Here is a 282,160-nt window from a genome sequence, read left to right as displayed (position 1 = left end):
ATCCTAGAGGAAAAATGGTCCGGTCAAACGAATGCCTTCCTCGGTATCTGACGGTGTCTTTTAGGTACTGTGCTGGCAATGAAAATTTTTATTTCTATACAGTTATTACATGAGCCTCTTTAAGCGAAGAGTGTTTCCTCTTTATGCATATTAGTGCGAAAGCACTGTTCCGATGGGTAAACCCCGAGCAAGATCTTGCAACATTTGCGCACATCTTGTGATGTTTGTAGGTTTGTGCAAAGTGAAACAAATAAATAAAAATAAATCAAACAAATATCGCCGCGACTGGGATTCCAATCCACGGCGGCGCGAAAAGGTCAGCTTTGAAGTCCACTGCGCGAGAGCACTATAGGCTATAGCCGCAGCCGAACACATCTAGTAGCAACACACTCTCGCGCACTGTGAATTGCACATCGTTTTCTTCATCGACTAATAATAATATCTGACTAATATTCGCGCTTTGAGCTGTGCGACGGCAGCAACAGAGAGATGTTCGCTTAATTTTTTGGCGCGCCAAAAACGAACTATCACATGGACATGTCCCCAAAAAATAAGCTGCTGTTCAACTATTGCTGAACCTGGTTAGAGAGCGAAAGCTGTGGCTTATCGGGCAACTATACGCGGCTTGGAGTCTGTAACGGTGAGTGCGTTCCGGACACTGGACAGGCAGCGCACTCACCCTGCCACCCTGGCAGGTGGCAGTTAATGGTTGATCGCGAGAGTTTGCTCACTCAAAGAACGTTGCGGCCTATTGCAGCAGTGCCGCGTACCTGCCGCAACGTTGTCAGCCCTAACGCATGCTTCCCACATCTCTCACATCTCTCTCTCATCACCCCACGTAACTAGTATAAGCGCTATTCAGGCGTCCACTGACCCAGGGAGCCAGTTATGCGCGCATCCTTTTCTCAAAACCATCGGAGTCTAGAACGTTGTCAGCGCCAACGCCAATGAACACAATGAACGCCGACGGCCTATGGCTTCAGTGCCGCATTTCTGGCACAACGTTGTCAATGCCAACGCATGCAGCGCACACCTGTCACTACCGCCACGTAGCTTATAAAGCCCGACTGAAGTGTCCACTGTTCCAAGAGGGCAGTTATGCGCCTCTCCTTTGCTTTCGAAGGTCCCGCTGTTCATCAATTTCGTAGCTTAAAGCGCGACTAAGGTGCCCACTGTCCCTGGGTGCCAGTTATGTGCCTTTCCTTTGCTTTCGAAGCTCAAGGTCATTTGAGGGTGAAAACTGGTCGTACGGCGAAGGCTGCTCTAGGTTACGTTGTGAAGCTTTCGCTTCAAAACCTCACCATCTAAAGCCGCGTAATGTGGCCCTGGAGCTGCGGGAGCTGAAACTGTCCAGCGCACGCCTCGACGACCAGGCACCACTCCTTCTCATCGCCAGAAGGTCGGCAGAGACCTCCGGAGCCCTGGACTGAGGGCCCACCCACATGCGCTCCAGCCATCATCCTCTTCAATAAACGATTTCTCACTCACTCCCTCACTCACTCACTCACTCACTCACTCACTCACTCACTCACTCAGATGCGTTGGCGAAAATAACTTAGTTCCACAACCGCGGCCCTGAAGCACAGGCCACCGGCGTAGATTGGGTAAATTATCAGTGACGATGAAAAAGTTGAAGACGCGCATAACTGGTTCCTAGGTCAGTGAACACCTAACTCGCGCTTTCAGGTACGTGGTGGTGGTGTCCACCTGCAAAAAACTATGCTTTAGCACAATATTTCGTGCTTAGCTATACTAAACCGCCAGACATTATTTTCATTCTATAAACATCTGTGGTTTTTCCTGATGTACTTCATTGTGTTTCTTATGCTTCGACTACAGTTTCGTTCATTATTTATTCATTTATGTAAGCGTTTCAGGTGGCTGGCTTGGATATAGGATATAGGTTCGATCCTTTCTTGTGCGTGTGTGTGCTCTCCTGCTGTCTTCGGTACTTTATGCTGCGCCATTCTTCCCTTTAGAATGTCGGACCTACTTGCCCATTCCTATGCACTTCTTAATCACCTTTCTTCTCTTCTTTTTAACTTGTACATGAGCGTCTTCCCTTGCACTGCCACAAAATGCCGAGCCTTCCAATACGCTGATGACACCGTTTTTCTGACGAAACACGTGTGCTACTAGAACGCAGTACATTTATTGCAGGCAAACGCATGCTCCGTAATGAAATGGTTACACGATAACTTCTTGACGGAAACGCAAATAAGACTAAAATGATATGCTTTAGAAATGCCCTAACTGATACGCCGTTATTCCTGCACAAGTGTTTGCTCCATTTGTCAGTGCAGTCCCACTGAATATGTGCATAAAATAAAATGTCTCAGTGAATTCTGACAGTGGTATGATCTCGCAATATTATTTAGCCTATCTTTGCGGCCGACTAAAGAGTTTTAACGGGATTATATTTAACGCGAAATCCATAGCTCTAATTCAGCTTTTAAAAAAAAATGTCACGCATGCTGAGGCTTACAGTTTGGTGCGGTTTGGAATTACCCTCTTTGCACACTTTCCTGCTTGTTCGAAGGACCAAACAAATAGTATAATAAAAGTATTTTATAGAGCATTGCTTGTAATTCTTCTAAAGCCATTAGAGAAAATTTATTAAAGTCCTTAGGTTTGCCGTCTTTGCAATCACTTTTTAAGTAAGCAGTTGCTTTAAGACATATCCGAATTCAGAATTTAAATAGAGACACGCGGCTTCCAAAGTGCTACGCAACACACAACATTATCTCGCAGTTCTACCAGGTAGGGTCAAGCGAGGTGGTGTGCCTACGCGCCGAAAATTTTCAGTAACCTTCCAAATGAGATCTTCGTAGCAGACTTTATATATAAGCTGAAAAAGTTGCAACAGTCGTTTTGATAGGGTTTTTGTTCTTTTTTTGCTTCTCTGTATTGTGCTGTCTTTGTGTCGCGATATTAGCCATTGTATACTTTCCGCGCAATTATCCATATTGTCCTCTTTTTCGAGCGTGCATTGCGTGTGCATATTTATTATCTAATGTCCATTTTGTATACAAGGGAATGGAAAGAGGCGCTCGTTATGACATAAATGACGGAAGCCAGCAGTGACCGAAACCGAGGAGCATAGAGGATATCATTTTTTTTAAGGTGGACGCCTTTAATGCCTCATCGTTGTAAGCAGGAGTTGTCGACAGAAATGTCACGCTTTTCAATTGGTCGAAACGGTCGTGACGTCACAGAGCGCGAATTTCGAAAGGGGCCAATTGTACTTTGGCTAGTAACCATGCAACCAATTAAAGGGATCGTATAGTGATGCTCCAAGTAAATGGGAATGAGTTTAGTTAATTGCTTAATTGCCCAATTAGCCTAATTAACCTTTCTAGTCAGGCCAGATAAATAAATAAAACCGAGTAGGAAATTGGTCGAGTTCGTGAATCGAACCCCGGTCTCCGGAGTGCGAGACTAGCGCGCTAGCCACTCCGCCATGCCAGCTCGATGGTTTGGAATGAACAAAGGCGCGTCTAATGAATACGGTTTCTTTGTTCACTCCCATCTTCCTCCCTTGCCGTTACGGCGAGGTTCAAGTGTCCCCCGAGGTATGCGAGACAGATACATTTTTTTTCCTCAAAAACCAATTTACCGACAAGGAAGGCGTACAGCCGAACGGGCGATGGCGTTCAGTGGACTCCCTAGCAGCGTTGCAAGACGCTGTCGCGTTCCACTCTTAGAGGCGAAACTTAACATCTTAGCCGCACATCAGTGACACAAGCAACAACACCTCGCTTAAGGCTTTCGTTTCACCGCACTTTAGGTCAACAAAGCGCCCCCCTTAATTTTATTTTGTACACATGCCGCTGGATCCCACCGGCGGCATGTGGTAGTTTTTTCTTCTGCTTTTGTTAATATTCCATTGATAAAAACTGTAAAGTAAAAAAAGACATCCCCTGTGCTCCTTGGTTTCGGGGGCTGTTGGCTTCCGTCATGTAGGTATATCATAACGTGCACCTCTTTTCATTCCTTTGTATGCTGAATAGTTAGGGCCTAGAATCTGGCAGTCTTGATGCCGTAGGTAGCATAAGGGGGTTCTCGCACAGCTTCCGCCCTCACTGTTCGACCACGTTCCTACGTGGGACTCGTGGTAATACAGGACGTACGGGACGTACTACGTCCGTCGCTATGGACGAGGGTGGCGCTGGTGAACACTCTCAAGGTTCGCTCATACTGCGCATAATTACCCCCGAAAGGAGAAGACTGGACAGCCGGCGCCGTAGCCGTAGTTGGTAGAGCACCGGACGCGAAATTCGGAGGTCGTGGGTCCAGATCCCACCGTCAGCATGTGGTTGTTTTTTCTTCTGCTTTTATTAATCTCTTAATCTCCCATTGATCAAAACTGGAAAATAAAAAAAGACATCTCCTATGCTCCTTGGTTTCGGGGGCTGTTGGCTTCCGCCATTAATGCCCATTTTGTGTGTTTCTTGTGTCTGTCGTAACCTTGTGCTTAGAACGCTTCCTGTACATTCAAGGACTCTGGCCATCTTCATCTTCATCTGGCCAATTCTTCATCTTCATCTGGCCAATGCATTCAACGACCACTTCGCGACCATTCAACGACCACACTCTGTCGAGTATACAGTTCATAATACATGCATACTTAAAGGTTCACTAAAGAAAAATCTTAACTAGTCTGTTTACCGCGGGAACTCCATCTAAACGCTCCGAGGATTCTTAGAAACTTCGGATTATTGCCCTGTGCGCTCGATTTCCCTAATTTAAATCGGATTAAACATCCAGGCTCCCGCCTTTTTTTTTTTTTTTTTGAACTCGCCGCTGACAGTAGGAGAAGTCAGACAACCTTTCAGCCAGACCCGTGGCGGCTTGCCGCTCTGCCATCGGCGGAGTGATACGTAGCAATCGGCGAAAGCAAAGAGTCTACGCGTATTTTTTTTTATTTCTGTGGTCCTAATTTGTGACTATCTAGTCTCTGACAGGATCTATGTATTCACAGAAACCTAAAAACCAAAATAAAAGCTAAAGCGAAGCCGGCACGCGACAGCCTGAAAGGCACTCCATGCGTTATTCAGCGTCAGCGGTGAGTTCAAAAAAAGGCGGTAGCCGGGACGTTTCATCCGATTTATAATAGGGAAATCGGCCACATAGGCAGTAACCTGAAGTTTCTAAGAATTTTCGGAATATGTAGATTGAGTTCCCGCGGTAAAAAGACGATTTCAGATTCCTCTTTAGTGCACCTTTAACAACTCGGTCACAGCCTCAACATTCCTTCCAAAACTAACTGAAACAGAATTCAGCAGCAGCATCTTTGGATTCAGGCCGAACAAACCTCCCCGGCATCGAAGGTATTTCGACGGTCCTACTATGACATGTTTCCTCGATCAGCCTTCGATCTCATCACCACGTCCCATATATTTGGCATCTTTCAGCGAAGACGTCCGAGGTAAGCTAATGAAGCAAGGCAAGGCGTCTGAAGTTTTCGTCGACTGCAAGCAGAGCCTCGTAACACCACTTAAACTACACCAATGGTGCCACTCACTCTGTAAACAACAGTGCCCACACTGTGGGGAAATAGCTAAGGCTTTTCACATGGTGTGGGCATTTCAATTCAATCCCACTATTTAGAGACTTCCTAATCCCAATTTGGAGCAATAGGAGGCCATTCTGCACAGCGAGAGCCCCGACCAACAGCGAGTACTGGTTAGCAGGGCCCACGCTGCGGCGCAGGCCAATTGGCAGCCAGAATAGGCGGACCACCCAAGACTCTGACAACTGTCATTCCTTCAATAAAGTTTTCAACCAATCAAACAAGTTTTTCAGTCTTTCTCCGGAGCATAGCTCCATGCGCACTATCCCTGAAATGCAACACGTGATTACAACGAAGAGCTAGAAGTCTCGGTGCACCATTCCAACGTTCAAAAAAAGTGCTGGCCTTGAAATCGCAACCATCGTCGTTCCTACTGGCTTTCAGCAGCATCGAACACGCACGTCTCGTTTTCCTCTCCATTGTATTTTTGCCGCCTTTTTTTTCGCTCGCGTTTCATTTTCACAACGACGCCTGCTACGCGCGCCAGTTAGCGCTCGCAAATGAAGTGAAAGAAGCATGCAGATCTTCGCATGCGCACGCGCTGCTCCTCAGTCGGGCCTTCCCCGGTGTCGGACACCATGAGGCGGTCCTCCAGTTCGAGGTCGCTCCGTCGGGCGTCTTCCCCGCTGCCTCTGCTCTCCGCCCCGCCTCCGCCGCCACGGGGGCGGCTCCGAAGAACGACCAGCACGCCGTCACTGTGCTTCCAGTCCTGGTCTTTGTCCGAGGTTCCAAAGTCGCCTGCCCCACCACCACCATCGCCATTCGACCAGCATGACACCGCGGCCCTCCTCTCCGGCACGGATATCGGGTATGGCATTATATTCTGGACATGAGGTAGCTGATGCGCGCGTCTTCAAGTCAGCAAACCGCACAAAAGAGAGGGGACAGTGAAAAAGCGAAGGACAGCGTCGTATGCTGCTCCTTGTTCCGACGTTTGCACTGCTTTCGAGCGTAAAAACAAGACGCGCCCTTACTGTGATACCCGTTTCGTGCCATCGTGCAGGCATATTTGGAAAGGTAGCTTTCCTAAGCACCATCCCTCATTCACCAGGCGCACCGACTACCCTAGACATGACGTGCATGCTTCCTTTTTAAGGCGAAAGCCTTTAATGCATCGTTGTAAGCAGCAGTTGTCGGCAGAGAATGTCACGCTTTTCAGTTGGTCGAAACGGTCGTGACGTCACAGTGCGCCAATTTCAAACGGGGCCAATTGTACTTTGGCTAGTAACCATGCAACCAATTGAAGGGACCATATAGTGATGCTCCAAGTAAGTGGGACTGAGCTTAGTTAATTGCTTAATTACCCAATTAGCCTAATTAACTTCTCTAGTCAGGCCATATAAATAAATAAAACCTAGTAAGAAATTGGTCGAGCTCGGGAATCGAACCCCGGTCTTCGGAGTGCGAGACGAGCATGCTATCCACTCCGCCATGCCAGCTCGATGGTTTGGAATGAACAAAGGCACGTCTAGTGAATACGGTGTCTTCGCTCACTGCCATCCTCCTCCCTTCCCTTCCGGCGAGGTTTAGGTGTCCACCGAGATATGAGAGAGAACTACATTTCCTTTCCTCAAAAACCAATTTACCGACGAGCGAGGCGTAGAACCGAATGGGCGATGGCGTTCTATGGACTCCCTGGCAGCGTTGCAAGACGCTCTCGCGTTCCACTCTTAGAGGCGAAGCTTAACATCTTAACCACACATCAGTGACCACACTTTAGGTAAAAAAAGTGCACCCCCCCCCCCCCCCCTGAATTTTGACGGGTGTCCACCGAGATATGTGAGACAGTTACTGCGTAATTTTCTTTCCTCAAATACAATTTTCATTTTCTTCATTACGGGCCATCTTCGTCTTTCTTCTTTCACTCCCACTTCCTCCGTTCCTCTACGGTGCGGTTCAGGTGTCCACCGAGATGACAGAGATTTACTGCGCCATTTCCTTTCCTCAAAAACCGTTGCGTTGAAACGGCAAGGCATCGCGCCGAACGGGTGGTGGCGTTCCGTGGACTCCCTGGCAGCGCTACAACACGCTGTCGCGTTCCACTCCTAAAGGCGAAGCTTAAGCTTAAGCTTAATTAGCAGTTAATTAGTATTCAGGCATTAATCAGCAATGAACCATTAATTAGTGATTTGTCATCACTTAGTAATTAGTACTCAATTACATGTGACGCCACCAGTGCCACAGAAGCACTGAAAGTGGTGCGGAAAACGCTTTCGCCTCTACGCACTTTAGACAGTCAAAGTGCCCCCTGAATTTTTAGTGTCATCGAGTGGTATCAGTATTATTACGCTGTTTTACAAGAAGGTTGGTGAATATTTTCCAATATTAAGCAAAATGGTTGTGGAAAGTGATAAAATTACGACAGGAAGAATTCGCGTTTCCATAGGCTTACAACGGCCACACGGCCCTGAGGCGATAATATTAGCCTGCCATAGCTTACAGCTAAGTCTTCTTTTTTAAACCGATACGCATCCGTCATAGCAAAGCCGCACACCATATGGACGATGTGAAAGGACCATTCAGTCAGTTCTGGAAGCAGTATGCCGATATGGCACAGCGACACGTACAAGGCCCGAAGAAGCCAGACCGAACCTTAAGTGCATATGTGAAACTTTAGTTCCTTCGTGTATTTTGTGTATTTAGTCTTGTAACCAGTTTAGCACGATTCCCTGCACAATGAACAATCAACTAGCTCCCATTCTTGCTGTATATGCTCAAAATCTGATAGCACCTATTGCTTGAAACATTCTTTTGCAGTTTTTAATGGCAGAACGTCTTCGCTGCCACCAGAGAGAGTTTTATCAAAGCAAAAGCTGCACACCACGAAAACTTCGCCACAAGAACTGCAGCTGTACTCACGAAAGCTGGAAGCTTGAACTCCGTACTCTCTTAGCCGTCGAACAATTGGACACGGCACAAACTCTTAATCGTCTAAACTGAGTGTTACGCACACTGCTAACGACAGAGCGGCACATATCAGTAAGGCTGAGTCGGCCTTACAACACATGGGTACGATTTCCCTGTAACGGTGCAAACACGCCACCGTTTCCTGCAACAGCCATCCTACGGCATGCGACCACAGTCGAAGGCTACTCCGTAGCTGCGTTCCTGCACATCTCGGGCGTTGCTTCTCATGGGTTCCTGGCACTCTTAGTGCTGTATTCCCGTCTAGCCACAAGCAAGCAGACTCCAGGAATCGTAACAGAGCTCGTCCTTCAGAGTGTCACCTTTTGCAGTAAAACAGAGGTTCCTGTTTAGGCTTCAGAGGCCTTTGAGTTAACCGCCCGAGATTTTAACTGATATTTTTTTAACCCAGTGCGCAGTGAACTACACAATTTTTTTTAAAGCGCTAGCGCTATAAGTCGGCGTCGTTGTCGTCGTCAGCGTCATTGGTCGTGAGCGAAAAATGCACGAAAAATTGCGAGAGAACCAACCTAAGTGGGAGGAGGGCCACCTAGGTCTCGTGACGTTGGGATGTGATCACAATCTGCTCACCGGATTGTGAGCAAACTGCCCAACGCGGCAGTGGTGGTAAACAATAATTTACCACGAAGCAGGTGGTTAAAAATGGTACCCTTAAGGCAGAGCTTATGTGTCCCCCCCCCCAGTTTTTTCTTCAGTGTGCTTAGATTACTTCACCAAAATCTGGTCAAGTTTTAATGACTTCTCTATTTTGTTTTAGTAAGGTTGGTTGTTCAGCGAATTCAAACTTGTTCAGTTATTTATTCCAGCGTTATCTGCCACGTCTGACGCAGAGAGGCTGTCGAAGCGAACCGACTGCTATCCCGGGAGAACGGCTTCGACGATTGGGACGCGGACCTGCTGTCGCGCAGTACTCAGACCGAGCTGCATGCTGAGGGCAGCACCCAGACGGAACGCCTCAGCTGCCCCAAAGACGATGAACTGCTCCACATGTACGTTGTGCATGCTTTCTCTACTTCGCCAGTATACCTTGTAATGCGGCGATGTGGTACTTTTCTTGTTAAGGACCCTGGGCAAAATAAATCAAAACGAATACAATTGAAGGTCACTCAGAATAACGTGATTGTCCCTTTTAATATTCGTTCACCACTAATATAGAAAGCCGCCCCGGTGGCTCAGTGGTTATGGCGCTCGGCCGGTCGTGGCGGTAATATTTCGATGGAGGCGAAATTCCAGCGGCCCATGTACTGTGCGTTCTCAGTGCACGTTAAAGAACCCCAGGTTGTCGAAATTTGCGCAGCCCTTCATTACGGCGTCCCTCATAGCCTGAGTCGCTTTGGGACGTTAAACTCCCAGAAACCAAATCAAACTAATATGGCTCAGCAGACACCAGAAGCTGAATTATGGGCAACGGCGTACGCCGTACTACTGGCGAGTGCGTTCGAGGCTATTGAGTGTGGATGTTAGTCTTGCCCCGAAAAATTAATTATTGTGGATGAAACAGCAAGTCTCGAATACTGAAAAGCAGGGATAAAGCGATGAAGCATTTATTTTGCTGTCTAATCGTTAAGGTTTGTACTGGATGCGCTTTGGTCATGCTTTGGCCCTAATTGTGCCCTTGGGGCAGTGGTGGTACCACTAATAAATGGGAGGGCAATAAAATTGCAGTATAGTAATATTAAAATACGTTGCATAAAATTTCACGAAGTGTCCCTTATGTTCCGCACATAGAGCAAGGAATGTTGTCCTTATTTGCTGAAATTGAAGCTACACGTACGTTCCTGGTGCAAAAAAAGAAACATGTGGCGGTGTTTGCACTGCAGACTCCTAGAAACGAGAACGTACATTGTAAGCCAGTCAGTCTAACTTGAAGAATCCATAAAACAGAGCTGCCTATTCACAGTTCAACTTTGGTGAACGAAGACAAACCATTTTGCCAAGTCCACGCATATTCACCTATAACATACAGTATGTGCAGTTGTCGCAGTAGCCGCTTTGGCGCCTTGCATGGGTTCATGTCTACATGTCTGCCGCTTCAAGCAGTAATGTATCTTGCGTGGCTCTTGATACCTGCACCTTCAACGGAACTTCTCTCTGTTTTCGTGCCATGGGTCCCACGCAGCGAGGAGTCTGGGTTCGCAGTAAGGCGGTTCCTGGGTGTCCAGTGGAACAGATCTTTCCTGGTGTCGCTGGCCGTCCTTGCGGCCGTCGCCTTTACTGTATCCGTCATCGCAACCCTTTCCGGGACGTGTAAGACCATATACAGTGGCAAGCTCAGAAATAGCCGCTAACCGTTGTTGATTTCAGCCCAGTAAATGTGAGCGGCTTGTTCTGGTCAGGTAGCCCACTTTTGGCGTTGGCTATCTGAGCATTACCTAAGTCTGAAAAGGATTACTGTATCTTTTCTCAGGTGGGCTCGCCGCTGCAACACTGATCTACGCAGGAAGCAATATTTATGCTGCCGCGTCACAGCTTGCCTTTTCGTCTCTTTTCTTAGTGCCATCCTTTAAAGCTTCGACTTCTCGCAGCAATGCGCCAGTTTGCCGTGCACTCTAAACAGAAATTAGTAAAAAAAATGAGAGAGAATTTTTACAACAGTAATATACAGTGCGACAGAACGGCGTATCCATATATGCAGAAACGGTCCTTCTTTACTCAACATTAACAGGTCCCTGGGAGCCCTCATACCACTCCTGGCGCAGTGGCGCAGCGGTTAAGCGGTGCGCCACTGCCCTGCGATGGCAGGTGCTGCCACCGGTGGAATTTGTGCGATCCAGGTTGCTCTCGAACATACAGACGTACAAAGTTAGACGATTTCGCTCGGGTCAAAACAGCTTGCGCACTAAGAGGGAGTAAGCTGTCCTCTAGCGCACTCTCTTTTATAAAAGGAAGTGCGCTAGAGGACAGCTTACTCCCTTTTCACTCACATATAGGCGTATTTCGGTTTACAGTGTACCTAAAGTGTGACTACTTGGAATCGTCAGCATAACTACGACATGAAGGTTGCCATATGAAAACACGAGTGCTAAAATTGACATTAATGAGAAAATCCGAGTCCAAAGGTGATACTTTTCAGAGCGATGACGGAAACCTTTATTTCACTTCCACAAGCTAGGGGTAGACTCTTTCTCTAATTTAAAACTCAGCTGTAAATCAAAAAGAACTTTTCCAGCGCCATTTCTAGATCTGTTTCCCATATAGATAACAAATACTCTTGACAAGTTTATCAATTATGTGAAAAGGCAATGGCTCACAGTACGCCTCATGCAACGATATATGGCTAGTACATTGTCCCCGCTTTAACGGATGTAAATCTGTTTCTGCACACATTATTTCCCTTGCACCATTTAGTCACTAGCCTGAAAACTGAGAGTACTCCATTCATTTAGCGGCTCTATTGTATTAGCGGTTTAACATACACTCTTCCCGAGATTATGTCGCTTCAGCTACTCGAGAGCTGACAACGCCAGACATCCTTTCTCGTCCGCAGCGAACTCCAAGAAGATCGACGGCCTAGACCTGTCGCAGGACGGGTTTGAGGGTGAACAGGCATCGGCTCACAAGGACGCCGTGGTCACAGCGGCCAGCACAGGTACGCCCTGAGCGTGCCGTCCTGTTGCGCGTAGAGGTGGAACAGGCTGAGTGTCCCACCGCGCGTACACGACACGTTTCGCACAGTGAGAAATGCCATGCCCGCTATTTGCGGGTTCAGTGGCAACCTTTGAGTTATTACAAGGAAGCCCGTCGGTGCAAAAGAATTTCGTGAAAATTCACGTATTTCGGCTTAGCATACTTTGTGCAACATATCAAAGGCATTCATTAGTTCCCATGGGTTCAACAACGGCTTCAAGAACGCTCACGGAAACCAGGTGCAAAAGACAGGAAATGTAAATCTCAAATATGTCATCACAGTTACCTATACAGCATGTTTCACCTAAGACTTTACACATTTTTTTAAAAATAGGCTTCCTGAGTTTGAAGGGCGTTATTTTAGCATAACATTGTCTGCGGTGTACTACGTAAGAAAAGAGCTCAGATGTCCTTCTAGCAGACTGATTAACTAAAATTGAATAGTTAACTTTTAATTACTACAGTTAGGCTCCTTAATTATTGAGAGGTGTGTAGCCCACCGTAAGTAATATCCACCTCAGCTTTTTGAATTTCAAAAATGCCGTTACCCTCGGCGCTGTGGACCAACAAATTTTGGCTATTTCAACGACTCACGCGCACTGGAGAGCTTGCTTTGCCTGCCAGTTTCTCGAAAGAGCATGTATTTTGGCGCGATGTAGCCTAAATTTGTTGGGCCACATCGCCGAGGGTAGTCACGTTTTTTAAATTCTAGAAACCGATATTGATATTACACACGGTGGGCTACAGGCCTCTTAATAATTAAGGAGCCTAACAGTAATAGTTAAAAAAGTTAACTATTCAATATTAGTTAATCATCTTGCTAGTTAGCACGCCTTAGCTGCATTCTGGCGTACTACACCACTGACAATCTTATGGCGAAAAAAAGCGTTCTAAGTCAAAAAGCCTATGTTTTAAAATTGTGTAAAGTCTCAGGTGAAACACCCTCTATCTCTCGCTTCCGCACTTTCCCAGTAATACAAACAAGGAGGATAACTTAACGTGCTATTGAACGGAGCCACACGGATTACATACGAGAACCAACAGCTTTCTCTTATCTCCGTAACCGTAAGAAAATTAGCTTTTCCTCGAGAAGCAGCGCCTCACCGGTGCCACTCCTCAACCAGCTGAACTAATCAGGAAAGCTAACGTTTAGCGTGGCGAGAAATAATTACAAACACTTTATTCTTTGTAGTTCTGAGCAAACTGTAGCCTCAGTTGCCCAGAAGAGTTTTCAAGGACACAAATATGAAGAATAGAAAGCCTTAATGATAGTGTCGAAGCATGTTAAGGGCTACACTCCAGATGCTTACTCCTTGTTATTTTAAAGCAACTGCGCGCACCTATTACCAAATTCTACACTTCGCTGCACAACACTCAGTTCGACATGGGAGCTCAGTCTTGGCGGTCAGTCTTAATGATCTCTACGTTTATCAATATGATAATCAGAAGCTGCTTCAGTGCATAAAAAATTCCCAGTTATTTATTTGGTCTAAGAAGCTCGTGTTTCTTACATAAACTTTCTTCTTTAAAAACTTCAACTTCAAGAGCTTGGTTGGCCTTCATTTTCTAATTTAATGAGTTATCAAAATGCACGAAACAAGCAACACGAGATGACCAACGAGGGTTCTTCGCCAAAAACCCGCGTCTATAACTATATAACTGTTTCTTTCACGTTCGTCAATGTCGAGATATGCTTCCCGCCGAGGCTTAAATATGTAACGGTAATCAGCGAGATTACGTTTTCCAAATTACGCAGTGATTCCTAAAAAAAAACTTCAATCTGGTTCCGTAAGATCACAGAACGCGTTGTAGTATGTGCTTTCAACTGTCGGTTTACTGCAGGAGTGCAAGAGCATTTTCAGCGCACTTCTTCCTTCTCTGAATTCTTCTCATAACCGACCCGCGGCGGTGCCTCAGTGGTTATGGCGCTCGGCTGCTGACCCGAAAGACGCAGGTTCGATCCCGGCCGCGGCGGTCGAATTCCGATGGAGGCGAAATTCAAGAGGCCCGTGTACTGTGCGATGTCAGTGCACGTCGAAGAACCCCAGGTGGTCGAAATTTCCGGAGCCCTTCACTACGGCGTCCCTCATAATCTGAGTCGGTTTGGGACGTTAAACCCACGTAAACCGTATTTGGGAATACTTCAGTTTTGGCCACGAAACACTAGACAACAAAAACAAGTATAGTCGGCAAAGCATATCTTGCTGTTAATTATTCGAGATGACACCACTTTAGGCTGCGAAGCACAGCCTGTGTTGCGCACTTGCGTCTGTCAACCTTAGTCTGTGACGAATTCGCTAAGCTAAACTTTTACTGCTCCTTGAAAACCATGTTACTTCTCATGCTCGTCATGAAGGCGAGGGAAACGTGAAATGACTGTTTTAGCAGATAAGCATTTAACTAAAGGCTAAACCGCAATTGTAGTTGAAGTATTGCCTGAAAATGTTATCCGCTTTGAACAACGCGTAGCCGTTCTTAATGCCTTTAATGGCAGTGCGGCAGTCCCTGCAGGAACTTTCAATATCCGAAGTCAATGCAAACTAAATGTCAGCAGCAAGACCGAAAATATCTACATTATAAATTGATGGTTTATAGTTTATGGACGTTTATCGTGCCAAAGCGACTATGAGGGACACTGTAGTGAAGGGCTCCGGAAATTTCGACCACCTCGGGTTCTTTAACACCCACTGACATCGCATAGTAGACGGCCTCTAGAATTTCTTCCATCGAAATTCTACCGCCGCGGCTGGGATCGAACCCGCGTCTTTTGGGTCATCAGCCGAGCGCCAAAACCACTGAGCCACCGCGGCGGCATTTATTATAAACTGAAGTTGAAGGGAGGCCTTCAGGGGGTGGAGCCCTTTAATAGAGCCCCATTTTCCACAGTGAAAAGTGACCTTTAGCATATCGTATTGCAGGCTTTTAAAGACAAAAAAAAAAACTATCTTCTATGCTTCCTTCACGAACAAGCCAATTCCTTGGCGTGGCCACGAAAAACGTCGCTGCGTAGAGTTGCGTCAGCGTAATCAGACTTGCAACATTGCCACGACCCGAACGCGCGCGATGGTAACGCTTGACAAAGCCACACTGAGGCGGACATAAAGGCACTGATGCAATAGGACTTCAGAAATAATAAGCGCCGGCTTGTTATAGAAAGTTCGCTGCGTCGCCCAGACACAATTACGTGTAGGAGTGACGCGGATGGAGCCATGCCTTCCATACTCGTAATCAACGTCAGTCACAGCGGTGTACCGAGCCACCACTCAAAACGAAACAAAAAATGTTCTCAAAACCTACTGCGTGAATGAACTATGAGAATATCAGAAATCTAGTTGATATTCAAGCGGGGAAATATGCATCTTACTGAAATACTTTCGCTATTGCACTCTATTCCCATTTACGATGGAAAATCCTCGACACAGTCCGATTCCGCCTCCTTAGCCATAATACCAAACCATTTTCTTTGCACGTCTGTTTCACAGAAAACAAAAAATAATGCCACATGATTCGCCATAAAACACAACACAAAAAAAAAGTCCGTAAATTTGCTCGGGCACGACACAAACTGAGAAGGCACAACTCTTAAATCCCATTCACGCGCTAGTTCGCGTCTGAGATCCTCGAATTATTGACCCGGTGTCCTCGTACCGGGAAGTCACGACAGCCGCCGATACGATAGCCAAGGCGCTGTCAGTCGCAAGCCTGTCTTGCTTTATACGAAAAGCTTCGTGAACCTGGAATCAGTCTTCCACGCGTTCTTTGTGCAAATGCGTTATGTCATGGTTCTCAGCGCGGAGACTGGAAGAGTTCGTAACGCTCGCACAGGCTCGATGGCGCTCTGTGTCCAGGGTTGCGAGTGCTGCGTTCCGCGAGTAATGCAACATAAAAGAAAACAATTACGTCCTCGTCACGCGCATTGCGCAGCTCGCAGGACGATGACTGTGCGCAGAGTAAGGGCCGCCAGAAAAGGTCCCGGCTCCAAGAAAGCAGCGGTTACCAAGGGGCGCAAGAAAGCCAGGATCTCGCACCGCAACCTCAGGATCATGGCGAAGGAGCACCGTACGCGCATTACCACCACCCGTCCTTCGACCAGAAAGCAGGCAGAAAGTCGACGCCGGCCGCGAACAGTGCCTACCAACCGCCGCCGAAGTACGTAGCAGCGTCCTTCATGAGGACACGGCACCCACAACCATAGTATTAACACTCCGAAAAGATTACAATCCACAAAGTTGGCGAACAAAAGTACAAAATCTACTAATTCGTGGACAATACGAAAAAGAGTCCACATACCATAGCGTTCCCATATTCTCACAATGCGTATACTATGTTTACTAACGATTACGTATTCGATTGTGGCAGCCACTGAATACTTCAGGCAGGCCGACGCGAGCTCGCTCCCTGAGTGAGGTGCATGCACGTCTTTATTCCTGTCATCGTTGGCAATGTGACTGCCGTGTGTACAGTAATGGACAAAAATTTGCGGGATGCCGATTCGCGGGGAAAAAGAAAATTTCTGCGTTGGCTCGCTAGCTAGCCGGGTAGTATTCATCTAGCAGATGGAGCACGCATGCTTCCTCACGCTTCTATGCATTTCATTGACCTGCAGTGCCTAAACGCGCCGCAATAAATTTTTTCCCGCGCAAATTCGCAGCCTTCAAACTGTTGTCCATAACTGTATACACCCAAGGTTCGGTTAGAGCACCCGGCCGCTCACTCAGCGAAACACTGAACGGTGTGTCTATATGCTCTCGCGGCCATCCTAGTACAAGCCGCACGCTTTAACGGCGTGCTCTGCATAATGCGCATAAAACATAAGATAACATAGCATGAATATAACGTACCTAAAACACCACGGACAATCACGAATATGGTAGAAGCTGTTCCACGCGGTCACAATCGTTCCTGAGCAATCTGTTCGCGTCTGTCGTGGCAAGCGACTCCTGTGGAAGGCCTGCAGGCTGTTCACTTTGCCTAAAACAATGTGTGCTATTGATTATCCTGGGCATTGTAGTCACTCGGTGTATGGTATGGCATAGTGCGCTGTTCAACCTTCCCCAGGTGGGAAGAAGAAGGTTTCGAGCAGCCGCCAATCACCCAAGGGCCGTCTGCGCTTGGCGACAGGAAGGAACCGCACCACGACTACTACCGCCAGGTAAGGAATAAACTTCGTTGCCTGTCTTCATGCTTTCGAGATTTTAGCGCGAAATGCAAAAAAAAAATGAAAGCTAGCATATGGCCAGTGCCATGTACTGATCTAAAATCTGAACCTTACAACACGCCTTAGAGCGGCAGAATTAGCTTGTATTGGCTGCTTCGTTACGGACGGTGCTGTAACATTTTGGCTCAAGATTTGCTTTCTTGTATACACTTCGTGAATTATATGTATTTGTATTACTGCACAGCGTTTCCTGCCGCATTCTTTCAGGAAATTCTTCGAATGGTGTCGGCAAAAAGTGCTAACAGAATGGGTTATCGTCATCAGTCCGGTTATGTACAGGGGAGTTGAAACGAAAGGCGGACAAAGCGGACACGCTTTTACTTGTAGCAAAATACGCTAGTCATCCATGATACATTCTAGGACGACTCTAACCTCTTTTTCTTACCACTCAGGCAAAGGCGCTATGAAGTAAATTCTAAGTGGAGCGCGTAGGCGCCGCGTTGTTCGCATTTTTTTTCATCGCGATTGCATTGCATGGAAAAAATATCCCCTCCAAAAGACCTCTAATAGCTTTGTTCTGCCCCAACCGCGACGGCCCTAACCTTTAAAATCTCCCTCCCCCCACCCCTCCCCCCAACTCTAACTACGTAATCTCCTCTTACCACCTGACTTTTGTCACCCCTGGCTACGTTAGATCTACACTGTCCTTATATTTAGGCTATTATTTGAAAGCTTATGTAAACTGCGAATAGAAATGGTGGCACATCTACAAAGGTGTGCAATTTTCTTGTACGAAGTGCGATGTACAGAGGGATTGACCCCACATTCATTATTTCTATGATGCACGACGACTACTGGAAGACAATATCCCACTCTAGTTGTACTACAAACGCAGCTCATCCTACAACTAAAATTGCATTACGCATGGCCCATTCCGGGTATACAGTATACGTAACACAAAATAGTCACACAGAGATGCAATGGTAGACGAATTCATGCGGTATAGGTATAGCATGCCGGCGCCGCGTCTGGGTTGTCTAGTCCAGTGGCTTCAAAACATAATGCTCGATTTTCCCATTTCACCAGCGCTAAGAAGTTTTCATGAAAGGCGCGATAACTGGAGACCTGTAAGGAAATGTTTGTCATCATGAGTAGCCATAAAATGCACAGTATGGAAGGAACATGAAAAAATTTGCTCAAAGATGCGGTAAATTAGCTCCATAAACCCTCTTCCTTGATAAATTCTGGCACTGCCGATTTGAGCAGAACCAAATATCTAACGGCAGCACAAACCGCTGCAAGCATGTCCCACTCTCAAATGACTAATTACCAGCCTACGTCACATGGTACACCTTGCAAAGCTGCGTTTCCTATTCGTTCGCAGCTCAGTAGGTAAAAACTGCAGTATATTTCTACTCTCGACCGACAATTTATGCAGGAGGAGGAGGAAGAGAAGGAAAGGCAGGGAGGTTAGCCGGAAGAAGAGACCAGTTTGCTACTCTGAACTGGGGGAAAGGGATGAGGGGGTATAAAGGGGAAGCAGAAAAGGGGAAAATGAAGTCAGTATGTGAAGTCAAAAAGCGTGCGGTGAAGTCACAGCCGACGCTCTCAAGAAGCGGAGCAGAATTTATGCAGGAAGTGACACACCAAGAAGCGTCTACAGAACCTGCTCACTGATTCCAAATTGTCCGTCCTCTCTATGCATTGTGTGATACCATGATTATATTTCTCTGTCCTTTTCCTGCTTTCAGTACCACCACAAGCAGACAGCGCTGTCTGGTCACTCCGTTCCAGCTCAGTCACTATCAAGCCTATATCATGCTCGGCTGATACCGTTAAACTTATTGCTTTTTAGGTAATCTGCGCCTTTTTTTTGGGTCTCTCTCCCGTCAGCAGCGACGATGAGGCATCGACTGACAACGACCTGGTTCAGGAAAGCGAGGAGCCTCAAGAGCAGCCCTCGGCACCGTGATTGGCGGCGTAACGAAGACCATCTGGATCTGATGCGGTGCTGCACCCCTTTGGATTCAAGAGGAAAGAGCTGTGGGCAGGAGCGCTGCCGGGAAAGCAGAATAAAAGAAAAAAAGAAAGCTCATCAGTGTCTTTTGAATGCGTTCGCTGCCTCTTTAAATAAGCGGCTCCTGAAACAGCGCATGTGCAAACAAATGGATGATGTCATTCAGCTAAGATAATCTTGAGGGCGTGATTGCCTGCTTTTTTAAACACTACTTTCTTCTCCAAACGTTAAGATTATCGGGTTCTTATATTTAACGCGATAGCGTTGGAGCGGACGTTCGGAGGAAAAGCCGTGTGCGTTTCCACACTAATTCAGGATTTGTCGGTAGTCTTCGTGACGTCTCACCACAGTCAACCAACGAGGGGGACGCCGCTCACCAGATGTCAAGGCAGATGCGAATGAGGGGCTAGAGCGGGGCCAGCTGCGCAGCATTCTGAGCGTGTGAAAAGATCCCACTTCTCTATGGTTGACACGTCGAGTCATGTGACAGGGTGTGTGACGTAGCTCTGGGTATAGAGAAGCGGCGAAGTAGCGTTTTACAATCGTGTCAGCTGTCGTTGAAGATGAACACGTGCATACGACGAATGCCAGAATTTCGATGAGTGGAGAGCCGGTTGCTTCGCGGCGTCATGGTACAGACTGCCCATCGATGAGCCTGGAAAGACGGCGGCGGAGCGTATGCGTGCGTCGCGCGCTAACCAATGTGCCTCTGGACTAGCACTTGAGGCTGCAGCACATGTGGAGTAGTAAACGCCAAGGCGATGCAGATCTACGAAAGAGAAAGGCTGAAGCGGAGCGTCTTAGGCGTCGGGCGTCAGCAGAAGAGCGAGCTCGTGAGCGTGCAGCGAATGCGGAGAGTCAAATGAAGATGCTTGCTGCGGCGACTTCTAACACTATCGCCTTCGGCTTCCTAGGGGTTGGTGAGGAGTTTGCAAATTACCGATTTTGTTTTCTGTCTTCCCAACAGAACTAGGAAGAAGACGTCTATTTATGCTTGAGTAGTGGGAGAGTGCCAGTGAGCACGTTTACGTTGTCCCAGTGGAAATTTAAACAGCATTTGTAAACGACAACAGAAGCTACCACTTAAGTTATTACTGGCGTCCGCGCGGAAACTGGTAACCAGCAAGCCAATATCTAGAGTTGCTGTCTGTCCTCACTGTACAAGGAGCATTTGATGAATTTGGTCAATCCTTGTGAAATTGCGCCACAACTGAACTGTTGGCAACAAACGAAGCTGCACGGGAGGGAGGGGGGAGGGGGGGGTGGGGTCATGCTTTGAAGCACGGGAAGCACAGATCGCAATAGCTTTTAAGCAGAGGTTCAGAAAAATGGATGAATTAAATGGATGAATTCAGAAAGGTGAGCAGTCGCAGTCTTCATGCACTTCCACAGTGCAAAGTGGGCACGAGGTGATGGAAAAGGAAGGACCAGAAAGGTTACGACAGGCTACGCAGGCAACAAGAGAGACATCTGTTTATGCTTTAATAGTGTGGGTGTGTAACTGAGCACGTTTACGTTGTTCCAGTGGAAATTTAAATAAGCAGTTGTAAACGACAACAGAAGCTACCACTTAAGTGTGGAAGCTCCACACGCGGAGTGCAGGGATAGGTTGTCCAGAGAGCAGTACCAGGTGCCCAGTCCGCTTCCTGCCGCTCTTCCTGTCTTCGATCTTGTTGCCTCCTCCGGACTCCCCCTTCACTCTTCTACGGTGAGACCATTCCACATATTGGGAGTATGACCAGGTGTTGTTTTTTTTATTATTTAAGCGGAACTTAGGTTTAATGTCCCCTTAGGCTTCGAGCTATGTATTTACCTTCCCCGGATGGGAGTCCGGCACCCTGGTTCGCCACTTTGCCACTTTGCCGACCCAGAGTTTGCCCCTGGATTCATTCGGATGGAATAGCGTCACTGAGGTTCCAGTGGCGCTTGTACCTCATGGAGACGGAGCACTAAAACTCAAAAACTCAGTGATCCAGGAGCGGCCGTTGCCAGCCGCCTCTTGCGAATTTCGGAGGTGCGTCTTTTCGGCAGGAGGGGCATTCTGTGCCGATGCCCGGATGGGCAGTGCGTGTCGGACTTTCTGAAATGCATATCCTTCGCGTATTTTCCACTTAAACCTTTCATACATGAGCAACTGGCTTCTGCCAGAGGCATCATCCGCGGTGTGAACCCATCCTCCTACCCTCAGGAAATGCTCAGAATTTTCAGGACGCCGATGTTGGCATGATATCAGTATTCCGCTGTGCAAGAGACGCTGATGGCTCTTGTCTGCCGACAGAGTCCGTGATCGCAACTTTTTCAGAGTCTTCAAGGCCGTCTGAGCTTAAGGTTTGGCGCATAGTGTACCACGTCCACCCGCTACAACTTCGACCTTTGCAATGCAGAAATTTCTGGCGCTTTGGTCATAGCAGCAAAGCTTTTAAATCAGCGACGCGTTGCCGAATTTGAGGACAACCATTCCTCAGACCTCTGCACATCTGACGTTCCCAGTTGCAGTCTCTGTGGCGGTGTTCATCCGGCTGATGATACTGTCTGTCCTAAACGTTCTCATGAGCAGAGTGTTCTGGACATCATCCAGCACAGAAGGTGCTCTAGAACTGATGGTTATGCTCTATTATGCTCTGTTAGACAGGAAAAGGCATTATTATGTAGGCCTTGCTAGGAAATCTGGGTGTGATGTAGAGGTGGTGCTGACTAAGTCTATCGTCTAAGCTGTTGAGAAGGCGCTCGCAGGCGTTGTGGATCGCATGTTGACTACCTTTAGTGAAGCTCTCTCCCAGGTTACTTCTAGTCAGTTTGCTCCTTCAACTGTTGGTCTTCCCTCTCCACCAACTAGTCCATCCCATAACGTCTCTGATGACTCTCCCCAGACTCCTATTACTGCTGCATCCTCTTTTGTGCCGATACATGGTGGTGGGGTACCCGCCTTTCTAATCTTTGCTCTTCGGACGTCGAGATGGCGAGTCCTTCCCAGAAGCGTCGAGCTCCTTCCTCTCCGTCGAAGCATGCCCACCCAAACAACAAAAGCAAGAAAGGTTCCCCCAGTAATACGCATAAGACCGTTGTGCTAAAGGAGGCTTTCACAGCCTCTCTGCTTTCACAGTAACCATGGCGTGGTTAAAAGTACTACAGTGGAATTGCCGTTCAATAGCATTTTCTTTTCACGATTTATAAAACCTTGTCTCACGATGGTGTCCACAGGACAGATTATTCAAATGATATTTTGCGTTCTAACAACAGAGTGGTGATAGCTGGTGATTTCAATTCTCATCACGTAATTTGGGGTTTTCGTACAGATGCATATGGGCACCTTCTTTGTTCATGGATGTCGGCAAGGAACGTGCGCTGCTGCAACAGTTCAGGGGTAACTTTCATGCGTGCCGATTCTCGGTCTGTCATTGACTTAACGTTGGCAGCGAATGGGGTTCAGGTCTTCAGGTTGTGGTACTTCCAGTGATCACTTTCCGATAACTTTCAGCACAGTATGTTGCCCCCTTAGGGCGACTACTTCTCCACGGAAATTCGTCAACCCGTACTTTTCAAAAACTTCTACATTCCTCTTTCTCCTCTATTGCATCATCTAATAACTTGGATCGCGCTCAACAAGTTATCTATTCCGTGTTAGGTGCCACTGAGAGTTCCGTGTTCAGGTCAAAAACAAGCAGCCCTCCCTGTTGTGGAATGATGAGTGTGAGAAAGCCTACCGACTTAGAAAAGCTACCTGGAAGAGCCTCTCTTATGACCTGCCCACGGAATTGGATAAATTAGAAATTTTCGCGGCATCATTTAAAAGGACCATTGGTAAGGCGAACAAGGAGTAAAATGCGAATTTGAACAGTTATCTATCCAGCCCAAATAATCGCAAAGCTCTGCACCGGTTCATGGAACGCAACCATAATTCGCCGTCCTCTATGAATGTTACCACCCCAGGAAGCAAAAAACCAACTTGATCAGATAGCGCAAGGTCTCGTTATGCGCTTTCAAGCGCGGTTGGCGGTTCCGTTCGTACTACCCACACCACCCTCTTCTGAATTCTTTTCCATAGTTTCTGGCCTCATACCTACAGCTCCTGGATGCGACGGGGTCACTATCGGTATGTTGAATACACTTGTGCAAGACTTCACCTCTGATGTTTTGCATATTAAGGCGATAGCCTTTAATGGCTCATACTGTCGTGACCAAGACATGTTAGCAAATTTGTCCGCGTTTCAGATTGCTCAAAATGGTCATGACGTCACTGCGCGCGAATTTTGACGGGTGTCCACCGAAATAAGTGAGACAGTTACTGCGCAATTTCCTTTCCTCAAATACAATCTTCATTTTCTTCATTACGGCCCCTCTTTCTCTTTCACTCCCACTTCCTCCTTTCCTGTATGGTGCGGTTTAGCTGGTATCCACCGAGATGACAGAGAATTACTGCGCCATTTCCTTTCCTCAAAATGCGTTGCGTTCAAAGGGCAACGCATCGCGCCGAACGGGTGGTGGCGTTCCGTGGACTCCCTGGCAGCGCTACAACACGCTGTCGCGTTCCACTCCTAAAGTCAAACATTAAGCGTCATTAATTGGCAGTTAATTAATGCACCAATAGAATGTGAAGTGAACAATCGCGTAGCAGAATGCAGCACTCAGGCTTTCGCCTTTCGCCACTTTAGCCGCTAAAGTTCCTCCTATTTTTTTTTTAACATGTCTCTTGAGACAGCCTGGATCCGCCCCGAATTGAAAATCGCGAAAATATTTTTCTTCTCAAAGATCCTAGGAAGGGTTTTGCAATCGATAATATCCGGACAATTTCCCTCTTGTCTAATTTAGTAAAACTTAATGAACGCACTGTCCACAGCCGCCTTATGGATCACGTTAAGGCATTACAAGCCTTCAGTGTTTCATAGGTAGGGTTTCGTCGAGGGTGCTCGATCTCGACTGCTCATTTAGATTTGGAAAGCAGAATTAAGGTTGCAGTGGAGAAGAGGTCGCGGCTGTAGTCACTTTTGATATCGCCAAAACATACGATAGTGTAGAGCATTCAATACTCCTGAACAAGCTTGACGAAATTCGGTCGCATTTTTACATTCTTGCATGGATACAGGAATTCCTAAGACAGACATTTCTTCTCTTCCGACGGTTTCTATACTTCCGAAACCTTTCCTCACACTAGAGGTGTGCCTCAGGGATCGGTCCTGTTACCTTTACTTTTTAACATACTTATGCGGGACATACCTATTCAGGGTGATATCAAAGTCTATGTGTATGCGGATGACATAGCGTTTTTTTCATCTGCTAGAGATATTCATTCACAATACCCGCTATTTCAAGCCTACCTGAGTGCCCTGGAAGTTTGGGTGTGTAAGGTATATTTAACTCTCAACGTGAACAAATCTTCCGTTCTCATTTTCCCACCAGCGTCTCCTCTTTATATCTCTCTGCTGTATCTGGGCGCCCAAATTGCATAAGTTGAGTCCTTAAAATACCTAGGTGTAATACACTATCCTCATTTAGACCGGTGACCTCATATCAAAAGTATTGTCCAGTATGGTGAGCGGACTCTCGGTCGCCCGACGCGAATCATCAATAAGAACTTTGGTATGCGCAGAGACGCTTTCTTATTTCTCTATAAGACGTACGTACGACCAATTTTGGAGTTCGGTTGCGTGCTGTTCTCCGGTTGTTCAAGATACAAAATCCAATCTCTGGTGCTCTTGGGGAGGCGCGCTCTACGGCTTTGAATGGGTTTGCCGAAATCAGTGGCGAACGTTGTACTCTTTCCGGAAGCCCGCGTACGGGACTCCAACTCTCGCTTCCAGCTTCTCACAGTGCGCACCTTCTTACGGGGACTTGAGCCATTGCCTGGAGTGGCTCCACCACTTTTTTTTTTTTTTACACACCGAGCTTCGTTTCTAGATAAACATTGGCCGCAATACTAGCTGCCTCAATTTGTGTTTACAGAGTACCTGTTGTCTATAATTGCAGTTTCGCTTAGGTCCGTGCAATGCGTTAGAAATGCGCAGGCTGCTCCATCAGTTTGCTTCGACCATACGCTGCCGCAAGATGCAAAGAACTTGACTGCCAATGCGCTAAATGGTCTCCTGGAAGAATATCTGGTCCAGTATCCGAGCCACGCATTCATTTTCACAGACGCCTCTCAACACTAGCAGAGACAGCAACTAGACCATGCCAGCATGATCCCAGATTATACGCCAATTTTTTCTTCTGTATTTCTCGCTATTTGTTTGGCCCATCAAAAAGTTCCCTGCTATATTTCTCATGTACTAATTCTCTCGGATTGCCTCTCAGTCTTGGAAGCGTTTGAAAGCTCGAGGAATAGTCTCTTGTACCGATTCCTAATGTTCTTTGTGCCCCTTCATATGCACGAAGTGCGTTTTCAGTGGATTCCAGGGCACTGTGGCATTACTTCAAATTCGATGGCCGATTTCTTAGCGCAATCAGCCATCAATGGGCCTGTTTCCCACGTCGTTCCAAACCTTGCCCTGCTGACTGTGTCCCGTTATGAACGTTTTCAACTACACCATAACCTGAGCCATGACCCATCCTTGCTAGAGTGGACTATGAACACTCAGAATTCCCATGGAACGTTCTTTCATGTGCTTCAAGGCAATTTGAGGTTTCCATGACACTACTGCGCTGCAGAATTCCTCGTCTGTCTTTATTTGTGCCGTTCTGTATTCACGTCGTCGAATCTATGTGTGTCATGTGGGGACGTTGAATCCTTAGATCATTTCATTCTCTCCTGCCGGCGGTTTGCACGGCAGAGAATTAAGTATTTGCGAATTCCCCTCGCTCGATTAGGGCTGCCGTTTACTCTTCCCGTCCTCCTCTCCTACGGTGCAACCGCCAAAGGGCATGCCCACAAGCTGGCCTGGGAGCTTCTCCACAGGTGTGTTATCGAGACCAGGAGATTATTGTGTTAACTCTTCTTTCCCTTATGCTTTTCTCCCAAAATTTATTCATTTATTATTATTATTATTATTACTTTTTAATTTATTCATTCTAACCCCAACCTCTTTGTTTCCTCGATTATTCCAATCTCATCAAAATCTCTCAAAATTCGTTATTCGTTTTCCCAGATTCCTCAATTTTTATTTATGAGCCGCTTGAGATAAGTACGGATGTATTTTTCTCCTGTTTGGAATTGCACCAAACCCTGGCCAATCCCCCATCGTGGGTGTCATCGCTTCAGACTCAACAACAACAACAGAGAAAAGGGAGCTAACACGAACATCAAAAAGAAAGTCCACGAAATCGAGCTGCTGCTAACTGGAGGAGAAAAAAAAAACAGAAGGGACACCTATGCGCCGCCTTAAAGGGCGATTCCGGCGATTTTCTGCTTGTACTGAGTTAATGGTTTATTTATATTCATGAAGGCTTTTTCATCACAATATGCGACTTCCATTTTGCACAGCACGCAAACAATAATTTTAAATAAGCAAAAATCTTGAATCGAGATGGAAACTCCCGCGCGGGACCCGGAGATCTGCTTTGCGTGACGTCAGTGATGCCGACACAAGTTGGCAAGAGAGCCGCATGCGCCTGCTGCCGCCCTGCCGCGCTGCGCGAAAAGCGAACCCCTGCGAGAGCACCATATGCCGGAGGGAGCATCGATAATCAGCGATTCTTCCTCAATGCCACCAGGCAGTGACAGCGACGATTCAATAATAAGCTTTAGCGCAAGCGATTCCCCATTTGCCGACGACCCGCCGCGACGACAGAGGCCCGACCGTGGCGATGCTGAGTGAACGCAGCGCGTCGAGCTTAGACACGACTGCCAAGGCAGCCCTCGCTTCAATTTCGGATTATAAAACGGTCAACGTATACATTAATAAATCCTACGCTGCCCTTACAAGTGCACATGCGGCGAATGCCAGCCGTTGCTAAGAGACGAAAGGCTGTACTGTCGGCAGGTCTCCACTGTGCGCAATCTGCTGTCCAGGATCGCTTGCATCTGCCACCACCAGCTGTTCCCAATGTTGTACCATGACCGCGAGATGGTGGATATAAACCGACGCCAGTGGCAGTTTTACAACCCCAGTTACGTGGACTACTCACATGAGCACAGGTATGCGCCCCGCCATGAGAGCTAAAATACTGTTGCAGGAAGCCGTTTATACGCTCCGACACCTTGACGCAAGCCGCATATCTCGTCAAACAACGCTGCTGCGATTATGACGGAGACCGAACGTTACTGCTAGTCCACATTCCCTCGCTTGCGTCGATATCTATTCAACCACCTTAATTATTTTGTTTGCGGTTCGCACCCTGCAGTATTTTGGGAAGTCGGGTTTAATTACCCAAAAGGAGACGCATGCTAATCTACTTACCTCTGCTCTAGCAAAACGTTCAGTTGGGCGAGTTGGTAGATATTCATGATTTGAACAGCGCGAACTACAAGGGACAAGAAAAGAAGGGACACAGGACGAGCGCTCGTCCTGTGTCCCTTCTTTTCTTGTCCCTTGTAGTTCGCGCTGTTCAAATCATGATTACCTCTGCTCGCTTCCTCTTCATTGCTGCCCCTCGGCATATCGGCGGTATAGCAGGCGTCACGTACAGGAAGAACTTAGGCACAGCATCCAATTTCAACCATCGCCTGCCACTCGCGAGGCCGAATTCCTCCATCAGAAGTATCGTGTCTTGGTAGCAGTTCCGCGTGAAAGTTCCGAGCACACACGCGTTCGTGAATTCGTGGACCAGTTGAGGCGCCGGAAAGCATGAATTCATTTGTCGCGCACCTCTTCGTCGTTGAGAATGTTGCGGTAAATCACTGTCTTGCTTTTTGCTGAGTGATTCGTGCATCCCACAACACAGCACTAGCTACCACCCATTGCTCCAGGGACGTCAATGCACTAAGTGCGAGCTAAAACTACAAGGTGAAACCATGATGCTGCTCACAAGCAGGCCGCCGCCCGTCTGCGCTTTGACCGCGGTTGTACGGGTAGCGCCGCCGTTCCCCAGCCCCGTGTTAGGCTGTGCCAATTACAAGCACAAAGCGTAAATCTACAGGCGAACGCACATCTATTTCTCGGAACTGTGCCGACTTCAGTCTTCTCGGTAGCAAGCCATGCCGAGTAGGGCCGCTGTATTGTCGCTGTCCTCTGCTCTGCGCTACTTAGCAACCTGTGACGTCATCGAGCAAAGGGTTGGCCGTAAAAAAACTCTTGTTGGGCAGCGCGAGTCGCGAGTACGAGAAGCTATCGTTAAAATTACTTTGAGAAAAAAAACTAAAGCGTTCTCAACTATGTTGTTTGGCGCGCACAATCTTGACACTGAGAACTTGTGACACAAATTTCACTGATATACATGTATGTGAGCATCGAAAAATCGCCGGAGTTGCCCTTTAAGGGTATGACGTGATAGCGTTAATGGGTTAATGTCCATATATGCGGAATTTATAATTCTAGACTTTGCATTCATAGATCACTGTAGGAGTGCATACCACTTCAGGTGCAGTGGTTAAGTGATGTGTCACTGTCCTGCAATGGCAGGTGCTGCCACCGGTGGGGCTTGTGAGGCCCAGGTCGCTCTTGACAAGCGACCTCTCACAACCAGTCATTAATTTAACTGCCACCTGCCACGGTGGTGAGTTCGCTCACAATCAGTTGAGCGGGTTGTTGTGACGCCACAAGGTCGTGGAGCTGCCGGAGCGGCCAGTTGCTCAGGCAGCCAGGCTTCAAAACGGTCGCTGGCGCCGGACGATTTTTTTCCGACATGCGGGTACTAACGCTTTCGCGTTAAAATGGACACAAAAGAATCATTGTGCAAATAGAGATCCAGGAAGAGCGAAATCCAGAAGGAAACGCCGTATGATGATTCAAGAAGCAGTGCATCTTGAGAAAAACAGCGCTTGCAGACAAAGGACCAGAACGAGAAGGACACACAACTGCGCTGACTAGCAACTTTTATTTAAGAAGGGAGCCGATCCGCACCTTTTACACAGAACCGGAGGGAATGATGCGCACGCGCAAAGATCAGCAAAGTGGGAGCACGGAAAGAGCCAACTATTCTTATCGTCACTGATAACCAATAACGCAGCCAAAACAAGCGAAAAAAAAGGAGGGGGGGGGGGGGGGAATGAAAAAAAGTGGGGAAACAAAGGCAGAGAGCGTAAAGAAACAATTCCAAAAAATTCTAAAAAGATCCCGCCTTCCCCCCGCCCCCCTCCTTTTTTTTTCTCGCTTCTTTTGGCTGCGTTATTGGTTATCAGTGACGATAAGAATAGTTGGTCTATGTGTTGGCTCTTTCCGTGCTCCCACCTTGCCGATCTTTGCGCGTGCGCATCATTCCCTCCGGTTCTATGTAAAAGGTGCGGATCGGCTCCCTTCCGAAATAAAAGTTGTTAGTCAGCGCAGTTGTGTGTCCTTCTCGTTCTGGTCCTTTGTCTGCAAGCGCTGTTTTTCTCAAGATGTACCCCAACCTACTCGCCCAGCAACACACCTTGGTCAAGAAGCAGCGCCTTCCTTTTTTAGACTATATCAGGTTGCCTTAAAACGAGGCAATATGGTTGACAGGGGTTTAACGTCCCAATGCTGCTCAGGCTATAAGGGACGCCGTAATGAAGGCCTCCGGAAATTTCGACCACCTGGTGGGGTTCTTTAACGTGCACTGACATCGCACAGTACACGGGCCTCTAGAATTTTGCCTCCATCGAAATTCGACTGCCCCGGCCGGGATCGAACCCGCGTCTTTCGGGTCAGCAGCCGAGCGCCATAACGCCACCGCGGCGGATAGAACGAGGCAATATAAAGGTAAGATAAGCATGCGGAAGCAGTGTAAAACAAACTTGGTCTGGTATACTACAAAGCTATACTTCTAGACATCAAAGAGGACATGGTGAGCTTTCCAGAATATCTAAGCTCGGCTGCAGTGCCCGATATCACGCGTTTAATCCCTGTCGCGGCGGCTGTGTTTCGATGGAGGCGAAACGCAAACGACGTCTGTGTGTTGTGCGATGTCATTACACGTTAAAGAACCCCAGGTGGACGGAATTATTCAGGAGGCCTCCACAACGGCGCCTCTTTCTTCCTCCTCTCAGTCCCACCTTCATATCTAACCTCAATGCGCGGTTTAGGTGTCCAACGGGGAGTGAGACAGTTACTGCGCCTTTCGTTTAAAAAATTTAGAGATAGAGAAAGCAGAATTAACAAATCTGCTGCAGAGATGGTCAAGAGAAGATTGCACTACCCGTCACAGAAATCGGAATAATATAGCTCAAGGCATCGAAAAAATTTGCTCCGAATGGAAAAAAAAAACAGAATAGGATTAAAAGTTAGAAAAAAGCATGACATAAATAAAACAGTCATTTTAATTTAATAGGCAAGGTGGCGCTCTCCACCCCCGATTCAAAGAGGATGCCAATACGATATATTTGTATATTGACGCCAAGACTAGCAAACGACAATTTTTAGTCTAGCTCAGTTCACATTACCAGTGAAAAGCGCAGCATTGTTCACGCCCGACATACGCTTGAATCGAGTGTGTCAACGCTTGCCACGAAAGTAAAGAGTTCCGTGCAGTAGCCTTTCACTCAGTCATGTGGACAGCCGCGTAGACCAAAGCTCAGGTGGTTAATGGTCATGAGGATTGTACACCGACGCTGAAGGTAGTTCAATTTTGAATCAAGAAATTTAAGCGTAAGTGGACACCCGCGAAAGATTAAGCCAGCTCTAGGCGTACAAGTTAAGTTGCCTCTCCAAATGTCTTGGAAAATCTCCATGGCATCTTCTTGGAGGGCGTGGAAAACTCCCATGGGAAGAACTGCACGTGAAAAAATGTTTTCTGCGTGAAGACTGCCGCGGTTCCTGACTGTGAACCAAAAGCGCGCGTGGAACAAGCAGCGGCCCATCTGTTTTTTCATTGTGATCAAGACACCCTTAGCGGTGCCGAGCCGCCAATATTTTAACGCTTTTCTTTATTTCACATTGGCGAGTGCTAGTTTCTTGACATGCATTTCCATGCAGTGTTTGGCGAAGCTTAACCGCAGTTTACAGAACTTTCTGCATCGATCCGTGAGCGCTGACGAAGCATGTATTGATCATTACATACCCGGGTCGAAGCAGCAGTCAAAGTAGCGGACAACCTCTAGTGAAAGCGCCCCAAAGAAAGTAAAGAGTGTTTTGTCAGTTGGGAAGGGGATGGTCACTGTCTAAAGGGACAACCAAGTGATCAACCTTATCGATTACTTCCATAAGAGAATAACAGTAACAGGAGCGTGTTATATAAGAAATATAACAGCGCTAACAGCCGCAGAACGAGACAAGGTGTGTCTCGTAAATCGTGTCTCGTTCTGTGGCTGCATGTGTTAGCGCTGTTATAATTCCTAGATTCATAATGAATAAACTCGCCCAGAAAAAAAAAGTTTTAACTAAAGGTTCGAGCGTGTTATGAGGTCTTTGTTGTTTGGTAACAATTTAGAGCAACTTCAGTGGATCAGGTGAGGTTGGGGAGGGGGATGAGCAGGACGGCGACCGGCCCTCGGGCCGCGATGACCGGGCACGACCTTCAAGGATCCAGCCCACGATGCGAAGCTGTATAGCTCCGGTTGTGAGTTGCGCAGATCAGCCTCCTATCGCTCCCTGAAATGGAGGTTTCCATTTGTTAGAGCAAGTTTGGTAAGTGCGCTTAAAATCCGCTCTGGTGCTTGGGCATAATTGACAGGATGGGGATTTGTCCCCTCTATGTATGAGGGAGAGTAGGAAAGGGGCTGGCATGGTGGCAGTTTGTAGTCGACGCCATCCATACCACCTGCTCGGTTTTGGTCAGGGAAAGATGAGAGCGGGTAGATTCGGCAGCAGTTTCTATAATTCAGAGTAATGTCGTGATAGGTGAGGAGGTGGTCCCTCGCAATGCAGAACGAGGCCAGGCCGTCCACTGACCGGTTTACGAGAGCTCGAGCTTGCCCGTGGGCGCCCGTGTTGCCCGGGTGTCCACAGTGCGCCTGAACCCAGAGGAGGGTGATGTGTCGATTGGCAGAGGGAGCAGGTTGTAGGATGCTAGCGGCACGGGCGTGGATTTTTTTGTTTTGCAGAATTGCAGATTGCAGTCTTTGAATCACAGAAAATATATTCTGCGTAGGAGTGGGTAACCGCAAGGGCTATTACTGTGCTGTATGGAAGAGCTGAAACAAAAAAAAAACTATTACCACAAAAAAAAACTCATCAAGAGTGTCTCCGAATACAGTGCGAAAAAACTACACAACAAGCCTTTGCACAGATCGTCGAAATGGTTGAACTGCGCGAGTTAGGCTTCGAATTTGTTCCGCGCGATTCCTATTCTCCAGAAGTCCGATCTCCTTTTGTTCGCTGACTGACTGTTCATTTCCCCCTCCTGATTTTCTATAGTTCGCCAACTTGACAATGTAGCTTGGTATGAAAAATCTGTCGGCCAATGGAGACTCCATTGCCATCGCCAGTGCGTACTGCGCTGCCTTCACGGTTCCCACTTTTCTGACGACAAGAAAAAAAAACGGAAACTCGGTCAACCAAGTGTGTACCCCTCACTGAAGACTATGTTGAAAAATAACACCCGCTGCAGTGGATCAAAGACTATAGCGTTCGGCTGCTAATCATAAGGTAACAGAACTGAATCGCGGCCAGCGCGACCGCATTTCGATGGAGACGAAATGTAAAATCCCCCGTTTTTCTGTGCGATCTTAGGGCACGTTAATAAATTCAAATTGGTCTTCATTGATACAAAGCCCTCCACTACGGCATTTCGTATAGCCCACATGCACCTTCGAGACGTCAGACCGTACACACGTACCGCATGTTGAGAAATAACATGGATACATGCGCTTTCAAGAAGCTGGCAGGCAAAGCAGCCTCTCCAGTGCACGTAACACGTCGAAATAGCCTAAATTTGTTGGGTCACAGCGCCGAGGGTAACCGCGTTTTCGAATTTCTAAAAACTGATATTGATATTACTTGCGGTCGGCTACACACCTCTCAATAATTAAGGAGCCTAAGAGTAATATTTAAAAAGTTAACTATTCAAAATTAGTTAAGCACCCTGCTAGTTAGCATACGTTAGCTGTATTCTGATGTACTACACCTCTGACAATGCTATGCCGAAAAAAGCGGTCTTGTAACTCAGAAATCCTATTTTTGAAATTTGTGTAAAGTCTTAGGTGAAATACCTTGTATGTGCGCCGTTCTTTGTGGCGGCGAAATGCGAAAGCGTGCGTGTGCCGAGATTTCTATGCACGTTTAAGAGCCCTACCCTGCTTCAGTTGCACGTAAAAATTAATAGTATGGCACCAACAGCGAAATGACTCTCATTCGGCTAGACAGGTGTTAATTTACGTCGTGCTCATCCTTCGTTACTACTGAAAGTTGGTATAGTTGAACCAATTTATAAAGGCCGTAGTTATAACAAACGCTCGCTCATTACGAACGAAGGCGGTGCTAGAGTCAAATTATGTATTAGTACAATGATGCTGCGTCTCCGATACAAAGAACAAGTGTGGCCGCACCACTTGGTTAGAGCGAACGTGGAGGCGCCGTAAACTCGGCCCTGCAGTCGAAAACCTTGCGCGTCCTGCAGGAGCGCAGAACGAGGAACGTCTCCCCCAACCCCCACAGTCCCCCCATGAAGAAAAGTGGAGACCCAAAAAGCAATAAAAAATGGCTGCGGTTTAGCTCAGCTATCCCTGGTTGTGCAACCGAAAGTTACGCTTGCATAACCAGCGTGAAGTCACGCTGCGGCCTTAGAATGCAGTGCCGCGTGTTTGCCACAACGTTGTCAGGGTTAACGCATGGAGTCCACATCTCTCTCTCTCTCTCTCTCACCACCACCACGTACCTCGAAGCGCGACTGAGGCGTCCACTGACCCAGGGAGCCAGTTATGCGCACTTCCTTTCCTCAAAATCATCGGAGTCTAGAACGTTGTCAACGCCATGAACACAATGAACGCCGACGGCCTATACCTTCAGTGCCGCGTTTCTGCCACAACGTTGTCAATGCTAACGCATGCAGCGCACATTTGTCGCTACCACCACGTATCCTAAAGCGCGACTGGGGTGTCCACTGTCCCAGGGGGCCAGCTATGCGCCTTACCTTTGCTTTCGAAGTTCCCGCTGATGTGCTTGGTGGTCGGGACCATGGTCTTCACCGCATGAGGATGAGGTGGGCAGACTACGGAGGGAAGTTTTCAGGAGTCGCAGTAAACTTGGAGGTTTATTTACATTATTTACAGTATAAACAGAGAGCCCAAAGGTCAGGGAAGAAGCTCTGTGACACAGCACAGATTGCTGCTTAAATACAGTTCACATTCCCCAGGCCCCTAGCTAGGGAATCCGAACTCTGGTCGAGTGTCCAATGGGCCTTGAGCCTCTACATAGGCTCCGCCCTCCCCACGTGACCGCAACACCGCACAGACACACACACTGGCAAGGAGGAACTTGGCGCCCTGCCGTCGCGAACTGTTTGGTCTGCCGTGGGCCGACCAGGCCCAAAAGGTCGTTAGCTGCTGTGTGATGATCCTGATCGTGGGAGACGCGAGTGCTGACGGCTCACACCGGTGACCTCTTCAGGTGGGTGGAAGGGACAAATCAGCCGTGACCACCCCCGCTTTGTCGGCCGCTCAGGGCGCACGCGGGCAATGGGTTGGCGCCGCGTCGCCTCCGCCGTCGCCGCCACTGGTTCTCTTCCGTCGGTCCACGGGCAGTCCGGGAGAAACACCGCACTCAGCACTCAGCATCCTCGGCGAAGGGGGTTAGACGCCTTTGTTCACGGCGACGCCGTCGCCAGTAGCCGCCCCCACGCCGGCGTTTCTTGTGCTTCCTCCAAACAGCAGCGCTTTCGGTCACGGCAGCTTGATATGGCGCCTGCCTGGCTCGCCTGTTTCCGCTGGCTGGGACCCCGATCACAACACCGCTTTTCATCGGTTTCAGTCGCCCGTTTAGCGCGTGTACGCTCTTTATCAATTGCTAAATCCCTCGCACGGTTGACAATGTCGACCGGATGATCAGACTCGGCTCGACATCTGCGAGTACCCACTCTCGAGAACGTCGGCTCTGGCTGACTTGCTTCGTCCATAGCCAGGCACTGGATAGGCAGCGCGCAACAGCGGCGGCGACAGCGGAGCGCGCGGCTGCAGCTGCTCTGAGTCACGTCGTACGTCACTTGGTTATTTACGCAGCTCCGCTTCTCCTGTTCAAGGTCATTCGTGCAGACACTGCGAAATCGGTGCCGTTAGGCTAGTAAAGTTTTCGCTTTAAACTTGGCTGGGGTTCAACCCGGTCGAACCTAGTTTACAGAGCGGAAGCTCGATTAAGCATTGTCAGACACGGTTTGCTGTGGTTTAACGTTTCCTTGCTCTATCCTTCGCCAACGCGCCCTGTCGACGTTCCTGATGATAAGAATAATCAGATTCAATACCGTCTACAAAAAACAGCCGAAGCACTGGTTCCAGCGCCTGACTCCTCCGTGGCTTCCTGCGAACGTCAAGCAACGCTTCCGGCTTTTTATTATCGCATCAGATGAACGGCGAGTCAAATGGTTCAGCGCGACTTCGAGGTGAGCGTTGAATCGCGTTCGACACAGTTCCGAAGGCGAGCAAACGCCACCGGCTCAGCTCACCGCAGCTGCGCTGAAGCGCGGCGCGTCACATGGTATGACGTCACAGCCCCCCCCCCTTCCGCTCCGCCGCTTGAAGGTCACTCTTCGGAGCGGCATGGCCTTGAGGTTTTGCACGGGAGGAGTATAAACCTTATGCAAAACTGCTGCCATCTACCGGAAGAAAACCGAAACGAGCAAGCGACGCCATGTTGGGGGCTTGTGGTCACGGAGCCAACGTAGTTGCTTGGTGCGGACCGTGTGCGGTCGGTTTATTATAAGTTTTTTTATTTTATTTTAAGTTTTTTGTGGCTTTCGTGTTTTCTTTGGTTTGGAGAATGCAAACACTGATGGTACAGCCGTGTCAGTTAGCATCCCGCGCCACTAGCTATGTTCTTCAGGAAGTCATTTTCTGTGAAATGCTGTGAGCAGATGCGGGCAGTCGCGATGTTGAACTGGGGATCTCGCTTTATCGCGATTAGTCATGCTTTGCGCATGTTCAGCTCATCTGGAATGCAGTGGAAAGACAGCTGCAAAAGAAAAACGCACACTGAATTATGCTGCATACCTGTAAATAATTTTTTCTGCATTTGGCTCAATGCATGCTTTGCTCACACCTTGTTTACATTGGAACTAAGAAGAGATTTTGTAGTTATGTACTTCTGAAAACTGCTGCTTAATGCACAATTGCAAGATAACTTCGTGTACCATGCTGCAGCGAAGTTAGTTATCTGAAATAACTCAGAACAACAATCAGTCGAGCATCAGGGACGTTATGAGCTGTTTTCAAATTTACATAAATCCTAAAATGCCTGGTGACAGCATAGCCACCTAATCAACACGTTGCTGTGGCTCAGTGGCTAAGGCGTTGTGCTGCTGAGCCGAAGGACGTGAGTTCGATTCTGGCTGCAGCGGCCGTTTTTCTGATGGAGGCGAAAAACGAAAACGCCACTGTACCGAGGTTTCAGCGCACGTTACAGATCCCCAGGTTGAGTTGAGTTTATTAACATTTTAGTTCTCAGTACAGTAAACTAAGGGCCTTGAACAAAAGGTAGTCAACATCAATCAGGTGCCCTCCACTACTGCGCGCCTCATAGCCCAGGTGTAGCTACGGCGCGTTAAAATTAAAAAAAAATCGACATGAACATCTGTGTTGCTCGCCTTTCTGCGCCCCACGATTCGTATTCGGCAGAGTGATGGCCCGACCATGACTGCCGACGCTGCACTGTGGGTCACACTATCGCTTGGAAAATACGATCTTCACATAACACGCGACGATCGAACAGCCGACCACGAACGGTAAATGATCGATTTACGCTGCCTACTGCGTACGCAAATCACTAACACAGGCTGCGCGAAGGTTCGTTGCGGATCCGTTCGCCTGTGACACTTCGCAAATTTAAGATTGCACAAGACTTGCATAAAAGCAAACCGAAGGTGAAGCATAAAAAAAAACGGGCACATGAAGCCGAGCGGCAGACGCAAAACTAATTCGGTGTGAGAAACTACTAGCTGACCGACGCAGTGCGCTGTAACTGCTAGTAGGCAGGAGCGCTCCTCGGCAAATACAAGATAAGCAAACAGCAGCCCACTTATTAGCCTTTTTAATTCTGCAAATGTTATTTGTGTTGTGACTTCGTCTACAATCTAATTATTAACTCTCGAAAAGCACTCGGCACCCGCAAGAGGTTTAGCGCTGCCTCGCATCGTGCTCCAGGCGAGAAATAAAATAAAGTGCACGAAGCTAGCGCTCTTCCCTTGTTTCCTTGGTTATTCATGGGTCCTCTTTGTGTACAGCAAGGTACAGAGCAACATTTGGGCATCTTGGACGACGATAAATGCCAACGTGCGCGTCGCTATTCCCGCACTGCCATATACTGCGGTATCCGCAAGCCCCCAACATGGCGGAAACGCGCGCCGTCAACGCAAGGGGGCGCCAGTTTTTGCATAAGGTCTATAGCTTCTGCTCTAAAATGGCTGAACGTAGACAGCGCGTACGAAATTGTTGGATCAGATGCGGCCCTCAAAATGCATGCCCTAAAGGCGACGCTTGTGCTGATGGAAAACACACCATCCTTCTCTGCGACCAGTGGCCGCTGTTTGTCGTCGACAAGTCTCGCAAGATAGAGAGAGTGACCGAATAACTTTACTGTCACGTCCAAGTCACTTTCTAATCTTCGCCAGTGGAAGGGGAGGAGATATAGTCCTTGTCGACCACTTGCAGGTTTGATGATCCGGGTTGCTGCATTAGATGCTTGATATGGGCAGTCAGAAGACGCCACCACTTCTGTTTCAGCTCTCGAGGCGGAGCGGCGCAGCTCTGACGTTTTAGGCGCATGGAAGGAAGAAGATGTGAGAGGAGGGTGATTGCGCTTAGTTAGGCTGCAATGCGCTGCCGGTACGCGCGTTCATTTCAAGGGTATTCGCCGCTGGCAGTGCATTTTGGTTGTCCTGTTTTGCCCTGCTCCGAGGGAAGGATGAGAATTTCAGCTTGTCTGATTAGGGTAGCTAATTCTCTCGAGTGAACATGAGATAGGAAGGGAAAGGCTGCAGCGCATTTCTCCGAGCATCGTTAAGTTTTCGACGCGTTTCTTGTGTCTTGCCGCTCTGTCTTCGCATGAGTTGTTGGTCTCTGGCCAGGCTAGCGGGGTGACCGGTGGGAAGCTTTCACGGGCAAGCTTACGAGCTCTCTCATTCCCCGGTGTGCCCTGGTTTTCATGTACCCATTCCAGGTTAACTTTCAGCTGGGGGTGCCTGGTCATACGAGGTCTGTTAGAAAAGTATCCGACTTTATTTTTTTTTACGAACACCTGATGGATTTCAAACAAGCACGCTTGCACCAGCCTACCTTGAACCTTCGTGCGCATGCACAAATTTTTTCTCGCCTGCCGATAGCGTCAGTCACTGGCACGCAATGTTTGAGGGAGGCAGTGCGCAGTGCTCTCGTCGGTTTTTTATTGCAAGGAAAATGGCGGAGCGACAGGAGCAGCGCTACTGCATCAAATTTTGCCAGAAACTAGGCGACAGCCAAGTGAAAACCATTCGGAATATTCAGACGGCTTTAGGTGAAAATGCTATGAGCAGCACGCAGGTTAAGCAGTGGTACAATTGGTTTAAAGATGGCCGCACATCGGTGCACAGAGAGCCACGCTCCAGTCGACCATCAACATGCCGAAATGACCAGGTCATTGCCGAAGTGAACGCTGTGGTGACGCGGGACCATCGTGTGACTGTCCGAGAAATTGTGGAAGAGGTTGACATCCCCAATTTTTCTCAACATTCCATTATCACCGAAAATTTGGCCATGGAGAAAGATGCGGCGAAATTCGCGCCGAAGCTGCTCACGGTGGAGCAAAAGCGGCTTCGTGTTGAAGTCTCACAGGATATGCTGGATTCCACAAATAGTGACCCCGACTTCATCAACACCATAATCGCTGGTGACGAGTCTTGGGTGTACAGGTACGACCCGGAAACCAAATCCTAGTCGTCACAATGGCAGCATTCCACGTCACCAAGACCAAAGAAGGCCCGCCAAGTGCGCAGCAATGTCAGAGTGATGCTGACTGCTTTCTTTGACTCCCTCTGTGTTGCACACCACGCGTACGCACCACGCAAAGTAAACATTGAGCAAAAGAATACTACAGGGATGTCCTCTGTCACCTGCGTGGTGCTGTGCGGCGCAAGAGGCCGAAGTTAAGGTCAACAGAAAATTGGCGCATCCATCATGACAATGCTCCTGCACATTCCTCGCACTAAATTCACACTTTTTTCGCGAAAAACCAGACTGCTGTAGTTCCACAGACTCCTTACTCTCCTGATATGACCTCCTGTGACTTCTGGCTGTTTCCCAAAATCAAGAGGCCATTGAAAGGAGCGCGATTTCAGACAAGAGAGGACATTATGGCTGCAACGACAGCTGAGCTAAACTCCATTCCGAAAGGGGCCTTTTCGGAATACTTCCAACAATGGCAGCACCACCGGGAAAAGTATGTGGAGTCCCAAGGAGACTACTTTGAAGGTGATCAGGTTTCCAACGCTCCAGTTATGCCAGTTTTTTTTCTTCGGCAAAAGGTCGGATACTTTTCTAACAGACCTCGTATAATCGTAGAGTTGTGATAACGCGGTTTGCTAGCGTGTTTGCAAATTCTTAGCTTCGGATTCCCCCTGGCTATCCGAGCGCACGGTGATCTCCGTCGTTGTGTGTTCGCGAAGCGTTATTGCTTCTTGGATAGCTTCAGCCTCTGCTACAGGGATCGATGGCACCACCAAGTGTGCCATTCTTGTGGAATGTGGGCCCACGGCCACGGTTGTGCTGGTGTCCTCCGAGTAGCGGGCTTCGGTCTGTTGTGTGCCAGGCCTGGATTTCAGAGGTAGAGAGCTCTCGTAAGCCTTCCTTAGGTCCCTTTGTCCAGTCCATATTCCATAGTCCTTCCATTTGTCCATAGTCCATACTCTCCCCCTCTCTTCCACACTAGCCACTCATCGAATGGTTCCCGTGGCAGCCACTCTCCGGCTGCGCCCTCTTACGCTCTCGCAATACCCTCCTCCTCCAACGGTAACACCTTCTGGGTGGTAGCAACCATCCTCCGGTTAGGCATTCCTATACTCTCGCCATACACTCCTTCCGCGGTAACCATGCTCCAGTTGGGGATTCCTCCGCTTTCGCCTCACCTTCTTTCCACGGTAGCCACCTTCCGGACGGTTCCTGTGGTAAAAAAACCTCCGCTTGCACCTTCCAAGGCTCTTGGCATACCCTCCTCCTTCAAGGGTAACTACCCCAAGGATGGTTTCCGTGCATTCCTACGCTCTCGCTATATCGCCCTTCCTGCACTGTAACCATACTTCGGTTGGGGATACCTCTGCACTCGCGATACCCTCCTTCTTCCATAGTAACCACTCACCGGTTACGAATTCCTCCGTTCTCCTCATGCCCTCCTCCTTACATGGCCATCACCTCCATGGCAACGCACCCAATGGTTACAACGACTTTTTGGAACACCGGCGCAAACCGTAGGAACTGGCGCTTAACAGCTGTCGCTGTAAAAGGTTGTGTATTCTAACATGCACCTTCTCGGCTGGATTTCGTTGAGATTGTGAAGCATGGCTTCGTGTTCAGTATTACTGAAGACTGTGGTGCGGAGTTGTGCACAGCTTTTCGGCTCGTAGACATCATTCTGAATGTTTCGCTGACGACTGACGCGCTGGTGAAAGTCTATACAGTAGTGCACGCGAAGTGCCCATGATGTTTTATATGCTATTCGAGGTATTTCCACGAGTCCCTATAGGCAAAATGTCGATATTGGTCGTAGGTTTGTGACGGAGTTTGGAGGTTTCCCTGGTTTTGGTCTCGTGATTACGTATGCTTTCTACCAGAATGGGAGCAAGGTGCCTTTTGTCCAAGCTTTGTTGTGCTCTTGGAGGTCTCCGTTTTTTCCGACGAAGGTTTCGTAACATGCCGTAGGTGATGTGGCCGTGCCCTGGTGCCATGTTTTGTTTTTAGTTTTTAATGTCCTACTTGGAGTATTCTGTGTTTATGGCCTTGTCTGAATCTTCTCCGAGTGCTTTTCTGTCCTGCTTCTCTCAAGTTGTGGTTGTTCCACGCTATGGGGTAGAACGCATCTATGCATCTTGGATATTTTTTTTTAATTTCTTCAGTGGTGATTTTCGCAGCCATTTGAAGCTTCTTTAAGTAATACTTCCTATGTCGCTGTTCTAGCAAAGATCTCATAATTTGCCACTCTCTTGACGTATGAACCTGGCCAGGGACTCCGGAACATGGGGGGGCGCCCCCCCCCCTCCCAACTTTTTTCCAGGGGGGGGGGGGGGGGGGCAGCGCCCCCCATGGATCTTTCCCGATAGCTGATGCGGTTCGCCCGATCGGCGGTGCTCGCCGCTTCGGTCTAAGCACATAGACATATGCCAAACGTAGACTTATGCCGGTTGTTACATGGGGCTCGCCTACGACATCCCACCGCTGTCGCACGCTAGCCCCAAGGGTAGCGTTGACTTGGCGGTCCGGTGTCCCGCGGAGAGCATCGGCAGGTTCCGGCAAAGGACGATGGTATCGTCTAGCAAGAACAAGATTTATTACTGCATCACGTACAAACGGCAAGAGAAGCTGGCCCCAGAGAGAAATCTGACACGCCCCCACAGCAGGTGTCTCGACGGCGACCTAGCGGCGGGAGCATCCTTCAGAGGGAAAGGAGGAAGGTTCCGAAGACGGGCAGTTGTCGAACCAGGGGTCATGTTCAAGGAAAGCGTCGCTGACTCAGACCCGGCGGCGCAGTGATCCGGATCCATCCGGCCCGGGGCGAACACCCTCTCCCCGAGCGCCGTGCTCTCACAAGCGTTTGCACACACACACACACGCACGCACACGACGACACGTGGCAAGTGAATCTGTCTGGACACGATTCCCGAGACGGCTCTGGGCGGCAGTCGGCCAAGCGAATTGTCCATTGCTCGGAATGATACTCCTGCGTCCACTACAGCCGCCTTGATCTCGCACGGCGGTGGCGAAACGTAACGCAGTCTACTTGCACGTCTCTCATCCCTTGAGTGTATTTTTTAATAACTGCAGATTTGCAATGTCGCTGCCTCGGAAGATATCTGGGTCTCAAAAGAAGATCAACAACTTCTTCGTGCCTGGGGCGAAACGTTTAGGCCGTGGAAACGAGGTTGCACAAGGTATTTTGCATCACATTTTTTGTCACCTCTGTGATTATTGATGTGTTTCTAATGCCCCTTCGTATTTGTATTTTGGTTGGCAGCGGGAAGCACCTCTCATGAAAGTCAACCAGATGAGCGTGCGCGATAGGAGCAGCAAGTCATTGATGGTACGTTTTTGCGATGTTTTATTTCCACCGTGCTCTTCATGAGCCTTTCATGAACTTTTTTGCGTGTCATGCATGTTTTGCATATCTTGCTATATTTCTTTTTTTGAAAGAATACCGTATATACTCGTGTAAGGGCAGCCCCCGTGTAAGGGCCGCACCCCCAACTTGGCCGCCGGCAATTCGAAAAAAAAAAAGTGAGCCAAAAACTGTTTCATGCGTGCATAATTTTGGCCGCGTAAAAATCGCTACGACCACGAACGCGTCGTCCCGCGCGCCGTGCTCCGCCTGGAACCCCGCACACGCGGTCCGTCATCGACGCTAGCTCGCCCGGCGTTCGCACCAGAAAGGATTGACAAAACGTTATGCTGTGCAAAAGCTAGGATGGGGTGCAGGCGTGTTGGGTGTGCCTCACCATGCAAGAAAACTCGAGTGGCGCGTTTTTGGGCGGTGACGCGCCGCTCCAAGTCGTCACAAGCGCCGCATCTTAGGTGGGTCTTGACTTAGGATCACGTGAAATTTGCCCGTAAAGTAATTCAGTGATCAAGCAACCGCTAGCAACCTGTCTTACTGCGGGTGGTAATCGCGCAGATCGCGCGGGCACAATCTACACTTTTAATGCATTGTGCATTCGAAGGATTCGTCGCGCCTGCGCTAATTGGTCATAAAAATGGGTATCGCCGCGCAAAAAACGGACGGGTAATCGGGGCTGCGCTGTAGCAGAAATTTCTAGCGGAAAAACGCCGGTTTCATGTAAGGCCGCACCCCGCCTTTTATCTCACTTATTACAAAGATCCCAGCAACCGTAGCACAAGGTGGAGAGCCCGTCTTGGCAACAGACTGTGCTCCGATGGAAATCGCAAGCCATGATGACACGCCCCCCGGATGTTCGATCACTGCCGCCAAAGAGCTCCAAATTTCCAACGAACCAGACGAGAAGGTCCTGTAAATATGCATGGTTTGAGAAATTCACGTGGCTGTCGTACGACTACGAACGCGACGTCGTGTTTTGTAATTTGTGTCAAATAGCTTTCAAGGAAAGAGGAGAAAACGTTACAGTAGTGGAACTGTGTTTCATTCACAACGGGTTCAGTAATTGGAAAAAGGCTGTTGAAAAATTTCATTGTCATGAGAAGAGCCAATTTCACTGCGTTTCCGCAAGCCGCCAACTGTCGAAAAAATAAGGATTGTAGGTAGTGCGGCTATTATCGCAACACAGCAGCAGACAGCAGGAGGAAGCCAGGCAGGCACTGCGTGCAATAGTCAGTTCGGTGCGTTACCTATTCTGCACAGGTAAACCTTTACAAGGGCAAACCAAGGACGAAGGCAACCTTCTTGATCTGCTAGATGAACGATCGCAAGACGTGCCTGCTTTGAAGAAATGGCTGGAGAAGCGAGATAGGTGACTGAGCAGCGACATACAGAACGAGCTCATAGAAATTATGGTGCACAGCGTTCAGCGAGGCATCATCAAAGACATCAGATGCAGTCCGTTTTATGGAATCGTTGCTGACGGGACCACCGACGTAACAGGCAATGAGCAGTTCACATTTTGTGTGCGTCGGGTAGACGGGACAACACTGGAAGTTCGTGAGGAATTTCTTGGCATGTACAATGCACCAGACAGCAGAGCCGAGACGTTGTATAAAGCCTTGAGGGGCATGATTTTGCGTCTGGGCCTGGACTTTCAGAACCTAAGGGGGCACTGTTTTGACGGGGCCGCGAACATGGCAGGCAGATTTACTGGCGTGCAGAAAAGGAATACGGACTCCGAACCACGGTCAATATTTGTGCACTGCTGTAACCACTGCCTAGACTTGGCTCTCCAGGAGGTGGCAAGGAACTTCGATGTCATCGCCGATGCTCTCAACATTGTAAAGGATGTTTCCAATGCAATACTCGAATCGAAGAACAGGAAGACTGTTTAATCGAGCGCTGTACTTCCCCCGGGTAATGATGCCGGTGAGCAAGATTGTTTTAGACAGAACACCCTACTGCTACCACAGTGTCCAACGAGGTGGACAGTAAGAGTGAAATCAGAACTATGGAAGGTAAATAAAAGGGGATACTGCGCACAAAAAGACAAGAAGGTATACCACAACAAGCGCAGACTCGCGACTCGCGACAGTCGCAAGTCTGCGCGTGTTGTGTTACCTTCTTGTTCGTGTCTTTTTGTGCGCAGTAGCCCCTTTTATTTACCATGATTGACGGACTAGCCCAACAACGTACGCTCTTAAACTATGCAAGGGTGCAGTCAACTTTGCAGGAACTGGTGCAAGCTCAAAGCTCTCTCAGTGGCACCGGTAAGACAGCCTTAAAAGGATATGAGAAAGTATTAAAGAAGTTCGAAACTTTATTGGGCATCAACCTTTCTATAGCCCTGTTTGGCCCGTGCGAGGAATTAGCGAGGATGCTTCAACGCCCAGTTTACCGGGCTGCGGGAGCAAAAGAAGCAGCAGAGGCTCTTTGTGACCGCTTGTTAGGGCTGCGGTCTGACGCCTCATTTGACGTCCTGTGGCAGCGGACAAATTCAAGAGCAACAGAGTTAGGTCTAAAGGAACCTCGAGCGCCCAGAGTTTCGCAGCCGCCCAGAAGGCTTCAATTCACAGACAAGCCTGAGGAGCTTGCAGCGCTTGACAGCAAGTCATTACAGAGAAAAGAGTTTTTTGCCGCTATCGATCGTATTACCACTGAGATCCGACGGCGATTTGAACAGCCTGGCATGGAGCAGCTGATTAGCCTCGAGCGCATTTTGACTGACGCTACTGAAGGTCGAAACTTCGCGTCAAACGACCTAAATGAGCTTTTAGGAGCACACGCTGCAGATTCTGACATCAGCAGGCTTTCAGCGCAACTCGTGCTTCTCCCAACTCTCCTGCGTGACGAGGGTCCGGTCGCAAATGAACGCATTTTACAAATTCTGCAGGGGAAGTCGGCAGACAAGCGTAATATGATGGACCAGCTTGTCCGGTATCTGCAACTCGCGTTTTCTGTGCCTGCGTCAGCTGCTTCACGAGAGTGATCTTTCAGTGCTCTGAGGAGAGCAAAAACATTTCTGCGCAATCGAATGACGCAGAGGAGGCTGGCACACCTTCTCCTCCTCCACGTGCAGAAGAAGAAAGTTGCGGACCTGCATTTGGGTGCCGTTATGAAAGAGTTCGTATCTAGAACGGCAGAATGAACAGCAACCTTCGGCCTCCTTTGAAAACCTCTCCTGCCCAACGTTCTCTTGTCATGCTAGCCTTAAGCTCGTCAGTCTGCGGTACTATGGCTTTGTACCTAGTGCCCACTTTCATGTCTACTTGCATGAATATATCAGTTCACATTTGCTTCAGTGCGAGCGCGAATTCAGAAATATTAAAAATGTTTTTTTTTTTCGCAGCTTTCGAATCCGTTTACTCACTTGCGCGGTCTGCGCAGGTTTCAGTAATTATGAAATGTCCAACCATTTTTAAAGTGTATATACAAATGTAGAATAAGCGAGGATGCAATTATGTAAAATTGAAACAGCTACAATGAATTAAAACATTAATAATTAATAAGAAGTTTGCAGGAGTCAAGTGGATGCAGCTAGCACAGGACCGGGTTAATTGGAGGAATGTGGGAGCGGCCTTTGCCCTGCAGTGGGTTTAGTCCGGATGATAATGATGATGAAGCAAAGACAATACTTGCCCCCCCCCCCCTCCCAAAAACCTTCCAGAGTCCCTGAAGCTGGCCATTCATGTCTGCGCATTCTTGGAGCCAGTTCTTGCATGGTAGCCAGCTCATTTGCGCACTGTTGTGCCTCTGTGGTAAAACTGTCAAGCAGCGTGCGCCTTTCATTATTTCGGTTGCGCTTCCAGGCACGCACCGCTTTCCTTCTACTTCTGCAATGGTCAATAGGTGCCTTTCTATATAGGCGTGTTTATCTGTGCGAGTGCTTTCTTTAGATTAATCTTTGATTGCTGTTTGAATTACTTTCCTCTAGTTTTCGATGTCAAGACATTGGTGTCAATTTATTCCAGAGATTTTCTGTCTTTTGTCCATTCGCGAGATGAGTGGTGTGGTTCGTTTCGCTGCGCGCTTGCCTTCTGCGTTCTGCTGACACTAGCTCAAGCTGGATAATTCTGTGATCCCTTCCTGAGCTTTCTAGAGTGCTTTCCCAGCAGACTTTGTGGTCTCCTCTTACCGAAGTCACGTTGGGGTTAGTGTCAGTTTCGTTTCGTGAACCTTTCCTAGTGGGTTGTGAGGTGCCACTAGCAGAGTCGCGGTTGATCTAGCACTTCTTTCGAGCTTGTGACCCTCCGTGCTGGTGTTGTACCCCAGCTGGTATTCGGCCTAGTAACGCCTCCGAGTTGTACAATGGTGTTTCGATGGTTATGTTTTATAACCTCCTGCAGGGGTGGTACATTTTGTCTATAGGCACTGGGAGTACAAAAAATTCAGGGGGCACTTTGACTGTCCAAAGTGCGTAGAGGCGAAAGTGTTTTCCGCACCACTTTGCCTGTGTGACACTGGTGGCGTCACCACTGGATGACGTCGCACATAATTGATGACGAAGTAATGACAAATCACTAATTAATGACTAATTACTGATTAATGACTAAGTACTAATTGACCGGTAATTAATGACGCTTAAGCTTCGCCTTTAGGAGTGGAACGCGACAGCGTGTTGTAGCGCTGCCAGGGGGTCCACGGAACGCCACCACCCGTTCGGCGCGATGCCTTGCCCTTTGAACGCAACGCTTTTTGAGGAAAGGAAATGGCGCAGTAATTCTCTGTCCTCTCGGTGGACACCTTAACCGCACCGTACAGGAAGGGAGGAAGTGGGAGTGAAAGAAGAAAGAGAAAGAGGGGCCGTAATGAAGACACTGAAAATTGTATTTGAGGAAAGGAGTAACTGCCTCACATATTTCGGTGGACACCCGTCAAAACGCGGACACATCTGCCGACACGGCTGCTAACGACAGTATGAGGCATTAAAGGCTTTCGTCTTAATATGTGTTTAATATTCTCAATATCAGAAACAGCACAAGGACGGGATGAAACGTCTTACATCCAGGAACATAAGTTTTTATTTGGACAAACTATCATCTTCAACAATAATGGCCGTATGTGGCCACTATTGTTGTTTTCGATGGTTGGTTTTGATAATTTTTCTTTTTGTGGGTTAGGCTCGATTTTTCGTAGCCGGGAAGTTTAATATCCACGATTCTCGCAGGGCTGATATTTGGCTTCGAGTTTGTGATTTGCAAGAACTACAGGAGCACGTACTCTTTTTTTCGCTTTCTCTGCAGTTGCACTGCCATAATGCGATGTTGATTTGCGTGCTAAATTCTTACTTCTTCGGGTTTTATCCATGCTGCTCCTTGAGGCCTTCTGCGCGGGTGGAGGTGCCCACCTGAGAGATGTAGGGCGTTCGTTGGCAGTGGGGAACTCGCAGCTCGTTTGCGTGGGTTTTGGAGAGCTGCGGCAGCAATTTCTATTTTTCGGATTGTCAATCGTCTTCGTTGATTCTGGCATTAATTTCCTCATTCTGTTCAAATAGTGTTTGCGTGAGTTTGCCTATGCGTTGCATAACACTCTACAACGCTTGCATGCAGGTTTGAATGGTAGAATGGTGTTCATATGTTGGTCTGCATTGGCTGGCAGGGCTTCAATTTCTTAGGAAATGCCCGTTCTGCATGCCTACCTGCATTGTCTGAGAGGAGTTGGATGTGGAGGGTTTGTCCTGATCGTTTTGCAAAACATGCCTGAAATGGTGCAGGCAAACACATTTAGAACGTTGGGTAATTTGTGGTGGGATATGCTGGTCACCTGTGCGTTGGGTGCGGCGGGTTGCCTGGCAGGCTCTGCTTTTATGCGAAGCATACTACCACTTCAGCCCTTCACCGTGGTTATGCGCCTCCAAATCACGTGATACATGACGTCACACCACGTGACACGATGACGTCACGACAGTAGAGAAACGGGGGCCCACCGCGCGCCGTCGCTGTGGTTGTGCGCCTCCAAATCACGTGACACGATGACGTCACGACAGTGGAGAAAATGACGTCACACCACGTGACACAATGACGTCACTACAGTGGAGAAACGGGGGCCCACCTCGCGCCGTCGCTGTGGTTGTGCGCCTCCAAATCACGTGACACGATGATGCCACACCACGTGACACGATGACGTCACGGCAGTGGAGAAACGGGGGCCCACCTCGCGCCGTCGCTGTGGTTGTGCGCCTCCAAATCACATGATACATGACGTCACACCACGTGACACGATGACGTCACGACAATGGAGAAACGGGGGCCCACCTCGCGCCGTCGCTGTGGTTGTGCGCCTCCAAATCACGTGATACATGACGTCACACCACGTGACACGATGACGTCACGACAGTGGAGAAACGGGGGCCCACCTCGCGCCGTCGCTGTGGTTGTGCGCCTCCAAATTACGCGACACGATGATGCTTCGCATTCTCCAGGCTTAACCAAGTTAAGCCTCAGCCATTTTTTATGACGTCATCTGGATTCATGGTCCTGTGTTTTGGGTGGGCTCTCAGATGGGATTTTGTAGGCCTTTGTGACTGGTTCCCGTGTTCTGCATGGTCTCTCGAATTCTGCTGTGGATTCGTTTGGGGCTGCGCAGTGCTGCCAACCCTAGGGATTTTCCCCAGATCTAGAGAATTCAAAGTTCGTTTAGGGGAAAAGGGATTTTTTGTATAATCTAGAGAAATTTCATTTGCTCGGAGAATTATATTTTTTATCCCTGAAATTGTGAAGACAGTTCAAGCTTTTCATTGTTTTTTTCTCTACAACTGACGGAGGCCCGCACAACACCGCCGCGCGCTCGAGTAAAGCCTGTTTCACATGGAGGTGAAAACGCTTTGTTGCTGCAGCGCAAAAGCTGTTTAGAGCCATCGCGGCGGCTCCAGCAGTCAGAGCGGCGATGTTCCAACAAGTAACAAATTTTTCGCAGCGCTGCGCGGCTGAATTTTCAGGCGGTTGCATGCATGTGAACCAGCCTTTACACGGACGTAGTCAGGCGTGTTTGGTCCCTGACGTGGCCAGTGGCACCCGCTGATATGATCTGGCGCTGGTACACAGTCTTCCCTCAACACGCGCGCCCCTTGTATTTGGAGCTCGCTGCACAACGTGAAATTCGTATTCAGTAAGCATATCTGCATGTTTGTTTTGATAGCTAGGAAAGAACAAGGGTGCCATTTTTTTTTATAAAGGAGCGCCGTGTTGGAAAGCTGATCTAGTCTAAGGGAACAATTCCTAGTTCACCCGCCGCGGTGGCTCAGCTTTTATGGCGCTCGGCTGCTGGCCCGAAAGACAAGGCTTCGATCGCGGCCTCGGCGGTCGAATTTCGATGGAGGCGAAATTCTAGATGCCCGCGTACTGTGCAATATGAGTGCATGTTGAAGAACCCCCAGGTGGTCGAAATTTCCGCAGCCCTTCACTATTTCATCCCTCATAGCCTGGGTCGCTTTAGGACGTTAGGCCCTCCAAAATCATAAACAATAATTTTCAGTTCCACCACGACGAACAAATTGAGTTGAGGTTACAAGAGGCATACAAAAGCCAATCACTGCTTCATTGTTTTAATTGTATCAAACTGTTACGTCAGCCACCCTCTAGAGCAATCGCAGCAAATGAACAAGCAGCTTTTATATCGCAGTTTCCGTACACTCCTCAAGCGACCTCTAGGCATTTTGTACATGGTATCGTGCGGCTGAAGTCTAAATCGACACAACATGAGGGGAAAAAAATTCAGTAAATTCCGCATGCCGATGCATGTTTACCAATATCTTCCGTACAGTTAAAAAGAAAAGCTATATACGACATAGAGCCTTTAATTTGTAATTTCCAAACAGCGCTACGGTTTATCTTGTAGCTTATTAGAAGTTCATTTTACATCCTTCATTTCAAATTTATAGCTAATTTGCTTACCAACGTCTGGTAATAGGGTAGCTGCCTGATAAAACTTGCTAGTGAACTACGCATAAATATACAATTTTACGATCTACAACTGAACACTATTTTTCGCATCTATAGTCGGATACAACTTAAGTCTGCAGTGAAGCTCCGCCCACATTCAGCCTCCGCGCACAGAATTCTTCCACGACAAAAAAGTAGTCCGCTTTTTAAACGTTTCTCGTTACCTAACAAGAAACTTGTCACAAGAAAAGAAGTTATGAGCTCTTGAATTTTGGTACGTGGATTGCTTGATATAGTCAAACATTAAAAAGCTGATTTCGTTTACTGCTGCGATTGGCCAGCGGAGTAATACAGGACACTGCGGGCCGCGGCCCAGTGTTAGCAACTGCTGTTTTTTTTAAGTTGTATCCTACTATAGGGAAATCTAGAGATTTTTTGGTTGCAAATTGGGGGAGAAGCGGCTCTGGAGGTTGGCAGCACTGGGGCTGCGTAGCGAGTCGAAGCGACTGTTCATGGGAACACTCGGCCAAGCTTCTTCGCCAGCTTGTGTTGTACTGTGCTCGCTGTTTCCTGACGTTGGCGTGTCTTTGCTGCTTTTTCAGCTTCCTGGCGTGCGGGGCAGGTTGGCAAAGTGGGAACATGCTTACCGTGACAGTTCTGACAGGCTTACATTCGCGGGGCAGTCGGGTCCTCATCGCCGGTAAATTTCTTAAACTGCATATTGAGCCATACCGTGTAGTTGTCTTGTTTGGGCAAACGCCAGCGCGATGTAGTTAGGCATCACGTGTGCTTCGTGGCCTGGAGGTGCACACGGGGATTGCTAGGTGGTTGTAGAAGGCGTAGCGCAGCAGCGCACATTCCATGCGCCTTGCGCTCAGGAATTTGTGGAGTCCTAGATCTCCAAATTTCGTCGTATTTTTTCCTCCGACACTGGAATTCCACAGGCAACTTCTGTGGCGTTGATGACCTCGTAGGACGTGGTGGGGTAGTCCTTTTTGGGAAGATGGTCACTGACTGGATGCGCAGAAATTTTGTCGCAGCTGAGGCTCGGTGCGTGTCACTGGCAAGTACATTTCGGGTTTGGCGTATCTTCAGGGAAATGTCCTTTTTTTGCTCGTTGTCTTGCTGGCTCCGAGCAAGACTTCCATTGATGTTAGCGGGGTTGGCATTGTTGGCCAATTTCATGATGATGGTGCAGCTTCAGCTCTGTCGTGGTGAGCCGACCGCTCTCCATTCTTCTACGGGTGCGTTATCCATGTTTGCTGGCATGGCGGCGATGTAGCGAGCCAGAGGCCCTCCGCAGCGGCCCGACGAGCGCAGTGGGCTTTAGAGCGCGCGGCGCCTCAGGAGGCCCAGACGGGGGCGGCGAGGCGAAGGTCTCGGCTTTCAAGCGTTGCGCGGAGCTATCGGAGGCACCTCTGGCCCGGTCGGGCGCAAGCAGGGTTCTCGTCTCGAAAGCCGCGCTGCTTTGGGAGCTACGCTCTCGTGCGCAGTGAACACAACACTAAATACCCAGATTGATAGGAGACTCTCTTCAATCGACGGGTTTGCCACTAGGCTGAAGTTTAGAAAGGGGACGAAGACGACGCACGGCTTGTTCGCCAAATTGCTTTCCGAGTTCGACCAGGTCATGGCGTAAAAGGAAAAGGAAGCTCATGCTCGACTTAATTGTGTGCGGCGCACTACGTGCTGCCTTCCTGGACTACGGTGATCATGCTCCTCTGCCACAGTATGCAAGAGCAGCCATTGGACATTTACGTAATTCACGCGCTCAAGGTGTCCTATTGGTAAGTGCGTCACCCAAGCAAGCTGTTTGTAATGGACACACCAGGTGCAATCATCCCGGTAAGGATGTCTTAGCTCGCCGCCATGGAAATGATTCTACACAGAGTTTATGGACCCAGAAAGGATAATGGACGCTGCCGACTGCCCACGCGGCCAGACTCGAGTAGATTTGTGACCTGTTCGTTACTGCACAGCTGGCCGGATCTGTGCCGCCTGGGACGACTTCGTTTGTACTGATGTTGATGACATCGCAAAGATACACACTAAGCCATACTGTGCGAAGTATGAGCACACCTCAACTGCCACGACTGATGAAAGCGACTACACCAAGTCCGATCAACCACCAGATGCTGTAAACACTTCAAGCGTGATTTGTTATATCATGTAAATAAAGCAGGCCGCTGGCAACAAGGGTTTTGGCGGGTAGCACATGAAAGCGGAAAACGTCGTGATAGTTGTCGCTTTCGAGAAGCACACGAGCATACTGGATTTTTCAGCAATATAAAAGCCATCTTTGTCTGACTTTAGATTCCCACAGTAATAGAGAAAGTCCACTTACTCCGAACCTGGGATACAACGAACGCAATGCGCGTGACCGTCAGGTTCGTTACAAGTGATCTCGACTGTACGTAACAAAAATATAAAACACTGAGCAATGCGGGACAAAGTAGAACTGCGCTGTGCATGTGAAACTTGTATGTCTTGTGCCTTGGTTCATTGCGCAGTAATTGTTTCATTGCTACTGACCTTCGGCACTGAGCCACTGCTGCTGCTCTTCTGGCTTCCTATTCGCACAGCAGCGCAAAGCCTGCCAACGTTAGAGATAACCTGGACCTCACCCCGGGGCTAGTCACATGGCTGAACTAGGGAGAACGGCAAGACACCATGGCATAAGCAGTTGCACAGGTACTTTGATCCTTTGCAATTGATCCTTGCTCTGCAAACTGCATTGCGTTTCATCTGTCGCGATTATCAATATTCCCACCTGACCCAAGGGGCAGTTTCACCAGTCCGCTGAGTGCCGCAATACTGAGAGGCTTGGCGCTCGTTTTGCTGTTTTATATTGTGCTGCAGTTCACCGAATCTTTTTTTTTTGTCCCATCTAGTTGCTTCGACAAATGCAACTCGGCTATATAAGTAGACAGATTTTGTGAACAAGTGAAAGACGGCATCCACCGCAAACAACGTTCGACTCAAGCAAATATCTACAGTGTGTGTGTGTGCAGCATGTAGACATCCTCAACGACGATTAAAAGAGCACAATGTTTATTTACAGCAGCTTTTGGCACAGACTCATCTGTATGATACGCACTAAACACACACACGCTCACATACAAAAACGCGCGGAGGGGAACAAACGGGACAGACAGAAAAAAATATCCATGTATTCGTACAGATATATCACAACGTCGGGACGTAAGTACACTGGGAGATGAGGGAAAAAAAGGTCGGGATGGCGGGAAAACGTTGTGTAACACTGCACAGGCCTGGCAGCAACAAGCAACAACTGAATAAAGCGCGAAAGAACACAACGAACTGGACGCCGCGGCAGCGCGTCGCATTTCGTTTGCGTATACCAGATGTGTTTGCACCAGCGTCGCTCTTGAAGTAAAACGCATCGGTGTGACAAGAAAAAGAAAAAAAAGGAAAAGAAATGAAAGGGTTGGATGATCCTCCACACAGTGGCCAAATGCAACGACAGACACAAACTCCTCCCTCAACGACTTCAACCTGGCGCTCAATCCCTTCACGCAATGCATTCTGATGTTACACATCCCTAGGTGACCGAAGGCAGCGCAACCAAGAACTGGCCGAAAGCGATACTGCCACAAACCGTTGAAGAAACGAGATGCTGCGACGTGACACCCCTGCTAGGCCGCCCCAGGCGTTCTCGAGCCCTAACCGCCACAATGAATCTTTTACCGCCGCGTTACCAGAAATGAGAGCTGACTACCACGGCCAGTTCTCTGTTGCGCCGAAACCGGCACGATCCATCCCCCACAGCCTCGCACCTGTCCCTTCAGAACCTAACACCCCAAGGCTACACGCATGCACATGACCCAGGCAAACCATTCTTCGCTGCCCTCGTAGAAACATCGGCTGGAGCAGTGTGGCGGCGACTGCGCTGCTCCCGGTCGAAAAACACACAGCAAATATAACATGTTTAGACTATCAATAACCGCACGCGTATTGCTGCGCGCATAATCGGACGAGTTGGTTCGAACACGCGAATTTCACTCTACGGCCCGGAGAGAGGCCCCGAGCACGTACAGAGCCGCCAGCTTGCCTCTCGCCACCTTGCGGTCCTCCCTCCTCTGCCACACTGCAGAGCGGAAATCGGGCGTACAGTGCGCTCTTGTCACATGTGGTGCCAATCAACGCGTGCTCCTTCATTGTCTGCAGAGACATTACACCGCACTTCCAGCACACTGCGCATGCGCGAACGTGTTTCGGCGCACCTCCTGACAGGTCGAAATGTGGGTAATGCACTGAAATTACATGACGGGCTTCAGCACATGCGACCCGCACACGGTGCTGACTGCGCGGCTACCGAACATGCTGGGCGGTGAAGGAAATTTCTCGCGCCACGTGACCATCGCCACCCGATTTCTCGCTAAACTCTGTCTCGCTAGCTTTGTGCAGCACAGCAGGCCAAGAACGCGAAGAATGAGCGGGGTCCGTCAGATTGCAGCATTGTTACGCTAGTGGTATGTTTGAGAGAAAAAAAAAACTCGCATGCGAACAGGGTTTCGTCCCGCCGCATGTGCCTCATTACCGCGATTACCTTCCCCCATCCCGTACTTTTTTTGTATGCTTCGCACGAAATCAAATGCGTCTCGGAAGCATGGCTAGTTCTGCGGCACCGACTGGCTGCCAACAGGCCCACATGCCGCTGCCGCGGAGCGAAGCACCGTTGGCGCACTACGTTTCGATACCCTGATGGACCGGTCCCAAAAGCCAACGCTGCTGCAGCAGAGCGAGCAAGCTAGTGAGACGGAGTCATACTCTGTGTTGCAGGCGAGAGGTACGAATTTAGACAAAACTTGGCAGCGACGTGCAATATCACCCCCCCCCCCCCCCCCCCGGCCATCCCCACCGAATCACCACCCAACTACGACACAGATGACAGTTTTACTTCGGCTGCTTCAGCGCGCAGCGTCAATTCGTGTACCGCCCTGTGAGCGCTGGCCCATCTGCAGTGTGCACCTTGCACGATGTCAGCCTGCGTTTCCGATTATGTCACGGACGAAACCGATGCAACAAGATCTGGTCTGCTGCATAAGCGGGCCTTTGTGACTCGGATTGCCCGAAACCTACCTCATCCAACAGTCTACTGCGGGGAAAAAAAAAAAAGGAAAGACCTACTCTGACTCTCGCTTACGCGGCCACGGAGGGACCATCTCAGACAGCACGACGCGTTTGCTGCATCCGCACACACAAATGAACCTTCACTCCTAGAGACAGGCCCTTCGCGAGTGTTCTTGAAAGCCCCTGCTTAACTTCTTGCACACAAAAACGGCCGACCGGCCGGTCGGTCGTCGCGACATAAACCAAGTGCCACTTCGGCCCCTTTTCGTGAAACCGGTCAACACTCGTATCAAAGAAGAAGAAGAAAAAAAAAAGAAAACGCAGTAGAAAAAAAAAAGATGTTCGCGAAGCGCATCCATCAACAAGAGTTCCACAGCCATGCTGTGCGTAAGGCCGGTAGCCAATTTCCAAACGTAGCTGGCATCCGGCACTTTCAACACTCCTTGAAGCAGACGGCGACGACACAGCACAGAAGTTCCGAGGCCGCACTTCGCCGAAAAAAGAAAACAGCGAACCAATCACGTCGCAGTGAAGTAACGTCCATAGGAACGTCATCGTTGCGTCATCACTCGGTGCGCTGGGAAGTGGGCCAGCTGGCATTCCTCGACAACCTCGAGTTTGTGCGCGGCCAGACATGGTTCCAACAGTAATGCACGCTCTCTCTCTCTCTCACACACACACACACAGACAGACACATGCGCACGCACGAGTGACATCTATGGCTGGCGTACGTCGCTTGAAGTCGCCCGTTCCGCCGTCGACCGTGACACAGCGGGCGACCCACGTCTCCGCCGAAGGTGAGAAGATTCGACTCTTGCAATGTTACACTGTACACTGCCACGTGTATGGCACCACCACGAGCTCCAAGCACGGTTGGCACAAATCTCCCACCACATACACCGGCTCACACAGACAGCCTATAGATACGCTGGACAACCTGGCGTCAAGCTTTGTCTGCTTCTACCCGAGCATGCAAATTCTGCGACGTCTGCATGCCAGACATCTGTGGTCACAGACGTACTCGTTGCTACCCGTTGAATGAGCCTGGGACCAAAATGGGAGGAGCTCAGTTTGCCCTTAATGGCCACTAACACCTGCAAACAGAGCAACACTTACAGGAGATATTTTTTGCTCTTCTTCACAAGACTTGGTTACTCTGCAGCCGGCAGAGCCCACAAAGGGACTCAGCTAAAAGCACTTCAGACATGTCGCCGTTCTTTCGTCTGCGTTATGTAGTCTCCACACTATATCGGCAGTGGGCGTTTTTGATTTGTCTCTCGCGCGACCGTTTCGCTCCGCCATTGCACAAGTCCACGCTGTGCACTGTCCAGATAATTTGAGTCGCTCGTCAGCGTTGTCTGTACAATAATGTCACCTGCCTTTCTTTTGTGCTACAGACCGCAAGGCCTGCAACCTGCTTTTCAACCAGCGGTGCTGTGCGCAACACGCGATCTGCAAGGCTTCGCAGCAGAAAGGGGACAAGTTCGCAGGGCTATGGCTGCGTCCTCCAAGCATGTTCGATCCTAGCTCGCTGATCACAGCCCCCATACTCGGATACAAGCAGACAAATGCTTCCCAAGGCCACCAACAGTGTAGTGCCAACGGTCCCCCTCCACGTGTCTCGTGCCGAATGAACCAGGATCGATGAATGAAAGGGCGAGGGATATGGGAGAGGGGGGGAGAATGGCGAGATGCACAAACGAAAGCAGGCACTTTTTTTTTTGTTTTAGTTTCTCTCTCTCTCCCTCACACACAGACACAGGTTGACAATATGGACTACGCGACCTGCGATGCACTAGGTTCGCCCGACGTTGGGCATCCTCCGTCTGTGCGATTGTGACGATTAGGAGGCCTATAAGCTCCACATAAATAAAATAAGACGGAGTCTGACACCAGCAAGAATATTGTTTCTTCAGGTAAGGCTGCTGTCATACATACAGCCTCTGACCATATGAGGTAAAAACCAAAGCAGACAACGGCACAGGGCTCAGGAGCTGGCGCACCACGTTCGTCGCATTGCAGGCTGCGTGGCGTTCACAACACACACACACCCCAAAGGACAAAACAGACATGCCCATTGCAGCAGCCCACCAATTCCTGCTCCGGCAAGATGACAACAGCCATAGATGAAGGAACATGTGTGCGCAATTCAACTGTACACCACGTCCAAGACGTGAACTGCGGCTCAATACACGTACACTAACATCCGTACTTCACATAAAAAAAAGCGCACAATCCAGTGTGCGCACTAAACAGGCAGGTCACGGGTTATCGTTTGTACACGTAACAGGCACACTAATACAAGAGCACAGGGTTACACTTTCATTCGCAACTCAACCAAGGTACATAAATTAGCTAACTGCACAGGTTTTGTTGTAGCAAAAAATAAAGAAGCACAGAATGTGGAAATATCCAGCTAGTGTGCAATGGGAGGTGCACAATGAGACTGCAGAAGGCGAATGTGCGACATTCCCCCCGTCGTCAGCAGTGCAGATTCTTGCCATGATTGCTCTAAACTGTCGCAAACAGGTGCAACTACGGTGGCCACACCAGGAAACTGAGAGAACGACATTTCTGCAATTGCTGAGAAGTCATCCATGGAAATTTGAAACTGCTCAATTCGGAACTACAAAAACAAAACGCAATCATATCAGAGGTAGACAGCACACGCCCTCGTCAGTTTCCCTGTTCCCTCTGCCTGCAAAGCACCTCAACTCCCCTTCCCGAACCTCAATTCTTCTAAGGCGTGAAAAAGGCGCACATGTAGCTTAAGCAGCATTGGTGCCCCCCCCCCCACCTCAGCCAGAGAAAGACCCAATCAGATGAAGCGTGCAAATGGCGAGACCTCGCACTGCTGCTATTGGCAACACAACATACCTTGGCTCTGGCACACGCCACATTTTCACTGTTATCATCATATACACAAACCAAGCAGCTGCCTCGCTATGTCATCTGAAATTCTGGCCTATTTTGAGTGTCTGATGTGTGAACAAAAAGCAAAAAACTGCCACCGAGTTTGGGACCCATTCTGTGGTCCCTTCCAAGAAGCCGTAAATAAGCGACTACAAGGAAATGCAAATGATGCTCGCTTCTTTTAGCTTAAATTTATAATTTTCATCAGTCTATGACATACATCTGTTGACCACGATTTCTAATGGCTAGTGCCTGATCGAACGCCTTGTCAAGGTACTATGTATGCAATAGGCACAGTGCAGCAACCGGCCAATTTTAACCGACACCTTTCAAAAAACCTTTCTACCCTTTTTAGTTTCGCACAGAGACCACACCTTGATGTCTACTTCATTTCGTAGCGGTACTTGCCTGGATCATGTGGTAGGAAGGGAAAACCTCCATCGCCTGCAAGACCAGCCTTGCCTTTGAAAAAATGCATTCAGGCATAAATCAGCTTCCCCTTTGGACAGGGGCAGCAGCGGTCGTCACCATACGAGTAACTTGGGAGTGAACCAACACAGCCATCCACTGGGAAAACAGAATAAGTAAACCTGCCACTGGTCTGACAGCGCATTCAGCTAGCCAGTGCCACCAGAACATTCGACTAGCTGAACTCACTCTCCACAAATGCACGTTTTTTTTGTTTTTTTTACTACGTGAAGCAGACCACATATTGCACTATCAGTGCGTGATTTGAGCGCCAACAGGTTATTCTCAGTTCAGTTCTAATTCTAAGTTCAGTTTCACCAGTGCCAGGTGTGGCTATCAATGCGAGTGGCACTTATAAAAGAGTAAGCAAAATTAAGCAATAATAAGCAAAAAGTACATAAAAACGACTTTAATAGGCAAGGTGGCACTCTCCACTACCCCGATTCAAAGGGATGCCAATAGTAGCTATCTAGCATTCGGGCATCATGCAACAACTTTTTAATGCAGCACATTTCAAGTCTGAAGCCAGCACAACGCTATGTGTATAGAACATCACTGGATATATTGATCCAGTACGAAAGGATGACGGGGTCAACGTAAAACACAGACACTTAATTTCTGAGATCTAAGCAGGGGGGGGGGTTACAGCTTCTAAGACGAGGGGATTGTTTCACTGCTTTGCAGAAGTAAAAAAAGAAATGAAGGCACTATTGCGGACTTAAGTAGAGCTTCTAGGAATTTCTTCAGTGTCAGATATCTTGGCTAATACATACCACCACTGATACAACCAGCAAGTGGTCAGCAGCTCTGCAAGGAGCTGCAAAGCAAACGCAGGGTGCGAAAGAGCTGAACCTACAACTGCATGCTAAGAGGCCTTCCACAATGCCGGTGAATGTTACTTTAAGATTTTATGGCGGTTCTGTGTACTTCAACTCTTCAACTTCACTTCAACTAATTTGCTAAAAGGCAAAAGGGGAGTCTCAATTTCAGTCGCAATGTTAAAAAATCACCAGGAGGTTAATTCTGGATGCAGTCCACAAACTTATGCTCGATTTTTTTTTTTTTTCGCTAATGTGCACACTTTTTTCTTAATTCACCATCATGTGCCTGTGCACAACTCCGAAATTAAGTGTACTTAAACACTGAAGACAATTTTTTTACAAAGCAGAATTAATTTGATTAAAAACATTCACAAGTAATTGCAACATTTGCTGAAACAGAGAGCTAATGACCCTAATACAATGACCCTAATACAGATCCATACATTTCAATTTGGTACATTCTCTATTTAGGCCAGTGCCTTTGAAGATTGAACAGTTCACACATATGCTGTCAGCCTGAACATATGCTTGGCTCTGAATGTGCCGAATGAATGGTTCACTTTTACTTCCAGGCACTGGTATCAGTACAAGGCACTTCGGCATTCAAATACATAAGTGTGCAAACCAACCATGGCAACACTTCCAGAAATGCAAGGACCACACATTGTGAAAGTGGGCCAAAAGGCAAAGGGTTGCACAGTTCCTTAGCATCTGATGCCATTTGGCCACGGAAGATAGAGTTAAGCAACAGCAAGCCACAAGAACCACAACTGACTACAGTATTTGCAAGTCTATTGCCAGTCTATTAGCCACACTCATTTTCCAAATTTTAAGAAAAAGTGTGCACATAAGCACCGCATTTGTTTTAACAGGTGGTGCAGTGAAACAGCATGTACTCAAGAGTTCACGGATATGAAGTCTGTCTGAAAACATCCAAGGTTCAGCGGCACCTCTGTAACCCATGGCTTGATTTCTGACTCATTAGGCCACATGTCCTTTTTGTTGCTAAAGTGGCAGCAAGACACCACAGGATGAGGTGGTGCAGTCACCAGCAACGCTACAGAATGGCAGCATGACTTGTATCAGCCCGTTTCATCTACTTCCAGCCTGATCACTCGGTTTAGAACGGATCAAATAATTCTAAAGCCTTGGGCACAATGCCATGGTGGAAACATATACAAAGCTCCGGGTACCATCAGTTATTCATTTTGAATTTGATGTCTAAGTTGAAAGCCATCTGGTTCAAGGACATCTCACAGCCAATTGTGCACACAAAACCAATAGCAAGGCTAATGCAAACACAGTACAGTCCCCTCTAGCATTGCCAAATGAAGTAAACACTGAGCCACATGTTACATGTTTCCCAATAGTGAATACGGCCAGACACTTTCCAGACGAACTTGACCACCACTGGGTAAGCCACTTTTCACCTATCTAAACATTCTACTCAACTGTGGTCAGCAATAAAAATGATAGGCTGCACCCACCAGCATCAAAGTTTGAGTGGGTCAGGAGAAAAAAAACTCACAAGTTCATCTTTGCCCTACACAACGTCCATTATTCCAATAACTTAAATTATATTCAAAAACTTATAGCCACAGGCTGGGTTCCATTGTTACTTTTAAACAATATTACTGAAATATTACTGAAAGCCACAGAGCCAGAATCACTGCCAAGCATTACAGATGCTTATATGACAGCTTCCTTGAACTCTGAAACTGCTGCTTCCACACAACACTGCAGTTTTTGTACAAAAAAAAACATATTAAAATTAAATTCAGTCTATCAACATGAATTTCAAAATTTTAAAACTTCTACGCAGAAGACTGTTCTAACAGGGCACCCTACAATGTTTCTTTCTACAGGTAAGCTGGAGGGCATTCCCTGTATGACTGCTACCCTCCCACCACCTCCGCCCTTGTTCTACCAAAGACTTGTCAACAAACTCCAACTCTGCACCACTTACTAGCAAGTATACATGAAGAATGAATGAGCAATTCTTTGGGCAAATAACCCAAGTTCACTGCACAGCACTTCAAGCACCCATTCTGCCCACGGCGCATCCTTTGCTAAGCCCCAGACGCAAGTTGTCGAGCTGAAGCTGCTGCCATTTATGGTGACATGTGCTAGTCCCAACCTAATAAAGCAGTGTCACATGTTGAAGGTAGGGGGTGTGCTGCTACACTTTAATGACTCGTAGCTTGCCCCTAACAGTAACCAGCACTAAAAAGGAGAAAAAATAACACCTACATGCCTTCCTAAAGGTTGATGCATCTACAACCCAGGCAACAAATGCATACACTGCCCCACACTAACACTGGACCTTTGAGAGACTGAAGGGCATATCCAATTTCGATGTCCACAGAAAACCACTCAGCAACACTGGGTACAGAAGTAAAAATTAGCAAGTGGGCTTCACTCACATTTGCCAGCTGCGTTTGTGCATACAAAAAAAAAAAAGAGGAATGGGGCAATCAAAAAACACTGAAAACAAGTGCTGCATGAGAGCACATGCTTTATCTACTCTCTTTGAGCTCAAGATTTTGCAGTGGAAGGGCACTAAACTTTCTCTCTCAACAGTGCACTTTATCAGTAGAGTGACTCAGTACCTGGACCAGCTACATAAACCACGCAAGAGTACAGGCCCAGACTGAAATAAGTTTCCTTCAGGTATGTAAAGCCAAAGCACTCGTAACTAAAACAATTTCATAAAAAAAAAGGAGCCCCTCCCCCAACTCCTTACAAGCAACACTGAGATCCATGACTGCAGTGCTTTTTGCTTTTCATGGAACCTTTGCAAAACACTAGAAGTCAGCTTCCCTGCATAGTAAAAGCCCCTTTCACCACGGTGGTGCAGCCTGTCCTAGGAATAGAACGTGGGTGCAGTGCTGGAGACTATCATCGAAAGCCTTTTGGTCTGTATGCACCTGCCAAGCAGTGGCTCTCCAGAGCTTCATTTCATCACCCCATTGTCGTTGCTACTCACGGCGCAAGCATGCATGGAGGGTGTTTGGCACAATTCTGGTTCCAGATGTCTCCAGCGCTGCATCTAATTTCTGTCCCATAACAGGCTGCACCGCTACTGCGTAAGGGTTGTCACTGTGCAGGGAAGCTGGCTTCCAGAGTTTTGCAAAGGGTCTTCAATGTGCTCAATGTCAGAACACCACCCGAGAATGGTTTTATTACTGAATGTATGCCTTTCAGAGCAGCCTGTAGCTCACATAGTGTCAGCAAGTGGGGGAAGGCAGAAAAATTAATGATTTCCCACTTGCAGGCAGCAGTACATGAGCATCAGCTTACGAAGTTACAATGTGTAATGCAGTAGGTAATCATGGAAACACAAAAGCATAAAGCAGGCAACGTGAATGTGACAGACCTTGGAAACGGCAACGCCAATGAAAACTGCCTCTGCGCAACTAGCCAAACAAGCAACCAGTCAGCCAGAATATTTAAAAAGGTCATCATTCCTTAAGAGATAAAAGTACTGGCACTGCAACATTAGCCCAATAAGGATAAAAACAGTAAGACATAAAAAGCAAAAAAAAAATAATAACCAGAAGAAAAGTTAAAAGCATCACATAAAAACATCAACACAGCACCATAAAGAAAGGGAAAAGAAATGTACTCAAGACAGTGCAAAGTGAGAGAAGAGGGTGACCCGTAAAGAAACCCAACCAGTACAACATGTAACAAACAGCATGCAGGTGTATGGAGGACAACTTAAAGACAGTAAGAAGTGCAGCGATCTGTGGATAACACTACCACGAACAGCACAGTAAATTCAATGTGAAAAGAATGGCTAAGACAAAGGTTAACTGCACATTCCGTCAACAGCTCCACAGCAAAGAAGTCATGACCAGAACAGGCAGCAGTCAAGGTGACAATGAAGCAGTTGCTTGTCACAGCAAGCCAGAAGATAAGCAGAAGCTCAAGCATCATTTGTCAGCAGTGCTGCTGCAAACAAATCTTTGTCTGCTCCTGCTTTCGGAGCCCTGGCCTTAAGCATGAAAACAAAGTCAGCATGAATTGCAAGAAAAGCAAGATATGTAGAAACTTTTTTTTTCACTATCAATTTTGACAACTTTTGAGAAGCTAAAGAGCTCTAAAACTATGCACTCTTTCCCCTGTAGTCCAAAATGACCATTTACAGGCAATGCTCTTATTGATTACAAAGAAATTAAATTATTGGAGCTCAAACAGATCTGCACTGCATAGCCGGTGGCTCATAAACTAACATGGTTTCTCAAAGCTGAGCTCAGGGATCAAAATGGCCTTAGGGTAACGGTATCAACACACTGCAGAACACAAAATAGATTTATAACGGTAGCTTCAATGGATTTGGTTCTTTGCCAACATGGATCATGCTTAAGAAGCACACAGTGTGCAACATGCTGTCGTGAAACGATTAACTGAACATTCTGACACTTGAGGTAGAACATCTCCAAGGCTTCAGAGTAGAAACTGACCCCACATAAATCTGCAGGTTTCAGAAACACAAGGCTGCTTGACACTTTCATCGCCACACAATTGCACAAGACCCCCTAGGATTTATGCACAACTTTCATTCAAGAAGACATGTGGCTCATTCCCAGTTCACTCACTTTTGTTTGATTCTAAAAGATGACAAGCTACAAAATAAGAAAGCGTGCTCAAAACAACACAGAAGAGCAGCAGAACCACAGTTTATATACAGTAAAGCAGGAAAACATTACGCAGTCGCATCTTCACAGCCAGTGCAACATCACTGGTCTTCACTAAGAGATCATTAAGCCTCACAACTTGCCTTGTCTCACTAGCATCACATCCCCCTAGCCTGCACTTGCACCTTTCCCTGCCAGGATACTGAAATCGGGGAACACAAGTTTAGCACTCGCTACACATTTCAATACTCAGTGAATTACTGGAGAAAAATTTACATCTGAACAAGTACCTCTCTGCATTATCCAATCACATTTTTCGTTGCTTGCTATGCGCCAAATTGGTCTGTTGCAGCTTTGTACTAGGTTCCTGCAAGTCCACTGCTACATTCACATTTATATTCATGTAGCCACCTCTACATATTCACACATTAATGACATATTTGTAAATAACAAAAGCTGAGAAATGGACATGCACGTTCCTTTTAGTCACATTGGTGAACAAATGTGGCCTTTGAAAACAAGTGCTCAGGATCACTGGCAACATCTTCAGTTATCAGGTACCACTCACTAGCTAGTGCAATTCAGAGGCAATCAAACTCTCTATGAACAAGGAACTGCCAGCAATGTGTTTTCTTGTGTGCGTTTATTCAAAAATGCACATCCAGTCCAAAACTGAATGCACATAAGCTTTGTCTTCTTTCGAAAGAATAAACTAAAAATGTGACTGGTTTCTCTTTGCTAACACACGTAGTCCTTCTAAAACTGGCAACATTATTTTTCTTTATTGGCCACAATACACTTTTTCTTTCGTTTCGTATAGTACACAATAACTGCTTCCAGAAATGTAAAGTAGTGCAAATCCAAATGGTACCTCAGCCAGTGCTGCAGATCACGTATTGTAATGTGACCAATACAGTCAAAACCCCACTACAACGAACGCCGCGACAGCGAAATTTCCGCCACAACAAAGTATTTCCGATTTCTCGTCAGCATACCATACAAGGCAAAGCAATTACTTCACTCCACAACAAACAATTTTCGGAGCGAGGTGCTGCTTCAACGAAATTTTTCCAAGTAAGCAGCCATTTTTTTTTTTTTTTGAGCGTCCAAACATACCCGTATCTCGTTAGGCTTCACCAAAAACGGCTGCCGAAGACAGTTTGCGCCTTCAATAGAGCAGCTGACATTCCCTGAAGAATCGGAATTAATGTGCAGTCATGTGCGCATAAAGATGCAATGTGGCACACGACTACCTATGACAGTTTTGCCAATGGCCTGGACTCTGCGCTTGCGAACCGTGGGCATTGGTGCAAGGCAGCTTTCATATTTTTCGCTCGCTTAGCTGACAAAAGCATAAAGGAAATGAGTTCTACAGAGTTCATTTCAGTGTGAAGTAATCGTGCGAACGGAAATCAGTAAAGATGGTAAACGTTATCTGACAACCATGGCTAGTTCCAGAGCATTTTTTCCGAGGTTTCTTTCTTTGAGGAGCACGTTAGGCAACAGACCTCGCAACACCGAGCAAGTGGCGCGCAACGATCCGCTGTCACCTGGCGTAATGGTGGGCGGCACGTCGTTGCAAGAAGCCTGACACCGGCTAGGGTGCACTCTAGTCTCGCTTTTGCGCTGCAGGCGAGCATCGTGATAACATTTTCGTTTTGTTTTCTTTCTTTACCCCGTCTGGTGCACTCCGGCACTGACCGAATAGAGCCACTGCGAGTGTTGGTGGTCCTTGGCGGATGTCTCAGTAGAACAACACACCGCCGGTATGTTTGTACCACACGTCGCAAAACATAAAATGTCTCTGAAGAATTGGAGCAACCGCATTTCTGTTACGTCGTTTAAAGGTTCAATTTCAAGGTGCATGTGAGCGCTACTCAATGCGCAGTGGCGCGGGTGCACGCATGCATAGCCCACGCCGAAATGCCTCCAGGTGGCACGGTCTAAGTACGAGTTCTCGCACGACGAAAGCAAGGGTACTTTAAAACGCGTGTGGAAAAAAATAGTTTTGACAGTAAATGTAGATTGTGCGCTTATTAAGCAACTCCGAGATTTTCGGAGTGCCAAGAAAATCACCACGCCGCCGATTTCAATACGGCGAGAGACCAAAACTGACAAGTTTTTGTGAAATAAACGTTGTTCATGAACTATCCGGTCTAATATGTCAATGTTCCGGCCTGATTTCATGACAAAGAAGCTCCCGCATCAACAAAATTTTTTGTGGCTCCCGCGAATTTCATTGAAGCGGGATTCCACTGTACTCCAATGAGATCTGGTCTCTCTTTCCTGACACTGTTGAGCAAATTCTGAAGCCTGGAGAAAACCTTCCTGGTTACCTGCAAGCTCAATGAAGCTTTTGTATACATCTACTAGTACTTTCTCACTAAGCATTCAAAAGCCTGAGAGAATGAAACCTGGCAGCAAGATCTCAATAGGACAGACACCAATTGTAAAGTATTAACAAAATGTCACCTCCATATATGCACCCCTAACCCAAAATTAATATAGTCAATCATTCAAGCCTCATTAGAAAATGCGAATATAACACTTGGCTCAGGCATGCAATTTTTAGCCCAAAATGCAGCTTGTCTTCATTGTACACACAAAAAAAGACATTAGGCTCACTGTTAGAAGACTTTAGATTTTTGCAAGCACACAAAGTCTCCATAAAGATCTACTAAATAGCCAGTGTGTATATATATACATATACATATATAAACATATCCAGGTACTCATACACATGCCACAGCAACTCTCAATACCAAGCCTCCCTTCACCAAGACGACTCACTGGGCATGAAACAACAAAGAAGAGAGCTGGGCTCTGTGACCCAATATACACAGGATAAGCAGGCTTTTCACAAACGACGGACTTGCAAGCAGAGGCAAAATGCCAGGAAACCTGGCCACTCATGTATGCTTTCACTAACAGGTGCTTGAAAAAAGTGAGTGGCGTGATGCAATGGTTGCAGAGAGGGAGCCAAAAAAAAATACAAGTGAGGCCCAAATGATTAAAGCACACTAGGAAAAGACGAAAATTGGTTTATGAAAATAAAGATCTAGCTTAAGATAAGCCCCAAAATGAACGGTATATACCATAAATCTTGCTCTTTTCTTGGCCCAGTATTCATCACGAGCCTTGCCAAACATTAAACTGAAGCAGCGTCACATCAATAACTTCACAGGTAACCTCAACAATGAGGGGTCACTAACATGTTAAGAAAAAAAACTTTTTTTTTCTGTCTGGTCACTGCCCAAATTACAAACACTGCATTACACTCCAGAAGTCAAGAAGACGGAATGGGTGATGTCATTTGAACACAGTGACTCGAAAACATAGCGCAAAAAGGACACAGATGACACAGAACTGGACGGTCCCGTCTAGTTCTGTGTCGTCCGTGTCCTTTTTGCGCTATGTTTTCGAATCACTGTTACCAACTAGCCCAAACCAAGCTACTGCTAGAACACAGTGAAACTGCATTACAACACACTCTTTATGCACCAAATACAATGCTTCCAATGTCATGAAGATCACAAAGAATCAACACTAGGCGATGTCAGGAGCATTCCAGGTACTTAACAAATATGAACCAAATGCCCACCTGCACAAATAACAGCTTGTCTCCCCATCTTAAACTCGTGTTCAGGCTTTCAAGCAAAAAAGTTAAAAAGCAAAAGCAAATTTTCTAAGAACTACCAAAATGACTAACACGCACACAAACAATGCACATCTAAGGACACAATTATATTGCCACAGGAGTTTCAGCTGCCTAAAACTCCTTCCCCAAAATGGTAAACTTCTTGCTACACGCTAACCAAAATGTCGCCAAATGGGCCTCTTGTAAACAGAGCCCATTCCAATCATTAGAAACTTCGAAAAATCACGACGATATTTTGCAATACACTTCCTACCAACAAATCCTTTCTCAAAAACCGAGTGTACCACAATGATTCCGACAACAACATGCAGCAACAAAATGTAAGTAACCCCAATTCACCACAGGAATCAAGTGTGAGCAAGGCCTCACTGGTGCAAAAAGCGCACAGCAAGGTTCCTCCTAGTCAAATTGCCTACACAATTGGCCATGAAAAAATATACCTCACAAGAGCAAAAATGGTGTCCAATCGCTGTTTGAATAAATACAAAACCATTCCACAACAAAGCACACCACCAACTCCACATACAAATACACACATATACGAACACTAGGCAACAGTTACACATGTATGTGGATGAGAGAGAGAGAAATGCCAATGGTGTGGCAGAAGGTGTGAGGATGAGGGGGGTGCTTGTGCGCGTGGTGGCATGCTCTGGGCAGCGAGGATGAGTTGTGGAGGGTAATGGGTATGTGTGCGTCTGTCTGTCTGTGTGTGTGTGTGCGTGAGGGGTGGGGAAGAAGCAGCGCTCCCTATATGTGGGTGGCTTCCTGCGTGTCCGAGTCGTCGTCGTCTGTCGTGTCACACTCAGTGTCTGGGGCTTCAATATCACTGTTGTGGTCATCACCCCCAGCACCCGGGGGGACAAGCTGATTCCGGGGCACAAATTTAAGCGACACCTGCAGGAAGCAAGGAAGGAACACCGTAAGTATTGAGGAACAACTGGGCAGTGCCTGGACAACTTGCGGCAAATGTGAACACAACTGCAGCAAGTTTACAAGACGAACCCCACTATATATGAAAATACTACTACCAGATTCCTTCAATACCTTTCTGGTCATGAAACTTTCACACCACATTATAGCAGAGCTTTGTGCACTGCCAGGAGGAGTGGGCACACCGCGACACTAGTGGCCACATGGGGGGCCAGTGGGGAGGGCAAGCGCTCGCCACTGGCAGCGATGTGACACGATGGAATCGAGATGAACTGACACAGAATTTCTTCTGTTCATTCTTTGTAGTGCGCATGGAATGCTGCATGGGATCGCAATGGCAAATGCCGAAGATGCCCTGTGCACCGCACTGCCGGTTCAGCCGCAACAGAATGCACAAAAACGCCTCGTTGTCTGCCTCGCCGTGTGACTGAACAACGCAGAGCGCTTTAATGGGCCACGCCACAGCAGGAACTGTTTCTTTCGACTTTCTGAATGTTGACATCTACAGAAACCATTTTGACGTGAGTGGTATCATTCATGATGTCCAAGTGCCGTCTGTTGCAGCACAAGAGCAGAAGAAACTTGCTGTTCCCGCTAAGTCTTAAGACAGGACAAACAGATGCTGTCTTCACTGCTCCAGCTCACAATCGGAGGCCTCCTGGTGTGCTCATCAAAGTTAGGAATGATATCTTGACCACTGACGTGCTAGCAACGCAAAGAATGCCGTTTAGATCTGTCGCCTGATAAGGAAACAGAGGAAAGTGGAGCCTGTCTCATGCTCGAACGTCTCCAGCACAACTAATATAAACAATGGCTTGTACGTAGTAGGGAGGGGAGTAGCGGTTGCGCGCCTCATTTCCTGCTCGCTTAATTTCATTATTAGGCTCGCGCTGTGGACACAGGAGCACTGGAGCTTTGCTTTTTATAGTTGCTAAAGCGTACAGGTGAGTACAAACAGAGATGTGGGCACGGTGTGCCTTGGAATTGCACAAATGGAAAATGCAGCTGTACTGCGTAAACACCAATTTCACCTCTGCAAGGTGTATTGTTAATCTACAAGTGTGAAAATTTTTTAATAACTTATGCACACACGGTGGGGCAACAATAAATGATTCATTGGTATTTTTGACACATGCCTGCTTGTTTTTTTTTTTTTTTTATAGCTTGTCAGTATATTTCGAATACCTGTGTGCTTCAGATATAATTATTTGTAATTGTATATTAACTTGACAGCTTCATACCTGCTGTCAACATTCGCCTGCAGTGCTGCATTAAGTTTGCTCATGTGATAGATGACTTCAAAGCTATGTGCTAAGAGTTTACATTCCTTGTGACGGTTCAGCTAAGTTCTGCCGAACTTATTCTTCAAAATACTGCTCAAAGATGAAAAGCATGCCAAGTAGTGACCATGGCACTTCGAAGGTGCAGTGAGATATGCGAAGCGTCTATGCATTGCTTCAGTGTGCACCTGCCTCCTGTATTTCTTTTCCGCACTAAGTGCACTGAAATATTTCTTCTGCAAATGTTGCTTACCTAAATGGATACAAATGCCTTTCATAGCTCTATAGCAGTAGCATGTGCCACAGCACTTCAGTGCCAATGCAGTTTCATTGCCTCCCGACTTGCTGCTGCGCACCTAGCAGCAGCTTCTGCCCCTATATCAAACTTCCTCAGAGGCTTCATGACCAGTAAAGAGGTATTGAAGGACTCTGTTACTAGACAAAGCATAGCACATACACTAAAGCCACCACTTAAAGAACCTATAAAATGCTGCACCCCTATGCTCTCCAAGCAACACACTCAAAAGATATGGGAATGAAAAACCTTTCCGACTGAAGAAAGAAGCTTCACTTTATATATTTTGACTTCTTGATACTCGAATCAGGTTGGTTTACAATTAATACCGTATTTACTCGCATAATAGGCGCACTTTTTTTTCAGAAAATTCGGCTCAAAGTTTGGGGTCAGCCTATTACGTGAGGAAAAATTTCCGAAAATTTTTCCAACTAGCAAAATTCAACATACCGCATAAATGCACCCGTGTTCGGGCCGCACCCAAACTTTCCACGACCCACACGGGAATAGCCTTCGAAATGCACATGCCATGGCCTCCGCGATCAGCTCCGGCTGCGAGCAACAGGCGCTTGATCGCGGAAGCCACACACGCATACAGGAGCATCCAGGTGCCGCCCACGGATGGCGCCAGAGGCCAAGCTATCATCATCTTTTTCCTCCGCCGTGAGCTTTTGCTATCCATATTGGCATCAGCATCACCAGCTCCATGGCTTGTCAAAAGGCCCAGGACCTGTGGTAGCGTGTTAGCTCATCGTAGTTGTGGCTTTCACGTGTTGCCGCCGAGCGTTGCTATTTTAGCACGATGGGCAAGCACCTTAATAGCTACATGGCTGGGAGTTTGCTCTCTAACACGGCAAGCGTGCAGCAGGCTGGAAATTCGACGTGACCGACTGCGGCGTGCCTAAATTTTCGTATGTGACTCCTAGCGGCGAGGTTTTCATGGGCCTAAGTAGTGAAGGTTTCTGGCTGCAGATGAAGCTTTCCAAACAGACATTTAAAGTGAGCATCCCTAAAAACTGTGAGTGGCTGTTCCATGCGATGTCATTGTACGAGCTGTGGGTCCGAAGCAGCTGCGATGGCAGTAGCACTAGTGAGGACTAGTAGTCAGTTCAGCAAAAACTTTGTTAAAATAAAGATTGGGGGGGGGGGGGGGGGCATTGGCTTGCAATTGTGTAAATACAGTGTTGATCACAGTGCCAAGTTCGGGGTGTGCCTATTATGCGTGGAAATAAAAAAAATCTGATTTTCCGCGACCAAACTAGGGGTGTGCCTATTATGCGAGTAAAAACGATATATAGTAGTCAAACTCCACCACAATTAAGTTCAAGGGGCACAGGAAATATTTCACAGAAGCAGAAATTTCACAGCAGTGAAATCAGCTAGTAACAGCGAAACTGAAGTAGACAATGCATAAAGACAGCTTAATTTCAGAAATCAGTCAGTGTTTACCACTTTTGCTGCTTTCCATTGTGTTAACCACTTCTGCAATCCATTCACAGCTGCACCGTGAAAATGCCGTCGTGTATTCCAATAAAGTTTTTAGCACCTTAGGCCTGCCAAATATTTCTGTACAATTTTACAGGCATGACAGGGTTTATTCACACCCAGAAGAACAGTCCGGAAAGCCAGAAAGAAAAAAAATCTCTACGAAAGCTCTTGCACCCCTCTCCAATACCCCCTCTTCCCCATTCATGGATCAGAGGGCCACATTTTTCAATAAATGTTAGATCACTCATTCACTTCAGCTAGAAGAAGCCATCAAAATATTTTGGCATGCTATAATGCATCCATGTGATTACATCATGCTGAATCTCGGTGAATGTCATTCCATCACCCACACGGTAGCACGGTGACCCCTTTCATGCACCCATCACCATGTGCCGTCATTGACAGGTTGCTGGTGAGTGCATGTAAAGGGGCCAAGTCCAGATGTGAAATCAAGCCCATTGCAGTAGAATGTATGCAGCTGCTTCCCATATGCTGGCCCAAAACGTTAAGGCACAGATGACAAAAAAAGAAGGAAAAAAAGCTCAACAAGCGACACGTCTGCGGCAAGTGCTCCACAAGCATTCACTGTAAAAGCTCGTTAATTCCACCCCTGTTAATTTGGAAATCCAGATAATTCATAAGCGAACGGCATGTTTGCTGTTCATGCAGTGAAGCCACCTCACATGCGACAGTGCCGCTTGTAATGGGTGTGATACGGTAGAGGCAGAGCTCCACCATGTCAGTATGTGAAAGATACGGGAGGCCTTTTACGATTCTGGAACAGTTCTGCTTCGATGCTCCTGATAGTATGCACGCAATAAAGCACTGATGGAAACTTCAAAAAGCAGTCATTGCCACGCAGTGTCGTCATTTTAAAATCAGGCAACCATTGCCCAGTCTTTCACCGAACAAATTTACTGTGCCGCCCAGCATGCATGTGTGCAGCCACACATGCATGCTGGGGCCACTCTGGAGGGAACCTGCACTGTTTCAACACTGATCGCACCATTCCACCACATAGCCTACTGAGTGGAGAAAGATGTTCAGATCAGGATGCGCAGAACTTCCGCGATACCACCTGCCTGTGCATTTCTTGAGGCACAAGCATTTGTACTCTGCCGAATTCACAAGTAGAATGCATCTGTGCAACTAGAGCATGTCGGTCACACCAAAACGAGAAACTTTATGAGTCAGGCAAGCATGTGTCACAGTCCCAAATGTGGCCATGCTACAGTTGCGACCAAAGTGGATTTCAGTGGTAATATCTGGTCAACAGTAGAACAACTGCAGGATAGGTTCCCTCTGGCAGAGAGTTGGCAAACATTCTTAGTGGAACCAAATGATGGTGAGTGAAGGTTGATGACCTTGCGTCTCTTACATAGTAAAATATATTCTGAAAGTTTTTCTTCCCAATGACTTCACTGAGGTAGATCTCATAAAATAAAATAAATGTTCATAGTAGTGAGGGGAACTTTGTTGCATTATATTTGCTGCTGGTGGGTAATGGAGATGCTTTGCTGCTGTGGAGTGGAGTTTGTTGTAGTGGGGCTTGGCTATTTCCCAAAGCAACCTCAAATTAAAAATTACAACACAGGGCATTGCCACAAAAAAAGCGCTCGTTTAAACTGTCTGTCTGCACAGCCAAAGAAACCATAGTGCAGTCTTGGGCTACAAAGCCCCATATAGATCACTGTAGCAAAGAGGAGCAAAATGCCCACCTTGAAGTCTTTGCTAAATTTGCTGTGCGTTTTGTCCTTGTATGCCTTGTCAAGGTCGTCCTTGCACAAGACCAGTGTCCTCACCTCCTCTTCACCCCCATTGTGAACCCTGCAGAAGAGAATAAGTTCTATGCAGACAAGAAAACAATCAAACAGCACAATGGGCATACAAGACAAACTAACACTAAGAAGTTGCAGACAATGAAAAAAGGTAAACAGAGGTATTATTAAGGAGTGCTTAATGGTTTGGACACGAGCAGGAGGTGTCCTGCATTATTAGAGTCGCCACAATGATGGAAGAGGTAGCCACGTGCCAAGTGCTCTGCAGGCACCAATGCTATCATTTTTTGAAGTCAAGTTTTTACATATGTAATTCGAAAAACTGCTGACCTAGGCACTGTGCACAGAATAAAACAAAACTCCGCACTATTCCAGACACACCATCTGAAGAGAGCACATAAACTTGCTCAAACACTACATCCTGTTGTCATGAGCACCTCAGCCAAATAAAACACACTTCTACAAGTGGCAGATAACCCACAATCGTGCACGAAAGTTGGCGAGCCCTTTCCAGCGACTTTTCCATGGTCATGCCCTCCTCCGTCTCACGCTCCTGTGTATTTTGGTTCAGAGATGGCTACTGGTTTTAGATTCTTTCAGACATCACACAGCCACCATGGCTGCAGCCAGTCAGCCATGTCACTCCTCTGGTGGGTCAGGAAACTCCGACCCCCAGGGAATTCCCGCGCGCGTCAACAGCTGGCAGTGGGGCTGAGTGGGTGGGGCCAGCAGAGGACCTTTGAGCATGCAAAATGTGACGAGAGGATGGGAAAGGTGCAAAGATACTGAAATTCAAATATTCACTACAGATCACTAGGATTCTAACACCAAATGCATTAAAAAAATTATTGCTCAAGGGTATTCGTGAAGCGGTGCTAACATCCCAGGAATACCGCCCCTTTATTGAGAGCTCCTTTCAGATCCTCTTTAAGAAGCAACGCACTATTTCAACAATTCAATAGTTAATCGACAAAATTTGCCTTGAAGAATCTCATGCTGGGTAGAACTCTCATCAAACCCAGAAAATAGTAATGACCTTATTATAAATAAACTAACATTTTCTTTCGACTTAAGTGCATTGCAATGCTGCTACATTAGAGAAATTCTCCTGCCGAATAAGCGGCACCCACCTAGCACTAACATAAACCCTTGAAGAAGGCTCTGAAAGCAATTATTCTCATCTGTGTTGTGAATGGACATCCCACCGCTGCCACCAATGTTGTGCCATAGAGGTGGTCCCGTAGCGCTCGCCACCCGTTTCGTGACTGAGCGCTGCCAGCTCTCTTGGCGGTAGCAAAGACTCCGAGTCAGGCATCGGTGAGACTAAGAACAACGCTTTATACACTATATACAGGACATAGTATAGTACAACATCGGCACAGGGGCCGAGAGCTAACACAACATGACTGTTCTCGCACAGCAACGACCGGCGAGACACCAGCGCGTCACATCATCCGACTCCACTCGTGAGCAGCACTCGACTGACAGTGGGTCGGTTTCTCCTCCAAGCGGCAGCGGTGGGGCTTATAAAGCCTGAGGAACGGTGGTCACTCAAAACTGTCGCCTGGACGGCAGTCCAAGCGGTCCAACCAGCGACTGCGCCGGCCACCCACTTCAAATTTTGCTGCGCGCGGTGACATCCGGGGGAAAGGGAAACCGGCGCCTCACTGCCTGGCAGCTTGCGGCATGTCCGGGCATGTTGCTAGCCGATGCTTCCCCTTAGGATCCCGCTGCCTTACGGCGCAGCACCGTGGCTTGTCAAGGGAGCGTTAGGGCGCCGTTGCCTTGCAGCGCAGCACCAGGGCTTGTCAAAGGGACGATCACAGGAGAAAGTTTGCGGCCTGCAGAATTGGAATCCGGACGGGTTTCCCGGCATAACATCTGGCACCACGTTGTGTTCCCGACGTTCCATTATAAATTTACGAGCGGAAAAATAACGAAAGATAACAAACACATTAAACACCCCACTTGCCATCTACTTTCACCTTTTGTTGCAATGGCCCATTTCGATTTGTTGATGCAGTAACTAGGCTAGTCATACTAAACAAACCTAGGCTATACTACCGGCAAAACTTATTTTGCCAGTGCCCACAAATGACATAGGCTGTAATGAGGAAGAACTATTACAATGAAATGAGCAGTGGCTAAATACACAGTTTAACAGCAGGGCAAGGGACATGATGCCTGACTGGTGCATTTGTCCCTGTAACATAGCCGCGGCCGATAGGCCACGGCAGGAACGGAACGAGCGTACACGCCTGGGAACGAGACAAGTGAAAACCAACGTTTATTGCAACAGAGGGTGATTATATAGTATTCCAGGGGAGAGGGGAAATGGAAAGGGGGGACATGGCGAGGTACAAAGAAAACTTCACGCTTGCGCAGTGTGTAGCCCGCACAATGACACAGCGGCCGATACAACACTTCTTCCTCCTAAAATCGGTCAACTGGTTTCCTCGTCCTCGTCGAGCGTCGTACGGCTTGAGCAGGTTCGCTTGGCACTACTGCTCCGGATGACGGAAGTGCCGGGAATGCGCCGTCAGCATGATGATCCCCAACTGCAGGCGGCAACGTAAATCCTTCCAGTCTCATATCGAGCTGTGATGCTGATTCCTCTGGCCTGAATGTATCGCCGTCTGGGCGCGCGTCTTCCGCAGTGTCGGGTGACTGTGTTTCTGTAGCGCCGTCGGGGCGTGCCTCTTCCGCAGTGCCGGGTGACTGCGTTTCTGCATGTCGAAGACGTACCTGGTCCACGTGCCGCCGGACAATTGCTCCAGGTGTTTCTACTGTAACCATTCTGGTCCCAGAAGTAGATGTCACATGCCCTGGTATCCATTTGTCTCCTGTCCCATAGTTGCGAACGTGCACACGGCTCTTCAGTTGGGGCAGCCACTCCTGGTTGTCCAACGGTGCGTCTCCACTACCCTTCGGGAAACACGTATCCAGGCGCGATCTAATCTGGTATCCTAGAAGCATCTCTGATGGTGACTTGCCGCTCTTCTGGGGCATCCTTCTGTAATTGAGCAGTAGATGCATAAGTTTGTGCTCCAATTTGCCAGGCCTCAACTTCCGGAGACCATCTTTCACCGTTCGGACTGCTCTTTCGGCAGCCCCGTTAGATTGCGGGTGGAAGGGGGCGGTCCTAACGTGGGATATGTTGTTGTTCTCAACAAATGTTGCAAATTCACGACTAGTGAATTGTGTTCCGTTATCGGAAACGATCGTTCTTGGCACGCCAAATCGGCTGAATATGTCCCGTAAACAGTGGATTGTAGCTGTCGTGGTAGCGTGCTTCAGAGGGATTGCTTCTATCCACTTGGTGTGCGAATCGATTAGCACAAGCACCATCTTGCCTTCTATCGGTCCGGCAAAATCCACATGGATGCGCGACCACTTCTCAAATGTTTGTGGCCAGCTTGCTGGTGGAGCGGCTGGCGGCATGGGCAAATTGTCGATACAATTCTTGCACTGAGCCGACATTTCCTCAATCTCTCGGTCAAGGCCTGGCCACCAAAACAACGATCGCGCAATGGATTTCATCGGCGAAGACCCTTGGTGGGTTTCATGCAGCAGCTGCAGCAATCGTTTTCGTGCACCGGCAGGTATAACCACTCGATGTCCCCAATAAATTAACCCATGTGCCAAGGACAACTCAAGTCGACGGTCAAAAAATACCGCCAGGCATGGCTCAAGGCCTTTAAAGCTGTTCGGCCAACCGTGTAGCACGTAATATTTGATGCGATCTAGTGTCGAGTCGACAGCTGTGAGTTCCTTCAGTTCTCGTGTCGTAACGGTGCCTTCGTCCAGGCTTTCCAAAGAAAAAACATACTCTTGCGGCTCTTGGGGCTCCATACTAGGACCGGGTGACTGCAGAGGAAGCCTGCTGAGGGCGTCCGAGTTCAGCAGTTGTCTTCCGGGAGTGTACTGAAGTTTGTACCAGATAGAGTGCGGGCATTTTTATCTGTTGCGTAGGTGTAGATAGTTATAATAGCGCCACTGCTTTTGTTATCACTTCACTATCTTTGGTTTGAAAAATATTTTTCCCAGCTTTGGTTCTAGTAGGTAGGTCTTGGTATTCAATGCAAGAGTCACAGCAAAGTGCACCATTTATTAGTCTGCACTGCGTCTATGCTCCCTCCTCCTCCTTCTGGAGCTTCACAACAATGGAATTCCACTCTTTAAATCCACTCCTAACCATGCTTGCTGCCCAACTATGCCGACTTTCAGCTTCATTCACTTATGTCTTAACATTTACACGTGTGACAATGATTGTCATTTAGTGCATGCGCCAAGGAAATGTTCCACACCATAGCTGCTGTCTTGTTGCAGCATGCCTACCATACACCTCAGGTTTCTTTTCTGTTACACCGATGACAGGCACATCTTGAATTGCATTAATCCAAAATATGTAAACTATATATAGATACACATACATATTACATATATGCAGTTACACTTTGAATGCGCTTTTACAACACAGGCAGCACGTTCACTCTTCATCAGCATTAAAAATGCATCTGAGTTTAGGAGCGTAAAGTAGAATCCCATTTATTCGAAGCGAATTGAACTGTGTAAATTAAGTGAGAGTTCGAAATACCAAAAATGAAGCAAAATGAGAAAAGTAAACGTGAACCATTTTTACACATGTAGCTCTTTAAAGGGACCGAACACTGAATTTTAAGGACCCAATTTTTTCCAGCACAATGGAAAGCTTGCTGTCCAAGGTGCTGGATTCCACAACGGTTTTGTTGGAAACACAGAGGAAGATTTTTACCAAGAGTTTGTAAATCAGTGCATGTACCAGTTTTTATGCATCCTGATGCTGAAACTGTGATTAGCGAGCGCAATGGCGACTGCATGTCGGCAAAAGTGCTGTACCAAAACCTAATATAAATCTTACACACCAGACAGTAGTACGATATGTTTAGTATAGAGTAGCGTCCCTGTTAGTTTTTACACCTAATGATTAACGGCACAGTGATGCACGCCTCATCGTCGAAAGTTTTAGTAGGCCATGGCTAACGCTCCATCCAAGAAATTCAAAACACTATGGCGTCATCTAATTACAACATCTAAAAGCGCATGGTAGACAATGCGAATGGAGCATTGCTTTTCACCAAAGGGTGCACTGGAGAGAGAGTAAATTATAAAAAACATGACAAAAACTCCTGAAAGAAAAAACACTGGGCACTTCAAACATATAAGCGATATTTTACCAAGGTGTGGACATGTGGTGGGCTACAGTGATGATGGCAGGCTTCACTGCAAGATGGGTTTGCTTTATAGAGGTTTAATAATAGCCCTGTTCGCACTACCCCCACCTGAATTGTGTGTGCAGAAAATGAAGCACTTGCAGAGGTTAACCTTCCAACTTTCTATCTGTTTATTTTTCTTTGCATTTTTATGTTCCCTCCATAAAATATTCAACCCAGCAGTGAGCACAAAAGCTGCAAGAACTTTTGATGGCTCTTACAAGTCAGATTCTATACTGAATGAGTCACGTTTACAAAGAAAAAGGAATATTATGTCCTGCGCGATGCTGTGATTTTGGCAAGCACTTGGATTACTTTCAAAAATGTAGTCTGTCAGGCACAGCAGCCATTAGTGCGTCTTCCCTATATCCACTGCAGGCTTTCCGCTGCAGTCAGTCCCGTGAGGGTGGGGAATGATTTAATGCTGAGCCATCATCCTGCCTTTCAAGTGTGCATAAGCTTGCATGCCTATTGGAAAATGAAGAGTACCGAGGAACCTGTCATTTCTGCATTGTGAAATTTAATGCCTGCAAAACAATCTTAAACTTTGGACCAATTTGCAAAATACTGAGCTCATGAAAAATAAGTCATTTACAGTACAGTAACTAACACTGCACAGCAAGGCTTCACTCTTTTTCACTGAGCAATATTATGGCTTAATTTAGAGAAGCAGAAATTTCGTTGTGTGTCACATTGCCACTGTATCCATGTGTCCTCTCAAAGAAAACTACAAAGCTATACAAGAGCATAATAGTAAAAACTGCACAACAGCAATACGAAAGCCAGTCCTTAAGCACTCAGGTCTGCTGTGCTCGTTGATGTCAAAATTCCAGCAACCTCACTTTCTACTGAACGGCTCCTCTGTTTGAGCTAACATTCCTTTGACATATGCACTAAAACAAAGACAGAAAAAGTGTACCCAACGCGTACCTCAACCAGGTACAGAGCCAAAAGCGCACCGATACCTTCTGCACACCTTCTAGAAGTTCTATTAATGACCGCACGTAACATCATTGCGAACATCAGTAGGCAATGAAATCAGCTGTGTGCAAATATTCCAGTATTTCAACAGTTTATGAATAGCACATGGTATTCAATTCAATGTGCACTGCACTTTTACCATGTGAAGCACTTCAGTCTGAGTATTTGGAGCTTTAAACAGTTTTAGAACCCTCCCATCGATCTTAATTTTAGATGCTGACACATCGCACCGTTTCTCAATGGCATTCATCATTTCACACTTAAGAGATGAATGAAGCTGCTCTTTCGTCGTTGGGTTGACTAACAGCATGTGAAAGAAGCATGTTTGGTAGCAACAGATGCTGTACCTGTGTGGAGCTGCCCAATCGAATCCACCAAAACAAATGAGTTGACATCCACCATGAGCTACAGCTCATTTCCGTGCAGCCACTCCATGCTTTTCAATTGGGACTTAAGTACAGCATGGCACCTGACATACCCCATGGTACATATATCTGGGCATGGATAAATATGCCTTAAAGAACATGCCAGCAAAGAAAACTTTGGCGGCAGGTACTCTGCATAAACAAATAAATAATTGCCAAGGACAGGAAACCACTCCTGAGGTGTTTCCATGACCCCTTTCATCCATTACAATCAAGAAGCTAGTTTTGTGTTGCAATAATAATAATAATAAAAATATTACAGGAACAAAACGCACTAGCAGCCACAAAGTCAGCACACACAACTTCACATTACACAGTAGAATCTTCGATCTAATTCTGCCTGTACAACCAATCATCATAGTGAGCCACATACAGCAGCCGAAAAACGGGCATGTGGAACCTTCAGTAACTGCTAAATTTGTTGGGACTCTCCTGTGGCAATGTCCCCTCAGGTTCAGCTCCCCTACAATGTCACGTCCTTCTTTTTCAGTTGCCTTAACTGCCATAACACTAAAGGGAGGGCATCTCACGAGGGCATCTCACGAAGCACCACGAATGGTGTGACTGTTGTGGGCACATGGGGAACAGGTTTTTTTGCCTCTTCATCAGAAACTCATCGCATGCAGATAGACCAGCCCGGCTCAACTTTCTGTAAGCAAGCCCATCACATCCAGCCTCAGAGTATCTCCCCTGCCCTGGCGCGGGCGAACACTTGCTCGTAAGCATGCTGGTGAGTCAGATATCCCCGATTCCTCACCTTATTCCTTCCAAGGAGCTTCTCATCACTTTCAAGCAGATGTTATTGTTTTAGCAGCAATGAATGCCACTTCAGTCAGCACAATTCGCATTCCTCGATTCCGGAGAGAACGGTCCACCAGAGATGCCATGCGTTCTGTTGTGCTCATTATCATTGGGTAGGGAAAATGGTTGGACTGTCAGCCATGCATAAGCAAGGCAAACGCAGGGAAAGTGTTCACAGTTAAAACTTAACGTTGATTATGAAGCTATAATTTGATGTATTACACTGTACTCCAAAAACCTTTTGCTCAGAGTGAAAAATTTATATCAAAGACACTCTGAAAACACTTCTTTTAAGTGGTATCAGAAAATATTTTTTACCTCAAAAATTTTGTATTACATTTTTAATCTTTTAGTGGCTAGTTTGTAAACAAATCTGAAACATTTTGTACCTTCTAAAATTTTAAGAACTTTTTCTCCCAAAGATATTCCCTAGACAATACAAATTTTTTCTGAATTTCCAATTTTTCTTTTTGTGTTTGACGATTTTTACTTTTTTTTGCAATACGAACACGAAGTATTAGTGTAGAAGTAACTGTCTCAAAAAAGCACATCCTATTACCATCACTTTCATGCACTTTGCATTTTTTTAACCTCGTATTTTGCACGAAAAAATTCTGTCTTGAGACCTGTTAGAAACAAGTCATTTTTCCCACGGTAAGAAAAGAGTTAAGAGTTCCGGCAGACACACACACGCTCTTTGCTTTGGCTCAGCTCTACTGGCTTGGCTCAGCTAGCTCGGTGGTGTGGCCATGCTCAAACAAATGTCCGTCTGTCCACCCGCCCTGTCGCCTGCTTGTTTGTTCGTCCGCCTGTCAGTTATCAACAAAAGCGCACAGTCAACAAGTTGCACCCCTGTGTTCATGTTGCCGCTGTTCAGCACCATTTGCTCCAAAAGGAGTTTGCTCTACCACGGCGCAATCCAATGATTTTGTGATAATCGATGGTGCCGGCCAATCATCGCGAGATAAAGCAATCATGCTGAACACCGAGACCCCTGAAGGAAAGGTGCACATCTTGAACACAAGGTTAAAAAAACTAGCACGATGGTTACGAGTGCGTAAGTTCCAGCGCTAGCTGTGGTGTGAGAGCGGTTAGGCATTTTCGCTCCCTATCTAGAGCTCTCCAAATTGGTGGGGGCCTGAAGCTCCTGCTTCCTCCATAGCATTTCAATGTATAGGATGCTTTATAGCGCTCTCATTTAAACTGCTGCCCTACTTTTCGACACTTCCCCACCTTTCTACACATACACTAGGCATACACTGGTGCACAGCAGCACACTGAGCAAGCCACCTCTGCTGGGGCTCCTGTCAAGGGTGCACACTGTCTTGGCTCTCTGCCAAGTTCACAGAGTGCGCCACCCCCGAAGGAGTTCCTGTCAAAGGATAAACAAGGGTGATGTTATGGTGCGCAGCACCTTGGCACCTTGGCACATTGCCAAGGTCTGCACTGTGCTAAGAAAAGCTTACCCTTAAAAATAACAAAAAGACCAAATTCTCAACAACAAAAGTGGGAGGGGAAGGGTTATTATGCGAGTGGGCTCATTACGCAAGTAAATATGGCTATCAAACTGTCACAATAAACCTTTACAGTGCTACTGTTAAAGCGAGGGTTAATAGCAGTAGTAGCAGTCATAACCAACCACGATGACATAATAACAATAACATGACCACCCCGTGCATATATAGGGTGCCTAGTGCCAGCTAAGTCATTAAGTGAAAGCTATTTAATTCAAACCTCGATAATTCGAATTTTCTGATAATTCGAACTACAATACTTGGTCCGGCTAAGCTCCATAGAGATCTGTGTATAAAAAAAGCCTGTTAATTCGAAGACGAGTCGGTTCCCAGCAAACCAGAAACCTCTCAGAGACGTCTAGCTAGACGTCTCTGAGAGGTTTTTGGTTTGCTGGGTTCCGCTACGGATAATTCGAACTACGCGCCGCCGCGTCTGGGCGGCTTGGCACACAGCACGTGGCGAAAAAAAAAAAAGCGCCTCCGCATAGTTAGAGGCTGCGCACGTCCTAAACGACGACTGAAGATGGAACCAGATAAAACCGTGGAAGAGTGGGTAAAGCCTAAATGGCGCCATCACCGGCGCGGCAGCCGGCGGCGCGGGAGGGCAAGGGTTGGCGGCCGCGGTGGCGGCTGCCTGCCCTCTTTTCCGCACAACCGCCGAAGCTCGCAACTAAATACTCGTTAAATCGAGCCCTGTTAATTCGAAAATACGGATAAGTACTCTTGGCGCGGTCCCAGCCAACGCCCACCTTGGACGGGCGCTACAAATTACGTGCGAAAAACTTTGAGAGTGTCGTCCATCCTTCCACCCGTCAGTCGCCAACGGAAGCACGCGGTCAGCAGCGATCATGACGGCGGCTTTTAGAATCGTTCGCTGCAAAAGGTGTTTGCTGCTATCGCACGTTCCAATGATTGAGTGGCAGTAGACGGTGACCACCCCAATCGCCCATGGCACGATAAGGCAAACGTACCGAAAACGAGACTTGCACAACCGCACCAGCGCTGGCACTCTGCCAAGTTCGCTTCCCCTCTTGCGCTAGAGCTGAGTAAACACACCGTGATGTTATCGCTGCGCAGCATCTTGGCGCGCCACCAAGAAATGCGTTGCGGACCGTGACGGTGCGAAGTGGAGAATAACGTTAACGACTGACGCTTTTTTTTTTTTTTTTTTTCAAATTCTTAGGCAAAAATCGGGGGTGGGTGGGTTCATTATGCGAGTGAGTTCGTTAAGCGAGTAAATACGGTACAAATACGGTTATGCAGATGGTTCTTGTCAGTTTTTTCGCGGCCACTCGATAATTCGAACATCGGATAATTCGAACTTTTTTACTGGTCCTGTGAAGTTCGAATTAACGAGCTTTTACTATTAGGTTGGGCGCGTGTTCAAGATTGGGCCAAACGACTTGAAATACCGCCCAAGATAACATCCTAAAACAACTGCATGGCGCAGCATCCTGCATGCTTGCACAGTAGCAGACGTAGCAGTGATAACAAAGCCACCAGCGGTGACATGGCACACCAGTTGCATTGCGGCAGAACCATTAATGTGCCCAAGGAGGAGCATTGAGCTCTGAACGTTGCACGTATGTGGGAGGTCAGAGCCACAAACGTGCAGCAGGTCAAACAGAGGACAGCCGCTCTCGTAACTACTCGCAAATGCACTGCATAATAAGATGCTCAAGCCCATACCAACACATTCCTCACACCAAAAAGCACTCGCAACCCTCCCAAAAACCAGAAACAGATCATAACGCACTCACGCGTTATGAAGAGCAAATGCAACAATTACAAAAGCACAATGTATCATTTGCATTGCCAGGGATGTAATCTCCATTTAATTTTTATTTTTCTGGACCAAGGGCAAGAAATAAAAGCACACAAGTATCTGCTGTGCACTAAAGCTGGTTCTTTTCCCCGGTTTTCTGCTATAAATATGGATCTCATTTTGCAATTTACGATAACAGCATATGTGTTTGAAGAAATCAAATGCAATTCGTACCCAACTGTTATTTCCATCAGCTTAGCAACTAACAGGACACAACTTAAGGCTGCAATGAAACTCCACCCACATTCAGGACTGCCGCGCAGAATTCCTCCATGACAAAAAAAAAGTACTATATTGTTAAAACTCTTCTTGTTACTTAAACAAGAAGCTTATCACAAGACAAAAACGATCACCTTTAGAATTTTGACATCTGGCTTGTTTAATAAAGTCAAGCATTTAAAAGCTGATTTCGTTTACTGTTGTGATAGGCTAGCGGAGTAATACAGGAAGCCGCAGACCGTGGCCCAGTGCTGACTGCTGTTTTTTTCAAGCTGTATCCTACTATAGATAAAACCTCATTTTTATGTTGTGCACAGTCAAGCACCACAATAATGAAAGCTTGTAAACAAAAGTCTTGCTGCAATGAAATTGTTATCACTGGCAAGTGTCCATAAGCTTCAGTGCATTTCATATATCTTGGCAACAAAACTTCTTAAGCCCGCTGCCATCTTGTGCCTGCATAAGTTTTCCGTATCCGAGTTTTGCCACCAAACCAACGCGACTACAGCTATCAGCAGTTATCAGCCACACATTCACCAGCCGTCCGAAACCAACTGCCCAGTGCTTTTGGATGCCAACTGGCGCGTCGCCGGTAATTTCGTTTTAATTTTAGAAGCAGACTTGCAGTTGCAACACCTATGTGCCTTCCCTTCGCTGACACCCTTGCTGTCAGCGAAGGGAACCATGCTGTTCCTCCAGCATGCCAACACTGTGTTCTGATCAGAGGCTTTTTTGCTGTTTGTAGAAATGAGTTTTGACTCACCACATTTTAGCAATCTCTGCAGGTTTTTTTTTTTTTTTCCAGGGGATGGGGGGCTTTTACAGCAAGACCTACGTATAATTCAAGCATTTCTTCCAGTCCCTTAAGTCCGAAGTAATGAGGTTTTACTACCCATCATGTTATTTTTAGTTGCCAGTCATGTGTCAATTCATGGATGTCATGTTGTTACTCATTTTGCATGACCACATTACAGGTTGCATACTGTTATGCTGCCTGGTCAAACATTATACCTCTTTGGGCATGTCATGCTTTTTTTCTATAATGCTGAATCAGTCTAGTTTTGTTTATTTCGAATGCAAAGACCATACACTATTGTGAAAGAAATAAGGGCAACTACAAATGCGCATTTATATTTTTTACAATCTTTTTCCAAGCTGAACAGATATTCAATATTCGAAGGCAATTTTTCAGCGTTCACACACCCCTACTTATCACCCTTGCAGCGCTCTCAATACTCAGGTGTCAAATGAAAGTGCACGTGACGTAACCAGGCAACAGAGACTTGGAGTGGCATCCATAGCCTCAGCCTCCCGTGTTAATGAAGCAGCACTGATGACGATAACGTGCTGCACCACTGTTCTGGCTCTCTCCTGCATGGGCGTTCCACACTTATATATCAACAGCAACGCTAAACTGCACTAGAACAGGGCTAGCTCAATTTTTCCACCCACCGTGCACTTCAGGGCCACCATTTTTCAACGAAGTTCACCATTCAGATTGCCTTTGCGTGTACCTGTCATTCTGAACTGTTTCTGTCTGCATGCCGCATTTTGAGATGGCACAGCTCTTGCGAAACTTTTTGCCTTCTCTGATGCTTTCATTTTGGGGTTCAAGTGTACTTTCGTCAGTTACATTTGCAGCTCAGAACTTCTTCACTCAGGAGAGACCAAAGTACAACATACTGACAGCAACAAAGTTTGGAAAAATAACAAGTACTTGCACAGAAGATTCCACTTGACTCAACTGCCCTATTCAATCACTGAACAGGATTCTGCTAGCTTTACGAACTACCTTCCACATTTTGGTTCTCCGGAGCATGAACAAATCCATGCTATGCCAGGCAAGCCTAGTAATAATGGTTTGCAGATCAGGGGGTGCCATTTCCACCCTTACTCCCTTCCCTCAAACTTACTCAAACAAAAAAATATAATGTGCTTAGTACCGAGCCAGAGCAAGCACCACATCTGGTCATGCGATGTCAAACGTTAAAAGCTGCAGGTTGCATTGAACGTTAAGAAATGGTGCACTGCAACTAGGTGATGTATGCACTGAACCCACCAATGAGGGCATACAAAACTGTACAACATGGCTAAGCAATTATGCATGCTCAATATATCATGCAAGGCCTGGCAGTCACACAGGGCAAAACAATGCCTCCTCTCATATTCCCTCCACCAAAACCTGCTGCCACACATATCATTATAGTTGTGTCTCACCTGCGACATTTTCGTATATTTGATGTTGCCTGCATGTACTGCTTGTAAAGTGATCTTGCATTAGCCCGAGTTTTTGCCCTTCTAAAAGTAAGGAGAGAGAATGAATGCACTTTTGCTTGCAAGCTATGTCAGAAAAGAGATTTCATTTTCTTGCATACAAAGCCAAAACCATGTAAATGCACTACAGTAACATATTCAGAAAATAAACAATAAAAAGCTAAACATTGCAAATAAAAACTAACTCTTTCAGGGCTCAGCTAGCATTTTTCTTTAAATTAATGATAATGGTATGAGGCAGACATCTGACACTCATTTCCAACTGTGTGTAAAACAAAAATTATAAAAACGAAAGAAAAAAGTTTCTCTATGCTTCTTTCAAACTGCATGTAAAACAAAAATTTTAAAATAAAGCAAAAGACAGAACAGAAGCCCGTACGAGCGGGATTTAAACCCGCTCCCTTGTGAACAGGTTCTTCTACAATTGAAGAGGGATGGATAGCTGGGCGAGTTTGTAATAATTCATCGTGGGGGGACGAAGGACAAAGCAGGAAGGTACGGCAACGAACGTCAGCGAGCCAGGACGTACACGACAGCGCTCGTCTATGTAGTCTTCTTGCTTTGTCCTTCGTCTTGTTCGCGCTGTACCCCCCCCACGATGATTTCTTCTACAATGCCACAGGACCGCTGTTCCACACTGTTGTAAACTGACTTGATGATACTAACAGTTATGCACTGAGCACTGTTCGAGGAGTTCTTTTTTTTTTTACAGCCATTTAATGCCCAATCTGGAGCATATTTTGTTTGCATACTGCACAAGCCTTGCATCTCTTGCTCACTTTCTGTGTGACATTGCATTAGAAGCAGTGGAAACTGAGCAGATACCGTATTTACTTGCATGTTTTGTGCACCCTTAATTCATAACGCAGGTTTATAAAAAAGAAATTTCACTCGCACATTTTACACTCTCTGCTGCGCCAGACCATATGCACGTACACAGGTGTGCACAAGGCAGGCTCGGGAAGATCGGCCAGGCTGTGTCGTCGTGTGCGGCTGCAAAAGGTGTGAGTGACGAGGGGACGCCGCCACACCGGCCACGCTGCCAAAGCAAAAAGGTCAAGCCAAAGCGAAGTAATGCGCACGAAGGGTGAGCACGACTGGTTTTTTAGTACGAGAGAGTGAGACTAGGGCGAACCAGTTTGCAACGATCGCCTTGGTAACAACCCCCACCCTCCCAAAACACACCAACACACTAGTAAAAACAAGTCAGCACCAGCTATTTTTAAACAGCCATGAAGGAGACAACAAAAATATAATGGAAGGAAATAATGGCAGCAATGACCGCACCACAGCGTATCCTTCGCCAAGAAATTAAAAGGTCATAACGCACAACATACAATATATTGCTTCATATAAGTCTTATCTTTTTTTTAAAAAAAAAAACAGCCATTCGAAATTGGGAGTGGACATATATGCGGTGCCAACCTATATGCGGAGTCTTAACAGTTTCACCTGAGCCATGGGCAGTACGCATCGTCTGTAAATTGGTTCCGGTAAGAAAAAAAAAAATTGGGAACGGCGGCTTGCTCGCTTCTTTACCGGAAAAACAGTTCTTAATCTAAACTTCCTGTAACCTCCAGCGCACGCTAGAATCAGATATTACCAAACTGTTTGATGTTTGGTTTGCTGCTAGTCAGCCAGGCCACACAAAAGAGTGCCATTTTAGCACCCTTTATCTCTATCTGCCTTTGACCGCTAGTTTTGCAACTGTATCGTAGCGTGTTTGTTGCTTTGAGCTGGGTACGCACCGTTATGCCATCCCATGGGGGACTATACAACTTAGGGCAGGGCAGGAGTTGGGGAGGTTGATGTATGGGCACAATATAGGGTATATACAGTTACAGCTGGATGTAACGAACCTCCGTACAGTGAATTCCTCTATATTACAAAGTTTCTATATTCCCCAACGTCCCCCCATTGAAGCGCGTGTATTTGAGACGTCCATGTGGCGAAGGTGCTGCGGCGGTTCACCTTGATACAACGAACTCGCTACACCGGCGATCAGTTAGCTTGTACTGAATTATGAAATCTGGCAGAAAATTTTTACGATGATAAAGCACGAACTGACATGAGAGGAATGCATACAATCGCAACGAGAAACCGCAGTTGACATAACACGTCGTGCTCTGGCGCCGTCGGTGCTTCTCCACTGCTTTCACTTTTGAAACGTCACACCATGTGGTACTAAACAATTCATGCTAAAAAGCAGCGAAAACTAATAGGACATAGCAAAAACGACATAGCATGAGCAACGTGTATCCATCACCGCCACACAGTTGCTTGCGTGATTCCAGTGCTGAGAGCTTTTGTGTGTCGGAAGCGGGGACGGCAGAGCACGCTGGCAATGCAAGAAGAGTGACCATGAAAGAAAACGAAGCACGCACCTTCATGACCGGTCTACCAGTGGCGGGGTGAACACGCATGCTTTCCTCTAGCCCAGCCGTGGTGCCCCTGTCTCCCCCACTTTCCCCACCTTACTCGTAGAGGTGTTGCAAGAACCGCGGCGGCAGTGACAGCAGCTGCTGCTGCAGTCACACTATCAGCGTGATCGCAAAATACTTCTCCGAGTTAATGATGCGAGTAATGGGGCTTTCTGTAAACATTTTAAAGGTGATTTCACCTGCATTTATTTTTTATTTTGGTTAAAATTTTGCATTGTCCTTTCGAGTCTTATCACAAAAACTGCATATAACGAAAACCTGGACGTAACGATAAATCCCGGACTTTAATTTCGTTACATCCATGTTGAACTGCATTACTATTCATTTCGAATTTGTTCTGAACCAAACAACCAAACAACCATTATTCCCCTTTCCTCGTCTGCTTAATTGCTTAACGAGGGCCTCGGTTCTGGCAGCCTTGATGCCTTAGGAAGCATAAGAGGGTTCTCACACAGCTTCCACCCTCGCCGTTCGATGACGTTCTACGTCACATCAGCGGTAACTCAGGACATGCTACGTCTGCCACTTAAGAACGTGGGGGGCGCTGGTGAACACTCCCAAGGTTAGGTTATTTGTAAACATAAATACCCCCGAAAGCAGACGGTTTGACAGCCGTCGCCGTAGCTCAGCGGTAGAGCACCGGACGCGTTATTCGGAGGTCGTGGGTTCGGATCCCACCAGCGGCATGTGGTTGTTTTTTCTTCTGCTTTTCTAATCAATTAGCTTTAATTGATAACATATTCAGTAATATTATAAATTGATCAACACCACAAAATAAATAAATTAATTAAAAAATCCCCTGTGCCTCTTGGTTTCTGTGGCTGTTGGCTTCTCTCATGCCTAGGTATAGTAGAGCCTGACATTTAACAGATGAGGCTTTATGTTATTGCATAGTTGCTGCAGCATTAAAAAAAAAAAAAGAGTGCAAGCTAGCAATCACTCACTGTCAGTAGACTGCGCGACAAAAGAAAGGGGTGCATCCGTAACACAAGGGAAAACAATTTTTCACTTCTTGACAGCCGAAGTAGGGGCTGTGTTCATTTTGTGAGCGCATTTATAATGCGAATAAATGCAGAAAGTGCCGCGTGCAGCTGCCCATTCATGGAGCTCCTTGTGTCAAAAAAAGAAATCGTCAATTCATATATAAAACCGGTTACACTAAAAAAAAAGTTTGCACTGCATGCTATTTAGCAGCTCATTTGCGCTGGCAGTCACTTGCCAGGATGTGCGATAAAAGAGCTGGAGAGTAAATTTCCAGTTTTTCTGCAAACCTATGGAGCACGTCTCAAGCCGGAATCATAAGCTACAGGGCCGTTAGCAGTTTGGTTTGCCGTGTAGTGAGCCGGGCCACAAGCGAATGGAACGCATGGAAGTTGCATAGCTTTATTGCTTTTGATCGTCACTTTCCTCCGACTGCTGGTCTTTATTCCAACTGTGCCACTGCGCAGCTGCAGTGCCTTTCCACAGGACTGAACCACCTACCCGTAGGAGTGAACCAAAACCACATGAAGCAAGCGTTCCAAAAATGTTATTCACTTCAAGCGACTAATACTTAAAGATTTCGAATACCAAACATTCGAAATGAATATCAAATATTCATTTCAAATACCAAACGTTCGAAATGAATATCAAATATTGAACACTTTACGATTAAACCAAACATTCAAAATTACAGAATATCAGCACAAGCCTAACCCAAAACCTTCCATTTCTAAGGGTTCTTCAAGGTTTATCCACATACCACACAGGAACAAGATTTAGGTCAACTGGATGACATGGTCACACGCATGTAACCGCAATGACCTAACACTGAGTGCTGTCAGAGGGAAGGAATGGGTTTTGCGCAGTTGCTTGTTTGAGCGAAAGGTGCAGCGCACTCACAAACGCACATGCACAGGCAAGTGCCGTTCGGCTGAAGTACTACCCGCTCGCCTCCTCATCCCCCAGAACAACACCACTGCTGTCAGGGTTGGAGTAGGAGGCAGAGAATGTGTGGCTAGTCTCCTCGCTTTGCAGTCTTCCCAGCTCTGCACTACTGTTGGCACTACACTGGCACCGCCTTCACAGCACGCATGCTCACAGATGCACACACACCAGTGAGCACAACGGAGCCTCCGTGAATACCCTTGCTTCCCTCAACATAAACATTGCATCAAGTTTTACACTCACCACTCCTCAGCGTGTGTTGCCCCTGTTACTCCACCCTCCCTTCTCCTCTTCACTTCACCTCCTATCTATAGATAATCTACAATGACCACGACCTGGGAGACCAGGCCCTAACAGCTGTCGCTGTAATATCCACAAAGTGAAAAGCATTTGCACTGACGTGCGAGCTTTGGAGACAGCAGTATGATGCTCTCACCTGAGTTCCGCAGGTGCTGCTCCTCCTCCCCCGGCGACACCATTGGGGTGCGGATGTGCATCACCTCGTCCTACACCGCTACCACCACTACTACAGCCACTGCTACTTCGAGGGACAAAGAAGGTGTTGAACCAGAACTGGAACATCTTCTCCTACAGGGAGTGAAAGAAGGAAAAGAAACAAATTAGCTATGCTCACATGTGTAAAACAACATACACTTGGTCCTGGCTACAGTCAAATCTCATTATAGCGAACAAGTAAAAAAAGATCATAAAATAGCTCGATATAGCCGAAATTCATAATACAGTAGAGCCCCTCTATAGTAAAGTTGCTCGAACCAGCAAGAATCTTTACTATATCAGTTGTTGGTGATGGCATGGTTCTGAGGATGCTCGCCGATAATTAATTGGCTACTTACCAGTGCTGGTTTATAAAAGAAATACTCGCAAATATCTTACACACTGTTCTTATTGTCCCTTTACATGATAATTATTAATTTTCAGTTATCACATCACGCATCATCACGTTTTCGGTTTTCTTTACGTCTTGTGGCAGTATTTTATTTGCATACATACAATGCAGCTACAAATATAATGCGAGTTTGATTTCAAGTGAAAATCAAAGTTTTGCGTGACCACGGCGACATTTTCCGCAGCCTCAGCATTGTTTAAGAGGCAATAGTTAAGAAATGTAAGAAATGCATGCGACAAAGTTGAGGCGTGGCAGTACAGTTCACGCAGTGCCTACGTTTCTTGCCACCACTTCCATGTGCTTCGCACTGCAATGCTGTGAACATTCGCCGTTTTCTTCCCTTCCCTACACTTCACTGCACTTTTACTGTCTTTCATTTCTCAGCAACCCACGCCGCCTTCTTTCTGCGTTCATTGCTAGCTTTACTTTTTTTTTGTGCGTGCCATGCGCTTTACCTAACGACCCCAAAGACTTCCGCAAGTTGGCTTCTCCTCATAACTTTGAGCACGGTGGTGAAGCTATCTCAGAGCACTGTTTTATCGTTTTTGCCTCTGAACATACGCTTCGCGAGTGCTACGTTGTCATCATTCCGCGGGAAGTACGTCGCCACGGTCAGACATTCTTTACTATAGCCATTTCTTTAAAAAACACATTTACTATAAACAAAAAAAATGTAAAGCCATTTCTATAGAAGGCAAAATGGGACTGCAGTTTCACTTTAGAATATCAGAGTTTACTACAGCGCGGTTCTACTGTACAAAATTTCATCAATAACTCGTGCAGGAGAAGCGCAATTTAGTCAGTGAAAGGATGGCGGCTGGGAGGGACCTTTTCAGAAGCCTTAGCACCGTTTCCAAGCCAGTCGTAGAAATTCCAGAGGCCACAAAGAGCCAAGCGCCAAACATAAGTTAGACTGCCTTCCTCACACATCCCTGGCAGCATGCGACGACGGCAGGTCAAACGTCAGCTAGGATGGCTTCCCCACATTACAGCAATGTCTCATGAAAATCGGGAAGCCAGAAGGAAAGCCATCGCCATTTTCACTGCCTCCGCAACAGTCGGCGTGAGCACGGGATAGCCATTAGAAGGCTACAACAGACCATGCTGCTGGTTCCGGGGCACTATCAACGGGTGGCACAAGCGGGTGCCAACCCGCCATATCTTCCGTGGCGCTGCTGGCACAAGTGAGATAAAGTACAAACCTTGATGCGAACACTTGCCACATCACCACCAATCACTCGTATACTGAGGCAAAGTCCGCCACCTGCCATCCAAGAGGCACAGCTTGGCGCTCGACAGTTTGATATATCCGTTTTATGATCAAACGCATTCGATATATAAAGTTAGAATAGCATGTTTTTGTTAAAGATATTTCAGAACAGATCAATATGGCCAATTATTCGTAATATTGAGGTCTGACTGTAGTTAGTGACTTCAACCTTCCCGCTTTTTTTTTTTTTTGTTTACCCAATGCGAAAATAAGAGGTGACAGACATCGCGTGTTTTTGTTGCATTGGCATGCTGGTTTTAATTTAACTTTCCCCCACCCTGGTGCACCTGTGTAAAGAAAAATGTCCCAAAAAGAATCACAAAGTTATTAGAATCCGAAGCCAACAAATTTTTATCAGCTAGTGCTCATGGTTGCCCTACCAAAAAAAAACAGAGAAGCACAGCATCACTTTATATACAAAACATTTTTTGTTACTGTGGCACAGTATACCACCCCCCCTTCATGTTTCTGGCCCAATAAACACAAGTAAAGCAATTCGTACGCACACAAATGTTGCTGGAGGTAGCCAGCACTTGAGACACCCTTTGAAAATTACACTAGAACCTTGTCAACACATACTTGGTAAGAACATGCAAGCATATACTAAGGAGCAGTACAGGTACATATGCCGAAAAAAAAAAAAAACAGTAATTACTGATTAGAAATCATTACTTCATTTGTCACTACTGCAGCCATGCAGTGACAACGGCAGCATCCAACAAAGGCCGGATTTGCACCCAGCTTGTCCATGATCTTACAAACATCACATTTGCTATTGTCACAGTGATTAAGAGCAACCACAACAAACATGGCTTCAAAGTTGCATGATGGCTTGCCAACCACATGTCAGGATCTGCAACTCAACCAAATCCGGTCGCGGTAAATATTAAAGCACCTCACATGGCGCAACAGAAATACTGCAGATTGTTAAATTTGTTTATGGAAAGATAGCCTTCATTCACCACAGGTGTTTTTCCCACATTATAGAAAGTATATTTCGTACCAAGTCAGTGAGTGTATTGCTAATCATGTTCGACCTGACATGCAAGTCATTCAGGGGCACAGTGCTATCAAGAAGACAAACTGATAAACCTTATCCAGACCCAACATGATCTTCCACTTGCAAAGTGTGACTGTCCATGTCAGCACCAAACAATGGCAATGCAAATACACCTTTAAAAGAGTGGCACGACTCATGGTTAAAGCTTCAGCCTGCACCACAACAGCCGACATCCAAACACAAAAAATTGAACAGAAAAACACTTTATGAATCCACGCAGTCATTATCTTGGCCACATGCTGTGCACGGTTAATGAGGTGAAAACTGCTACTAGAATTAGGTGGCTTCTTCAATATGAGCCTATGACAAGCCTTGGCTTCAGCGCACCTATGGTGTTTTCTTTTTTAGACCTATACAGATTTTTGATTACAAAGCCATAAATGATAGTGCCACGAATATGTACTGTTTGTTCATTCTGGCTCAAAGCTGCCGGCACGCGGTGTTAATGTTTTGTTTGTGACGGGGAGATGAGGCTGGACTTCTCTCAAATGATCATGGCCACACGTAACTGCTTCCACATATTTCCAGATTGTTGTAGCTATTTATGGTTCCTTATCTCAAAGGTTCATTGTCAGCTTTAAATTGAGCCCGGCTGACAGTGGCAGGCACTCTGCTCTCAACCACCAAGCACGCCTGTTGCTACGCCGCTGCCGAGTCATTCAGATCTTTGTGGGTGCAGGTCTACCCAATAAACTACTTTTTAGAAGCCCTCTTCACTGTCTTCCTCACTGCCTAGACTGCCCTCATCACAACATGACAATAAGACAATGCAAGAATGTACAGGTGGATTGTATAGTATAGTGGACATTAGCTCCACGGTACACTAAAAGCTCGCTAATTCAACCTCCGTTATTTCTGAAACCCTGATAATTTGCTGGCTCAGTCCCGGCCAACAGCCATGTAAGTCTGTGGTGTAGGACACTTGCTAATTTGGACACTACGAGTCTCGCGCCAGTTAATTCGAACAGGCTCTCAAAAGGAGTCTGCACGCAGGTATGACCAGCAGAGGGCAAGAGATCATTGAAGTAGCTCTATTCAAAACCAGAGTTCCATGTTGCACAGTCGCTCATGCATTTCTGATGTGCATGCGATGGCAGGCCTCAAGAAAAACAGTCGGCCCTGTTTCCAAGAACAGTCCGGCCGCCTAGTTTCGATTTTCTGAGCTTAGCACCAGGCCGCAGCGACAGCAGCTTGACCAGCTAGCATCAGCCAGCCAGTCAGCCTAACCCAGCTGAACACTGTTACGGACGGTGTGCCTGAACTTTTTCTTTTCTACACAGAATATTATATCCTCGCTTGCATAATGCACTCATTACTGTCATGTCAAATTAGTGACAGTGATAAAATGTTCAGAAATGTAGGAATGTCACTGCATAAAGAATTCATCAAAAACACAATGCAACAAACTGCATGAAAATTTGTGAAGCCATTGTCATGCTATATACTTTGTGCAAGCAAAGCAGTCAGGTAAAAACACATTTTTAAGAAAAGTGGAACTTTAACGAGATTTCAGCCAGTTTTTTGCTACCTGTGGTCACAAAAACAATTTTTAGAGTCACCTCTGGGCTGTTTTCAGTGAAAATTTTGGGGATGTAACACTTTATATAGATACCAAATCTGATGTTTTGTAAAATACGACTTTTTTCCAAGATCTTTGCAAATTGATCCCAGTGTCTCCCCTCAAACGCATTCTACCAGCAGGAAGTCCGGCTGTACTATGTCCACCGCATCTCGTGGGTTAGTTTCAGCATCCGCTCATTTTGCATGCATAATTTCACATTCGATATCTCAAACTGCAGTGACTATTTAGAAATCTAAAAAGTTGGATCCACCTTCCATGAATGCTTGAGATTCCACCAAATAATTATGTCAAAAATTAAAAAGTTAATTCTTTAAAAATAGTTAACCCACTGTCTTTTACCTACCTACTTCCACAAACAATGTCCGCCATGCCATACGAGCCACCTGCACAGACCACATTCTTGTACTTTGAACAGCTTTTTAAACAAATATGTGCCCTGATTAAAAAACCACTGCACCAACACGTGCATCACAAAAAAAAGTGAAAAGATCACCAGTTGATGCACTGATTGTGCTTTTTTGAAGATGGACAGAAAAACCTTCTAATGGCACAGCACGGCGCCAGTGCCGCTGCTAATCAAGTAGATGCCTTTACCTTGTACACAACGAGCGAAAACAGTACGCAATGGCCAGCACGCATCAGTAGGCCCCTGCTGATTAAGCTAGTGCATCAGTCTCAATGGTGGCAGAGTTTTTGATTAGTCACGATTATGCTTCAAGCCATAACCACGTTTTAAGTGGGTGCATGTTCACAAGGTTACTCTGCATATTGCTGCTTTTCTAGTAAACTGCAGAAATAAAATGTGATGAACAAATGTAACTGTGCAAGTGTATGTCCAAACAGGCTGTTCTTAAGGGGAGACGCGGGTCGAAAAACGGCGATTTTCAGTAAAAAAAAAAAATCACTTTTGTGTTTTGTCTGAGCTACATTGATCCTTCCTCTTTCACATATAAAAAAATCAGAGCCGAAAACAATCGCAAAACTATTTAAAAACTCTGTTAAAGCCCTCGAGGTGGCTAGAAAAGAGGCAAATATGACCCATTTTCAAGCGCGTGATGCGTCAAATCGCGGCGCACATGGTGGTAGGCCTATGCTTTTTCTCCCTAAAGTCGGCTTTGCCGCTTCAGAAACCCCCCAGAAGTAATAATAATAAAAAAACATTTCACCGCCAAAATCATGCGTTCTCACTGGGCTTAAAAAATCGCGTGATGCGATTTCGTCCACGCCATTGGCTGTCGGCGCGCGAAGCGGCCATAGCTCGTCTGCTGTTCACGCGACGCGCAGCTCTCACGTTTTTCCGTAAGCATTTTCTCGGCGTGTTTTGAAGCTTTCAAGCATATTCGTTCTTCTCTTGAACGCCGAAGAAAAATGTGATTTTCGACGCCGAAAGTATCGCTCAAAGCACTTGTTCAAGGGACGCCGCCGCAAAGTCAAACGGCGTGCAGCCGAGGCGCCCGCGTCAGCTAGGCCTAACGTCGGCGGAGGCGACGGTTCGGAGCCGGCTGTATACACTCGTTTCCTTGACAGCGTAGACGATTTCGTCAGCGCATCGGAAAAGAAGATAAGGATCTTCGAGAATGGAGACGGCAGCGTTGACGAGTCGGCGATTACCTTTATCAGCGAGATCGGCGCCGCGAACGCACGGGTGAGCGGAGCAGCATGTCCGGAGTGCGGGCGGTGCGCACTTCCCTTCCACGAGTTGGTCGCGAAGCGGAAAGGGCTCGCGGCGTTTCTGGAGCTGCGTTGCAGCAATTTAGTGCGTTCTAAGTCCGTTGTATCGTCGACGTACTCGTCGCGGCGTGCAACATCATGATGGCCTTTGTTCTTGCCGTTCACACAGATGCAACCACTATGGCCAGTGAAGGGCCCACTAGCATACCAGGTACCCTGGGTACCACCAGCACCACAGTGCTTTAAGACAGAAAGGAGAGGTACATACCTTCTTTATCATTTTGGGCTTGTTGTAGACCTCAACTTTGATGTCGCCCTTGAGGGCCACTGTGCGTCCTAGCTGGAAGCAGAGCGACGTGGCATTTCCTTTGCGTCCCTCCAGAACAGGAGACATGTACAGCTGCTCCAAGCTGGTGTCATTGCTCTCCCACAGCACAAAGTATGGAGCTGGAATGACCACAGTAGTCTTCACACAACCAATCAAAAGCCTAACATGCCTTAGCCCCCTCCTCCTCCACCATTTAGTATCTTTTCCTAAAGAAAACTTTCTGGCTGTGCCACTGAACATGACACGACAAACAGACTGACTGTGCTTAAGTGCTTCAATTTTCTGGGGCAAAATCCACACACAGTGGCTGAATTCTTTTTTGCAGACAATAGACTGCACCTGCATCCTTCAACATGCTTCAAAAACTGCCCATCTATCCATGCACAGCAGCACCACGAGCAGTCTTCCACAAACTAACCCAAAAGCTAAAAGGGTCTTAAAATGCGCAAAAAAAATCTCGATAAAGTCTGCTTTCTAGGAATCACATTTTGAGCATGTCTGTGCATTTACCCTTCTCTGTTAAACATATCAAAGCCCTACGCCATCTATAAATACAAAAAAAAAGGTTTTAAGTGCCTGCGTAACAAAATATGATCGATAATGGCGAAACGAAGCTAAAGTTCTTGCCGTTCGCTCCGCTCATGCGTATCCAATCACAGTCATTTTAGTGGCGCTCAAAAATTAAGTCCTCCACTATGGTCCTCCTCCAAAAAGACACAGGTCAAGCAGTGCGCGCATGTCGCCGCTGCGCGGCTGCTCACATCATTCCAGTGCCAATAGCTGTCGCGCGTTGGGAGAGGGGATTGCAGAGAGCGCCAGCAACGCAACATGAAGAGTCTTGTTTCCTGGGCCAACGGTGGTGGACAGACCAACAACGGGAACATGTGGTAAGTAGGTGCCTCCGTGCCCGATCTACCGGCAGCAGCGCTACCGTGCGTGCTCTCCTCTAGTCTGGCTGTGTTACCTCGGACTTCCCCAGTCTCCCCACCCCATTCCTAGCAGTGTTGTGTGAGGTGGTGGCAGTCTCGCTATCAGGCAGCGCAATCATGAAACGTTCTCCACGTTTACGACTTCGAGTAATGAGAATTTACTGTAAACATTTCCAAGGTGATTATCTTAATTTATTCCTTCTTTTGTTTCTGTTGTGCACTGCCATTTCGAGTCTTCACACGAAAGCTGCATGTAACAAAAACCTGAATGTAATGAAAATTCGCAGTTTGCTTTCAATTCTGTTATATCCAGGTCAAACTGTACTAATAAATTATTGCCATCACCTTGGCTAGATTTGAAGGTCACAAATTTCGCTGAATTCCTAATAATATGCACTATAATGGCCTCCGGTAGTTTGCGGTATCTACAGTTTTAGTTGACATATTCAGAATGCAAATCGGAAAATTTTGAACGTTACTGGGAAATATCACAGTGAGGCTACCGACCATTCATCTTGTAACATATGGGCCAACTTCAAATGCCGTTTTCTCTGTTTCAGATTTTTGGTCGGTTACCTCAACCTTACACAGCTTTTTCATAACTTCTTTTTGTTTCACAAAAACAACTTCTGTACCATTTTCTTCAGAAAGAAGCGAGGCACTCGATGACATTCTTACTTTTCTGTAAAGGCCACATATAAATAATTACTTGCAATTAGTTTACCGAGTTACATAGTCAAATAATGCAATCTTTTATGAATTCACATAATATTTCAGGATGGCATTTCTTTATAGAGAAAAACTAAGAATGTTATTGGGTATGGGAACTCTCTGCCAATAAATTCCTTAATTAAAAAGCAGCAAAATGCAATGCAAAAATCATTAAAGCTAATTAAGAAATTACCCAATTACGCTCTAGACTTTGTAAGATAACTTCTGATTTAAGACCAGCAGCTCAATTGTGATTGCATATTTGAAATCTACAGAGAAACACAATTAAGAGCAGTTTCATCAGACTCCAGCCATAAATAAAAAAAAAATTGTTTTAAGACCTTCATCCCCCCCCCCCCCCCCCCTTAATAAGGCAAGTGTTGTACTGTGTTGTGTTTTATGGCATACTGGCAACTAAGGCCATCATCAACGATAAAGCGAAGTTTATCAACGATAAAGAAATCGAAGCCATTCTAAGTAACGGCCGCAAGCTAAAGGAAACAAATTTTAGCATCGGACGTGATTATTCGCTTGCTGTCCGTAACAAACGCCGCCAGCTGCTGCAGTTCTCAAAAACGATTAAAAAATATGGTGACCGTGTGCGCTTGGCTTTCGATAAATTGCATATCAATAAGGATACGTATCTGTGGGATGTCGCCAGTGGCCGAGCGGTGCCAGTTAGTCTTTCCACGACCGATTGACCGGTTCCAACAGCCACCTCATTTTTTCCAGTGTCTTCATGCTCGTCGAACACTAGTCTTAATTCAGTGAATAGCAGTAGTTTCCTTTTCACTAATATCTGAAGTGTACTTTCAAAATCTGTTGCCCTTTCTTCCCTCCTAGATTCAACGGGCGCTTCACTTCTGATATTAACTGAAACTTGGTTGGACGATACTATTCCGGATGCTAACATTCTTCTCAGTGAATCCGAATTTTGCTTTTTTCGTTGTGATAGGAAAAATAGAAAAGGGGGTGGCGTCCTTATTGCTACAAAGAAACAAATATCTGCTGTCCCGATCACTGTCACTACTTTTCTTGAATGTGTTTGGATACGATGCAAAATTGGTATTGCTGATGTTGTTATTGCTGCCTTCTACCGACCGCCAGATATGACTGCCACATTTTCAGGTGAATTTCATAGAATATTGAGTGACTTATACGTGCGTTTTCCTAACTCCATTTTCCTTGTATTTGGTGATTTTAACCTCCCAAACATTGATTGGCCTAATCTTACGGTTAACCCCAGTGACCAGGAAGCCCACATGTTCCTTCATACCTGCTTAGATTTTTCGCTTGTTCAACTTATCACTGATCCTACCTGCCGCTCCGCAACAACGGCAAATATTCTTGATCTCGTCCTAACAAATAACCCTGAGGTTTGTTCCGATATCTTGCATTTACAAGGCCTATCCGATCATGACATCATCACCGGGTACATCACTCGTCCATTCGGTAGAAAGAAAACATCCACTAAGCGAATTCATTGCTACAACCGCGCTAATTTCGATGGGATTAACTCTGCACTGCAATCATTTTCGGAGGACTTCCTAGCTCACTCTTCATCTCGCTCAGTCGAAACAAATTGGAAATCACTTAAAGACACATTGACTAATCTTGTCGACAAGTTTGTGCCAGTCATCACCATCAGATATCATAAAAATGCACGATGGTTCACAAATCGCCTTCGTTGTCTTAATAATAAGAAAAAAACGCTTGTACCGCCAAGCAGTCAAAACAGGTCTTCCATCATCATGGACAAAGTACAGACATTGCGATCACGAATATCAGTCACTGCTTAAAACAACTCGTCATCATTTCTTCAGTCACGACCTGTCCACCATGTTAACCAATAACTCTCATAGATTCTGGCGCGTCATCAATCCGAGTTCCCACCCCGAAATCGTACTAACTAATCCTGATGGTGATCCAGTAACTGAAACTGAGTGTGCACAGCTTCTTAACGACGCATTCGTCTCAGTGTTCACCCATGAAGACACCACTTCCTCGCCCATGTTACAGTCATCTTCCGTCACTTCCATGCCAGAAATTATCATTAATGAATCAGGCATTCTTGCCCTTTTGAATAACCTCAAAGTTACTACTAGCTCTGATCACCTTGGATTTAATAACAAAATACTAAAGAATGCCTCTCTAAACCTCTATCAAGTATTGACATCACTTTTTTCACAATCATTATCATCTGGTACAATTCCTGACGACTGGCGTACAGCGAAAGTAATACCCATTTTCAAATCCGGAGACCACACCATTCCACTTAACTATCGCCCTATCTCATTAACCAGCAACATCTGTAAACTCCTGGAACACATAATTCATACTCAAGTGATTAATTATCTAGAGGAGCACGATATCATCTTCAAATACCAGCACGGTTTTCGCAGGGTTATTCATGCGACACACAACTCGCTGGATTTACTAACGACATATTTTCCGCGGTAGACGCTGGCTTACAGGTTGACGCAGTATTTTTAGACTATTCTAAAGCTTTTGATCGCGTTCCCCATCACAGGCTCCTAACCAAATTGACAAACTTAAATCTCCATCCCAACGTTATTTCATGGATAAAACAATTCCTCGATAACAGAAAACAATTCACCTCTGTCAACGGCTTTAACTCGTCTTCTGTCCCCGTAACATCTGGAGTCCCCCAGGGAAGTGTACTTGGCCCTCTGCTTTTTTTAATTTTTATTAACGATCTACCCAAGTGTGTATCGTCTCAAATTAGGTTATTCGCGGATGATTGTGTAATATATCGTAATATTACTAATGAAACCGACCGCCATTCACTTCAAACTGATCTTGACGCTGTAACGGCTTGGTGTTCTTCCTGGCTAATGTCTCTAAATGCATCTAAAACAAAGTTAATGTCGTTTACTAACCGTTCCACTCGAATTGCTACAACCTACTTCCTCAATAACGATACAGTTGAACTTACAACAACTTACAAGTACCTAGGAGTTCACTTTCAGTCTGACCTAACTTGGCATTACCATATTAACACAATCTTAGCATCAGCAAATCGCGCACTCGGCCTTCTTAGGCATAATCTCAAACACGCGCCTTCACATTTAAAAAAACTTGCTTACATCACGCTAATCCGCCCGAAAGTTGAGTATGCTTCTGCCATATGGGACCCTCATCAAGCTTACATCATAAACAACCTTGAATCCCTGCAAAACCGTGCTGTTCGCTTCATCTTTTCAGATTATTCACGCTTCACCAGTGTCACAGCATTAAAACAACGTGCCGAGTTGGAACCGCTATCATGTCGGCGCCATTTCGCTCGCCTAACCTTGCTTCACAAACTGTATCACCATCCCACCCTCCACGACGACTTCTTTTTGCCACACCTTGCAGTCTTTCCTCGCCGTGACCACGTTAACAAAATAAAACGCATCACATGCCGTTCAATGCTCTACGCGAAATCATTCATTCCTCGCACTATAATAGATTGGAATAACTTGCCATCACACATAGCTATTGAGGTTAACCCACAATCGTTTTAGCATTCGTTAAAGCAAACCATGGACTAACAGATTTGGTATTTTTGTTGTATTATGTGCATTTACTGAGTATTTTATTCTGCGTTGTTTGTTATTATTTGTGTACATTACTAGTTTTAATTCATTATTACGTGTATTTTGTTCAAATTCCTGTGCCATATTTTTATGATTGTATCGCCCCCCCTATGTAATACCCTCGCACGAGGGCCCTTAGGGGTATTGTAAATAAATAAATAAATAAATTCGCCAAATGCAAGGCTTAAAATTTCTGCTTGGTAAGAGGGAGTTACCAGGTATTTTAAAATACTACAACTGGTTTAGAAGCTTTGTTTATTTTAAGAATGATACAATGTAGAAAATTCTGACTAATGAATTTTGTCCTGAGAGTAAGCTAGAATGTAATGGGATGTTTTCCTAAAAAAATTGTGAGAAATGTTTTTTCTTAGTTTCTCGTGATGTTTACATGAACATAAAATGTGGGTTATGGTGTTCACTTCTCGACACAGCTTGCATGTTGATCTTTCCTGTTTTGTAACAACAAAACTCTAAGGTGTGAGAGTCCAATACAAAAGCAACATAAAATGACTTCAATGAAATGTTCTTGATGTGAGCATGACTTCCATTCTCCTAATAATTCACTAAGTGTAGTTTGTTAATTACTTTGTTATGTGTAGATGGCCACTTTTCCCTTAGTTTACAATGCACTAACTTCGTTCAATTTTTCAAGCAACATGAGAAGTGGAGAGAGCCCGATTTTTGAGGGAAAATAGCTAACTCAGCACTGGAATGCTCGTTTAGCCTTGCTTGTGCTCCCGCCAGCCAAACAACCTCGATATGCCAAGGGTACAACACCCTTTAATGCTTTTTTACAGACATGATACACAAGAATGGGGGACAAGCCTCTCTACTTCATTTGTATGGTACATCAAAATGTCGGGAAATCTTTCATTTTTACCATTCCCTCAATTTGTCAGCACCATCATCAGCCAGGGCGAAGGCCTCTTCTATGTCTCTCAAATTAACCCTATAACCTTCAAATTCCCCAACAATTCTCAGCTCTTTGCGTTGGCAAAGAACCTGAAATAATAAACGATGTTCAACACCAAATTTACAGTAAAAATAATGAGATCTAGAAGAGTGCGGTGAGGGGCTAGTTGGTATGACATTATGAGAACAAAAGTAACTGTGCAAAAGGACGGGATAAGAGAAAGAGAACCACACGGGACAAACGCAGACTAACAACTGATTTATTTCACCAACTCCTCTTTCCTTCAGCAGCAAAGCGCATGCGCACCAACCCCCAAAAACAAACACAAAAGCCACGCTCATCCCGTGGAATCAAGGAACTCGAACTCCTTGCGGTACAGGTGTACTGAAGCATCGCTAACACACTTGCCAGGCCCTAATCTCGCGATTTCCAAGGCCTCGATAATTTCCCGTTCTTTCTTATCCCTCGAGCATCCGATAATCTTAGCGATTCAAGGGGGCAGCATCTGCCTAAGCATTGTCACACTTGCAAGCATGATGACAAAAATTGTAATCCGCTTAAGGGATAAGAAAGAACAGGAAATTATCGAGGCCTTGGAAATCGCGAGATTAGGGCCTGGCAAGTGTGTTAGCGATGCTTCAGTACACCTGTACCGCAAGGAGTTCGAGTTCCTTGATTCCACGAGATGAGCGTGGCTTTTGTGTTTGTTTTGGGGGGTTGGTGCGCATGCGCTTTGCTGCTGAAGGAAAGAGGAGTTGGTGAAATAAATCAGTTGTCAGTCTGCGTTTGTCCCGTGTGGTTCTCTTTCTCTTGTCCCGTCCTTTTGCGCAGTTACTTTTTGTTCTCATAAAAATAATGAGACTCAGCATGTGGCTCCCAACCAGAGCGATTGAATTTCTGTATTCGTACATGCTTGCTCAGCGGCAGCCACTGACAAACAGCAGGGTAACTTACAGCAGGTCCCTCCGTTGAATGTAGGCACGGGCTCAAGAGACAGCGAATGCAGCACCAGTGTCTCTTCGTTGTACTCCTCGTGCATGCTGACTAGCTTGGCATAGTACTCCACATACCGCCGCTGGCTTGGGATTGTCACCCCCTGCAGAGTGAACACACAGGTGAGGACTTCCAGATACCACCACTCCAGGCATGCAGCAACAAGACCAAGATGGTTGGTTCATTGGGGTTTAACATCCCAAAGCAACTCGGGCTATGAGGGACGCCATAGTGAAGGGCTCCGGAAATTTCGACCACCTGGGGTTCTTTAACGTGCACTGACATCGCACAGCACACGGGCCTCTAGAATTTCACCTCCATCGAAATTCGGCCGCCGCGGCCGGGGTCGAACCCGCGTCTTTCGGGCCAGCAGCCGAGCGCCGTAACCACTGAGCCACCGCGGCAGGGCAACAAGACCAACATAACAGTTTGAAAAAGTGAACAATCAAAAGAACACTTACTTTATGTTTCAAATAAGCACTGTTCCATATTCACAAGTAATGAAGTATTTACTTATTACTTAAAGGGACTATGAAATAAATTAACTGAGATTATGTAAAGCAGACGAGAGATAGGCATTCCATCACTCGTCCCCCCAGCGCAAGAATTTTTGAGCTAGCATAAATCACAACTAAATTATAGACGATTAAAAGCTACGCTCCTCCTCTCACACCTCAACTCGTACACCTGGGGGCACCAGAAAAAAATGAAAACAGCCCTGGGACTGGGCCCTGCCCATGAATACATCATTCTCTGACGTTCGTTTTGCGACTTCTTCTTGTCGCATCCAACACCCCAGCAACGTCGGCAGCGTCTCTCCGGTCTCTCTTTGCCTTCGCCTTCCTGCCGCCTCCTGACAGAAAGAGGCGGCAGAGGTAAATTGAAACCATATGCGCGAAGGCAGTGCCCTAGCTTGTGCTTGCCTGAGGAGGTTGCGCAGCGGCACAAGCAGACGATTTTCACGGCTACCGGAAGTATGCCCGTGATGTCATGGCTGCTGTGGCTCCAGCGAATGACAGCGTGTGGTGGCCTGCTGACGTCACGGGACTAGTGACGTCTATTTTCACGATTTTACTTTCAAAATCGGTCACTACGAGGACACCAATCAGCCCACGAATTTTAAAAAACACTTTTAAAAATTCCTAATAAATAGCCGGCTCAGTTCCGAAGACTCATACTTGGTGTGAATGCTTCTTAGCAACATTTCTCAGCATTGAAAACATTTACAAGCGACTTTTAATTCATTGCAAAGTCCCTTTAAAGAAGCACTATAGAGTATTCTGAGCTCGTCTTTTTACCATGGGAACTCGACCTGCACGCTCCGAGTATTTTAAGAAACCTCGAATTATTGTCTTGTGCGGCCTATTTCCCTACTGAATCGAATTAAACATCCCGGCTCCCGCTCTTCTTTCTTAACTCACCTTCGAAAAGACGAAGAGTCATCTTGGGAAAACAGCGCTTGCAGACAAAGGACCAGAACAAGGACACACAACTGTCAGCCAACGCGTTGAGTGCCTTTCAGCCAGCGTCGTGGCAGCTTGCCACTCTGCGATCGGCGAAAGTTAGGAGTCCACGCGCATTTTTATTTCCGCGGGCCTAATTTGCGGCTATGTAGTCTGCGACTAAAACTATTTATTCACGGAAACCTAAAAAAACAAAATAAAAGCGCAGGCGACATGCGACTGGCTGAAAGGAACTCTAGCGTTGGCTGACTTCCTTTCGAAGGTGAGTTAAAAAAAAGGTGGGAGCCGGGACGATTAATTAGATTTGATAAGGAACTCAGTCGCATAGGACAATAATTCAAACTTTCTAAGATTCCTCAGAGACTGTAGATGGAGTTCCAACGGTAAAAAAGAGATCTCAGATTCCTCTTTAGTGCACCTTTAAGAGCAAATAAAAGTTAACTGCAGCCACAGATAGGTAGTGCTGTGTGACAGTAGGATATAGAAGATGCACTAGGGACCACATTCCAAGTTATTAACTACTATCACAAAAAAATCACTCCAATAATACTTCCACTGGAAGCAGGCATAACAGTGACAATGTTTGAAAACTGGGAAACCCCCTTCAGTCTTAACACTACCTTGGTATCATGCAGTATTAAAAAATTATAGACAAATCCTGCTACTATGAACGCTGCAACAGCAAAATTTCCGCCACAATGAAGTATTTCCGATTATTCATCAGCGAGCCATACAAGGCAGTGCAATTATTACCCCCCAAAACGAACGATTTCTGGAGCAAGGTACCATGTCAACGAAATTTTTGCAAGTAAGTGACCATTTTTTTTTTCTTGACGCATCCACTACGCTCGAATATCTCATTAGGTCTCATCAAAAATGGCTGCCAAAGAGAGTTTGTCCTTTCAATAGGGCAGCTGACATTCCCTGCGGAATCAGAATTAATGTTCAGACATGTGCACATAAAGATGCGATGCGGAGCAAAGACTGCCTGCGACGGTCTTGCCGGCAGCTCAGACTCTGCACCTGTGAACCGTGTTCATTGGTGCAAGGCAGCTTTCAGCTTTTTCGCTCACTTCGCCGACGTAAGCATAACAGAACCGGTCATTTCAGTATGAAGCTATTGTGTCGAGAGAAACCAGTAAAAAGGTTACATTTTATGTAAAAAGCAGCGGCTGGTTCTAAAGCACTTTTTCCAAAGCTTCATTGCAGAGCACGTTAGGCCTAGCGACACTGAGCAAGCGGCACGACACTATCCGCTCACATTTGACATGCCAGCAGGTGATATATGATTGCAAGAAGCTTGCCGCCGGCTAGGGTGCACTCCAGTCTCACTTTTGGATCGCAGGTGAGCACTGTGATAATGTTTTACTTATATTTTGTTTCCCTGTCTAGTGCACCCAGACACTGACCTAGTGCAGGCACTGCTTGTGACTGTGGTTATAGGCACAGACTCAGCAGAACGACACTTCGCTGGTTTATTCGTACTGCACATAGCAAAATGTGTTCGAGCAACCGCATTTCTGGCACGTCTTCTAAAGCATTGACTGACTTCGAGGTGCATGCGACCGCCACTCAACATGCAACACGGGCGAGCACGCGCCCAGTCCACGTCGAAATGCCTCCAGGCAGCGCGGTCTCAGTATGGGTTCTCGCAGGACAATACAGGAATGCTTTTAAAACCAGTGAGGAAAAAACCATTAGCTTTGACAGAAAACGTAGCGGGTGTGTTTATTACGTGAACATGTCAACTGTCCGATATTTCCGGAGTACCAAGAAAATCGCGCCACAGTGCCAGTTTCATAACGGTGAGAGACCGAAGCTGGCAGATTTTTGGAAAATAAACGTTGTTCATGAACTATGCGGTCCAATCTGTCGATGTTCTGGCACAATTTCATGACAGCAAAGCTTCCGCTATAACGAAATGTTTCGCTGGTCCCGTGAATTTCGTTAAACCAGAATTCCGGTAACTGTGAACGGAGGGCACAGTTAGGGTGGCAGGGGTATGCTGAGGCCTTTAGCGACTGAAGGAGAGTGCTCTCTCTCTCCAGGCATGCCAGCAAGTGTGCTTGTGGCGTGCCGAGTCGTATTGGTATCAAAGTGATGCTGTGACCTACAAGGTGTAGGGTCCGCTCGCGGGCCCACTCAAGTCCTGCGCCGCTCACCGCGGCTAGCCTCGACAACCCTTCCTCCCAAGTGGTGGGGCAGGGGGAACAAGGCTACGCGGGGGAGCCTACTTAAGGAAGGCGCGACCGCCGAGGCTCTCTCTCTCTTGACACCTGCCCGAGGACCACCTGAACCTGCTGCCCCAACGATGCCCGACCCCCTTGCCGCGACAGAATGTTACTTTGTTACTAGAGCCGCCTCAAGTCACTGTCTGTGCGTCCTCGCGTAGAGGAATCGCCCACAACTAATGGCACCCAACGTGCGGCTTTAATTAGCACCTATGTGGACGATTTCTCTGCAGATTTTGGGACATGCAGCTAGATTCGTGGCAGGCGCTCTATGTTTCGGAGCCATGCTGGACCGCTAGGGTTAAGGAGGTCAGGCGGAATGTTCGCGGGGTAGCGACGTGTGCAGTGTTTTAAATTTGTTATGGGTTTTGTGTTGTTTATGTAGTTTTCGGGCGCTTTCTGTTGTATATTTCATGTGTTTGTAGATAGATTGTGTATATGAATGCCTTTGTCCGCTTTGTTGCCGTTGGCCAGTGCAACCGGACAGCTGACGCGGGCTTTCTTGGAAAAAGCACGCAGAGTAGATCCTCGCCTTTTCCCCATCAATTTCCGCGAACTATGCCTCCCAAGAGGGATATTTCAGCCGGGAGTGAGGCGAGGAACGCGGCAAAGGCCGCGCAAATTCCCAACGCGGCGGCCGTAATAGGGCAGGTGACTGAAATATTTGCCGCATTAGCCCGTCAGCTCGGTTTGGTGGCTGGCGCCAACCAGGCCGCAGCATCGGTAGCATCGGCGACAGCATCGCGCCCGCAGATAAATATGGAAGTCCCCTCCTTTTCCGGGTACACGGACGCGAAATCAGTCCACGAGTTTTTACAACAACTCGAGGACTACCGAGGGCTTTGGGTGCCTCAGATGACGTGATGCTAGGGCAGGTCCTGGCATCACATCATCTGGGGCGCCCAGAGCCCTCGGTAGTCCTCGAGAGCGTGGCGCGATGGAGGTGCTGCCAGCCGACCTTCCAGTCGATGGCGGACTTCAAAGAATGTTTCCGCGCCGAGTTCTTGCCGCCTGACTATGAGCGCCGGATGCTGAAGGAGCTCGCGTTACGCACCCAACACCCAGAAGAAAGCCTCCTCGAGTTTGTACGCGCAATGCAGGAGCTATACAAGAGGGCAAATCCGACGGCAACCGACCGAGATCAGGTCGCGCGTGTGATCAGGCAGTGCCATCCACGCTTCAAGCCGTATCTGCGGGGCCGCGGTTTTACAAACCTCGAGGCCTTAGCACAGGAGGCCAAGACCGTGCAGGCGGATTTACTGGCCGAACTGCACTACCAGCCATCCCCCAGGCCAGCCGAATCGCTAGAACCGGGATGCGCATGGGATGGAGGCCGAGAATCCGCGATAAGGGGTCGGCACACCGAGGTAATGGCAGTGGAAAGGCAGGCGGAACCCCCTGTTGTCCTTCACGCACTTGACCTGTACGCGTTCGAGCAGCGGCATCGCGTGGGCCTCAGGCCGCGCGCCAAGCGAGCCCCAGGAATGCGCGGAGAATGGGGAGAGTCGTCCCCAAACGCCTTGTGGTACGAGGGGTCCCCCGTCCACACGGCGGGTAAACAACTGGCTTTGCTGGAATTGCAACCAGCCCGGCCACATGGCACGCGAGTGCCAAGCTAGGCGTATGCAGGGAAACGCCAGACGCTGGCGGTGATGACTGGTGGCACCGGCCTTTCACCGTCAGCGGCAGAATTTCGTGGTGGTCAAGGCGCTAGTAACTCCCGCTCCATGTCGCCTGCTCGCCGCGCTGGCGACGGGAAGGCCTTTGTGCCGCTCGCCTGTTGAGCTGAGGGAGTTGTTCAGCGCTCAAGCCCATTTATGCTAGTGCAGTTAGCGGGCCGATGCTACTCCGCACTCACTGGTCGGTGACGAGGTGTACGAGGCCTGCTGGATAGGTAACATCCGTGTTAACATCCGAAACCCGTTAAGCTTAGCAGCTGGGGCAGCAGGCTGAGCTAGCTGCATGAGTTCAGAGAGTGCAGCACTGTCGTATACGTTTTGCCAGTGCAGCGCGCGCCCTCTGCACTTTCCTCTTCGTTTTGTGCAAGTGCAGGCGTAGTTCTCGACGAGTTCTCGACTGCGCTGCACTCACTTCGGAGCCAGTGCTAGCCAGTTCACGATGCCGGGCGGCCTGCACATTTTGTGAACTTGCCTATTCGTTTTGACAGCGACAGTGCGGCGCTAGTGTTGTGAACTGCCAGAACTGGCCTTGCGCGCTCGTTGCACGGTGGCGGAACTTTACCAAAACTAGTGCAGCCAAATCGAAGAGACCTAAAAGCAAAGGGAGCAGTGCGTTTCACGATGCGCTTTGACGGCAGAAAGCGGAGACATCTATTCGTCTATTTGCCTGGCTTGTCGATACCAGTAATTCTGGAAAGAGATTTCCTCTCGAGCGAAGGCATTGTGCTCGACGTGGGGGAGATTGGCTATCATTACAGCCCGCTCAGCCCCCTCATTCCCTTCGAAAGCGCACCCTTGCCTGGCTGTCCTGCACAAAAGGCGGCCACGCCTGTGCAGCAAAAAGGCAGGGGAGCTCCCTCGCGATGCTGAAAGACACTGGCCCATTAGAAGCAATTATTGCGTCTTTTTCAGGACCCAGTAGTCAGCGCCAAAGGCTCGCAAAAACTTTACTCTCGTTTTTGGATTGCTTCACGGAAAAACCGGGCAGAACCGACCTGCTTCAGCACGAGATTCAAACGGGTGATGCGCGCCCTTTCAGGTGTAACCCGAGGCCGTTAAGTGCGCATAGGAGGCAGCTTCTCGACTGTGCCCTTGACGAGATGATTGCTACCGGTGCGGTGAGACCCTCGCAAAGTCCCTGGGCGTCACCAGTGGTTCTAGCACCGAAGAAAGATTGATCGGTCAGGCTGTGTGTTGATTATCGAAAGCTCAACTCACAGAAGCCTATGGTTGCATACCCTTTTCAGTCGATCGAGGCTGTGATGTACGCGTTAGTGAACGCGAGGTTCTTCACAGTCCTAGATGCAAGCAGAGGGTACCTACAGATTGAGGTGGCCGGAGGTGACATTGAGAAAACCACATTCACCTGCCACCGCGGGCTCTTCGAATTTACTCGACTCCCGTTTGGTTTGTCTAACGCCCCGAGCACGTTCATGAGACTGATGGACATCGTGCTAGGTGACACACGGTTCAACTACGCCATGGCGTACCTCGACGACGTTGTGATATTCTCACAGTCATTCGAGGACCACCTCATTCACCTGAATTCCGTTCTCGATAGAATGAGACGTGCCGGTCTAACCATCAATCCAAAGAAAGTGCACTTGGCATCAAAGAGAGTGAACCTCTTGGGCTTTGTCGTGGATGATGGCACACTGAGACCGAATGATGACAAACTGCAGGCACTTCTGAACTACCCCTGCCCCATGGATGTGAAAAGCTTGCAGAGGTTTTTGGGGATGGTTGCGTTCTTCAGGCAATTCATCCCACGCTGTTCGGAGCTTGCAAGGCCGCTGAACCTGCTGTTGCATAAAGGCTCGAAGTGCATATGGGGCAAGGAACAGAGTGACGCATTTGTTGCCTTGGCTCGCGCAATAGCGAATACCGCTAGTCTGCGCCTCCCCGACCTGAACAAGTAGTTTGTCTTGCAGACAGACACTAGTGACTACGGTGTTGGAGCTGTTTTGTTGCAGGAACACAAGGGAAAACTTCGCCCTGTCGCGTTCGCTAGTCGCACGCTCACATCGGCGGAGCGGAATTACTCCGTGACCGAAAAGGAATGCCTGGCGATCATGTTTGCATTGTCGAAGTTCGACATGTACCTAGACTGAGCGGTCTTCACCGTGCAGACAGATCATCAGGCATTGTCTTGATTAAAGAGGCTCAAGAACCCCGCAGGCAGACCCACGAGATGGGTGCTGACGTTGCAACGTTACGCGTATGCCATTGAGTACCGCCGGGGTAGCTTGAACAAGGTGGCCGATGCCTTATCGCGCGCACACACACATTGGAAGGCTGGCGGAAGTGCTTCAGCGGCGCAGCCCAGCACTATAGAAAGCAGCATCACCGCTGTTAGAGGAGGAGAGGGCGGACGGGAGTGTCGCACCCGGTTTGGCGAAAGAGCAGACGGACAAAGGTCCTGCACCGTGCTGTGAGAGAAGGAAAACACAGCAGCTCGTGGCGGCGACCTCTCGCCTGCCAAGGAGCGAGGCAGAAAGAAATCTGTCTTGGGGAGTAGCGGTCAGTTGAGAAGAGCTGATCGAGGCCCAGAAAGCAGACGGTCTATGCTAGCGGGTGCTGAAGGAGCTTGCGAGCAGTGCAGTTTGCACCGGGAACACTGAGGGCAAGTACGACGCGTATCTGCTGGGCGGCGATGATGGCTTGCTGCTCCGCTATATCCCCCCAACTTCACGAGGAAGAGGCGATAGCATCCCCTTTCAGAGTCGTGGTCCCGAGAAGATTGCGGAAATGGTTCCTGCAGTACTTCAATGACTCAGCGCTGGCAGGCCATGGCAGTAAGACTTACGACAAGTTATGCCGTGTCGCGGCCTGGCCGGGCATAAGAAAGGATGTGCTGGGATACGCCCGGACCTGCCCGGTATGCCAGGTAGCCAAGCCTCGGGGGGCAAGCCCACTGGCATGATGAAGGCGGTAGTTAGCAACTACCCGTGGCAAGTGGTCGCATGCGATATCATGGGACCCCTCCCTCGGTCCGCGTGCGGAAACCAATTCATCCTGGTAATAACGGACCACTATTCCAAGTGGGTTGGGGTTTTCCCCCTTAGGAAGCTTGTGTCGGAACGAATTTGGGATTGAATTGTTAAAACGTTTATTTGGGGCCTGCAGTAGAACGCGCGCTCCAGACGGGGCCTACGTCGTCCTCTGGGCGCTGGGTCCCCGCTCGCCTTTGCCGGCTTGCTGGGTCCCTGCCGGGCCAGCGCCTCGATGACATGCTGGACGGCCCAAAGTTGTTCCTTTTGTTTGTTGCTCCCTGTGGCTGCTTCCAGTCGCGGCGGGATCCTCCCACTTAGCTTCTTCCTGGTACTTGCTGCAATTTCACAGAATGTGTGCGAAGCCGGCCGTCTCCATTCGGCAGACTCTGCATTTGTCTGTTGGGTGCGTCTCGGGATACATTCTGTGCAACAGCGACGGGCTGGGGAGTGAGCCCGTCTGTAGCTGTCTGAATAAAATGGCTTGCTCTCGACTGAGCCCCGAGCAAGGAGGTGGAAGGGTTCTGCGAGCTAGGCGGAACGCCTTGGTTATTTCGTTGTATTCGGTCATTCAGTCCTTGGTGCTGAACCACAGCGGCCAGTCAACCGAGGCGTGGTCCGTTAGCGCGCGCGCCTCGGCGTGTGCTGTCTCGTTGTGGTTGGCATTGCGGTCTGACGCCTCGCCCACGTGCGCCGGGAACCACTTGATTCTCACTTGTTTGCTGCCATCGTCGTTCTTGGTTGCCTGCAGTATGCACACCGCTTCCTTCGCTATCCTGCCTTTGGCGTAATTTCTCACCGCCTGCCTCGAGTCGCATAGCACCGTGTGGCAGTCGCGGTCGGCGATGGCCACCTCCTCCGCTTGCTCTGCCTTGGGGCATCTCGTGCTGGCGGCCGTGCGAACGGTGCCGGTCGCGTCGACGACAACCGTCGTGAAACCGTGTATCTTGGTGTACTCAGCCGCGTCAACGTAGCGTGCGTGTGTGTCGGCCGCGTGCTGGTTTATCAGCGCCTTGGCTCTCGATGCTCTCCTCCCTTTATTATACTCCGGGTGCATGTTCTTCAGTACAGAGTTCACTCTGATGTTGCGCCTGATCTCTTCAGGGACGGGGAGCTGCGTCTGCTCCCTGCCTTGATATCCAATTCCCAGGTTGTCCAGGATTTTCCGGCTGGCCTTGGTCGTAGACAGTCTTTCGAGTTGTGCGGCGCGTTGGGCCTCCGCTATCTCCTCTTTTAATCCCTGCCAATGATGAACACTTTGCCCAGACGAAGACAAGTCCCCTTGTCGAAACGTTGGCTCAAGCAACCTGAGGTTTTCCCCTCCCTTGTTCATTTTGTGATCACCATGGACCATCTACCACACCCTCTCTCTACCATGGACTCCAGTCAACGGAAGATGACGGAACAAGGTAAGCCTCTCCCCCTTCTTTCATTGGCACATGCAGCGTTGATAGGTGATAGTCAGTACAAGCACATCCACAATCACTCTCCTCCCGGAGAACATGCACCATACATTAGGTTCCAGAGCGGCGCCAAAACCAATGACATAAGGAAACATAGCCGCAGCACCACAGAACATCACGCACTTCGTCATTCACTGCGGGACTAATGACCTGAAACACAGCAGCGCGGAACAGACCATTGAGGCCATGAATACACTGGTACACGAGGTCCATGCCAACAGACCAAACACGAAACTGCACCTGACAACCGTGCTTCCTAGGGTAGTCAACTTGCACCACAGACACATGCCACAATCAGGCCAACTCGCAGCTCACGCACAGGACTCGTTTAAGCTCAACAATTTTTTGCTGGACATGGAACATTACCAAAAAGACGTTGAAATCATCCACCACGCTCAGATCCATCATGACCCTGAGGCACTCCTGGCCAGAGATGGACTTCACCCTAATTTTTTTGGCGTCCGAGTAATGGCAGACAACATAAAGTACTGGCTGAGAAACACATTTAAGCGGACGCTACAGCCCACTCATGCTCCCTCTCCCACTCTGGCCAACACTCAACAACAGACCACCCACAAAAGCGACAGCACCCAGGAACGAACACAGCCTCCCCCCGCTAGGACCCAGGACACCTCCACACAGTTCACGCCAAAGACTCGCGACGCTGGCACACAGACGGAAACCGTGGATCCCACACCAGCGGAACAGCACGTAGGAATCCCACCGGAAGTAGCCACTAAACAACAAAGCCACCACTTCACACAGGCACCTACGTGATTAGTGACGCACACTAGCACCCAGATTTTCACCGACACGGACCTCGACACCGATACCACACCCAAACAGAAGTCCCCTAAACACACAACACCCGTCAAGAGGTCCACTCGGCACAAGCGCAGATGACTTACATCTGGCAGCACCAATCGCCCCGAACCCAAAAGACGAATTTTCCTGGTCGCCATAAAACTAGCCACTAAACAAACTAACTACCGATTCCACCTACACACTTACAAATCCTACTCGCAGCACAGGACAATACCCAAAGGACTTCGAGTTAATGTTAGGTGCTCCCTCGGTGCGCTCAGGCCTGAACTCCTCGCTCGATGGGAAAAGGTTTCAAATGACGCATCCCTTTCATTCATAGCTATTTTAAAAGAACATTGTCAAGAGCAGTTAAATTCCCTCGATGATCAACTTAGTAAGATAGAACTAAATTCGGACGAAAGCCAGGCACTAGCAGATTTTGTAGACAGAAAGGAACGCAAGCTGCACGATAAACAACAGCGTAAACAAATGAGATAAATTTCCGCTAGATACGAATACATCTGGACAGTTTAACAACCGCCCGCCAATTTCGATACAGACAAAAGATACGCCTTTTCCGCCGCGGGACACTGACAGCAACATTGTCGATATTTCCAAATCCCTAAGTGATAGCGACAAACGGATTCTGAAGCATGGCCTTACATTTTGTCCAACTAATAATAATTTTAACGAGTATGAACTTCACAGAGATCTCACAGAATTTGCGCGAAAATTGTGAATTAAGGAATTCTTTGCCGAAAAAACGAACACCCCGATTTCTAACCTAGCTCTTTCCTGTAACATGTGGTCAACACGTGCTCACCCTACTGAAGTAACCAGCCTTAATCCCATCCCTCTCAAAGCTGAAAGCATGTGGACGCCGGAAGCGCAGCAGAGTCCTGAATTAGACGTACATTAAATCTGTCTCGAAAGAAATTATAGACCGAACAAAGCAAGCTCGAAAACGCAGAAACGTTACCCCAACGAACAGGCTACTCTGAACCACTTAGGTTCTAGAACTGATATAGTCATTAAACCTGCAGACAAAGGAGGTAGCATAGTTATCTTGCTGGCCGAAAAATACAAAAAAGAAGCTTTTAGGCAACTCAACAACCCTTGTCATTATAGGAAATTAGATTCAGATCCCACTTCAGAGTTCTGCAAATGGATTCTGAACAAACTGGCAAACTTATTATCAAGGGAACTAATCACGCAGTCCGACTACCACTTCTTAAATCCGCTAAACAAACGGGCAGGACGCTTTTACCTACTTCCCAAAATCCATAAGGTTTCCGCAGAAGACTTGTTTACCGCAGATATCCCCGGCAGACCTATCGTTTCAAACAATAACACGCCCACAGAGAACATCAATTTTCCTGAACAGCTATTTTGCAGATATTCCCACCCACCCCCCTTCCTTTGTCGAGGATACACCGCACTTTCTCCGCATAATAGAGTCTCTGAATGACGCTTCCATTATCCCAGCAGATAGCATACTTGTCACACTTGACGTCGCCGCTTTGTACACAAATATTCCCATATATGAAGGTATCGACGCACTCTCCAAAATTCTAACTCAAAGTCCTCACCCGCACGAAACTGAAGTGTACCTCACGCTACTTGAATTGGTACTAACACTCAACTACTTTGAATTCGATTCTTCTTACTACCTTCAAGTATTTGGAACAAGCATGGGCACTCCCTTCACACCCACCTACACGAACATTTTTATGGGGCTACTAGAATCTAAACTTCTAAATTCATTTCTAAAAAAACCACTTATATACCTGCATTACATAGACATTTTCATGATATGGGAGCATGGGGCCGAGACCCTGAAGGCATTCGTCACACACTTCAATTCATGCCACTCCAGCATTAAATTCACCTTCAACTCCTCGAAAACACAAGTCAATTTCCTTGACACCACTGTCTATTTAGAAAACAGCAAGCTCAAAACCACACTTTACAGGAAGCCTACTGACCGACAGCAATACTTAGATTTCACTAGCCATCATCCAAGACACTGCAAACAAGGTATATTCGTAGGACAGCCAACGAGACTAAGAAGAATATGTAGCGACGACGACTGCCTGAAACACCTCCACTCGCTAAAAAACACACTAATCACCAGAAACCATCCACAGACAACCCTTAATAATGCGTTCCAACAAGCAACCACTTTGAAACGAGATGTAGTTCTTAAAAAACGAACAAAAGCTAACAGTCAAAGACCTCCTGCACTTATAACGAAATACTCAAACGCGCTTCCAAACATAAACAATATCCTGCGGAAATACCACCCCATTTTAACTCGTAACGACCGTCTCAAGAAAATATTTCCCGACGCACCTAGGGTAACATACAGACGCAACACAAACCTGAAGGACATCCTGGTGCATGCTAGGCTCGGTAAGAAACCACTACTGACAGTAACTTCATGCTCTCGACCTAGATGCAAGACATGCAAACATTTACAAAGGGACACTACGGTTAAAAGTACGGCAAGCGATTTCAGTTTCCATATAAAGACCAGTTTTGACTGCACATCGTCCAATATTATCTACATGCTCCAGTGCTCCTTCTGCCAGAAACAATATATCGGAGAAACCGGGCAAACAATGAGTGCCAGATTAAACGGGCACTGGGCTGACACAACACGGAATGAACAGACGGCAGTGTCGACCCATTTTAATCGACGTCGTCACAAATTCGACGAACTCAAATTGTTCATTCTTCAGTCAGGTTTCAAATCAACTAGGGACAGAAAATACAGAGAAGCATTCCTAATCCACAAATTTAAAACACTGCAACCAACAGGGATTAACATGTCCAGAGGAAACCTGGAATCTCTCAGGTACTATCGTGCGCAAAAGTGGAGAGACCACGGCTTCGACGGCAGGAGCGGCTGCGGGGCTGCACCGCGGCGCTGCTATCTCCGGCGCTGCGCGCTCGCTGCGAGATTGCCTCGCGTGACGCAAAACTTTTCCCTCGCTCTCGGGCTGGTGCTTATCATGACTGACAAACTTCTAGCGCAACGTTCGGCTCTTCTGCTGGTGACGATCGCGTCGAAGGGGAGCGCGCATCGCAAGGAATTCAGGAATAGCGCAGTGGCGCTTTAGTGAAGCAAGTGGGCGGTGACGTTGCGTCCACTCACTTCACTCCGCAGCGGAAAAGGGCATTCTAATTGTAGTTGTAGCGACGTTTCGTATTTTCTCCCCACAGAAAGAAGAGTGGTTTATTTTAAAGCAATAGCGTTAATATCCGCACGTCGAAAATAATGGTCATTGGCGTGGGTCGTGTGGAGCGTTTCAAGCCTCGTCAGCATTCTGCATCTTTCGTATCCGAAACTCCGTGCTTTATTGAGACGCTTTTGTTAACAGGCCAGCAAGTTTAGGACAGACGCATTGCACATTCAGGCACACGCCGTCCTATGGCGCTGATGAAAGACCTGATCACAGCGCGTGGAATCTCCACTTTTCCGTACTTCCGATCTGGAGGAACTCACCCACCGAGTGACACAGCGCAAAATGTAACACTGCCTCATGGTAGCCATTCATGACTGAAGACCCTAATAGAAATTGTCCCTTGAAATGCGTTTTCTGGTTCATGAAGAAAAAGCTTGTTCCACATCGCCGATTTGACTTCGGTAGCACCTCGATTAGAAGGGGAAAATGTCGTGGAGTCGTGTTCGCAAATGAACATAAAAACACACACTTCTTTCTGTGGGGAGAAAATACGAAACGTCGCTGCAACTACAATTAGAATGGCCTTTGCCGCTGTGGAATGAAGTGAGTGGACGCAACGTCACCGCCCGCTTGCTTCACTAAAGCGCCACTGCGCTATTCCTGAATTCCTTGCAATGCGCGCTCCCCTTCGACGCGATCGTCAGCAGCAGAAGAGCCGAACGTAGCACTAGAAGTTTGTCAGTCATGAGAAGCACCAGCCCGAGAGCGAGGGAAAAGTTTTGCGTCACGCGAGGCAATCTCGCAGCGAGCGCGAGATAGCAGCGCTGCGGTGTGGCCCCGCAGCCGCTCCTGCCGTCGAAGCCGTGGTCTCTCCACTTTTGCGCACGACAGTACATTCCAGGGTTAGCATAATTTTAAATTAACAAATGTCTTGCACGTGGTCAGACCATTTCCTAGAACCTCGCATAAGTATATTATCGCTCTTTGCACCCTTCCCACGTCATATCTTCCACCACATTTCCGGCCTTCTCACCCTCTCCCTTTGTTCACCTTTTTTTTTTTCTTTTTCTCCTAATCCCCTACTATCAGTTCTTGGAAACCATGACATTCCTGTTACCCCCTCCGCCCCCCCCTTTTGGCTTTCTCTGAACTCTAGCCATTCCCCCCCCCCCTGCCTTGTCCTTCCTTGGAAATGCCCCCCCTTTCTTTCTCCTTGCAGTGCCAGCCTATTTTGTTTGCCTTGTTCTCATTTCCCTGTGCCACGCTGACTAATCCTCTTATCTGAGTTTTACAGGTCAACCCAGCGCCTCCTCCCCGTCGCAGCCCCTTCAAAGCCTTTGTTCATTACACACCCCCCGGATATAAGTTTTTCCACTATTGCAGCTTAACGAATCAAGATTCACCTCCCTCCCCTTCACGCATCCCCTCTCACACCACTTTCCTTCCCCCACCCGGGGCCTTCCTCCTCGGAGCGAAGGCCCTATTTAATCCCTGCCAATGATGAACGCTTTGCCCAGACGAAGACAAGTCCCCTTATCGAAACGTTGGATCAAGCAACCCGAGGTTTTCCCCTCCCTTGTTCATTTTGTGATCACCAAGGACCATCTACCACACCCTCTCTCTACCATGGCCTCTAGCGTGTTGTGCACCCCCAGCTGCAGGAGGTGTTTGGTGCTCGTTGTTTCGAACAGTCCCAGTGCCATCTTGTAGGCTCTACGGATGAGTATATCTATCTTGTTTCTCTCGCTCTTCTTCCACTTGTGATAAGCCGCCACGTACGCTACGTGACATATGACGAACGAGTGGATCAGTCTGATCAGGCTCTCTTCCCTGATTCCGCTTTTCTTGTTCTAGTCTCGTGGTGTTCGCCGCTTTCGCAATGAGCCGGGTGACGGTCTCGCCGTTTCTGCCGTGCGTCTCGATAGTCATTCCCAACACTCTGATCCTGCTGACTCTTGGGATCGCGTTTCCCTCTCTGGTCTTGACTTTGATTGCCTCGTACTCTCTCGGGCTGCTCTTGGGTTTGCGGTGCTTGACGGGCGGGTAGACGAGGAGCTCCGACTTACTCGGCGAGCATCGGAGCCCCGTTCCGTCGAGTTGGTCTTCGATCGCATCAACGGCCGCCTGTAGAGTGGATTCGATGTGGGCATCGCTGCCCCCTTCCACCCACAGCGTTATGTCGTCCGCGTATATCATATGTCGGACTTCTTTGATGTTCCTGAGCCTTTCGGCCACTCCTATCATCACGAGATTGAAAAGCACCAGCGAGATGACCGATCCCCGAGTGTGCCTGTGCTTTCCAACTTCTTCTCCTGTGCTTGGAGGTCCCCCGCTCTGAGCTTGGCCGTTCTGTCCGTGAGGAAGTCTTTGATGTAATTGTATGATCTCTCTCCCATGTTGAGTTTCGAGACTTGGGATAGGATCGCCGAGTGCTTCACCTTGTCGAAGGCGCTCTGCAGATCGAGCCCCAGTATTGCTTTGTTGTCGCCGGTGTTGCCGTCGATGATATGGTGCTTGAGTTTTATCAAGGCGTCTTGGGTACTTAGATGCTGCCTGAAGCCAATGATCGTTTCCGGGTAGAGATTTTCTTTCTCGAGGTATTCTTGCCACCTGTTGAGCAGGACATGCTCCAACACCTTGCCCACGCAAGATGTGAGCGATATGGGTCGAAGGTGATCCGTGTCGGATGGCTTGCCCGGCTTGGGGATCAGGATGATCTTGGCCTTCTTCCACTGCATCGGCAGCGTTCCCGTTTTCCAGCATTTGTTGTAATAGCTCGTGAGGCTTTCTATGGATTTGTCGTCGAGGTTCTTAAGCGCCTTGTTGGTGATGCGGTCCAGCCCGGCCGCCGACCTGCTGTTGAGGTCCTGCAGTGCCGTGTGAACTTCTTCTACGTCTATAGCCCCCCGTACGGCCCGTGGCACTCCGTGGGCGTAGTCGGCAGGTATCTGTCGCTGATGCGTTTCGCCACCTCATCGGCGCCGTGTTTAGTGACTTCTCGATGGATGAGTTTCGCCAGTCGGTCCCTTTGGTGTGACTTAGTCTTGGTTTCGTCGAGCAGATGCTTCAGCAAGTTCCATGTTTTCCCGTTGTGCATCTGGCCATCGGCAGCGTTGCATATCTCGTTCCACTGTTGCGCACATAGCGTGCGACAGTGGTCCTCGATTGCTCTGTTGAGTTCTGCGACTTTCTTTCATAGCCTACGATTAAGGCGTTTTTTTCCATCTGTTGAGAATGGACTGCTTGGCTTCGATGAGGTGGGCCAGTCGGCTATCCATTCTGTTCGTTTCGAGGTCTGTTTGTATGTCCTTGGTTGAGTTTCGAATGTCTTGGAGGATCTTGTTGGTCCACGTGTCGATGTCGTCGATTTTGATCTCTTCCGCCTCCTGATTTCTGTTATCTCTGAAAGCGGTCCAATCAATCCACGTATGTTTCCTGACGTTGGTACTGCTCTGCTCCGGTATGACGATTTCCACGATCATGTGGTCGCTGCCGAGGTACACCCCCGTGTTCCTCCACGTGATCGTGATCGGTTCGTTGTTCTTGATGAACGTGAGGTCGGGGCTGGTATCTCGGGACACAGAGTTGCCAATTCTCGTTGGGTAAGCCGGGTCGGTTATGAGGGTATAGTCGAGTTCCGCCGCATCTTGGGATAGGTTTCTGCCTTTCGCATTGCTCTTGACGTAGCCCCATGCCGGATCCATCGCATTAAAGTCGCCGCATGCGATCAGCGTGCTCTGGCCAGCCGTCGTGCTTGCCTTGTGAAGAATGGCTTTGAACTTCTGCAGTCTCTGCGATGGGTTACTGTAGATGTTCAAAATAAAACTGCTGTTTTTTCTTTGCTTGATCGGTATGAGTTCGGTGAGCGTGTGTTCGATCCTGACGTTGCTTAGCCGGTGTTCGACGAAGGTGAGTCCCTTCCTGACCAGGGTGCACAGGCCTCTGCCATCGGGCGGGCCCGTGTGCACCCTGTAGCCGGGGAGGGACGGCTTGTCCGTTCGTGTTTCTTGGAGTAGGAGCACGTCGGGCTTGCGCGCCGCGTGCTCGATGTGCTGCTGGACGACTGCCCTCTTCTTGACGAAGCCGCCGCAGTTCCACTGCCACACTGTTCTGCCGGTGGAGTTGGAGGCCACGATTGTCCTATTCGGAATTCTCCGAGTTGCTGCGCTTGGTTGACTTGCTGCTGTACTGGCGTGAACGGTGGGTTGCTTAGTATTAGTTGCACGCTGCTTTCCAGATTGTTGAGTCTACTGACGTTCTCCGTTTGGAACGCTTCGATGGCTTCCTTCATCGATTTGATCATATCCTCGAGGCTGTTGAGTTTGGCCTCGACGTTGTTGTTGCTGCTGTCGGTGCTGCAGTTGCTCATGTTGTTCTTGGTCTTGCGCGATTCGACGGCCCTCTTCTTCGTCGCCGGCTCCTTGTCTGCGTCGGCCGTAGTTTCTTCGACCTTGTTGTTGCCGCTCGGGCTGGATCTTTGCTGTTCGACGTTGCGGAGGGCGTTGCGGATCTCCGTGATTGCCTTGGTGAGGTTATTGATGGTGGCTCGCAGGGTCGCGTTCTCCTTTTTCAGGGCCTCGTTGATCTCTCGTTCCTTGGTTGAAGCGTTGTCGCTGGGATTGGTCTTCATGATGGTTTGGTTTAGTTTATAGGGTTTAACGTCCCAAAGCGACTAAGGCTATGAGACGCTGTAGTGAAGGGCTCCGGAAATTTCGACCACCTGGGGTTCTTTAACGTGCACTGACATCGCACAGTACACGGGCCTCTAGAATTTCTCCTCTAAAGAAATTCTAGCCGCCGCGGCCGGGATCGAACCCGCGTCTTTTGGGTCAGTAGCCGAGTACCATAACCACTGAGCCACCGCGGCGGCTGGTCTTCATGATACCTTGTGTGGCGTTGACCCAACCAACTCTCTCGCACGACGGTGATCTTTGGGTTTTCGTTTTTCGTGCGTCTCTGCTCTGGCTCCTGCAGCTGCTATTTCTCGACTGCGCGCGGTTTCTCGATGGCGTTCGACTTACGGGCAGCTGGCTTGTCGAGTGGCGGGAAATTGCTCTCCGACGGCAGCTGGTGGCTGACCTTTCGGCACTCCCACTGACGTTTGCGAACGATGTAGGGAACCTTGTATCTGGCTTTACATTCTCTGTCGGCAGTTGGGTGAGCACCGCCGCAAAGTTTGCATTTGGGGGTACATTTGTGGTCTTCCTTGGGGTTCACTTGGCCGCAGCCCCTGCAGATCCGGTTGGTTGGCGTCGGGCACACGTCCTTGCGATGCCCGACCCGACCACACTGGTGGCAGACGTCAATTTGCTTTCTGTACAGGTGGCACGGTATGACCGTGACACCATATCGGACAAAGTTCGGTACCTTGGGTCCTCTGAAGGCTACTATGATCGTGGTCAAGTTGCCGATTCTTTTGGCGCCTACAGCGAGTGGGTTTCTGTCGTTAACAATGTTGCTGTCGAGTTCTTCGGCTTTCTCGTCGACAGGGATGCCTCGGATGATGCCCTTCACGATGTCGTGCGGCGTCGTGCGATACGTGCTGACTTCGAAGGTCTTGTCTTGAATGTATATTGCTTGAATTCTTGCGTAGCGGACAGCGTTTTCTTCCTTGGGCGTGCTGATTACCATTATATTTTGTTGCGCGTTCGGGCAGATGGTGTCCGATGCGTTCTCTTCGGTCGTTATCTTGGCCGCGACAAGAACGGCCGCAGCGACGGTCGTAGTGCCGATCTTGGTGATGTCGAGTCCCCCTCGCAATCTGATTACGATCTTGTTTTCCTCCAGCGGCATGGCTGGCATTCTCGCTTCCTTGATGGCCGAGGCTCTAACGTTCTTATTACCTTTCGCTTTCTTGCTTACTTGGTTGTCGGTGCCGGCGAGCTTCGCGTCGAGGTCTCGTTGACGAAGTCTTGACATGCGTTCCCCCGCGAGCGTCCATCCAGGGCCGCGGTGGAATTCCTCGGGTGAAATTTCTTCGCCTTTAACTTGCATGGTCATTGGAGAGTCGGAGATAGTTGCCAGAACGGACGTTTCTTGCATCTCGGGGCCGAGTGGCTGCCGCCGAGGCGGCGAGCCGCGGCAGCCGCGACAACGACGAGGCCTATCGCTCGCGGAACACACCTAGCGGAACCGCCCCCCGCACGGCGATGAAAACTGTCCGGTAATTCGAAGAAAAAGGCGTACCTTTGGGAACTTTCAATATCCGTCGGTGCTTCTCGACTTCATGAACACATCGAGATAGAGAAAACTTCGATTCACGCAAATTAGCACTGCGAAATTAATCATAAATGACGGAGCCGACGTGAACGCATCCGTTCGCTTAGGCGATCACAGCGCCCTCCCAATGAATTTGGGAAAAACCGTTGGAGACTTTCACTCGTTTTGGTTTCCCTTCCAACCTGATTACAGACAATGCTTCTTATTTCATAAGCAAAGTCTTTGTAGACTCTTGTTGGTCGCTTCAAATCCGCCACAGGAGAACGAGTCCCTACCATGCTCAGAGTAACATAACCGAGCCGGTGAATCGAAATCTGAAGAGCATGCTGGTCGCGACGACCGAGCAGCACAGAGATTGAGACGCGCGGCTGTCCGAACTGGCGTTAGCTACAAGGACAACCGTGAACAGGTCAGAGGGTATTACACCAGTTTACTTGAATTTTGGTAGAGAGATCACTTTTCTGCTGGAGAATGCCCTACTCAACGCGGCAGGGCCCGCACCCCCTCCGCTTTCGCAGTACGCGGCAAGGCTCCGGGAGCGCCTGGAGGCAGCGCAGCACGCGGCTCGCGAAAACCTCGATGTCGCGCGCATGGAGCAGGCGGATCAGTACAACAAAGGCCGCCGTCACGTCATTTTCAACACGGGCGACTTAGTATTCAAGAGAACGCACCCACTTAGTAACTCAGCACGCGGTTTCGCCGCGTCACTAGCGAACAAGTGGGCTGGGCCGTACGAAGTTACGGCACGGACTACGCCGCTCACCTACCAGCTGCGGTTGTTGACAAACGGCGAACCCGCCGGTCCGGTGCATGTCGCTGATTTGAAGGCTTTCCGCCTTCGCAAGGACGATGACTGCGAAGCGGTGGAAAATCAGCGCGATGCGGCGATGCCACCCCCGGGAGGACGAGCAGGTAGCGGTGCGGTTCGCAACCGACGCCACAACCTGAGGGCCAGGTAGCACCCGTGTCTCTCGATTAATAATCATCCGCAAAGCTCTCACCCTCTCAGCATGTCTTCTAGGAAGCTGCAGCAGACCGACACCCGTGGCTCGGATATCAGAAGGCAAGGCAGACCACCGTCTAATAGTGGCCACCATCAAGGCGTGCCACCCGGCCGGCGGCAGGAACCGCGCGAGTGGCGCAGGTACCACGGCCGCGGTGGCCCCCACCGCCAGCCTAACCGCGCAGCCAACCACTGAGAGCATCTCCCAGTGGTGCAGGCCAACGCAAGAGGGCCAGGGACAATCCAGCGCAGGGCCCCCCTCAGCACCCAGCCGGCGCTCCGGCCGCCGAGCAGCCGCAACCCAAGCGGCCCAGGGTCCTGCGGCACGTGGCCACCTGGACCACGGTCGCCAGTGGCCGTCTCCTACTGTGCGAGGTCCAGGTGGCGGGACCAGGCGCAGCCCCTTCACGGCGAAGACCTCCAGGCAGTGCCGCAGCCTTTCCGCGGTCTGACCCTGGAGGAGCGGGCCGGCTTGTGCTCTCTCTGCGGCACACTTGTTGTGCACCGGCTCCGCCACGAGGCCGGTGCGCTGCATTAAGCGTGCAAGGAGGCGGCGGAGAAGTGCATGGCGGCTGCAGCACCTTCCCCCGCTGCGCCACTGCAGAGGGGCAGCCCAGAGGAGGCGGCCCTCCGCATCCTCCAGTCCAGCCGCCCAGACCTGCTGTCCCCGGGGGACGAGGAGCTCTGCAAGGCGCTGCTAGCAGGGCCCCCAGTGGAGCCGGGTGTCTCACTCCCTCGGGAGGCAGGTCTTGAGCTGATCCATCTAGTGGTGAGCAGCCCCCCGGTGAGCTCCCCTCCCCCCTTCGACGAAACTATGGACGCCGACCGGGACCCGGAGGTCATCGAGCGCCTACTGGCGGACCCCGAGACGGACGTTTGAAGAGGGAGGGGGGGGGGGGGGAGATGTAGGGTCCGCTCGCGGGCCAACTCAAATCCCGCGCCGCTCACCGCGGGTAGCCTCGACAACCCTTCCTCCCAAGTGGTGGGGCAGGGGGAACAAGGCTACGTGGGGGAGCCTACTTAAGGAAGGCGCGACCGCCGAGGCTCTCTCTCTCTCTGACACCTGCCCGAGGACCACCTGACCTTGCTGCCCCAATGATGCCCGACCCCCCTGCCGCGACAGAATGTGAGATTAAATCACTTTGTTACTAGACCCGCCTCAAGTCACTGTCTGTGCGTCCTCGCGCAGAGGAATCGCCCACTAAGTTAGGATTACCAGTGAAGTTTCCTAGCAATGAAAGCTGTAACTGAGGTTGCTTACGCCTCATAGATGATAGGTACGTGCCAACCGAGAGGTTCGCGATAAGGCACTAAGCCATAAGCGGGCATCAAAGGCATGAGGTTTAATGAAAGCCGAATCGGGGATTTCATACTACGTCTTAAGTGGAAGTGCAGCAAAGAGGACACCTCAACATTGTTTTACGGCATCTACTACTCTCATACTCAGCAGACCACCAATTAAAACTATACCTAATTCATTTTGATGAGTCCTATTTTTCACAACTTAATTTTTAGAATGAACTGCTTTCTTTCATCGTAAAAGAAGCGCTCCCACTTTTCACTAGTACTTATTTTTCACAACTTGACTAAATTTCTAGAATGAACTGCTTCCTTTATTTGTAAAAGGTGCACTGCCACTTTGAAAGATTAATTTTCACCGCATTAGATGACTGGCCAACTCATGTGACATCAGTGGAATGACTAAAATTTCATTGACTGTAAATTTAAGGCCATAGCCAATCAGTATACTAAGAAAGTCAGTTCATCTGCTGAAAAAGATTAAAAGGTAACATTTATGCTCAGTGGCTGGCAATAGCTGCAAGGAACTAAGAAAGCTAGAGAAACTAGCCTTCACGAAATTGTAACAGCACAGTACAAGCTTTATAATCATTGTTTAGGGCCATGTCTTCCCATACACTGTGAGACTGGACGTTAGCTTCACCACCTCTCAAAAACAATGCAGCCAGACTACCTACAGTAGCCAACCGATTTTTCGGACTCCACCAATTCGAACTTGTGTGATATTTCGGACATCACTTAGGAACCATCGCGCCCCTCATAGGAATGTGTACATTTTCACGACCGATATTTCAGACTTTGTAGAGTCCAAAAGTTCGGACTAAAACAGACAGCAAAAATACTGTGGAGATAGTTGTTCAAACGAAAGTTCGTTATTTCAGCCTAATATAGATGCAAGCGGGCATCACTGTCACAACCAACGCAAGGCGCCATTTTGGATTTAAATAGAACCAGCAGGCACTGACAAAGCAAATCGGACAAACAAGCATAAATAGGCTTGGCTGTTTGTTCTTCACTGTTGCCATCAAAATGGCCTACAAAGAGCGTGCATCGCACTGAAAATTCCGCCGACGCCACCTATGGTGTGGGACAGATGATGCAGGATTGGGGGGGGGGGGAGCATACAGAGGCAGTTTCTGCTAGTGTCGCCTTTCCATGGGTTACCTCTCGGTCTCCACGAGAGTCATTGCCCATGCGAACCGACTGTTCTTGCTTTGCGCGGCGCATGCATTCATTCACGGCATGGCCATGTCACACCGTCTGGTATAGGGATGTGAGGTGCTGCGGACATGACAAAAGCATGACTATGGCTCAGATTATCGCTTGCAAGCGGAACATGGGGAGCGGCGAATTTTGCGACTTTGAATGCTATTTCTTTGCAAAGAAGTTTTTTTTTTTTTTTTGAAGTTCAGAGGATTTTTCAAACTGTTCGATTGTTTGGACCATTTCCCGTGGCCCGCCAAGTCCGAAAAATCAGTCGACGACTGTAGTTCCCATTACAGAAGAATCTTGATTATGTGATCCCAGTGAATACGAATTTCGGGATAATATGAATCTGTGAAATTCCCAGGCTAGAGTGCAGTGCATACAATGGGCAGAATATTGGATGTTCCGAACGCTGTCCAGAGCCACATCAGATGGTACGAACACAGTGCCTTACATCACCATGACGTCATGATTGGCAGTCATGCAGTACGCGCTGCAAGCGGTGAGAGGCGGCGCGCGGCCCGCATATTGCTGACATCGCGACCGCCACTCGCGGGGTACGCATTGTGAGTAGTGAGCGATGGCTGCACGGCCGTAAATAAATCCAGTCAACCGTAAACAGATCTGCTTGAATTCATTCCCTGTGCTTTTATTTTGGATGACAGAAATCTCAGATCACAATGACATGAATATTTTTCCTTATCCTACGAGGTTTGTATCATTGATATGCTACTGCAGATGTAATATCAGCGACAAATCAAATGAAAACAAGGAAACTGCAATAAACACACAAAAACAAACATATTGGCTCCTGCAGAGGAAATACTAGTAAGGTTGATTAAAACTTCTAAAAGACAGTCTCTGCAGTTTCGAAGTGAAAATAACCTGTACGAGCACTGAGCTTCCCCCAGAGATGATCTCATTTTGCTGTCAATGTTTCAATTGTCTCATCCACGTTCCATTTATTGCTAAGTGTACGAAGCATGTGCACACAACCCAATCAAAGCGCACCCACTGCAGCCCAGTGGTGCACGGTCAAGCCAGCCTTGATGGTTTAGCGAAATGCAAGACCAGCAGAAGCTGCACTAGAGCCCTGCTACCTTGAGGTCTGTCGTCCTGCGCTCGCTGTAATAGGACAGGGCGTCTCCTGCAGTGGTGAACATGCGGCTGTGCACCAGGTAGGAGCACACCATCACCCCCGTTCGGCCCTACAAATAGAGACAAACAGACCACCAAGTGTGCTGCTATGACTGCGGTTGCTAGTAAAGCCAACCACATTACGTCCATTCAGCAATACCCAATAACCACCACGCTACTAGTACAGCACGCTTTACAGTTCATTAAAGAGGCTCGCACCATTGTGCGGAATGTTAAATATGATCGCAAGGCCAAAAGCAGTCTGTCAACAAGCATAGTAAAATGCAGGCTGCTCCAATGCAGGCTGCTCCCAGAAAACACCACAAGAGCCACAAAAATTAATACCATAAATGGTACCAACATGCCATAGCCAAAACATTAATTTTGCCAGACAAGTGCATGTAGCAGGAGGACTAAAATATTTACGTAAATACTTAGAAATCTGAAAAAGTTCTACTGCACATCTCCATATAACAGACTGCAAGCCTGGATACATATTTGCCGAAATGGCTCAACAGGCACCACCACAATTCAGTTTCAATGACTGCTTTTTGTGTAATCATGAATTGATGTTAGCATCATGACTACTGTCTGGTGAGTGCTTTCTCCTTAATAAGCCATAGCACCACAGTAAACGTGGTTTCAAATCACATTTCCTACTACCGCATTCCCATTATGGTTTCAATAAAACTTGGGTTGGGCCTAGTTGGAACATGATGTTGTGAAGGTGTAGGTTGCGCTTGTGTGTGTCTCTGTCTTTCTTCGTGGTTCGTCCCTTGGTAGCGCAACCTACACCTTCACAACACCATTATGGTTTATTGGGGTTTAATGTCCCAAAGCGAATCAGGCTACGAGGGACGCCATAGTGAAGGGCTCAAGAAATTCCGACCACCTGGGGTTCTTTAACTTGCACTGACATCACACAATACACGGGCCTCTAGAATTTCACCTCCATCGAAATTTGACCACCAAGGCCGGGATCAAACCCACGTCTCTTGGGTCAGCAGCTGCAAGCCGTACAAATGAGCCACCGCATTCTCGGTCTTCATGCAATTTCAAACACTGCTTCACTGTGCAGTAGAGAGAAATCTGTTTTTTCATTTTCTCTCTCTCTCCACACTTAACTCCATCCTTCCACTACCCAGAGGCCTCTAATTAATGCAAGGAAGTATGCTTGCTATACAAGGCAACTGGCAGGCTACTTTAAGAACAAGTTCACATGCTGTACCTCTCTTCACAAGGCTGTGTCTAATGTCATTCTAGCAGTACTTCCTTGCACCCTATGGAAGGAAAGACTATTGACAACAGCAGCGTCATCACCAGTCCCACACTAGAACCAATTAAATTATAACTGACTTACATTTCATGAGTAGGTTGGATAAAAAAAAAAATCAAACTATTATCATGGATTATACATGATTTCACAGAATTCCTTCACCACAAATCACAAAATATCAACCACTAAATGCTAGACCTAAATGCAGTCAAACAACCAGCAAAGCACTCTGCCAACACACACCTTGCCTGCTTTACAGTGGATGACAGCAACATTTTCCGAATGGCTGGACAGCCACCGTTCGACGTCCTCACAGAAGGGCTTGATGAGGTTAATTTTAGGTGGGTTGTGGTCCTTGAATGGGTAGTGTGCCACTCTATTCTCGAACTTCTTGGCATCATACTGCCGCTCAGAGCACCTGTGCAAGACCACGGCAGGGCTCACAGTTAGATTGCTGCACCTGGTGCACAAAGCCTCCACCTGTTACAAAGTGACACACATAAAAGTTGTGAATAACAGACAGCGTACCTCCACACAAACTAAACACTTTCATAGCAACAGATGGAAACACCTGGCTTCCTGCATACTTCACGTGCCACCAGCATAGGCCGAACCTACAACTCAGGTGTGCACAAATAGCTGTAACAGAATGCACGTGACCTGGTCTCAAATCTATCTAGCCATACACAGAGAAATGCACATTTATAAGCAAAGCCATGAGAAGCACTACTCCCCATTACTGAGTAACATTGGAAAGCAGGAAATAGAAGGCAGTAGTAGATGCTGCAAAGCATCGTAAGCAAGAACTCTCAATTTTTAGTGAAGCAGACACTGTCTGCTATCTTGAAAATTTTCAATTTCTTAGCAGAAGTTTCAATCTGAGCAAAGTGACTAGGAGAAGCCACCACTCCGAAGTGTGGCGAAATCTCCTATCCCATACATACACACACAAAAAAAGACAGGTTCTATAAATCATGAAAGCACCACAGCAAGAATACTTCTTATAAAGATGCACAGTTTTTTCTTCTCTCTTTGTGAAAAAGTACTCGGCACTTTTATGTTTATCGCACTACACGAATGGCTGGTGCTAGAGCACGCCCATCGCGGGTTTCATGTGTACAGTTGCCGTCAAAAGTAAATGGAAGGGAACTTTGTCAAAAAAATTTAATTTCTTTAAATCTAAAGCATAATGGTCCATGTTTGTTGGTGCACAGTGCAATTCACACAATCACAATTAGTCTGCACATATGTATTCAAGGATGCATGAATTGAGCGGGCAATGATTAAATTTTTTCGTTAATGTTGCCTTCCACTTACTTTTGACCGCACCTGTACATGACAGATGGCGCAGTGGTACCTTGCACTTCTGTTCTGGTCTACAGACTGAAGCTCACCAGCAACACATGTGCAAAAAAATGGTACATGCAAATCACAGTCTGTCTCTGCTAAACTTCTCATTTTCGTCTGCTTGTCAAGGACGCCCCTGGAGCATGAATGCGATGCGCGAGGGCTTCGTTAAATCAAAAGTGGGGTATAAAATTACTTCATTAAATCACAGAAGAAAATACATGGCTTTTCAGTGGGCAGAGATTGGCAAACAAAAAAAGTGCATTAAAGAGGTTTATAACATCAAGGTTCAACTGTACTACTGGACTGAAAAATTTCATACTTTCAGCTCAAGAACAAACATTTTTCAAAAATATCTAACATACTTGTTCCTCACTAAATTGAAATGCATGAAGAATTTAACGATCACCATCATCAGCCTGACTACACCCACAGCAGGGCAATGGGCTCTCTAATTAATCTCTCAAATTAACTGAAACAATTAAAAACATGGGGAATCACCAGCATATGCTGGAGAAGATAAAAGCAGCAGCAAGTTTTAAAATGGTGCTTCTTTGCTGCCCCAAACTTCTATATGCTGGACCCAAAAAGGGCCTCACATACAGCTGATACTACAGAATAGTTGGTATAGCTGTGAACCCTGTGTAATCGCAAGCAACAGCAGTGTGCAGTAATGTAATAGCCATAATGTTGACAGACATACAAGGAGTACAAAGGCCTTCAAAATGCCTAAGTGACATATCCATCACTGCCTAAGTTAGAGGCAACGAGAAAGAACACAGTGTTAAAATATATATGCAAACATGTCGCAACCAACAAAATTCGTAGGCATGCTACAAGGATCACATTCATTCAGTCCACACAAGCAAGTCAGAATACTCCAGTATTACTACTAAACAAGACGGCTATTGAAGACATGTGCCCAGCAAAGTCGGATTAACTTTCCAGCACATCACACAAAGGTCAAGGGGACACTCACAGGTTGTAGATCTTGTAGTGGCCTTTGTGCTTCTTTTCAAGAAACCTGCAAAATGGCAGAAAAGCAAAATAAAGAGCATAAGGCAAGGATGCACAATGAAGTGCACAAATGTGAAAGACAAAAATAATATATAAAGGCAACTTCTGCAGGCAACCAGCTTCGTACAAGCAGTGCCTAAACACACTAGACACAACAGCTACTGCCGTACTAAACGTGCACAGCTTACAAAGCAAGAAGAAAAATAGAGCTGGTTAAAATGTGTGTCCAATTAAGACACAAGCTTGAGAAATTACACAAATGAACTTCTACTAAAAGCACTGCAACTTATGTAGCACACCCGAGAACATCAAGAAGGCAAAAAAAGTTGCTAAACACTGCATTTTAGTTACTAAGCAAGTAAGAGGGAGACAAAATAAGTGCTACGCTCATGAATGTTGTGTGATAACCCATCACTCAATTCAGGTTGCTTACTCCACCCACATGCAAAATTTACCAACTCACCAATTAAACCACATATGCTGAGACTTCAGAAATTTGCAAGAATTAAAATATTTTTCGATTCAGAATGTTTATTTCACTTCGCAATTCCGAATCATCCTTTTTTTTTTTTGGTGGAAATTACCTCAACATCGACTTCTGAGCCGTCCTACAATGTAGGATACTAGGCAAATTCACTACCTGTTACGTGTGGTGAAGCTTCGAACATTTGACATCGACTTAAATATCGCATTTCTCATCACGTGCGGTGGTTTACTTATGACCATGCACAAAAATTATTTGGTTTTCTTGCAGAACTATAATGTAGTCGATGGAGTTGAATTTCAAAAATGGAGTCCTAAATAGACTGGCGGATCTTTCTGAATGCACACACCGCATAAAACTGAATGCACATAATAAAACCCTCACACAGGAAAAATTTACTCTCTGTACCTACACTAGCAGGTGCAAGCTCTTACACAATAAACTTTTAGAGTTACTATACAGAAAAGTGGTGTCCTACATACAGGATGCTAGGCATATATAAGGCAACACAGGTCTGTCATATGCAATGTTGGCAGCAGCAGGAAAGCACTGAAGGGCAATGAATAAGTGTAGAGAGACTATGAGTACTCAACAAGTGATTTTGAACTAACTGTCACAGTCTACCTATTTCAGCTCTAAATCTCTATAGTACGTCTGGTGAGCCCCACACAGCACAACAGATGCCCTCACAAGTGCCTGTAGATTCCAAGTAAAAAGTATTTAAATGACTAGCTATACTCCATCTTGACACCTTGCCACACTTGAAAGCCACAGGCCTCCTCAACCAATCAGGACTGTGCACAGATCTTGAATGAGTTCCTGCAAGCTTAGGTGTATAAGCATATGGCACCATCTAGGTTTTAAGCTGCAAGATACACATACCACTAAAGCCGTTGCTGACAGTCCGCCATGCGGAACAGGCAACACTGGATGTCAATTTTGTAAAAGCTGGAGCACTACCCTCTTGCGGTCCTCCCCGGTGCTCCGGGTATTTACAGGTCCTTATAATTGAAACACGTGAAATTTTGCTCTGCTGATGCCTGCACACTAAAGTGAAACAACGTGGTTTTAATGTTATTGTTTACTAGAATATACTGAAGAAAGTAGGGAACTAATTCTTAATATTACTGCTCTTGAATTAAAAAAAATGTCCTGAAAAAAAAAAAACTGGCTGACAATTACGATTCTTGGTAATGAGATTTTTGTGCGCAGCTGCTGCGGTATTTAAACAATAGGCAACTGCATATGGAACATGTAGTGCCGAACGAAAGCGGCTCTGGGTAATCTGCCATCGCCTCACCTCACGCAAACGGATGGCGGCGCGCACTACTCTAGCGCCATCTATGAGCGAGTAGTGGCCACAACTGGCACTTCTCGCAACGTGCTTGCTGCGTACCTTACCGATGACATCTTCGACGAGCTGACAACGGCGCACACTACTCTGGTGCCACAGGTTGCCGCCGTGCATTCACGCTACTGCCATACCCTTCTCCTACACTCCCCTCCTCACGCTCTCTCTGCTATTGGCAACGCATTCAGCAAGTATGATGCATAACAGAGCAAGAAAACATTTACAATGTCAATTTGCACCATTATTTAAACATGCTAGAAACAGACATCAAAACCCAACCAAACCCATTAAATTTCTCTTTATGCACCAAAATGCGTCATTCTTGCAGTCAGCTATGTACTTTTAACCTAAGCGCTTTTTTCCATTTTTGTCCATTACAAGGATATTATGTGCAAAATAAACAAAAGCTACACCTAGACAAAAAAAACAACACAATTGTGATGCAAAGCTTCAATATGTCCATGATACCTCTCGCTTGAGTTGATTGTTCAAGCTGGCACGCATGTCCCAAGGCCTAGTAGGCATATGCCTGCATTTACCCTGTATTGCAAAGGGCTTTAGCTCCTAGAAATAATTAAGTTCTACCAACTTTACAAGTGCTTAAAAATGAAGAACTGCCAGCATGTGCTATGACAAGCAACATAAAAGAAGGAAAAATTTTTTAGCCAGAAATTTAATGTTGAAATACCGCAGCTGCAGTACGACGCCATCTTTATTGTAACAAGTGCCCTTCACAAAATGACACGCCAACATTTATGAGGACATCCAGTTGGCGAAGAAAAAAACCTTGCGGTCAAAGCTGCTAAAGGAAAACCTAAAGACTGCAAATGCAACCAAAATACGCATAATGTGTGGCCTCACCAAAAATGATGTTTCAATTTAACAGAAGCTCTGTATTAATCAACTATGCCATTCACGAATATACTCTAGTACAACCAAATGGGAAACAAATCTATTTCACTCAACTTTTGCTTTAACAATCAAAAAACATACCATAAAACAAAAGTGAAAGAAGATGCAGACTTACTTCTGGACATCATCCATGTGGTTGCGGAAGACACCTTCCAGCTTCTCAGCTGGGAAGCCCATGGCAATGATATTGTCGCTAATGTCTGTCACAGCAACCAAGTCAAGGCACATATCCATACAGCAGCAGTGGTAGAACTTTAGCAGCAGTCAATATGCAGAGCTCCAGGAAATTACTCTAACCCCCCTTTCCAAGCATTAACACAGAGAAGTTGTGTAGAATTATTCTAGCACTCCAAAGCAGCTAGAACAGAACATCCTGTTCACAGCCCTAACCCCATGGATGTGGTGTCACTTTATGCCCTGTCATCCATTCTACTGAAAACACTTTTTTCCACTATTCAGTAAAGCATGAAGCCCAATTTAGTAAAGTTTTACGCTTCATTTCGTACTCTACAGATTCTCTGCACTTCATGTATGCTTGGTTCGGTTTATTGGGGTTTAATGTCCCAAAGCGACTGAGGCTATGAGAGACGCCGTAGTGAAGGTCTCCGGAAATTTCGACCACCTGGGATTCTTTAACGTGCACTGACATCGCACAGCACACGGGCCTCTAGAATTTCGCCTTCAAGAAATTCAGCCGCCGCAGCCGGGATCGAACCCGCGTCTTTCGGGTCAGCAGCCGAGCGCCGTAACCACTGAGCCACCGCGGCGGGCACTTCATGTATGCATGTATACAATGGCAGCCAGCCTCAGAAGAAGAGCCAGATGTTCAGACACAGATACAAATCATTTACTCATAAGTTTTCACGAAAGAAACGCACCTCTATGCCTCAAGGCTATGCTGTGGTATGTGTGAGAAACTGCACAGGAATGTTAAAGAATGATTTCAACCACCTGTACTTCATTAACATACTGTTATTTAAGACCATGAGTATTCTTTTATTTTGTCTCCATTAAAATGATGCCACAGAAGAGAGGTATCGAGCCAACAACACTGCACTATACTAGCAGCAGAACATTACCTCTCCTGAGTCACCATAGCAGATGCGTGTTCACCAAATAAAGCTAAAGCAACCGTTGCCTCAGCGACAAGTCAAAGCTTAAACTGGCTGTACTTTATTTTTGATGATAAAAGTAGTCAGACATTTTTGTTACCAGATCATGACAGCTGGAGTGCGTAAGGCAACAACAGACAGCAGCTACAAACACAAGGTGGGGCCCGCATCATGGTAAAGTTATGGCTTTTTCCGTATGTGCCTGCATATGCTGAACACTAGAGCCACTTTTCTCGCACCAACAGAACAACACATAGCACTTACTAGTTTAATGCTCAAACTATGGACAAAATTTTCAGAGAAATTCTATTTACATGCGCATCTTGCTTCCAAGACTTCAGCCAAAAGCAGAAATCTGACCCCTCATCCCGCATGGACATAAGTCTATACCTGACAAAATTTGTTAACTAACAAAGTCTGCGACTCAGCATGACCTCTGTATTTAACATCTACCAGCGAAGAGATCATTTCAAAGCACAAACGGTGTTCTGCACATCTGCTGCAGTGGCTCAGTGGTGAAATCATTCACCTGCCGAGCACAAGGTCGTGGGATCGAATCCCAGCTGTGGTGCCCATATCAAAGAAAGTGAAACAAAAAACACCCGTGTGCAGCACGACATCAGTGCAAGTTAAAAAAAAACTCTTAGGGGTTTAAACGTACTCACAGCCCACCCCTTTGGCACCTCTTCCTCTCTGCCTCCCATCACTTCCTCCTCCGTCCTTTCCCTCACAGCGCAGTTCAGGTAACCCCCAAGAATGTGACGATTCCTGCAACTTTCCTTTCTTTACAAGACGTTAGCATTTACTGCTCAGTGGCCACCTGCATTGCAAACAATAGTGCACTACCGTTTTTTTTCCCTTCTCTCCATCATAAACACATGCCGTGAGAAAAATTTGTGCTCTAACAAAGAGTTGAGAAATTTCCTGCTTACAGTTTTTCTTTTTTCTTGTATTGAACCAAGCAAAGGGTATCAAGAACTGTAGTGTAGTGAATATCCTGTGCACTGGAATGATGTGAATAATTTATTGTAACAGTATTTTTACCCTGGAGTTTCAGTTCCAATTACCAACAGCAAGGAGCTCTATGTGCTCACCTTCACAGGCACGAAATCTAGGACAGAAGTAACATAGCCCAAGTTGTGAATGCTGTGGGCTCTCATCACCTGCTCACTTATGCACATGGTGTACACAAACACACTGCATCATGCTTTGCCGTACTAAAAATGGCATCCAACAAAAGTGATCTTGGCAGGTCAATCAGTTCACATTAACAATAACAGCAACAAAAAGAAAAATCCTAGCATTCATGTCTGACAGAAGCAATGCTGGCAAGCACTGCTTCTGTCAACTGCAATTGCTGCTGAAGCATATGTTCAATCTTAAAAGGCCAACAGGAGTGGTTCCAAACAACAGTGCGCATCAGCGATACTGTCCACGCGCTTCATGTTTCTAGCAAGAAAGTCAACTGTGCAATATGCCCCCGGAAAGCAACTTTAATTTTTTTTGGGTGGTCACTGCCCACTGCAAATAGGACAGAGTGGCAGTCGTGGGATCACTGGTTTCATCCCTAATGCATAGCATAGAACAAGGTACTTGCACAAAAACAATATGTCAGCACATGCAAAAAAATATCACACACGGGGCTATCAATGCCAACCCATGATGCACACAGACCATGAAAACAACTAATTTAAGAAAATGGCCCCAGTTCACTTGCTTAAGTCTGGACACAAGGTCGACTTTTTAAACTGTTAGACCACAAGGTAACAGGAGGCACACACACCCATGGTTGCCTGATGGCTTAATTATGCAGCCGTGAAAATGGACTTAACACATAGATGGGAGTTCAGCAAGCTGTTTCAGTGCACTGCACAATCACTATAGGGTGCATAAACGTTAACACCAGCCAAAATATTGCAAGCAGTCACAAAATAACACTGTTGATCCACCACGATAAAAACATGATCACACAGACTTAAATCTAAATTTTTTTTTTTTTCGTATCCACAGCCCAACATTGCAGTTTTAGAATAAGGGGACCCTACTGGTCAGGGAGATAGGAGAAATGGGGGCTGCCAGTGCACATGCCCAGGACAATAACCCGAGGGGCATTACTGCTCTGTGCACGCACACTGGCACATCACTATTCCCCCATACCCCAACAACCAATACGGCCTGCCTATTCTAAAGCTCTGTATTGGCACACTCATTCGGACAGCAACAGACTTCTATTTTTATGGCGCTTCTATGGGGTCCCAAAGCATCTCTGGCTATGAGGGATGCTGTAGTGGAGGGCTCTGGAAAAATTCAACCACCTGGGGTACTTCAATGCGCCCAGATATCACAAAGTACATCGGTCTCTAGCATTTCGCCTACACTGAAATTCAACTGCCACGGTTAAGATCGAACCCGTGTCTTTCAAGCCAGCAGCCTAGCAACGTAACCACTGAGTTACTGCAGCAGCAGGAACAGACTTCTATAGATCATCTTTCCTATCTCGCACAAAGACTGCCCTAGTTTGCTGTTCAAGCCATTTTCACTATATTGCCCCACATGAGCTGGATAGGTGTGGTAAAACTTTTTTTAGACTTTTGTTCGAACTGAGAAAGGAAATTCATATCTGGCAGCAACCATGCACCTTTCAAAGTTTCAAAATACGCAATTCTACTTCCAACATGCCTTAGTTTGAAGCAAAGAATGCCTCGAGAATAAACAAGAATGTAAGCACTAATTGTTACATTCCACTATTTCCGCACAGCAATCATTTTGGGATATGGGCATACATTCCTCTTCAACTCATAGGTATTAAAGAAATGATGGCACAGTTTAACTGCACGTCAACAGTACAATATTTTTGGTGAATATTTTTCCTGCTTGTTGAGAAGGATCCTACAACAAGCAGACACTACTTACAACTTAACAGATCTTTTAAATTCATTACGCTCTCTAACCACTTCTGTAGGTAAGGAGCTAGAGTCGCCAATGTTACGTCTAGACATAGGAAATGTGCTCAGCCGGAAAACAATAGAAAGGGCACCTGGCTAGAAAACAGACAAACCTCAAATAAAAGCAAGAGGCCACATAAACTATGTTCACTTTTCAGAAAAGACTGCCCCAGGCACATGCAATAAGAAAGTCTCCTTCCTTCACAAAACCCAACAATTAACATGTACAGACACAAAAGGTACCACACCATGAATTATGTAAAGCTAGAAGTGTGCTAAGCACACACTAAATTTTAATATTATGCCAACTTTGTACTGAAAGATCCAATCAGAACAGCAGGGATGTAAAAGCTGTGGTTAATAGAAAAAAAAAAAAAAAAGTGAGGCCCCTGTCACCTTCACAACCTGTAGGGATGCAAATGTAATCACCTACTACCTTACAACCTTTACCTTTTAGCTAAAGGTTGCAAAGTAACAGATGCCTAACCATAGCATCCAGAAGAGGTAACAATGCCCAAGAACAAAGTAAAGACAGAACTTCCCTATACAACAAAGAAACCCATACACCCACACAGTGGCCTTATCACCTTCTGCGCCCAATGGCCCACTCTGATAGTAAGATAAGCGCTGATATGGAGCGGCACCTTAAAGAGCTCCCATGCTCGTTGCTCCAATGCGCCCCTTGCACCAAGGCACACTCAAAATGGCGTGCTGACGGCTACACGAGCAGGCATTCCATCTGTCACTGCCCTGGAGAGCTATAAGCTAAGCGCCATTTGACACAAGAAATAGAAATGTACATATCTTGCTTCAATGCTTAACCCTACATCCCAGTTAGTGAAGTAGTGCTAAACACAGGAGCAAGATACAGATGGCGTAGAAGTTCAAGTACAGACATAATTCCACTAGACCACACAGCTTTTTGATACTTATGTTTTATGAAAATGAGAAATATGTAGTTTGGTCAAAAACCACTGAAAATAGTTACGAAAAATATCCATTCTTCACCTAAAAAACAAACAAAAAGATCCAAAGTTCAATAAAAATAGTGTTAATTTCCCCACAAAAAAATTTTGCACAAACCATTAACAGTAATAGTGGTAGTCTGCTGCCCTTTGCTAGTAAATTCAACAATGCCCAACTATTTAGATTAAAAAAAATAATAATACTGCCATAATGTTACGAAGTCATGCAAGCTTCGAACTTCCTCCTTTGAATTTGTTGCAACTCAATCTCGTTATAAATATGCAATCATTATAAAAAACCCTGGACACTGCGTTCATCATAGCCTGTATTTTCAGTCAATACTTTTCAGGGATCCCACTCCAATGCATGGAGAGTGGCTCATGCAGTAGAACCAAATTCAGCAGAAGATGATGGGGCTGAGCATACTCACTGCTTACGTTAGTCTGACCTAACGTTAGTCTGACCTAAGCAGTGAACAAAGAGTGTATAGAGGAGGAGTCTCACAAGTTCCTCTTGAACAGTAAGGCAGATATACTTCTTCAAACTGAACTGTACCATGCTGGCCCTGGCAATAAGGATACGCACACATTCACAGACTCATTCATTAAATCCTGAAGATAAAATCCAAAATTTGGATGTCTAACCAAACACACAGGGTACACCACAGTGCACACAGTGAGTGTAATGAGTGAACTGCAATGACTTAGGCATATATTCACTGTAGCACTGGAACACTATGCCAAAATTATACAAAATGCTAGCAGCAAAAAAAAAAAGGGAAATAAAAATAAAGTCACACTGAAATAAAAATCCCAGCTAAAAGCACTAAACAGCACCGTGTGGAAAGATGAAGCATGCTTATGCTACAAATAAAGCTTATGTAGCAAGAAGGCCAATAACAACTCAAGAAGTTCAGATACCTCTCAACAGGTTAAGCTCCTCCTCAATAAGCGTATGTACATAGCAATTTTTCACTTCAAAGTGAATAAAAAGAAAATACTCATCTATATGGACACTCAGAAAATGGAAGCACTGTGTGACTGCCATATTTGGAGAAAGGAAAATCCACAGAGTTGACCCATTAAGTTACACAGAAGAGGGCTAAGCTAGCAGTCTTCAGATAAAGACCAAGACAGTTTGTGCATTGAAATAGAGGAGAAAAGCGAAGCAATGTGAATGCTGCTGTTCTCTGACACCTGCAATAACTGGGCACACGTTAAATTTAGAAGCACTTTAGAACAGAAGTTCACACTTTAGGTTAAAAATGTCATACTTGGATTATTCTTTGAGAAACCAGTGAATTTATTCTATGAAAGACCAGCCAAATCTCAGTCAGTGGCACCGCTTCTGCCAGAAAAAGAAAATGCAGCGGCATCAAGCAAAAAAATAACCGCATCAATGTTCTTTCAGTGCTTGAAAAGAAAAAGGAGAGAAACATGAATTATGCCACATCTTGTACTTATGACAAAGTTTCTTGCAGGAATGCCACCTCTTCAGCACCAGCCTCTTCAAATTCCTTTATAACAAATGTGCATGCAACATGTCCTTGAACATCCCTCAACTTCTTAACAATTAAAAATAATAAGAAAAAGGCTAAACACTGTTATTTCATTTGAAACCCAAAATCTAATACAGAACTTAATTACATGTTGAAAGCCTTGAAAATTCCCACAACCCTAATGAGTACAAAACTAGATACCCATTTCAAATAAGCAGCCATTTCAGTAGGATGACATCATGCTCATCGAAGAAGATCTGGCTGCATAAAGCCCCTTCTCCCAAATATTCAACAAACATCAGCAAAAACACTCCCACTGTTCACAGACGCAACAGATGACATGGCATAGGTTTGGAAGAGAACTGATACCATGAGTAGAAATTCATGGTGCTTCCAAAGCCAACCCTAGCTAATGAACATTAAATTAAAAATATTAGCTCTGCTTTCTCCAACTACAATTTTTTGTATGTTTCGTACATTTGGGTAATGCAGCCTACTTTCTAGCAAACACCTAAGCTTACATTCAACACTAAGAGCCTCTACTTGCATGTAATATAACATGGTAAGCAGTTCTGCTAAACTGGAAAGGCTATCAGGAGCTACTTGCAGCTGCTAGTCATGTATGGTGCAGATGACAGGCATACAAACATGAAATGCAACAGCAAAGGATACAGGACAAGTCCAAGTCAAAGTCCTCATCCTGGTACCGCTTCTTGTTCTTGCTCACAACCTGTTTGATGCGTGCGGTCATGGTCATCCTAGACCGACATGAGGGGAAACACCCTGGACAGCAGTAGGCAAGCAAAGGTACAAGAAACGTCACCAAATAATCACACATAGCAGCTGGGAACAGATGAAGAAGTAATATGCCCGTCACAGGTTCCAACTTTAGAAACCTGTGATTTGCATGTAAAATTTGCAGAAATGTTTGTCTCTTGCGCTACAAGACTTCAAGTTTAGCCGACCAGTGGCAAAGATGCTGCACTGTAGCTTGGACTGCAGCAGCAAATGGACCATGAAATAACTGCATTCACCGAGAACCATTTCAGACTACACCAGACATTCCACCATTAGCTTCTGACATAACATAGGGATACAAAAATCAAAGAAATATGCAGCAGAAGCAGCCTGAAAATAAATATATCTATAGTTAAACTGTAAACTCCACACTGCATTCTGTAATTAGCAATAACATATCTATTATTCCTTGCAGAACTGCTGAAAATTTTGGTGCTGACACACTGACAGGGCTGCCTATGAAACCTCACCAAGCAGAGTACAGTGACTATGTGGTCATGGTTGTTCTACCTTTAGAATTCAATTCAACTGAAAGTCAGGCACAACTGGAACAACAGAGCTGCAACCAACCTGCACAGTTAGGTACACAGCATACATTCATGAATTACCAGTCAAAAAGTTAAAACGCAAGGCTTGCATCCTGCTAGTACAGCCGAACAAATATATCGACCCTTCACCCAAACTGAACTGGGACTGCTGCATCTACACAAACAAGCTTATGAGCTAGCAATCACTGTCAACATAACTACCCTACAGGGTTTGCCCCACTAACCCGCATGGTCTGAACATATGTTCAGGCCATGTGGTGTGAAATATACACGAGCCTTTAAGACTTGTGTAGGCATGCCAGCAGGCTATCAATCCTAACTATAGAAGCACTGTCCAGATGAACAAAAAATCTGACAAAAATTCTACCACTACTCACAAAAACACCTTCGTGAACATTTCCTATAATGGCATGGAAACTTGAACCGATTCAATGATAAAAACTGCTGCATCACAAGGGCCAGCTCAGAAAAATCATCAGGACTGCCACAGCTACAAGGCTCTTAAACTAAAAATTGGAAGTTCCTCCCCCCTTCTTTTTGTTTGTATGCAAGGCAACAATTAAATTCAATTAGTAAAAAGCAAGACTGAAGCCATCGTGCAGCACACTTAGAAGAAAGTCTCATCTTTCAAGCAACACTGCAAACATGACAAATCCTGGGAAGCAATAATTCCCTCCCAATAAAACCCAAGCTTTCAAGCAGAAGCAACGAAAGAAAAGTGATTTCAGTTACAAATTCTAGGAATTTTCTTGGTACAGGGTAAGAGTGCTTGATAATCCGAAATAAAATTCAATTCAATTCAATTCAAAGGACAAGGAGCCATGGCTGTCCAGATTTCGAATTATGAAACAAGCCAGTGCTCAACAGTAACACAAAATGTACTAGATCGACAGGGAGCCCACAAAACCATGACTATGTGTGCTATCAGTACCGCCAATATTTAGAGAAATGATATGACATTTCTCTTCAATCGGTCCACTTGCTCCCGTTGCCTTTTTCCAAATGTGCACGAAACTGGTAGTGCGCAGCGTTAGCTCCTTTTGCAAAAGAAAAACATCCCCTACAAGCAATGACGATATACCGAACAGAGCCCACAAATAATGCACAAGTTGGCGACCACGAACTCGAGAATGTCGATTTTCTGATCGGTAATTACGGCAAACAACGGCATCCGTTTTTAACAGCACGATAGGAAGGAAAGGAAAAATTGAGTAGCATTTTAACATCAAAACAGTTCGAAAAAAAAAAAAAAAAAACTTCGGCAACAGGAAAGAATTGTTCTTATCAAAATTCGAATCCGCTCGTGCACCAAGATGACAAGGCGAACAAACAAAAAATGCTGCGAACCGAACACCGCTGCTGCAAAACCACGACCGGCAGTTCCCGAAGCTCAAAGCGAAACGCAAATGCGCAGAGCAAAATAAACGGCCGCAAGCTAGTAATGAAAAGGAAGACAACATGCGTACAAGCAGGCAGAAGCAAATTGACGAGAGGTGCACTTATACGAGTTCGATGTTGCGGCGTCTAGCTCATTAACCAAGTATGGCCCTTTCCTCCACCCGAAGAAACAGCGCAGTCCCAGTACGACTGGAACAAGAACTGAGTAAGAACACGCCCGCACCGAGAAAACGACTCGTTCACAATCACAGCAACAACCAGTTGTACTCTCTTTACCTTTGCTCACTCCCAACGATTCAGCGCTGTTTGAAGGAGAAAAAGATCCGATACAGATTGCTCGCCTTCAGAGTGAAATAAGCCGAGATGAAGAAACAAAAAAAGGCCGTGACCAGACGACAGCTGATTGAGCAACGCCGGTTCCCGCACGACGACGGACGACGATGGAGGCGCGGCATGTCCGTTTGCGCTGCTCGTCGATACAGGCGAAAAATAAAAAAAGAGAGAAGGGGAAATGAAAAAAAGCACGGCTCGCAAAAAGCTCTACCTTTGTAAGCCAGCTTGGACCGTGCTTCCTCCGTTCCCGACAAAAAGCCTACAGGTTCCGGGCATGGAACGAAAACGGGCTCCACGAATGCTACTACGGCCTGCGCGAACGTCGGGGATCTACGGCAGACTAATACGTCGACGTATGCTTTTATATTTTCCATTTCGAACAAAAATGCACGAACACTTCACGCAGCAGCACGTCGTCACGAGCACGAAGAGGCACAACACGAGAAGGCACGCGCACGCATACGCGCGCACTCCGAAAGCTCACCTCAACGAAAGGAACCGGCGAGGGTCTCCCGACGCTGTGGCAACAGTGTCGCTCGACGGTTGTGTCAGCTCCAAAGGGTGATCATCTTACGCTAGCGCGCAGGAGAAACCTGGAACAAACGTGCCACCGGGCCCAGGGCTCGTTCACGAACGGCGTCTTCGAAGCGCGGGCAGCATCAGCAGTCGCACACCGCACGGAGTCGCGAAGGAGCCTCCGACGACGCGACCGCTCACTTCCGCGGGAGGTGGTGGTGGGGTGGGGGAAGGACTCAGAGCGGAACTCAGTGGCGGTGCTGCTCCTCAGCGTTTGCGAAAGGCGGCCGCCGAATTGCGTAGCACGCCGATACGGCACCCGAGGCGGTTTCCCCAACGCGGACTGGCCACATTCGTTCCGTCGGCAAACGAATCGTGAAGAAACGAAGACAATTCTTTTTCTTGCACCACCGTTAAGCCTAATACTGGATGCTAGGCTAGCTATCAGCACAGAACAATGCTTTCGGGTCTTCCCATTCGCACGGGGGGCCTAGCGAACCGCGTGGTTTGTGTGGCAGGACGGGCCGCACTACCAATGGCCCGATGCCGGAGAGGGGTTTCTTGCAAAGGAAAACTCACAGTACAGCGTCTGCATATACCTGCCACTAAAACCGGGCACAAATGCATGGATCACCTCGTCCGGAATCATATGCTACAACCCCCACAACCACAGAATACCTACAAAGCTACAGCTTCTTGCTGCTCCCGCTGCTTGCTGCTACGGGAACCACAGTGTACCGGGAGGATAACGCCAAGGTCGCTGCCGACGCCATTTTTGTTTCTTTGACATTGGACTTCACTGCTAATTTTTTTTCTCAGGATAAACAGAAGCTCGTTTGATAACATTGAATACTAATATCACGGCAACAAATAGGATATTTCCTCCAGTAACGACACCATTGCCAATGCAAAAACAGCTGACCCCATTAAACCGGAAGAAAAGATCACTGCGTTATTGATCCCATGTTGCCATGCGTAGAATGAATGGAGAAAAGCCGCACAATTTCGTAACTCTTGACCAAAGGCAAATCCGCAAGAATTCAGACAGGTAAAAACTTTCGCATAGCCTCATTGCTGAAATGCGTTTAACGCAGGCCGAAATAAAAGTTTCGCTGCGCAGATGCGCACTTCCGTCGCCTCGAACCTGTCTTTGTAACAATAACTCATGTAAGCGAAGAACAACTTTCTCCAAATATTAATGCAAAAAACTAAACTTTAGACGTTTTGAAATTATAAATGGTACCAAATAATGCTTTATTGTGACGCAAAAAACATTTCAATTGTGTGAGTTTCGGTTTCGGGTTCATAAAACTTTAGTTTTGAAGTGCGGCTAATCTGCGATTGGGAGCATGGGGCGCAAATAACCTACATTCAAAGCAAAAAAGACAAAGACGAGCGCTCTGTCTTCGTAAACCTGAGTTTTTTATCGCGCTTTTACCTCTGTTTCATTAAAACTTAGAGACTAACCAACACCCTTCACAAAAAAAAAAAAACCTGCGGTTACTCTTCAATCTGGTTAGCGAGCGAAAGCTATGGCGTATCGGGCAACCACACGCGGCTTCGCGTCTGTAACGTTGAGTGCGTTCCGGACACTGGATCGGCAGCGCGCCCACCCTGTCACCATGGCAGGTGGCAGTTAATGGTTGATCGCGAGAGTTTGTTCACCCAATGAACGCTGCGGCCTATTGCAATGCCGTGTGTCTGCCACAACGTTTGTCAGCGCTAACGCATGCAGCCCACATCTCTTTCTCAACCCCCCCCCCCCCCCCCGCCCCCCCGCCCTACGTACCTCAAAGCGCGATTCAGGCGTCCACTGATACAGGGAGGCATCTATGCGCACTTTCTTTTAGAATCATGGTATTCTAAAGCGTTGTCAACGCCAACGGCAGTGCACACAACGAGCGCCGACGGCCCATGGCTGCAGTGCCGCGTTTCTGCCACAACGTTGTCAATGCCAACTCATGCAGCGCGTATCTGTCACTACCACCACGTAGCTTAAAGCACTACTCAGGTGTCCACTGTCCCAGGGGGTCAGTTATGCGCCTTTGCTTTGCTTTCGAAGCTCAAGGTCATTTGAAGGTGAAACTTAGGTCCACCGCGAAACTGGCTTTACCTCGCGTAGTGAAGCTTTCCTTTCAAAACGTACTCACCGCACTAACGCACCGATCTGAAGCACCGCACTGAAGCACCACCACCCGACCACCACCGTCATTCTTGATTACCCCTCTTCCGGAGAAGTTTAGTAGTTGTGTTGAATGCTACTGAGCACAAGTTCGTCGTGCTAGTTTCCGGTGCAGGTCCGGGCCGACTAGAAATTTTTATCCGTGATAGACACAAAGCCTGCAGCAACAGACGACACATGCGACGCACTTGTAATTAACAGGCAAACACTGATGGGCTAGAGAACTTCAGATCCGTCATCTGTGTCTAGAGCGGATCAGAATTTCCACTTGTCCAGTCTCGGCCCAGGTTAAACTATATTTTATTCCATTTTTATTCCACATCTCACAGGCTTCAGGGATGTCGTACCAGTCCTACTCTTTCAGGGGCTCATACACCCATAATTATCAAGACAAGCTCCGACTTCATTGTTATATAAAAAGAGAAATAGAAATCAAATCATGACAAGAAAACATGTTTGTAGTACGTCGGCCTTTTGTTCTGTTCGAAAAGAGTGCGATTCCCGGCCGCAGCGACCGCTTATCAATTAAGTAAAAATGCCAAAATGCTGGGATTTCAGAGAACTTCAGGCAGACGAAATCAGTAACGAAGGCCTCCACTACAGCGTATCTTTTATTGCAGAACGCCAGGTGCAGTTCGGCTTGCAAAATACATCATGTATATTAATAAGTTAGCCTTAGAATCGCAATGTTCGAAAATCTGTCCGTACGTCTGAAACCTCGCTTGACAGGTACAAAAGTGGAAAGAGGAAAATGCTCCTCTCCACTTACAGAGGAGAGGGGACGCAAATGGAGAGGGAAAACGAAGACAGGGTGGGAGTGGGAGCACACTGTGATTGCTGGATTGGATCAGGAGAGTGGAGCGGGCTAAGGCGTGTCACACAGTGATTTACGGGCTCGATCACTCCACCAGCTCGCACGGTCTGAACCCGGCAGAAGGTTCTCCGTTCTGGGCTGACACTGATGCTAATGCATGCTCTGCTGCATCAATCGAATTGATCGTCTATAATTTTCTATCCCTCCACTTACGTCTGCTACTTCGCCCTTATGCATACGCGTTTGAAAAATGCTCGCATTATTTAGTTTGCTCTTATCACAAATAAGCACGCCGTCTTGCATCTGACGGCTCATTGGGATTTCTTGGCAAACGCAGAACAGAGAGATCAAAATTCCAAGAGGACCCTCGGGAACATGCGTCAATGTAAGGACAAAATATATATATGCGGACTTTCAAATCGATAATACGTATTGAGAGCAGGCGTCATTCGAAAAAATCCCCTTCACTGGATAAGGTAGAGGAAAGAGCAAGAGCTGCTGTTTCATAGGCCCTTGTTCAGTAGTCTGAGCCTTCTTCCCGTTGCGAATACAGCGGCCAAATACTGACGTTACAAAAAAAAATTTAGCAGGTGTTGCTAAAAAGAAACCGTGCAATAAAAGCGTTAAAAAGAATAAGCACTTACTTTTTTAACGCTACATCGTTGAAGGCTCCATTCGGCCGAAAACCCGGCGTCGGCGTGACTGGCAAATCCTTATTGGTCGAGAGGGTATTGGCGTAGGAAAGCATCTTCGCTGAAAAAAAAATGGTGGTCAGACGGAATCGAACCGCTGTTCGATTCCGCTGTTCGAGGGAGCCGAGCACGCTACCTCTGCTACACTGAGGAACTTTTTTTTTACGTTTGTTTTGAGGAATAAATGGAGGCCTTGTACGAGCACTTCACACCGCACAGTAGGCGAATTACATTACAGAAATATTCAGTTAATTACGGCTACTAATTAGCGTCACCAATTAATGTGGAAGGGGATCTCTAATTAAGCAGTATCTGATGGCAACAGATGGATGGATGGATGGATGGATGGATGGATGGATGGATGGATGGATGGATGGATGGATGGATGGATGGATGGATGGATGGATGGATGGATGGATGGATGGATGGACGGACGGATGGACGGACGGATGGACGGACGGACGGACGGACGGACGGACGGACGGACGGACGGACGGACGGACGGACGGACGGACGGACGGACGGACGGACGGATGGGTGGACGGATGGATGGATGGATGGATGGATGGATGGATGGATGGATGGATGGATGGATGGATGGATGGATGGATGGATGGATGGATGGATGGATGGATGGATGGATGGATGGATGGATGATAATGGCATTGCCCCAGGCGGCAGCTTACGCCACCAAGCCTATAATTTTCCCCTTGTTATTTTCTTCTTTTACTGCCATTTCGCTTTTAAAATGTCTAGTTTGACTATCTTTCCCTTCCAAATTCACCCCTCCCTTGACTTTCTCCATCAATCTTCTAACCTCCCCTTCGTCAATGTCACGCTTTTCTCATCACTCGCCCGTACTCCCTAGCAAATCCCAGCGCTATATGTATGTTGCTGCTCCCTCGGGGAGGACTCGGCGAAGTCCTGCGCACCTCAAAACCAAGTGTTCTATGGTCTCCGTTTCCGTTCTACAGACAGCGCACAAAATATCCACTTCTTCAAATCTGGACCTGTACGTTTATGTTTCAAAGCCCCTGTCTTATAGCTTCAAAAAGTAGTGAACTGCCCCGCGAGTGATCAAATAACCGCTCTTTCTTAATATCTTGTTTTCGTGTCCTATATATACCTAGCGCCGATTTTTCCTGCATTCTTTCTTTCCACATCTTTCTTTCTGTCTCCTTTACCTCCGCTTTCACACTAGTATTTTGCTGAGCCCCATCCCTCACCTGCAGGTACTTCGTTCTTAGCTTTCGGGTTCTCTTCGTCCATGTCTTAGTACTTTTCATGTATAGACACTTGTACGCCTTTTTTCCCATCCTGTTTCCTCAGTTTGCTGATTGCCTCTCGAACCTCGAACGACGTCCAGCCCATATCTCCCTGGACTCCCTCATTCGGAGTGTTCCCATGTGCTCCCAGGGCTAGCCTTCCTACACTTCATTGTCTGATTTCTAGACTTGATTGTATTTCTGATTTCATGCACAAGGCTGCATTTCTAAATGTGAGGCCTGGTACCATGATTCCCTTCCATACACCTCTAACCACCCCATACCTATTATGGTTCTATAGTGCTCTATGCTTCACAATGGCTGAATTCCTTTTCCCTTTATCCTTCAGAATTATTTCGTGCTCTTCGAGATATTTTTTCCCCCTTCATTTAGCCGTACACCTAGATATTTATAAGTCTTCACGTGGTCAGTCATGGTGTCTCGTACTTCTAGTGGTCTCCCCAAGCGTGCCGTTAGTGTCGATGTCCGCGAAGGGTGCTCCGGGGCACCCGTGCCTCCTTCGTACATAAATACACGTGACCACGTGCTATTCGCCTCTGACCGCTAAATAATTTATGACTGAATTTCTTCTCTCACCTGTTTCGCTTTCGGTGCAAATAGCTGAGAGATATGACGTCGAAGGTCAGTCATGCCAAACAATTCTGGACAAAAGCATTTTTGAACGGGAAAGAGTTTATGAGCGCAATATTTTCATATATTGTTGGATTTCACTGTAACAGTCAATATATCCGCAGACCTTCCGTAGACGGCTTGCATTTCCACCAAAAGCATCACCAAAAGCATTCCCCATTGGTTTTCTAAGGCAGTCTTAACTGCTCGGTGCGTGTGATTGACAAAATTTAAAAGAAATATTTCGCTACACATCGAAAGAATGAACCAATACCTTCAATATTTCTATAACATTATCTTACAATTTTCCAATGTTTGATATTTTTGTGCCGGAATGTTTATTCATTTATTTATTTGTTTATTTATTTATTTATTAATACTGTAAGCCTTCACATGCTCATGCAGGAGTGGGTACAAAATCACAGAGCCGAAATCACAACGAGTCAAGAAGCAGCGGTTATATCGTATTTTTCTTCATGCCTGATGCTACCTTTATTGACTTTGACGCCCCAGCCATTGCTCGGCTATTGTAACCGAAGCAGGTGAGAGAAGAAATTTAGTTATCAATTATTTAGGCGTCCATAGGCGAGTACCGCGGGCGGGTTTAATCAATCTTTTATGCATGATTACAAGAAAAAAACATGCAACCGAAATTTGCAAAAAAAAAAAATCACGGTCGATTTGCGTAGCTAGGGAAAATGCGAATTGGGTGCGCTAGTAGCACTGTGTGCGTATGTGGCTTACTAAAGCGTCAGTACGCTAACAGTGCGGAGGGTTGGTGTTAGCTATTTCCCCCTGGCAGTTTGTGCGGAAAGTGTATGCTTGTTTGCGTTTTGTTGGACAACAGTTTCCAACCCTGAACCAGAGCAAGGTTATTTCCGATAGTTGTAAAGGCTACCTCAATGGTCGGTAGAGGTATAAGCGCGTGCTTTGTAATGATAATTATGTATAAAGCAAAGATTCCAGTAGATGCGGCCGACAAAGCAAGAACGCGTGCGAGAAGAAATATGTATGGATAAAGAAATGACAAGGAAGAAAAAAGAAACCGAAAGATCACCTAAAATAAATGACGAATATAATAGTAAAGATCAATGAACGATTATCCTGCTTTAATGAGATGTATCGAGTGCGTAACGCATCAGCAGACTAAAAAGCAGGAAGCAAGGCGGAATAGCAGCGACGTTCGAAATACAAAAGGAAAAAAAACTAAATGTTCTTGACGCAAAAGGACTAAGTTATTATGTAGAGTGAGACAGCGTGCCCATAAGCGTACAAGTATACCTTGCCGTCCGCCGCAGTGGCGCAGTTGCGGCGCTCGACTGCTGACCCGAAAGACGCGGGTTCGATCCCTGCCACGGCGGTCAAATTTCGATGGAGGCGAAATTCTAGAGGCCCGTGTACTGTGCGATGTCAGTGCATGCTGAAGAACCTCAGAAGAAATTTCCGGAGCCCTTCGCTTCGGCGTCCCTCACAGCCGGAGTCGCTTTGGGAAGTTTTTAGCGCATTAAATTTTTTCGTTCATTTTTTACTTTTTTTGAAGTTCGCACTAATATATCGCGCTCGACTTCCTGCCCTCACATATATGTATTCGCTCCTCAGCCACATGCGCCTCGTCTTCTCACTTATGAACGTTATAAAGCTGTACCCTTACAAAAATGACTTTTGAGCTTCAGTTGACGCCTTGTTGAGCTCCTGTTGAATCAACTGGAAACCCACATGAACTCAATGTATGTTGAGCCTACTCAACACCTGCTACACGGAATTTTTGTTGAGCGTAGTCAAGAGATTTACTGTTGAGCAATTTCTGTTGAACTTAAGTTGAATCATCTCAAGACAGCCATTTCTAAGCCTAACTAAATGAAATCATTTCGACATGCATCGTGTAAACAGTACCTGATCACATTACACATATTAAGAACGCACGCAGCACCCGTTAAAACTCATAAACCGCTCAAAGTCATTTTCTTGCATAGAAAAAAGTGCAATATGCTCATTCAGGCATACCTACTTTGGATGATTCGTATGTGCTCTCATAAAAAAGGGCGCTTATTTATGCTTTATTTAAGTTGTTTTTGAATGAATCAAGGTCGTCAAATAATAGACCGTTGCATATGAACTTCATTACTTCTACTACACATAAAATAAATAAATATTAATAGTAGTAACTGACATAACTTTGCTGATCGGCAGTCTACAACTTGCGCAGGTCCGGACACCCCTGAGTAGGACTATATAAGGGCGAAGCCGAGGTTGCACTTAAGATCGTAAGATGAACTCTGTCAGTTCTTTCTATAGCCTCGTGTGCAGTACTGTCCCATGCTCTTTATCTGATGGATTTGTAGGGCTAAGGTGTATGTATGTATATATATATTGATATACATACGTGTTTGTGCGTATGTGAGGAGCACTACGTCACAGGGGATGACGGCTTCGCGTTAACGAGAAATTGCAGCAATAAATATGATTATACCGCCGAAAATTGCATTGGTAGTCGGTCCATCTGGCGCAATACGAATGTATTCCCAGGATTTTTTTGCTTTTTTACCCCAGCCAAGATTCAGAATGGCGTGTTGATTCACTCCCGTAATTCCAACATGAATTCAACATGAACGCAAAGCAGAAATTTCATTGAGAGTGCTCAACTCCAGCACAGTGGCCACTTTTCCAATGAGTTTCAACTCGGCCTCAACAATTCACCAACACTAGCCCATCCTGGTCACAACAAAAATTCAACACGGCGTGTTGAGTCTGCTCATGAGAACTTCAACACTGTCTCAAGAAGCATTTTTGTAAGGGTAGCCTGACCACTGCCTTTTTTTTTTAATGCGTTAGCGTTGGAAGCCTCATTGAGGGAAAAAAATGGCCACATAATTCCGAAGACCGAAAGCAACGACAGCAGACCGGAAGTGATAGCTATATGCTTCGCTGTGTCTTCGTCGCGTCCGTGTCGCCACCTCTAGACACCTTCGGTTTGGGTATGAGGATTTAGCGTCTGAAAGCGACTTAGGCTACGAGGGACGCCGTAGTGAAGGGCTCCGGACATTTCGACCACCTGGGGTTCTTTAACGTGCAGGGACACAGCACAGTACACGAGCCTCTAGCATTTCGCCTCCATCGAAATGCGACCGCCGTGGCCGGAATCGAACCCGCGTCTTTGGGGTCAGCAGCCGAGCGCCGTAACCACTGAGCCACCGCGGGCGGCTCCTAACCACTGCAGCTATATGAAGGTCCGCAAACGCCACCATGATAGAATGGCGCGAAGCTTGTTAGTCATCAGCAGCTTCTAATGCTAACGCATTGCCAACACATGAGGTAATTAAGTGTCGCTGTGAACATTTATTTTTCTCGGCGCTCTTCATACTCATGCCTGTCGCTGTATTCCGGCGGTTGCAAAGTTGATCACTCTATACCTCCTTAAAACCTGCATGCGTCGTACCGACATGTGCGCCCAGCGTTAGCCTGCCATCTATAGGCTCTCATTATTCCAGGCCATGACTGACGGCTACATCTCGGGAATACGATCGCTTTTGGCGATGTGAGACATGGCAGCATTGCCGCCATACAATTTCACTTATGGCTTTATTAATTCATTATTGCGGACCCAAAGCGTCTGATGTTGCATGACGGCTGTCATTCTTTCTTTTAAAGTGAACGCGTCCGTCAGATAGTTCTTGCCTTTTTAGCGCAGTGTTTAAAATTTCCACGGCAACGCTGACGATGAATGAACGATGCAGGACTACCGACCGAGTCAGATGGGAAACACGTTGCAGGAGGCGGCACCAGATCGGGCGCTGGATGCCGAGAAAGCTGCTGCCCACAAACAAAGGCGAGCCGAGGCCTATCGCCTCTCTAGCGGAGTCGCCTAGTACCTGAGGAGAGGGCAATGGCCGCGAGCGCAAAGAGCGCCCGACGCACCCAGCAGACGCCGGAAGAGAAAACGGCGGCATTGGCGGCAATGCAATGCCGGCGCGCCCAGGAAAGCGGAGAGCAACGGTGAGCATCCGGGCAGCACGCCGCCGCGGCGGTGATGCAAGTTGGCGTTGGGGGCTCGTGACCGTGCCGCGCGACATTCAACAGGGATCCGCGCCGCGTGGACGACGGGCCGACGCGAACGCAGCGCGAACGGGGCCTGCGAAAGGACTTTCGCTGCGCGTGAAAACTGCGCCCGATTGGCTCTGATTAAGGTTTGACGTGTTGAGGGTATCGTACCTCTGCGCACTGCAGAGGATGAAAACTTGCGTGAGGTCTTGCGCTGGCGCAAGGTGACGCGGTTTTCCACAAAGCGGGAAGCCTATGCCACGTATACCGGGAGCTACGTGCTCCTGCAGATGCTCTGAATGCCATATAAGTCAGTGGTTAATGTTATCTACGGTGCGGCAGTTTAGCTGTTTATAGGGAAGGTGGACACAGTGTGGAGAGCAGAAAATGCGGGTGATAGCGACTACAGCAAGATGCATGTGCAGAAATTTGTGCACGTGGCTCGAAGGGCTGCACAACCCTCGACGGACACTTGTCATTCTATCTCAAAGGAGGCAGAGTGCCCCCCTTTTAGTATCTGACCAGCAAATGTACCGAATAGAAGAAAATGCGTTTCGCTCCTATATTCTTCTTAGTTTAAACCAATAATCTACAAAAAAAAAACACAAGCTGATTGCAGTACAAAGAAAGTTATGTTACACATAACGTTATAAAACACCAAACTTTAGTTTTCTGCGCTCCTCCGCTGCAGCCTATTAATTTCGCATATCGCTCAATCACTGAGGGTCTATTGCGAGAAAAACGATGTCGTTAGCGAACTTTAAACGACGCACCTCATGCTGACCTACATGCAGTTAACAGACAAATACCTAATTATGCTGCTTTGTGCCTTTATTTCCTTTGAGGTCAGACAGGCAAAATATCACAGATAATAATGGACATTCCCGCTATGCTGCTTGCCTTTTTTATTTGAACATGCCTGTATGAAGCCTTCCTGTTTCCTCTGGTTCGCTTGCGTTTTACTCATTAGCTCTTTTGACATCTGGATCGTTTAACTGGTTCAGCATTCGTATTCAAAATGTCACAGAACTAGGATTGGACTTTACAGATTTTTGCATGAACCATATACGTATATATCTGAAAATACTATCCCCACTGTGGAGTTCTTCAAGCGCTTGCATACTACGACACAGAAGGAGACACAGCGCTTTAGATTTGTTATTCAGAGGTTTCAATATAAACACACGCAAAAAAAACACCAACAGCTCAGAACAGTCTCACGCCACGTGCCAAACTTCCGGCAGGAAATCATTACGACGCAATATTCATTCGATTAGCTAAAAAATCTATCTATCCAGAAAAACAAGAGCTTGAAGTAATCCACAGTTAACGTCTACCAACTTGCCCAGTTGGTGCGTTGTTTGGAGGCTACTGTGTTTTTTTCTTCTAACGATGACATTGCCGAAAACCATTTAGGATTTTCGCGAATACACTATTTTCTTTAGCTGATAGGTGTAGTCATCACGGACTTCTTGCACTCTCATTCCATACAACGCAATAACTACCCGTTACAAACCTTAAGGTTTAAGGCTCTGCGTCTGTCTTTTTCTGCTGACATGCCGGGCACATTCTGCATTTTCTCCAGCGCACCATGGTTTCCTTGTACAATGAAATCTCGCTAATTTGAACTCATTATTTAAATCTGCCGGTTTATTTGAACTGAAGCTTTGATTCTGTCAACATCAAGTGAATTACGGCGTCTATTAATTCGACTTTTGGAAACAGTTGCTCACACACAAAACAGGACATGAAAAGGGACACATACATTTCGAATTCCTCATAGCATTTTCACCCCTTTCAAGTCGAATTATCTAGCTCGGACTGCAGCTGCAAGTTGGTCGCTTGTAAAAAAAAGGCACAACGTTTTATTTTTTTTGTATACTCTGGTATGTAGCTACCTCCTCTAAAGCGCTACAGAAAGGTTTTTCAGTGAAAAAAATTTCAACTAGGCTAATTGGTATTCTGACAAAGCATACTCCCTATCACCTAGGCTACCGTATTTCTGACAGAGGGAGTTCACAAGGAAAGGACATTCTGTCGAAGGAGCACATTTTTTTTCTTGTTTCCATCTATGCGACGCAAAAGCATTCCTCTTTTTGACTACCGCGAAAAGCGCTCATTTAGCCTATTGAAACCCTATCATGATTGCTTCTTGATATTCGCAAAAAGAACTGCATTTTGCATTTGCAGATAATTTTAGACGCCGTTCACTCTTTGTTCTAATATATGCCAGCTACTAATTGCTCTGCCTTTCCTTGGAACCGTTGGTTTGCACTAATCTTCGGGACATTTGACTTGCTACGTTTGCTTACTTTGCACTAATCTTGGGGACATTATCTTACTAACGCATTTTCCGGCGTATCAGCCGCGGTTTTCTCTAAAGTTTTCAGTGTGGTTTACATGTGGGCTTTTATTATTCCTGTTTGCAAGCACAGCAGAAGCACGATAATTTCAGCCCGCTTTGTCTTAAATCCCAATTAATTCGAACCTCTATTACTGAAAAAAGTTCAAGGTGATCATACACAAGGCGAATTTACAAATGCACTTTAATCGCACATTTGGGTTTATATTTCAAAATTACACTTATACTTACAGTCGATCCCACTTATAACAAACCTGATGGTCGCGCGGATTGCGTTCGTTGTGTCCGAGGTTCGTAGTAAATGGAGTTCTCATTTTACAGCCAGGAATACGAAGCCCATCGAAATTGGCGTTCATTTCTTTCAACAGTTCGTCACGCGCGTCGGAACACGGCAAGTTTCAAGCCCTCGAGAGCTGTCTTATTTTATGTTCCTCGCCAAAGCCGTAAGTGCCAACAGTTAGGCTGCTTTAAGAACAGGATATAACTAATCGTGGCTAAAGTGTTTACGGAAGTTAGTGGGAGATATGCCTCCTCGTCATCGCCATCAGATCCTCTGCAGTCGGGCAGCACACGTGCTTCGCGCACACATTGAAATGGCTTCGTCAGTGTATGACTGCGATTCCCGCGTCATGATCCGCACCGACGAAACCATCTCAGGCTAAATCATGTCCTGCCGTCAAAAACACGTTGCTCTAAATCCACATGTGTCTAATAACGCGTATGCTCAACAGTGTTTCCATCGTCAATTGCCCCACAAAGCACGCTTTACGGAAGCAATTCCTGATGCACTCCGCTGTCAGTCTCATCCAGATGGGCTTAATCATTTTCACAGTAACGAACAAAGATATCCGAACCGGAACATCGCCATAAATTGCTATCGGCTTGATCTGTATGATGATAGGAGATCTGGAGCGTGTGAATGCCACCCATGACTGGTGGCTGGATATTGCTCTTTGCATTTGGTAACGAGAAGAACGTTGTGACCACAGCTAGAGAAGGCAACACGTGGTGCGTTGCAGCGATATCACGCACTAGTTGGAGCTCGTATTTTTTTCGCTATGTCATGGTCTAACTCAACAAGCCACGCGGAGAGAAGATCGTGCGCATTACCCCTCGCGCTGAAGCTTGGTTGCACGCTCGTCGCATGAAAAAAAAAGTTACGCGTAATCCAAGCCTTTGTGTTTGGCCTGTAGCGTACGAAAACGTAGCTCCTAAAGCATCGCGGTGCATGAGACTTGTCGATGATAAAGGGCCGTTGCCGGTCGCTGCAGTTCCTGCTTGTGCACACTATAGGATGTTAACCTTAAAATCTTGCTGTGGCTTTCACCAATGCAGGTGTCGCCTTTCAATGCATGTCGTTTGGACGGCAGCATATGGGAAGGCTGTTCCCTTTTGTCGGCAATGTCTCGCCTATTTTTAGTGCGTTTTTGGGTTCCCGTGTACTTTTTGTGGGAGGGTGTCGGTGGCGCCCGGAGACGCTCTTTCATCTGCGCGTTTACCGGGGGCCTCGCTTACAGCGCCTCCTCGTTCATTCTACCGGAGTTACGCTGCCACGGTTGTTCGTTGTATTACATATTCCTAATGCATATTTTAATGGTAGTACCGCCCTAGTTCTTAACGAGCGAGCTTTCTTTATAACTGCAGCCCTTATAAGTATAGCCTGACTTATCAGTCGAGCCCACTTACAACGAACCTGACGGTCACGCAGATTGCGTTCGTTGTATCCGAGGTTCGTTGAAAGCGGACTTCCCACATTACAGCCAAAAATACAAAATAATTATACAAAATAAGACACATGGACGTTAATTCCTCTCTAATGCCTGTCTGTTTCTTCCCTGCAGACCCTATCACGGCGCTTTCAAAACTCGCCAGCGCAGTCATGTGCTTCTCGCTGAGGAACTTGCTGTTAAACGTGCACTGAAGAGGGATCTGGACTTGTCTTTTTATCGCGTGAACTCGATCCACACGTTCCGAGCATTCTTAGAAACTTCTAATTATTGTACTGTGCGGCGCATTTCCCTAATTTAAATCGGATTAAACATCCCTGCTTCTGCCATTTTTTGGACTCACCGCTGACGGTAGAAGTCAACTAACACGTGGAGTGCCTTTCAGGCAGTCGCGTGGCGGCTTCACTTTCACTTTTATTTTGTTTTTAGGTTTCCGTGAATAATTAGATCCAGTCGGAGACTACATAGCTGCAAATTATGTCCACATAAATAGAAATACGCGCGGATATGTAGCCGATAGCTTCGTATCACTCCGCCGATGGCAGAGCGGCAAGCTGCCACGGGACTGGTTGAAAGGCTGGTTGACTCCTCCTACCGTCAGCGGTGAGTTCAAAAAAGGCAGGAGCAGGGGCATTTAATCCGATTTAGGTTAGAGAAATCGGCCGCACAGGACAATAATTCGAAGTTTCTAAGAATGCTCGGAACGTATAGATAGAGTTCCCACGGTAAAAAGACGAGTTCATATTCCTTTTTAGTGCACCTTTAACAAGCTGGTTTGGGGATGCGATACAACTAATCGCGGTTGCAGTTTTCACGGAAGCAGGTGGTAGGTCGGCCTCCTCGTCATCATCTTCATGATATTCTTGGCAGTCGAGGAATGCTTATATTTCGTGTACTATATTGACTCTGCGATGTCAGCGTCACCATAAAAACAAAACCAAGTCATCTTAAACGACTTCATATCCTGCCAGCTTTGCATGAATGAGACACTACCACAATTACAAGCACGTCTGAACTCGTGGGTGTTCGATTGCGTCCTCAGTTAGTCCCATTTCTACGAATCTATACCCCACTGAAGCAGTTCGAGATGCACTCCACAGTTAGTTCCCCTCCACAAGTTAGTTCCATCCAAGCGGCCTTAATATTTTCACGGCGGTGAACAAAGGGTTCCTAAACGCTACGTCATCATCTGGTCTCTCAGCTACTCTCAGCATAAGCTGTGGCGCGCCGCCGATTCCCATATAGGTCGAGTGGCTGGCCTTTCGCGTCGCACTCGGTGGCAGAAAAGCTTAGTCACAGTAGACAGAGAGTGCAGAACGTGGAACCTCATAGAGAACGTGGGACCTCATAGTTGCCGAGCACGAGCAGAAATTTCTCATTGGTTGTTTTTCGCTATGTGGCGCTTGAAATGAACAAGTCAGTCGGCGAACAGTCGCGCATAATTCCTACCCCATTTTGAACTAACACCTAGTGGTAGACCCGTCGAATAAATAAAAGCCACTTGTCATTTAGACCTTTGTGTTGTGCCTGTAGCATACTGGAGCGTAGCTCGCAGAGCACCTCGGTCTGCGAGACTTGCTTATGATGAACAGTAGCTGTCGGTCGCTGCTGTCCATGCTTGCATACAAAAGGGCGGTAACGCGAAGCTTGCTGTGCTCAATACCAGCGCAAAAGTCGCCTTCCAGCTTACACATTTTGACAGACGCATCTGGTAAAGTTTATCCTGCATTGTCCCAGTCCCGCCTTTACAACTGCTAGAAGGTGGGAGTGAGGTTGCGTCACGGGGACTGGGAGACGCTCTTCGGTCACTGCCGCTGCAGGAGCGCGAGATTTTCGACTCCGGGGCGGAGTTTGCGGCACCTTGTGCGGCCAGGCTTGTTCGCTGTATCTGAGACGCATGCAGTGCCATTGCCACAATGAAAATTTTGACGGTAGCATCATCCTCGTTCGTAATAAGCGAGCAGTCGTTATAGCTGCAGCCGTTATAAGTGGGCTCGACTGCATTTCTTATTGCATTATTGCATTATTATCTTCCGAGCAAATGGCAGTTTATCGCTGGGCGCGACTTAAGTACCGAAAAAACGGTACATCTATACGAATGTCTGATTTCTTAGTTCGCCCTTATTTGTTATTTTAGCGCTTCTGTGAGTGCCTAAGGACGCAACTAGATAAATTTCTTTTTTTTTTTGCTCGTTCCCGTCACTTGTCCATTCCAGAGCATAGTAATCTTGACAGAACATTCCTGCATGGTAGCTACACTGTGAAAGGGAACAGTCAGTTTACTCACAATAACGAATTCTGCTGTTACTTTTATGTTGAAGTTCAAACGGTCTCATAGGCATTGTTCGTTCAGAAAAAATAAACTTTAGAACGAAGGAAAAAGTTGGCTTCTAACTCATTTCAATGGAGCAACTATGGCTCCGTTTCACATTGGAGCAACCTATATACGTTACCACCAGTGGGTCAATCATACGGCACCGCAAAATTTGAAAATCTGAGGACTCCTTAAATTTGGAAGTTGGCCCACCCCGAAAATTCTATAGGACCCCCAAAATTACTGAGAATTAGTGGATCAGATTAGTGCAACACCATATAATACTTCAGTGGAAGGTACTCCATTCTAGAAGGTGGTCTCTCACGTACACCTACGAGGACAATGGAACCGGTTCCAACCGTAGCTTTGACGGGAAAATCGCAAGCACATTGGCCATTCATTGTAGACAGCATACATAGCGGAAGCCAAGAGTCACTGAAACCAAGGAGAATAAGTTTTTTTTTTAATTTGTGATGCTCATCAACGGGGAGATTAACAGGGTAATTATTTTAAAGTAGAAAGCAGCTACATGCCGCCGGTGGGATTTGAACCCACGACCACCGAATTTCGCATCCGGCGCTCTACCAACTGAGCTACGGCGGCGGCTCTCCAATCGGCTGCCTTCGAGGGTATTTATGTGAAGTGTAACTGATCCCTGAGAGTGTTCACCAGCGCCACCCCCGTCCCTATATAGGTGTGAAGTTGTACGTCCTGTATTACCGCGAGTGCCACGTAGGAACGTGATTGAACGATGACGGCGGGCGCTATAACAGACAACCTAAATGCTATTGCATTTTCTTGAAGAGTGTGGTTAAGAAGGCTCCCAAATTTTTAGCTCCCGTAGGCGGCGCGCGGCGGGTGAGATTGGCGGCAGGACGGAGGGAGAACACGGAGGCGAACCTAAACGAGCTTTGGCGAAACTTTCGTTCACCTCCTGGTGCATACGTGCTGCGCAGCCGTCGAAGCAGCGCATGCGTCAGCAACAGCGCATTCATGGTCCAATGGTAAAATGTTGGGCAGAACCAGCGCGCGTTGCGAAGGGGGCCCAGTTTTGCCCTGCATCCCGAGAGGTGCGCACTCAGTCCTGGTGGCATTTGATAAGCGAGGCGACAGCGCCGCATGAGTTGCCATCATTACGTAACGCTCGCGAATACTAGAGCACAGGTCCCGTGGCGCCATCCGTCAGCCTTGCTGGTAACTAGTTCTAATTTGTTGTTCTTTGACGCGGCGGGCGGTGGAGGCGAAGGTCATCAGCGTTCTGTGTACCCCATGCTGGCACCCTCTCACAAGGCAAGTGGCCAGCGCTGGTCGCGCGGATCGGCACGTATAAGCGGCAAAGAAAGCAGGCACGCTATTGCTCGCGAAGAAAAGCTAAGGAAAGAAACGGCTGATGAGGGACGCTCCCGAAGACTCATGTGCAGCTATCCTTATTTTATGAGCTGTCCGATAATACGGTACGCCTTTCATGCAGTGCATTCAAGCAGCTCATCTAATCTCGAAGACGAGATGGTCTGAATTTTTATCCTGTTGCTTCCTCTCTCTCAAATCCCGCACACAGACCTTCACGATATTTATCTCTATAGCACTGAACTTACAGCTCATGATGAAAAGTGCTTTTAAACCTCTTAGTTTTATTTTGTTATCTCAATAAAAAAAATGTAATACCTGGTCTTTCTGCGCCGTAACAATGACCTAGATACTTAGCTTTCGCTTCGTAATCCGTCAACAAATAGGGGTGTTCTGATTGTCTGCGAAAGAACGGTGTCACAGTACCGCAGCAGTTCTGGTGAACGATACGTCCTAATTAAATTGACCCAACCACCAATAAGTTACAAGTAGACTTTTCTATTGTTGGATACCATTAATAGCGGAGCGGCAAATACCCGTCAAAAAAGGCCCTGCAACGTATGGCTTCGGCCTACTGTGATGTTGTCGCGGTCAACAGCTCTGCTCCTGCTGGCGTGGCATCGCAAGTGACTGGCAGGAACATGGTGGTTGATGACGACGTCATGACAATAGGTCGATAGCATTGGTTGGAGGACCTCCTTGTAGGTGTATTTACCATTTCGCTCTTTAGTTGTGTCCGACTGTCGTTGATTTGCATTCCGCTTCAATTGACTATGAAATAGCAATGCTGATAATTACCATATTTGCCTGACGCCGCCATGTATTTGAACACTTACTGGTTTTTCTCTTTCCTTCTCAGGTCACATGCACGGCACTTCCGATTGCTTCCTTTATATAGTTATACGGCAGCACCAGTCGAAACTCCATGTCCACAAATTAAACAAAAGGGAAAGCGGTCTTATGTTTCCCTATGTCCCGATTCACAGCGGCTAGTGCTATGGCGCAAGTTTCCACGCATTGAGAGACAACGAATGAGTTGCGTCAAAGTGGTTTTGTCATCCTAAAGCCGTGCTACAATAGACCGATTGCACAGAGACCACCGCGCATGCGCGTGCTAGCAGAAGCAGTCAAGTCGCCATCTTAGTGGCGTTACTTGACGCCTTGAATAGCATATTAGATCCACTCGATGCAGCTTTCCGTCGTGGCATCTATTGTGTTCAGCTAAAGGAAGGCGGTGCAGTGCAGACCATACTGGGTGCAGCACTGAGAGGGTAGGGTGCAGCTGCAGCGACGGGAGGAGCGCCGGCACTGCGTTGGTTACTCGAACCTTCGTGTTTGAAATGCTGCTGATGACGATGAAAACGCACTTGACCGTCTCTTTCGCGCATTTTGCCAGCAAAACATTCCTAAGCATACCGATACGTTTTTACGTTCTCAGAGAGTTTTTGCATTTCTTGCCATTCTATTTGCCCTGTTTATTTTCGATCTCCATCCAAGCAGTCACCTAGGTCACAAAACGTTTGCTGTTCTCATTTCTTCAACGTCGCCCTTTGGGAAAAGAATTAACGCGTTTATTTTTCTGTTACGTCTCCGTGAACTCGACACAAATATGTTCGCAGGGGTTTCGTGGCTTGCTAGCAAGAAAGCTGAGCAGTACGAGGGAGCAATGCCGTTTTAAGTAAATAAATCTGTGACAAAAGCCTGCGTTGAGTGTAACATGTGAAAGGGGGAGCGAATCAGGGAAATTTAAAAAGTGCAACATTTAGCTCGAATGGTTATTAGTTTTGTGGCTTTTAAGTTGATTTTCTAGCGGGCTATCTCCACGCATAATTTTTGTTGCAAATGAGAGCATAATTTTAATGGCCAGGGCACCCATCATGCGAGTTGCTATTTTATCAGTATTAGTTTAGACATGTTTACTGATGGCTGGACATCGGTGCGATTACAAGCCAACTTGCTTGCCCTGTTTATTTTTTTTTAATCATGGAAATTAGCAAGAAAACGTAGTGACAGTCCGACGGAAACAGCACGTTGCTAAAAAGTCAAAATTACGTGTGGTAAAATATTGATGTGCTACAAAATATCACGAATTTGTATTCCACATTTGCACGCCTTTGTCGCCGCGCGTTCGCATTCCATAAGGTGCAAAAGCTTGTGTCGCTACTTTGACGGCATGAGGTATGGAAGGGAACACGTGCATCGTACTTATGCAGTGTGAAATCCTGAATGTGACTCTAAAACTTCTAATTGTTCTCCTCACACAGCCTTACATGAGGAAGAAATCGCTGTAAAGACGGCTTAACGAAGCAGCGTGAAGGTGAAACTGACCACCTTTTGGCTACAATTTAATCGCCTTCCGCACAGCTTAACGGCACTTGAAAGGCACTTGTGGATCTTCAGACCTTGAAAATTTACTGCTTGCCAGCCTACACCGACCTAGAAGTAGAAGAAGGCTATATGTGCTGTATTGAAGTTCTCTGACAAGCTTCTATAGCGCGTATAGGAACGGCAGCCTAGTGGTTTGAGCATCCGCCTCACATGCTGGATGTGCTGGGTTCAATGTGTCGCCGCGTACCCACCGGTTTTCCAATGCGTACAAGCTTTTCCCTGGCCTAGTGCTCTGCTTTTCAGGGATACTATGATAAGGAGAAGGGTCTTTGGCCACCCCACCCTGATAGTTGCATACAACTACTAGGATGCATCGCGGCGCAGTGTCTTAGTGCAACTTTAAATAAGTCTATTCCATGGTTATCTCATTCTTTTCTGTTCGTCCTTGGATCTGGATTGTTTGGATCTGTGCCGCTGGATAGTACAACACAAGAGTAACTGCTGAGTCTTCTGAGCCATACATCTTTCCATCCTCCTGTATATCAAGCTGGTTGCACCTCCCTCGAAGACATTGAAATTGTGAGCCTCGATGTATATATTTTTTTCTAAGCTATTAGTTGTACGAACAAGTCCCTTCCTGTTTCCTGTTTCTACACTCTTTGCGCCAATGTACATGCAAGAATGTTACTTCCCCTCTATGGATGCGTCGAAAAGCGTGGGGTTAGTATCTTCACTCTTGAATGCTGGCGCATGCGTATGCAGAAATAAATCGCATGACTGTTTTGTTTTCTAGTCCGCTGCTTTACTTTTCACGGTGTTTCAATATAATGTGAAGTTTGCGGTATGCAATGTGCAAAGAACATTTCGCCCCGTACTATGTACATGCTAAACATCGAAGAGAGCTCAACTTCTTAATTAGTGGAATTAGACGCTAGAAGCAAATTCAGTTCAGGCAAAATCAAGCAAATCGCCTTGTTTGGAGGCTTCCTGCCGTCAGTGGGACACGGCGCTCGTATCTGCAGGATCTTAAGATCGGAATGGCAAAGCCAAGCTCGTCTGCACAGAACATCCCTATCCGTACAGCTGCACAAAAACCTGGAACCCATGACGGCCAAGCGTCAGCTTCGAGAGCTCTTGCTCACCGCGGATCGCACAGCTGCATTCCTGTGGCAACAAATTTTGGTGCATTTAAGGAAACACCAACCATCGAAGCATCAGGCCCCAAGTGGGCAGGTGCACAACCCGGAAAACCTGGAGCTTCCCAAGGACGTCACCGAGGTACTTAGCCTCAGCCTGCAGTTTGCTGTTCAGCCGAAGAAGACAGCACCTGAGCTCCTATCGCTGTTGAGACAGGTTTCCAGCAAGGTTCCAGAAGAAGACAGATCACGGTCAGCGCTGTGTGTGTCTTTTCTATCTGTGTCCTTGTCTTTTGCGTTATTTTAAGGATATTCAGTTGAATGCTGCCTTGCCTAAATTAACATAGTGATGCGTTTTGAAACGAGCTCCACCTGCTTCAAACTCATCGAGTGATCACACTCGCACTCTTGGGCCGATCGCCCCCAAGAGACGGTGGTTTTGCTTTGTGTTACCTTTCGGAAAATTCTTCAATGACCACAAGCTATTGTTGAGCGAGCGACTCGCTGAGGGCCCGAACTTCTCAAAGGCTATCAGCAACGATGTATACGTGGTTCTTACCGCACCAACCTCACGTAGTGTAGCAAAAATTCTTAGTACAAACGAGAAAATAAAAAAAACACCCCAAATGTACTTGCAAAATGTCCATTCGCCTGCGAAAGACCTGCAGCGGCAAGAAAAGCTAACATTTCTCGGACATTTCCGCAGAAAATATCTCAAAATATACGAAAACTTATCGTTTCTGCAGCCGGTCCGTTGGGCTCCTGCCTGTGTATCCGAGATTGGCCGAACATCTGGAGCATGGTCTGCGCCACCTGTTGGAATAGAGTAAACGGGCTACACTGATGATTTGCTCACGAATCGTTGCCTTGCAAACGGCAATTCGTGCGTGCGCAGTAGGTAAGCTGGTGGGGGTGAAGAGGACGCGATGCAGTTAACTGTGAAGCTTGTCAGCAGCGAAACGGAAACAGCCTAACGAATGCTCACTAGGTGATTCGTGAGCGGGAGGCCGGGAAGTGATGGTGCCGAAGGACATTGGAAGAAGCAGGAGGGGAAAAATGATTTAAAAAAAAAAAGATAAATGGATACCTGAAGCATTACCCACTTGTGTTCTAGGGCACCCCCAGTCCGCTAGCTTTGCCAAGAAAATGACAGTGTTAATACTGAAACTCCAGACCACAGTGTGCTTACGCGCCAACCATCGCGGCGAAATCACTGCAATCGCACGAAACGCACAGAAAAGACCAGACGAAGCTCGAAGTTACGTGCCAACACAGTGAATGACCGCACAAAAATCGCACCCGCGCGAAGCACCCTCTGCAAAAGCTCATCCACCTAACATGCAGCGCCTAGTCTGTAGGAGACTGTAGGGCCTTGGTGGGCCACCAGGCCTATGACGCTCGACACGTTGCAGCCTCCCCAAGCGTGGAATGTGGTGTTAATGGGTGTTGTCCGTTCTTCCGGGAGCATATTGTTGCTCCACGACGGGCAATAGAGGGGCATCAACCAAAGCAACGGCAGCCGTCGAGCCAACAGAGATGCATTACTTTACACAAGCACAAAAAAAAAAATGAAGTACAAATCGTTCTACGCCTAGGTAAAACTCCCGCATGCATGCATGCTTGAGACAAACATCGGGCTATTTTGGCCTCTGGGTGACGCGCAAGGTTCATGACGCGATGCTCAAAGGCCGAACTATCGGCTGCATGACAGGTATTGTAGCTCGCGCTCAAAGGCCAACAGCTGCTATCGTGTCCCTGAAATTTCAACACCCGCTCGAAGGTCACTGTGCACCTGCTTATCCAGCGATCATGTCGCTCAAAGATCGTAGTGCTCCTGCTTACTGAGTCATCACGCAACCTCTTCCTGGACCCGTACCCATACACACACGTATACTCGCGAAGCTTGGATGCAGTCAGCGCCAAAAAAGCATGCGTGGCACCTGTATTTATGACCACTCGCTGTTTACTCCGTAAATGTGATCCAGTAGGACGCGAGTGAAAAGTTTTTTGAGGAGCAGGTTTCGCTCGGAACGCGAGCCGATAGACTTTCTCTGCATTCGCTGTATTCGCCCCTTCATATTCGTAGGAAAATAAAACTTTTGTCTATTTGCTGTTCATCTTTATGAAACCACGTTTACAGTAGAAATATCTTGCTACTGAAGGGATGCCTCCGTCAGTGCTAACTTGTTGAGCACAGTGGCTGCTAAGTGTCAGTGTTTTTTTTTTCTCAGAGATTTGCGATGTCTGTAGCTTGATCGCTTAGCACTGAATTTTGCACCACAAACTAAAGCTATTTTCTCTCTGTTTCCCTCTCTCCGATGTACAAAATATATGAGAGGTGGACACACCTCTAATTATCCTGAATAATAATAATAATAATAATAATAATAATAATAATAATAATAATAATAATAATAATAATAATAATAATAATAAATGTTTTATTGCACATAATGATACATAGATCAAGGATCAATAATAATAATAATAATGATAATAATAATAATAATAATAATAATAATAATAATAATAATGCCAATTTCCGTATTACATTTTCAGTTACAGGACTATCAAAACCAAAACTGGCTTGAGGGACTAGGTTCGGCAAAATCAGCGAAAAGACGGATAAAACAAGCAGAAGAAAAATGATCAAAAGATTGGCTTTTAAGAAACCATAGAGAAAGAAAAAAATAAAAAGAATATTAGCCACGAATTTGGTCGCAAGAAATGAAGAAAAATAACAGTAATAATAATGTTTACTGCCAACAGAGAAGAGAAAAATACAAAATACCGCGGGCAAGTCAATGCCTACAAGAGCTGGGGCGACTAGGCCTGACAACTCCAGAAACTTGCTGGTACTTTGGCTATACAGTTCGAAGTGCACAAAGCACCTACACATACTACACATTTTCAGAACGTTACCACATTAATGAACATAACATTGCATTCTTTTAAAATGTATCAGGAAATGGGAAGAAACTGTAATATGTTAACAGGAAGTTAGTAACAGATACTTTAATGCACTCACTGAAGTGGCCGCCAACACTTCTTTCAAACGTTTGTTAAAACATAATATTATTATTATCATGCTAGAGGCTCGTGCACTATGTGTTGTCAGTACACGTTCAAGATCCCCGGGTGGCCGAAGTTACACGGAGCCCTCCACTACGGCGTCCCTCATAGCCTGAGTCGCTTTGGGACGTTAAACCACATAAAACCAAACCAAACCCTAGAAACAAATATCGTCGTTTCGAGATCTTTAACGGGATAAATATCTCGATAGACAGACGAATGCTTTTAGGACATCGCCACCGTCGAAAAGCAGCTTCTGCGGCTAGCGGTTGCACCTGAGAACTGGTGTTTCTTCATGGCACAGCGCCGTAACCATTGAGCCGTCGCGGCGGGTTTCGCCGCCGCTAATGCCAACCTACACATAAGCCCGTATCTTGAAAAACCCCTTACCTTTACTGGTTTCCACACCTTGTGCAAGAGCTTTTTTGGGCGCTCCCCGTTCTAGGCTCTCTCGGAGGGCGGCACCTCACTTTGAAACCTTACTCCACCTTCTCGGACTGCCAGATTCCCAGACACCCCCGGGAAGCGACAGAACATGGCAGGCTAATACGGTATCGAGGAATTCATTAATTGTGCAGAAGATAAACGTCTCAGGCAGACCTTAAAACAGCACAAGGCCACTTTAAAGTTTAATTACACTCATTCGCGGTTCTTAAATGCTTTTTTTAACGCCTGTCACGAACGCTTTAAAACCCTACTCTCATTTGGCTGAGAGAACAGAAGGGTCTGGCAACATCAAGCGGCTGCTGTCACGGTAAGCCACCATGAGCGCGGCGTCGTCGTCTGCATCGAGTGCTTCGTTTTCGACACCATGCATGCTCCTTTTATTTAAAAGGCCTAAAGGTCTGTATTACTGTTGAAAAGAAATATATATGTTGCCAAAGCTAGTCTTTCAAAGGGACTCACGTTCTCGGTGCTGCTTTTGCATTTCAGCACCGGCCAAGCCTCCGCCAACCTCGCGCGATGCGGATGCTCGGATACGCTTACGAGGCGGCCCCTCTCCTCCATCGTACTCAGGTTCGCGGTACGGCTCAGGCGACTGACATGGCTACGACTGTCAAATGCGCACACCGTTTCTTATCACGTGGAGTCGAAATGGGCGCCGCTAATGTTTCAGTAACGACATGCGTCACCAGGTACGTGCAGTTGAGCAGTGTCTACGAACAACCGTAATTCCATTCGAAAAGTGACCGTACTCCCTTGTGCAATGTGAGAGGGAACAAAGTATGAGCATTGAATTACTGATTACTCCGTAATTAAGTGTGATAAGCACAGCTTTTCTTTTATAAGTAGCTTTCGTCTTAGCGATAATATCTGAAAGTCATTCTCAACTTCTCAACTTTAGTAGAAATAGCCCCTGGATGGCCCAGGTCGTTAGGATTGCCGAACCTAGCCAACCAAAGCAGCAACATGCGGAACGAAGACATGCTTCTGATCTACTGAGCTGCGCCCAGTCCCCAGATTGTAGAAATAAATTCAGGGTGGCGTGCGCCCGGCGGAAGGAGCGATACGAGAAGGCCTCAAGGTGTGTAGAGCAAGGCATTACATGAGCTGGAAAGTTCGCTGAGCAAGCTTTCGGAGGCCCTTTGAGAAGATTGCTGTTAAATCGACTCAACACGTTTTCGCAGCTGGGTGGATACATTATTCGTGTAAGCAGTGTTCCAAACCTTGGCCTTGCCATCCCTGAAGCCCACCGCCGGACACCCACCGGTAAAAATGGGCACAAGCACCGGCTTCCTCAGTGGTGTGAGCTTGGAGGAGGCTCCGCAAACCCCATGCGCCATTTCGGGAGCAAACCCAATTTCGAACATTTCAGCCTACGAAGGTAGTTCGTGTTACCGTTTTTACACACGGGGTTCTAAGTGCGAGTTGAAGCTCGTACTCTCTAACAAGCGTGTCTCAGCACACGTACAGGTTCAGCTGTAACTACTGTACGCGACCCTTCAAAAGAAGAGAAACGGAGTATCACGACGGTTTTGGACAAGTCCGGATTTCTCCGTCTGCCGGAATTTTTGGAATAAAGTTAAAAAAGTCACAATAGGCTTTACCGTACAAAGCGGCTTTAGGAGGGAAGCTAAACATTCCCTACAAAAAGCTTCCGACGACCTGTCGAACTTTTCACTACAGTTACGGCATCCCCAACTATAACAATAATACACAGATGTGTCTTTCACGAAGTTTCTGAAACTGTTTACTGTGGAGTCACATTTGTGATGTCTGCATGATGTTCATGGCGTGAGTTTTCTGAATATATTCAAAAAGAAAAAAGACCTTGCTAAAGGAGGCAAACCTTCGGCAAACCCGCTCGCACAGTTACACGATGCTATAATGTGCCACGTATTTTTGCCAAAGGAACATAAACAGGTATAAGCGAAACGAATTAGTCATAAAAAGCTATTGAGGTGAGAGAGCTCAGTACAGAAGACACCACTGCTGCGCGCAATACTTACTTGCCATGACGCGCATAATATCTCCAAGTTTATTAATGCCATTTCAGAAAGCCCCTATTTAGAGTCAGTGATGCTTAGCACTTCAGCTAAAATAGTTCAGTTAATTATCACATTCTGCGGGTGCAAAGCGCGGCCATAGCTTCTCGCATCAAGGCTGCAGCGGTCATTTACTGGAAAGCTCGAATCGCTCACATTATTTTAAAAGCCCGCTTGATTGAACTACTGAAATGTTGTTCAACAAGCCAAAGAATGCTTGTACATCCTACGCACCATTGTAGCTATAACACCCTTGTGCGCGTGTGCAGTTGAAAAAGGCATGGGTGCATTAAAGGTGCTGACGGGCTCAGCACACCCTTAAAAAAACAAGAAAAAATAAGGGTGTGGAAAGGGTGCCGACATTAGCATTAAACCTTTAAGGGTGCAAGTTTTTATACTGTGCGGGCGCCCAGCGTGACAAGCGCAGCGAGCCGTGACCGTGCGTCACGTCTACACTGTACCCCTACTTCCGCATCCCAACTTATGCACCCCCATATCCCATGGCTGGTTACTGCTCTCGGCTCTTCCAACACTCAGCAAAAGGCACTCACAAGAGCTTACTTGTCGTGGCATAAACGCAATAAAGATTCCTCACCGTTACTCAGAGTTACTAAGTATACCGATGGTATCAGCATTTCGCACCTCCACAGCTATTGCTGAAATTCGCATTAACACAAAAGTAAACATCAGGTGATTTTTTTTCGCATATTAGTCATTTTTTCTATGCATCTCTTAATTACTGCACGTTTATCAATTAAATTCGGTTCTCAGGAACTCATCACGAGAAGAAAATACAGAAAAATCAGTTGCTCCACACTGGAGCTAGACCCATTCCTCTGGCCCACTGAAAATGTCGGCTAAGTATCGGGTGGTTTGATTGTCGTCCTTTTCCGCCCTGCGCTTTTGCACTTATGGTTTTGAGTGTTAAACGCACGCGGTGCGATCGCACGTCCGGGGTGATGTGCGCACAGTCCCCCGCCAAGGGAGCTCCTCCTGGTCGGCTTCCCTATCCCCTTTTCACTTTCCTCTTTCTTTTTTTTCACAGCGGCGTCAGCAGCATTCCTGTTGCTCTGCTACCCAAGAATGGTGGTGTGGTCAAGATGAACAACCATGGGGCTAGTCGGGCTGCGCTTGAGACAGCCACTTCTCTTTGCCAGTCGATGTTTGAGGCGCGACAGTTCGGACGCAGCGGGATTCTGTGCAGATCCCCAGACCTCACGTGTGTAAAAGTTCTCCTTAGTCTCACTGCCTTTGCGTCACTTCTGGTAAGTCCTTTTCCCCAAATCGCCTGCATGAAAGGACTTGTCCGAGGTGATTATTCTTGCTTAACTACACCTGACGCCCTTGAAACGGGGAAGTTCACAACGTGCAGGTGCCAACCGAATTTATAACTGCCACTTTTGCGGGCCCTTCCTGCCCATCTGAAATAAAGGCATGCCCTTAATCTTTCTTGTGGACCCACTAACGTCTCGGCCACTTCAGTGCATTAATTGCTGGCGCTATGGGCATAGTACAGCTGGCTGCAATTCCAGCTTGCGTTTCTGTAACTGTGGGGACAGTCGTTTAACGAGCACATGCCCAAAACACAACAAGAGGTGCTGCATTTGCGGTGGGGCCCGTGCAGCCATTGCCTTCCACGGGCGCAGAACCCCAGATCCTTGAAATTATTGATAGGAAGCTCTATTCGGGACGAGAAGCTAAAACAGAACTAAAGTTGGACTATATGGTTACGCAGGTGTGACAGCTCGTCAAGAGGTCACATTTGATTCGACGCTCTTTCAGGCGACTGCGGCTGTCACGGGAGCATCCTTAGCTCAGGTGGTCGAGCGAAGACTAGCAAGCCTCGCATCGCGCCCACCTAACGTTAGTTCAACTTGCGCATGTCAAGCAGGCTGGTACGGCGTCTCTCACCATGTCTACATACGTCTTCTCAACTTTCTTACCCAGCCTTCCATATCTGAAACGTCTCAGCCTCAGGAACGGACTATTGCTTTTCCAATAGATTTTGTTCGAAAACATTCAATGACTCAGTACCATGATGATTCATAGATGATGGAGCCTGGTACGCGGGTTCTCAATCGCAGTGGGTACCCCGTATCTAATTCGTGTTCTAGTCAAATGTTTTAGGGGAATCCCCCAAGGCGGAGTAGATTTGTAATAAGGCAGTAATTACTCATTGGCATCCACCCAAGAGCAGTCAAACGGCTACAAAGGAAACCTATACAGCTTGTACAGAAACTTCGGACTTAAAGAAAATTCCTCTTGGTTCGGAGTTTGAACCCGCAACCACCGCTCATCGGAGCAGTCCCCCTACCAACTGAGCTAACCAGCACGGCTAGCATATGGTATAGGGCGAGAGCGAATTGATCACTGACTCGAAGTTGGAACAGTGTTGGTAAAATGTTATAGGAGAATTCCCCGAGATGCAGTAGATTTGTAATAAGGGAGTAACTGCTCACTGGCATGCACCCATCCACCCACTTGGAATTTTTTGTGGTTAGAACGCTGTACCCTATCGGTACCGGCGAACTCAAATTTGTGCACGGTATCACTTATTAACTGCTTCCTTGTCTTCCTTGCTTCCTTGAACATTCACTGCTTCCTTGATCATTTCATATGAATAGCAGGCCGCAGTAGTGGGATTTTAAATGAAGTTGCTGATTATCTGGCAAAGGCGTCCCTGAGTTGAGTCCTGTGTTCACTATCCTCCCAGCTACAGCGTAAATCACGATACCTATGTTTCAGAGACCTATTTTGTAAACTGGGGAAACGAGCCTTTTTTAAAGTATATTGATCATAAACATCTCAGACAACCCTGGTGCAGGAAATTTTGTAGAACACGACAGCAAGAAGTCTCACTGCGTGTCTGGCCGCTAAATCTCTATCCGCATAGGTGTGGTATGGTGCTCTCTCCTCACTCCATATTTTAATGTATGCCTAAGTAAAAAGCATTTTATCTGCTTTGTACTCGCGTCCCTTCTTTGAAGAAAAGGGCACTGGAGGGGCCCTTGCAGCAGCTTGGGCTTAGCTTGAGCAGTTCTCTCTTGCTATCATTTGGCTCCACCATGCTTGGGTACAGCTACAGGTCTACTTGTTCCGCCATTCAAAACTTATTAATGGAATCACATCGACTGCCAAGCTAAATTTTCCACCCTTTCCTTTCATATTCTTTTATTACCTCTTCTGTCGCTATTGATTTCAGTACACTCCCTACCTGTGACAGTACACCCTGGTGTTCTACCGCGAGCGTCCTTCATCACATTTTTAAGGATTATTCGCTCTTTTTCCATTCTTGCCGCTAAAAGGTCCTGTTGATTGGCCTTTCTGGGCCAACCAATTCTTGACCGATCCCCCACTGTAGGTATGTACCATTTGTTGTTAGAATAATAACAACAACAACATCCTGCTTTTAAAGATCTTGAGGCGGAAGATTCCCACACCAGTCCTCTCGCAGCAAGTTGCTACGATCCTAATAATGTAGCCCCGCCGCGGTGGCTCAGTGGTTACGGCGCTCGGCTGCTGACCCGAAAGACGCGGGTTCGATCCTGGCCGCGGCGGCTGAATTTCTTGAAGGCGAAATTCTATAGGCCCGTGTGCTGTGCGATGTCAGTGCACGTTCAATAACCCCAGGTGGTCGAAATTTCCGGAGCCCTCCACTAAGGCGTCCCTCATAGCCTCAGTCGCTTTGGGACGTTAAACCCCAATAAACCAAACCCTAATAATGTACACCGAAAAGAAAAACAGTTTGCGACCAGCCGTGGTTTCTACTGGCTCTCAGTTTCCTTGCAGAACATTTTTATGGCGGAGAAGGCGGTTTATAGTATTGCGCTGTTGTTTTGGCGTTAAGAAGGGCGCCTGCTAGCATTCACTCTCATCATCAGCCGACTGCGCTTGAAGAAAGGGGTGCATTTATTACGAGAAGGCAAAAAAAAAAAACGCGGTTTAACCACGGTTACACCCAAAGGTCGAGGATAGCATTTTAGTAATGGTATGGGCCAAATTTGGAAGTCGCCATCGTGTTGGGCATGCTCAGTTATGGCTGGACATCGCTTTTGGTCGAAATCGGCGAAGGTCAAATTTTGGAAGTGGCCGCGGTTGAATTTGTGGAAATGACCAGGGACAAATTTGGAGGTAGCCATCGTGTCGGGCAGGCTCAGATATGGTTGGACATCGATTCTGGACCGAATCGACCAAGGTCAAATTTCGAGGGCGGCCCGAGCCAAATTTTTGTAAATGGCCCAGGCCAAATTTGGAGGTCGATGGTGTAGAGTAAGGTCAGTTATGGTTGGACATTGATTTTGGTCCAAATCGGCCAAGATCAATCTGTCAATCTGTTGCTATGCTTTGCTTCTCAAGGTTAAACCAAGGTCAAATCAGGCACGAATCAGGGCACGTTCAATACGCTAGTAAATACGATTGAGGGTAAATACGACGCTTTCCTGAAGGCTCAATATTGAGGCCTTTACTGCTCATAAATATTAACGATCTTCCTGATTGTATTCGTCAATCCCACTGCGTCTTAAAATCTGATACTTATGCATTTGCATGCCGTCAAGAACGCCCAGGCTCTCTATACGGCTCTTTTTACCTGTCACTCTGTCATTCACCTATTTCGCCAAGTCATGAAGCGGTCTTCTGGCCTGCGGGAAGCGCATGCATGTCGACTGGCTCATTTCTTTACTTCGTGTTGTATGTCTCCTTCACTCAGACCCAGGTGAGCACTCTCGCGACCGCTCTTCACGGCCTCTATAAGGCTGCTCTCCGCCTCCCCAAAACCACCTCCACCGATAAACTTTATGCCACTGGCCTCTTCCATCGACAAGTGGCTCGCCTCTCTAGTACAGCTCATGAACACTGGCTGCTCAACAAGGCTACTATTACCCCATCCAGACGGCCCCTCTTTCTATTCTCTCCCGTCCGGAGGCTTCTAACCACTGTATACTTCCTCTTCCCTTCATTATGTCACCAGACCTAGATGCAGGCCGCCGACATGCTGCTGACTCTCATAATAATTCCTCCCTCAATACTCATGGAGTGACGTACACGGATACCTCCTACGTGGCTCCTCGCGGCTCCGGTAGCCAAGTGCGCTTTCATCCTCTCCTTTCCAGAGGCCCGTTCCTACACCCCCCTGACGTTTCTTAGGTAGAGGTCCTCTTCATCATTCACGCCACTCAACATTTTCATTCCCTCCTATTCCTGACTATACCTCTACAGTGACTCCCAGGCGGCAATTCGTGCCATTAAATCAATAACACTCCCACCACATCTGTCCGCGGAACTCGAGGCCGCACTAGCGTCTCCGCATCCTTGCCTCGTCTTCCTCCGATCGATCCCTGGGCACTCGGCGATTGACGACAATGAGCTGGCTAACCAGCTCACCCGTGGAAAACTCATCCGGACACCGTTGATCCCCTGGCCAGGGCCCTCGGAGGGCGGGTTGAAACTGTCCCTTCGCGCCACCATCAAAGAGTATTACGACGCTATTCGCTGGGTTGAACAGTTTTTAACCAACCGATATCAGTCTGTCAAGCTATAAAACCACATCTCGAGCTGTGTACGCGTTGCATCAGGGGAACCACGGGGGTCAGTGTTGGGTCTACTCTCTTTTATTTATATTAATCAGATAGCAACTAACATAAATACGACAATTAGATAATTCGCAGACGATTGAGGTGTGGTCACAAGTAGATACACCCATAATACCAAAGTGTCCAAGTAGAACGACGCTTAAACTTGTTCAATGCGGTTTACAATGTCAAAGCAATACTATAAATTCTTCTTTAATCGGTATTAAAATGCCCCAATTTTTTCAATAGAAAAGCTAGGAAGCAAGAGTCGAGGGGTGCCTGAATCCCCAGGCATCGTTTGGACTTGAGGACTTGTGGAAACGGGCACTAGTGGACTGAAGCTCCTCCTCAACCGTTGCTCACTTTGTTTTGTGTTATCAAAATCCCATCTTCTTGCTTTCTCTGTACTATCGATTGTGTTAATTTGAGACAAGTTATTTTCAGTTCGGTCGTGTTCCAATTTCAGATAGTCCGATCATGTGATGATGACCATGTGAGTGTTTAGGAAAACTACCTCTTAGTTTCCTTCCTTAGGTTAAAGTAGGGCCGAAATAACTCGTCAGGAATGCCAACATCTCGTCGAGCTGCGCCGTTAGAAGGCGAAAGCCTCTAGTGCGCCGCTAGTGCGTCATAGGCGTGAGATACATTTATGCTAGAGTAGTAATGGGCGTATTTCTAAAACGACCAGCGTGAGGCCATCGTCCTGGTCTACGTCACTGGAAGATGCAATCAGTGGCAGAGGACGAAATGGAAAGTTACAGAATACGGCCCCTGGTAGGCGTTAAACCCCTCATTTGTTATACCTGTTCTGGCTGGAAAAACGCCGCTCAGGATATTTAAATCAGAAGTCAATTGCATCCTCCTGGTAATGCACCTTTCCTCGTGACGTGCATTATTTTTTATACTGAAAGCTTTACTGGTCTATTCAAGCGAAGGACATCGGCGCCGCAATTAGACCTTCAAGTGGAGGAGCGGTAGAGGTGAGGCAGGCATGTGACATACCACGGCACTCGCCGCAGCTGCAAACGCGCGCCGCCGCCGTGCAGACCGCTGCGCCGACCGCCGCCTTGACAGCTGTGGACACGTGACTAACCACGTGACTCGCAGTTTGCTGGAAAAAGTAGCCGGCGCCGCTCTCGTGGCATTCGCATTGCAGTTCTCACTATATGGACGGAACGAGTCGCGGGAGCCGTCTACGTTGTCGGGATGATTCAAGAATGCCATCGAAGGAGCTGTCTCATCATAACCATCTATATCACAAGCCTGTCATAATATATCACCGTACATCCGCCCACCCCTCATGTTAAGTCCCGCATCGGGACACTTGAGGTATTAATAAATAATAATGAAATTTCGCTAACCCAGGCTTAGCTGAGCAAAACTGTAACCATTTTTCTCTTGTGCTGTTCCGTCCAGGAAAGCGCTGTCTTCTATTGAAGCAACCAGTTTCATTCTTATCATGGGCTTTCATTTTGTAGAAACGGTGTTTTCCGATGTAGAAAATATCCTGGTGATTCAGAAGTGTATCAAATTCTAAGATATCGAATTATCCGTTTGTTTTTCATTGCACTAACTGGGCACCCAGCTCTGCAAAAAAAAAGCACAATGCTTCACCGCAGTGCACTGCTCATATGCATCCTCAGAGTCCTTATCAGCAATAAACGCGCCTCATGTGATGCAGAGGAGCAAAAACAAAGCGCTTCAACCATATAAATTCAAGTTTCGTTTTTGTCTGTCTACGTGTGTGGTTTGAAATAAAGCGGATATTTGTTTAGTCCAGAAGGGACGGCAGGATGTCATGGCGCTTTCTTTTGCCGTTTTTCCCCCTCCTTACGCCCTGGTCGCATTTATTCATGAACAAACAAAACAAAAGCCAAAAACTGTGGGTTTCAATAGTTTAAAAAGCGATTCTTCCCCAAACTTTCGCACGCTACGTGCCACGTTTACAAGCCTGAACACTTTGAAGATAGCTGGTATGATATCGACATGAAAAGTACTTGAAAATCAGCAAACCGCTCCTCAGGTCCTTTGACCCGGCCCCCGGTGTTAATGCTCCCATTTTTCTATCCCACCCACACCTGTTTTTCTCTGCTCATTGGCCACGTTATCAGCTCCCGCAAGTTCGGTTTACGCAGAACCTGTTGGCCCCGCTTCAGGTCGATCTGACCTCCTTGCAACGAATTGCTGACACTCAGGCTGATCCCGTCTTCTGTTACGACCATATCTTTCCATCCCATGCAAAACACATGCCCGCAAATATCCTAAATGGTCTTCTGGCTGAGCACTTACAGCATTTTCCTCATCATGCTGTTCTCTCCACCGATGCTTCCGGGTGCTGTGAGAAGGCGGCAATTGGGATATATTCTCAGGATCTGGCTTTCAGCTATTCCGTTCGTATCCCGGATTACACTTCTGTATTCTTTGCAGAGTTTTTGGCACTCGGTTTGGCTCTTAAAATTCCGACGCATGTAGAACAGGTACTTATCCTTGCAGACTGCCTTTCAGTTTTAGTCGCTCTCCAAACTTCCGGCACCTCTCTATTGATGCGTTCCCTTAGGTTTTTTGTTCCGCGCACAGTAAGGGAGGTCCGCTTTGTCTGGGTACCTGGTCATTCGGGAATCTATTTCAACGAGGTGGCCGATTTATTGGCAAAGTCAGCTCTCACTGCCCCTGTAATATATCCCGTACCGCACCTTATTATGTTGGAGACCTCCCGTTTCCAGCGGTTCCAACATATCTCAGCCAGCTTGGGTGATCCGTTGCTGAATACCGTGGACTTTCAACATTTAAAGTTCCCATGGAATGTTCGATCATGTAAGACAAGGCGGTGTGAGGTGTCCATGACGCTTCTGCGCTGCAGAATCCCCCACCTCAACTTGTACTTATGCAGATGCGGGTTCGCTACGAGTAACCTTTGTAACACATGCGGAGAAGTTGAAACAATTGACCATTATCTCCTCTCTTGCCGGCGGTTCGCATTTCAGAGAAAACAGTATTTGGAAGGCCCTCTTTCGAGGTTAGGACTCCCTTTGTCTTTACCAGTTCTGCTCTCGTTTGGTGCGAGCGCCACGGGATTCTCGTTAAGCACTATTTGCGGCTACCTTCATGATTACATCATTGCAACTGGGCGCTTACCCTGTTAAATCCATATAAAATTCCACTGAATGTCCAAAAGCGTATTTTATTTTGTTTCCTGATGTATCTAATTTGCTTATTATTAAACATTTCTAACAATTCATACATATTTTCTGATTTCAAACATTCTACTATTTTACTTAGCTTTTTTCCCGCACTCATACCTCCTTGGCATTCACCACCGTACCTTGGCCAATCCCCCCGCGTGGGTATGTGCCATTTTCATATGGAGAAGAAGAAGAAGAAACGTTCGAGATACACAACAGCAACTACTTTGGTCCTTCCGGTAGAATATCAATCCTGCTTAGGTCACAGTTACCTGACCCTTTCAGCGTATTTCGAACAAGCCCTGGAGGCCGCCTCACCGGAATCAACTGCTACCTTGGTTTTCCATCCCGACACCAGAGCGCAACGTAAACCTCCTCCTCAGCCAAGAGGCTGATCCCTGGTAGGCCCGTGACGCACCATTTTGAGCTCTTGTCGTTATCCCTGTCCAGTTCCCTAGTTTCTTCAGTGGCACCAACTGGCCGTCAAAGCCGCCGGGCAAGAATCAGCAAGGGCAACGCCATGCGACATCGAAGGCAGACGCTGTTCGCCTCCTGGCCCAAGCGGCTTCAATCGTTCTGGCGCCCGACGCATCGATGCTCCCTAGTTTCACCGCTCTTCACCTCCCCGACTAAGTCAGTGGCGTACGTTTGCCGTGGTAGCGATTCGGCTGGTACTGAGCAAGGATACTGCCATGCGAGTGCGCAAAACGTCATCTTCGGGCTCGTCCTCTGTGGCGGTGTGGGCCGACCAGCTCCAGACGACACGGAAAAATTCTTCGCCATCACGGTTCCCACTGAAGGAAGAGAATCTGCTGGCTCTGTTTCAGGCCGGCCATTGAGAACGAGCAGCTGGCAAACTTTCTGCATGGTCGCCGCCGGGTGTGGTGGTGATTCGGCTGGGACTAAGCGAGGACTCGACCATGCGGATACAGTAACCATCGCTCTGCTGATCGTCCTCTGTGGCACCATGCACCGACCATCTCGTGACCCTACGGCCCTCGTCTTCGCCATCATGGCTCCCACTGGACAGAGAGTATCTGCTCGCACTGCTCCTGGGCGCCCATCGTGGAAGAGGAGCTGGCAGACCTTCACAGCGGTGTCCGCCGGGCAGGGTGGCGATTCGGGACGCACAGGGCGAGGACTCGGCCTAGCGGATGCGGCAACCACCATCCTGCTGCTCTTCCTCTGTGGCACCGCGTACCGACCATCTTGTGGCGCCAGGGTCCTCGTCTTCGCCAACAGGGTTCCCACTGGAGGAAGAGTATCTGCTGGCACTGCTCCAGGGCATCCATCCAGGAGGCGGAGCTGGCAGACTTTCACAGCGGTGTCCGCCGGGCAGGGAGGCGATTCGGGATGCACAGGGCGAGGACTAGGCCAGGCGGATGCGGCAACCACCATCCTGCTGCTCTACCTGTGTGGCACCACGCACCGACCATCTCGTGGCGCCACGGTCCTCGTCTTCACCACGATGCATTCTCTTGGACAAAGAGTATCTGCTGGCACTGCTCCAGGGCATCCATCTAGGAGGCGGAGCTGGCAGACTTTCACAGCGGTGTCCGCCGGGCAGGGAGGCGATTCGGGACGCACAGGGCGAGGACTCGGCCAGGCGGATGCGGCAACTACCATCCTGCTGCTCTACCTGTGTGGCACCACGCACCGACCATCTCGTGGCGCCACAGTCCTCGTCTTCACCATGATGCATTCTCTTGGACAAAGAGTATCTGCTGGCACTGCTCCAGGGCGTCCATCGAGGAGGAGGTGGAGCTGGCAGACTTTCGCAGAGATGTCAGCCGGGCATGATGACGATTCGAGCGGCACAGGGCGACGACTCAACCAGGCGGATGCGGTAAACACCCTCCTGCAGCTCTTTCTCTGTGGCACCGAGCACCCATCATCTCGTATCGTCACGGCCCTCGTCTTCGCCATGATGGCTCCTCTGGACACAGAGTATCTGCTAGCACAGCTCCTAGGCGTCCATCGAAGAGGAGGAGCTTGCAGACTTTCACAGTGGTCTCCACCGGGCGTTGTGGCGATTCGGGCCACACAGGGCGAGGACTCGACCAGACAAATGTGGTAACCACTGTCCTGCTGCTCGTCCTCTTTGGCTGCTCGGGCCGGCCATGTTGTTACGCCACGGCCCTCGTCTTCGCCAATGTGGTTCCACTGAAGAAATAGTATCTGCTGGCACTGCTGCAGGGCGTCCATCGGGAAGGAGGAGCTGGCAGACTTTTTCAGCGGTCTAAATCGGACGTGGTGGTGATTTGATGATGATGGTGGTGCTGAGGGAGGACTTCTCAAGGCGAATGCATAATCCGACGTCACCTTGCTCCTCATCGATCTTTCTGCATTCCGACGAGTTGTCGCGACCACAGTCTTTCTCTTCAATTGGTCGCTTTCACGCCGTGCATAGATGCTTTTGTTTGGCCCAGAGGAGAAACTCCCCAACCTACCGTGGGATACGACGCGATTCTGTATTTTTCTTAACGCGATGTTGTCTGTAGGTTGTTCGAGCAGTGATAGTTAATTTTGAAGAAATCTCTTGAATGGCTTCATAGTAGTTTGTGCGGCGTTGGTTCATAAAAACGTTCGAATTCAATTCACTGCTGTCATCTACTCTAGTAGTTATGATCATTATTGATTACTTCAACACCATGCTCTAACTCTGTAAACCAATGTCAACAAATCTTTTCTCAAACTGCCAAAATTTTGATACAAAACTTACAGAACAGCGCCCTGAAGATATGATTTTAGCATTTTTAATCCATAAAAAATCACGCAGAACAAAACGTCATTACTTGAAAGTCTGGTGGAAAAAATAACGTAGCAATAAACAATTTGCGGTGTTGTGAGTGTTCATGGAACTTCACGAATACAAGCTCCGCTCGTTAAGTGTTTCGCCTCTTAAGTACAGTCCCCCCCTGCAGACGGCGCATTTTCCTATTCCCCCCCCCCCCCCCCCCCCCCCGTCTGGAGGCTTCCAACATCTTTATACTTCCGCTTCCTTTCAGTGTGTCACCAGTTGACAGTTGACAGTTATTTTATTTTATTTTCTCACTATACAGTGAAAAAAAGGAACCAAGGGAAAAGCCGTTCAGGCACGGCTTGAGTTGTCCTTGGCCCCACAACAAGCACTGGCAGCAGTGAGAACAGCGCAAAAACAAAGCAAAATATGCAACAATAAAAATGGAACCATACCAAGTGTTACAGACATGCAACTTCTTAAAACAAACTACATACACCAATTTAGCGCATATCACATGGTACACAAAATAGAGTAAGATTCAGTAGTTTCAACAGGTGAACAACATGGCAATGAAATCAGAAAGTGTCAGTTTAGTAATGTCGATACCCTGATTTATATAGTCATTTAGCATCCGTGGTAACTGATCGCGCAGCATTTGTCGACCGCAATTAGTCCCGCAGGTAAATATTTTCCAAAATGGAGCAGACCTGGTGGTGTATACTGGATTGGCTAAGCATAGTCCTATATGTTGGCCGCCGACATGCTGCTGCGTCTCATAATACTCCCTCATTCAATACTCAAGAAGTGGCGTACACGGGTTCCTCTTACGTGGCTCCTCGCGGCTCCGGTAGCCATTTCCTCTTTCATCCTATTTTGAATACTAGCGACCCGTTCTCACACCCTCCTGACATCCTCTCGCTCGAGGTCCTCTCCATCATTCACGCCACTCAACATTTTCTTTCTCTCCCACATATTTCTTACTATACCATCTACGCTCACTCCCAGGCAGCCATTGGTGCCATTCAATCAGAAACACTCCCACCACATCTGTTCACTGAACTCGAGGCCGTACTTGCGTCTCTGCAGCCTTGCCCCGTCTTCCTCCGATGGATCCTTGGACACTGGGGTATTGACTGCAAGGAGCTGGTTAACCAGCTCGCCCATGACTCTTATCCGGACACCGTTGACCCCCTGGCCAAGGGCTGGTTGAGACTGTCCCTCCGCGCCAACATCAAAGAGTATGACAACGCTCTTCCCTGGATTGAACACTTTTTAACCAACCGATATCTGTCTGTCACAGAGCCTGCACGTACAGCAGGCCATGGACCTCTTAGGCGCCTAAGTGCTGTGCCCGAATAAAGTATTATACTACTACTACTACTACTACTACTACTACTACTACTACTACTACTACTACTACTACTACTACCACTACTACTACCACTACTACTACCACTACTACTACCACTACTACTACTACCACTACTACTACTACCACTGCTACTACCACTACTACTACCACTACTACTACCGCTACTACTACTACTACTACCACTACTACTACCACTACTACTACTACCACCACCACCACCACCGCCACCACCATCACCACCACCACCATCTTGTTTTCTACCGTATTTGCTCGCGTAAGGAAGGCGTTCGCATAATGAACGCGCCTCCTACTTAGCCTGTCAGAAAGTCAAATTTATTCTTCCCTCGTATAATGAACGCACCCCATCCCTTTGGCGCGCAGTAGGGTGCTTACTACAGTGAATGTTAGATGGCGCCCTTTTTGAACGCCGAAATCTCAATAAGCTAAGGCGTCATTTGCTTCCGGATGTAAATGCCACTATATCTCACGCTACGGGACGAACAGGAGATAACAATGTTCTTCCAGGGATCTGTGAACCGAAACAAAGCACGGCTGCATCATCCAAGCTCGTACTGTCCGCAAGCTTCGCACTAACGCCTTTTTTACCCCAGCTCACCCGCACCTCTTTCGCTTGCGATGCGGCAACGCAGTATACCGGGAGCATAATGAGTTTTTCTAAAGGCGCGACGAGTTGGTCCCAATTTTCTTGTCAAGCATATGTGTCATCTCCAAGAGCAAAACGGCAGCTGCACTACCTACGCTCCTTTGTCGGCGAGTTGTGTCCACAATCAGAGTGAAAAAACGCAAGAAATGGACTATATAATTCGAGAATGAATTAACCAGTTGTTGGTAGTTAACAAGCAGACATTGAGAGTTACTAATTCTAAAAGTAGTAATTCGAAACACCAAATTTTTGTTGCGCGACTTATTTTTCATAATTACGCGAAAGACATTTAGCATACACGAATAACCACGCGGTATTCGCCTACGACCGGTAAATATTTTATGATTGCACTTCTTCTCTTGCGCTTTTTCGATTTCGGTTTAAACAGCTGATTGACTGATTGAAAACACTTTTATTTCCATTTTTTATTTCCTTTTATTTCCCGGAAGTAGAGATCTCGGGCTAGCTCGTGAGCCGCCTCATTACGATCCTAACACGGATGGGCGATGCCCGCACTGTGGGGAGTCCTGTGATATCTTCCAAATGGTGTGGGCATGTACTCAAAATCCCCCACCACCCCCTTCCCCTACCCCTTCCAGAGAGGCATGGGAGACTGCCCTCCTCAACTGCTCCTCGCTTGAGTCCCAAAGCCAAAGGGCTCTGGTGAAACGGGCGAGAGACGGGGCATTGTCATGCGGTGTCCCGGACTAGGGACGCCGACCATGTAGCGGGGCCACTCTGTGGCTCCCAAACTCTATTTCAGCAATTAAAAGTTTTCACCACCACCACCACCTCGTTACCACAGACGGAAGCGTGCGCGGGTGTCCAAATTAACTCAATTTTCCTATTCAGCGTTCTTTGGGTGAGGATTTTGGCCGCTTCCGGCGATATCCTCCTCTTTCCAAAATTTTGGATGGCAGTTTTGCTGCCGCTAATTAAGAACTTGGCTTCCGTTCCCACGCAAGCGAGGGCTATAGCAACTTCCTTCGCAGTCTCCATGTTGTGGCCTCTGATGTCTGCCGCGGATACCGGCGCCCCTCGGCCATCGACTACCGAGGCTAGAGCCGCACCCGTTCTGCCACTCGTCGCATCGACATAGGCGACTTCCTTAGCTTCCATAATTTCGAACCTTTGCTGTAGAGCTTCGGCTCGTTTGGCCCTTCTTTCTACGTTAAATTCTGGGTGCGTATTTCTAGAGAACGGGGGGGGGGGGGGGGGGGGGGATTGCCAAGGCGTTCCTGCTTTCCCCAGTAATTTCGCCTTTGGTTTGGATCCCTCTGTCTGGCTTGAGTCCCACTTTTGCAAGGGTCACCCTGCCCGTCTCAGTCGTACTTAGTTTCTCTAACTGGGAGACTCGCACTGCCTCCTCCAATTCTGCCCACGTGTTGTGCACCCCGAGTTCGAGCAGTCGCTTGGTCGAGGTGCCCATGGGCAGTCTTAGCGCCTTCGTACCGGTCTAGTTTGTCTTTCTCTCCGGCCTCGATGTCGAGGTAGGGCATCGCGTAAATGGTTCTTTTCATTGCGTATGCCTGGACAAGTTTTAGTAAGTTTCTCTCCTTGAGGCCTCTTCCTTTAGTCGCGATCCTCCTCAAGAGCCCGAGGGTTTGCGTCGCGTGGCTTTCTAATTTCTTCAGGACTTCTCTGTTATGCCCGTGCGATTGGATGACCATCCCCAGTATCCTGATCTGTTCTACTTTTGGCACCGGTTGACTGTGACGTAAAAATTGAGCATAGGTCACGTGTGGCATAAAAAAAATTACCGAAGACACTTTGGAAATTCTACAGTGTGCTTGACGAAAGCCTGGCGGTCAACCCACTGCCGCTTCCCTGAACCGCTTGGTGCGGAATCACTGGGCCGCTTCGGAGCCATGCGTCTCACTCACTCGCATGCAACGAGACATCTGGTGAAGGAGCGGCGGTGCAGCTTCCACAGCCGACGCGCGCGCGCTCGTTCTACCGCTACTGTGTGACGTAACGATTGTTATGCACAGCTGCGCCTCCCACCGGCACTCCGGTTGCTAAGGAGGGGAGGAGGTTGCGCCGCTGCGCGGAGGAGAGGCCAGAGTTGGCACGATTCCAGAAGCGTGACACCTCTGCTGTCAACCTTCTGTCGACAACGATGAGGCATTAAAGGCTTTCGTCTTAAAAACATCGATATAATGGCGGCTTCGTCGTTTTAATTCGCTACGGTGCTAAGCCACAGTGACAAGGAATAAAGAAGCGGCTATTGTATCAGCGTTAATTTTTATTCCTGACGTGACCGACAAGAAACTTCGATTTTACAGCCATCATTCGGCCGTTGAAACCGAAACCGAAATGTCACGAGACAAGAAATTCGATTATAAATTATTCTGTGGTCGAAGGCGAATACCACGCTGTATCCATGTTCACTAGCGTCTTACACATAACTGCAAAGACGAAAACACACAATTCAAATTTCTTCTTTGTATTCCTTTACAGGGGTCACGATAGTGGTTAAAGCCTTTATTAACTCCGTCTTTTTTTCGCGATAAGACCAAATCGCATTGACTTGCATTATGCAGGCGGTGCACCTTTTTGCACGAGTTTATTGTTTTTGCTTCTGACGGTGCCTTTGACGTCAACGCTTTTATATCATCCGCCTCAGTAACTTTCAGCAACTCTCCGCATGCAATGTTTCTTTCGCAAGGTGCCGCAAATGACTTCGATGCTTGTGAAGGTTTGGAGATATTTAGCTCTGGAATGATCTGTTTTCCAATAAACGATTGCAAAATCAACTGAACGTAAAGCTGCAAGAAATATTTCATCAGGATGCACTTGTATAAAAGCGCTCGAGGAACCTACCGCAGCCAATTATTACGTGTAATGCGATGCAAGCAGTAGACAAGGATCACACAAGATTACCGAAAATATCTAAACCGTCTGAAATTCAAGCATTTTTTTTATGTGTACTTGGAAAAAAAAATGCGGCTCATATTTAGCGGCGCAGAGCACTCCCCCCCCATGACGGTGGTCGGCGGATGTCGAGACCAAGACAGAAGTTAGCATTTTTGTTTTGCTAATTTTCTTCAAATTCGTGATCAGCTATCAGCTCCGATCCGGCAGGCATTTGGCTTCTTTTTTTTTTTCCTTGACAATGTCAGTTTTTTTAGGGTTACTGCCACAAACATGAAGACCTGTAACACGTGGTATGGGTGTGCCAAGAGATCCTGAACATTGCCAGCGTATTGCCACGCTGACCAGCCATGACCTGGAAAACAAGCGACAGCTGATAACCATGGCCACGCAGCACCGACCACGACGACCCTTGAAATCAATGAACGTCTATTCCTCTCCTCCTCCCATATACAAACACTACTGAAAGGTCTATGGCTTTCAGTGGGTTAAAGATGAAGATACGTGGCATAGTTTCAGCCTCCTGAAGCGGTAAATGGGCTTTAGTGATGAATCCTTCTCTTTACGGCCGCATACTTAATCAATTTGACCTTCGTAGTAACAACTTACCATGCTCCCATTGTCAGGATCATACTTCAGTAGTGCTGCTGTTGGCCTTAATATCGGACGAAACCACATCCTGTTCTTCAAACGCTAATCCTTTCCACAGCGCTCTCGCACAGAGTTATGACCTGGGCTGCTGACCGTGTACACACCGCGTGCCTTGTCCGTTGTTTTGTTGGTAGTTTCGCGTGTATTTCGGCAGAAATATTTCGGCGCTCTCAAATTTTCCCGGCCAGCGCCTTCATGTTGTTGATATTGCTTTTAGTGGGAAAACCACACTGCGACATTATTTTTGTGTTTGTCAGGCATACTATTCATAAGGTTTTTGTTTTGGAGCTTGTTCAAGAAATGTTGCGTATTGCAGACAAATAATTTTAATCATTCAGCAGCCATAGAAGCTAAAGGTCGGCAACGCTGCACAGAAGCTGTGAATGTATGTGCGAACGCGGACTTGGCCTGCAAGCTATAAGTAAAAGCTGCAGTCTCTAACAAGCGTAATTGCTCGTTAACGCTTCGTCAAGGACGATTCACTCTACGTTTCAGACCTACAAAAGCTGCAATAAGCAGGTGACGCGCCCGACTAATACTTTCAAAAACAGCTCCAAGTTCTCTGATAACGTGGAAAACTTGTCCTCCAACTCACTCGGCGATGAATGCAGTGTACGTTCTACGTGGCCACGCATACAGTATGCGCTTACAAAGACAAGGGTGATATTTATTCCCATCCCAGTGAGATTATGATGCAATTGTTATCCAGGTGGTCTCTGCACTACAGACGCATGACTTGGTTAAAACCGGGTTTATGTGCACTACAGTGGATTTCTGCACTAAAACCGGCTGATGGATTGAAACCGACTGTAGCCATACCGGCGAAGAATCCCACGCTATTTTCTTATGGAGAGCGATCGTGAGTAGAGAAGAATGAATGAATGAAGCCTTTATTGCAAGGGAGGGATGGCTCTAGCCCGCTGTTCGGGATTTGGGAGGGATGGGGGTGTAGGTGCAGAAGCAACTTATCGGTTGTTTTCATAGCCATCGGAGCTGCGAGTAAGTCCGTCGCACTCTCTTACACTTCTCGAAGCAGGTCGTTCTCACTACCGTATGCCGCGATGGAATGTTGTGTTGTGGTGCTAGATCGTATCTGGTGTGCTAGGGTGATCATAACTGAATTTTGCTGCTGAATTTTGTGCCACGCTCGCAAGATAGATAGGCAAATCCATCTGAGATGATGTAGATCTGCTCTGCAGTGTTCGTGACAGTGAGCGCATCTGTTGTGCATAAGTGTTTCGTGTCAGGCCAGTAACCACTGATGAAATATGTGCAGATTGTACGCTGAGGTTGCTATCTCTCATGCCGTCAAGCACTGGCATTGGTGTTCTTTTTTTTTGGACAAACAACGCCAGATGTCGCACACAAACGAAGTTAAGAAAGACAACAGATTGGTCTTCGCGCGCGGTGCCATTCGCAGAAAAAGAAGAAAACTTGCTTCGAAAGTCCGCCATTATATTTTGGGCCAGGCTGTAGTAAAGCGCCAGTCCGACGAACTCCAAATGACAGAGACGCCCCAACGCAGGTCTCAGGAGCTATCTCTACCTACTACAAAACAACACGAGCCCCACATCGTCCAGTTACTCTCCCAGGAAGCCCATGCGTGCCAGGCTAACGACGCCCCTGTAAGTATCTTTATCCTATGCCGTGACCAGCTTCCCAGTTATCTTAACAGCGTATGTTTCTGGGGTCGCCTTCGGTTATACTTAAGTAAATACGCCGTCATGGAACTCGGGGCCGGATGCTGTACAGGTCTTCATCCACGCGGCCGTTACCGTTCAGACTAACGAAGGTTCGGTCCATATCCTTCTCCCAGGATCCTGCATCGGCGTCCGCTGGTCATGGCCCCCTCCGGATCATCCTTGAGGAAGGGCGACACCACGCGACTGAGGAGTCGCACAACGTCCAAGTCCTCAACCACATGACCACTGACATTCAGGCTAACGGCGACCCGGTACCCGATCTTGTCCCCGCTTCCTTTAGTGGCATCTTCCGGCCGTGGTCGCCTGCGGTTAAGACCAAGCACGAACTACGCTCCGCTATCACGTGGAATGACGTCATCCGGGCCATCGCCCATGCTGCCGCTTGTGTCGGTGCTCGCAACACCGTGGTTCATTTCCTTGGGCCCTGTTGCTTCAGCGGCGTCTGTTTGCTGTGGTCCTCTCTGCTAAAGGCTGAGCAGGGACGCCGCCATGCGAATTCGGAGTCAGACAGCATCTGGGCCCTCGCTCACGCGGCCACTCTCGTTCAGGCTCACGGCACCCTAGTCTGCAACATTGTCGCTGTCCCTGACCACCTCCTTGGCTTCATCAGCGTCACCCCCTGGCAGTCTTGTCTATCGGGTGGGAGTGATGAAAAATTCTACCCAAGCACGAAATTCGGCGTCATCCTGTATCTTTTTCATGTCATCACGGGCCAACAAGCTCGCGACGCCACGGTCCATGCCTTCGCCATGCCTGTTCGTGAAGCAAGCTTACCCGCTGACAATGCTGCAGGACGGCCGTTGAGAGGGAGAGGCTGTAAGATGCACGGCGATGCTCGCTGGGCATGGCCGATATCAGTTTTGAACTCAGCAGTGATTCCATCGAAGAAGTGCGGTATCCGACGTGCTCCTGCTCCTCACCCTTGGCGCAGCGGTCCGAATAGCTCGGAGCGCCGAGGTGGCCATTTTCGTGAAGCCGATTCTCCTAGTAGAAAGATTACCTGCGTGCTTTCAACCATGGCGGCCATGGAGTGGAAAAAGCTACCTGGCTTTCCCAGCGAAATCAAGTGGACGTGGAGGCAACGCTGTTGGGTCGGAGCAAGGAAATCACCACTTGAGTGCAGAAGCTGCCGTAATCTTGCTCCTTGCCTGTGGTGCTCCTGTCCTACCTTTTGCAGCGCTACGGTCCCCGTCTTCGCCAAGCTGCTTCTCCCAGAAGAAAGAGTATCTGCTGGCACTGCTCCAGGGTGGCGAGGGAGTGGGAGAAGAATGCTGGTTTTTGTCTTGAAGACAGCTGCACGCAGTGACGGTGCGGTTGAGGTTGAGCAAGGCCGCAATCTTACGGACGCGCAACTCGATGTCACCCTGCCCGCGGTTCCTGGCACTGCTGTCCGACCAGCTACCGCCGCTACGGTCCCCGCCTTCGCCAAGCCGCTTCTCCCAGAAGAAAGAGTATCTGCTGGCACTGCTCCAGGGTGGCGAGGGAGTGGGAGAAGAATGCTGGTTTTTGTCTTGAAGACAGCTGCACGCAGTGGCGGTGCGGTTGAGGTTGAGCAAGGCCGCAATCTTACGGACGCGCAACTCGATGTCACCCTGCCCGCGGTTCCTGGCACTGCTGTCCGACCAGCTACCGCCGCTACGGTCCCCGCCTTCGCCAAGCCGCTTCTCCCAGAAGAAAGAGTATCTGCTGGCACTGCTCCAGGGTGGCGAGGGAGTGGGAGAAGAATGCTGGTTTTTGTCTTGAAGACAGCTGCACGCAGTGGCGGTGCGGTTGAGGTTGAGCAAGGCCGCAATCTTACGGACGCGCAACTCGATGTCACCCTGCCCGCGGTTCCTGGCACTGCTGTCCGACCAGCTACCGCCGCTACGGTCCCCGCCTTCGCCAAGCCGCTTCTCCCAGAAGAAAGAGTATCTGCTGGCACTGCTCCAGGGTGGCGAGGGAGTGGGAGAAGAATGCTGGTTTTTGTCTTGAAGACAGCTGCACGCAGTGGCGGTGCGGTTGAGGTTGAGCAAGGCCGCAATCTTACGGACGCGCAACTCGATGTCACCCTGCCCGCGGTTCCTGGCACTGCTGTCCGACCAGCTACCGCCGCTACGGTCCCCGCCTTCGCCAAGCCGCTTCTCCCAGAAGAAAGAGTATCTGCTGGCACTGCTCCAGGGTGGCCAGGGAGTGGTAGCAGAATGCTTTTTTTGTCGCGAAGGCACGTTGTGGCGGTGCTGTTGCGGTGGGACAGAACCGCCTTATTTAGAACGCGGAGCCCGATGTCGCCCGTCTGCTCTACTTTTCTGACGTTGCTGCCCTACCAGCTCGTACTGCAATAGCTTGGCGCAGTATACCTTCGCCAACCTACCAGCTCGTACTGCAATAGCTTGGCGCAGTATACCTTCGCCAAGCTGTTTCTCCTCAAAGAAAGAGTATCTACTGGCACTGCTCTAGGATGCGCCATGGAGTGGGAGAAGAATGTTTGTTTTCTTAGCGAAAGGAGTTGTACGTGGTATACAACCTTGTTGGGTGGGTGAATGGACGCTACCACTCGATCGTGCAATATCCGCCGTCACCTTGTTCCTCGCCCATGACGCTGCCATTTGGTCACTTGCGGCGCCACGGTCACCATCCTCACCAAACCATTTTTTACAGTAAAAGAACATCTGCTAATACTGCTCCAGGGCGGTCGTCGAATGGGAGAAGCCTCCTCATTTTCCACTGGACGTCCACTGGACATAACGGCGTGGCCGTTGGGCCTGAGCAACGACACCGTCATTTGAATGCGAAATCGATCACCTTGTTTCTCGCCCGTGGCGGTACGGTCCCTCCAGCTAGCGGTGGCACGATCCCTTGTTGCGGCCATGCTTCTATGTGGGGAAAGAACTAATCACCCTCGTCGAGGGAAACGTAGTACTGGATAAGTGGCGGGACACCCAGCGGCGTTCGCTTAGTGAACGTGTATTTAGCTGGGACAGAGATGGGACTCTACCAGTGACAGTGTGAACCGATGTCACTGTGCTCTTTGCCTCGGAGACGAGGACCTCTCTCCCTCAATTAGCCAGACTGCTTGGTGATCAAACTAGGGATTGTATGATGGCATGGGGCTGTAAAAAAGCGATAACTTCGACTTTCTCTAGAGATATTTTCCCCAGTAATTAAGGCTGCTGCCGATTTGTTTAAAAGCACTGCTCTAACTTTTAAGTGAGAATTAACAAATTTATTGTAGTTTATGTTACCAGTATCCCCAAAAGGCAAATATATCGTTGCTTATTGCTTGAGGCAAAATGATGCTTCATATGGAAAGCGGTTAAGATAAGGGCTGACGAAAGCTCTTTGTGCTTGTGGACAAGTTTACTCTTCAGTACTGTCATTGTGCCGAGATATGAGTACTATAAATAGAGCACGGCTTGATTTGTAGTTTCATAAACATAATTGAAAAATTATGCCGAGCTCTCCCCGAAAACTGCATATATTATTTGCGTATACGCTGCCTCGTAATACTGTCTCATATATCGTACAAATATAAGAATTTTAAAGGTTTCTTTGTCTTTAGGAATAGACGACTTGTCTTATTTTATTAAGAATACAATTGTTTACTACTGCATTTCCCTCTCTGCACTGTTTTCCAGTGCCTTGATTCTACACAGTTACCCGGTGCTGGATGCATGGTAATGCCATTATTTCAATCTGGTGATGCTCATTCCGCCCTTAATTACGGACCGATATCGTTAACTTTTCTTCCATTATGTGGAAAGGAGTATAGCCGGCGCCACAATCAGGCACCAACATTTCCTTTTATGCCTATGCCATTAATAAAAAAACTAGGTTAACCCTAGTTTTTACAAGCAATTGCGCGCAAAATGTTCGAGACTGTCATACATTCTCATTTGGCTAAGTTCAGTGAAATGAACTCATATTTTTACGTCTCACCAACATGTCCTTGTTAAATAATTTTCGCCTGATACACAGCTCATTTCGTTCACTCATGACTTGCTTGACGCTTTAGGCAACGTAATTTGATTGAATGGATATTCTTTGATTTCAAGAAGGCATTCGATCCTGATAGCCACCAACTGGTACTTTGTTTGAAGCTCAGCAAACAATCTCGACCTTAGTATTCTTTCGTAGATCTAACGTTTTCTCGGTAACAAGGCCTCGGGCGCACCGTAAAGTTTGGTACTTGTGCCATGATTGTTCATCTTAATAACCTACTCAACTGTATTAATTGCATCTTTGGTGTTACACAAATCATGTACCCACCTGCGATGGTCTTGTAGTTCAAGACCGCAGTATTTATAAATAAATAAAATAAATAAATAATCTTTAGGCATTTCTCACAAGCTTGCGTTATTTACCAAATACTGATTACTAGTTCAGACTTATCCATACTTGAATGTGACATTCATAATCTTCCTAGTTGGTGTAACACCTGGAGCGTTGGTTGTCGGTAGCTGACTGGCCGTAGAAAAGTGGCCTGTTGGATTTTCAATTTCTTGTGGACAGTCCTACGATTACTCGTCCCTGTGCGTGCAATGTTCTGGACATTGCATAACATTTTCGAGTCCGAGTTCGTAACGCTCTGCATAGGCGCAGAGTGCGGGTGGGGGGGGGGGTGCAGGGCCTGGAGGGCTCGAGCTGCCCAGATATTCTTTCGGGAGGGGGGGGGGGGGGGCACAGCCCATCCTTCCCCTCCCCGAATATTGAGCGATGGGGAGGGAAAAGGGGCAGCATGTCTCTTTCGTACGGTTTTGGCCAAATCGGCTTAAGAACAACAGCTGCCTAAAAGTTGGAAAAGCAGCGCAGCCTTAAGCCCAACCTTAAACTGCAGCGGGCTCATAGATTGGTCTCCCACAAACAGAGAAGATGACAGGGCAGTGAAGAGTCTTAGATCCAGTTCACCATCAAGGGATCCGACTGGAAACGGGAGTTTTCCGAACGTCTTCTGTTCCAAGTCTCCATAATCATCATCATCAGCCTGACTACGCCCCCTGTAGGACAAAGTCCTCTCCCATATATCTCCATTAAAGGGGCCATGACGTGGTCGTTCTTATACTGCAGTTTTGTACTTCAGCAACTAATACTTAAGAACAATAGTTGCCTAAATAATAATAATAATAATAATAATAATAATAATAATAATAATAATAATAATAATAATAATAATAATAACAGCGCCTATGATTCAGTTTCCAAAATTTGGGTGCCCAGAACGCGTGGTACATTCCAAAACAGCGGCGGCGCAGGTCCTACGCACGCGAAGCGTTGCCCAAGCAGGTTATAGCATCATCGGCGCTTACTGCAGCGTAATCGCGGTGTGTAAACGAGTAAAATTACAATTTCCGAGCAACAGTAGATAATATTTCAGACAAGGGAAGCTTACCTTGCGTTTCATGCCAAGCAAACGAGCAATACTGTTTGTGCACAGCTGCGTAAACAACCTCAGCGCGGGGCTGCAGTTGTAATCGTCGCATTCCTGGGGCACTTTGCGCACGCACAGTAAATGCTAAATGATATACTTTTATATTAAAGCACGCACTTAGGCGGCGGCGACTATTCGTCGGTGCGGGCAGTAAAACTTTCGAATCGCTTTGTGTTTTGTCAGCGGCTTGGTTCTGCAAAAGGGATCTACGAGCCGAAAGGAATATATGTTCGACATACACTCGCCCACATGCAACGGGGAAGCCGTCGCATTCAGCACTTTTCTCTGCTCCTTTCACGCCGCAAGCTCACTGTACTGCCATCTTGTGATAGTTTGAATTTAATTATCGTGCCGACGAATAGCGGGCAAGAACTTAGTAGCCAGCGTCTTAACGCCGCACTCTTCACGGCGCACATCGGCAAAGGCATGCACGGCACGTGCTACTTTTCACATACGGGAGCACTTGAATCCTCAAAAGAGACCACACTCATAACATACGAATAGCATGCTTCCAAGTGTAAATAATAAAGTAGAAGTGCATCGATTTCTGTTCTCTCAACAATCAGAAAACGGGCACCATGAGCAAGTCCGCTTTCCCAAGGATCATTAAGCTTGAGTACAAAACTGACTGCTTCAGAAAAGAGAACAGGAAAATGCATTTCATTGCGCTAAACTAAAACAAAAAGACATTTAGAGCGACCGCCGTCCGCGGTGTGCATGCAAGCACCTCAACGCAGCCAACAGCGCGCAGCAGACGACGCGGGGCAGCTATGCCCTTGTGACGTCAGAGGTCATACGTTGACAGACCAGCAAGCAGTTCGCAAAAAAGAAGGCGGAAAAAATTCGCTTTGAAATTATCTACCGCACAGAATCAACTAAAACTTCGGGGAATTGTAATTTAACATGTTGGGAATTAAATGCAATAAGCAGTGTACGCGCGAAAATAATCTGTAATGGCTCCTTTAACCCTGTCCTGTGCCAGCTACAGCCACCATATCCTTGCAAACTTCTTAATCTCAACCGCCCACCTAACCTTCTACCGCCCCCTGCTACACCTCCCTTCACTTGGAATCCAGTCTGTTACCCATAAGGACCATCAGTTATCTTGCCTTCGCATTGCATGCCCTGCCCAAGCCCATTTCTTCCTCTTCATTTCGACTAGGAAATCATTAACCCGCGTTTGATCTCTGACCCAAACTGATCCGGTTTCCTGTCTCCTAACGTTGCACCTATCATTTTCCTTTCCACAGCTCGCCGCGCTCTCCTTAACTTAAGGTGGACCCTTTTCGTTAGCTTCCACGTTTCTGCCCCATATATGTAAGTACCGGTAAGATACAGTTGTTATATACTTTTCTCTTGAGTAATATTGGTAAACTACCATTCATGATCTGAGAGAATCTTAGAGAACCAGAATAAAATGAATGACCACTTGATAAGCGCAGGTTTTCCCTTGGTGCACAATCTTTTCTAAGAGTTCTCATAAACCGAACATCTAAATCATGTCTCAACCCGAAACACCAACTATGAACCCAACTTTCAAAGTAAGCCGCGTGCAACCACTTCTTTTGCTTTTCGCGTCAACAGCGCCCCACTTGCTGTATTTTCCATCGTTCTTGAAGCTAAGCAGAAGCATTGCTCCCGGGGACGAGGTACACACCGTGCAAAACTACCCTGACAAAATATAACAAGAACGCTGTTGAAAATCTTACGTAACAAGAACTCCTGGACATCATGACATTACGTAAGGATTACTACAATTTCTTTCCGGATAGATCAAAAAGCCCAGATAGAGTTGGCTACGCTGCCATTAAAGAGACATTGTGATCGATCAGACGAATAAATACAAATGCATCTATTTTTTAGCCAAACTTTTTGGATTGGACTATACAATGGCTTCGTTAAAATAGGCTGATAGATTGAAACCGAGAGAAGACTTGCAGGCGAAGAATTCCACAAATAAGATTTTTTCTTCTGGCGACCGATGGGTAGAAGAGAAGAATGATAACAAATACGCCAGTCTTGTGGCACGCGCATGGGCCATTCGCAGAAAAAGAAGAAACTGTGCTTCGAATATTCGCCACCTTATTTGCGACCAGGCAGTAGTACAGTACCAGCCAGACGCGCAGGGCCTCCGCCCCGCAGGCCCCAAGTGCTATATTTATCTTCAACATTATCACACGAGCCCGACGTCGACCTGCCACTCTTCCAGGCAGCCGTTGCCCGACAGGCTGACGGCACATCTCTTCCTGCCTGTATCCTGCTTCTGACCATCTCCACGGCTGCGTCAGATTGCACTGCCGGTGGTTGCCTGTGGCAAAAACCAAGCAAAGACGTCGCCATGCAACCTCAGGGCCAAACGCTATCCAGGTCCTCTTCCACGCGGCCGCTTAAGATCAGGCTCACGAGGACCCGGTCCCCATCCCTATCCACGGTTCCGTCGGCATTCGCTGGGAGAGGCTTCCTTAGGATTAAGGCCGGGCAAGAACACCATCATGTTACCTCGGGGCCCGACGCCGTGTGGATCCTCATCCATGCGGCTCCTTTCGTTCAGGCTCACGACGGCCTGGTACCCACCCGTGCACCCTGCTCCTTTAGCGGCGTCCTTTGGTCGTCATCTACGGTTAAGGCTAAGCAAGAACACTTCCATGCCACATCGTGGTCAGACGTCGTTGGGGTCATCGCCAACGCAGCCACTCCCGTTCAGGCTCACGGCACCTTGCTTCATGTCCCTGGCCCGGGCTTCTTCAGCGGCGTTCACTGGCCTTTGTCACCTCTGGTTAAGGCTGAGCAAGAACACCGCCATGCCACCTCGCGGCGAGACGCTGTTCGTGCCCTCGGCCACGCGACCGATCCCGTTCGGACTCACTATGCCCTGATTACTGTCCCTGTCCGTACGCCCTGGTCGCCTGAGGTTTTGGCGGCGCAAGGACGCCCCCATACAACTTTGAGGCAGGACATCGTTCGCCAGTACAGAAACGCAAGCGCCACTGTCCCCGTGTTCGCCAAGCTAATTCTCCCAGTTGCACAAGTATCATCTGACACTGCTCCAGGGCGGCCATCGAGAGCTAAAAGCGTTCAGATCATCATTGCGAAGTTAGCTGGACGTAGCAACAATGTGGTTCGGGCGGAACGAAGCCATCATCTATTTTTCACTGAATCCCGCGTAACCCTGCTCGCGGCTCATGACACTGCAATCCAGCTGCCTTGCGCCACCACGATGCCCGTCTTCGCCAAGCCCCTTCTTTCACAAGAAAGAGTATCTGCTGGCACTGCTCCAGGGCGGCCAGCGAGGGGAAGAAGCTTCAAGATTTTCTGTGCGCAGTCAGCTCGGCAGGGTGGCATGGTGGTTGGGTTGAAGCAAGGAAACGCTTATCCAGCTTCACCCTTCTCGCTGTTCATGGCGCTGCAGTCCGACCAGCTTGCACCACCACGCTCCCCGTCTTCGCCCGGCACTTTCTCTCAGAAGAATGAGTATCTGCTGGCTCTGCTCCTCGGCAGCCATCACACTGGAGGAGCTGCCAGATTCCCAGTGGAGCTTGAATTGCGTGCTTGCATCTAGTTTGAACACAGCAAGGACTGCGAGCGACTGCGAAATCCGGTATTACCTGCAATGGTAACCTTTTTAGGCAATTATACCAGTATGTAATTCTCGAGGCAAAATACCATGGCATAAGAAGAGCAGGTTTGTTAAAGCCGGTTGGTGGAAATGGTTCGGTTCGAACTCTGCAACTGCTTACAAGATCACTCTTCAGCATCGTCGGCTCGCCACGATACCAGTACTGGAAAACCAAATGTCTGGTTTGGTGTGTAGCGTAATAAACATTTTAAGGCACAAACAAGAAATTAGGAGTGTATGGTACTCGGGCGCAAGGTTTATTTTTGTTCATGCGTGTTTAGGAAAGTTTGTGCCATAAAGTTTAGACTCAAAAGTGCGCATGATTTCTCGCTGTGTGCTCTCTCTTCTGTAATTTGTTTGAATGTTTGGGTGTTCTGTGCCTTGCTGTACTTCTTGCAGACTGTTGCCTTACGCACTGGGTTGCACTGATTGCACTCCTGTGCTTCGCATTGCTTCTTTCCTCTGTGTGTAATTTTCGATGACCCGTCGAAAATCTGTCGAATTTAAATGCCATATTATACAAGTAGTTTCGTACAGGCCAAATTCGTTTCCTTTGATAGCCAATATTGAGTGGGTGCTTGCTGCTTTTGTGTTTACCAAATCAGATTCATTATGACTGCCGAGCTAAATATAAAATGCGCCCTCGTCGTTACGCTTATTATCCCAGTCCTTTTTTTTTGGCGCTGAGGTGACACCTGAGATACTTTGCATTGTGCACCACATATGCCTTGCGGGATGAAATTGGTGTGCGCCACGGCGGGACGGAGGAGGTAGAATCTGCATATATTCTTGAGAAGCTCCTTTAATCTCCTTAGAAGATGGTTTGTTTGCTGAAAAGCCGTTCCTCAGTGGTTGTGGGCTAGAATTCGGAAGAACGTATTATTAGGCGGCACTTAGGGCAGCTATACCCCTGTACTACTGCGGAACTACTGGCTGTACTACTATACTACACTACACAGACGCCAAACCTAGGAACGGGCACTCAAGAGCTGTCGCTGTAAAATTATCGGAGAAACTAGGCTACGGCTTTGGCGAGAGATTCGGTGAGAGCCTTCACTGGTAAGAAATCAGGCACGGAGGCGGCGGCCCCTTGGCGCTCACGCTTCCTACACTCACTGCTGCACGGCCTTCCTATAGCATGAACCTCGTCCGAGATGGCAGTTCTAGGTACGACCCCTTCGACGAAGCTGTGTGCGTGTGTGCGCGTGCTTGTGCGTGCGTGCGTGCGTGCGTGCGTGCGTGCGTGCGTGCGCGCGCGCGCGCGCGTGTGTGTGTGTGTGTGTGTGTGTGTGTGTGTGTGTGTGTGTGTGTGTGTGTTCGTGCGTGCGTGCGTGCGCGCGTAGGTCCGACATATTTAATTTAAAAGCATCCAAGGTCCAGTGCAGGCTCAATCAGCTGATTCTTGCCTGCCCAACTTGATTATTCTAGTCAAATTATTGTTGCAGTGAATAACTCAGCTTGCTAGTATTGTATCGGCTGCACCAAGGCCTGTTTCAGTAAGTTACGAACGAAAAAAAACTCGCCATATGGATGGGTTGCACCATCTATTGTAAACGGTACAAATCATAAACGTGTTCTTTAAGTGCGTTAGCACTTATAGACGCTTTACAGCGCCGTATCAAGGGGGCTGCCATCTTTGGTCACGTGATAACGCCGCCATTACACGCCTCCTGACTGCTCGGCGCGCGCCTTGTCGCGATGGCTGCTGCGTCTGATGTTGCGGTTCCGACAGGCAGTGCTTCGGCTGATACGCTTGTGAAGGAGTGGGAAGATGACACCGTGGTTGGTCCAAAGACACGATGGATATGCGAGAACCTTCGTTTGATCACTTTAGGCGTGAAAACGAGATCGGGCTTCATGTCGCGGAGTCCGCCTCTTCGAGCCAACGGATGGATCGCCTGAATGCTTGTCTTTGCGTCCGCTGAAGGCTTTGCTTAATGTTTTTTTATTGTTATTGTCTAAAACGGCAAGGTTTAATGCTCCTACGGCAGCACAGGTCGTTGCCGTAATTTGTACATGGATGCAGACATCGGTCTAAAACGCTCATATGCACATCGTACGCATTTGTTTACAACCTGTTAAAGGTGCTTAAGAAACCTAAATTATTTTCTGCTGGTTTCTTAAACGCAGGAAGGCGACAAAAATAAATATATGCACAAATGTTACCTAATCATGTAAGCAGTACCATGCATCAAGCAGCCTTCACAAGCTGGCATGCAATCGTTTCCAATGATCCCGCGATATAATTGTTATAACGCGTGCATGGCAACGCGTTATATCAGCCTCACATACAAAATTCATGGGGGCACTTTGTTTACCTAAAGTGCGGTGAGGCGAAATCCTTAAGCGCCGCGTTGCTGCTTGTGTCACTGATGCGTTGTTAACATGTTAAGCTTCGCCTCTAAGAGTGAAGCGCGACAGCGTCTTGCAAAGCTGCCAAGAAGTCCATAGAACGCCATCACCCGTCGGTGAATTGTTTTTTGAGGAAAGGAAATGTATCTGTCTTGCATATCTGGGTGGACACCTGAACCTCGCCGTAACGAGAAGGGAGGAAGATGGGAGTGAACGAAGACACCGTATTCACTAGACGCGCCTTTGTTCATTCCAAACCATCGAGCTGGCATGGCGGAGAGGTTAGCCTGCTTGTCTCGCACTCCGAAGACCGGGGTTCGATTCCCGAACTCGACCAATTTCCTACTCGGTTTTATTTATTTATCTGGCCTGATTAGAAATGTTAATTAGGCTAATTGGGTGATTAAGCAATTAACTAAACTCATTCCCACTTACTTGGAGCATCACTATACGATCCCTTACATTGGTTACATGGTTACTAGCCAAAGTACAATTGGCCCCGTTTGAAATTCGCGCACTGTGACGTCACGACCGTTTCGACCAATTGAAAAGCGTGACATTTCTGTCGACAACTCCTGCTTACAACGATGAGGCATTAAAGGCTTCCGCCTTAAAATTGTGGTACGCTTCACGCTCGATATGCGGACATGAAAATGCTCGAGGTCTAGTTGGTTGTGAGCAATCAGCCAGAGCCACTTTTAGTGACTGTCTCGCATGGACCGCGAGGAAGGGACAACCACCGAGCACAGCAGCCGTACCGGAAATGCTTTATTTCGATTACGGTCCACGAAAACCGCGCTACTTGGAGCAAAGTTCAACAGTAGCACCAATACTGCGTCTAATACACGGACTGACGGTGAGCGTTTTCCGCTCGTACAGCTGTGCATTGCATAATCTACAGTAGCGGTATGTAGATGTATGTGTGTAGGAGCGTAAGTTGTCCTTCTTTTCCGCTTCTTATTTGGCTTCAGGCGCTCCTGTTACTAATGGCCGCACACCTTAACTTGTAAACAATGGGGTCCCGCTACGCACGCAGACGCAATTGACAGGAAATGAAAGCGCGTCGTCACGGTTTCGGCGGCAGAAGGTTCATGTGGCTATATTGTGCACTTACCCTGGCAGACTTTCCAAGATCGAAACCTTCCTTTCTAGATTGGCTAGCTATAGCACTGGCGAACATGTTTGTTGCGTCCGCCTGTTCGGTAAGGATGTATAGCGAACGGGCGCGAACAGGGGCAGTACGTCCTTGTGCAGTTCGGTTCCGTGAAGCTCGCAAATGATCGCATCCCTCACCCTTAACTCTCTGTCGCAATTCTTGCAATCGACAACACAGCACGTATTTCCTCTGCCTTTCCACATCTTTGTAAGAAGAACACATTCGGCAGCCACCCGCGACATTTCCACTGCTGCGTCGAGGCATACGAGGTCTGTTAGAAAAGTATCCGACTTTATTTTTTTTTGTGAACACCTGATGGATATGAAACAAGCGCGCTTACAGCAGCCGACCTTGAACCCTCGTGCGCATGCACGAATTTTTTCCCGCCTGCCGATAGCGTCAGTCGCTGGGAAGCAGCGTTTGAGTGAGGCAGTGCGCAGTGCTCTCGTCGGTTTTTTGTTGCAAGGAAAATGGCGGAGCGAGAGGAGCAGCGCTACTACCTCAAATTTTGCCAGAAACTTGGCGATAGCCAAGTGGAAACCATTCGAAATGTTCAGACGGCTTTCGGTGATGATGCTATGAGCAGCACACAGATTAAGCAATGGTGCAACTGGTTTAAAGACGGCCGCACATCGGTGGAGAGAGAGTCATGCTCCGGTCGGCCATCAACATGCCTAAATTACCAGGTAATTGCCGAAGTGAACGCTGTGGTGATGCGGGACTGTTGTGTTACTATCCGAGAAATTGCGGAAGAGGTGGACATCAGCAATTTTTCTGCACATTCCATTATCACCGAAGATTTGGCCATGGAGAGAGTTGCGGCGAAATTTGTGCCGAAGCTGCTGACGGTGGAGAAAAAGCAGCTTCGTGTTGAAGTCTCACAGGAGATGCTGGATTCCACAAATAGTTACCCTGACTTCACCGACGCCGTAATCACTAGTGACGAGTCTTTGGTGTACGGGTACGACCCGGAAACCAAATCCCAGTCGTCACAGAGGACGCATTCCACGTCACCAAGACCAAAGAAGGCCCGCCAAGTGCGCAGCAATGTCAAAGTGATGCTGAATGCTTTTTTGACTCCCTCTGTGTGGCACACCACGAGTACGCACCCCACAGGAACAAAGAATGACTAAAGAGTACTACAGGGATGTCCTCCATCGCCTAGTTGGTGCTGTGCGGCGCAAGAGACCGGAATTGAGGTCAACAAGAAATTGGCGCATCCATCCCTCGCGGCATTGCTCCTGAACATTCCTCGCATTTGATTCAGACTTTTCTGGCGAAAAACGAGACTCCTGTAGTTCAACAGGCTCCTTGCTCTCCTGATATGTCCCCCTACGACTTCTGGCTGTTTCCTAAAATCAAGAGGCCATTGAAAGGAGCGCGATTTCAGAAAAGAAAGGACATTATGGCTGCAACGACAGCTGAGCTAAACTCCATTCCGAAAGAGGCCTTTTCGGAATACTTCCAACAATGGCAGCACCGCTGGGAGAAGTGTGTGGAGTCCCAAGGAGATTACTTTGAAGGTTATTAGGTTTCCAACGCTCCAGTTATGCCAGTTTTTTTTCTTCGGCCAAAGGTCGGATACTTTTCTAACAGACCTCTTACACGTCGGCGACTTACGAGGCCCGTAATGGCGCCGTGTTCTGAGCGCACCTGTGGCGCCATCTGGTCTCAAACGGAAGAACTGCGCAATGTAAAAGGTCTATAGTGGCCATTCCCTGCATTTAGCCGCTGTTTGTTTGTTTGTTTCTTTGTTTGTTTGTTTGTTTGAAGCCTTCTTTTTGGCAGGCTGCCCCCTTGCCTACCAGGTTGGCACCCTATAAGGTGTGTGTATATGTACTGGCCATCATGCGAACTGCCCACCGTGGGAGGTGGCAGTTCAATTAATGATTGGTTGCGAGGAGTTGTTCGGGAAGAGCAACCTGGATCTCACAACCTGGGCCCCATCAGTAACAGCACCTGCCATCGCAGGGAAGTGGTGCTTCTCTTAACCGCTGCACCGCTAAGCCAGGAGTGCTACAAGGACTCCTAGGGGTCTATGAATGTAAAGCAGAAAATGACCAATTCCGCATATATGAGCATGAAATCGTTATCGATATACGAGCAACTTCTATCCGTGAACTATGGCTAGTGTGCTACTGAAGTGCTAGCGCGCCTAACTCGCATTTGGCCTTTTTAACATTGTTTAACATTTAACGAACTCTGCTAAAAAATTGAGCGTTTTGATAAGAAAACATCGCATTCAAAGAACATGTGCACTGGAGGAAATCAAATACCGCAAATCACAAGAACAGTAGGTGTGTCAGTGCACTGTCAGCGAGCGTGTAGTGCTAAACGGTGTAGAGGAGTTGGTTTCTCAGCGATGCATGGGCACTTTTTCAACAGCATGATAGCGTTTGATTAATAGAGGCGCGAGCGACTCAGGGAAACAAACGCGAAGCTCTCGAACTCTACGCGTGAAATTCCTGAGAAAGCCTCCAGTTCCCATGGCGGATCGCAGCCTAATCGGGGCAACATCCGGGCACCCTCCAGGCCCTGAAGGTGCCGCAGCATCCTCTGGTGGGTACACCTGCGAGCACCAGCCAAATTCATCGGACCACGGCTTCACGAAGGTCCAGATTGGGCGCCTTATAACGGCTTTCTCCGTTAAAAAAAATTCAACGGACGTTTAGCCTTGAGGTAATGCGAATTTCAGCAATAGCTGGGGTGTTGTGAAGTGCTGATGCCAGTTGGAGTATTCAGTAACTCTGTTACAGTCGTAGGATTCCTGTCGTTTTTCTGCCGCTGCACTCGCATAAGCGCCACGGATAAACTCTAGTGAATGTATGCCTTTTGCTGATAGCGCTGAGATTGCCTTACGCAGTAATCAGTCATGGGTTGCGTGGATGGGGATGTGGGTATAGGTCTAGTTGTGCAGGGTGGCGGAGAGGGGGGGGGGGGATAAGCGCCCGACCGCTTATTCATTTGTATAAGGCGGGTGTGTGGCATGACAGGTGCAGCGATGGAAACAGGGAAGAAGGAGAGTGTAGTGGCGGCATGATCAGAAATTCTGGTGCCAGTCTGAGTGTTTTGCAATCCTAGGTAGGTACTTTGGGTGTACGGGTACGGCTAGGGTTTAGTGCCCTAGAAGATCTAGAGCACTCTAGTAGAGGTGTAGAGTAGGCGTGCGTCACTCTTGAGTCTCGAACAAACAGTCAAACATCCATAAACAGAAAATATTACGCTGATGAGGGTGTTTGAGAAACTTGCAATGTCCAAGGTGTGGAGTGCTATCTTTCCGACACGTGCTTATCCAGCGTGCTTCAGATCCTGCGCCGATTTTGATGGCATGTTCTTTTAGGCGATCATTGATGCAATGACCTGTTTGACTCTTTAATTAAATGCTCCACAAGAGAGTGGAATTTCATAGACCTCATTGTCCAAAGCTGCGAATTTTTTTCTCTTGCCGCTTTTCACACCATGCTGCCACTGGGTCACTTTTTTGCCTAAGTCGTCAGAATCGATGCTGGATCAGGCAGCACGCTGGATAAGCACGTGTCGGAATGGGATTGCGCTCCACACCTTGACACTGCAAGGTTCTCTGGGAATACAATCACCAGCACATGTGCGAGCAATATGAAGCCTACGGGAAAGACAAGAAAGATTCGACATGTATAAGAGACCTACCCACATCTTAGACGATAACAGAAATAGACATCTTGCAGACTAATGATAACCAATGATAAAAGGAAGCTATCCTGGTTTTCCTTTGTTTCTGTGAATTATTCTGCTAGTATTTTTGCGAGCCCTGCTTTCTTAAATTGTTAGCCCTTATTTCTGTCGTTCTATGCGCTGCGTCCTATTTTTAACACGTTGTTTCCACTAGAGATTATGTACCAACTAGCCCTCCTTATTTCCGTTATGCATCCACCAAATACAACGATGTCTACGACACAAATTCTGCTCTTCAGCTTTCGTACGTGGCCGCACTGTAATTTCTGGGCGAAGACAAGAATTCACGAACGGAGCCCAGCTTCCTGTCTCACCTTGTCACTTGGCGGCCCTTGGTTTGGCGCTGGTAAACTCACTGCGCCCGAGTCCCGTTGACCATCAGCAGCAAAAACAAACTTTGGACCTCTCATCTTGGGCGGAACATATTCCTGTCTGCACACAACCCTCAAGGGGGGCGCCTGCCACTGGTCTGTCCTGCTGGTCTGAAGTGCAGGCACACATGTTGAGGTGCTAGAAGTAGCAACCTGGAGCCAACTGCTGGTCGCGCCACGCCCATGCTTCTGCCCCCAAGAAAACCGCACGTAGACCGCACGTAGACCGCACGTGGAGTCGGCGAGACCAACATGGCTTTTTCCACTCGGCACACCGTCCGGCTGTCAAGACTGGCTGCACTAGACTGACGCTCTGTACACCGCACCGCTGCTGTCTCTGACGCGATCGTATAGCCTTCCAGACACCGACAATTATTGTTTTGTGATTGTTCGCCTCCTGAGCCATTGTGCCTGACGCCCAGACGCAGCGCGATACGCGGCCGGCCGCGACTGTTCCCACGGCTCACGTTACCGTAGGGTGCCTGCATGGTTGGAGACAGCCGCTGCGCGAGGACGGCGCTGTCTGTCGCGCGGATATGCAGTCGGCAGTCTTCTGGAGCGAACGCGTCGGGCATGCTTCATGTGTCAGAAAACACGTGAGCTTAACACCGTCATTTGGCCGCTGTCTTGGCTACTGCTCACGGCGGAATTTCTGTTGAAAATCGCTTATATTGCCTTACTAATTACCTTACTCGGAAAGTATTTCATTTGGATCAGAGATTACCGGAAGGCTAAATGCAGTAAAATGATATTGCTGTTACATACTCCACGAAATGATTTTTCACTGACTACGCTTCTTAGAAATTCTATTTGCAGACCAGATGAGAACGCTGTACTTGTTCGCTTTCACACTGAATCCTCATGACCACCTGTTTGTGGACGTCAAGGAATTTCTCCACTTCAACAGCACAATGTCCTCGGCCTCACAAAACTATCTCCGCAATTGGGAGTATGACGTCATATGCTCTGTAAAAAACAACCCTCGCCTCCACCATGCCCTGCGGCTTCCCAAAGGTTACTAATGCAACTTGGCCGTCCAGGCGAGACGGTAACCGGGCGAGCTCTTCTGTTGCGCCACCGAAATAGGTCTGGTTCTCGGGCTTATGCGCCAGTAAACACACTCAGTGTAATAGTTCTTGATTTTCGGAGATGAAGATAAGGGTTAAACCCCCCTCAGCGATTTGAGAGTCTCCAGTGCACATTGACCATTCCTCATGTTCGTACTATACGCAGTGCTCTTATGCCGGAGACACGTTCTTTGGGACTCGAACATTTTGACAAAGAATTTAAATGCCATCTGAAAATTTTTACTAGTGCCTCAGAGGTTAAGACTGATAGTACTACCGCAGTGGCATTTTACATACACCATTTTTGAATACTGCCTGGTCTGTCGTGCCTTACGAATGTTGTGTCCTGCACAACGACATAGAACATTGCCACTGAGGGGGTCTTACAAAAGCTTAGGTATTTCTCGGCTGAACCTGTCAGAATTCTGACGGAAAACTGTTTCCCCTTCGAAAGGTTCGGCCTCAGCTCACTCGTTTAGTCTAGCAACTGCACTGCAGGGGATTTTCCAAACGTTTTCTGTGGGTTCCTTCGCATATACGCGCCCTGAAAAAGGAGGTGGCCAAAGCCTCGCTCATGAAGCGCTGTCTGCAGAACCGTCCAGAAAAATCCCTCAATATTCCAAGCAATTTTTCAAAGAGTATTTATTTATTTATTTATTCAAAATACCCCTAAAGGCCCTCACGGCTGAGGGTATTACATAGGGGGGTACAGGCTATCGATCAAAAATAAAAATGAACTAAAAATAACTAGAAAAACAAACAAGAACACATTATTGGTTATAGGAATAAAATACTCTGTAGTAATTCATCATTCAAGCGAAAATGAAAAACAAAATAAACAAAAAAATTTGAAAGATGAACGGAGCAGCAGACAGTGAAAAATTATACCCTGCTATACAACCTATACAACTTCAATAAAACCACAGCATTAAAATGAAACAACGTGAATCATCATTAATAAAAATATGAGGCAAAAAGACCCAATTCATTGATATGAAACACTGAGCGCAAGAAGTTAAGCGGTTGTAATGGCAGACATTAGACTGAAAATTTTATCCGGATCAGTGGCAGTCGCGACATGTGAAGGCAGAGCGTTCCAATCAGTTATAGTGCGCGGTATGAATGAATGGGCATAGGTAAATGTATGACATGACGCGCGCTAAACTTTAAATGGATGTTCGCGTCGGTCAAAAATGGAAGGCAAACAAAAGAAGTTGTAACGAAGTGTTGAGTGATGATACAGTTTATGAAAAAGTGATAAACGTACAACTTTGTGGCGGAGACATAATTCCTGAACACCTGCACGTTTCTTCAAGGCTGTGATGTTGATATCACGTGTATAATCATAGTAAATAAAACGAACTGCGCGGTTCTCCAATGATTTGACTTATTTATTAAATATGCTTGATGAGGGTCCCGAATAGCCGAAGCATATTCAATTTTAGGTATAATTAGTGCGGTATAATACACCCATGTTCGAAGGTGGGAAGGAGCATGTTCTAAGTTGTATTTAAGAGGCCTAATGACCGATTAGCGGATGCAAGAGTAAGGTTAATATGGCGGTTCCAGGTTAGGTCCGAAAGAAGGTGAAGACCGAGTTACTTGTACATGGTTACCAACACGACTGGAGTAGTATTTAAGGAATAGGGTGTTTGAATTCGAGGCATTCGATTAGTAAAAGACATTTCAAAGCTATTCAAATCTCTGCGATGTCCGCCCAACCAACCCTGTATGACCCGGAGGTCAAGAGAGTTCAGCCACTCAACTACACCGCAAACGCACATGATCTGTTAATACTCCAGAGTGGATGTATAAGACACGACTGGTGTTGTGTCCGCTGCGTATCTCATGGGGTGTTTATGGTAGTTTACACCATTTTCTCTTGGGTTGCCCAGAACAGGACTCGGAAGGGCAGGTCCTGTTTGCTTCCCTCAAGAGGGCAGGGGCGTCACATGTATCTCTGCGACACATTTTAACCCCCTTGAGAACCGGACAATTAGGAGGGAAGCTTCTTGTCTTCTCATATAGTTTGGTTAGTATACTGGACTAAAACTCGAAGTGATGACAGTAGCATTTTGACTCTTATGGGTGCTTGTGCCCTGGACCAGGTGTCATCACAGTGCCACATACTCTTGTTTTTAATTATTATTTACTGCGTCGTTATGGTGGAACATTTTCCGGCATATTTAATGCGTTTATCCACCCGAAAGCGAACAATAACCTCATACTGCCGCTCATAGATGCCTGACAGGCCCGTGGTCGCCTCGTCTTCTTTGCGGCACCAAGGGCACGACAACAACAACCGCAAAGCGGGGCTAGGCTTTTAATGGCCCCTTCGCCGGTTGAGCGTCGGTGCTGGTGTTGTAGCAAGATCACGTGACCAGGCCGAGCGCACCTCACGCGCTCGTGGAAGCATTTATCTTTGCGGCTCAGAGCGTAAGTCGTGCAGGGCTCTCATAATGCACACTAAAGCGTTACATCCTGACTCCGAGTGCCGACGTGTATATACGGGGTGTTTTACATAAGAATTTACACAATTTTTAAAAATAAGCCTTCTGAGTTAGAAGAGCACTTTTTTTCGGCATAGCATTGGCAGGTCTGTATTAGATTAGAATACAGCTAAGATGTGCTAACTAGCAGGCTTTTTGACTAATATTGAATAGTTAACTTTTTAACTATAACTATTAGCCTCCTAAACTATTGAGAGGCGTGTTACCCACCGTAAGTAATAACCATAGTGTTTTTTAGAACTTAGGAAAAGCGGTTACCTTCGACGCTGTGACCCAACAAATTCTGCCTACAACACGGCAAAATGCATGCGCTTCTGAGAAGCTTGCAGGCAAAGCAACCTCTCCATTGCACGTAACTTACCGAAATAAATTGTGCAGTCTTAGGTGAAACAGCCTGTATGTGTGTGTATACAAATATGTATGTATGTATGTATGTATGTATGTATGTATGTATGTATGTATGTATGTATGTATGTATGTATGTATGTATGTATGTATGTATGTATGTATGTATGTATGTATGTATGTATGTATGTATGTATGTATGTATGTATGTATGTATGTATGTATGTATGTATGTATGTATGTATGTATGTATGTATGTATGTATGTATGTATGTATGTATGTATGTATGTATGTATGTATGTATGTATGTATGTATGTATGTATGTATGTATGTATGTATGTATGTATGTATGTATGTATGTATGTATGTATGTGTACGTATATATATATGTATATACGTATGTGTGTGTATGTATATATATGTATATACATATGTGTGTGTATGTATATGTGTTTGTGTGTATGTGTGTGCGTGTGCGTGTGTGTGTGTGTGAAAGAAGGTTAGAACTGGTACGGTTGTCTACGCTTATTTATCCAACTGCTTTGGACGGTGGTCTGTCCTTTTACCCTGATGAAGGACAGTCCACTGTCCGAAACCGTCGGATAAATAAACATAAATAATTGTATCAGCTGCGACCTAGTTATTCTGCAACGCTTCCCTGGTCCATTGAGCAATGGAGGCTGCTTATACTATATATTGAGCAACGCAGACTGCTTATAAAAGTTATATACGTATAGAATGACACATGCTTTAAAACATAAGTGTTACTGACATTTCGACTGGGGGCCAGTCTTCTTCAGAGAAGAAAACTGATCCCCAGTCGAAACGTCAGCAAATCCTTATCTTTTGAGCGTGTGTCAGTCTATATATATATACAGGGTGTTTCACCTAAGACTTTCTGCAATTTTTCAAAATAAGCTATTTGAATTAGATGCGCGCTTTTTCTGGCATAGCATTGTCAGTGGTGCACTACATCATAATGCAGCTAAGACGTGCTAACTAGCAGGCTTGTTAACCAATATTTAATAGTTAACTTTTAAACTATTACCGTTGGGCTCCTTAATTATTGAGAGGCATGCAGCCCACCGTAAGTAATCTCCATATCCGTTTTTAGAATTTCGAAAACGCGATTATCCTCGGCGCTGTGGCCCAACAAATTTCGCCTACATCGCGCCAAAATACGTGCGGTTTGAGAAGCTTACAGGCAAAGCAACCTCTCCAGTGAACCTAACTCGTCGAAATAGCCAAAATTTGTTGGGCCACAGCGTCGAGGATAATCGCGTTCTCGAAATTCTAAAAGCGGATATGGACATTACTTACGGTGGGCTACATGCCTCTCAATAATTAAGGAGCCCAACGGTAATAGTTTAAAAGTTAACTATTAAATATTGGTTAACAAGCCTGCTAGTTAGCATGTCTTAGCTGCATTATGATGTACCACACCACTGACAATGCTATGCCAGAAAAAGCGCGCATCTAATTCAAATAGCTTATTTTTAAAAATTGCAGAAAGTCTTAGGTGAAACACCCTGTATATAGTTGCAGCAGGTCTTGTCGTTCAATGGGCCAGGAAGATTTGTAGAAGAAGGGGTCACAACATTGCAATTATCTTCATTTAATACCGACAGTTTCGAACGGAGGACCGTCCTTCCTCAGGGTATACACACGAATGACCACAATTTCTCATTTTCTACGCACCGTGCGCAAAGGGTGAGGTGAAACCACTCTCTCTCCCGTTAAAGGAAAGGGACGCAAAGTCAGTATAAGACGCAAGTGCTCCAGTCCATTTAGGGGGAAGAGGGTGAGGGTTGCGAAGGACAAGGAAGGGGAAAAACATATATACACAAAAATATAAAACTAAAGGAAGCAAAAGTAACATATATAAAAATAAAGGAAGCAAAAGTAACAGGCACACTCACCGAAAAAATATCTAGCGTCCTCGACTTCCTTTTGAAGGACATTATACCAACTATCCCGGCCTACATTCAGGACACAAATCACTTTCTCAGAGTGGTATCTGACCTCAAAATTCCCAACCGAAGCTTCTTGGTTACAATGGATGTGACATCTTTATATACAAATATCCCCCACCCAGACGGCATACGCGCGACAGTGGATGCATACTTGAGGACAGATCCCCCCGTTCATCTTGATGAGGAAACTCTCTGCAATCCTAGGCTTAGTACTGAACTACAGCAACTTTGAATTTGAGGGAAGACACTATCTTCAGGTCAACGGTACGGCGATGGGAACAAAGATGGCTCCGGCCTACGCAAACTTATTCATGGCAGCACTGGAAACAGAATTCCTTGACACTCAGTCCTTGAAACCAATCCTTTATAAACGTTTCCTGGACGATATTTTTTTCATTTGGCCGCACGACGAAGCCAGCCTCTTGGCATTCATAGCGAGGTATAACGCATTTCATCCTTCCATATCGTTCACCCACAGCATCTCCGCAAAATTTGTAAACTTTTTGGACGTTCAAATAAAGAAAAAAAGGCAGCGTGCTTAGGACAACCCTCTACAAAAAACCCACTGACCGCCAGCAGTACCTACATTTTAAGAGCAGCCACCCACGGCACTGGAAGACTGGCATACCCTACTCACAGGCTCATAGATACCTACGGATTTGCTCTGAGCTCGAAGACTTTGACCGCCATGCTGAGCAGCTAAAAACAAATCTTTTACTTAAGGAATATCCAGCGTCCATCGTCGATGACGCTATCCTGAAAGCTCGTGGTTTAGACAGGAATAAAATACTAAATTCCCCAAAATCACGGGATAGTGAAAGGCCAAGCAACCTTATTCTCACGCATTCATCTAACATTCCACGTGTTAATAGTATCCTATCAAAACATTTTAATATTATCCAGCAAAGCAGTCACTTGTCTCTCATTTTTAAACAACCACCAAGAGCAGTATACCGGCGCAGCAGGAACCTGAGGGACATTTTAGTTAAGTCCAAAACAACGCCCAACTCCAACCCGAGTCCTGGATGTCAACCGTGCCGTAAGCCACGCTGCAAGGTTTGCAGTCATATGCAGACTACAACCATCGCTAAAGGAACATTCTCCGATTTCACCTTCAGGATTAGGGAAACCCTAAACTGCGACAGCGCGAACGTAGTATATATGCTACACTGCAGTGTGTGTGGCATGGAATACATCGGTCAAACGGAAACACCGTTCAGGTTGCGTTTTAACAACCACAAGGCCCATACTCACGCGCTGCCAAATCTTCCTTTTTCTAAGCATCTGTGCCTACCCCAGCACGCATTCGAAAACATTCACGTCATCCTTCTCCAATCGGGTTTCCAAACAAGTCGCCAAAGACAACAAAGAGAGTCGTATTTCATACACAAATTTCGGACACTAACACATGGAATTAATGAAAACTTGGGCAGTTTCACCTTCCTAAAAAGCCTAACTAGCTAGAACAATTTGAACGTCTGGAATCCCTCCTCTTCCAAGAAGCCTGCACTCTCCGGGGTCCCACGTCCCCATTCGTATTTTTCTTAATTTTTATTTTCTAAACGTATTTACTCTTTAGGTTCCTTCTCACCCGTCCTTCCGGCCCCTTCTTCTGAAGAACCAGTCTGTACTCGAATGCCTTCGCGACGAAAAGCACGAAGGGAATGGCCTACTGTGGGACGGACGCCGCGGCACTCGGCTGCGGGATCGGGTTCCCGCACGGCGTCTGGCAGGCCGCCCTGCCTCCCTCGACCGCGGCGCCGCGCTTCCGCCGTGCCGATCACGGGCTTGTCTTAAACAGCTCTAAATGTTGTGGCTGACTCGTAACTCACGTTACAACGGTCCAAAACACCTGCACCGCTGGGGAGCGGTCCGTTCTATGATGTAATTTACTGTACACATGCATGCGTGCGCTTGTTTATTCTTTTTTCTTTTTGTAGTTTTGCGTTGTACTTTCCTTGTTAGAATATTGTTTTTGTTAATTCTCCTGGGTTCACCACCCACACCGAAGGGAGCTTCTCTCGAAACATTCTTGCTGGCGCCTTCTGAGAAGCAACTAGTTCCCTCCCTATCTATTTCTATAGCTTTGTTACCCAAGCCTCTGCCGTTGCCTTCCTATATTTATTTTTATGCGAAGCATACTACTTTAGCTACCACTTCAGCCCTTCACCGTGGTTATGCGCCTCCAAATCACGTGATACATGACGTCACACCACGTGATACGATGACGTCACGACAGTGGAGAAACGGGGGCCCACCTCGCGCCGTCGCTGTGGTTGTGCGCCTCCAAATCACGTGATACATGACGTCACACCACGTGACACGATGACGTCACGACAGTGGAGAAACGGGGGCCCACCTCGCGCCGTCGCTGTGGTTGTGCGCCTCCAAATTACGCGACACGATGATGCTTCGCATTCTCCAGGCTTAACCAAGTTAAGCCTCAGCCATTTTTATTTTTCAATGTTACTTTTGCTTCCTTTAGTTTTATATTTTTGTGTATATATGTTTTTTCCCATTCCCTGTCCTTCGCAACCCTCACCCTCTTCCCCCTAAATGGACTGGAGCACTTGCGTCTTATACTGACTTTGCGTCCCTTTCCTCTAACGGGAGAGAGAGTGGTTTCACCTCACCCTTTGCGCACGGTGCGTAGAAAATGAGAAATTGTGGTCATTCGTGTGTATACCCTGAGGAAGGAGGGTCCTCCGTTCGAAACTGTCGGTATTAAATGAATATAATTGCAATTTTGTGACCCCTTCTTCTATATATATATATATATATATATATATATATATATATATATATATATATATATATATATATACAGCGAAGTATACGCTTCGTTAAAGGAAACATATTTATTCGACTCGACGTTTCGATCGGAAGACCGATCTTCTTCAGGAGTGATTTTACTTTGTTAATGCATCCCCTTTTATAGGGGTGGGCACAGTACAGGTAAGTGGGAAACATAAAGCACATAGCAGGAAAATACACATAAAAAATTATTAGAGGCAGTGCGACGCACACGAAAAAAAAGAAGAGAGTGCGAGGAACAGGTATATACGAGGTCTGTTAGAAAAGTATCCGACTTTTTTTTTGCGAACACCTGACGGATATGAAACAAGCGCGCTTACAGAAACCGACCTTGAACCCTCGTGCGCATTCGCGAATTTTTTCTCGCTTGCCGATATTATCAGTCGCTCGGAAGTAGCATTTGAGTGAGGCGGTGCGCAGTGCTCTCGTCGGTTTTTTGTTGCAAGGAAAATGGCGGAGCGAGAGGAGCAGCGCTACTGCATCAAATTTTGCCAGAAACTTGGCGACAGCCAATTGGAAACCATCCGAAATGTTCAGACGGCTTTCGGTGACGATGCTATGAGCAGCACACAGATTAAGCAGTGGTACAATTGGTTTAAAGACGGCCGCACATCGGGGGAGAGAGAGCCACGCTCCGGTCGGCCATCAACATGCCAAAACGACCAGGTAATTGCCGAAGTGAACGCTGTGGTGATGCGGGACTCTTGTGTGACTATCCGAAAAATTGCGGAAGAGGCGTACATCAGCAATATTTCTGCACATTCCATTATCACCGAAGATTAGGCCATGGAGAGAGTTGCGGCGAAATTCGTGCCGAAGCTGCTGACGGTGGTGAAAAAGCAGCTTCGTGTTGAAGTCTCACAGGAGATGCTGGATTCCACAAACAGTTACCCTGACTTCACCGACGCCGTAATCACAAGAGTCTTCGGTGTACGGGTACGACCCGGAAACCAAATCCCAGTCGTCACAGAGGACGCATTCCACGTCACCAAGACCAAAGAAGGCCCGCCAGGTGCGCAGCAATGTCAATGTGATGCTGACTGCTTTTTTGACTCCCTCTGTGTGGCACACCACGAGTACGCACCCCACAGGGTCAAAGAATGACTAAAGAGTACAACAGGGATGTCCTCCATCGCCTACGTGGTGCTGTGCGACGCAAGAGACCGGAATTGAGGTCAACAAGAAATTGGCGCATCCCTCGCGGCATTGCTCCTGCACATTCCTCGCATTTGATTCAGACTTTTCTGGCGAAAAACCAGACTACTGTAGTTCAACAGGCTCCTTACTCTCCTGATATGTCCCCCTACGACTTCTGGCTGTTTCCTAAAATCAAGAGGCCATTGAAAGTAGCGCGATTTCAGAAAAGAAAGGACATTATGGCTGCAACGACAGCAGAGCTAAATTCCATTCAGAAAAGGGCCTTTTCAGAATACTTCCAGCAATGGCAGCACCGCTGGGAGATGTATGTGGAGTCCCAAAGAGACTACTTTGAAGGTTATTAGGTTTCTAACGCTCCAGTTATGCCAGTTTTTGTTCTTCGGCCAAAGGTCGGATACTTTTCTAACGGACCTCGTATATATATATATATATATATATATATATATATATATATATATATATATATATATATATATATATATATATATATATATATTATATATATATATAGAGAGAGTACGCGCTTCGTTAAAGGAAACACTATTTTGCTCGACGTTTCGATCGTAAGAGCGATCTTTTTCTAGAGTGATTTGTCTTCGCTGGTGTTACCCCATCCTCATTATAGGGGTTGGACCATGGAGGAAGAAAAAAACTAGGAGGGAGTACGACGTCACAATCTTGAAGCCTAGTCATAAAAAAATATAGTGGAAAGCATCATGGGAAATAGGCCTTCACGTGACAAGGCAGCGGTAGCTCTTAGCCGGATTTCGGTTTCGTTCTCTCGCTCTACGAGCAACTGCGCGACCATCTGCTTGTGTTTCATTTCATTTCATTTTCATTTTATTTTCCAGAAAGATTCTGGCGGATTCATAGGCAAAAAGCTGTTCCTGACAGCTCACTGACGGCTCCATGGTGAGCACAAACTGCTCGCTCGCCGCAGCGGCCACCATCCCCGAGCGACGCGTGCGCTGACTGCGGCGCAGTGGAGATATTGGAGCACGTGCTCCTTCGCTGTGCCGCTTCTGCAGTGCCGCGTCGCGAGATGCTCGCGGCCTACAGGGCGCTGGGAGTCATCCCGGACAGTCTTGAAGCGCTCCTGTGGCCGCGCGGCAGTGCGCGCATCCGTGACAGAACAATGGTGAGCCTCTGTGCGTTCATCGAGCAGGCGGACTTGACTTCCCACTTGCTCTTCGCCATGTAGTGCACGCGTGACACGAACGCTCCGTGGGTGATACCTCGGACGGTATACGCGGTGCGCAGTGGCCGGGAGACCCCGCGCAGGAGCAGACGTAAAGCCGCCGGCACTCTCTCTCGACAGCGAGAGAGAGAAATACTTCACTGCTGCATTTCACGTCGGAACCGCGTATGTGCGCGAGCGTATTCGGCGCGACTTGTGCCTCGAGAATAGCGGAGAACGGCGGGCCCATGGGCGGGCCGAAGTCCGCCTGGCCGAGAAATAGAATCTTGCGCAGCGCGCCGGAGCGCTCGTTAAACACGTCCGTCCGCCGTGAGCGCTCTGGAAGCCACTGCGCCCTTTTTTAGAGGCTCGTTTTCTTCGCCTACTCTCGAGTTCTCCGCTTATAGCATGCGCTGAAATAAACGCTCCGTATGTGTGTATGACGACGAAAGGAATTCCTCTCCATTCTCTTTATGAACCACAGTTGAACAGTGACGAGGTCGCGGCCGCACCCTTTGATGAAAAGTTTACCTGCAGTTTTCTACAGTGCACCCAAAAACTCGAGTGTAATCAAAGGAAGTGCTGAAACGGGGAGCCTTCAGACAACCTCGAGCTCGGTACGCATTCCGCCAAAGCTGCAACACAGGCGCTGTGCTTCAGCGCTACAGTGGAGCCCGGACGTTCACTAAAAACCACCGCTGGTTGGCAGTGGTAACTGTAGAGGGCCTATTTCCCAAGAGTCAGTGTGCAAAAGGGCCCTCGGCAGCGGCGTCAGAGGAGGATGGCTTGCAGAGGCTGAGCGCACTCTCTCCTAGTTTTTTTTCCTCCATGGGTTGGACAGAACAGGTGAGCGAGAAATCGATAGAGAGTAGAGAAATAAATATAACCAAAAAGAAATAAATACAAGTAAAAATAAAGCAATAAACATGGATACGTAAAAGTAGAAAAGGGTAGTGGGAGCCCCACTCCCCTTGTTCTCGTTATGACATATACTCGCTATGGCTTGTTATGGCATATACATATTAAGGAAACGAACAAAGCACAGGAGAATGCTTTTAATTTGTGGTGTTGATTAATGGGAAGTGGGCAGTGATCTCCGTTTATGGATTGAAGATAACTGATCTCCGTATATATATATATATATATATATATATATATATATATATATATATATATATATATATATATATATATATATATATATATATATATATATATATATATATATATATATATATGGTCTGTTCTGAAAGTAGTAGGACTGGTTTTTTCCTGGGCGAACGGGCGGACGAGAGGCTGTCTGCGCGTGCAGGATCGTTGAAGGGGGATATTGGGAATGCTGGAGAAAATCGGCAGTAAGCTCTCGGCCGTTGAAGAGAGGAGGTCGCTTGTACTGTGAACCCCTGTCGAAACGTCTCGTCACACAGAATCGTCGAGCGTTTTTACTGGATCTGCGATACGCGATCAAATTTTGAGTAAATCTTGGTAAAACGGGCAAAGAGACTCACAACATGATTAAGGAGGCCTACGGTGACGCTTCCATGGGTAGATCAGGTGTTTTTTGAGTGGCACAAGCTTTTCCGAGAAGGTAAGGAAAGAGTGGAGGAAGACGACCGCTCCAGACGCCCTTCGACCAGCAAGACCAACGAAAATGTGTAGTGAGTGAAACATTTACTCAACAGTGATCGTAGAATGAGTATCAGAATGATTGCTGATGACTTGAGCATTCCTCAAACCCAAGTTTTTGAGATCGTGACAGAAAACTTATCCATGAGGGAAGCGTGCGCGAAGTTGGTGCCGGGAGTGTTGTCAGCCAACCGGTAGAATCTTCTTCATCATCTGAATGAGGTCCCGATTTTTTGCCCAGCACAAGGTGGCAACGCTGCCTCAGCACCCCTACAGCCTCGACTTGGCCCCGCAAGACTTTTTTCTATTCCCGAGAATAAAATCGACGCTTGAGGGGAAACATCACGGATCGGTAGAGGTGGTTCAACAGGCCGTGACGAGGGAGGTAAATAGCATTCCGGTCCAGGCGTTCCTAGAGGCGTACGAAAACTCTAAAACTCATTGGCAGCAGCGTGTAGGTGCGGAAGGGTGCTACCTTTAAAAATTGTAATCGTTTGTACTATTCTCTTGAATAAATTTTGTTTAAAAAAATGAGTCCTACTACTTTCAGAACAGACCATGTATATACCGGGTGTTTCAGCGAACACTTTCAAAAATTTGCTATTTATGGCTTTTGCGGCATGGCGGGCACAAGAAAACCGGTGAATTATCTTAGCTAGTGAGCTCGTTAACTAATTTCTAATAATTAACTTTTTAATATTATAATTAGATGCCCGGTCGCAATTAGAGATCTGTAGGCGGTCGTTAGTAATAACCAAATCAGTTTTTAGAATTTCAAAAACGCGATTGCACTTGGCGCTGTGGCTCGACAAATGTTGGATTTTTCGACTAGTTTTGTGCACTGGAGGGGTTGCTTTTCCTGCATGCTTTCAAAAGTGCATGTATTTTCTCATGATGCAGCCAAACTTTGTCGAGCCACAGCGGCTAGGGTAATTGCTTTTTAGAAATTCTAAAAACTGATATGGCTATTTACTACCAGCCGGCTACAAATCTCTAATTAAAACTAGGCACCTAACCCTACCAGTTAAAAAGTTAATTATGAAAAATTAGTTAACCAGCTTACTACCTAAGACGGTTCGCCAGTTGCCTCGTGTCCGCCAACACTGGTCATACTATGCCTCAAAAACCATATTTTTACCCCAAAAAGCCTATTTCTGAAAATTTTTGAAAGTGTTCACTGAAACGCCCGGTATATATATATATATATATATATATATATATATATATATATATATATATATAATATAGGCTGCGAAATCATTAAGTACTTGACTGCTTACAAGAGTATATAGCGAAGTATACGCTTCGTTAAAGGAAACATATTTATTCGACTCGACGTTTCGATCGGAAGACCGATCTTCTTCAGGAGTGATTTTACTTTGTTAATGCATCCCCTTTTATAGGGGTTGCATTAACAAACATCTAACAGACATCTACACAGGTATTTGCAGTCTTTGACAATGTTGACATTTAATGCCTGTTCATTTCCCTTGTTAGTTTTCACAGTGTCAGTTCACAAAGCTGTGCATCATACAAAACTTTTACTGTTGTTTATTTCTTCGGCTCAAGAACAAGGACTCGTGACATAATTCCATCCCAGTCTTCCCTTCCACCACCAATGGTAATTGGTCCTCACTACCCGAACAAGTTTAGTCCTTAACTCATTTTTTAATTAATGCTCCTTTCAAAAAGAATGGTCACGCTTGTTGTTCTGCTCTGTTTTGAAGAAACTAAGGTGTAAAAATGTGCACTAAGCAGGCTTTGCTGTGCCTCACTGAATTATCGGTCAAACGGTGAAGAACGAGCTGCCCAGTTAAGCAGGGCATCATTATTAAGGGGCATGTTGCAGTGGTAAGGAGGGTGGCTGTGCCAAAGCCTGCTGGGCGGGACGCGAAGGTCCACCACACCAGGTGCCGCCCCTCGCAAAAGTAATCTATAGACTTATTGACTCGATTGCCTTCCTATAGATATTTTCTTCTGTCTGTCAATAATCTATAGACTGTCTATAGATAAAAGTCTACTAAAAGTGTATGACCATAAATGTATACATTGTCTAAAGACTGTCTATAGGGTTTGCATTGCCTGTAGACTAGTCTATAAGATTTGTCTTTAGCCTGTCCAAAGAAATTTTTGTAAGGGGCTGGCCGTACTGATACCACTGGGTCGGTTGTAAGTTGCGCGTTCACTCGCTCATTAGCCAGCAGTGAATGGGGACCCGCTTTGTGCGAAGCTGAGTTTCCTGCTGACAAATGTCCACGTTCTCGTGGGCCGGCTTCATTGAGCAAAAACGTTCGTGCAGCTGCAGCAGCCGTCAGCGCGCCCGAGCGGCAGCATTCTCGCCTTCTCGTACACTTAGGCTCTGAGCGCTCATATGAGAACTTGAAAAAAATATTCAGAATAAAGGTGTTTTTATGTTTTCTTCGCACTCGCGCCGTGAGGGATTTTTCTTGAGGCTCTATAGCTTTATAACTAGCGCTTTTAACATGAATTAATTTGCTGAAGAAATAATTATTAGCTAAATTTTATTTGAAAAAGTGCGGCCTAGCAAAAGCTGCGTCACTATGCGCCGGGCGATAAGTCCTGTCTGCAGCCCTGTCCAGTCCTGTCCGCATTTTTGTTCGTCCTCATCGCTTCGCGCTATATCACCTAAGCATGCAACCAGACCAACAAGCCCAAACCACAACTCCAGATAACCAAAAATGCTTTTTTCCCCGTCTCCATAAGTTTTATTTCAAATTTCAATGCTTGTCTCATCACAGCTGTGGCACTCGCTGTTCGTTGCCATTTTAGAGCGCAGCTCTTAAGCGCCCATTCCTGGCTTCCACGTCGTAGTCGTTGGCGTTGTCGGTGTAACCGGCTGTCCAAGTAGAAGAGCGAAACGCCACCTGGAAGGTGGCTGCTCCGGAAAGACCCCAGACGGTGGGTAACAGCGTAAAATGCCACCTGCCAGCCGTGAAGAGTTGCGCTCAAATTTCGCATTCCCGGCCATCGTAATAGTCGGTCAATTTTTTCTCTCCCCTGTCACTGAACCACATAGGAACGAGCACTGTTCTTATGTTAATGTCTTATGTTCGTCGGCTCCTTGCTGGGCGCGATTCTCCATTGAGGCAGGAAAACTCGAGTGAATTTCGCCACCGAGTTATCTGCAGTCAGCCTTCCAGACTATGAAATTCTGGCTGAAAGGCGCAGGATAGCAACGTTTCAGTTTTCAAATTTAGTCCCTTCTTCAACGCTGCCTTCTGTAACCGTAAGAGGCTTAAGGAAGGACGGCTTCTGAGCAATCCTCAAAGGCGTGGAACCGACAACGCGCGTGTCTCGGTGCTCACGGCACCGCGCCGGCGCCGGCCACTTGAATCGGCGACGACACGGTGACGCCGTCTGCCGTGCGCAGTGCACGGCAGGCCGGAGAGAAAGCGCGCTTTCGTCGCCGCCACCCCCTGCGAAAACAGGAAGGCTCGAGTAGCGGCGGCGCGACAACGCATGCGGCGCTGCCAGTCTTCAGAGCGCGGCCAGGTGCGGCATCCTGTGGACGGGGCCCCCTTCCCCCTCCTGCCTTCTCTCTCGCGATGGCACTGCTGACGTCATCGACTCATCGAATAATGGCAGCGCTCATGCACGTGGACGGTAGAAACCCCCTTTTCTAAACGAGTGGAGAAATAAAAGGAGGCAGTTTTCTCAATATGCACTGTGTCCCTTCTAACGACAGAAAAGGGAAAAATGTTACAGGTACCACGATAGAAACTCATCAGCATTATTGCCGGTCGGCTACTTCAAGAAGGTGCAAGGTTGAACGAAATCTTACCTCAATCATTAGGTTATATTAAAGCGCTCGATATGCGCGCAAAGTATCATTCACAAAGTTGTACAGCATCAAAAGAAATAACAAATAAAAAGATATCGGTTAAACGCGACATTCTTGTTATTTCCTTTTCCACATTTAGTATTTTTTCGCGTTGAGAAGAAAGGGTGTGAAACTTCGTCGATTGCTGTCTCTGGGAGGCGAGCGCTATGGTGAATGCGCGGCGGAGCAAGCTACAGAAGGCCACCATGTTTCCGGCTAGCGCTGGAGCGCTTAGAGCGCGGGTTATTCAAGACACGCACTTCTGCCGCGAACGCTGGGCTGTCACGCACCCTGCTCAGGGCGCGAAAAGGACTTTAACAGTAAGCGTACCGCTACAAAAAATACGCCTTCGGTGTTTTGTTTTTTTTTCCAGGCACGCAAGTTTCTGATCCGAGCGCATCAATAACAGCATTTTGGATCAATATCGCAATTAATTACTTAACTTAGCATAAAATAATATACTTCTCTTTAATAATGCATATGTTTCCTGCGACCTTCGCCTATCTCACTTAAAACGTTGGCTTCCTGTTCCTGAGGCATCCTTTACGTTCTTGAAAAGCGACGGTAGTCCGGAAGCGAACAGAAAAGGCGTCAGCGGCGAAGAATAAATTGTATTATTCTGTAGCGTTTCTGACTTCTGTATTCGTGAGTGGAACTTTGGTCCGAGCTCTTTGATAAGCATCGATTGTTTCCGTCTCACTTGTTCATTCCTCCTCTTCCTTTTATCCCCTTATTCCGATATCTCTGCTTGCGTTTGTGGAAATATATGTTTTTACTCATTGTCTTTTTCGACAGGCCAACTTCCTTGATTTGTTCCACCGCTGGCAGTTTTTTTTTTTTATCGTAAAAGCGTTCGAGGTCACAAGTTCGATACCGACGGCCGTTGCCGCATCTCAACGGCGATAAAATGCAGACTCTCGCGTATACTGCGATTTTGCTGCGGGTGAGAGCAATTGCAAATGGTCGAAATTAAACCTGACACGTTCACTGCAGTTCGCGACTTTGATCAGCGTAGGCTTGGCACGGCCTTTCCCGCTTCGTTTTGCAAGCTGTCTACGCTTTGTCGAAATATTTTTCTCAAGCGCGAACGACGTGTGAGCGCCCCTCTTCGAGTTGTGTGCGCGCCGATTTCAGACGTTGCGCAGAGTGGAGCTGAAATACGTGACACAGTGCGCAGTTAGCAGCTCACGTTTCACATCCACCAGTCCGTCGTACTGCGGTCGATGAGTCGCCAGGTTATTAGACCACCTGTGCCTGCTCCAGTTTCCACACTGCATGCCCTACCGGGGCTGATAAGTTTGGTTGGCATAGTATAGCAATTATCTTTTAGTTCTATTCAACTCTGATTACTTTCGCCCCTTATCACTGACTCAGACGCAGCCACTCCGCCATTGAAGCCACCCATCGAACGCGGTTAATGACACCAAACGCGGATATATGTATTTGGAGGCACCGGGAGCCGCAGTTTCCCGCCTCAGCTCGGCAAACCGCGTGCGAAAAAACCAAAAAACAAAAGCGCTCGACTCTGTCTACTGTATCGCTGTGACAGCACCCAGGTTTCCCTGTTTGCCGTTGCCAATCGGTGGGCACTTCTGGTCAATATAATTCACAGCTTGGAGCGAGTATGAAAACGTTTTGAAGCCATTTTGGAGCGTTCAGTGTTCCGCCGCAAGTCAGCTGGAAATTGGCTGGGAAGCGCCTGTGCTGACATGCAGTTTACAGCAGAGGTTCTCACTACACTTCAGCTGAGGAAAAACATATCCCACTGTCCTTGAAAAAAAAAAAAAGAAAAGCTTCTTCTGCGTTTTATTTTTGCCGAGGCGAGTGAATACAGAACGCGGTGGTATGACTCATTGTGCGTGCGCGGCTTCTATGACGCAGCTAGCGCTCAGAGATATGGTGCATTCTTGTTTGCGAAAGGCGATCGACGTTTGTTCTCTGCTTCTGCTGACGTTCGCAGTGCAGGAATTCGTGCCATGCGCTAGTATGCGGTTTCAGCTTCTCTCATTTCACGGTGAGGCGAAGATGGCGTGAGGTTTTCGAGGACATTTTAGTCTTCAGTACACTGAGGTACAACGGTATGCCTATGGGCCTTCAAGGCGACTGAACAGCGTACCACAAATTTCTGACATTCCCGCCCAAGCATCTGCCTTTCAAAACGAAAAGCCGGAGTAGGAAGAGGATAGGAAAAAAAAAATACGTTAAGCCCTCAAAGCATGAAATTGGCTTAAGAATGATATCTCCCCGTTCAGTCTGACGCAAGAAATGTCTAACCAGAGTCGTTTATGTCATTATCTAGCGCTTCTAATAGCATGTATCCAGGTGAACAGAGCGTTTTCTTAAATTTTATCGAATTGTCTTGGAGAGAGTCGCGCGTTTTCAACATCCGCAAAATGCCACAGGAGGAACATTCCTTTAAATTATGAGTTGGAACAAAACCGCTCTTGCTGTGTGGTACATGATGAAGAAATAAAAACGACGCCGAGATAAACATGAAATAGCTTGTTGTTTCGGCACCTACACGGGCGCAGTGGTGACGATCATCCGTGAACAATCCCTAATGAATAAGGATCCTGTACGGAAGCCGGAACGTGAAACAATTGCCCATTTTGGTCGCCGCCATTCAGCATATGCGGAAAAAGAGGACATATATATATAAAGACCAGTGCTCCGCAAGCTTTCAGTCGATGATTTCTCCAAGTTTTTTCGAGGACCTTACCACGTAGTAAGGGAGTGATAACTCATTAGCATCCACTCAAGCGCAGCCACAAGGCTACAAAGGAAAGCTGTATTATAGCTTTCCACTCCACCTTGGAGGAGACCCCTAAAAATTGGACCACCACGACCCCACCTTGTTTCTTCTGCTTATTTTCTCTCTCGGCTTATGACCGCTTTCAATGGGCATTGCGGTGCCATTTAACTCCTAATTTTCCTTTAAGGTTATTTGTAGCGTGCAAGCACCAGTACAAAACGTACAGAATATATAATTGTAGAAACAAGTTTTCTTCTTAATAAAATTCAATATACGAGCAAGCAATGACATGCATCTTGCAGTGGTGAAGTTGCAACTGAAGTTGCAACCATAGTTACAACTACCACGTGGGTCTGCAGCGATTAAAAGTAAAAAAAAAATGAAGTCTGGAAACAGGACAAAAACAAATTCAACAAGAAAGGACAAGCATGTGCCAGCTCCCTTATTCCTCTTTTTGGCAAAGAAATCACATACCATAACCACCGTTTCCCAATGCTCATGCCAACCGAAAGATAGTAGCTGTTTGCCACTTTCTTTTGACGTCTTGTTGTCACGCATTCGCAATATTTTCCGGCTGATTTTATTGGTTCCTTTTATTCTTTTTTTTTTCCTTGCAAATTGCGTGGTTTAATGTCAGGAAGAGACACATGGGCTATGAGGGACACCGTGGGGGAGGGCTCCGGATTAATTTTGACCACCCAAGGTTCTTTAATTTGCGCTGACATCGCACAGCACAAAACTGCCTTCGCAATTAACCTCCATTGAAATGTATATCGTAGCCAATGGCAACCACTGGTCAGGTCCGGTCGCCTGCTGTTGACAGACCACTGCGACGCACCTCACCAGTGGCTGCATATTGCATCCAATTTCAGCCAATGGGATAGGTACGGTCGCCAGCCACCCGATGGCCGGGTCGCTTTCCACAGGGGCTTGAAAGCCGCGGGTATATCCGAGTGACCACTGACCTAGGACCAGACGGCCGAGAAACGGCCATTTCAAAATGTACAGCTTATGGAGTACAGCCAAGCATATAGTTTACGATTCTTACTGTTTACATTGGAGGATATGTGCTCTAACTTGGCTGGTGAGGATGCAAACTTCACTAAAAAGCAAATTGAAGATATTTTGCTTACGCCATTTTGATAAATTATACCGTTGCCCAGTTATTGAGGCAGAATACTGTCTCATACACAATATTGCGATATACACAAAGTCAGTTGAGATGGGAAAAGGTTTTCAAATATAATGGTTTTTGTCAGTACGAGTGTTTGCAAATTATTTAGAGACAGCTTGCCAGTATTATGTATGACTGCAGAATAATTGTTGTCGAAGTAAATAAAATTACAGGCGAAGTTGTTCGTCTTCCTTTCTTTCGGAGCCGAATACGAGAAGAGATAGGAACTTCAACTAATATGCTGCGCGCGCGAGAGAGAAACCCTTTAATGAAAAAGCAGAGAATTTAGCTGACGTTTAAAAATCGCTGGCACGCTACAGCGATTTTTAAACGCCGGCTAAATACTTGGTTTCAGTTTGTCACTTAGGGCTGCGCCCTCTACTGGCCACTGAACCACTGTGCTGGCGAGACATATTCGCTTGCAGCGCGTAAGGGCATCATTTCTACAGACATTGATCCCCCCCCCCCACCCCCACCATTTACAGCAGTGAAAATAAACTTTCAACCAAGCCTTCTTTTTAGTAACTGAGTATTTCCAATTAAACTTAATTTTTATTCAATTAATTCATGTGCCATTTATAAGGCTTATGTTATCTCCTAAATATTTGCTGCTTCAGTCCTAAGATTATTGAAAAGAAACTGTATTCTCCTTTTTAATGAAACAATTTGCGTGAAATCTGCTGTACAGTCACAACTGAGGAACGTGTCTGGTCTTGTCATCTGCACCACTTTGCACGAAATCCGCACAGGCAGCCCCAACGTTTTTTCATCAAATCTGAATAGAAGCTGCAGCTCGCTGGTATTACTGATATCATCTCAGACTCTAAAGGCACTATTAACTGCATCAGGAGCCGTCGTCCTCTTTTTATCTCCATCGAATGCCTCGCTCTTGTGGTAGGCTCCTCCCCCGCTCTCTCGGTGTCCTTAAGTAAGTACCTGACAATCAGCAGGTGATGGCAAAGCGCGAGCGTGCGCAATCAATCGAGATTCTGTTTTTTTTTGGGAGTATCAATGTCGCGGCCATTACGATACACACCTTAGAGCGCGAGGAATCAGCATAGGCACGCACGCCGCTAGATGCTCGGTTTCTAACGAGAACATTAACCGTATTTTCCCCACATCTACGTCAACCACTCACCAAATAATAAGCCGCCTTTGAGGTCCTATTTTAGTCATACTTCGGGACTCCTTGCTGCAAAGCTTGCAGCAATGTCTCATTTCTGCATTGAATTTTTATATGTAACTGAAATGAACCCCAGCCGAAGTTCATCCCCACTCCCACGCTCACACCTCACATCTGCATCTTTCTTGTCATCATGGTTCTCTTCTCTGCCCCTAACGAGGCGCTTCTCTTCAAAACATTTACAATACGCAGTGGAAATGCGCCCCATCTCTTCACTCCGTTCAGACCATCGCAATAGTATCGTTCCTCGAGGCACACGCTCGCATATGTTCCTGAGAGGTGAGAAGCTGCGAAGGTTGTAACTGTGCTGGGCCGCAATCATGGTTAACCTGGATGCCTCTAACTGGCGATTTTTCCAGAGCACTCCCTCCACGCGAATTATGCAAATGGGAAGCTGCACTGAAGACGCATGGAATGGAGCTCTAAAGGCGATGTCTAAAGTTTGACGCCTTTCTATTTGTCTTCTCAAGAAAACAAAAGGTAGAGAGGACCAGCGGTGCGTTTGAGAAGAGGAGGGAGTTAGGAGATTGATTGTCTTTATACTCGGGCAGCGCTAAAGAAGTGCAGACGATCGTAAGTACGCGTGCAATCTGTTTAACGCGTATAATAGTACATAAATGTCTTTTTACTACTGCGCTTTTTTATTGTCGATAATTAGGTCCCGAACCTCAAGCGCAATCAAAATTTCTTGCCGTTCCTGTTGTAGTTTTATGCGTTTGGCTCGTAGTTTTTTCTTTGCTTATTTCATGTGCCTTATTTTCCTTCTCTTTTCGCATTTTTGTATTGTCTGATAAGTGTTTACATTCCTTTTAATTTTCTGACCATTTTGCTTTTAACTCTGTAGTTTTGCCGCTTTTATTTGCTTTCTGTTGTTTTTTCTTCACTCCCCTCTACAGTGTCATGGCGCTTGAGGGTAAGAAAAATAAATAAATAAATAAACGTAATTCACTGTAAGACTGGTTTGGTATGGTTTATGGGGTTTAACGTCCCAAAGCGACTAAGGCTATGAGAGACGCCGTAGTGGAGGGCTCCGGAAATTTCGACCACCTGGGGTTCTTTAACGTGCACTGACATCGCACAGTACACGGGCCTCTAGAATTTCTCCTCCAAAGAAATTCTAGCCGCCACGGCCGGGATCGAACCCGCGTCTTTCGGGTCAGCAGCCGAGCACCATAACCGCTGTGCCACCGCGGCGGCTCACTGTAAGACTGCTAAACTGCGACAATAGACAACGCTGCAATAATGTGAGGCTCACTGTTCATTTCTAACCTGTAGACTGCTGCGCAACCTGTTCCTTGTAGCCAATGATGATTAACGAATGTCGTTTTTTTCCTCCGGAGACCTGTCGTCGACATTTTTGAGTAGGCGATACTGGATGCCATCTCTTCTCGGTGCAGTGTTGCGTTTTACGCTGTGAAGTATTGCATGGACTTCATATACATTGATGTCCTAGTCGAGATCCGTATTTTCCTCGTCTTGGTAGTCTTTGTAGGCGGGCGAGGGCCCCGTGCCTATATATAACTGTACTCGTCAGCCGGTAGAGTATGTCTCTGTCATCCACAGGAAGTTTACAGAGACGTTTTGGAATAGTTTTAGCACTTACCTACTTGGTCTGAATTGGACCGAGGAGTGTATATAAGCCATGTTTCGGCTGTATTTAATGCACCTCGTATAAGGTCGCACACAGTTCTCCAGTTGTTTATGGTGAGCTCTGTGGCTAATTTTCAGCCTGGGCTGTCGAGAAGGCGACGCGCTGCTTCAGTTGGCTGTTATGTTTTTGCCAACGCCATCTCTTCTGTAGGCTGTGGCGAGCTTCCCATAGGTGCAGGATATGCCTATGCACGTCTCGGTTGTTGTGAGGAACACTGGTGCGACGAAGGGCTTCCTGGTGGTGGGGGCCTACAGATGCTGTCGTTGCGTTGTAGTCGTATAAGGTTTTATCTGTGTTATAGGTGTCTTAGGGTGGGGCCTTGCGATGTCAACCTCAGCCCTCAGGGCTCGAGGGATCCCTCTCCGGGTTCATTTTGCGGGGTAGAGGAAGAATGGTGACGCGGAGTAGATGTCCCCACGGCGATCGAGACTCAGGGATATGTGTGAGGTGCAACGCGCTGTATCCAAGAGTTTCCGGAATGACGGCATCGGTGGGAGGGGGTCAGGAGGTGGAGCTGAGTTACACGATATGCTGCGGATTGCTCCTGGAGTCTGTTATTTAAGGCGGTCAGTTGAATGAGATTAGTAAGGGCGCATACCGGAACACCTAGTTCTGCTTGTGCTTTTCCGCATGTAAGCATTTTCGGATGGCGTTACCATGCAGGAGTAAGCGATTAGCAGCAATTCTTGAGTTTATGCCTTACGTTTACTCGGCTCCTTGCTGGCTGCCGACCCTCCCTTGAAGCAGAAAAATTCGAGATGGTAACGCCACCCAGCTCTTTGGAGAAGAAAGCGACATTTAATTTCTCGAACAATAGCCCCTTTTTCCCCGCTACCCTGGGTTATCTCTAGCGGCTTCTGGCTGAACATCTTCTGAGGGGTCCGCATTGGCGCGAAAACAACAGCGCGCGTCAGTCTCGGTGCGCACGGCGCCGCAGATGTATGTGGGAGTCTCGCTCCGGCCACCTTGATCGGTAAGGATGAGAAAGCCTGCACCAAGCACGCTGGCGCCGTCTGTCGTGCGCAGTGCTCTCTAGGCCAAAGAAAGGGCACGCTTTCGCCGTTGCCATCCGCAACGAAAACAGGAAGGTTCGAGTGACGGCGATGCGACAGGGCATACGGCGCCGCTAACCCTCAAGCCAGGCCAGGTGCGGCATCCTGTGGGAGAGACGCCCCTTCCCGCTCCTACCTTCTCGCGACGGCGCTGCTGACTTGACGTCGCGAGTGAATGACGGCGTTAATGCAATGGGGCCGTACAACGCTCTTGCCTTCGGAAATGTTAAACAGAAAGGGCGCCTTTTTCGTTATACGTGTACCGCACGTCCCTTCCAACGAAAGAAAAGGGGGAACTCCAGTGGGTACGGGTAAGAAAAACCAAACAGCATTATGTTGCTGGTCGGTTAGATCCTAAAGGCATAATTTTTACCAAACTTATTAATAATTAACAGGTATTGATTCATGATTTCTTAAAGCACTAAATGCTCGAACATTTTCGGTTGTAGAGTTGTAGAAGTAATGAAGAGAAATTATGAATGGAGGGATTCCGGATAAGACATACAGCGGTTGTTATGAATGTCTCTTTTTTTTCACGTTAGCAAAGAAGAGCGCCTGTCTTCTCTGGAGAACAAAACTGCCGCGGCTGGTGAGCTCGATAACGAATACGGCTGCGTGAACTAGGCACCTCAATGTCTCTAGTCAGGACGGGTACGTTGCTAGCCACGGGATCATCGCGACACGCACTGCTGCCACTATCGCTTCGGATTTCGAGGGCTTTTGTTTAGAGCGCGCAAAAGACTTTTGCAATAAAGCTACTGTTACATATTTACTACGTCTGTATTGGCTTCTCTTGGCCTACTGAATGTTTGTGATTATATATTCGAGCGTATCTTCTACAGCACGGTTGATTAAAACAGGTAACTAATTAGTCAGCTTAACATAAAACAATCTATTTTTGCTGTAAGTGGCCGCGAGCGATACTTTTCAAGCTTCATTTTCCGTAATCTGCAATTGTCTTTTCTATTTGAAAGCTGTACGATGAGTCAAATTGATATTCACGAACACGAAGGACGCGTGCGCGCCTCTGTTCGCGTTGTGCGCGCGCTGGTTTCTGCCAGTCCACAGATAGCAACTGAAATCCATGACAGAGTGCGCAGCCAGCAATACACGCCGCACACCCACGTTTCCGTCGTGCTGTAGACGATGCTTCGCCGGGTTATCAGTCCGCCTGTGGCCGCTCCGGTTCCCTCGACGCATGCCCGGCCACAGATAATTAGTTTGAGTGGCTAACTATAACAATTATCTTTTAGTTACATTCCATCCTAATTGCTCTCGCCTCTCGTCACTGATTCAGGCAAAACCATACCACCGCCAACCAGGCGCGGTTGGAGATACTGGAGGAAAACACCCTTATACTCGGAGGCCCAGGCAGAAGTTTCGCGTCTCCGCTCGGCAAACTACGTACGACGAAAAAAAAAAAGAACTTGGAGGCGACACTTAAGCTCCGCCTTAAGGGTGTGGCGCGATAGCGTAATGGGTTAATTCCCAAATACGCAGAAGGACATTCTCTACTTTAAAGTCATAGATCCCTGCAAATCCTCATGCCCCTCCTGGCGCAGTGGTGCAGCGGTGAAGCGATGCGCCACTACCCTGCGATGGCTGGTGCTCCCAGCGGTGGGCCTTGTGCGGCCCAGGTTGCTCTTCCCGAGCGACCAATCATTAATTGAAATGCCACCTGCCAAGGTCGGCAGTTTGCTCACTATGCGGTGGGCAGGTTGTGATGATGCCGCAAGGTCACGTGACGTAAGTGGCCCACCTGCCTCCTAAGCCGCTCTCTGTGCCCCACCTGCCAGAGTCATGCCAGTGATTTTTCGCTCACAACGCCAGCAGCGCCGACGCCGGATTTTCTGTAACGCTACCGCGTTGAAATTAGCACGACTCTGTCCACCGCGCATTCCGTTCTTTTGGTAACAAATGCGGCATATTTTAGTTTTTTTTTTCTTTTTTCTCTGAAGTGCTTAATCACAAAAGGCGGTTGCTTGACTCAGCGGTCATGCGGCTTTTGTGGCTTAGCGCTCACGGCCATGCCGCATTCTTCTCCGGAAAGGCTGTCCGCCTCTGTCTCCTTCTGCTGTTTATGCTTTCAGTACTGGCATTCCTGCCGTGTGCTGGTGCGCGGTTTCAGCTTCTCTAATTTCACGGCGCACCGGAAATCGCGTTACGTTTTCGAGGACGAATTCATCTTCAGCTGTACCCCGGTATATGACGGCATGCCTGTGGGTCTCCAAGGAGAGTGAACAGCGTACCGCATTCCCACTCATGCACTTTGATTTTAGAATGAAAAGAATGTGATAGGGAAAAAAGGACAATATGGGGTTCTCCGCTTACACAAAACCAAAGGGGCATCAAACATCTTGAGACGGAGGTGTCCGCGTTCCGTTTAATGCAATAAATGTCGAACACGCGTTCGTTCTTCAACGCTCCAACGATATGAGTTGGGATTAAAGCAATGTTTTCCAAGAAATTCCAAAGCTGAATCGTCCGGAGAAGAGCTCTATTTTTTCAACGTCGGCAACCCTTAGGTACACGTAAAACTAGTTTGAGCAATGTGAAAAGAAACAGGTTATTACTCTTAGATAACGATTTCTTTCGGATGTTATATGAAAAGCACCCGCGGCATTTTTTTTTACCTAAATTTCCTCAGTGTGTATGATCTCCTAATTCTTCATGCCAGTCTCGTACAGAACTACAAGAAAATTTGGCTGTCGATTGCGGACTAAGTGTTCTCATTTATACTGCATGTGCCTGTACACCTGCCGCTGAGAGCGCGCCCAACAAACACCAAAATGCAACACAGAACGCATCCGAAATGGGACAGATGAGAAATGTCTGCAAATTTCTAGCGCGAAGCCAATGGAGCTTCTTTTGTGTCACCGTTCGATGCAAGGATTTTTGTGATACTGCCAGGGAAGAGCCCGCACGTGAGAAATACAAGGATATATAACATTCCTTTTTCCAGACAGCTTTAATAAACTCTGAAATGCTTTCTGTAAGACCAGGTGTCCAGTTTCTTCAATAGCTTTACTCATTGGTTTGCCCTATCCTACGTTTTGAAGTATTATGCTATAATAACAATAATAATATGGTGATGTTGATGACAACGCCTACGGAACACATTGCTGTGTCAGGAAATAAGTGAAATGAATAAACTAAAACTCCTGCCTGCTGAAATTACGCTACTGCTAACGGCTGCTTATTGGACAAATCAAATGTGATTATTACACTTGTCGTCAACAAAATATGTGCACTGGCTGGACGTCTAGACTTCCGTAAAGATATTCATGCCCCTGTGCTTGGCTTGCTGCTAGCTGAAATAGTCGGGATGTTTATCCCTGCTAGTCTTAAACTCTGAAGAGTGGTTGAAGTTGGATCCCCTAACCCTCGAGGAATTTGGAGCGCCGAACCATGCTGTAGTGCAGCACGGCCTGAAGCAAACTCAGTAGTCTGTTTATTTTTGGCAGGAGCTGTATCTGGCAAATATCTATCTCCTCAGCCATTACTGACTGCGCTTAGCTGTCAATGAAAAAAAAAAACGAAGTAAGAACTACAATAAAAATTCGGCAGACGCTTAAGCTGCGCCTTAAGGGTATGACGCGATAGTGCCTTGAGCGGTGAGGGGTCCTCTATGCATTTCACTTCTAAGACACGGACACTGTCGGACAAGCCACATAACTCTTCCCTTTAACCAAGTCGCACGAATGTACACCCTCCGTCAAAAGTGTATACCGCCCAAGGGGTTTGCTTGTAAGGAGTGCTGCATGCCTCGTTGTGCATCCTCAGCGACCGTAACTTCTCGAAAGAGGAATGGCTTCGCGTCCTCAGTACTCCCAAGCTTTGGACCTATTTTTTCAGCGTTTATTGTCGCTTTGGTGCAAATACGAAATCCATACAGGCTCACTGTGCGAGCGCCTGACATTTATGTAAGCACAGTTAAGAACATACCCCCCCCCCCGGGAAAAGCGAGCACTGCTGGTCGGCGGAAGCCATAAGCACGAACTCCCGTGCCATGGGACCGCTGCTAGTACATGAATCACTCCACTAAACCATTTCGCACGCATTATCTCGGTGTCCTGTTAGCGATGAAGCCATGAGCTCAGAAACGGAATCACGTGCTCGGGGCAGCCAATATAAAGTGGCGTCGTGTGTTTTGTATGGCAAGGAAGGAACGAAAGGCTTGGAGCTCCCGGAGAGAAAGACAGTGATGGGCGCGTAATTCGAAGCGAACATTGGAGGCACATTAACGCCACAATTTGTGGGCATTTTATTCCGCCGCCCTGCTACACGATAAACTTGAATGCGCAGCTCGCATGGAGTGAAATACCGATACATACCTCATGACCCGCATCTGACAGCGCGCAGAACAAGACAGGAGAGTTTTCCGGCTGTCTCGCGTAAGTGCCGACGACGTCATTCAGCACTATATATAGTATAATAGTATGCATGGTGTCTTACGTCACAAGAATGAGCGGCGTTTTAACTACGTAAAGAAGGAGAGCCGTGGGCTTTGTAGGATGGCGCACGTATAGCGAGCAAGGGTTTCACGCGAATTTCGGGATACGTGGCGAAATAAATAGAAGGGACGCGGTTTTAAGACAAAAGCTCACTGAAGCTAATATCCCGCCTCCTTCCTCGCACCAAACTGCCCGCAAGTGCATGTGCATGCCCCACAGCACAGAGTTTTGACCTCAGTTCACAACTTCTCACGAAAAATTAGGCCTCCCCTACTGCGAGTCCGAACAGGCAGTTCCTTAAAGCGTTTCAAACGCCCACGTACAAAGCAAGATTTCGCTCACATCTCTTGCCATCGTTCCGCAGTCTAATGGGCCCACGGCACCAGAGTGCTTGTCCTCATCGTGCCACTTTCTCGCGAGCTGAGTGCTAGATGGCTGCAATGCTCTAGGGTGGCCACCGAATGCTAGAAGCTGCCATTCTTAATGGCCCGAGAAAAACTCAAGCGACCGTGAGACATGATCCTATATTGTTCTTCCTTAACGTAATAAGGCCTATAGGTTGCTCGACTATTGGGATACTTACTGGTGGAGAAATCTCTGGAACAAAAACCCTTCAAAGTGGCTGCTGTTTTGGGGCTGGGAACAACATTCAAGTTCGATTTTCACTTATTAGACACCTATTCTAGTATTGATTTTCACACATTACTTCATGGCGATGGCTTAAATACTCGGCATACTAAGTTTGGGAAAGCTTCTCGCAAACTGCCAAAATTACGGTACGAAACTCACCGAAAGGCACTGGACTTAGCCTTTTTAAACCTAATAGAATGTTTCGTACTCAGAAGAAAACATTATGACATTATATGAAGTGGCACAGAAAAGAGAAACGCTTCAATAAATAAATTAAGATTCATGATTATTCGCTGAATATGCTTAATGTATTTATTTATTTAGTTAGTTATTTCAGATACCCACATGGCCCTGTGGGCATTATTGAGGGGTGTGGAGCAAAGCGCACAATAACACATATGACAAGAAGTTGGAATACGTTCACGGATTGCAGTGACAAAGTGACAAAGAACAACAACAAAGAACAAGAGGACAGTTAAGTTGGTGCTTCCATGGTAAATATTTGATGTTACATGAAGCGTGTAATTTTCCGGCTTTTAAGATGTGCGCACGTCGGAATGTTCTGGCATACTGTTTAGCTCTGAACTTTACTAAAATGCGTATGATTAATTGCTACTTTCCAGATGTAGTGGCCATTATTCGATCGTTACTTTCTATTACGCGGATGTTACCTAACGGAGTGCGCTTTTTCTTTTAGTCCATCCCTTTCATGTTTACGAAGTTATGTTATCGTGTGATACATGGCATGCATTCATTTTGCAAGTGCTACCTTACGAGGTGCGCCAAGAAATGCACTTATGAGGCGAAAGCATAAAAAAAAGGCAAAGTTTTAACGCAGTTAAACCGAGTAAACGGGCGAAAGCATGTGTTTAGCCTGGTTAGAAAATTGTTTTTCTTTCTTGGGTCGTCGGCACGTTTGGCGACGATATTAAACTGAGGTTAAGCTCTGATCAAGATTAAGCTGATCTGGGGCCGTATTCTATAAGCTATTGATTTTAAAATGGCCGTTGTGATTTCTCACTAAGATATACCCGGGGCTTTCAAGCGTCTGTGGAAAGAGACCGCGGCCATTGGGTAGAAGGCGACCGGAACGCACTGTTGGCTGCATATCGCAGGCAATTAATGGCCGCCAATGGGCAGGTCTGGTCGCCTGCTGTTGACCGAGCGCTGCAATGCACCTCATGCATGTCGCAGTCAATGCCAACCAATGGTTAGGTCAGTCGCCAATGACGCAGTGGCCGGGTCGCTTTCCACAGACGCTTAAAAGCGGCAGGTATATTTGCGTGATCTACGACAATGACCAGACTGACGCGAAATGGCCATTTTAAAATGGACAGCTTATGGAAAGTGCCCCTGATCAGTTCGCGCCGGAGATGGAAATTGATGAACACGACTATGGGCAATGCACAGCGCGAGAGTGTGTTGCAATTTAACCTGAGGAGTTATACGCATGCGCGACGGTGCAATGCAGCAATTTCTGGTCTCGCCTTCATGTTGGTGTGAAAGGTTTTTAAACAGCAATTTTGTATTCAAGATATCTCAAAATGCAACCTTAAACGTAAAGAACATCCACAGAGGATTAGGTGATTGGTTTGCGCAAAAATAATTTTTGGGGCAGAAAAAAAAAGACAGGTGAAAAATATATCCGGAGAGATTCGTTTAAACAGCGAATTGGGCTAAAAAGCACCTCAGAATGCTCCATAAAACGGAATTTATCCACAGGTGCAAATGATAAATAATTTTTGTGCTGTGATTGCTTTGTCAAAAAAAAAAAGGAGCGAGAGAAGAAAAAGTATCAGCAAGAACCAAATCAGAACTGCTGTCCTACACGCTCGAAAACACAGTACTGATCCATTGCGCCGCATAAGCAGAGGGAATGGCGGTTTGTAACTGTTGTCTTACCCGTTCTCAAAAGTACTGCCGTATATTGGCGCATGTGCAGAACAGCAGATCGCATATGTTGGCGTATGTCTGGTCGTGATCGGCTGCGGTGATAGCACAGTGCTCTCGTGCAGTGGGCAGCGAAGCTGATCTGTTCACGCCGCCGCGGGTTCGTACCGCAGTCGAGGCAATATTTATTTTATTTATTTATTCGAGGTCAAGGTCAAGGCTTCAGGTAGCCCGGCTTTTGCAGCTTTGGTCGTGAAGTAGAGCTTTCGTTCAAAAAAATATTAACTCCAGGGTCCCCTCATCTGTCGATAGGGTGTACCATACGGTCTCAATAACTTGAACTCACTTAATTTGAGCGTCGGGTTTATTCGTACCGGTGCTTCTGTCTGTAACAGTCAAGTATATTTTAGTAAAGGAAAACACCTAGCAATACGAGCACGTCATTGTATACTACGGTTAATTCGAAGAGAGCTTACAGCTGAACTACTTCTACCGGCGATTCGCGAAACGGCGGCTACAAGTGGGGTCCTTTGGTCGCCTGGATCGCCTCTCTTCCAAGCCTGAGTGCGCAAGTCTCGGCTCGACGTGCTGCTGTTATACGAGGAAGGGGCTTCGAGAAAAAAAACTGTACAAGAATCTTTTATTGGACATATTTAGGGGATCATGCGAGAAACACTGCAACGCATATCGCCCGGCTATATCAAAGAGGCCCACAATCCCACAACTCCTAACTTGAGGAATCTGTTTTAATCGTGTCTTATGGTCAGTGGATTGCATTTTTAGGCGCCACCCGATCACGAGGCGTCACTAAAGAGAATAATTCTCGCAGCTCTTTCTTCTCTGGAGGAGAAGCCGCCGCTGGAGAATGCCACTCTCCCCTCGAAGACCAGTCGCCCACCTCTGGAGAAGGAGAAGGCTGCTGCGAAATTGTCGCAGGCTACCATGCTTCCGCACCCCCATGGTTTCGAGATGGCTGCTATCATTTGCAGTGTACACTACATGAACATGTTTTATTTTCTTCGTCGTCGCTGTACTTCCGTTTCCCGTCACCCACGCCTCCCGCCTGCTTTGTTTTCCAGCGCACGTGTCGCCACTGGGCATAAATGACGTTCCCGCAAAGGCAGACACCATAACTTCCGGCTACGTATTCATCACATGCAGTTAATACAGATAGCTCACCTCGCAATCTTCTTAACGACGATGCAGCCTCATAAGTATTTCAGTCTGACGTAGAGGTGGCACACGCCTAGGAGAGATCACAGGTAATTTGCATGCTGTTAATTTTTGACCATAAAAAACAAACAAAAAGATGATAATGATAGCAAAGAAACTTTAGACGCCATCTGTCGCATTCATGCTGCAGTGGTGATTTTCTGCGCTGTTCTCGCTGCATGTGTATTGTAAAGAACCCCAGATGGTCGAAATCAATCCGGAGTCCTTCACTACAGCGTCTCTCTTAGGTCACCTTTGGGACGTTAAACCCCACGTACCACACCATACCATACTATTTATTTGAAAGAAACCAACAGTCACCGAGACCAGGCGTCCCCAGAGGTATGTGACAGTTAATTCGTCATTTCCTTTCCTCAAAACTAATTTTCAATTTCATAGGTATTAAAATTTCCGATTGTTTCAGCACAAAACCAACTGAACAAGGGTAGATGGGGAGCCTCAGTCCCCAAAGCAATATTTCGACTAATGGACCTGTTGAAATTATGGATAGCGGACTGAGGTTCCTCCTGAACCCTTTTTCACTTTTTATGTTAACAAGAAATCCAATCTTCCTGCACTCTCTCTCCCGTCGATTGAGTCAATGTGAGACAAGATCTTTTCTGTCCGGTCGTGCTTTAGTTTAAGATCAGTCTGGTCGTGTCATGTGGGCCAGGCGAATGCTTCTGAGAACCACCCCGTAGTTTCCTTGCTTAGGCGGAAGTACAGGGCCGAAATAGCTCGTCAGGAATGTCAAAACCTCGTCGAGCTCCTACGCTAAACGATGACGGCGCCGGTCCGTCAGAGCGGCATGGGAGTGGGATACGTGTATGGTGGTGTCTGTCACCATGGGCGTATATCTGCAACGACCAGCGTGGCGTCATCCCCTTGGTCTTTGTCACTGGGAGCTGCGACCAATGGCAGAGGAAGAAATAGAGTTACAGAATACGGCCCCTGGTAGAGGTCGAAACCTTTATTTTTCACGCCCGTTTTAGCTGGAGAAAAACTCCCAGTGTATTTAAATGAGCAGAAGTCGGTTCTATCCTCCTGGTCGAGCACCTTTTCTCGTCACTTGTGTTCTTTATCTCTGCACTGCTCCCTCCACCAAAACGCTATCTCCTATAGAAAAAAAGCACTTTCATTCTTAACATGAACATTCACATTGGATAAGCGGTGCTTTCCTATCTAGAAAATATCTTTGATTATTCAGAAGTTCTGCCAATATTGATGAGTCGAATGATCCACCTCTTTTTTGTTACACTAATCAGACACCAAGCTCTGCAAGGGAGATGCGCAGTGCTTCACCACAGTGCACTGTTCATATGCGTGTTGTGTTTTAAGGCACATAGGCAACTGAGGCTATCATGCGCCAAGCACAAGGTATGGAAAAATTGGTTTGTGCAGAGTTTGAAAACAGTGTATAAAAACGGTGGTGTAAAGGGCCTAAAAGTTATTTTTACTACCTAGTTGATGAAGGACAAACTTTTTAGAAATGTCTGCTTGCAGTAGATTTTTAAAGGTTGGATAACCTCCGCCGACATCCTTGACTTGGCAAGGATTTCGAGGCTCCCAACAACCAAGACAAAGACCTCAGCCTCCTTCTCAGGATTGAGAGAGTGGCTGAGGTGTATCACTGTAAGTCGAGAAGCACAGGGCGAGAAAATTAGAGTTTTTGAAGAATGCCGGCTTCCATTAAAAAGCTAAAAACGCACGGTATACCGACAAATGCATCTTCGCCTAAAATCAATGCAGGATGAAAAGGAATGTGTTCTCTGTAAAATCTAGTAAAATATATTTTTCTTAGTGATTCAAGTTTCGTACACGAGAATAATATGTGCCTTACTGTAAGTTCACCTCCGCACTTTTCACAAACAGGTTTGTCTTCTTTTGTAAGTAGAAAGTTCTGTGTAAGGTGTGTGTGTCCAATACGGAGGCGGCATAAAATAACTTCCATAAATGTTCTAGGTGGAAGCATGACTTCCAATCTTCTATGAAGGGTTTTACTAAGTGCAGCTTATTATTACCTTCGATACTGCCATTAATCTCTAAGCTTACGCTGTACTAACTTCATGCCATCTTTGTAGGGAATGTTCACTTTCTTTATTTGTTTGTTCCGAGCTTTCGCAGCACATGCATCCGCTTTCTCATTGCCAGTGATTTCGATGTGGCTTGGAACCCAGCCAAGTTTTATGTCTTGTCCCTGTATTGTGGCTGTTATTATGTTGTGTATGATATCACCGATTATTGGTGTGACTGCATTTCTATGGTGAAGTGAGGTTAGCATGCTCAGAGAATCAGTGCAAATGATACTGTTCTGAATGTTCTCATTTATTATTTTTTCTACAGCGACAGAGACTGTGTAACACTCAGCGGTGAAAATGGATGCGCACTCAGGTAGCCGTAATGTTTTTTCGCAATTATTCTGAACCACAGCACTTCCGACATAGTGTGGGGATTTTGATCCAAATGTATAAAATGCTTCGTATTCTCAGTATTTTTCATTTAGTGCCAAATGTTCTTGTAATATCTGCTCATGCGGTGTGTGTTTTTTCCGAAATTGTGTTAATGTGAAGTCGCACACAGATGGCAGGCAGTACCAAGGCGGGGTGGGTCAGGTTTTCGGGCAATATATTAGGCAATGTGTCCATTAAGTCTTGTTCTTGGTATTTCTTTTCAAAGCGGAGAAGAAGTGGTCTGATTGTAAGAAGTTTGTTGGTAAATAGAGTTCGAGATGGGCACTTTGTAACGATTGGGTAACAGATGTGGTTAGGTAGAGAATGAATCTTTAGAATGTATGAGCATGTAAGCATAGTTCTTCTGTCTGCAAGTGGTGGTTCATTAGTTTCTACATACAGGCTTTTTATGGGCGACGTCCTGTAAGCACCAATTGAAAGGCGCAAACCCAAATTATGCACTGGGTGCAGTCGTTTCAAGTACGACGGCCTTGCTGATCCATACACTATGCAACCATAATCTAAATCAGAACGTACAACGGAGCGATAAATCTGTAGAAGGCGTACCCGATCAGAACCCCAGTGTTTGCGTGAAAGGACTTTCAGTATGTTCAGCGACTGCGACGCTTTCTTTTTCAGTGCGTTTATGTGCGGCAGGAAAGTAAGTTTTTTGTCGAAGGTGATGCCTAGAAATTTGTGTTCTTTTTTTAAAGGTAGTTCGGCTTGCTTTCGGCGTAATGTGGGGTTTTGTATGCAAGACTCGTTTGAGTGAAAAAAGTAAGGCCACTGTTTTTTGTGGAAGGAACTGGAAACCATTCTTGTCTGCCTATGTTGCCAGTTTGTTGATTGTTAGCTGTACTTGTCTTTCGCATGCAGATATGTTGGAAAATATGCACGCTACCTGAAGATCGTCAATATAGACTATATGCATCCTCATATGCATCATATGCATCGTCATATGCATCCTCAGAGCCCAGTAGCAGCTATAAATGCGCTTCATGCGGTGCAGACAAGCAAACAAAAAGCTTCACAAGAAACTGTCAGGTTTTCTTAACCAGCCTAAATGCAAGTTTTGTTTCTTTCTGTCTGTACGTGTGCGCTTGGAATAAGAGTAGATTTATTTAATCCCGAAGGAACGGCAGCATGGCAGCGCGGTATCTTTTGCCGTTCTTCTGTTCCTTACGGCCTCGTCACCATTACTAGGAAAAAACAAAATAGAGACTAAAAACTTCACGTTTAAAGTTGTTTAAAAAGAAATTTATCTCCAAAGTGGCGCAGAGTACGAACTGTTAGACACGCAACTTAAAATCCTCAGCACGTTAGAAATGGGCAAAAAAGCGCGTGAATTTCAGGGAACCAGTGCTGAGTCCTTAGTTCTAATTAAGGCGATAAAAAAATTATAGCACCAAAGTTATCTTTAATTCGCCGGAAACGCGAAAAGACAAGACGATAAAGTGGCCTTGACCATTCTTGTGCCGTGCATACGTGGAAACAGTAAAGAAAAACGAAGAAAGAATCATTGAACCATTAGCTTGGCACCAATTTACCTTCTTTTGGCTCTCCTCACTGAACCCTGGCCTATCCCCCATCGTGGGTATGTGCCATGCCACTAAGGCAACATCAACAACAACAACTGTTTCGCTTCGAGCACAGCCTCAGTTCCCCTGCTTAGGTCACCATTCCCTGACCCTTGCGACGCATTTCCTATAAGCCTTGGAGACCGCCACCCCTGGCTCAACTGCTACCCTGGTTTACCGTGCCGACACGAGAGCCTGACATCAACTGCCTTTGCAGCCAAGAGGATAATTCCTGGTAGGCTTACGAAGCACCGGTTTCAGCTGTTGTCCTAAACTCCGAACAGTTCCCTGGTTTCTGCAACGGCACCCACTGGCCGTCGTAGCCACGGGCCAAGCATCAGCAAGGGCAACGCCATCCGGCATCGAAGCCAGGCGATGTATGGCTCCTGTCAAACCCGGCCTCTACCGTTTTGGCGGACGGCGCTTCGACGCCACCCATTTTCTGCGCCCTTGACTGGCTTCCTGCCTCAATCATTGGCGTACAGTCAGGGACAAAAGTCTCCGGACCACGTGTTCCTCAAACGAAGCTTATAGCTCCACCATCAGACAGCGGCTGGAAACCGCACTTGTGGAGATGAAAGAACAAAAATTTAAATTCGACCTTCACAAGTGCGGTCTCCAGCCGCCGACTAATAGCAGAGCTATCGGCTTCGTTAGAGGAACACGTGGTCCGGAGACTTTTGTCCCCGACTGTACGTTTGCCGTGCTGGCAAATTGGCTCGTACTCGGCAAGAACACTCCCAGGCGAGTGCCGAAACCGCCGTCCTCATATTCGTCCTCCCTGGCAGAGCGGGCCAGCAGTTTTTTTCACTAGGTCGCTTTTAGAGAAGTAGTGCATATTTTGGCACTGTTGCAGGGCGGCCATTGAATGCACGAGGCTGCCAGACATTTTCACCGGCCTGCGCCGATGTTTTCGTTTGGTCCAGAGGAAAAACTCTGCGACCGAGCGTGGGGTATTATCCCATTTCCATTTTCTTAATGCAATAAGGTCTGTAGGTTGTACGACCATTGATAGCTATTGGTAAGGAGATTTCTCGAATGGCTGCATAGTGCTTGGTGCGGCGAGGTTTATAAAACATTCGAATTTGATTTTCACTGCTATATTCTATTCAAGTAGCTATGATGTTGATTGATTACTTCAACACAATGCTCTAACTCGGCAAACCAATGTTAGCAAATCCTCTCGCCAAGTGCCACAAATTGCGATACAAAACTTACAGAACGACGCTCTGAAGGTATGATTCTAGCCTTTTCAACCGGTAAATGGCTACGTAGTTAGAACGAAACATCACGACATCAACATATCATGCAAGAAAGGGTAACGTACCAATAATTACGAGGTTGTAAGTATTCACGCAACTTAGTACGCCAAAGTCAATGGTGGGCGTTTACGAGTGCGCGAGAGCAGTCCATCTGCTTTCTCAGTAATAGCGATAATGAAGCAAAAGCAAGGTTAAGTATGTATTTCCTTGAGAATTGTCTCAGATTCCATGAAACTTGATTTCCGGCCTTTGTTTATATACGGGAACTATATTTTCGATGGCTTTGTTGTTGTTGTTGTCCTCGAAATATAATCGCACATGCTCACAAGGGGTTTGGCTATGGCCAGGCAAGCACGGACTACCATTAGGGACCCTACGACCAGTTTTGTGGATTGAATGCAGCAGAAATGAGATCAGAAGGAGAAACTCAGCTTCAGTGAAAGAGATGGTTGAGGTAAAGGGGCCAAATAAGGTTAAATTTGTTGGGCACCATTTCGATTCCTGTCAGTTTGTTTCAATTTTACGCACCTGTGCTATTGTGTTGGTTTTTTTTGTGTCTTTTTGAAGCACAACCATACTCACGTGTCACATTAAACTTACTTTTAAGCCAAATGTGGAACAAAACTCTAGGGCCCTCCTACAACTCCGAATAAATTGCTGGTACGTACAATACAGCGGGATATCATTAAAGAGACGTTCGGAGCAAAAAAAAAAAATGAGAGAATGTTTAGAACATGTGATTCAGTGCGAAAGCGCGTTTTTTTTTTTTTGCGAAGGCTGTTTTTACTGATTTTACATCCATGAATGGTTGAACTGAGACGCACATATAAGGTCTGATCCAATTTTCTTTCTCTTTTTAGCGGGAACGCGAAAAAACAATTTTGCTCTGCTCATAACCTCCTGATTAGTGCTAGGTAGAAGACGACGATGAGCAAGCAGTGCGCGTGACAGAGCGCCGCCTGTGTCTCGGCCAATCCCTCGCAGTGGGTAAGCGCCATTATCTTCTTGAATACAACAACAACAACAACAACAACATACTCGGCGCATACACGCAGGGGACGTTCTTGCTTGGCTCTGAACTTTCAGATTAGTGCTTTCGCACAAATAGAAAGAAGCACTGCAATGCACGTCGTCCGGCTATATCTAAGACAACCACAATCCCTAGAATTTTAACATGGGGTATCGGGCTCAGTCGTGCCCTTTGGTCAACAGATTGGATGTTTAGGTAACACCGGGCACAATGAGATGTCACCAGACATTATTTCTCGTAGTTCATCTGATGGAGAAGGGGAAGCCGCGCTCGAGAACCAATCACTCACCTCGGTAGAGTTAAAAGCTGTTGCCATACTATTCAGGTTTAGAATAGGGTATGCCCGCATAAGTGCGCGAAACGAAAGTGTTTTGTGGGACGTCATGCCATTTCTCCTCTTCGCACATTTAATTTAGGGCATCTAAACGGAGACCCAACGGTAACGTCAGCATAGTTGGGCCACCTGGTTTTTAAAGCGTAAGTCACATTTCTCAAGAAACCGACGCTCCACTTCAAGCCTAGAAGCCGCAGAATAGTCACTCGAAATAAAAAAGCTAATTGATTACAAGGTTTGTTACAGGCCAGATGAGACAGAGCGAAAGCCCGGTGCCTCATTAATGGCCATTGAAGGCACTTTTAGAATTCAATAACAACGACGAATTCACTTCGCACAGGGGGGTCAGGCTTCAAAGCGAGCCGCAATGTCGGAAACGATACTTTCGCGCAGCAATAACCACGCACTCTAAACTCTGGAAATAACGTACGAAATGCAAGCGTACATTAAGCCTCGATTTAATATAGTCTTTGGGGCATGCGCAGTACGAAGCACGCAACTTTTTTTGGCGTACTCTCCTTCCGTATGATTGCTTCCTTAATACTACTGACTCGGTTGAACAGAACGCTTCTCGATTCTGCGAAGAAATGGGCTGATGCGAATGCCTACAAGTATGCCTGGCACCGGAACAACAAAGTGCTTGTACGAAAGGCGAACGGGGAACTGGCACACGTGATTCGATGCGATGACGATTTGAGGAAGTTGTTGCAGTGAGTCACTGCTCTTGGTTGTAATTAGTTCCTTCTATATGGGTGATACTTACCTCTCTCCTAATGATATTAACAATGAGGTTCAGGGCCAGACTAACCATTTTTCAGTGCTATGTTTGAATATTCAGTCTGTTCGTGATAAACATGACATTTTACGTACATTCCTTGAACAGTTTAAATTCATGTTCTCTGTGGTAATGCTTACTGAGACATGGGTCAAAGACAAAGTTGATTGTCCTGAGCTGCTCAACTATCAGTCTTACTTCCTAAACAGAACAAGCAGAAGAGGCGGAGGCGTTTCTTTGTTTGTGCTTGATAGTGTTCAGTGTGAAAGGGTTGATGAGATTACTTCGGTTACACCTGATTATGAGGTGCTCTCAGTTTGTAGCAATAAGAACCTCTTCACTGTTGTGTATCGCCCCCCGAATGGTTGTGTTGAGAACTTTTTTCACTATATGGAGCATGTTTTTCAATTTGCCACTGAATATAATTACACTGTATATATAGGTGGTGATTTCAATGTCGATATGCATGAAAATACACCCAGAAGGTCACGACTATCATTACTAATGGAATCATATTGTCTTGTAAACGTTGTGGCATTGCCTACACGCATAACACCCACTACAGCAACACTTCTTGATTTGCTGATTACAAATAACGCAACAAATGTGCTCTCAACCGGGGTTATTAATTATGCTATTAGTGACCACCTGCCTGTTTACATCGTATGTAATAGTGTGCCTGTATTAAAATCAAACTGTAAACAAACAAATTTAAAAATACAGCAGATCACCTCAACTACGTTAGAAACATTTCGACGCAAAATAATGAACGTCAATTGGGAACCAGTTTTTGCTGCATTGACTGCTGACATAGCGTTTAGTTGTTTTCTGAAGATATTCGCTTCTATATATCGTAACAGTTTTCCGTACAAAGATGTAAAGAAACCAAAACGAGCTCGTAAACCCTGGATTACCTCGCATATTCTTCGAATGATTGCCAGGAAAAATTCCCTCTATGAGAAGTTCTTACAAAGTCGCAGTCCAGAATCGTGGGCAACATTCAAGAGGTACCGAAACAAACTGAACTTAACTTTAAGAAAAGCGAGGAATGCATATCACCTTAACATGTTCGCTGGCTTGACCGATCAAAAGAAAGTTTGGAATAGGTTAAATCGAGTCTTGAGCCCTAACTCTACAAATACAATTGAAAGTATTACAATGGAAGGCATTAGTTATAGCGGACTCGCACTCGCAAACAAGTTTAATGGCTATTTCAGTGGACTTGTTGATAGTGAACACAATAATACGGCATTGGATTACATTACGAATCATACAAGTAACAGTATTTTTATAACATGTTGTGACGAAAATGAGGTGCTTAATATATATAAAGGCATGAACAATACAAACAGTGAAGATGCTTTTGGACTGAAAATGAAACCTGTTATGTACGTCTTGGACATTATCTGCCCAATTTTAACTTATATTTATAACTTGTCTTTGACTACCGGCATTTTTCCTTCGGACATGAAAATAGCAAAAGTAGTTGTTCTTTATAAAGGTGGTTCGAAAAACGATCTTGGTAATTATAGACCAGTGTCTATATTGCCTATTTTTTCTAAGGGCTTGGAAAAAACAATACATTTACGACTTTCCAATTTTCTTGAAAAATACAACGTGATAACTCCAAGACAGTTTGGATTTAGACCTAAGTCCTCTACTGAAATGGCTCTCCTGAAGCAAAAAGAAATAATCTTAAATAACATTGAATGTAAACAAATAACCCTTGGAATATACATAGACTTCTCCAAAGCCTTCGATAGGATTCATCACGAAACTCTTCTTCTTAAACTTTCTGCATACGGTGTCCGGAACAAGGCACTATCTCTTATCACCAGCTATTTAACTGACCGATATCAGTACGTTTCTATAGATAATCATCGCTCTACTTATAATAAAATAAAGCATGGTGTACCTCAAGGAAGTATCCTTGGTCCCTTATTATTTAATGCATATATTGATGACTTAGTACAGATTGACTCCGAAACAGAATACGTAATTTACGCTGACGACACTACTTTATTTCTGTCTGGCACCAACGCGAATGATATAGTAGAAAAAGCTAACAGCGTGTTGGCAAACTTAACTCATGGTCTGAAAAAAATTCCCTACTAATAAACACACGGAAAACAAAGGCGATATTTTTTAGAGCTAAAAATGTCAAATGGGCTGTACATACAGATTTAGTATTGGGTGGTAATATGATAGAAATAACTAATGTTGTAAAAACACTTGGCGTTCACTTTAATGAATTTATGCTATGGGACTATCACATCGAGCAAATGGAGAGTAAGCTAGCTCGCGTTGTCGGCATACTCAGAAGGTTAAAGTGCATGATACCTACTAGGACAAAACTTGTTATTTACCATGCCCTCTTTGACTCTCATGTTAAATATTGCCACTTGGTCTGGGGTACAACGACGCAAACTAATATTCAGAAGGTTTTGACATTACAAAAAAATGCAGTCAGAGCAATTGCGGGTGCCACATACTTAGCACATACGAGTGCTCTGTTTGCAAAATACCGCATTATGGATGCAAGGGTTATTCATCAGTACCGTGTAATTCAGCAGTACAAATCTGAGGTACATAGTGACACCACATTTTTTGCTGACCTTGCGAATCTACGGGAAAATACCGCTGTTCACAACACAAGACACTACGAATATTGGTATGTACCTTGTCCACGCACAAATTACGGTTTTCAAACTCTCAGGTATGTGTTGCCGTCTTTCCTTAATAGTAACGCTTTCACTAATCAATCCATTCTTTCCGTTTCATATAACGCTGTCAGAAATATGTTCTAAGAATGAATCATATCCAACTGTAAAATAAACAAAGTGTCCATGTGCTGTGATTAAACTATCATTTGCGTGTGTGTAACAGTACCGAGACTATTCTGGTGATCTGTTATGAAGATATTGTACATATTTGTTATTTCATGCATTCTCTTGTTATTGTTTTACTGCTGTCTGTCATCGCCGTGCCAAGCCGCTACGGGAGATGGGAGCTTTGTCAAGCCGCGTGCGCGGCTTTTTTTCCTTTCTCCTCAGCCATTGTACATGACTGAAATAAATGCCCTGAACTGAACTGAACTGAACTAAAGCGATATCAGTGCACGTTGAAGAGCCCCAGGTGGTCAAAATTTTCGGAGGCCTTCACTACGGCGTCTAAGTCATTTTAGGACTTAAAACAACATAAACCATTAACCAAACCAACTGCAAACTGCCAATATTGCTTCCGCAGCAGCGCCATGTTCGTTGTCGAAATAGTTTTTAACCACGTGCAGAAATATATGGCGAGCTTTCCTTTCGAACGAGCGCCGACCATGGCGTTCTTTCATTCATGGTTCACCCATCTGCTGCTCATGGAAGGTAGGGAAATGCTAAAGCATACCCTTAGCCAGTGCAAAGCCCTGAAGGCACGAGGTGGACTGGGTTTTAAAAAATGTGAGGTGCGGTCAGTTTTTACAGCGAACGGTGTAATAGCTTTTTACACGCCATTTAGGGGGTACAACGGCACCCGTGTAACTCGTTACGCGTCATTTTGATGGCCAGCATCACCACCTCACAGCGCGGCTGTGTCCACTCAGCCAATGAGCCAGTTATGCACTTTCCTCCCTCAAAACCAACGGAGTCCGAACTAAACTAATTTGGTTCATAAACCCGGCCCTGGAGTCAGTGAAACGTGCAGGGAACGCGATCAAACCGAAGACGGCAAGACGAAGAAGGCCGAGTGTGCACGTTACTGTAGAGATGCTAAAACAGGCCTCTGAAACGCGAAACCGGGCAGACGCCAGTGAAACGTCAAAACGGGGCTCCCGCTGAAGACCTCTCGATCGCTAATAATGCCACTCCGCTTTTACTGATCAATGCTATAAGGCAGCAAGCATTGTTCTACTATTTTTTTTAAATGTTGAAACAAGCAATGAGCGATTACAGGTCATCGATAACAGTGACCGAGTAGTTTAGGTAGGAAGATAAGTTAATCACCGCAGCAGATGAGAAGGCACGTTAGGATTTAGCTAGGGAACGAAGCGGATTATTATGGCGGAAGCGCACAACACAGCACTACAACCGCCCCTCGTCCCGATCTGACTCGCAGTAGTCTGAACTTCAGGTGATCAAAATAAATTGTCCGAAAGTTTCGAGTTCGAATTACACAGCTGTGACGTGCACTTGCTAAGCACTAACGGAACCTAGAGTGCGTGACAATTATAGGCTGCTCTTGTTTAAAATATATTCGCACGCTGTTATCCTACCTCCAGGCGACTAGCGCCAGCTATCATCAAATGCGCGAACTGGCTGCAAAGCACGGAGGGCGAAGGGCCGAATATGACGGGAGTCACGAGTCACCTCGTAGGAACAGCGTCAGGTTTCGGCGGGGCGAGAGGGATGGAACCGCAGTTCTCGATATGTTTTGTAACCAATTTAACATTAATGAAACTGCATTTGACGCAATCGTTGTCTCTGCTTGACGAATAGCGACTGACAATACAGAGCGAATCCTGTGCGTTTGGCTTTAATAGTTAAGTTTTCTGGTTTAGGGCTTCGCCAATTTCGAAACGGTGTCTTAACAGATAGGAATTTTTTGTTACATGGGACAGGATATTAGGCCAGTTAGTAAGCTGCATGCTGTAAGAAAGAGAAAAGCTCAGCGCAAGTTAATGTCGTTAACACTAATCTCACATTTGAGACGCGAATCGTTAACACTAATCACACATTTGAGACGCGAATAGTAAAAAAAAGAATGAAAGTTTGTTCCTATTAATAGTTGGGATCGTGCAAATTCCATTACTGAGCCTTGTATTTTTACCAGAAGGCTTGATTCAAATTGTGAATCCTTCCTATTGTCATTCTGTGTATAGAGCGGACATTCCTGCCGATCCACGTCACACGACGATATCGAGCACCTGCATCTAAGCTGCATGCACCCGGGATCAAGGATCAAGAGAAGGTCAAGGTATATATCGGTTAAGGAAATAAAGGTAATTTTTATTTGTTTAGAGCATTCGCCTGCTGATGAAAACACCGTTAGCTTATACCATGGTCGGCAAGGGCGTGCGCGCAACGCGGCCTGCACGGTGAACGACATATATCCCGCATACATTCCAGCCTGACATATACGCACAAAAGTGCACTCCAATTCAGGGATCCGAACTGCAAACCGCTGTGCAAGCCAAGCTTGTTGCCTTACCTCGCCATTTCATGGGGTTGCCGTTGGGTGCTGATGATGTTCACAAGGATTGAGCCCGGTAGACGATTCTCGGCAAGCGAAGATTGGACAACGACGTTTTAACTTCGGTCTTTTCATGTTGGATGCAGTCCATTGTCTTTTTCGTGCACACTTAACCGAGAACGGGGTATCTGTTCCGCTGAGGACCCACATGCTGAAGTGCCAGAAGAAACGGCCTGGAGCCACTCTTGTTGCGTCCATGCTTCTGTCTCGAACAAAGCCTTGTGATAATACCACGTGGAGTTGGTGAGATGGAAATGACTTGGTCCGCGCCGCACGCCTTCTTCATCTTAAGTTCGGCTGCGCTAGGCTGAAGATGCGCCCCATCGCGCGCTTGCTGTCTCCAACGCGACCGTGCAGCCATCCAGACGCACCACACAATAGTTCTGCGCTTGCTGGCCTAGTAACCCATTGTGGCTAACATCCGGAGTTAGCGCAATACGCTGCCGCGGTAGTTCCCACGGCTCACGTTACCGTAGGGCGCCTCCATAGTCGGAGACAGTGGCTGTGAGGAGACGGCGCTGCCTGTCGCGCGGATATGCAGCACGATGCCTTCCGAAACGAACGCGTCGGGCATGTTTCACGTACCAAAAAAAAAAAAACACGCTGGCTGGACACCATCATTTCCGCATATCGCAAAATTTGTTTTTCAAATCATTTACATTGCCTCAGTTGCCCAATTACATTTAACGTATTTATATTGTACTGGAATTACCTTTTGCATGACACAATTACTTCTGGAGAGTAATGGCTCTTTTTCAAATTAATATTTACTGTAAGCTATCTTCGAGGTTTTAATCGCTGCAGAAGCGACGAAGTCTCAGAGGGGCTCGTTTTTTTGTGACACCGTAAAAATTTTCTTCGACCACAAAGACTCAATGTCCTGGGCTCCGCCCTGTCATCTCTCTGATCGTCTAGCTATCCGTGAAAAGCAATGCTTTGGTCCCTCCATTAATTTCTCAATTTCTCCTTATCCTGCTCCCCTGAGTTTCCACATTGCACATTATTATGTCCTTCGCTCATCAACCGGAAAGAGCAAATCCCCGGGCTATAGGTGTGCTGCTAGGATGTAAATCATTCAACTGAACCATTCCGCACGCTCTGTCTTGTTTACTTGTTGGTGGTGGAACCATGAGATCAAAAGTGGTATCACGAGCTGGGAGCTGCCAATGTGGCACGGCTCCATGCACTGCGGATGGCGAGGAAGGAACCGTAGGCCTTGAGGACTCGGATAGAGAGACAGCGATTAGGCGCGTAATTCGAAGCGCACATAGGGCGCACACTAACACCGTAATTCATGGATATTTTATCCCACCGCCTTGGCCCACGACAAACCTGGCTGCATGGCTCGCATCGAGCGAAATATCGGCATGCGCATCATGAACAGCATCTGACCGCGTGCATAACAAGAACGTTTTCCGGCTGTCTCGCATATCAGAAGGACGGAAACAACAAGAAACCAGAGTAAAGGTGAGGGTGAGGCAAGGTCCCTGTAAAATTATTGAAGAAGAGGAATGGGAACAGCCAACAGGCGAGGTTGAGTAAAAGATAAAATCAACGCAGTGTCTAAATATTCGTGCGACGTATTCAATTCCCTTCCAATAAAGGTACGGCGGCCGTCTCTGTACACTGTTAGCAAAAAAACACCCAAAAGGGAGTAAATGGCGTGTCCTCTAACGCACACCCAAAAGGAGGGTTTTTTTACTCCATATGTATGGTGTTCTTTATTTTCTCCCTTATATAAGGGAGTTATTAAAGAGTGAAAAGGAAGTAAATTTTTTACTCCCTTATGGAAATGGAGCCCTAAAATAGCGTGATGTTTATAGTTTGTTTATCCTCATTTAGGCTCGTTCTTACAGGGACAGCGGTGGAAACGGGCAGTAGCTCAGCGGGCCGCCGGCAACCCAACTTGGGAAACGGCGCTGCCCTAATGTAACTCCGCGTCCCGCATTCTATTCGCCGTCTGCAAGCCCAGCGCGGCGGCGTAGGCGGCAGGAGTCGTCTGCTTGTCGTCTCCCTTTGCTGTACGAGCTCGTTTGGTTGGCCGTGTTTGTAGATAAAGGGATGTAACATTATAATCAATAGTTGAAAATTGAGAAGGAGTCACTGGGTAGTTTTCACGGTCATGCACCACGCTATATTTGACTAAAAACCAGAGCAGAAAGGTTGAAAACACCCCTCATGGTAGTTTGGAATGGCAGTGTTTGCTTCCATACTCACTTCATTAAGGCTTGGCTTTTCAATATGACTGAGGAAAAATGTAGCCTCATGAGCTCAATCAAGAGCTCAGGGTTGACACTATGTCCTATCACAGTTCCATGTTCATGAAACACATAATCTGCTGCAATACATTGCGAGGACCACACTGAAAAAAGCCTGTGAGAATTAGGCCTAAGCGGGGGCTGTAACGAGGTGGCGACACAAACAAAGGAAAGTTAGGTACGGTTAGAGCACTGGAGGCTTCACAGGAGCAATTCAATTATGTACCGTACTGTAGCGGAAAACGGCGACAAGCCGATATCTTGTACCGCGGCAGGCGCCCGTGAAGGAGCAGAAGTGAACGGAGATCCAGCGTGTGAGAAGGCGTAAGCACGCCCACTCAATCTGCAAACGCAGTCGCTGCGCGGTGTGATGTAACCCGATGCGATGCAGCTTGTAATTCTACCTCTGCATGGCTCTACGTAGCCGCGGCCGCGACGCCGCCACACCCCGAAGGCAGTCGCCACCGTACCACGGTTCCCGCTCCGCCTTAAGTGTATGGCGCGATAGCTAATGGGTGAATGCCCATATATGCAGAATTGCTCTTTCTCTACTTAACATTCATAGATCAATCCTCATACCACTCCTGGCGCAGAGGTGCAGCGGTTATGCAATGCGCCAGTGCCCTGGGATGGCAGGTGCTACCACGTGTGGAACTTCTGCGATACAGGATGCTCTTCCCGCGAAACTCGCGCGACCAGTACTTAATTTCCACATGCCGGGTTACATTTGGACGCCATTCTTTATGGGAGTCATCGAGTCTAACCACGCATACCGTATTTTCGCTTAATGGGGCGAGAGCTGCCGCTGTAAAAACTGAGTTGTTAGCGCTCTGTCGTGTCAAGTTCGTTCCTTCCTATGCAGTCTTTCTGCACTAATAACCAATTCCAGGGACAAGTAAGGCTTGCGCCTTAAAAAAAAATTGCTAAACTAGGCAACGGCCCAGTCAACCAATAGGCGTGATTGTTTGACGAGGTGGAATCGAGGTGGAATCTATATAACAGCTCACGCAGTAAAAGTAAAGAGGGGGATAATGGTTGAGCCATCAGATGATATTGCAAGTGCCCTTTTCCGGTAAAATTGAATTCAGAAAATGAATACGGCATACTTTTAACAGGATTGTTCGTTTAAACCGACAAGTCCAGCCACTAAATAAACTTCACAGAGATGTGCTCAAGGGTTGGTACACAGATAATGCCAAAATCCCCGAGAAGAACGTCGATTAAACTTATTCTGTGCAGTGCGATTTCCAATGTCAAGGCAAAATTATAAATTCCTCTTTGAAAATTGAATGCACCTGTAATAGGAAGAAAACAGAGACAGGACGACACAACAGAGAGGAATGCTACTAACAACTTGTTTGTTTTTCGCTCCATGGATTAGTGACCCTATAGCCCAGCATCAAGTTTTACTGAATTATAAATTTTTGTTTCATCGGTATAGAAATGCCAATTCTTTCAGTACAAAACCTTGTGAACGAGGGTTTATGCGGAGCCTAAGTCCCATACACCATATTTCGACTAAAGGACCTGTCGAAACGTTACCCAGCGAACTGAGGTTCCCCCTGAACCCTTTTCACTTTGTTCTGTGTTAATAAAAAATCCAATCTTCCTGCCCTCTCTCTCCCGTCGATAGAGTCAATGTGAGACAAGATCTTTCCTGTCCGGTCGTGCTTCAGTTTAAGATCAGTCTGGTCGTGTCATGCGGGCCAAGCGAATGCTTCTGAGAACCACCCCGTAGTTTCCTTGCTTGGGCGGAAGTACAGGGCCGAAATAGCTCTCCAGGAATGCCAAAACCTCGTCGAGCTCCTACGCTAAACGATGACGGCGCCGGTCCGTCAGTGCGGCATGGGAGTGGGATACGTGTATGGTGGTGTCATCATGGGCGTATATCTGCAACTACCAGCGTGACGTCATCCACCTGGTCTTCGTCACTGGGAGTTGCGACCAATGGCAGAGGAAGAAATGGAAAGCTACTAAGTGCGGTCCCTGGTACAGTTTAAACCTCTTATTTTTCATACCTGTCTTGGATGCAGAAACGCTACAGATATTTAAATGAGCAGAAGTCAACTGTGTCCTCCTGGTCGTGCACCTTTTCTCGTCACTTGTGTTCTTTTTTTCTGCCCTGTTCCCTCCATGAAAACGCGGTCTCCTATAGAAGAAAGCAGTTTCATTCTTAACATGCAAATTTATTTTGAATAAGAGGTGCTTTCCTATCTAGAATATATCTTCGATCATTGGAAAGTCCTGCCAATGTTTCTGTATCGAATGACCCGTTTCTTTGTTTGTTACACTAATCAGACACCAAGCTCTGCAAGGGAAGTGCACAGTGCTTCACCGCAATGCACTGTACATATGCACCCTCAGAGCCTAGCAGTAGCAATAAATGCGCTTCATGCGGTTGCAGACAAGCAAACAAAGCAAGCTTCACAAGAAACTCTGTCAGGTCTCTTAGCCAGTCCAAATGCAAGTTTTGTTTCTTTCTGTCTGTATGTGTGTGCTTATAATAAGCAGATATTTACTTAGTCCGGAAGGGACGGCCGCACGGCACGGCTATGTATTTTGCTGTTCTTCCCTCTTTTACGGCCTCATCACCTTTACAAGCAAACAAACAAAACAGTGACCGAAAACTTCGGGTTTAAAATTGTTTAAAAAGCAATTTACCACTAAAGTTGCCCTGAGTACGATCTGTTAGACGCGCAAGATGGCCAGTATGATGGTGGGAAAAAGTGCTTGAATTACAGGGAACCACTGCTGATACCTTGGTTCGAATTTAGGCGATAAAAAAAATTGTAGTACCAAAGTTATACTTAATTCGCCGAAAATGCTAAAAGAGAAGAAGATGATGTGGCCTTCACCAATCTCATGCCGTGCACACGTGGGAACAGTAAAAGAAAAAGAAGGAAGAATTCTTGCAGCTTTCGGCCTACTGTTAGGCTTCCTGTAGATTGTCACTCTTCCTGCTTGCGTCACTCTTCTCTGACCCTTGCGACGTATTTCCCATAAGCCTTGGAGACCACCACATCGGGCTCAACTGCTACTTTGGTTTACTGTGCCGACACGGGAGCCCGACACCAACTGCCTTTGCAGCCAAGAGGATGATTCCTGGTAGGCTTACGAAGCACCGGTTTCCGCGGCTGTCCCTAACTACGAACAGTTCCCTGGTTTCTGCAGCGGCACTCATTGGCCGTCCTAACCACCGGCCAAGCATCAGCAAGGGCAACGCCATCCGACATCGAAGCCAGACGATGTATGGCTCCTGTCCAACCCGGCCTCTACCGTTTTGGCGCACGACGCCTCGACGCCACTCGTTTTCCGTGCCCTTGACTAGCTTCCTGCCTCAATCATTGGCGTACGTTTGCCATGCTGGCAAATCGGCTCGTACTCGCCAAGAAATCTCCCAGGCGAGTGCCGAAACCGCCGTCTTCTTCGTCCTCTCTGGCAGTGCGGGCCGACCAGCTTGCGACGCCACGGAAGTGGTTTTCGCCATCGCAGTGCCCACTGCAGAAAGAGTATCTTTTGACACTGCTCCTGGGCGTACATCGAGAAGGAGCTGGCAGATTTTCTCAGCGGTGTTCACTGGGCAAGATGGCGATTCGGCTGGTACTGAGCGAGGACTGGATCCGGCTGGTGCGGTAACCACTGTTTTGCTCCTCGTCGTCTGTGGCAGTACGGGCAGACCATCTTCTGGCGCCACGGCCCTCGTCTTCGCCTTCGCAGTGCCCACCGGAGAAGGAGTATCTGCTGGCTCTGCTCCTTGGCGTACGTCGAGAGGGAGGAGCTCGCGGAATTTTTCAGCGGTGTCCACCGGGCAGGATGGCGATTCAGCTTGGACAGGGCGAGGAATCGACCAGGCTGGTGCGGTAACCACTGTCTTGCTGCTCGCCGTCTATGAAGACCATCTTCGGGTGCCACGGCCCTCGTCTTCGCCATCGCAGTGCCCACCTGAGAAAGAGTATCTGCTGGCTCTGCTCCTTGGCATACGACGAGAGGGAGGAGCTCGCGGACTTTCTCAGCGGTCTCTATCTTAGGTGGCGGCTATTCGCTTGGTGCCGATCAAGGACTCCAGAAGGCGACTGCATAGTGCGGCGTCACCTTAGTCCTCATCGATCTTTCAGCAGTCCGACGAGTTCTCGCCCCCGCAGTGATTCCCAGTAGGGCGCTTTCAGAGAGGTAGTGGATTTTTTGTCAATGTTGCGAGGCGCCCATTGAATGCATGAAGCTGCCAGACATTCAGACATTTTCAGCGGCTTGCGCCGATGTTTCGTTTGGTCCAGAGGTAAAACTCTGCGACCGAGCGTGGGATATTATCCCATTCTACATTTTTCTTAACACAATAAGGTCTGTAGCTTGTACGACCATTGACAGCTATTGGTAAGGAGATTTCTCGAATGGCTGCAAAGTGGTTGGTACGGCCTGGTTTATAAAAACATTCGAAATCGAACTTCACTATTGTCATCTATTCTAGTAGCTATGATTTTTATTGATTACTTCCACACAGTGTTCTAAATTTGCAAACCAATGTTAGCAACCCTTCTCGTCAAGTGCCACAAACTGTGAAACAAAACTTTCAGAACGGCGCTCAGAAGGTGTGATTTTAGCCTTTTTAACCGGTAAATGGTTACGTAGTTAGACCAAACTGTCAAGACATCAATATACCCTGCAAGAAAGAAGAATGCAGCAAAAATTACGAGGTGTTAAGTATTCATGAAACTTAATATGCCAAAATCAATGGTATGTGTGTTATAGTGTGCGAGAGCAGTCCATCTGCTTTCTCGGTAATAGCGACAATGAATCAAAGGCAAGGTTAAGTAGGTACTTCCTTGAGAATTGTTTCAGACTTTATGAAACATGTGATTTCTCCCCATTTCTATGGGAGGCACTGGCCCTCGTGACTTTTTTCGATGGCTTCGTAGTCGTTATTTTATTATTCTATATATAATGGCGCATGCAAATCAGGGAGTTTGGCCATGGCGAAGCACGGACTACCATTAGGGACCCTACTGCCAGTTTCGTGGATTGAATGCAGCGGAAATGAGATCAGAAGGAGAAACTCAGCTTCAGTGACAGAGATGGTTGAGGATGGTAAAGGGTCCGAATAATGTTAAATTTGTTGGACACCATTTCGATACCTGTCAATTTCTTTAATTTTTACCCACCTGTGTTATTGTGTTGGGATTTTTGTATTTCTTTTGCAAGAACAACCATGCTGACGAGCGATACTAAACGTACTTGTAAGCGAAATGTGAAACAAAACTCCAGGGCCCTACTATCACTCCGAATAAGTTGTTGGTAGATACAATACAGCGGGACATCATTAGAGGGACATTCAGAGCAAAAAAAAAAATGACAGAGAATCTTTATAACGTGCGATTCCGTGCGAAAGCACGTTTTTTTTTCGCAAAGACTGCATTTACTGAATCTACATAAATGATTGAGTAGAGGCGCACAGATGATGACTGATTCAATCTTCTGTCTCTTTTTAGCGGACACGCTAAAAACGACTTTGTTCTGGTCAGAATCTCCGGATTAGTGCTTCATAGAAGACAACGATGAGTACGCGGTGCCGCGACGGAGAGCTCACGCTTGGCCAGCTGCGACACGCAAAAGTCGATTTTGCTTGGGTCAGAACTTCCGGATTAGGGCTACGTAGAAGACGACGATGAGCGGGAAGTGCAAGGGACAGAGCGCCTCCTGTGTCTCGGCCAATCACCCACAGTGGGTAAGCGCCATTATCTTCTTGGAGACAACAACGACATACTCGGCGCGTACACGCAGGAGATCTTTTTTCTTGTCTCTGAACGTCCAGATTAGTGCTTTCGCACAAATAGAAAGATGCACTCCAACGCACATCGCCCGGCTATATTTAAGAGAACCACAATGCCTAGTATTTTAGCATGGGAAATCTGATTCAGCCGTGTCCTTTGGTCAGCAGATTGGACTTTTGGCACCACCTGGGATTATGAGATGTCACCATACACAAATCATCATAGTTCGTCTCATGGAGAAGGGGAAGCCGCCTTGCAGATAGCCACGCTGCGCTGGAAAACCAGTCACTCACCACGGTTGAGCTGAAAGCTGTTGCCGTACATACTAGAGAGATTTAGAATTGGTTATGCGCGGATACGTGCGCGAAGCGAAAGTATCTTGCGGGACGTTACACCATTAGTCCCGTCCGCACTTTTAGTTCAGCGTAACTAACTGAGACGCAAAAATAACATCAGCCTAATGGCCCGCCTGGTTTTTAAAGCTTGCGCACATTTCTCAAGAAACCGACGCTCCTCTTCGGGCCTAGGAGCGGGAGAATAGTCACTCGAAATAAAAAAGCAAATTTATTATAAGGTTTGTTACTGGCCAAATGAGAGGAGCGACAGCCGGAGCCCCATTAATGGCCAGTGAAGGTACTCAAAAATGCCATAACAACGACGAATTTACTTTGGACAGGGGGGGGGGGGTCCTGCTTCGAGGCGCGCCGCCATGTAGGAAACGATGTTTTCGCGTAGCAATAACCACGCACGCTAGGCTCGGGAAATAGCGTACGAAACACCAGCGTACGTTAAAGGGGCTGCGAAACACTGCCTGGGGGAATACCGGCTATACTTCAGGTGGGTTCTTTATGTCACACAGATGCTGACTTAAAAAGAATTACAGGAATCGATGCACAGGAACGGGAGTTATTCAGTGAAGAAATTTCAAAATACAAGCAAACAAAACGCTGCCCTCAACTCGATTTTGGCGGGGCTTCCCACTCCTATTTCGCTCTCCCAATGACGGCACGTGGCGCAACCAATCAAAACAGCCAGCCAGAGCACGTCGCGGAAGTTTGTACTCCATGGTTGCCTGCTCTCTGTGAGACTGGCAGCGTTGTTTCCATGCCAGAGCGCCCTGGTGGTGTATTTTTATTTTACTTGCCTTGCAGGGCTTTTATCTAAGACAAACAAATTGTCTTTGTTGATATAATATAAAACGCAGACAGGTAAAAAAATGTGTCTCTATTTATTCACACAATTTGCAGTATATTTACTGTTTGTCCGGTCATCAAGCTCGCGCCAGGTGATGTCATATCCGCTGCTAGAAACCCGCCACTGTCTGGCGACACCATCAGAGCCATGAAGTTGTTTTTGGGAGGACATTAAAATATTAAAAACGGAATGTACGCGGTATTACCGATGCTAATAGCACCATTATAACTCACTGTATGCAATCAACAGGCAAAACAATTAACTAAGATTGTGTTTCTGGGCCCCTTTAAGGCTCGATTTGAAACAGTGTTTGGCGCATGCGCACTCCGAAGCACGCAGTTTTTTTTTTTTAGCGTACGCTATCTCTTTCGGTATATCTGCACGTTAAAGAACCGCAGAACTCCATGGGGGTCGAAATTTCCGGAGGCCTTCACTACGGCATCTCTCATAAGCTTTGTGACTTAAACCCCATAAACCATAAACCAAACCTACTGTCGCTGGCTACTATAGCTCCCACTGCAGCGCCATGTACGTTATTCAGATTGTTGTTAACCACTTACAGTAACACATGGCGAGCTTTCCTTTTGCCTAGAGCGTCGACCATCGCGTTCTTTCATTCATTTTTCACCCATCTGTTGCTCATGGAAAGTAGGGAAACGCTAAAACATGCCCTTAGTCGGTTCAAAGCCCTCAAGCCACGATGTGCTTTGGGTTTTAGAAACATCTGAGGTGGGGACAGTTTTTACAGCGAAAGGTGTAATAGCTTTTTACAAGCCATTTAGGGGGTAGAATGGCACCCGTGTAACTCGTTACGCGGCATTTTGATGGCCAGCAGGACCACCTCGCAGCGCGGTGGTGCCCACTCACCCAGTGGGTCAGTTATGCACCTTCTCTTTCCTCAAAACCAACGGAGGGTTAGGCTGCGAATAAGAAAACACCCCGAACTAAACTAATTTGATTCGTAAAGCCGGCCTTGGAGTCCGTGAAACGTGCAGGGAAAGCGATCAAACCGAAGACGGCAAGAAGAAGGCCTAGTGTGCACGTTGCTGTAGAGAGGCTAAAACTGGCCTGTGAGACACCAAACCGGGCAGCCGCCTGTGAAACGTAAAACGAGGCTGCCACTGCAGACCTCTCTATCGCTAATGCCAGTCAGCTTTTGCTTATCAATGCTATAAGGCAGGAAGTTTTGTTCATTTTTTTTAACTGTTTAAACAAGTAATCAGCTATTAAAGATCAACGGGAAAGATTGGCTGAGTAGTTTCGGCAGGAAGATAAGATATATACCGCAGCAGATGAGAAGATGACACGTTAGGAATATGCTAGGGAATAATCTTCGAAATCGCGACACTGTTGTAGGGCGCTCTGCTAGCCGCTAGCCCAACCGACCAGCTTTGGCTGATCGACAGAGCAAAGCCAGAAGCGGGGCCTGGAGGGTTCGTTGGCCGCTGGTGGCTCTCCCTCGGTGATTATAGAGCTTCAACCGTCGTCCTTTCAATAAATTTTGTTTTTCCTCTGATACTGTTGTATCTTTGCAGACGCAGGACAGACAGTCAACCTATATATTCGTTCATCATTTTCCTTCGTGCGTGGGTGTGTGTGCATCGCACTGTAACTCCAACTTCCTCGTGATTACAGATAGAAATTCGATTATTATAATTGTCTCTATATCGGGGGTTTTCAGAAAATTCTACGATCGAGGCCTCAACCAGGAAGCAGATTTTTATTGCGGACACGCGCAACACAGTACTACATTCACCCGTTGTTCCGATCTCACTCGCTGTAGTCTGAACTGCAGTTAATAAAAATAAATTGTCCGAGCGTTTCGAGTTTCAATTATACAGCCACGAAGGTACTTGGTAAGCACTTACGGAACCTAGAGCGCGTGACTAGACTGTCCATGTTTAGTTTATATTTGTAGACTGTTATCCCACCTTCAGGCTACTAGCGCCAGCTATCAACAAATGCTCGAACTGGCTGCAGAGCTATGAGCGCGAAGTGCCGAAGACGACGGGAGTCACGTGTGATCTCTGACGAACTGCCTCAGGTTTCGGCGAGGCGAGCAGGATGCAACCGCTGTTCTCGATATCTTTTGTAATCCCCTTTATTATTAATGAAACTTCCTTTGATGCAGACGTTGACTGTGCTTGACGGCTAACGACTGACAATACAGAGCCAATACTATGCGTATGGATTTAATAGCAGTTAAGTTTTCTCGCTGAGCGCGTTGGCAAATTTTGAAAAGGTTTCTTAGACAGATAGGCATCTCTTGTGATATGGGACAGGATATCAACGCGAATAACATCTTCTTAAGTGTCTAATGCATAGAATTCCTTTGAACGGGAAAAAAAAAGTCTATATTGAGAACGCTGGATGTTCTACAAGCAATCTCAGACGTTGGTGAAAAATTTCAACTAGGTATAATGGCAGACCTTCCAAACATCTTCCGTCTCACCCCACTAGCATCTTAAGACATTCTCAAGAGCTAGAATTAATGACCCTTTGAATAAACTGTGACGACACTAAAACGAAAAAAAAATGAACCAGCAACTGTCCTCTCCGGATAAGGTAATGATGATATAGATGTAGTTCTTAGTCTTAAAGGGTATTGAGATATTTAATGGTGTACTACACACGCATCTCTGAATAAAAGCTCATGTCAGAGCGTCACTGTAGCAAGAAAAAAGCTGCCAGCCCTAACGCAATGCGACAAGACTGGCCAGTCACTGGCGTCGTTACTGCAGTCGGCCGTAAATGATAGAACGACAGGATAAAAAAAGTAATTTCGCCAGCGTGCACTAAGAAAGACAAAAGCTCAGCGCAACAGTTAATGTCAGTAACACTCATTACGTAGCTGAGACGCGAATAGCAAAAAAAACAGTTGGGATCATGCAAACTTCATTACTGAGGCTTGTATATTTACCAGAACGCCTAATGTGAATGCTTTCAATAGTCACGCAATTGAAAGAGCGGACATTCCTGCCCATCCACGGCAAACAACGACATCAAGCTCATGGATCTAAGCTCCATGCGCCCAAGATCAAGGACCAAGGCGATTTCTAGGAATATATGTTAAGGAAGGAAGTGTAATTTTTATTTCTTTAGTGCCTTCGCCTGCCGATGAACACACTGTTTGCTTATATCATCGTCGGCAGGAGTGTGTACGGAATTCGTCCTGCAAACAGATCGATATATCTGGCAGAAATTCCGCGCTACCACTTATCCACAAAGGTGCGCTCTAATTTCGGGATCGAAAGTACAAACCGCATAGCAAGGAGAGCTTCTCGCCTTACTGCGCCATTTCTTGGGGTTGCCGTTGGGTGATGATGGTGTTCACAAGGCTTAAGCACGGTTGCTGACTCTCGGCAAACTACGAGAGGACAGCGACGTTTCAACTTCGGTTTTTTCATATTTGATGAAGTCCACTGTCTTTTTCGTGCACACCTAGCCGAGAATGGTGTATCTGTACCGCTCAGGGCCCGCATGGTGAAGCGCCAGAAGAGACTGCCCAGAACCACTCTTGTTGCGTCCATGCTTCTGTCTCGAACAAAGCCATGTGATGACACCACGTGGAGTTGGTGAGATGGAAACGGTTTGGTCCACACCGCACAACTTTTTGTTTTTGAAGTTCGGCTGCGCTAGGCTGAAGGTGGGCCCCATCGCGCGCTTGCTGCCTGCAACGCTACCGTACAGCCTTCCAAGCACACCACGCGATAGTTGTTCGCTTGCTGGCCTACTAACCCGATGTGGCGAGTTGCAACATTGGGATTCATTGCCGTGATTGTGCTTGTCATCCGGAGGACTAGAAATTTGAAGTTGTAGCATATCAGAAAGATACGGCCACAAGAGAGATCATTGAGGCTTAAGAAATTGCGAAGCTAGGTCCGGCATGCGTTAGCACTCCATCCATCGCCATATCCAAAAAACACGAGTTTCTTGCGTCATCGTAGATTCCTTGTTTTCCCGTGTTTTATCAGATGTGGCTACCTTTCCTTAAACAGAGGCGCTCTGAATAAAACTATTAGTTGTTAGTCAGCGCTCTATCTCGTCCCTTCTTCCCTCGTGTTTGTGCTAGTGCGCTGCTTTTTCCTAGACTGAAAAGCATGTGTCCGTAATACATAAGAAATGTCATGCTGCCTTTCTTTACCGCAAATAGAACGTTCATCTCCTCATTTTTTTGTTCTGCCTTACAACTACGGCAACATCGTTAGTATGTTGAATTTATTTTAGGCCTACGGTGGTACAGCCGGCAACAACCAGTCCGACGCGCCTGCCAAGGCGAAGACGTGCCCCACCACAAAAGACAGGAGAAGAGCGACCGGAAAGCTCGAAGCGTCCACAATGAACTTTCTGGTAAACACCGATCTCTTTTAGGGACGACGAGGCAGGCTCCCAGATTTGTCTATCGAGCGAGCGTTAGCATACAGGAAGTATAAAACCCCGCGGGTACGACCTTATAGCGAACCCATGTTCCCGCGGTCAGCCGTTGCCATGTGCCATATGTGTATATTTGCGTCCCTCATAGCGTGAGTAGCTTTGGAATGTTCAACCCCAATAAACCATATATACATATATATATATATATATATATATATATATATATATATATATATATATATATATATATATATATATATATATATATATATATATATATATATATATATATATATGAAAGAAGCCAACAGCCACTGAAACCCCTTGGTTTCAGTGGCTGTTGGCTTCTTTCATATTTATAACGAGCCCCTCATTCCCCTTCCCTATATATATATATATATATATATATAGGTTGCGAAAGCGTGAAGTACTAGACTGCTTATAAGAATATATAGCGAAGTATACGCTTCGTTAAAGGAAACATATTTATTAAACTCGACGTTTCGATCGGAAGACCGAAGACCGACCGGAAGACCGATCGGAAGATCGGTCTTCCGACCGAAACGTCGAGTTTAATAAATATGTTTCCTTTAACGAAGCGTATACTTCGCTATATATATATATATATATATATATATATATATATATATATATATATATATATATATATATATATATATATATATGGCCGCCGCAGTGGCTCAGCGGTTATGGTGCTCGGCTGCTGACCCGAAAGAGGCGGGTTCGATCCCGGCCGCGGCGGCTGGAATTTCTTTGGAGGAGAAATTCTAGAGGCCCGTGTACTGTGCGATGTCAGTGCACGTTAAAGAACCCCAGGTGGTCGAAATTTCCGGAGCCCTCCACTACGGCGTCTCTCATAGCCTTAGTCGCTTTGGGACGTTAAACCCCATAAACCAAACCATATATATATATATATATATATATATATATATATATATATATATATATATATATATATATATATATATATATTAAGCAAACAAGCGAAGGGGATTGAGGGGCTCGTTATAAATATGATAGAAGCCAACAGCCACAGAAACCAAGGGGCACAGGGGATTTTTAATTTATTTATTTATTTTGTGGTGTTGATCAATTTAGAATATTACTGAATATGTTATCGCTTAAAGCTAATTGATTAGAAAAGCAGAAGAAAAAACAACCACTGCCGCCGGTGGGATCCGAACCCACGACCTCCGAATTACGCGTCCGGTGCTCTACCTCTGAGCTACGGCGACGGCTGTCAAATCTTCTGCTTTCGGGGTATTTATGTTTACAAGTAACCTAACCTTGAGAGTGTTCATCAGCGCCACCCACGTTCATAAGCGGCGAACGTAGAACGCCCTGAGTTACCGCAGGTGTGACGTCGAACGTCATCGAACGGAGAGGGTGAAAGCTGCGTGAGAACCCTCTTATGCTTCCCTATGGCGTCAAAGCTGCCAGAACCGAGGCCCTCGCTAAGCAATTAAGCAAACAAGCGAAGGGGATTGAGGGGCTCGTTATAAATATGATAGAAGCCAACAGCCACAGAAACCAAGGGGCATAGGGGATTTTTAATTTATTTATTTATTTTGTGGTGTTGATCAATTTAGAATATTACTGAATATGTTATCGCTTAAAGCTAATTGATTAGAAAAGCAGAAGAAAATCCCACCTGCGGCAGTGGTTGTTTTTTCTTCTGCTTTTCTAATCAATTAGCTTTAAGCGATAACATATTCAGTAATATTCTAAATTGATCAACACCACAAAATAAATAAATAAATTAAAAATCCCCTGTGCCCCTTGGTTTCTGTGGCTGTTGGCTTCTATCATATATATATATATATATATATATATATATATATATATATATATATATGAAAGAAGCCAACAGCCACAAAAACCAAGGGGCGCAGGTTTTTTTATTTATTTATTTATTTTCGTGGTGTTGATCAATTTAGAATATTACTGAATATGTTATCGCTTAAAGCTAATTGATTAGAAATGTTATACTCTCAAGGTTAGGTTACTTGCAAACATAAATGCCCCCGAAAGCAAAAGATTTGACAGCCGTCGCCGTAGCTCAGAGGTAGAGCATCGGACGCGTAATTCGGAGGTCGTGGGTTCGGATCCCACCGGCGGCATGTGATTGTTTTTTCTTCTGCTTTTCTAATCAATTAGCTTTAAGCGATAACATAGTCAGTAATATTCTAAATTGATCAAAACCACAAAAATACACAAATAAATTAAAACACAAAAACCTTTGCCCCTTGGTTTGTGTGGCTGTTGGCTTCTTTCATATTTATAACGAGCCCCTCATCCCCTTCCCTTGTTTGCTTAATTGCTTAGCGAGGGCCTCGGTTCTGGCAGCTTTGACGCCATAGGGAAGCATAAGAGGGTTCTCATGCAGCTTCCACCCTATCCGTTCGATGACGTTCTACGTCACATCTGCGGTAACTCAGGACGTTCTACGTCCGCCGCTTATGAACGTGGGTGGCGCTGATGAACACTCTCAAGGTTAGGTTACTTGCAAACATAAATACCCCCGAAAGCGGAAGATTTGACAGCCGTCGCCGTAGCTCAGAGGTAGAGCACCGGACGCGTAATTCGGAGGTCGTGGGTTCGGATCCCACCGGCGGCATGTGGTTGTTTTTTCTTCTGCTTTTCTAATCAATTAGCTTTAATTGATAACATATTCAGTAATATTCTAAATTGATCAACACCACAAAAATAAATAAATTAAAAAAAAAACCTGTGCCCCTTGGTTTCTGTGGCTGTTGGCTTCTTTCATATCTATAACGAGCCCCTCATTCCCCTTCCCTTGTTTGCCTATATATATATATATATATTGAGAAACAGGCGAAGGACAGGCTCTGTCCGAAACGTCGACTCCCAATAAACGAAGCGTTTCTCAATTTCGCATCTTATTTTAAACTAGCAACCAAGTACGTTTACCTTATTGTGCTATATATATATATATATATATATATATATATACCAAGCTTCGGCACACGATATTTATAAAAGCACATGTGCCTCACCTTTGGGTGCAAGTTGCCACGAGTAATTTTGCACTTCACACTGCAACCTAAGTACGTGCTGCAAACGGTACAATCGGAATACACGGTTTTTATTATGCACGTAGTAGGACAAACCATTCATTGTTAGCGCACATGAAGTAAGGGCATGAACGCCAATCGCTCCATTACGGGCATTGGGAAGATTCTTGAACCAAAGGCATAACTCTCGTCGTAGTTTATAATCCAAGCGAGCGCAATGAAATCAAACCCAGCCAGAAATAAATGTTCAGCAGCGGTCACAAATGACCGGACATTGAAAAACATTGATACAGTCCTACCGACATACTCGGGAAAAAATGTACTAGGCCCCAGCATCTTACGCTTACCACAACGACTAAAACGAGCTCGTATTCGGTTTGGTTTGGTTTATGGGGTTTAGCGTCCCAAAGTGACTTAGGCTATGAGAGACGTCGTAGCGAAGGGCTCCGGAAATTTCGACTACCTAGGGTTCTTTAACGTGCACTGACATCGCACAGTACACGAGCCTCTAGAACTTCGCCACCATTGAAATTCGGCGGCCGCGGCCGGGATCGAACCCGCATCTTTCGGGTCAGCAGCCGAGCACCATAATCACTGAGCCACCGCGGCGGCCAGCTCGTATTCGTCCTCTTCATCTCGCCGTATTTTTGTTGCTTGCGCGGCTCCAGAAGCACTGCTACGAAGATTCGAAACATGAATGCCGAGCGAAAGTGCACTTTCGCTGCGTTAGATGTGACACTTGAAACATCCGAGAGCGATTAGGATGTTTTGGAGCTAATAGGCCATAACATGGGATGAAGTGCATGTAATAAGAAGCTGTGAGTGTCCAGCACACGCTGTACAAGGATCTTTTCAAAATCGACCTGGTAGAGAACAAGCGCATGCAGCTGGAACCTCTCAACCAGCACTAAAACATGATCGTCTCTTTGTCGCTGAGCGATAATTTTGCTACCACCGCATTCGCGCTGGAGCCAAAACAACAAAACAATAACGGGAGTCAAGCCGCCGTGATGTCTCAGTGGTTATGGCGCTCGGCTGCTGACCCGAAATACGCGGGATCGACACCGGCCGCGGCGGTTGAATTTTGATGGAGGCGAAATTCTAGAGGCACGTGTACTGTGCGATGCCAGTGCACGTTAGCATTCTCTCTTTTTCATTCGCCCTCCCCCCTTCCTCCGGGCATGCTCCTTAGCATGACATTTATTTATTTATTTTACTCTCAGGATAGAGAATACATTACAGAGGGGAACTGCAATTGACACCAATATAGAAGATAAAAAAGGTAATGGGGTCAAGTACTGATCCTTGAGGAACCCCAGAACCAAGTGGTACATTAGACGAATCGGCGTCATTAATGCTGACAAATTCAAGACGAGAAGAAGGTTTGGTTTGGTTTGGTTTGGTTTATGGGGTTTAACGTCCCAAAGCGACTAAGGCTATGAGAGACGCCGTAGTGGAGGGCTCCGGAAATTTCGACCACCTGGGGTTCTTTAACGTGCACTGACATCGCACAGTACACGGGCCTCAAGAATTTCTCCTCCAAAGAAATTCTAGCCGCCGCGGCCGGGATCGAACCCGCGTCTTTTGGGTCAGCAGCCGAGCACCATAGCCACTGAGCCACCGCGGCGGCGACGAGAAGAAGGAAATCCACGGTTACAGTTAAGAACTGCACGGTCAGTGTTCAGCACACTCAGTTTATGTAATAACAGTGAGTTATTAACTTCATTGAATGCTTTAGAAAAGTTAAGAGATATGCCGCCAGATTAAAAAGCGGAGTCCAAGTAAAAGTGCTAGTTGTAAGTGAAGGAAAGAGTTGAATATCACAAGAGAAAAACTTTCGGAAGCCATGCTCTATCAGAGAGAAGAAATTGTTATCCTGCACAAAATTGAGAAGATATGTAAATATGTGTACCGTTGTTTTGCATGCCGTTGATCTCAAAGATATGGGTGAATGATTAGATGGATTCTGTTTATCTCCGGCTTTATGTACTTGGATGACCACAGAAGTATTCCAGTCTTCAGTGGTACACCGTGACGGTACTATTGTGAGAATATGCATTTCATGATAATGGAACTATACTCTTTAGCATTCCGTGTAAATCTGCCATTTATACCATCAATTCCGCTAGAAGATATTAGTTTCAAATCGATAATCGGTATGATGCCTTGCTAGTCGAACATGGTGAGATACATAGCGAAATGATCGCACAGTTGGAGATCAGGACGTTGGCTAACATTGGATGAAGGAAACGACTTAACGAAAGTATCATTTAGTACAGTAGCACACAGGTTGTCGGAAGCAGGTTCGCCGGCGGTTGCAGTAACGACACTTTATTGGTGTTTTCAGGTTTTATTATGTTCCAGAAGCGTTTTGTATTAGTTTTCAGAATGTTCACGAAGGTTACTTTAAATAAGGTGGATTTAGTAGACTTCACTGCTCGTTAATGGGCTGAAGCAGCTGTCTTGTTTGCTGTCCAATAGGCAGGCTTCAATGAATAATTATAATTATCTGATCGAAAAAGTATTTTCTTTTTGTTAGAAAATCGTTTTACATATCTGTTATACCATTGAGCATGCCTATCGGAGTGCACATGCCGAAGAGGGATAAGACGATGAATCACTTAACACACTTTATTTCGGTACATACACCAGTTTGTTTCCACTGAGCGCTCGAGATAACCTGCTAAGAAAATATCTAAAAAGGAGCCCAGTTATTAAGGGCTACAAAACCAGCTTTGTTGTCGTTGTTAATAGTCTTGGAGCGTTTTGACTATGGTGCATGCGATAAATCAAACGTGAAACGCAATATATCGTGATTGCTCAGGCCGGGCATATCTATTACTTGTGACATGGTACCTTCAGATGATGCTAGTACAAGATGTAGACAGGCGGAGAGGCTATATACTAAAGGCCCCGCCTTCTAAAGAACGGGTCCTCGAGCCATGGTCTCGCCCGAGGAGTGACAAATTCAGTTTTCTAAAAACATCGGTTTATTCTGGATCAAAAAAAGCACTTTCCAAGGACACAACATTCGACGACAACATTACAATTTCAATATAAACATATATTTTAAACTCTTTGTGTCTAAGAAACAATGTACCATACAAACATTCTCACAAAAAGCTAACGATTTAAAATTTATAGAAGGAATATGAACTCTTCATGCATATTTCAAAAATATAAACGGAGACACAAACAGGAGTTAAAGAGCAGAAGTTGTCTTGGCGAAGCGGCAAAACAGGAAATTGAGGGCCGATTTTATGCGAAGGACTAATGTGAGCTCATGGACAGTGGCAGCTTCAAGAAATCTTGCGTATTTTACTATGTTGAAGTTCACTGTCCTTCACATTATACAAAGGCTACCGCACAATCCAGAATATGTTTCTTCGCACAGTAGAGCTCTGAATGAAATTGTCCGCGATGTCACTGAGCTTTATTTTTCGGGCAAGGTCATTGTGCCCACGTAGTAAAATGTGATTTAATTGAGCTTCTCCCATTCTTGACCTGAGATGCGTTTTGACGCGAAGGATGTATGAAAACGATCTCCCATATGTGCATGACGTGACTGGGATAGTCAATGCAATTTTGGCAAGCTTAGCCATCTCGGGCAAAAGATTTCGCAGCTGCTCACCGTTACTGCCAGAAAGCATCTCAATAACTTTCTGAAATGTCTTCAAGGGTGTATTGCGCTGACTTGCAATATCTGACAGCATACTACGGCGAAGGTTGAGCCGTTCAGGCTCAAGATCTTGCCTGTAGTATTTGGACAGGTACGTGCTATCACCATTTCCTGTCAAAAACTGCTCAATCTCTGCCATGTGCTGCCACATATCTAGTGGATACTTGTCGTTTAGCGAGGATCATAGCGTACTGAAACTAGTACAGATTTTCGACCAGTAAACTAGGACACCATGGAAACAGGAGCAAAACGTATCATGACAAAAAATAAGACTAAACGGGCTACTTGTGAAGCAAACTAAATCAAATCAGGAACCAAAAATGCTGAGAGTGACTGGCGAAAAAAAAACAGAAAATCGCTTATTAAGGCGAAAGTCTTCAATGGCTCATACTGTCGTGACCAAGACGTGTTAGCAAGTTTGTCCGCGTTTCGGATTGGTCGAGATGGTCGTGACGTCACTGCGCGCGAATTTTGACGGGTGTCCACCGAAATATGTGAGACAGTTACTGCGCAATTTCCCTTCCTCAAATACAGTTTTCATTTTCTTCATTAAGGCCCCTCTTTCTCTTTTTTCTTTCACTCCCACTTCCTTCCTTCCTGTACGGTGCGGTTCAGGCGTCCACCGAGATGACAGAGAATTACAGCGCCATTTCCTTTCCTTAAAAAGCGTTGCGTTAAAAGGGCAACGCATCGCGCCGAACGGGCGGCGGCGTTACGTGGACTCCCTGGCAGCGCTACAACACGCTGTCGCGTTCCACTCCTAAAGGCAAAGATTAAGCGTCATTAATTGGCAGTTAATGCACCAACAGAATGTGAAGTGAACAATTGCGTAGCAGAATGCAGCACTCAGGCTTTCGCCTTTCACCACTTTAGCCGCTAAAGTTCCTCGTAATTTTTTTGCACAATATATACGGTAAAGTGGTTGTAGTCATTTAATGCATGTGGCATGATCGAGTAAAAAAAGTGTTTATGTGGCAGTGACTCACGTGAACTTTGGGTTGGTGACCTACAAGTGACGAACGATATGGTGGCACTGATATAAAAGTGGCTGACGGGACGAGTTGACTGGAAACAGCGACATCGCTCTCGGCGACTCCCCGTTGCCCGTGTGAATGTGCCAGTCCGTAGCAGAAGATATGCTGCCCCCTGACTGCATCGCTCAGTCTCCTTTGGGGCTAACCCCCCCGCCCCGAAAAAAATTCGGGGTGGCTCGAGCCCTCCAGTCCCCCCGCATGCCTGACCGTTAAATTCAGCGGCGGAAGTGTGGCTCAGCCGTACGTGTCACCAGACCAAGCGTTACTGCGCTCATCAACTAGGCGAGTTGCCGAGCTTTGTATAAGCTAACTCTTAACAAGCAGCGGAAGAAATAAAGCCAGACACCCACGCAATTTCGCGTGGACTAAACGCAATCCTAAATGAAGACCGTGCACGCAGAGCAAAGCCGGCTTCATTGCGGGTAGCTATAGCCAGCGAGTGAGCACATGTTAACGCACCAAGTACTGATCGGGCTGAAACATATAGGCTGAGAAATACCTGTCCGCCTAAAAACAAGCGGACTGAAATAGGAGCTGGCATTTTCGAACATGTCCGCTACGGCGACCTCGCACAGGCGAAATGAATGACGTTTGAGTCACCTGGTAGTAACCAAAATACGGTCAGCTATTCTGAACCCACCTGCAGCCACAGCCTAAAATCAAATGGGCGTGAAGGATGGGAATGAGTCACAAGCGCAAAGTCGAAGCCGATAGGTTCTATCGCTGTGCAGAAGTGGCACCTACTAAAAACGCGATTTCATTAGGTGAACACGTGATCTACGACGTGCTCACGCATTTGTAGGCGTTCTTGAAAATCCGGAAAGCGTCACTATACCCTCTTTCAGTCTTGCCTATATCCTTGGCGAGATATACAGCGTTTTCAAAGCCGGGGTGACGTCACTCAGTCCTCGTCCCTTCGCGCAGTTCTTTGAAATGAAGGTCATGCACCAATTATAGCCTACTAGAAAATTTTGCTATCTCGCATGAATGCTAACGATGTCGCACAGCATATTAAACAGGATGATGAAAATTAAGTATTACAGCTTTCTTAAAGTCACGTGTTTGAAATGTACGTGAAATACACCTCTCTCATAAATTATGCGGCCAGGGGGACACAAAGTGAGATAATAATTTTCACCGTCAGGCGTTGAATTAACTTGAATTTCTAGTTAACCTTTCAGGTTCTGCGGCTAGCGTGAATGTTTATATCGGGAGCATTGAGGCAGTCGCATTTCTAGACCGCTTCATTTGGTAGACTTCGTCTAGACCACGCAGGCTTCGAGATATTCGGCCTCAAAGATCCCACTGATTCCGTGTAATTACGCATTGCTATGTTCTAACCGCGACCTCCAGCCTAGGGGGATAAGCACACGATGTTGACTCCCGACGTAGCCACGGCCGCGGCGAAAAGCAAGTCTCTTCCGGAGGTGCCAACACTCTTTGCCAGTGCACTACATGAGGCAGAATGCTCCTAAGGTCTACCTTAAAAGACCTTTCGGTGAGAACCGGGTATCATCCCGGTCCAATCACCGTGTTTGGCCGCGTCACAATACAGCCGTCTTCAACGCCAGAGAACGTCGCACCGGCCTTCTCGGCGTGCCGAGTCTGGCAGCGGCGGGCGTACGTGCAGTATCCCCTATCTGTCGCTGGGGACACGAAAGAGCTGCGCACGACAAAACAGCATGCGACAAAACAGCGTACAAAAAACAGCACAGAGACAAAAGAGCACAAGGAAAAAACGGCACAAAACAGCACAGGGGAAAAACAGCATGCCGACAAAATAGCCCATGAAAAAAAACAGCACGCGTCAAAACAGCACGCGGACAAAAGAGCACAGCGACAAAACAGCGCAGCGCAGTACGGTGCAGTGCTGCGTGAGGGGTCAACTATGGGGACGTTTATTCAGTCCCGAAGAGACGGACTCACGGAACGGCAGTATCCTTTGCCGTTCTTCCGTTCTTTACGACCTCGTCACAGTTACAAGGAAACGAACAAAATAGAGAAAAAAATTGACGTTTAAAATGGTTTAAAAAGGCGATTTATCTCCTTCAATATTCAAATACCGAATGATCCGTTTATTTTTTCAGCTACACTAATCAGACACCAACCTCTGCAACAGAAATGCACAGTGGTTCGTCGCCGTGCACTGCTTGTGTGCATCCTCAGAGTCTATAAGCAGCAAAAAATGCTCCCCATGCGGTGCAGACAAGCAAAGGAAGAGTTTCACGAAAAACTTGATCGGGTCTCTGAACAACCCTCAATAGAAGATTTATTTCTCTGTGTACGTGCGTACTGCAAAATAAAGCGGACGTTTATTTTGACCCGAAGGGATGACCGCACTGCATCGCGCTGTCTTTTCCCGTCCTCCACTTCCTTACGCCCTAGTCACCATTGTTAGCGAACAAACAAAACAAAAACTAAAAATTTGGTTCTCATATTTCTTCAAGCATCGATTTTTCTCTAAAGTTCCGTTGAGTACGAACTGTTAGGCACGCATTTTAAAGCCGGAGCACTTTAGAGAAGGCTGCTGTGATGATGGGAAAAAAATGTGCTTGAATTTCAGGGAACCACTGCTGAGGCCCTGGTTCGAATTTAGGCGATAAAAAAATTATAGTACCAAAGTCATACTCAATTCGCCGGAAATGCGAGAAGAGAAGGAGATGAAGTGGCCTTCATCAATCTCGTGCCGTGTGCACGCGTAATAAGTAAAGAAAAAGAAAGAAGAATCACTGCAGCGTTCGAGGTACTGTTTCGATTCCACTGCAGTCTCAGTCGTGCTTAAGTCACAGTTCCCTGAACCTTCCGACGTATTTCCCACAAGTCTTGTAAACCGCCACACCGGGATCAGCTGCTACCTTGGTTTGCCACGCCTACCTCGGCCAAGAAGCTTTTCCTGGTAGGCTTACGAAGCACCATTTCCGCTCCAGTCCCTAGCCCCGAGCAGTTCGCTGGTTTATTTAGTAACGCCCACTGGCCGCCGAAGCCGCCTGAAAAGGATCGCAAAGGCAACGCTGTGTGACATCGAACGCAGACGCTGTTCGGCTCCTGGTCCACGCGGCCGCAACCGTTCTGGCGCACGACACCTCGATGCCCCCCATTTTCTGCACTCTTGACCAGATCCCTGACCCAATCAGTGGCGTACGTTTCCCGTGGGGGTGATTCGTCTGGCACCGAGCAAGGATTCTCTCAGGCAAGTGCGGAAACAGCCGTCTTAGTAGTCGTCCTCTGTGGCGGTTTTAGCCGACAAGCTCGTGACGACACGGAACTCGCCTTCGCCATAGCGGTTCCCACCGGTGAAATTGTGTCTGCTTGCATTGTTTCAAGGTGGCTTTCGAGGAGAAGGAGCTCGCAGACTTACTCAGCGGTGTCCGCCAGGCTTGGAGGCGATTCGGTTGGGATTGAGCCAGGGCTCCACCAGCTCGTTGCAGTTTCCTTCGTCCTGCTGCTCTTCCTCTGTGCCAGAGCATACCGACCATCTCGTGGCGCCACACTCCTCGCATTCACCATCACGGCTCCACCTGGAGAACGAGTATCTGCTGGCACTGCTCCTGGGGGGCCATCGAGGAGGAGGAGCTCGCAGACTTACTCAGCGGTGTCCGAGAAGCATGGAGGCGATTCGGCTGGGATTGAGCCAGGGCTCGACCAGCTTGTTGCAGTTGCCTTCGTCCTGCTGCTTGTGCTCTGTGCCAGAGCATGCCGACCATCTCGTGACGCCACACTCCTCGCATTCACCATCACGGCTGCACCTGGAGAACAAGTATCTGCTGGCACTGCTCCTGGGCGGCCATCGAAGAGGAGGAGCTCGCAGAATTACTCAGCGGTGTCCGCCAGGCGTGGAGGCTATTCGGCTGGGATTGAGCCAGGGCTCGACCAGCTTGTTGCAGTTGCCTTCGTCCTGTTGCTTGTGCTCTGTGCCAAAGCATGCCGACCATCTTGTGACGCCACACTCCTCGCATTCACCATCGCGGCTCCGCCTGGAGAACGAGTATCTGCTGGCGCTGCTCCTGGGCGACCATCGAGTAGGAGGAGTTCGCAGCCTTATTCAGCGGTGTCCAAGAAGCTTGGAGGCGATTCGACGGGGACTGAGCCAGGGCTCGACCAGCTTATTGCAGTTGCCTTCGTCCTGCTGCTTGTGCTCGTAATCTGTGCCAGAGCATGCCGATCATCTCGTGACGCCACACTCCTCGCATTCACCATCACGGCTGCACCTGGAGGAGTATCTGCTGGCACTGCTCCTGGGCGGCCATCGAAGAGGAGGAGCTCGCAGACTTACTCAGCAGTGTCCGCCAGGCGTGGAGGCGATTCGGCTGGGATTGAGCCAGGGCTCGACCAGCTTGCTGCAGTTGCCTTCGTCCTGCTGCTTGCGCTCTTTGCTAGAGCATGCCGACCATCTCGTGACGCCACACTCCTCGCATTCACCATCACGGCTCCACCTGGAGAACGAGTATCTGCTGGCACTGCTCCTGAGCGGCCATCGAGGAGGAGGAGCTCGCACACTTACTGAGCGGTGTCCGCCAGGCGCGGAGGCGATTCGGCTGGGACTGAGCCGGGACTCGACCAGGGTGGTGCTGTAACCACCAATCTGCTGCTCGTCCTTTGTGGCAGTGCGAACCTACCACCTCGTGACGTTACGGCACGGCCCTCGTCTTCGCCATGGTGGTTACTCCTGGAGAGAGATTATCTGCTGGCACTGTTCCTGGGTAAACATCGAGTCAGAGGAGCTGGGAGACTTTCTTAGCAGTATTCATCGGACGTGGCGGCGAATCGGTTGGTGCTGAGCGAGGACACCGCAATGCGACTGCGTAATCTGATGCCACCTTGATACTGATGCATCTTTCTGCAGTCCGACGAGGTCTCGGTGCGACAGTCGTTGACCTTACTAGACCGCTTTCTCTGAGGTAGTGCATTCATGGCATTGTTTCAGGGCGGCCATTCAATGCAAAAAGCTGTCAGATAATTTCAGCGTCGTTCAGCAAAACTTGCAGAACGGTGCTCTGTAGATGTGATTTTTAAGCCATAAATGGTTACGTAGTTGGAACTAATCATCTTGACTTCAAATAGTGGTGCAAAAAATATTTACGCAGTAATAAACAATTTACAATTTAACCTTATCCAGTGAAGCTAGCTTAGCGATGCTGTTCGAGTAATTAGCGGGTATTACGATAAAAAAGAGGGCAATGTCATTATTAATATGAATCTGCGATTGGCTGATGCCGTTGCCTTGCCATCAGGGAACTTTGGGAAGCATACTGCATACAATCAGGAAAAGAAGGGCCATGTGTAAGCGTGCCTTCTATCGAGCTCTCAAATCAGGAAAAAGAATTTTTGGAAAAATAAAAACAAACAGCTAAGTCAGAAAGATAATGCATGTTTTTTACTGCTGGACAGGACGTTAAAAGATATCTTGCCATGACGATGTGATCACGGATTTGTTTTTGTTTTTGTTTTTGTCTTGACAATGCCTATATATACATGCACTCAGAAATAAACTTGCAGTTGATAGTTTGCGCACATCTGTTCTGTGTCGTCCCTGATTGTGTCCAAGTTCCTTCGTAAGCGCAACAATGCACGAGAATAACAACCACCAACTAGCCCAATTTGAAACTCTCCTATTGCCAAGTCACTCAGGACATGAACTGCAAAGCATGATGAATGAGTTAGACATGCAGAGCAGAACGGTGGGGCTAAAAATTAACATGCAGAAAACCAAGTAATGTTCAATAATCTAGCAAGAGAACAGCAGTTCGCCTTTGGTAGTGAGGGGCTGGAAGTAGTACGGGAATGTCTACTTAGGGCAGGTAGTGACCGCTGATCCGGATCATGAGAGCGAAATAACAAGAATAGCAATGGGCTGGAGCGCATATGACAGGTTCTCTCAGATCATAATGGCAGCTTACCAGTATCCTTCAAGAGAAAAGTATACAACAGCTGTATCTTACAGGTACTCACCTATAGGGCAGAAACGTGGAGGCTAACAAAGAGGGTTCAGCTTAAGGACAACGCAGCGAGCTATGGAAAAAAAATGACAGGCGTAACGTTAAGAGATCGGAAGCGGGCGGAGTGGGTGAGGGAACAAACGCGGATTAATGACATCCTAGCCAAAATCAAGTGGAAAAAATGGGCTTGGGCAGCGCATGTAATGCGAAGGCAAGATAATTGCTGGTCCTTAAGGGTAACGGTGTGGATTCCATGAGAAGGCAAGCGTAGCAGGGGGTGGCAGAAAGTTAGGTGGGCGGATGAGATTAAGAAGTTTGCGCGGATACGGTGGCCGCAGCTGGCAAAGGACAGGGTTAATTGGAGAGACATAGGAGAGGCCTTTGCCCTGCAGCGGGCGTAGTCAGGCTGATGATGATGATAAAACAATGTACGCTGTTATGAGTATTCACGGAAAAGGGAAAGTCAAGGTTTAAGTGTAGTATTCTGCTAGAGCATTGCATGTGCTTTTCTCGGTACCAGCGCTAATGATGAAAAGCAAGATACGTACAGGCGGCCAATAGGTACAGGCGGTCAAATCTTTAGGTGACGTGCGCGACAGCCGCTTTTTTTGCGCTCCTGCGCTTTACGACGAAGCGAAGTTGCGGAAAGCTCAAAAGTAAGTACCGACTCAGTGAGCCTGTGCATAAATTTAATATTATCGCAAGTTTGCTCCGTCATAAGCCGCAGGAACACGGAAAACGCGGCCGTCATGCAAGCCAGCTAAAGGCTGTACTTCCTTGAGATATGTTTCAGATTGATTTCCCGCCTTTCAATACGAGACAATGGCTCTCGTGGCTAATTTTTGATCTCTTCGTTGCAATAGGCGATAACACGCATACCTTCACACTGAGTGCGTATTTTCTTCAGCTGCTCTTCCTAATGGGTATTATTTCGATACCTGTTAGTTTCTTTCATTTTTACGTAGCTGTGTTTTTGTGAGAGGTTTTTTTTATTTCGTTTGCAACCGCTATCATACTCAGGTTCGACACTAAATGTACTTGTGAGCCGAAAGTGGCAACAAAACTCCAGGGTCCTCCTACCGCTCCGAACATTTGGCAGTTAGGATACACTGGGATCTCATTAAAGGGACACTGAGACCGAATAGATGGTG

The 282,160-nt window shown here is 46.9% G+C and overlaps 2 protein-coding genes, 1 long non-coding RNA gene, 1 other non-coding gene and 2 pseudogenes across 8 annotated transcripts; 3 read left to right on the top strand and 3 right to left on the bottom strand.

Annotated features, from left to right (window-relative positions):
• The first annotated feature begins 6,150 nt into the window (after nt 1-6,150).
• On the top strand, nt 6,151-19,266 carry LOC149352589 (uncharacterized; annotated as a pseudogene).
• Nucleotides 19,267-42,239: 22,973 nt separating this feature from the next.
• On the top strand, nt 42,240-62,114 carry LOC149352587 (uncharacterized). The gene is made up of 3 exons (XR_016290819.1): nt 42,240-42,543; nt 42,627-42,692; nt 61,764-62,114. It is a non-coding gene; the product is annotated as an uncharacterized LOC149352587 (long non-coding RNA).
• On the top strand, nt 44,951-45,894 carry LOC149352588 (uncharacterized; annotated as a pseudogene).
• A 3,489-nt stretch (nt 62,115-65,603) lies between the features above and the next one.
• Nucleotides 65,604-147,883, bottom strand: LOC149352585 (phosphatidylinositol 3,4,5-trisphosphate 3-phosphatase and dual-specificity protein phosphatase PTEN-like). Of its 5 annotated transcripts, XM_089581768.1 has the most exons (12): nt 146,743-147,875; nt 143,854-143,964; nt 136,776-136,860; nt 133,876-133,920; nt 131,793-131,967; nt 130,237-130,344; nt 105,553-105,694; nt 98,387-98,565; nt 92,065-92,216; nt 87,205-87,285; nt 73,911-74,019; nt 65,604-69,093 (listed from the first exon to the last, which is right to left on the bottom strand). In XM_089581768.1, the coding sequence occupies exons 2-12, from the start codon at nt 143,936-143,938 to the stop codon at nt 68,947-68,949; spliced, it is 1,308 nt and encodes a 435-aa protein (XP_089437894.1). In that variant the 5' UTR covers nt 143,939-143,964; nt 146,743-147,875; the 3' UTR covers nt 65,604-68,946. The 5 variants fall into 5 exon arrangements, with proteins under 5 accessions (XP_089437894.1, XP_089437895.1, XP_089437893.1 ...); XM_089581769.1 differs by lacking the exon at nt 87,205-87,285 and having other exon boundaries at nt 146,743-147,872; XM_089581766.1 differs by lacking the exons at nt 65,604-69,093; nt 73,911-74,019; nt 87,205-87,285 and adding an exon at nt 74,470-76,983 and having other exon boundaries at nt 146,743-146,851; nt 147,457-147,881.
• Nucleotides 124,291-130,225, bottom strand: LOC149352586 (uncharacterized). Its single transcript, XM_089581770.1, has one exon. The coding sequence runs from the start codon at nt 125,449-125,451 to the stop codon at nt 124,387-124,389; it is 1,065 nt and encodes a 354-aa protein (XP_089437896.1). The 5' UTR covers nt 125,452-130,225; the 3' UTR covers nt 124,291-124,386.
• A 15,445-nt stretch (nt 147,884-163,328) lies between the features above and the next one.
• TRNAS-CGA (transfer RNA serine (anticodon CGA)) lies at nt 163,329-163,401 on the bottom strand. Its single transcript has one exon. It is a non-coding gene; the product is annotated as a tRNA-Ser (tRNA).
• Nucleotides 163,402-282,160: the final 118,759 nt, after the last annotated feature.

Source organism: Amblyomma mixtum, chromosome 3 (assembly GCF_055824585.1).
Source record: "Amblyomma mixtum isolate Tamu chromosome 3, ASM5582458v1, whole genome shotgun sequence".
Classification (NCBI taxonomy): domain Eukaryota; kingdom Metazoa; phylum Arthropoda; class Arachnida; order Ixodida; family Ixodidae; genus Amblyomma; species Amblyomma mixtum.
This window is presented reverse-complemented; position numbering and strand designations above follow the sequence as displayed.

Bases quoted from the DNA above. Each gene is read 5' to 3' on its own strand.
- LOC149352586 (XM_089581770.1), bottom strand. From the start codon at position 125,451: ATGCAAGAAACGTCCGTTCTGGCAACTATCTCCGACTCTCCAATGACC.
- LOC149352585 (XM_089581767.1), bottom strand. From the start codon at position 143,938: ATGACCATGACCGCACGCATCAAACAGGTTGTGAGCAAGAACAAGAAG. The intron at 136,861-143,853 runs GTATCCTTTGCT...TTGCTGTGACAG, and splicing joins CTTTGACTTGGACTTGTCCT to ACATTAGCGACAATATCATT. The intron at 76,984-92,064 runs GTGAGAGCATCA...GCTCAATTACAG, and splicing joins GCAGCACCTGCGGAACTCAG to AAGGATGCCCCAGAAGAGCG.